Raw genomic sequence first — 264,899 nt, 5'->3', positions numbered from 1 at the left:
TGGATCACAAAACAACCGAAGTATTGTCTGCCTTAAACCCATATATAGATTAAATGGATGGGGTCTTCCCTGGTGGTTTAGTGGCTAGGCCTCTGAGCTCCCAATGTGGTAGGCCCAGGTTCAGTCCCTGGTGAGGGAATTGGATCCCACAAGCTGCAACTAAAACGAGTTCACATACCACAATGAAGATCTAACATTCCATGATCCCGTGTGCCACATCTAAGATCCAGCACAATCAAATACAAAAAGTAACAAAGATATACGTGCTAATACTAATGGAAAGAAAGCAGGAGTACTCTATTAATTTCAGACAGAGCAGACTTCAGAGCAAGGAAAATTACCAGGCTTAAAAAGAGGCAATGCATAATGATAAAGGGGTCAGTTCTTCAAGAAGACAAGAATTTGCACCTAACAACAGAACACTGAAATATGTGTAGCCAGAAGAAACAGATAAATCCACTAGTTTGGATAGAGACTTCAACTCCCCTTTCAGAAATGAACAAAATCCAGCAGGCAGAAAATGACAATTGAACTCAACAGCACCAACAATCAACTGGATATAATGGACATCTATAGATTGATTCATACCAACATCAGAATATACATTTTTCTCAAGTTCACCTAGAAAGATACATTCTGGGCCATAAATTAAAACTAATTTTAAAGAGTCTGATTCTTTGCTACCCCATGGACTGTAGTCAACCAGACTCCTCCATCCATGGGGGTTCTCCAGGCAAGAATACTGGAGTGGGTTGCCATGACCTTCTCCAGGGGATATTCCCAACCCAGGGATCAAACCCAAGTCTCCTGCACTATAGGCAGATTCTTTACCTTCTGAGCCACCAGGGAAGCAAATTTTTAAAAAACTAAATTTTTAAAAAACAGAAACCATCCAAGGCCTGCTCTCAGACCAAAATGGAATTAAACTAGATATAAATAACAGCCTGCAGAAATTTGCTCTGTGATGCATGGAGCTCAAATCAGGTGCTCTGTGAAAACCTAGAGCAGTGGGAGGTGGAAAAGTTCAAGAGGGAGGGGACATATGTATACCTTTGGCTGATTCATGTTGATACATAGCAGGGACCAACACAATATTGTAAAGCAATTATCCTCTATGAATGAATATTCATTGGAAGGACTGATGCTGAAGCTCCAATACTTTGGCAACCTGACTTGAAGAACTGACTCATTGGAAAAGACCCTGATGCTGGGAAAGATTGAAGGCAGGAGGAGAAGGGGATGACAGAGGATGAGATGGTTGCATGGCATCACTGACTTGATGGACATGAGTTTGAGCAAGCTCCGGGAGTTGGTAATGGACAGGAAAGCTTGGCACACTGCAGTCCATGGGGCTGCAAAGAGTCAGACATGACTGAGCGACTGAACTGAACTGAATTATCCTCCAATTAAAAATAAATAATTTTTAAAAAATAAAAATAGAAACTGTTCAATGCCTCCTGTCAGGTCAAAATAGAATTAAACTAGAAGTCAATATTGAATATCCCCAAATAATTGAAGATTAAACAGTACATGTCTAAATAACACACGGGTCATTGAGAAAACCTCTATGATGAGATTCTAAATGATTCTAAAAGATTCTCTATGATGAGTTTCTAAAATATTTTCAATCAAAAATTGTGAGATGCCGTGGAAACAGTGCTTAGAGGCAAATATATAGCATAGAGTGCAAATATTGGAAAAGAAGAAAGGTCACAGGACTTCCCTAGTGGTCCAGTGGTTAGGACTCTGCACTTCAAGTGCAGGGGGCACAGGTTCAATCCCTGGTCAGAGAATTAAGATTCCATGTGCTGTATGTTGCAGCCAAAATTTTTTGAAAAGAAGAAAGGTCTAAAATCAATCCATTAAGCTTCCACCTTAGGAAATTAGAAAAAGGAGAGCAAATTAAATCCAAAGTAAGCAGGAAAAAAGAAATAAAAATTAAAGAAGAAACCGATTGAAAACAGGAAATCAATAAAGAACAAAAATCTCATTCTTTGAAAAGTTCAGTAAAATTGATAAACCTCTAGCAAGGCAAACTAAAAAAGAGGGGACACAAATCACTAATACCATAAATGAAAAAAAGGAACATCATCTCGACCCATGGGCATTAAAAAGGATAATTAAGGAATACTATGAAATGGCAACCCACTCCAGTGTCTTGCTTAGAGAATCCCAGGGATGGGGGAGCCTGGTGGGCTGCCGTCTATGGGGTCGCACAGAGTCGGACACAACTGAAGCGACTTAGTAGCAGCAGCAGCATGAACAATTCTATCCCCACACATTTGATAACCTAGATGCAATAGACCAATTTCTAAAAGACACTATCTGCCAAAACCCACAGAAGAAAAAATAGACAATTTGAATAGGCCTATGGCATGCTGCAATTCATGGGATCGCAAAGAGCTGACACGACTGAGCAACTGAACTGAACTGAACTGATACTTATTTAAAGGGCTTCCCTGGTGGCTCAGAGGATAAAGCGTTTGCCTGCAAGGCGGGAGACCTCGGTTCGATCCCTGGGTTGGGAAGATCCCCTGGAGAAGGAAATGGCAACCCACTCCAGTACTCTTGCCTGGAGAATCCCATGGACGGAGGAGTCTGGTAGGCTACAGCCCACGGGGTCCCAAAGAGTTGGACACGACTGAGCGATTTCACTTTCACTTTCATACTTACTAAAGAATTTGAATTGCTAATGAATAACCTTCCAAAACAGCACCAGACTCAGATGAATTCACTGGTGAATTCTACCAAACGTTGAAGGAAGAGATTATGTCAATTATCTTTAGTCTTTTTCAGAAGACAGAAGCAAAAGCAATACTGCCTAACTTATCCTACAACAGCACTACCCTAATGTTGTTGTTCATTCCCTAAGTCATTTCTGATTCTTTGAGCCCCCATGGACTGCAGCATGCCAGGCTTTCCTATCCTTCACTATCTCCAGGAGTTTGCTAGAACTCATGTCCATTGAGTCGGCGATGTTATTCAACCATCTCATCCTCTGTCATCCCCTTCTCCTCCTGCTTTCAATATTTCCAAACATCAGAGTCTTTTCCAATGAGTTGGCTCTTCACATCAGATGGCCAAAGTATTGGAGCTTCAGCTTCAGCGTCAGTCCTTCCAATGAATATTCAGAGTTGATTTCCTTTAGGATTGACTGGTTTAATCTTGCTATCCAAGGGACTCTCAAGAGTCTTCTCCAACAGCACAGTTCAAAAGCATCAGTTCTCCTGTACTCAATCTTCTTTATGGTCCAACTCTCATATCCTTACACGACTACTGGACAAACCATAGCTTTGACTAGATGGACCTTTGTCGGCAAAGTGATGTCTCTGCTTTTTAATATACTGTCTAGGTTGGTCATAGCTTTTCTTCCAAGGAGTAGGCATCTTTTAATTTTGTGCCTGCAATCACCGTCCGCAGTGATTTTGAAGCCCAAGGAAAAAGAGTCTGCCACAGTTTCCATTTTTCCCCCCATCTATTTACCATGAAGTGATGCGTGTGGATGCCATGATCTTAGTTCTTTAAATGTTGAGTTTTAAGCCAGCTTTTCCACTCTCCTCTTTCACCTTTATCAAGAGACTCTTTAGTTCCTCTTCACTTTCTGACATTAGGGTGGTATCATCTTCATATCTGAGGCTGATATTTTTCCCAGCAATCTTGATTCCAGCTTGTGCTTCATCCTGCCCGGCATGTTGCAAGATGTACTCTGCATATAAGTAAAATAAGCAGGGTGACAATATACAGCCTGGAGGTACTCCTTTCCCAATTTGGAACCAGTCTATTGTTCCATATCCAGTTCTAAACCAGACAAATACAAGAAAACTACAGACCAATATCTCTCATGAACACACATGCAAAACTCTTCAACAAAATATTAGTAAATCAAATTCAACAATGTAAAAAAGGACTATACACCATGACAATGTGAGATTTATCCCAGTTATGCAACAATGGTTCAGAATTCAAAAATCAATTAATATAACCCATTACATTCACAGGGTAAAGGAGGAAAAAAATCACGTGATCATATCAATACATTCAGAAAAGGCATTTGATAAAATCAAACATTTATCCATGATAAACTCCCAACTAAAAATAGAAGGGAACTTCCTCAGCTTGATTTTAAAAAAAAATCTATAAAATAAGTTCTAGCTAATATTTTACTAGAGAAACTAGAAACTTCCCCACCAAGCTTAAGACAAGGATGTCTCCTACCACCACTCCTTTTCAATATAAAACTCAGAGTCCTAGCTAGGGCAATCACAGAAGAAAAGGAAATTAAAAGTATACAGATTGAGAAGGATGGAATCAAACTTTTTATTCACAGATGGTATGATTTTCTATGTAGAAAATCTGAAAGAATTGACCAAAAAAAAAATCTCCTGGATCTAATAAGCAATTATAGCAAGGTTGCAGGATACAAAGGCCAACACTTTCCTGTATACCAGCAATTAACAAGTGGAATTTTAAATTAAAAAACAATGCTATTTACATACCACCCCAAAAATTGAAATAATTAAGTAAAATCTTTAAAAAATATGTGTAAGAACTATATGGGGAAAACTACAAAACTCTGATGAACCAAACCCAAGAAAAAATAAGTGAAGAGGTGTTCCATGGTCATGGAAAGGGAGATTCAATATTGTCAAGATGTCATTTCTTTCCAAACTGATCTATAGATTCAATGCAATTCCAATCAAAATCCCAGTAAGCTATCTTGTGGACATTGACAGAGTGATTCTAAACTTTATAAGGAGAGGCAAAAGACCCAGAATGATCAACACAACACAAAAAGAAAAAAATAAATTTGAGGGACTGATACCATGCGACTGATACCTAGTGGCTTCAAGACTTACTAAAAGCTATAGTAATAAAGACACTGCTGTTAGAGAAAGAATAGACAGAGATCAATAAAATAGAATAGAGAATAGAATAGAGAGAATAGAGAATCCAGAAAACAGACCAATATAAATATAGCCAACTGATTTTCAGCAAAGGAGCAAAGGTGATACAGTGGAGAAAAGACAGTCTTTTCAACAAATAGTGCTGAAACAACTGGACATTCACATGCAAAAAAAAAAAGTAGACATGGATGTTACACCTTTAACAAAAATTAATGGATCATGCATCTAAATGTAAAATACAAAGTTATAAAACTTCTAGAAGGTAGCATAGTGGAAAATTTAGATGACCTTGGATATGGCAGTCACTCTTTAGATATATAAATAATTCCATGAAAGATTTCAATAATCTGGACTCATTTAAAATTTAAAATTACTTTGTGAAAGATAATGTCAAGAGAATGAGAAGACAAGCCACACCTTGAGAGAAAATATTTCCAAAAGGCATAAAAGACTTATCTAAAACATACAAAGAACTCTTAAAACTCAGCAATAAGAAAATGAACAACTCAATGATAAAATGGGCCAAAGACTTTGACAGCTTTGCCAAAAGGAAAATAGACACAAGGTAAATAAACAAATGAAAAGATGCTCATATCATATGTCACCAGGGAATGCAAATTAAAACAAGATGCCACTACACATCTGTTAGAATGACTAAAATCCAGAACACCAATAACATCAGATGCTGGTGAGAATGTAAAACAACAGGAACTGCTGGTAGGAATGCAAAATGTACAGCCTCTTTGGAAGACCGTTTGGCAGCTTCTTAGAAAACTAAACATCAGTTCAGTCAGTTCAGTTGCTCAGTCGTGTCCAACTCTTTGCAACCCCATGGACTATAGCACACCAGGCCTCATACTAAACTAAACATACTCTTATATAATCCAGCAATCACACTCCTTGATATTTATCCAATGAAGCTGAAAAGTTAGGTCCACACAAATCCTTGTTTATGGCAGTTTTGTTCATGATTTCCCACTCTGGGAAGCAACCAAGATATCCTTCAGTGGATGAATAGATAAACAAACTGTGGTCCATCCACACGATGTAATATTGTTTAATTGCTAAGTCACGCCCAACTCTTTTGCGACCCCACCATAGCCCTCCAGGCCCCTCTGTCCATGGGATTTTACAGGCAAGAATACGGGAGTGGGTTGCTAGGAGATCTTCCCAACCCATGATTGAACCCGCATCTCTTGCATTGCTGAGCCACTGAGGAAGCCCAATAGTGTTTACCACTAAAGAGTTACCAAGTCATGAAAAGGCATGGAGGAAGCTTAAATGCATATTACTAAGTGAAAGAAGCCAATTTGAAAAGGCTATATACTGTATGATTCTTACTATATGATACTTTGGAAAAGGCAAAACTATGAAGACAGTAAAAATATAGTAGTTCCCAGGGGTTGTGGGCAAAGGACAGGGATACATAGGCTAAGCACAGAGGAGTTTTAGGACAATGAAAGTACTCTATATGATACTACAATAAATAAATGCACATCATTATACATTTTTCAAAATCCTTAGAAAGTATCAATACAGTACCAAGAGTAAACTGTAATATAAACTATGGACCTTGAGTGATATTATATGGCAATGTAAATTTATTAATTGTAACAAATGCATCACTTTGTTGGGGGATGTGAACAATGGGAGAGCCTATGCCTGTGTGGGGACAGGAGGTACATGCGAAATCTATGTACGTTTGTCTCAGTTTTACTGTGAACATAAAACTGCTCTGAAAGAATACAGACTTTTTAAAGTTAAACATAGAGTTACACATCCCAGCAATTCCACTCCTAGGTATTTACCCAAGATAACTGAAAACATGTTCATACAAAAATTTATATATGGATATTCATAGTAGCATTATTTATAATATCCAAATAGTAGAAGCATCTGAAATTGACCCTCCAACTGTTGAATGAATAAATAAAATATGATATATCCTTATAATGGAGTAAAAGGAATCTAGTACTATCACATGCTATAACATTGATAATCCTTCAGTACATTTTGCTAAATGAGAGAAGTGAATCCAAAAAAAAGAATAGGATTTAATTGATATGAAATTTGTAGAACAGGAAATTTTATATCCAGAGAAGGTAGATTCATGGCTTTCTAGGGCTGGGAGTTTGCAGAAGGAATGAGTAGTGACTAGTGATAGGTGTGGGATTTCTTTTAAGGGTGACGAAAATATTCTAACACTGTGGTGATGATTGCATAACTTTGTGAATGTGCTAAAGGAATTGTACACTTTAGATGGATTAATTTTAATAAAGCTGTTAAGGACTTCTAGTCATCAAAAAGCAGTATTAAGAGAGTGAAAATTCAAGTCACTCTGACAGAGTTTTCATATCTCACAGGATTTCTGGTCAGAATATGTATAAAAGGATAGACACCTGTAGAAGCCAGATCCCCCAAATGGCCCCAGTGGCCACTGCTTCCTGGTATTTACACCCTCAATTAATTAGTGTCCTCCCATATTGAACTAGACTGATTTATGCAATGAACAGCATTATGGAAAGACAAACTGTTACTTCAAAAGCTGGATCAAAAAGACATAGAAACTTCTGCCTTGCTCTCTCTTGAGTTACTTGCTTTGGGCAAGGCCAGCAAATGGCTGTGAAGAAAGTCAAAACATCCCATGAAGGATCCATGTGGCATGGAACTACAGCTTCCTGCCAACAGCTGCTACTAACTTGTCAGCCTTGTACACCATCTTGGAAATGGATCCTCCAACTACACTCAAGCCTGAAGATGATTACAGCCTCAGTTAACCTCTTGATGAAACCTCTTCATGAAAAATTCCAAGCCAGAACCACCAGTGTAAGCAGAATTTCTGACTCATAGAACCTGAGATAAATGTTTATTGGTGTTTTCAACCAGTATGTCTTGAGGTAATTTGTTACTCAAAATAGAGAAAATAGAGAAAAAAATACATAACCAAATTTTCTAAAAGTGAGCAAAGTCTTAAACAGGGTTTCATGCACAAAAAGGATATGCAAATAGCTAATAAGCTTAGCTTCCAGATAGCACTAGTGGTAAGAACTTGTCTGCCAATGCAGGAGACATAAGAGATGTGGGTTCAAAAAAAAAAAAAAAAAAAAAGAGACGTGGGTTCAATCACTGGGTCAGGAAGATCCCCTGCGGAAGGAAATGGTAACCCACTCGAGTATTCTTGCCTGGAGGATCCCATGAACAGAGCAGCCTGGAGGGCTTCTAGTCCATGGGGTTGCAAAGAGTTGGATACAGCTGAAGCAAATGAGCATGCACAATAAGCTTAGCAGGGGAATTCAAATTAAAACTGCAATGAGTATGTATACCTGTGGCTGATTCATGTTGAGGTTTGACAGAAAACAGCAAAATTCTGTAAAGTAATTATCCTTCAATAAAAAATAAATTAATTTAAAAAAACTGCAATGAAATATTGCTACATACATACAAGAATGACTAAAAATTTTAAATTGATAATAACAAGTGTTGTTGAGGCTGCAGATCAACTGAAACTTTCATACATTGCTGGCAGGAGTATAAACTGATATAGCCACTTTGAAAAAATGATTTGAAAATATATTTTAAAGCTAAACCTTCATAAACTCTATAATCTGCATTTTACTCCTAAATATGCACTCCACAGAACTGAGTGCTTACATCTATTATAATTTTTATAATAGCTTTATTCATAATAGATATAAACTGGAAACAATTCAAAAGGTCAATAAGGAATAAATAAGTCATGATATATGTATATAATATGGTACTATATAGCCATAAAAATAATTCACAACTGCTATATTTGGTTTAATGAATGAATTTCACACACATTGTATTATTGAATGGAATAAGTCAGACATGGAAGAGACATATGAATCCAGTGATAGAAAGTTTGTGAACAAGTAAAACAAACTTGTTGATAGAAATCATTTAGAGTGATTATTTCTTAGGGGTTGTATTGTCTGGGAAGGGAAGTGAGTAAGCTTTTTGTTATTGGAATAGTCTGTATCTTGATCTGGGTGTGGTTACATGAAGCTAATGATATGTAAAATTTGTCATCTGTAAACTGAATCTTATATACATTTCAGTAAGTGAGTTAAACCTCAATTATAAAGCTAAACTCGGGTGGGGTTGGGGCATGAAGGGTTAAGACAGTGGGCAGTACAATCTATTAGACATGATATAGGCTCAATATTACACTGCATATGTAGGGAAATAGTAACTATAAATGGAAAATAACTTTCAAAATTCATGTAAAAATTTTTAAAAATTTTAATAAATAAAGGTTAAAATCATGATGGGGAATATGGGAAATGAAGCAGCCTGTTTGAGGGACCCTTGGTGGATCCTTGTAAAACAAAAGTTCTTCTGTCGTGTCAAAATGTGTTCCCTACAGTTTCCATTCTATGATTATAGATTGTTATATAATGATTTGTCTTTAATTAAGACACAATTGTGACCAAAAAAAATTTACCTGGTTTTCATCTGCCATTAGGAATGTCTGGGGGAAAAAAGCTAAAGTGGGGGGATTTGTATAAAAGAGATCATACAGGGAACAGAAGAAAAATATTTTAAGATGATCACTAACAGCATCAGAGTAATAATATAATTATTGCATCTATGAACTAAGGATATTACATCTAAAACCATGAACAATCAGACAAGATAGAGCTCTTCAACATTAAAAACATGATGGGTGGAATAGAAGGTTCAAGGGTAATGTTAAGGAAACCTCTAGAAAGTATAACAATATAAAAACCAAAGAGGGAGAAATTATTGATGATAAGAGAAAAATTAGAAGAGTGTTCTAGGAGATTGGGAATAACAGAAGTTTCAGAAGGCAAGATCAAAGAATATAGAGGGAAGAAAATTATCTAAAATACAAAGAAATTTCCCAGAGTTAAAGGTAAGGTCTCCATATTGAAAAAGTCTACTCAGTACCCAAGCGCAGAAACATCTCATCAGGAAACTTAAAAATACTTATATATATCCTAAAAGGATAGAGTGGAGCAGAGGAAGAGGGAAAGAGAAAAACCAAGGAGGAGATGAGAGAGAGAACACACGTATCATTCAAAGAAATAGATAACAGAATCAGAACAACATGGAACCTTTCAACACAACACTGGATGCTAGAAAACAGTGGATAAATACTTTTAAATTCTGAGGAAAATTATGTTCAACATAAAATCTTACACATTCAAATTTAAGTATGAGGATTGAATAAAGGAATTTTCAGTCATACAAAGACTCTCTTTAAAGAAAATTTTCCTTACATGACTTCTTTTTAAAAAATTTTTTTTTCAATTATTTTTATTAGTTGGAGGCTAATTACTTCGCAACATTGCAGTGGGTTTTGTCATACATTGACATGAATCAGCCATGGATTTACATGTATTCCCCATCCCGATCCCCCCCACCTCCCCCCCACCTGATTCCCCTGGGTCCTCCCAGTGCACCTGGCCCGAGCACCTGTCTCATGCATGCCACCTGGGCTGGTGATCTGTTTCACCATAGATAATATACATGCTGTTCTCTCGAAACATCCCACCCTCGCCTTCTCCCACAGAGTCCAAAAGTCTGTTCTGTACATCTGTGTCTCTTTTTCTGTTTTGCATATAGGGTTATCATTACCATCTTTCTAAATTCCATATATATGTCTTAGTATGCTGTAATGATCTTTATCTTTCTGGCTTACTTCACTCTGTATAATGGGCTCCAGTTTCATCCATCTCATTAGAACTGATTCAAATGAATTCTTTTTAACAGCTGAGTAATATTTCATGGTGTATATGTACCACAGCTTCCTTATCCATTCATCTGCTGATGGGCATCTAGGTTGCTTCCATGTCCTGGCCTTACATGACTTCTAAGGAGTCTCCTAGAAGATGGGCTTTGGAAAAATTAGGGCATAACCCAATAAAGAGATAGGAATGGGATCTAAGGGGCTGAGGATTCCAACCAGAAAAACAGCAAAGGGAAGCCCAAAGATGACAGCCGTGTCTCCAGGCTAGAGATGCCATGTCCACTTTGGAGGGAGGTTTCTAAAAAAGAAACAGAATTGCAGTTCTTGCATTCAGAAAAATAACTGAGAGATAATTTGTTACTTTTCAAAGTTATTGGGGGAAGTTAGGTATGTGCATATGAAAAACTTAAAAAAATGAAAAGATTTTCAAGTCCAGGATAAACGCAAAATTTGTGGTAGATAAGAAAGCCATAAAGCAGATGTAGATGTTTTTCTGGAACCCTCTTGCTTTTTCAATGAGTGCTATATTGACTATGCCAAAGTGTGATTGTGTGGATCACAACAAACTGGAAAATTCTGAAAGAGATGGGAATACCAGACCACCTGACCTGCCTCCTGAGAAATCTGTATGCAGGTCAGGAAACAACAGTTAGAACTGGACATGGAACAACAGACTGGTTCCAAATCAGGAAAGGAGTATGTCAAGGCTGTATATTGTCACCCTGCTTATTTACCCTATATGCAGAGTACATCATGAGAAATGCTGGGCTGGATGAAGCACAAGCTGGAATTAAGATTGCCAGGAGAAATATCAATGACCTCAGGTACGCAGATGACACCATCCTAATGGCAGAAAGTGAAGAGGAACAAAAGGGCCTCTTGATGAAACTGAAAGAGGAGAGCGAAAAAGCCGGCTTAAAACTCAACATTTAGAAAACTAAGATCATGGCATCCAGTCCCATTACTTCATGGCAAACAGATGGGGAAACAATGGAAACAGTGACAGACTTTATTTCCTTGGGCTCCAAAATCACTGCAGATGGTGACTGCAGCCATGAAATTAAAACACTCTTGCTCCTTGGAAGAAAAGCTATCACCAACCTAGACAGCATATTAAAAGGCAGAGACATTACTTTCCCAACAAAGGTCCATCTAGTCAGTGGTATGGTTTTTCCAGTAGTCATGTATGGATGTGAGAGTTGGGCTATAAAGAAAGCTGAACCTTGAAGAATTGATGCTATTGAACTGTGGTGTTGAAGAAGACTCTTGAGAGTTCCTTGGACTGCAAGGAGATCAAACCAGTCCTTCCTAAAGGAAATCAGTTCTGAATATTCATTGGAAGGACTGATGTTGAAGCTGAAACTCCAATACTTTGGCCACCAGTGAAGAACTGACTCATTTGAAAAGACCCTGATGCTGGGAATGATTGAAGACGGGAGGAAAAGGGGATGACAGAGGATGAGATGGTCGGATGGCATCACTGAGTCAATGGACATGAGTTTGAGTAAACTCTGGGAGTTGGTGATGGACAGGGAAGCCTGGCATACTATAGTCCGTGGGGTTGCAAAGAGTCAGACACAACTGAGCAACTGAACTGAACTGAACTGACTGAAAAAAGCCATTCATTGAATTCATCAAGTGGGTATAACAATGTAAATAAGTGCACACAACAATACACAACAAACTGTGGAAAATTCTTGGCGATGGGAATACCAGACCACTTGTCCTGCCTCCTGAGAAACCTGTAGGCAATAAAGAAGCAACAGTTAAAACCAGACATGGAACAATGAACTGGCTTAAAATTGGGAAAGGAGTACATCAAGGCTGTATATTGTTACCCTGCTTATTTAACTTGTATGCAAAGTACATCATATGAAATACCAGGCTGGATGAATCACAAACTGGAATCAAGATTGCTAGGAGAAATATCAATAACCTCAGATATGCAGATGACACCATCCTAATGGCAGAAAGTGAAGAGGAACAAAAGAGCCTCTTGATTAAGGTGAAGGAGGAAAGTGGAAAAAGCTGGCTTAAAACTCAACATTCAAAAAACTAACATCATGGCTCTAGTCCCATTGCTGTGCTGCGTTGTGTTTAGTCGCTCAGTAGTGTCCTACTCTCTGTGACCCCATGGACTGTAGCCCACCAGGCTCCTCTGTTCACGGGGATTCCAGTCAAGAATATCAGAGTGGGTTGCCATGCTCTCCTCCAGGGGATCATCCCAACCCAGGGATCAAACCCAGTTCTCCCACATTGCAGGTGGATTCTTTACCATCTGAGCCACCTCATAGCAAATAGGTGGGGAAAAAATGGAAACAGTGATAGACTTTATTTTCTTGGGCTCCAAAATCACTGTGGATGATGACTGCAGCCATGAAATTAAAAGACATTTGCTCCTTGGAAGAAAAGCTATCACAAAACAAGACAGTATATTTAAAAGAAGAGACATCACTTTGCCGACAAGGGTCCATGTAGTCAATGCTGTGGTTTTTCCAGTAGTCATGTATGGATGTGAGAGTTGGACCATAAAGAAAGCTGAGCACTGAAGAATTGATGCTTTTGAACTGCAGTGCTGGAGAAGACTCGTGAGAGTCCCTTGGACTGCTAGGAGATCAAACCTGTCAATCCTAAAGAAAATCAGTCCTGGATATTCATTGGAAGGACTGATGAAACTCCAATACTTTGGCCACCTGATTCAGAGAGCTGACTCATTTGGAAAGACCCTGATGCTGGGAAAGATTGAGGGCAGGAGGAGAAGGAGATGACAGAGGATGAGATGTTTGGATGGCATCATCAACTCAATGGATATGAGTTTGAACAAACTCCAGGAGATAGTGAAGGACAGGGAAACTCAGTGGGCTACAGTCCATGGGGTCACAAAGAGTCAGACATGACTGAGTGAGTGAACAACAACATTAATGCATCTAAATATACAAAGCAAGTATTAACAGATCTGAAGGAAGAAATAGCAACACAATAAAAGGGAGGTCAATAACCCACTTTGAACAATAGATATATTATCCAGACAGAAAATCAATATGGAAAAATTGGACTTGAACTATTCTTTAGACCAAATGAACATAATAGACATACATGCAACATCACTGGAATACATATTCTAAATTGCACACAGAACATTCTCCAGTATATCATATATACACATACATACATATATGTATATAGTATATTAAGACACATACAAATCTGAACAAATTTAAGAAGACTGGAAATTATATCAAGTATTTTTTCCAACCACAATGTGCAATATTATATGTGAAACTAGAAATCAATAACAGGAACAAAACAAAATTTTGAAAATATGTAAAAATTAATACACTCCTGAACAATCAATGGATTCCATAGGAAATCAAAACGGGATCTTTAAAAATATTGAAACAAATGAAAAGGGAAACAATATACCAAAACTTATGGAATGTAACATGCTGCTGCTGCTGCTGCGAAGTTGCTTCAGTCATGTCCGACTCTGTGCGACCCCATAGACGGCAGCCCACCAGGCTTCCCCGTCCCTGGGATTCTCCAGGCAAGAACACTGGAGTGGGTTGCCATTGCCTTCTCCGATGGAATGCAGCATAAGTAGTTCTAAAAGGAAACTTTACAGTAATTAATTCCTATATTTTTTTTTAAAAAAAGAGAGATCTCAAATTAAAGAAGCAATTTTACATCTCATGGAACTAGAAAAGAACAAAACTCAAAGTGAACAGAAAGAATGATCAGAGCAAAAATAAATATGGACTACAAAAACAATAGAAAAGATCAACAAACTAAGAGAGAATGGCACTTTGAAAAGATAAACAAAATTTGCAGGTCTTTAGCTAGACTACCTAAGGAAAAAAGAGAGAAGACCCAAATAATATAAAAAATGAAAGAGGAGATATTAAGAACTCATACCATGGAAATACAAATAATCATAAAATTTTATGAGCATAATTTCATAAAATATCATGAGCATATAATTGCTCATAATAGCCTGGAAGAAATGGATAAATTTCTAGATAACCTATAAGAAATCCATAAATTTCTAGAAACATTCAATCTACCAAGACTGAATCATGAAGAAAGAAAACCTGAACAAACCGTAAGTAGAAAGGATAAGGAGACTGAATCAGTAATTAAAGAAAAGTCCAAGATCGATGGCTTCACTGTTGAATTCTACCAAATATTTAAAGAAGAATTAATGACAATCCTTCTGAAACTTTTCGAAAAAGCTGAAGAGGAGGGAACATTCCCAAAGTCAGTTTGAGATAAGCATCATCCTAACACCAAAGCCAGAAAAGGACATTAGATAAAAAGAAAACTATAGGCCACTCTACCTGATGATCACAGATTCAAAAATTCATGTCAGTGTATGGTAAAAACCCACAATACTGTAAAGTAATTAGCCTCCGGTTAAATAAATTTTTTAAAAAACTGCAAAAAAAAATTCTCAACAAAATATTAGCAAATCAAATTCAATATTACATTTAAAGGATTACACACCATGACCAATGGGATTTATCTTGATACCAGATGGCACAAGTGGTAAACAATCTGCCTGCCAGTGCAGGAGATAGAAGAAACACAGGTTCGATCCCTGTGCCGGGAAGATCCTGTGGAGAGGGAAATGGCAACCCACATCAGTATTCTCTCTTGAAAAATTCCATGGACAGAGGTGCCTGGCGGGCTACCATCCATGGGGCTACAAAGAGTCAGACGTGGACTGAGACTCAACACAACAACAAGTATGGTACAACATACTCAAGTCAATAAATGTGATTCATCATATTAAATAGAATGAAAGATAAAAATCACAGTATCATCTCAACAGATACAGAAAAAGCCTTTCATAATAAAAAGTCCCAACAAACTGGGTTTGAAAGGAATATATCTCAACATGATAAAGGCCATATATGACAAATCCACAGCTAACATTACACTTAATGGTGAAAAATTGAAAGCTTCTGCTCTAAGATCCCTCATCCTCAGCACTCTTATTCAACACTATACTGAAAGCCACAGCCAAAGTAAACAGGCACTAAGAGGAAATAAACAGCATACAAATTGGAGACAATAAAGTAAAATTGCCATTATTTGCAGTGACGTAACTTTATGTTAAAAAAATCCTAAAAAAAAAAAAAAATCCTAAAGACTCAACCAAAAACCTATTGGAACCAATCAACAAATGCAATAGACTTGAAGGTGTAAAATCAACATACAAAAATCTCTTGTGTTTCTATACACTAAAAACAAACTATCTGAAAAAGAAATAAAGAAATCTCATTAACAATAGCTTCACAAAGAATAATAATATACTTAGGTATAAATTTAACCAAGGAAGTGAAAGATCTGTACAATGAAAACTACAAGACTTTCATTAAAAAAAATTGAAGAAGACACAAACAAATGGCAAGATATCATGTCCATGGATGAGAAGAATATTGTAAAAATGTCCAAACTCCCCAAAGTGGACTGCAGATTCAACACAATCTTTATGAAAATTCCAATGGCATCTTTAACAGAAATAGAAGAAAATTATCCTAAGATTTTTATGGGATCATAAAAGACCCTGAATATAGTCAAAGCAATCATGAAGAAGAAGAATGAAACCAGATGCATCAGTTTCTGGTTTTAAACTACAGATCTTCCTCAACTTATGATGGGTCACATTCCAATAAACCCACTGTAAGTAGAAAATATCATAAGTCAAAAATGCATTTAATACCTCTAACTTATGAAACATCAGAGTTTTGCCTAGCCTACTTTAAACATGCTCAGAACACTTAACTAGCCTGTGTGTGTGTTAGTCACTCAGTTGTGCCCAACTCTTTGAAACCCTATAGAGTGAAGCCCGCCAGGCTCCTCTGTCCATGGGATTCTCCAGGCCAGAATACTGGAGTGCGTAGCCATTCTCTTTTCCAGGGGATCTTCCCAACCCAGGGATTGAACCCAGGTCTCCCTCATTTAGGGCAGATTCTTTACTGTCTGAGTAACCAGCGAAGCCCACATTAGCCTATAGTTGGGCAAAATCATCAAACACAAAGTCTATTTTATAATAAAGTATTGAACATCTCACGTAATTTAGTATATACTATACTGAAAGTGAAAAACAAAATGGTTGTATGAATATAAAATGGTTGCAAATGTATCATTTGTTTACTCTCAAGATTGTATGACTGAATAGGAGCTGTGGCTTGCTGATACCGGGCACCAGGAGAAAGTATTGAACTGCGTATTGCTAGCCTTGGAAAATATAAAAATTCAAAATGTGAAGTGTGGTTTTTACTGAATGAGTATTGCTTTTGCACTGTTATAAACTTGAAAAATTATAAGTCAGAGACCCTCTGTGTGCTCAGCTGCCTCAGTCGTGTCTGACTGTGAGACCCTGTAGATGGCAGTCCACCAGGCTCCTCTGTCCATGGGAGTCTCCAGGCAAGAATACTGGAGTGAGTTGCCATTTCATTCTTCAGGGATTCTTCCTGACCCAGGGATCGAACCCGTATCACCTGCACTACAGGCAGATTCTTTACCACTGAGCCACCAGGGAAGCCCCTGCATAGTACAAAGCTGAAGTAATTAAAACAATATGATACTAACATAAATATAAAAACATAGACCAATGACAGAATAGACAGAAATAAGTCCCTGCATATGTGAACAATTAATATTTGACAAGGGAGCCAAGAACACTCAATGGGGAAAGAATAGCCTCTTCAACTAATGGTGCTAGGTAAGTTGAATGACCACATGCAGAAAATTTGGACCCCAGTCTTACACTACTCACAAAAATTAACTCAAAATGTAGTAAAGACATAAACATAATACCTGATATTATAAAACTCCTAGAAGAAAACATAGGGAAGAAGCTCCTTAATATTGGTCTTGGCAGTGATCTTTTTGGATTTGACAAAAAACGCTTGGGTAACAAAAACAAAAGCAACAAGCAGGACTATATCTAAGCAAAAAGTTGGTGCACAGCAAAAGATAACAATCAAAAAGCGAAAAGGCAGATGACAGAATAGGGGAGAATATTTGCAAGTCATATATGCCATAAGGTATTAATGTCCAAAACATATAAGGAATACATACAAATTAATAGAAAAACAACCTGATTTAAAAATGGGCAAAGGACTTGAACAGACATTTCTCCAAAGAAGAATACAAATAGCAAAAATGTTCATGAAAAGGTGTTCAACATCTCTAAACATCAGGAAATGAAAATCAAAATCATAATGAGATATCATATCTGTTAAGATGGCTATTATCAAAAAGTCAAGAAGTAACATGTATCAGTGAGGATGTGGAGAACAGGGAACCCTATCCACCATTGATGAGAATGCAAATTGGTGCAGTCACTATGGAAAACAGTGTAGAGGTTCCTCAAAAAAATCGTGATCCAGCAATTCTACTCCTGGATATTTATTCAAAGGACATAAAATCACCATCTAAAAGAGATATCTTCACACCCATGTTCACTGAAGCATTATTCACAGTAGCCAAGATTGGAAACAATCCAAGTGTCCATTAATAAATGAATGAATAAGTATAATGTAATATGCATGTATGTGTGTGTGTGTGTATAATGGAATATCATCCACCCATAAAAAAGAAATCCTGCCATTTGTAGCAATGTGGATAAGCCCAGGGCACACTGTGATAAGTGAAATAAACTAGACACAGGAAGATAAACACTGTATGGCATCACTTATACCTGAAATCTTAAAAAGCTCAACTTACAATAACATGGTAACAGAATAAAATGGTGATTATAAGTGGGTGAGGGATGGGGAGAAAGGGGTGATGCTGCTCAAAGGGTATTAACTTTCAAACATTAGATGAACAAGTTCTGGAGACCTAATGTACAGCATGGTAACTATTGCTAAAAATGTACTAAATACTTGAAATTTTCTAAGAGAGTATGAGTTTGGTGCAAACGTAATAGCAGTTTTTGCATTGTTGAAATTTGCCATTTGATACTGGAATACATTCTTAAATAAATGTGGTTACGTTATATATCATTTTAATTCCCATTTCTCACTTTATGTTTTTTGCTGTTTATTTTAAATTTATTTTAGACTAGGGAAATGATGTTAGCCAAAAAGTAAGTTGGAGTGATTTTTGTATCAAGTTTAAAATGGATCATAAAGCAGCAGGGACAACTTGCAACATCAACAACACATTAGGCCCAGGAACTGCTGATAAACACGTACATGCAGTGGTGCTTCAAGAAGTTTTGCAAAGCAGATGAGAGCCTTGTATATGAGGAACATAGTGGCTGGCCATCAGAAGTTGACAAATGACCAGTGGAGAACAATCATCGAAGCTGATCCTCTGACAACTACACGAGAAATTGCCAAAGAATTCAGCACTGACCATTCTATAGTCATTCAGCATTGGAGGAAAATTGGAAAGGTGAAAAAGCTTGATAAGTGGGTGCCTCACGAGCTTACCACACATCAAAAAAATCGTTTTGAAGCCTCATCTTATTCTGTGCAACAATAACAAATCATTTCTTGATTGGATTGTGATATGAGGTGAAAAGTGGATTTTACACAACAACCAGCAATGACCAGCACAGTGGTTGGACCAAGAAGAAGCTCCAAAGCACTTCCCAAAGCCCAACTTGCACCAGAAAAAGATCATGGTCACTATTTGGTGGTCTGCTACCCGTCTGATCCACTACAGCTTTCTGAATCCTGGCAAAACTATTTCATCTGAGAAGTATGCCCAGCAAGTCAATGAGATGCACTGAAAACTGCAACACCTACAGCTGGTGCTGGTCAATAGAAAGGACTCAGTTCTTCTCACACCTTGCACAACCAATGCTTCAAAAGTTGAAGGAATTGGGGTATGAAGTTTTGCCTTATCTGGCCTACTCATCCAACCTCTCACTAACTGACTACCACTTCTTTAAGCATCTCAACAACTTTTTGCAGGGAAAATGCTTTCACGACCAGCAGGATGCAGAAAATACTTTCTAAGAGTATATTGAATCCCAAAGCAAGGATTTTTATGCTATAGGAATAAATAAACATTTCTCATTGGCAAAAATCTGTTGATTGTAATGGTTCCTATTTTGCTTAATAAAGATGTGTTTGAGCCTAGTCATAAGGATTTAAAATTTAGGGTCCAAAACCACAATTACTTTTGCACCAATCTAATTAAAAGATGCTTGTTCCTTGGAAGAAAAGCTATGACAAAGCTAGAAAGCATATTAAAAAGCAGAAACATCACTTTGCCAACAAACGTTCATATAGTCAAAGCTATGGTTTTTCCAGTAGTCATGTACAGATGTGAGAGTTGAACCATAAAGAAGGTTGAGCATCAAAGAACTGATGTTTTCAAATTGTGGTGCTGGAGAAGACGCTTGGGAGTCCCTTGGATTGCAAGGAGATCAAACTAGTCAATCATAAAGGAAATCAGTCCTGGATATTCATTGGAAGGACTGATGCTGAAGCTCCAATACTGTGGCCACCTGATGTGAAGGTTCGACTCATTTGAAAAGACCCTGATGCTGGGAAAGATTAAGGGCAGAAAGAAAAAGGGGCGACAGAGGATGAGATGGTTGGAAGGCATCACTGACTCAGTGGACAAGAGTTTGAGCAAACTCTGGGAGATGGTGAAGGACTAGGAAGCCTGGCGTGCTGCAGTCCATGGGGTTGCAAAGAGTCAGACACAACTTAGCGACTGAACAGCAACAAATAGTTCTCAGGTGTTCTCACCAAAAATAAATAAATAAAGGTAACTATATGAAATGATTGGTATGTTAACTAGCTTGATTGTGGTAATCATTTCAAAATGAATACATATATCAAAGTATCTTGTTGTACATCTTAAGTATATATAACACTTATTTGTCAATTTTACATCAGATAAGCTGGAAAAAGTTAGGACAGTAAATAAACTCATTCATAATACACTACTTGACTCAGAAGTGAACAATACTGACATAATCATGGTAAGACAAACACTGCAAATTAATACACTGAAATCTGTGATATACCTATACGGAGAGGATATGGAGGAAGAAAAGGGGCATGTGCATAAGTAAACGTGCTGTTTTCAACTTCCATACAAAAAAAAACAGGATAATGTCTGAAACTGAGAAAGTAGAAAATAAAAATATAAGTTTAATATTTTGAATACAGGTAGCAACTAGAAGAAATATTTGAATAAAAATTAGAAGGGGTGTTGGTGGTTGTCTCTGAGGAAAAGAACTGAGAGAGGAAGAGAGGGAGACACTCCTGAGTTTTTATTTATAAGTATTTTAGTTTTATGTGATTTTAAAATAATTTTGACAAGATATATTTTATAAAGTAAAAATTATATATAAATTAATTATGTTACTTCCTTATTTACTTATTAATGGGAATTCCACACATTCCAGCTTAAGGAAATGATTTCATGAATGATTCAGAAATGTATTATCCTTGGCTTCAAGTAAAAAGAAAAATAAATGTGTAAAAAAGTGTGAGTGTGTGTGTGTATGGTTGTGTGCTAATGCAGACATGCTTTTCATCACTTTTTCTGATTGAATTTTTCCTTAACCTTCAAAGAAGTTAGTGCTTCTGAATTTCATGTGGTCTGGGAACTTTGAAAACAGGCTCTTCTGTTTGATGTCCCTCTTGTTTCTGTTTAGAACTTCTGGCTCAGCTGTGTGGCATTTCAGGAAATTTAACCACTCTACTAGTGACTGGAGAAGGCAATGGCAGCCCACTCCAGTACTCTTGCCTGGAAAATCCCATGGACGGAGGAGTCTGGTAGGCTATAGTCCATGGGGTCGCAAAGAGTCGGACACAACTGAGCAACTTCACTTTCTTTCACTAGTGACCAAAACTGACCTGTTAGGAAATCAAGAAATGGACAGAGGAGGGAGTTGGTATAGCTCAAAAGAATAATGTGAAAGAAACTGAAACTCTACTTAGAATAAGCAAAGGTTATGTGAACATAAAACTCATTCTGGAAAATCTGGCTGTGTTTATGAGCTGTGGTCTTGCTAGTGATTGCAGGAATTGACTTATTTTGGGGGGAGTTACTTGAGCCAAAAGTGTGGAATGATAGATTAAACTAGAGAATACAAATGTGTGGTTGTATACAGAGTGCTTCTGTGTATTTCTGTAGTTTTAAAGGTGTGAAAATGAAACAAAAAAATTAGTATCTGTTGAAGTCATTCATTCAATAAACAGTTGTGTTAAAATTTTCATTCAGCACCAAGAGTGAGAGTAAGTCAGAGGCAAATGGATGGACATAAACAGAAACTGGCATACGCAGGTTGGTGACTTTCATAGAGGAAACAAAACCGATACTGAAATAAATATAGCACATGTAGAAACTAATAAAAGAGGCACAGATAAATGCCAAAAGCAGCAGCCATCATTTTGAATTGGGGAATGGGGTCTGGTATAAGGAAAGAGATGCCATTTGTGCCTGTGCCTCAAAGGATAGGTAGGATGTGGGCTGAACCTCATAAAAAGGAGTCATATGGGAAGGAATCACAGGTATTTCTGACCATCATTAATGAATTAATAATATTCACAGAGGTAATGGTCCAGCCTGGATTTGAGCACTAGAATCAGTTTTCTTGAGACACTCATTTCCATCCAGCAGAAAGCAGGAGGGTGTCCAGCAGCCACTCTCTAACCAGAAAATGCTGACACCAGGCACCAGTAGGCCTGCTGACTCAGGGCAATGGGAGCGGCCAAACTCTCGTCACCCCTCGACACATGAGTCTTTACTACAGCTGTTGGAAAAAGGCCAACCTTGCAAATTGCCTTTCATGCTACTTGCCAAGAGCGAGTGTTCACTAATTTCTCCCCCCTAGACAGAGGAATAAATGACAGTGATTTTCTTGGCTTTCTTTCCTGAGAGAAGGGTAGATAGTTCAAATGTAGAGTCTGGTAAACTTTGTGCATTTCTGTACAGGCCCAAGGCTAGATGTTATATAAATATAATTATGTCTGTGAGTTTGCCTATATAGTATCACATCATTTAAAAACAGCTAGATGGGGAGAGCTTCAGCTTTGTGCCCAGCGGCAGCTTCTACAGAAAGAGACCAAGATGAACACAGAGCCCGAGAGGAAGTTTGGGGTGGTGGTGGTCGGCGTCGGCAGAGCTGGCTCCGTTCGGATCCGGGACCTTCGGAATCCACATGCTTCCTCGGCGTTCCTGAACCTGATTGGCTTCGTGTCCAGACGAGAGAGCTGGGGAGCATTGATGAGGTGCCGCAAATTTCTCTGGAAGATGCTCTTTCCAGTCAAGAGGTCGAGGTTGCTTTTATCTGCAGTGAGAGCTCCAGCCACGAGGACTACATCAGGCAATTCCTGAATGCTGGAAAGCATGTCCTTGTGGAATACCCCATGACACTGTCTTGGGTGGCAGCTAAGGACCTATGGGAGTTGGCCGAGCAGAAAGGGAAAGTCTTGCATGAGGAGCATGTTGAACTCTTGATGGAGGAGTTTGCATTCTTGAAGAAAGAAGTGGTGGGGAAGGACCTGCTGAAAGGGTCTCTCCTCTTCACAGCTGCCCCATTGGAAGAAGAGCAGTTTGGCTTCCCTGCATTCAGCGGCATCTCTCGCCTGACCTGGCTGGTCTCCCTCTTCGGGGAGCTTTCTCTCGTGTCTGCCACTTTGGAAGAGCGAGAGGAAGACCAATATATGAAGATGACCGTGTGCTTGGAGACAGAGAACAAAAGCCCGCTGACCTGGATTGAAGAGAAAGCACCCGGCCTAAAGCGAAACAGACGTTTAAGCTTCCATTTCAGGTCTGGGTCCCTGGAGAATATGCCCAACGTAGGCATCAATAAGAATATTTTCCTGAAAGATCAGAATATATTTGTCCAGAAACTCCTGGGCCAGTTCTCGGAAGAGGAGCTGGCTGCCGAGAAGAAACGCATCCTGCACTGCCTGTGGCTTGCAGGAGAGATCCAGAAACACTGTTGCTCGAAGCAGTGAGGCGAAGGCGCAGTGCTGCCCTGCTCAGCAAAGTCGGAGCCTGATCTTTATCAAGAGCTGACCTTTATCTCTATTCTTACCATTAAATGTGTCTTGGGTAAACAGGAAAAATAAATAAATAAATAAATAAAAAAATAAAAACAGCTAGATGGATGAAACTTAGTCAAGTTTAAAAGTAGGGCAAACAATAACATATTTGTTAAGATACAAAGTAAAATGATATATATATATATATCATTATATATATATATTGTTTGGTCACTAAGTCATGTCTGACACTTATGCGACCCCATGGACTGTAGTCCGCCAACCTCCTCTGTCCATGGGATTTCCCAGGCAAGAACACTGGAGTCATTTCCTTCTCCAGGGGATCTTCCCAACCCAGGGATCAAACTCACATCTCCTGTATTAGCAGGCAGATTCTTTACCACTGAGCCAGCAGGGAAACCCACATATGAAGCAAATTTGCCTGGTTTTTTTTGTTTGTTTGTTTTGTTTAAACAGAAAAGGCAGAGGAACCAGAGATCAAATTGCCAACATCCAATGAATCATCGAAAAAGCAAGAGAGTTCCAGAAAAACGTCTATTTCTGCTTTATTGACTACACCAAAGCCTTTGACTGTGTGGATCACAATAAACTGGAAAATTCTGAAAGAGATTGGAATACCAGACCACCTGACCTGCCTCTTGAGAAACCTATATGCAGATCAGGAAGCAACTGGACATGGAACAACAGATTGGTTCCAAACAGGAAAAGGAGTACGTCAAGGCTGTATATTGTCACCCTGCTTATTTAACTTATATGCAGAGTACATCATGAGAAATGCTGGGCTGGAAGAAGCACAAGCTGGAATCAAGATTGCAGGGAGAAATATCAATAACCTCAGATATGCAGATGACACCACCCTTATGGCAGAAAGTGAAGAGGAACTAAAAAGCCTCTTGATGAAAGTGAAAGAGGAGGGCGAAAAAGTTGGCTTAAAACTCAACATTTAGAAAACTAAGATCATGGCATCCAGTCCCATTACTTCATGGCAAATAGATGGGGAAACAGTGGAAACAGTGACAGACTTTATTTCCTTGGGCTCCGAAATCACTGCAGATGGTGACTGTAGCCATGAAATTAAAAGATGCTTACTCCTTGGAAGGAAAGTTATGACCAACCTAGATAGCATATTAAAAAGCAGAAACATTACTTTGCCAACAAAAGTCTGTCTAGTCAAGGCTATGGTTTTTCCAGTGGTCATGTATGGATGTGAGAGTTGGACTGTGAAGAAAGCTGAGCGCTGAAAAATTGATGCTTTTGAACTGTGGTGTTAGAGAAGACTCTTGAAAGTCCCTTGGACTGCAAGGAGATCCAACCAGTCCATCCTAAAGGAGATCAGTCTTGGGTGCTTATTGGAAGGACTGATGTTGAAGCTGAAACTCCAATACTTTGGCCACCTGATGCGAAGAGTTGATTCATTGGAAAAGACCCTGATGCTGGGAGGGATTGGGGACAGGAGGAGAAGGGGATGACAGAGGGTGAGATGGCTGGATGGCATCACCGACTCAATGGACATGAGCTTGAGTAAACTCCGGGAGTTGGTGATGGACAGGGAGGCCTGGCGTGCTGCGATTCATGGGGTCGCAAAGAGTCGGACATGACTGAGTGACTGAACTGAACTGATATGAAGCAAAATGATAAAAACAAGCATTAGGATAATAAACACAATGTTCAAGATAGTGATTAACCTTGCAGGGGAGAAAAGGATACAGAAGGAATTTCTGGTATTTGTATTGTCTTATTTTATAATCAGAATGATAGCCATAGGGGCATTTCCTATATAATTCTCTATTTATTTTTGTGTGCCTGAAATATTTACTAATATAACTTTAACTCAAAAGTCTCTGTTTAAAAAAAAACAGAGACTGTTTTTTCTGTTTTGTCTTTTTTATGAATTTTATTGAGGTATAATTTACACACAATAAAATTTACCATTTTTTGCTATACAAATCATTGCAAAACATTTCTATTACCTCTCAAAATTAAAATATAAAATCAACTGAGAGTCAAAGATGAATTTCTACATATTATGTTTATTATATTTCAAGGATTTATGATAGGAACTGATATTCAACCAGTCCCCTGCTGTAAACAACTAAAAAACTGAAAAAATACATGAAATAACTGTTTTCAGATATTGCATAACAGGCAATATAAGACTGTGATATTGCTAGAGAGAAGGAAAAATATTAAGGTGAGCCCCATATGGTCTTTCTTTCTATCTGGAGTTAATTTCTGGACTGCGGTGTAAAGAAGGGTAGTCTAAAAAGAGCACAGCGGTCTCCCTGACTTAACAAGACAGAAATCAGAGCTCAGGAATACTTAGGTATCTGGAATGTATGGGGGAAAGTACCAAAAATAAAGGAGTAAAGCCAAAGGCTTCTCTAGAAATCTGCACAGGATTCTCTTGAGTCTTTGGTCCAATACTAAACTATGCATGCACAGGACAAGACTTCAAGAGGCCAGGCAGAGAACAGTCATCAGGGAATGAACAGATATCAGTTAACTGTAAGCTAAGTAATTACTGAACTCATCCAGGACTAGGAGATATTCAAGTTTGAAGTGAAATGTCAGTCGCTCAGTCATGTCTGATTCTTTGTGACAGACTCCTCTGTCCATGGGATTCTCCAGGCAGCAATACTGGAGCGGGTTACCATGCCCTTCTCGAGGGGATCTTCTCAACCCAGGGATTGAACCTGGGTCTCCAGTATTACAGGCAGATTCTTTACCATCTGAGCCATGGGAGAAGTCCAAGTGCAAACTAATATTGAACTCTCCAGGCAAGAATAAGCCATTCCCTTCTCTAGGGTATCTTCCTGACTCAGGGATAGAATTTGGGACTCCTGCATTGCAGGCAGATTATTTACCATCTGAGCCACCAGGCAAGATCAGTTAAAACACTTTACAAAAAATGATGCCTCAATAGAGGTTTCAGAAAGATTTCATCTTCGGAGAAGGAGTAATCTAGCCCTAGAGTAAAGGTTTCTCTAGACTCAAGCTAACAAAGTTTAAAAGTCTCAAAGCAATAAGCTAATTCCCAATCAAATTAACTCCATGACAGAATGGAGAAAAATCTGAAACTCTTTCATAGAAGTTAAAAAAAAATCTAGGTGCCCAAAAATGCACCATAATGTCCATATCATATAATAAAAAGTTGCTAGATATGTGAAAGAAGGAGGAAAGTATGATCTATAACCCAAAGAAAAATTAGCCAATAGAAATACACCCCCAAATGATGGAAACAATGTTATCATCAACAAGGAATTTAAAACAGTATTATGAACTGTTGTATTATATTTATTCAACTATTATAACATGTCAACTAGATTAAGAAACAGATCAATACAACAAAGCGAAATTAGGAAATCTCAATTTAAAAAATGGAAACTGCAAAACAGGACCAAATAAAAATCCTGGGATTCAAAAACAAATTTTATGAATTAAAAATTTCACTGGGTAGGTTTAACAGTGGGCTTCCCCAGGTAGCACTAGTGGTGAAGAACCCACCTGCCAATGCAGAAGACCTAAAAGATGCAGGTTCCATCCCTGGGTGGGGAAGATCCCCTGGAGGAGGGCATGGCAATCCACTCCAGTATTCTTGCCTGGAGAATTCCATGGACAGAGGAGCCTGGTGGGCTACAGTCCATAAGGTCGCAAAGAGCTGGACACGACCAAAGCAACCTAGCACTTAGCACGGGTTTAACAGCAGACAGGGATACAGAGAAGAAAGAGCAGTGAACCTGAAGACTTGGCAATAGAAAGTGTCTAAGCTGAAGCACACAGACAAAACAAGCCTAGAACAATTGTTAACAAATCTTACTGATCTACTGGAGAATATCAGGCAATCTACTACATGTGAAATTCAAGCACTAGAGGAGACAGAGGAGACTGAGGCAGAAAATTATTTGAATGATGGTTGCAATATGGCACTTGAATAATAATTAAAAATTTTTCAAATTTTCTGAAATATAAACTCACAGACCTGAGAAGTTCAAAGAAGTACAAGAAGGATAAAAAAGGAAAACGCATCAAAGAACATAGAGTTAAATTTCTGAAAACCAATGAAAAAAAATCTTAAAAGTAGCCAGAGGGAAAACATATGTGTTACACAGGGAATCATGATAAGTACAACTTCTGGCTTCTCATCAGAAATAATGTAAGCCAGAATAAAATGTAACAATCATTTAAACTACCATAAGGAAAATATACTTTGTCAAACAGAATCTATATAAAGCAAAAATATCCTTAAAAAATAAAGGCAAAGTTCAGAAAATTCATTGCCAGTAGACAAGCTTTTTAAGAAATTTTAGAGTCTAGGCTGAAAGAAATGATGTCAGGTGGTAGTATAAATGAAGGACTAAAAAGTGAAGAGTACTAGAAATGGTAAATATGGAAGTAAATGTGAAAGACTGTTTTCCTTATTTTTTAATTAAAAAAATAGTTGTTTGAAGAAACAAAATAACAATGTACTGAAGGGTTTATGATGCATGTAGATGTAACATGGATGTAAACAGCAGCAGAAAGGATAGAAGGGAGTGAAAATAAACTATTATAATTTCTTAAATTATATGTGAATTTGTATTATTTTAAGGTAGAGTATGATGAGTCAAAGATGAATACTGTAAATTCTAGAGGAACCATTAACAATAGAAGATAAAGAATATATATAGCTAATAATCAAATAATAGAGACTAGGTTGAATACTTGAAAACACTAATAAATAATAATCCAAAGAAGGCAAGGATGGAGGAGGACAAAAACAAAGAACATAAAAAAGAAATAGAAAAACATAGCAAGATGGTGGGTTTAAAACAAGCCATAGCTAAACTTACATTAAATGTAAATGATAAAATATTCTAATTAAATAACAGAGGTTGTCAAACTAGAGTTTAAAAAGCAAGAACGAACTTATGTCAACTAAGAGATTCCCATTAAATAAATGACCCAGAGAGATTAAAAGTATGACAGAAAAATATATACCATGCAAACACTAATCATATGAAAATATAGTTATGTAGTTATCTAGAGCTAGCAGCTCAGTCATGTCTGACTCTTTGTGACCCCATGGGCTGTAGCCCTCCAAGCTCCCCCTTTTGTGAATTTTTCCAGGCAAGAATACTGGAACCAGTTGCCACGTCCTACTCCAGGGGACCTTCCCAACCTAGGGATTGAACCTGTGTCTCTTGCATCTCCTGAATTGGCAGGTGGATTCTTTATTCTTATGAAAACTGAAATATCTATGTTAATTTCAAACAATAGACTTCAGGGGGAGAGTACCAGAGATAAAAGTTATATTTTATAACGATAATAGGATCAATAGACTTCCCTGGTGGCACAGTTGATAAGAATCCGCCTGCCAATGCAGGGGACACAGGTTCAACCCCTGGTCCAGGAAGATTCCACTTGCCACAGAGCAACTAAGCCCACATGCCATATCTCCTGAGCCCACACTCTGGAGCCTGTGAGTTACAACTACTGAGCCCGCATGCTGCAACAGCTGAAACCCATGCACCGAGAGACTGTGCTCCACAACAAGAGAAGCCACCATGAGGAGAAGCCTGTACACTGCAATGAGAAGCCTGCACACCACAGAGAAGAGCAGCCCCTGCTCACCACAACTAAAGAAAGCTAGCGCACAGCAGTGAAGACCCAGTGCAACCAAAAATAAATTAATTAAAAAAAAAGATCACTTCATCAAGAAGACATATAATCATAATGTGTGTGCAATTAATAACAGCTTCAACATACACATACAAAAACACCAGTAGAATCAACAGAAAAAATTAAGATTCTTAATTACATTTGGAGATTAACATTCTTCTCTCAAGAATGAACAAAACATAGAGAAAATCAGCAAAAATAAGATATTTGAACAATACTGTCAACCAACTCAGTCTTTTCACATTTATAGAACACCGCATTGAACAAGTGCAGAATACATTCTTTCCATGTGCACATGGACCATTCATCACAAATGAACCATAGAATAAGGCACAATAAGTAAAGAAAGGTACAAATAAATAAAAAGTAGTAATGATGTAGACTATGTTCCTTGACTATAATTTAACTAAAATAGAATCAAACAAAAGGTATCTGGAAGATCTCCAAGTATTTGGAAATTAAACAACATGTTTAATTAACATGGATCAAAATAAAAATTATAGTGAAAATTAGAAAACTTCAAACTTGATAATGATGATACATCATGTAAAATTTGTAGTATTCAGCTAAAGCACTGATTAGGAGGAAATTTTACAATTAAATGACTTTTACTAAAACAGATTTTTTTTGATGGCCTGTGCCATAAATCAACAAGAATCGGCCATGGACATACTGGCCCTCCCTCCTGAAAGAGAAATCCCACACACAGCAACAAAGACCCAGTGCAGTCAAAAAATAATAAATAATTCTTTTTTTTTTTTTTTTTTTTAATAAATAATTCTTAAAAAAAAAACACAATGAATTACATATAGGAAAATAATGATTTGAATAACTTCAGATTTCTTATCAAAAGCTATGGAGGCCAGAAGTTGCTGAAACAAAGCTTTTACTGTGCTGAAATGAAAGAACGATCAACCTAAAATTCTATATCCAGTAGAAATTCTCTTTAGGAATAAAGGTGAAATTCACTAGTGAAAGAAAATTAAAATTTGCTGCCATCAGACTTTCTTGAAAAGAAATGCTAAAGGAGGAGGAGAAAATGGCAACCCGCTCCAGGATTCTTGCCTGGAAAAGTCCATGGACAGAAGAGCCTGGTGGGATGCAGTCCATGGGGGTTACACAACTGAGCATATACAAGCATAAGTGGGAGTGGAGGGAGATGGATCGGTAGCAATAAACAGGTAGAACTAAAAAGAAAGAAAAGAAATGCTAAAGGACATGCTTTAGGTGTAAGAAAGATGATACTAGATGAAAATTTGAAATTTCAGGAATGGAGAAAGAATGATAGACATGGTAAATCTAGATAAACTTGGTAGACTATCTTCTCCCCTTAACTTTGTTAAAGTACACATGATAGTTGGAAGCAAAAATTACAGTATTGTTGAGTGGGGTTTTCAGTGCATGTAAATGCATTATATACAACTACATCATAAAGTGGGGAGGGGAGAGATTTATATGATGGTAAATTTTCTCCATTCTACTTGAAGTAGTAAATATTAATTCTAAGAATATTGTGAAAAATTAGGTATATGTTATGTTAATCCCTAGAATAACTACTAAAAAGACTACAAAGAAATGTAACCAAACATCCAATGAATTTAACTAAAGTGGAATCCTAAAAAAAAATCCAAAAAGAAAAGGTAGGAGAGATAAAACAGAACAAAAGTGGGCACAAAAAGAAAATTAGTAGTAAAACTGTAGAACTAAAATCAAATATATCAATAATTATACTATATGTAAATAGTCTAAGCACAGTCATTAAAAGACAGAATTGTCAGATTGAATAAAATAACAAAATTTAACTATATACTGTCTGTAAGAAACTTATTTTAAGTAAAATGATATGGGTAGATAAAAAGCAAAAGATGGAAAAAAGGTTTATGATGCCAACATAGTCAAAAGAAAGCTGGAGAAGCCAACAAAACAGATTTCAAAGCAAGGAAACTTAACTAGGAATAAGGGGGTTTTTAATATAAAAATAAAACTTCCCTGGTGGCTCAGAGGTTAAAGCGTCTGCCTGCAATGTGGGAGACCTGGGTTCGATCCCTGGGTCGGGAAGATCCCCTGGAGAAGGAAATGGCAATCCACTCCAGTATTCTTGCCTGGAGAATCCCATGGACAGAGGAGCCTGGTGGGCTACAGTCCACAGGGTCACAAAGAGTCAGACACAACTTAGTGACTTCACTTTCACTTTATATAATAATAAAACAGTCAATACACTAAGAAGACAAAGCAATCCTAAAGGTGGTAGGTACTTAACAATAGAGTTTCAAAATAAAACAAGCTATAATTGATGGAATTGAAAGAAGATTTGGGCAGATCCACAGCTAGAGTTGAAGCCTTCAGCATTCTTCTCTCAGTAACCAGCAGAACAAATAGAAAATCGGCAAGAATACATAACTTAACAAAGACCATCAAGTACCATGATTTCCAAAGAACTGAAATCATACAGAAGATGTTTTCCGACTATGAGTGAGTGCATGAGTGACAGTCACTCAGTTGTGTCTGACTCTTTGCAACCCCATGGACTATACAGTCTAAAGGAGACTGCAGTCCAAAGGAGTCCAAAGGAGACTATATAGTCCATGGACTATAGAGAGCAAAGGAGAAAAGGAGAGTTATACCCATTTGAATGCAGAGTTACAAAGAATAGCAAGGAGAGATAAGAAAGCCTTCCTCAGTGATCAGTGCAAAGAAACAGAGGAAAACAATACAATGGGAAAGACTAGAGCTCTCTTCAAGAAAATTAGAGATACCAAGGGAACATTTCATGCAAAGATGGGCTCAATAAAGGACAGAAATAGTATGGACCTAACAGAAGCAGAAGATATTAAGAAGAGGTGCCAGGAATACACAGAACTATACAAAAAAGATCTTCATGACCCAGATAATCACCATGGTGTGATCACTCACCTAGAGCCAGACATACTTGAATGTGAAGTCACGTGGGCCTTAGGAAGCATCACTATGAGCAAAGCTAGTGGAGGTGATGGAATTCCAGTTGAGCTATTTCAAATCCTAAAAGATGATGCTGTCAATATACCAACAAATTTGGAAAACTCAGCAGTGGCCACAGGACTGGAAAAGGTCAGTTTTCATTCCAATCCCAAAGAAAGGCAATGCCAAAGAATGCTCAAACTACCCACAATTTCACTTAACTCACACGCTAGTAAAGTAATGCTCAAAATTATCTTCTTAAGTTAGGCTTCAACAATACGTGAACCATGAATTTCCAGGTGTTCAAGCTGGTTTTAGAAAAGGCAGAAGAACCAGAGATCAAATTGCCAACATCTGTTGGATAATCAAAAAAGCAAGAAAGTTCCAGAAAAACATCTATTTCTACTTTATTGACTATGCCAAAGCCTTTGACTGTATGGACAACAAACTGTGGAAAATTCTGAAAGAGATGGGAATACCGGACCACCTGACCTGCCTCTTGAGAAATCTATATGGAGGTCAGGAAGTAACAGTTAGAACTGGACATGGACCAAGAGACTGTTCCAAATAGGAAAAGGAGTATGTCAAGACTGTATATTGTCACCCTGCTTATTTAACGTAAATGCAGAGTACATCATAAGAAATTCTGGGCTGGATGAAAGACAAGCTAGAATCAAAGATTGCCAGGAGAAATGTCAATAACCTCAGATAAACAGATGACACCACCCTTACGGCAGAAAGTGAAGAGCTAAAGAGCCTCTTGATGAAAGTGAAAGAGGAGAGTGAAAAAGCTGGCTTAAAGCTCAACATTCAAAGAACTAAGATCATGGCATCCAGTCTCATCACTTCATGGCAAACTGATGGGGAAACAGTGTTAACAGTAGCAGACTTTATTTTTTGGGGCTCCAAAATCACTGCAGATGGTGACTGCAGCCATGAAATTAAAAGATGCTTGGTCCTTGGAAGAAAAGCTATGATCAACCTAGACAGCATGTTAAAAAGCAGAGACATTACTTTGCCAACAAAGGTCCGTCTAGTCAAGGCTATGGTTTTTCCAGTAGTCATGTGTGGATGTGAGAGTTAGACTATAAAGAAAGCTGAGCACTGAAGAACTGATGCTTTTGAACTGTGGTGTTTGAGAAGACTCTTGAGAGTCCCTTGGACTGCAAGGAGATCCAACCAGTCCATCTTAAAGGAAATCAGTCCTGAATATTCATTGGAAGGACTGATGCCAAAGCTGAAGCACCAATACTTTGGCCACCTGATGTGCAGAACTGACTCATTTGAAAAGACCCTGATGCTGGGAAAGATTGAAGGTGGGAAGAAAAGGGGACGACAGAGGATGAGGTGGTTGGATGGCATCACCGAGTCAATGGACATGAGTTTGAGTAAACCCTGGGAGTTGGTGATGGACAGGGAGGCCTGGCGTGCTGCAGTCCATGGGGTCACAAAGAGTCAGACACGACTGAGCGACTGAACTGAACTGAACTATATAGTCCATGGAATTCTCCAGGCCAGAATACTGGAGTCGGTTGCCAAATCCTTTGCCAGGGGATCTTCCCAACCCAGGGATTGAACCCACGTCTCCTGCATTACAGGCTGATTCTTTACCAGCTGAGCCACCAGGAAAGCCCTTTCTGAATACAATGAGATAAAATAAAAATTAATAACAATTATTACAAAATGTTAATAAAAAAGAAAACCTAAATAAATAGAAAACGCACTATGTTGATGGTTGAAAATATCACTAAGAAAATGAAAAACAAGCTATGGAATGGGAGAAAATATCTGCAAATCACATACTTGATAAATGATTTGTACCTAGAATATATAAAGAGTTCTTACATCTCAATATAAAAATACACTCAATTTGAAAAATGAGCAAAAGACTTGAATAAAAATCTCAAAAAAAGGCATGTAAAATGCTAATAGGCACATGAAAATACATTCAACACCATGAGTCATCAGGGAAATGCAAATTAAAACCACAATGAGATACTACTTCACACCCACTAGAATGGTTATAATTATGAGGACAGAGAATATCAAATGCTAGTAAGGAAGTGGAAAAACTAGAACCTTTGTACATTGCTGTAAGGAATGTAAAATGGTAACAGCCACTTTGGAAAACAGTTGAACAGTTTCTTAAAAAGATAAATTTGCCGTACAATTCAGGCATTACACTCCTAAGAATCTACCCAAAAGAAATGAAAACAGGGAACTTTCTGGTGGTCCAGTGGTTAGGACTTGGCACTTTCACTGCCATTGACCTAGGTTCAAACCCTAGTTGGGGAACTAAGATCTCACAAGCTGCATGGCATGGCCAAAAAAAAAAAAAAAAGAAACAAAGAAAATAAAACAGAGTCAGTGTTTGAAAAAAAAAGAAATGAAAACTTACACTCACAGAAAAAAAACTACGTATGCAAACTGTCACAGCAGCATTTTTCATACTAGCCAAAAGCTGGTAACCACCTAAATGTTCATCACATGATAAATAGATAAGCAAAATAACATATCCATACAATCAAATAATATTTGGCAAAAAAGAAACGTAATTCTAAAACATGCTTCAACATAGATGAACCTCAAAAACAGTATGCTAAGCTAGATACAAACACTATGTATGATATGATTCCATTTAAATGAAATGTACAGAAGTGGCAAATTTATAGAAACAGATGGAAAATCAGTGGTAGCCTGAGGCTAGGGGTGGGAGGAGAGATTAACTGTAGATCAGCATGAGGATATTTTTTGGTGTAATAGAAATATTCTAAAACTGGAGTATGATGATAGTTGTACAACTCAATTTATTAAAAATCATTGAATTATACCTTTATAATAGTTGAATTCTAAGGCTATAAATTAAACTTCAATAAAACTATTTTTATTGTTAAAAATAATTAAAAATTAAATTTAAAATTTAATAAAAAATTAAAATTAAAAAAAATTGTTAAAAATTCAAACATATGGAGGCTAAATAACATGCTTCTGAATAACCAGCAAATCATAGAAGAAATCAAAAAAGAAATCAAAATATGTATAGAAATGAATGAAAATGAAAACACAACAACCCAAAACCTATGGGACACTGTAAAAGCAGTGCTAAGGGGAAAGTTCATAGCATTACAGGCTTACATCAAGAAACAAGAAAAAAGCCAAATAAATAACCTAACTCTACACCTAAAGCAATTAGAGAAGGAAGAAATGAAGAACCCCAGGGTTAGCAGAAGGAAAGAAATCTTAAAAATCAGGGCAGAAATAAATGCAAAAGAAACTAAAGAGACCATAGCAAAAATCAACAAAGCTAAAAGCTGGTTTTTTGAAAAAATAAACAAAATTGACAAACCATTAGCAAGACTCATTAAGAAGCAAAGAGAGAAGAACCAAATTAACAAAATTAGAAATGAAAATGGAGAGATCACAACAGACAACACTGAAATACAAAGGATCATAAGAGACTACTACCAGCAGCTCTATGCCAATAAAATGGACAACTTGGATGAAATGGACAAATTCTTAGAAAAGTATAACTTTCCAAAACTGAACCAGGAAGAAATAGAAGATCTTAACAGACCCATCACAGGCAAGGAAATCGAAAGTGTAATCAAAAATCTTCCAGCAAACAAAAGCCCAGGACCAGATGGCTTCACAGCTGAATTCTACCAAAAATTTAGAGAAGAGCTAACACCTACCTTACTCAAACTCTTCCAGAAAATTGCAGAAGAAGGTAAACTTCCAAACTCATTCTATGAGGCCACCATCACCCTAATTCCAAAACCTGACAAAGATGCCACAAAAAAAGAAAACTACAGGCCAATATCACTGATGAACATAGATGCAAAAATCCTTAACAAAATTCTAGCAAACAGAATCCAACAACATATTAAAAAAATCATACACCACGACCAAGTGGGCTTTATCCCAGGAATGCAAGGATTCTTCAATATCCGCAAATCAATCAACGTAATACACCACATTAACAAATTGAAAGATAAAAACCATATGATTATCTCAATAGATGCAGAGAAAGCCTTTGACAAAATTCAACACTCATTTATGATTAAAACTCTCCAAAAAGCAGGAATAGAAGGAACATACCTCAACATTATAAAAGCCATATATGACAAACCCACAGCAAGCATCACCCTCAATGGTGAAAAATTGAAAGCATTCCCCCTGAAATCAGGAACAAGACAAGGGTGCCCACTGTCACCACTACTGTTCAACATAGTGTTGGAAGTTTTGGCCACAGCAATCAGAGCAGAAAAAGAAGTAAAAGGAATCCAGATAGGAAAAGAAGAAGTGAAACTCTCACTGTTTGCAGATGACATGATCCTCTACATAGAAAACCCTAAAGACTCTACCAGAAAATTACTAGAACTAATCAATGAATATAGTAAAGTTGCAGGATATAAAATTAACACACAGAAATCCCTTGCATTCCTATATACTAACAATGAAAAAACAGAAAGAGAAATTAAGGAAACAATACCATTCACCATTGCAACAAAAAGAATAAAATACTTAGGAGTATATCTACCTAAAGAAACAAAAGACCTATACATAGAAAACTATAAAACACTGATGAAAGAAATCAAAGAGGACACAAACAGATGGAGAAACATACCGTGTTCATGGATTGGAAGAATCAATATTGTCAAAATGGCTATTCTACCCAAAGCAATCTATAGATTCAATGCAATCCCTATCAAGCTACCAACGGTATTTTTCACAGAACTAGACCAAAGAATTTCACAATTTGTATGGAAATACAAAAAACCTCGAATAGCCAAAGTAATCTTGAGAAAGAAGAATGGAACTGGAGGAATCAACCTGCCTGACTTCAGACTCTACTACAAAGCCACAGTCATCAAGACAGTATGGTACTGGCACAAAGACAGAAATATAGATCAATGGAACAGAATAGAAAGCCCAGAGATAAATCCACGAACCTATGGACACCTTATCTTTGACAAAGGAGGCAAGGATATACAATGGAAAAAAGACAACCTCTTTAACAAGTGGTGCTGGGAAAACTGGTCAACCACTTGTAAAAGAATGAAACTAGAACACTTTCTAACACCATACACAAAAATAAACTCAAAATGGATTAAAGATCTAAATGTAAGACCAGAAACTATAAAACTCCTAGAGGAGAACATAGGCAAAACACTCTCTGACATAAATCACAGCAAGATCCTCTATGACCCACCTCCCAGAATATTGGAAATAAAAGCAAAACTAAACAAATGGGATCTAATGAAACTTAAAAGCTTTTGCACTACAAAGGAAACTATAAGTAAGGTGAAAAGACAGCCGTCAGATTGGGAGAAAATAATAGCAAATGAAGAAACAGACAAAGGATTAATCTCAAAAATATACAAGCAACTCCTGAAGCTCAATTCCAGAAAAATAAATGACCCAATCAAAAAATGGGCCAAAGAACTAAACAGACATTTCTCCAAAGAAGACATACAGATGGCTAACAAACACATGAAAAGGTGCTCAACATCACTCATTATTAGAGAAATGCAAATCAAAACCACAATGAGGTACCATTACACGCCAGTCAGGATGGCTGCTATCCAAAAGACTACAAGCAATAAATGCTGGAGAGGGTGTGGAGAAAAGGGAACCCTCTTACACTGTTGGTGGGAATGCAAACTAGTACAGCCACTATGGAAAACAGTGTGGAGATTCCTTAAAAAACTGGAAATAGAACTGCCATATGACCCAGCAATCCCACTTTTGGGCATACACACTGAGGAAACCAGATCTGAAAGAGACACGTGCACCCCAATGTTCATTGCAGCACTGTTTATAATAGCCAGGACATGGAAGCAACCTAGATGCCCATCAGCAGATGAATGGATAAGGAAGCTGTGGTACATATACACCATGGAATTTTACTCAGCTGTCAAAAAGAATTCATTTGAATCAGTCCTAATGAGATGGATGAAACTGGAGCCCATTATACAGAGTGAAGTAAGCCAGAAAGATAAAGAACATTACAGCATACTAACACATATATATGGAATTTAGAAAGATGGTAATGATAACCCTATATGCAAAACAGAAAAAGAGACACAGAAATACAGAACAGACTTTTGAACTCTGTGGGAGAATGTGAGGGTGGGATGTTTCAAAAGAACAGCATGTATACTATCTATGGTGAAACAGACCACCAGCCCAGGTGGGATGCATGAGACAAGTGCTCGGGCCTGGTGCACTGGGAAGACCCAGAGGAGTCGGGTGAAGAGGGAGCTGGGAGGGGGGATCGGGATGGGGAATAAGTGTAAATCTATGGCTGATTCATATCAATGTATGACAAAACCCACTGAAATGTTGTGAAGTAATTAGCCTCCAACTAATAAAAAAATTAAAAAAAATAAAAAAAAATAAAAAAAAAAAAAAAAAAAAAAAAAAAAAAAAAAAACCACACCTAGATATCTAATTAAGTTAGGGTTTTAATCAAGAAAGGATGCTGAATTGTAATCAGTGCTAGCTACCATGGCAGAAATCCCCATTTAGTCAGAGGATATGGCTTTTTAGAGAGGGAAGCAATTGTCCCCAGAGTAATCTATTCAGGAAATTCTGAGCCACCTTGTTAAAAAGGAATGTTCAACTATATATCTTATTGATGCCAACTGTTACTTTGGAAGCAGTTCTGGCTGTCAACTCCATTCATCCATTCAGCAAAAGTCATAGAATGCTTACTTATTTGCCAAGTATTATTTGTCAAGCTGGAGGGGGATAATAAAAAATGAAAAGGCATGGCTTGGCCTTTAACCTGCCAGCATTTCAAAACTTGTGGCTCCATTAGGAGTTTGGCCCTTCTTCCTTTTCTAGCTACTAGCCTCTTTGACTTCAGAGCCAAGATCCTTACTGTGTCCACTTTCCCATCTCCCAAATTTATTATTTTTTCTTTTTAGCAAAATTTCAAGCAGGGAGAAAGTATACAGAAAACTATAATAAACATTTGTGTGCCTGGTTACCTCTTAATCTTTTAGATTTTTAGGTTTTAATCTTAGTTTTTTAAACAAAATAAAATATGACATATGCATTTGAAGCCCCTTTTGTTCACTTCTTTTCTTACAGAGGTAACTGGTATCCTGAAGCTGGCATTCACCATTTCCATGCATATCTATATACTATTATTTTACATGTATATGTATTCACAAACAATGCATACATTTCACAAACTTTATATAAATTATACTTTACATTTTCTCTTGTATTTTGTGTTTTAATGCAACATATTTTCTGAATTGATTCATATTGTAACTTCAATTTTGTGTTTCATTATATGTGCTGTGTTTAGTCGCTCAGTCATGTCCAACTCTTTGCGACCCCATGGACTGTAGCCTGCCAGGCTCCTCTGTCCATGGGGATCCTCCAGGCAAGAATACTGGAGTCGGTTGCCAAATCCTTTGCCAGAGGATCTTTCCAATCCAGGAATCGAACCCAGGTTTCCTGCATTGCTGGAGGATTCTTTACCATCTGAGCCACCAGGGAAGTCATTATATAAAGAAAGAACAATTTATTTATCTATCCTCCTATTTTGGACTTTGAGGTTGTTCCTATTTTTTTTCTATTGTAAATAGTGTTGAAAACCACTCTTATACATCTTTCTTTATGCAAATATACAAGGTTTTTATGAATTTTCCTGGTGGCTCAGATGGTAAAGAATCTGCCTGCAATGTGGGAGACCAGGGTTTGATCCATGGGTTGGGAAAATCCCCTGGAGAAGGAAATAGCAACCCACTCCAGTATTCTTGCCTGGCAAATCCCATGGACAGAGGAGGCTCCCGGGTTACAGTCCAGGGGGTCACAAAGAGCTGGACATGACTGAGAGACAAACACACATACACTTAGAGGGGGAATTACTAGGCCATGGGATATGTACTAATTTTCAGCTTTGGTTGTTGTTGTTCAGTCACTAAGTCATGTCTGGCTCTTTGCAGTCTATCTATAGTCTGCAGCACACCAAACCTCCCTGTCCTTCACCATCTCCTGGAGCTTGCTCAAACTCATGTCCATTGAGTTGGTGATGCCACCCAACCATCTCATCCTCTGTCGCCCACTTCTCTTCCTGCCCTCAATCTTTCCCAGCACCAGGGTCTTTTCCAGTGAGTCAGTTCTTCGCATAAAGTAGCCAAAGTATTGGAGCTGCAGCTTCAGCATCAGTCCTTCCAATGAATATTCAGCCTTGATTTCCTTTAGGATTGACTGGTTTGACCCCCTTGCTGTTCAAGGGACTCTTTAAGAGTCTTTTCCAGCACCACAGTTCAAAAAAGCATCAATTCTTCAGCACTCAGCCTTCTTTATGGTCCAACTCTCAAGTCCACACGTAACTACTGGAAAAACCATAGCTTTGACTAAAAGGACTTTTGTCGGCACAGTGATGTCTCTGCTTTTTAATATGCTATCTCTGTTCAGTTGAGTTCAGTCACTCAGTTGTGTCCAACTCTTTGCAACCTCGTGGACTGCAGCATGCCAGGCTTCCTTGCCCACCACCAACTCCTGGACTCTGTCTAGGTTTGTCATAGCTTCTCTTCCAAGGAGCAAGAGTCTTTTAATTTCGTGGCTGCAGTCACCACCTGCAGCGATTTTGGAGCCCAAGAAAATGAAGTTTCAACTTTTTCCCAAACTATTTGCCATGCATTGATGGGACCAGATGCCATGATCTTAGTTTTCTGAATGTTGAGTTTTAAGCCAGCTTTTTCACTCCCCTCTTTCATCTTCATCAAGAGGCTCTTTAGTTTCTCTTTGCTTTCTGCCATTAAAGTAGTATCATCTGCATATCTGAGGTTGGTCAGCTTTGGTAGATATATCCAAATTTCTCTTTAACAACTGATTTACACTCCCACTAGCAGTATTTGAGAATTCTTATTTGTCTATATTTTTCTCAACATATGGTTTTATCACATTGAATTTTGTCTATATAAAAGATATAAAATGGTATCTCATTTAGTTTTAATTTGCTTGTTCCTGATTAGCAGGGAGGTGAACATTTTTTTCGTATGTCTGATGGTACTTAAATTTCCTCCTCTGTAAGTTGTCTGTTATTCCTTGACCATTTTCCTATTGGATTGTTTCCCTTTTTCTTATTGATTTGTTGTGGTTCTTTAATCTTTGTCTATTATGTGTTTATCTTTTTTTCAGTCTATTTTTTCCCTTTTTTGTGATGATCGTTGTTAAGCAGAATTTTTAAAATCTTAAATGTTAAGAAAATAAAAAAAACTCTTTGTGATTTGTACTTTTTATATCTTGATTCCTTGAATTATTTTTAATTTTGTTAGGTATGCTAATGGTTTTATGTTAATTAGAAAAAGGTCCTTATCAAGTACAAAATGAACCCTGGATTATGTGCAAGTGAAATAATTTTTGCAAGAGATGCAGGTTTGATTCCCTGGAGGAGGACATGTAATCCACTCCAGTATTCTTGCCTGGAGAATCCCATGGACAAAGGAGTCTGGTAGGCTAGGGTCCATAGGGTCACAAACAGTCAGACGTGACTGAAGCGGCAGCATGCAGGCACAGCCATGCTTATATCATCTGTTCTTTCAGGTACTTGCTCTTTTCACATATTATTTTAAAGAAAATCCAAAGCATTTGTAACGATTTAGTATACATTACTAAACTTTGAGGATTTGTTTTAAAATATTTTAAAACTATACTATGTTTTTTTTCTAACTTTTTATTTTGTATTGGGCATGGTTGGATGGCATCACTGACTCGATGGACATGAGTTAGAGCAAGCTCCAGGAGTTGGTGATGGACAGGGAAGCCTGGCGTACTGCAGTCCCTGGTGTCACAAAGAGTCGGACATGACTGAGTGACTGAACTGAACTGAACTGATAGTCAATTAGGGCTTCCCTCATGGCTCAGTGGTAAAGAATCCGCCTACAATGCAGGAGGCACAGGTTCAATCCCTGGGTGATGAAGATCCCCTGGAGAAGGAAATGGTAATCTACTCCAGTATCTTAGCCCGGAAAATTCCAGATACGAAGGAACCTAGAGGGCTATAATCCATGAGGTCACAAAAGAGTTGGACACAATTAAGTTACTAAGCAACAGCAACAACATAGTTGATTAATAATATTGTGACAGTTTCAGGTGAATAGGAAAGGGACTCAGCTATACATATACATGTATCCATTCTCCCTCAAACCCCGCTCCCATTCAGGCTACGAACAATATTATGTTTTTTTAAAGTAAAAAGCAAAATGGCTAGGAATATAAACAATAATTCCTTAATTCTGTCAAATATTCAATCAGTGTTCAGTTTGCAGTCATCTCAAATGTTATGTCGTGTGTATGTGGATAATTTACAATTTGCTTCAACCATGATCAAAAATGTCTGATGCTGTAAAGAACAATTATTGCATAGGAACCTGGAATGTTAGGTCCATGAATCAAGGTAAATTGAAAGTGGTTAAACAGGAGATGGCAAGAGAGAACATTGACAATTTAGGAGTCAGTAAACTAAAATGGACTGGAATGGGCGAATTTAATTCAGATGACCATTATATCTACTACTGTGGACAACAATCCCTTAGAAGAAATGGAGTAGCCCTCATAATCAACAAGAGTCTGAAATGCAGTACTTGGGTGCAGTCTCAAAAACGACAGAATGATCTCTGTTCATTTCCAAGGCAAACCATTCAATATCACAGTAATCCAAGACTATGCCCCAACCAGTAAGGCTGAAGAAACTGAAGTTGAATGGTGCTATGAAGACTTACAAGACCTTCTAGAATAACACCAAAAAAGATGTCCTTTTCATCATAGGGGACTGAAATGCAAAAGTACGAAGTCAAGAGATACCTGGAGTAACAGGCAAGTTTGGCCTTGGAGTACAAAATGAAGCAGGGCAAAGTCTACCAGAGTTTTGCCAAGAGAATGCACTGGTCATAGCAAACACCCTCTTCCAACAACACAACTCTAAACATGGATATCACCAGATGGTCAATATTGAAATCAAACTGATTATATTCTTTGCAGCCAAAGATGGAGAAGCTCTATACAGTCAGCAAAAACAGCACAAGGAGCTGACCGTGGCTCAGATCATGAACTCCTTATTGCAAAATTCAGACTTAAATTGAAGAAAGTAGAGAAAACCACTAGACCATTCATGTATGATCTAAATTAAATCCCTTGCGATTATACAATAGAAATGACAAATAGATTCAAGGGATTAGATCTGATAGAGTGAGTGCCTGAAGAATTGCAGAGGGAGGTTCATAACATTGTACAGGAGGTGGTAATTGAAACCATTCCCAAGAAGAACTGCAAAAAGGCAAAATGGTTGAGGAGGTCTTACAAATAGTTGACAAAAGAAGAGAAGCAAAAGGCAAAAGAGAAAAGGAAAGAATGCAGAGTTCCAAAGAATAGCAAGAACAGAGAAGAAAGACTTCCTCAGTGTTCAATGCAAAGAAACGAAGGAAAACAATAAAATGGGAAAGACTAGAGATCTCTTCAAGAAAATTAGAAATATCAAGGGAACATTTCATGCAAATAATAGGGCACAGTAAAGGACAGAAATGGTATGGACCTAACAGAAGCAGAAGATATTAAGAAGAGGTGCCAGGAATACACAGAAGAACTATACAAAAAAAGATCTTCATGACCCAGATAAACACAATGGTGTGATCACTCACCTAGAGCCAGATATCCTGGTGTGTGAAGTCAAGTGGGCCTTAGGAAGCATCACTATGAACAAAGCTAGTGGAGGTGATGGAATTCCAGTTGAGCTATTTCAAATCCTGAAAGACGATGCTGTGAAAGCACTGCACTCAATATGCCAGCAAATTTGGAAAACTCAGCAGTGGCCACAGGACTGGAAAAGGTCAGTTTTCATTCCAATCCCAAAGAAAGGCAGTGCCAAAAAATGTTCAAACTACTGTACAGTTACACTCATCTCACATGCTAGCAAAGTAATGCTCAAAATACTCCAAGCCAGGCTTCAACAGTAAATGAATCGAGAACTTCCAGATGTTCAAGCTGGATTTAGAAAAGGCAGAGGAGCCAGAGATCAAATTGCCAACATCCACTGGATCATAGAAAAAGCAAGAGAATTCTAGAAAAACATCTACTTCTGCTTCATTGACTACACTAAAGCCTTTGACTGTGTGGATCACAACAAACCATGGAAAATTCTGAAAGGGATGGGAATACCAGACCACCTGACCTGCCTCCTGAGAAATCTGTATGCAGGTCAAGAAACAAGTTACAACCAAACATGGAACAGTGAACTGGTTCCAAATCGGGGAAGGAGTATGTCAAGGCTGTGTAATGTCACCTTGCTTATTTAACTTAAATGCAGAGTACATCATGTGAAATGCCAGGCTGGATGAAGCACAAACTGGAATCAAGTTTTTGTAGGGAGAAATAGCAATAACCTCAGATATGCCGCTGACACCACCCTTGTGGCAGAAAGTAAGGAGGAACTAAAGAGCCTCTTGATGAAATTGAAAGAGGAGAGTGAAAAAGCTGGCTTAAAACTCAACATTCAAAGAACTAACATCATAACATCTGGTCTCACCACTTCATGGCAAATTGATGGGGAAACAATGGAAATAGTGACAGACTTTATTTTCTTGGGCTCCAAAATCACTGCAGATGGTGACTGCAGCCATGAAATTAAAAGACACTTGCTCCTTGGAAGAAAAGCTATGATCAACCTAGACAGCATATTAAAAAGCAGAGACATTACTTTGGCAACAAAGGTCCGTCTAGTCAAAGGTATGGTTTTTCCAGTAGTCATGTATGGATGTGAGAGTTGGACCACAAAGAAAGCTGAGCGCCGAAGAATTGATGCTTTTGAACTGTGGTGTTGGAGAAGACTCTGGTCTTCAGAGTGTGGTGTTGAGAGTCCCTTGGACTGCAAGGAGATTCAACCAGTCAATCCTAAAGGAAATCAACCCTGGATATTCATTGGAAGGACTAATGCTGAAGCTGAAGCTCCAATACTTTGGCTATCTGATGCGAAGAGCTGACTCATTTAAAAAGACCCTGATGCTGGGAAAGAGTGAAAGCAGGAGGATAAGGGGACGACAGAGGAGGAGACGGTTGGATGACATCACCGACTCAATGGACACGAGTTTGAGCAAGCTCCGGAAGATGGTGAAGGACAGGGAAGCCTGGCGTGCTATAGTCCATGGGGTCACAAAGAGTCGGACATGACTGAGCGACTGAAACTGAACTAACCCAGGTAAGAGGGGATAATGGTTTGCACAGGGGATTGGCAGTGGAACTGATAAAACAGACCCATTCAGTGGATATTTAGAAGATGAAGTCATAGAGCTAAATGATTGATGGGACAAGGGGGGTGAGGGAGAAGATGAATCAAGGATGTCCTCCAGGTTTCTGAGTAAAACATGAGGGAGGATGATGGTGACACAAACTGAAATAGAATGTGGGAGGAAAAGCCAGTCTGGGGAAGAAATTAGTATTTCAGTTTGGGCACGTTGAGTTTTAGATGCCAGGGAGACATCCAGGAGTATATGTCCTGTGATCACATGGACCTGGAATAGGGGATACAGAGAAGGGATTTATCTGCTTATTATGACAATGGGAGCTCTGGTCACACACATGCTTGAGTCAGGAAAGAGTGTACAGTGAGAAGGGAAGATGGCCCCAGATAGAACCCCAAGGGGCCTCGAACATATGAGTGAACAGAAGCAGAATCCTGATGGAGCATCCCCCATTGCTCCCTCTTGTCACTGTCTGTTAATGTCCATCCCAGCTACCTGGTTCTGGCTGTTTATAATGAACTAGAATGACTGTGCTAAGTGTTGAAGATAGTAAGACAAACTAATTATCATTAAAATGTTTTTCCCCTGCAGACCAGCAGAGGAAAATGAAATGTCAGTAAACAAATGCATGCTTAGGTAGAGTTCTGAAACTTGGCCTGTAGGGTGTATTGATCATGCCTTTTTCTTTCTTGTATTTCTGGCTCTTTGACATCTAGGGTCTTGTTGACTCTGGTGAGACTGCTCTTTCCAGGGCTAGTCAGGTTCCTGTGATAAGAAAGGGCTTGAGGCATTAGACCAGGTCCCATGGCTGTCTGCCAGCCTGTGCCCCCCACAAGGAACCAGGTGTTAGAATTTGCATCACAAGGAATGTAGGATCTAACTCATGTAATACTTTGAGCCACCATTTAGGGTCAGTGGAGTTGGTTTCTGAGTGTGGAGAGGAGGTGGTATCTTCAAGGGCTAGGCAGAGAAGGAACTGGAACCAGTTAGGAGCAGACATGCCCAGAGGAGCAGTAGGCATCTGAAAGTTTATGTGATTTTGTATCATGGGGTGAAGGGCTGGAATCCAGGAAGTAATCCTGTAGGCAATCTAGGATTTCTGACTTATTTATAGTGCAGTCCTTAAGGTCCTCCAGGAATTGAGACCACATGGTTAGGTTTCTTTCCATTCCGACTCCCAGCGAGAAGCAAAAATACAGTGGGCAGTGGGCTGTTGCTGACCCCATTCCCCACCTCACCCACACACACAGGCTGCAGGGGTCACCCAAGACTGCCACGTGGCAGGTGGAACCACTAAACAGGTAGGAACCAAAGTAGTTCCTACACCCAGTGTCCCTTATCCCCCTCACCATTCACCAAGAAACCAAAAAAGTAATTTCTGACATTTCTCCAGAAATCTTCTTATATTTCTACAAACAGCCAAATCCTCAGAGGGAAAAAAACACAAAACCCAGCCATCTAGAAGAACCTCCAGTTAGTTGTCTGGCAGGAGTAGATGGACCATTTGCAAAAAGAATATCTCTAGCTACACTTCCATTGCCACCAGCCATACACAAGGGGCTGACAGCTGACTCCCTACCTATCCTTGCTGACAGGAAGTCCTGACTGGTCCCAAGCATTTCGCCAGATTCTTCTCCCAATTAGGTCCTCATTCTTTGTAAGGGAATCTATGGTGGATTGTGGATGTGGTTTTCCTGAATACAAAAAAAAAAAAAAAAGAAGAAAGAAAGGGAGAGAGCAAATAAAATGGATCTCACAGTGAAAACTACTTATGAAAAAGAACTGTTTATAGTTTTTAACATATGGAAGGATAAGCCATAACATGTTTTGAAAGGTTATCTGTAGAAGGAGAGAGGAATAGAGTGGAGAGGAGGGGAATAGAAGGTAGTGTTTGTAGATTTGATTTAGCAACTATGTAAATATTTTACATAATTATAAAACAGAATTAAGATTTAAAAACGATCTCTTAAAAATTGAAAGAAAAGCAAAACAAATGAACCTAACTGTAAATCAGGTAGTGGGGAAGACACACAGAGGGGACCTATTTCTACTGAGTTTAAAACACAGTGAGTTGATTGCTTATACCAGTGAGATATACCCTTAGGGTAAAAAGAACTGCTTAAAGAGATTTAAAGTGTTTATGGCAATCATATTGCTGGTAGTAGTGTTGGTACTGTCGTTCTGAGACTCTTGGATGTCAATTGTGGGGTGAAGAAAATGAGTAATTAAGTGATATTCTAGTATCATTCCCAGTGTTGCTGAGAACTGGGATTTTTAGCATGGGAAAAAGAAAATACAGATTAAGATCAAAGTTAAGTATAAATCCTGAATTTGAATTGGAAATATCACTAAACACTCACAATGAATTTATTTTAGGAAAAAAAAATATGTTCTGGGGAGTTCTGGAGCAGTCAAATAGTTGGGATTTCATACTTTTACTGCCGAGGATGCCGGTTTAATCCCTATAGGGGAACTAGGATCCCACAAGTTGCAGGGAGTGGCCAAAACAAAAAAAAAAAAGGGGGAATTTTCTAGTTATTTCTATTTCAAAGGCCTAAAAACAATGACCAAGAAGTGAAAATGAGCAGGCTGATACCCAAATTGTGATTTTAAAAAATTATTTCCAAATAGAAAATAATAGTTATCAAAAACAGCTAAGGTCTTGTCAAAAGGGCTTAGAAATCAACTTAAGGGGCCTCCCACTGACCAAAGATGTAGTAATTTGGACATCCCATCAGCATGTTTGTCAACCCCAGTTCAGGATAATACTAAAAATTAATTAGTCATCATGGGAAGATTTAAGTGCACACTTTATTATTTTGAGAACTGCTAAATAAAGTGAAACACTTCTTATTTTCATTGTTTTTTCTTTATGAACTATAACCATTGGGTAGCCAAATAATACAGAAAATGTCCAGCTAATGAATGAAAAAGGCATGCTAGAGTTTGAATATCACCAATTGGAAGTCCTAATGAATTAATGGAGGACTTGCCTGGTGGTGCAGCGGTTAAGAATCTGCCTTCCAATGCAGGGGACACCAGTTCAATCCATGTCTGGGGAACTAAAATCCCACATGCTGCTAGCATCAACAATGGAGGCACCCAGACATTTTATGCTTCCTCACGGAAAATCACAATACCACCCATGAAGTTGTCGTGTCGAAAAAATTTAACTTGAACGTGATCAGGGCTCTACATCCAATTACTAACTTACAGGGGAAGGAGAAAAAAATCAGAGGCTAGAGAAACATGTTCAATGGCACCATGGGAATACAGACAGCAAAATACAGATAGTGGACAAATCAGTAATTTCCTTTCTTTCTTTTTTTTTTTTTTTAATTTTGGCCCTGCCGCAGAGCTTGGGGGATCTTAGTCCCCTGACCAGGGATCCAACTCACGCCCCCTGCCGTGAAACTGTGGAATCATAAACACTGGACCGTCAGGGAAGTTCCTAGCCATTCTCCTTTTTAAAATATTTATTTATTTTTATTTTTGCCTGCACTTGGTCTTTGTTGCTGAGGTCTGGCTTTCTCTAGTCCTGGAGAGCAGGGTCTACTCTCCATTGCAGTGCATGGGTTTCTCATTGCAGTGGCTACTCTTGTTATGGTGCACGGTCTTCAGTAGTTGCAGCAAAGGGATTGGAAGCTGTGGCAAATGGGCTTAGTTGCTTCGTCCACGGAAGTAGAATCTTCCTGGACCAGGGTATTAACCTGCACTGGCGGGTGGATTCTTATCCATTGTGCCACAAGGGAAGTCTCTCAGCCATTTTCTTAAATAAAATTCAAAGAGAAAAAAGAAACAGAGGAAGAACTCCTAGGGTAAAAGAAAATTAAGAGATAAATAAACAAAACACAAGTAGATCTCTGTGTTTTTTTTTTTAAATTATTTGTTTGACTCCTCCGGCTCTTAGGTGCAGCATTCAGGATCTTTGTTGAGGCATGTGGGACCTAGTTTTCTGGCCAGGGATTGAACCCAAGTCCCTTGAATTGGGACCACAGAGTCCGAGCCACTGGATCATCAGGAAAGTTCCATATAGGTCTTTTTTTGATCATCATTTCAGTTTAGTTAAATCGCTCAGTCATGTCCGACTCTTTGTGACCCCATGGACTGCAGCACGCCAGGCTTCCCTGTCCTTCACCATCTTCTGGAGCTTGCTCAAACTCATGTCCATTGAGTCGGTGATGTCATCCAACCACCTCATCCTCTGTCGTCCCCTTATCCTCCTGCTTTCAATCTTTCCCAGCATCAGGGTCTTTTCAAATGAGTCAGCTCTTCGCATCAGGTGGCCAAAGTATTGGAGCTTCAGTTTCAGCATCACTTCTTCCAATGAATATTCAGGGTTGATTTCCTTTAGGATTGACTGGTTTGATCTCCTTGCAGTCCAAGGGACCCTCAAGAGTCTTCTCCAACACCACAGTTCAAAAGCATCAATTCTTTAGTGCTCAGCTTTCTTTATAGTCCAACTCTCACATCTATACATGACTACTGGAAAAACCATAGCCTTGACTAGACAGACCTTTGTCGGCAAAGTAATGTCTCTGCTTTTTAATACGCTGTCTAGGTTGGTCATAACTTTCCTTTCAAGGAGTAAGCGTCTTCTAATTTCATGGCTGCTATCACCATCTGCAGTGATTTTGGAGCCCAGAAAAATAAAGTCAGCCACTGTCTCCCCATCTACTCCCCATGAAGTGATGGGACCACATGCCATGATCTTAGTTTTCTGAATGTTGAGCTTTAAGCCAACTTTTTCACTGTCCTCTTTCACTTTCATCAAGAGGCTCTTTAGTTCTTCTTCACTTTCTGCCATAAGGGTGGTGCCATCTGCATCTGAGGTTATTGATATTTCTCCCAGCAATCTTGATTCCAGCTTGTGCTTCATCCAGTCAAGTGTTTCTCATGATGTATTCTGCATATAAGTTAAATAAGCAGGGTGACAATATACAGCCTTGATGTACTCCTTTTCCTATTTGGAACCAGTCTGTTGTTGCATGTCCAGTTCTAACTGTTGCTTCCTGACCTGCATACAGGTTTCTCAAGGCATTCTGTCCAGAGTATTTGTTTATTGCCATTTACAGATCAACCTTTAAATTTAAAAACCTTACAAGTTTTAGTAGTTTTAGAATCCTAAATTAGCTCTAAATACATAAAATGTTATAGTTGGCTTTTTCTTTGTAGACTTCTATATTAATTGACTTGTTTCAATGAGCATATGGGCTTCCCAGGTGGATCTAGTGGTAAAGAACCCACCTGCAATGCAGGAGACCTGAGAGAAGCAGATTCAATTCCTGGGCTGGGAAGATCCCTTGGAGAAGGAAATGGTAACCCACTCCAGTATTCTTGCCTGGAGAATCCCATGGACAGAGAAGCCTGGTGAGCTACAGTCCCTAGGGTCGCAAAGAGTCGGATACAACTGAAGTGACTTAGCACACATGCATAATGAGCATAAATTCCTATGGTAATTTGAATGGAAGATCCAATAAAGTATATTAAACAGGAATCAGAGACTAAGGAAGAATTGCCAGAGAAAAGGAGAATGTTATGGAAGCCAACGCAAGAGAGATGTTCAAAGATGAGGGGTGGTTAGCAATGCCAAGAGGTGGCCAAGATGGTGGAGTGGGAAGAGCCTCCTCCCACGTGCACAGCAAAATTACAACTATTTACAGAGTAACTCCTGCTGTGAGTCAGACATGACTGAGTGACTAAAAACATTTCAGTGGTTTTGACACGTCCCTGGTGGCTCAGCCGGTAAAGAATCTGCCTGCAATGCAGGCAACCCAGGTTCATTCCCTGGGTTGGGAACTTCCCCTGGAGAAGGGAATGGCAACCCACTCCAGTATTCTTGCCTGGAAAATTCCATGGACAGATGAGCCTGGTGGGCTACAGTTCATGAGGTCGCAGAGTCAGACACGACTGAGTGACTAAAAACAACAACACACCGAAACAATTGATGAGAAAAATCAGACTAGAAGAAAAGATCTGCAACTAAAGATGTAAAGAAGGAAGCACAACAAGATGGGTAGGAGGGATGGAGTTCTGTTATAATCAAGACCTATACCCCTGGGTAGGCAACTCACAAATGGGAGGATAATTACAATTGCAGAAGTTTTCCCCAAGAAGCAAGGGGTCTGAGTCACACATTAGGCTCGTCAACACAGGGGTCTAGGACTGAGAGGATGAATCCCCAAAATGCTTGGCTTACTTTAGGTAGAAAGAAAAAAACAATAAAAAGAAGTGAGAACAGTTTAAGAGCTCTTTGGGAACAACATCAAGTTAACATTTGCATTATAGGGGACTCAGAAGGAGGAGAGAAAGAAACAGGCAGAGAACACATCTGAAAACATAACAGCTAAAACTTTCCTATCCTGGGAAAGGAAACAGACATCCTAGTCCATGAAGCACAGAGCATCCCAAACAAGATCAATTCAAAGGGGACCACACCAAGACACATTGTCATTAAAATGGCAAAACAGAGAATATTTAAAAACAGCAAATGAAAAGCAAAAACTTACATCCAAGGGAATACCCAGAAGGCTATAAGCTGACTTCTCAGCAGAAACTCGAGGCCAGGCCAGAGACAAAAAGGAGAAACCTACAACTGAGAATACACAATCCAGCAAGACTTTCATTCGGATTTGATGGAGAGATTCAAAGTTTCACAGACAAGCAAAATGGTTTGGCACCAAAATTCCACAACTAGAAACAAGAAAATTCCAAAAAGAACCTTACGTAGAACGAGTGAAAAATCTTATTAGTTAAGGCAAATATACTGTAAAGTCAGTAAATGAGCTAGATGTAAGGGAAATCAACTCTGAATATTCATTGGAAGGACTAATGTTGAAGCTGAAGCTTCAATACTTTGGCCACCTGATGCGAAGAGCTGACTCACTGGAAAAGACCCTGATGCTGGGAAAGATTGAAAGCAGGAGGAGAAGGGGATCACAGAGGATGAGACGGCTGAATGGCATCACCGAGACAATGGACAGGAGTTTGAGCAAACTCTGGGAGATGGTGAAGGACAGGGAAACCTGGCATGCTGCAGTCCATGGGGCTGCAAAGTGTCAGACACGACTTAGCAACTAAACAAGAACATAAAACTAGTAGGAAGATTAAGAGACAAAAGTAGTAACATCAGGGAGAAAGGGGTAAACTAGGAATTTGGGAGTAATATATATACATAAAATAGATAAACAACAAGGACCTAATGTATAGAACAGGGAAATATACACAATATTTTATAATAACCTATATTGAAAAAGAATCTGAGAAAGAATATGTATATATATAAATCACTTTGCTGTACACCTGAAACACCAAAACATTATAAATCAACGATACTTCAATTTTTAAAAAAGGTGAATAATAATCCAACAAGTAGACTGGAGGAAACGTATGAATAAAAGCATCCGTCTTTTTTAAAAGGTAGTACAATCATTTATATCTGCAATAAGTAGTTAAGGCATAAACAAAACAAGAAGATGTAAACTATGATGTCAACAACAGTAAATATGGGCAAGGAGTAAAACTGCAAGGTTGTTAAAATTTGTGTGAACTTAAGGGATCAGTATCTTAAAAAAGAAGAAATCAGTATCTTAAAATAAGCATATATAGATAGATAGATAGATAGCACTAAGTATAGTGTGAGGAATATAATTAATAACTATGCAAATCTTTGTATGGTGACATATCATAACTAGACTTATCAAGATGATCATTTTTAAATGTACAGAAATGCCAAATCAGTGTTGTGTAACAGAAACTAACATACTGTTGTAGGTCCATTATACTTCAAGAACTAACAAACTCAAGAAAAGAGATCAGATTTGTGGTTACCGGAGGTGAGTTGTAAGGGGAGCGGGAAGTGGATGAAGATGGTCAAAAGGTACAAACTTCCAGTTATAAGATAAGTACTTAGGACATATTGTACAGCATGATGAATATAAGGAACACTGCTGTATGTTATATATGAATTTAAGAGAGTAAATCTTAAGCATTCTCATTACAAGGGAAAAAATTATTTTTTCTTTTTTTCTGTGGCTGGGAGTTGACTGATCTAGTCTGGACTCAGTTGGGTTTGGTTCCTACTTTAGGTTGAGTCCAGGTCTGCTGCATATCTCTCATTCTCCTTATACTAGCAGGTAGGACCTGGAGTATGTTAAGTCTGAAGCAAAAGTCCTCTAGTGACACCTCACCATGTATTTTTACATTTTCGTTTCTATATGAGATGATGGATGTTCTCTAAACTTATTGTGATAATCATTTCATGATGTGAGTCAAATCATTATGCTGTATCACTTAAACTTATACAGTGCTGTATGTCAATTATAGCTCAATAAAACTAGAAGAAAAAACTTTTTTAAGAACTTAGGTAAAATAAACATAAATAAAAATTAACAATGCCAAATGCTGCAGAGAGCATTCAAGTTGGATGACAATGGCAAAGCAACATAGAATTTGCCAGCTATGAAGTCTTTGGTGACCATGGCAAGTGTTCATTCAGGCAGAATGGTAGAAACACAAACAATTGCAGTAGGCTGTCAAATGCATGGAGCATGAAGATGTGGAGATAATAACATTTGGCTGTGAAGGGCAAAAAAAAAAAAAGATTCGCTGATAGCTAGTGGAGAACATTTCTCAGAGAACATTCTAAAGGGTACAAGAAGTGAATGGTTTAATTAAGAGTTGTTACCATCAGAAGCAAAGGTATGAGGCTGTGGGGTCTTATCATCCCTTCAAAAGGTTTTAAACCTTGTAGGATAGGCCTTTCTCTATTTCATCAGTTACACAGATGACAAGATGACATGGGTGACAAGAACAATCATGTTAAGGGGGTGCAAGAGCTAGGCTATCAGAGCCCAAGGTAGGGAGAAGGGCATGAACCTGGAAGGGCTGACATCAGCATAGCCAGCCTGGAGCCAGAACAGAGGACAAGATCTCTTACAGTAGTAAGGTTGGCATCTCTAGCTTCAGAAAAGCTAGGGCTGAGAATTTCTTTTTAAAAAAATCCTCAATTATCAATACTTCATACTTATGGATATTCCATCCTCTTTTGATTATGTGCCTTTTCACTGATTCAGAGATCAAATTGTCAACATTCATTGGATCAAGGAGAAAGCAAAGATGTTTTTTAGATGTCTAAAAAACATCTACTTCTGCTTCATTGACTATGCTAAAGTCTTGGACTGTGTGGATCACAACAAACTGTGGAAAATTCTGAAAGAGATGGGAATACCAGACCACCTTACCTGTCTCCTGAGAAACCTGTATGCAGGTCAACAGGCAATAGTTAGAACCAGACATAGAACAGTGGACTGGTTCAAAATTGGGGAAGGAGTATGACAAGGCTGTATACTGTTACCCTACTTATTTAATTTATACGCAGAGTACATCATGTCAAATGCCCAGCTGGATGAATAACAAGCTGGAATCAAGATTGCTGGGAGAAATACCAACAACCTCAGATATGAACCTCAGATACCACCTTAATGGCAGAAAATGAAGAGGAACTAAAGAGTCTCTTGATGATGGTGAAAGAGGAGAGTAAAAAAGCTAGCTTAAAACTCAACATTCAAAAAACTAAGAGCATGTCATCCAGTCCCATCACTGCATGTCAAAAAGAAGAAGAAAAAGTAGAAGCAGTGACAGATTTTATTTTCTTGGGTTCCAAAATCATCACAGATGGTGACTGCAGCTATGAAATTAAAAGACGTTTGCTCATTGGAAGGAAAGCAATGAGTAACCCAGACAGTGTATTAAAAATCAGAGACATCACTTTGCAGACAAAGGTCCATATAGTCCAGTAGTCATGTATGGGTGTGAGTGTTGGACCATAAAGAAGGCTGAGTGCTGAAGAATTGATGTTTTCAAATTGTGGTGCTGGAGAAGACTCTTGAGAGTCCCTTGGACTGCAAGGAGATCAAACCAGTCAATCCTAGAGGAAATCAACCCTGAATATTCATTGGAAGGACTGTTGCTGAAGAAGAAGTTCCGATACTTTGGTCCCTGACATGAAGAGCTGACTCACTGGAAAAGATCCTGATGCTGGGAAAGATTGAAGGCAAAAGGAGAAGGGAGTGACAGAGGATGAGATGGTTAGATAGCATCACTGACTCAATGGACATGATCTGAGCAAACTGAGAGATAGTAAAGGACAGACGAGCCTGCTGCAGTCCATGGGGTTGCAAAGAATCGGACATGACTTAGCAACTGAGCAACCCCATCACCACAGTAAGAAATACACTTTCACAGTGTGACCTAAGACACATATACACAAGAAAGAAAATTTTCACATATTCTTGCTATGGATGATAAAGAAAAGTATAACAAAGTTTATATAAATTGTTATTAATATACAACACATTGATGTATTAATTATTAATAACCCTAACATTAACTACTAATATAATTTGCTAATAATTAATTACTAATTATTAGTACCAGTAACAATAAATTAATAATAATGTTATTAATATAATACATAAAATATAGAGAAGTGCCAACTAAATAATATGAAAACAAAAATTGGGAAAGAGTGGGACTTGAAAACTGTAAACCTCATTTATAGATTTGTATAATCTGTTCAGTACTTTCCCTGATGACAACCAATAAGCTTGGGAGTATTTTAAAAGTCAGTTATTTAATTACTTATAAAAACAACAACAACAAAAAGCCTAGAAACAACCCAGATATCCAGTAAGAGGGAACTGGTGGGATTACCTAGAGCATATATATATATAATGGAACACCATGCAAATGTACAAAAGAAAATGAGGACTGTATTTACATACTGCTACAGAGTAAAAACCGAGACATATTATTAAGCAAAAAAACAATCAAAAAAAGTGTGCATGTCTGTTTACAATAGCCAACACACAATACAAAAGCAACCTAAATATATACAATAGAGGAGTGGATAAATAAGATGTGCTACACATATACAATGGAATATTACCCAGCCATTAAAAAGGATGAAATAATGCCATTTGCAGCAACATAGACGGATCTAGAGATTTTCATACTGAGTGAAGTCAGACAGAGAAAGAGAATTGGGACTCTAAAAAGAAATGATACAAGTGAACTTATTTATGAAACAGAAAGACTTACAGACTTAAGAAAACTAACTTATGGTTTCCAGGGAGAAGAGATAGTTTTGGAGCTTGAGACTGACCTGTACACATTGCTATATTTAAAATGCATAACTGAGGTCATCTTTCCTTTCTGTAGTCATAGTTTTATCCCTGAATTATAGACAGATCAGCTGACAAGTTTTCCATAGTTGAACCTGGGGAAGGATCATTAACGTGGCCGGATGGGAAGGAAGTAGCCAACAGCCTTGCCAAACTGAGTGTCCGAGCTCTAAGTCGCCTTGGAGGTTATCTGCCTGAAGAACAAGCAACACCAGAAAATCCAACCATAAGGAAAAGTTTAGCTGGCATGCTGACCCCCTATGTTGCTAGAAAACTTGCTGTGATTAGTGCTACGGAGATTTTGAAGATGCTTAACAGTAACACAGAGAGCCCCTATTTGATATGGAACAATTCTACAAGAGCAGAACTACTTGAATTTCTTGAATCTCAACAGGAAAACATGATTAAAAAAGGTGACTGTGATAAAACTTATGGAGCAGAATTTGTCTACAGTGATCATGCCAAAGAACTTATTGTAGGGGAGATTTTTGTCAGGGTCTATAATGAAGTCCCTACTTTCCCACTTGAGGTTCCAAAAGCATTTGTTGCAAGTCTCTTGGATTATATAGGTTCCCAGGCCCAGTACCTTCACACCTTCCTGGCTATCACTCATGCTGCAAAAGTGGAGTCAGAGCAACATGGAGACCGCTTGCCAAGAGTTGAAATGGCTTTGGAGGCTCTGAGAAATGTTATAAAATATAATCCAGGCTCTGAAAGTGAATGCATTGGTCATTTTAAGTTAATATTTTCTCTTCTTCGAGTCCATGGAGCTGGTCAAGTACAGCAGCTGGCTTTAGAGGTTGTGAATATAGTGACATCTAATCAAGATTGTGTCAACAATATTGCTGAATCAATGGTTTTGTCCAATTTATTGGCTCTTCTGCATTCTTTGCCATCAAGTCGTCAGCTTGTTCTGGAGACTCTTTATGCTTTGACATCAAGTACAAAAATTATCAAAGAAGCAATGGCAAGAGGAGCTTTGATTTATTTACTAGACATGTTCTGCAATTCAACACATCCACAGGTTTGAGCCCAGACAGCAGAACTTTTTGCTAAAATGACAGCAGATAAACTAATAGGTCCAAAGGTTCGAATTACATTGATGAAATTTCTCCCAAGCGTTTTTATGGATGCCATGAGAGACAACCCTGAAGCTGCTGTCCATATTTTTGAAGGAACTCATGAAAATCCTGAGTTAATTTGGAATGATAGTTCCAGAGATAAAGTGTCCACGACAGTTAGAGAAATGATGCTCGAGCACTTTAAAAATCAGCAAGACAACCCTGACGTAAACTGGAAGTTGCCTGAAGATTTTGCTGTGGTCTTTGGAGAAGCAGAAGGTGAACTTGCTGTTGGAGGAGTTTTCTTGAGAATCTTCATTGCACAGCCAGCTTGGGTTCTAAGAAAGCCTAGAGAATTTCTTACTGCACTGCTGGAAAAGCTAACTGAGCTTCTAGAGAAGAACAGTCCTCATGGAGAGACTCTGGAAACTTTGACAATGGCAACAGTATGTCTTTTCAGTGCACAGCCTCAGCTGGCTGATCAGGTTCCACCATTGGGCCATCTTCCCAAAATTATCCAGGCGATGAATCATAGGAACAACGCCATTCCTAAGAGTGCCATTTGAGTTATTCACGCCCTGTCTGAAAATGAGCTCTGTGTTCGAACCATGGCATCTTTGGAGACCATTGGCCCACTGATAAATGGAATGAAAAAACGACCGGATACCATTGGTCTAGCCTGTGAAGCAATTAATAGAATGTTTCAGAAGGAGTAGAGTGAATTAGTAGCACAAGCCCTGAAGGTAGATTTGGTCCCATACCTTTTAAAATTACTTGAAGGCATTGGCCTTGAAAATCTGGACAGCCCAGCAGCCACAAAGGCTCAGATTGTTAAAGCTCTCAAGGCAATGACTCGAAGCCTGCAGCATGGAGAACAGGTGAATGAAATCCTGTCTCGTTCTTCAGTCTGGAGTGCCTTCAAAGATCAGAAACATGATTTGTTTATTTCTGAGTCACAAACAGCAGGATACCTCACAGGACCTGGAGTTGCTGGCTGCCTTACTGCAGGGACATCCTCATCAGACATGTCCAACTTGCCGCCTCCTGTAGACCATGAGGCAGGTGACCTTGGCTATCAGACGAGAAACTTTCATGAGAGACAATAAACGCTGAAAGGCCAGTGCCCTGTCCACATTCCTCCAGCTGATCCATTGAAGAAAACTCTTAACTGCCTTTCTCCTGGTTTCATGACAGTGTTATTCCTTTTTCTATAAATATATTTTTATTTAGGAAAAAAGTCAGTGATTCTAATTGTATCACGTTACAAGAAAGCACTCTGTGGATCAACCTAAGTGGGTACACAAGAATTTTTTTTCTTGATGTATGTAAGCACATTTTGTTCCTTTATATCTGTTTACAAGACTGTGAATCAAAAAGACAAAGCTTTCTTCCTAGTTTTTATAATGTTTTTTCGAATTAGTGTGACTGTGGGGTTGAACTACAGTCTACAGAGATTGGGAAATCAAAGTCACTCAGCCCCCAGAAGGGCATTTCCCTCTCCTGCCTCAAGTCTGCCTGGCTGTTCTCCCATTGTTGAACACTTTTGGGTTTTGTCCTTGCACCTGTTCACTGGTATCCTCTCCTCAATCATTTAACCTCCTGAGAGCTCACAGTACACGTTGATGTATATAACTGGCTTTACCAAATTGAATGAAAAAGAAGCTTGTGCAAAAAAATTTAAAAACAGATGTCAAGATGTTATGTAAGAGATTAGTGTAATTGTGAAATGTTCTATACATTATCAAATATATAAAGCTTTCTATATTGAATGTACATTATACAGATCATTCATATGTGTACATAAAATTTTAAAAATAAAGGGAACTGACTGCTTTGTTAATGAAAAAATAAAATAAAATGCATAACTAACAAGGACATACTCTATAGCATAGGGAACTCTGCTCAATAATCTGTAACAACCTAAATGGGAAGAGAATTTAAAAAAGAATACATACGTATATATGTATAATTAGATCACTTTGCTATACACCTAAGACTATCATAACATTGTTAATCAACTCTACTCCAATATAAAATTAAAAGTTTTTTTTTTAACGTGTGCATGGTATTCTAGAGGGAAGGGAAGGATAGAGGAAACAGGGATAGAAGCTAAGCTCTTATGAACATCTTGTTTGATACATGTGACTGTGAGATCATGTAAACATTTTACATAATTAGAAAATATGTAATTTCAAAAAGCAAACCCTAAAAGTCAAAAGCAAAATGAAATACATAAACCTAACTGTATATTGAGTTGGTGGTATAACCACAGAAATATGAATTATTTCAAATGAGTTTAAGATGATAAAATTTGAGTGAATATTCTTAGTGGGCTATACCCTTAGGACAAAAAGAAAAAGAGAAGAAAGAAAAAAATCTTAAACTGTTTTCAGTAATCATAATGTTTGTGTTAGTGTCAGTACTGTTATTCTAAGACAGTAGTGTGTATGTTGTAGGGTAAAGCAAAGAAGTGATTATGTTGGTTTTTCAATGTGAGAAAAAAAGAAGTAGATTAAGGTAGTTAAGATTATATGAAACTCCTGTAGTCCTAAATTTGAATTGGAAATATCCCTATGAACTCATGATATGTTTTATCATTAAAAAAAAACCAAAACACAGTGCTTAGGAATTCCCTGCTAGTGCAGACAAAAAAAAGTACCTCAGAGCTATATCCATTGGAAAGGTCTACCTAAAACAGGACCCAATGAAGACTTCCCTGGTGGTCCAGTGTATAAGGGGCTTTCCTGGTGGCTCAGATGGTAAAGAATCTGCCTGCAATGCAGGATGCCTAGGTTCGATCCCTGGTTGGGAAGATCCCCTGGAGGAGGAAATGGCTACCCACTCCAGTATTTTTGCCCGGGAAATCCCTTGGATAGAGGAACCTGGAGGGCTACAGTCCATGGTGTCGCAAAGAGTTGGACACGACTGAGTGACTAACACTAACTCACTAACCAATGGTCACGACTCTGCCCCCAGTGCAGGGGGCACAGGTTTGACCCCTGGTCGAGGAACTAAGAACTCAAATGCCGTAAGAGCAAGGCCTAAAAACAACTAATTAAAACAAAAAGCCCCAATCAAGCATCAGTGAGCACCCTACCCAGACTGTGATATCCAAAACCCATTTTGCACTTAAGAAACCAGAACTTTTTGGAGAAATGATTGATTCCATATCTGGAACAGGAAATATTCAAATTGAGCTCGAAACATGTCTGGAAATTAGAAAGCCATCAAAGGCACCAATGTCTCAAGTTTTCCAACTGTTCAAAAATGTCCAGGAGAATAATATGTGCAATTATTTGAAATTCCTCAAATATGTTCATGAGTTCATAATAATCCTTAAAAAACAAAACAAAACTTGTCAGTCACCTTTGGACGATGCTAGGCAACCATGCCATTATTTTTAAATCTGGTAAATAAAAGGGGAAAAAAAGATAACCATTTATCCCTCCATTTCCTATACAAATTGTGCCTCAGTGTAAATAGTCAATAAATTTCCTTATGGATGTACTCCAGCTAATAAGTAAGATTGATAAAATATTGCTATTTTGCAAACAATGTAATAGGTCTTGATGTTGATCATCAATGACTGCCAACATTGCATGAAGAGAGAGAACCAGATATTATATACCTTCTGATAGAAATACACAACTGCTATTTACATCTTGACTCTCCCCTTAAAAAAATGAACCTTAATCTGATCAGACCTTCCGATCTAACCACCAGTTTATGGGAAATAAAGGGTTTGATCCCTGGGTCAGGAAGATCCCCTGGAGAAGGGAAGGGTTACCCACTCTAGTATTATTGCCTGGAGAATTCCATGGACAGAGGAGCCTAGGTGGCTACAGTCCCTAGGGTCACAAAGAGTCAGATACGACTGAGTGACCAACACTTTTTTGCTTCCAAAGGGGACAGAGAAACATGGCAAACACCAGCAAGCGGCCCAAGGAACAAAATCCAAAATCCAGACTGTGGAAAACTCTGCAGGATAACTGAACAGCTAGGGAAGAAAAGAATAGAAAAGAAATAAGGGAGGGGTATCTGTTAGGGTACAGTCAGGAAATCAAAACCACATTGTGTGATATAAGGGATTTGTGATAGGACTTAGACCCGACAGAACTAGAAGGGCTGGTTAAGCACTCTGTGTAAGTCAATTGCCCCTGCATCTGGTGCTGGGCCTGAAGTCAGGGAGGCTGACAATTAGGAAGAGCAAAAACAAGCTGGAATCCATGTCTACGTCTCAAGGGAACCCATGTTGGTCTCTCACCAACTCCAAGCCTCCAACTTTGATGATGTGGATGAGCTATGGAAAAATTAGTGCAAAATAATTCTGACCCATTAACCATTATGTCTAGCCTTATGTCTGAACTTGTCTCTGTATTTTCCACTTCATAATTTTTTTACTATTAAATAATCAATTTTAAAGCATTTTATACGAGTTCAGTTAAAATTCTACAATTATCACAAATAAAATATGTTGCATTGAAATGTTTCTGAAAAACAGACAAAATTTTTATCTAAAATTCACTAGAAAGTATCAACAATTTTGCCAACAGTATAAATAAAACTACTCTAAACTCTGCTTCAACTTTACCTGCAACTATACGTTAATCTTCCCTTTATGATGACAGTCAAATTGACCATCATATACCATGGAACAAAAAAGCACATTATCACACCCCTCTCTCTATGCCCACTCATTGCAATTGAGCAGAAGACTGGTACAATAAGCACAGTTTTTGCTCAGCCCCCTTATGAGGAACTCTGGCATTTTCTATCTCATTATATTCCAGTATACTCTATTTCATTTAAAAAAAAAAAAAACAAAACTGGTTGAGAGTCACTAACTTGATTTCATGACCTAGTAATGGATTGTGGCCTGCAATTTGAAAAATACTGCCCTAGGCTAGGTTATATTTACAATATTATAGTCCCCTCACTCCACTTCTTAATGTTTAAATTCAGTTAACTCTTGCGTCTCTACATCTTTGCCTTTATTCTCCAGTATGTGGTCTTTGATGGCCACTGCTCTTACAGTGATCTTTACAGTTTAGGGATAAGATGGAAATTCTGAGTGTGGGTGATTTTGTAGATCATGACATGGTTTTCTTCTTTCAAAGAGAAAAGTCAACATGAATAGGAAACAATTCAGCTCTGTTAGATTTCTTCTTATTCAGCAACTCAGGGACAGGTCTTAAAGTCATTCTTCTCATTGGATCTCTAAAAGTTATTTCTCCTTTTCTGTTTGTAGCTCATAAAATCCTACCTTTTTTAAAAAATTTAAACACCTGCCAAAGAGATAATTTTGAAAAGGTGTGGATGGGTATTGCTATGATTATTCAATTGCTGTATGAAACTGCAGTCATTTTATTTTATTTTTTTGTCTTTCTCCATCTGATGTATTTATTTATTCATTTATTGTTATTAGTTGGAGGCTAATTACTTTACAATATTGTAGTGGTTTTTGTCATACATTGACATGAATCAGCCACGGATTTACAAGTATTCCCCATCCCGATCCCCCCTCCCACCTCCCTCTCCACCCGATTCCTCTGGGTCTTCCCAGTGCACCAGGCCCGAGCACTTGTCTCATGCATCTAGCCTGGGCTGGTGATCTGTTTCACCCTAGATAATATACATGTTTCGATGATGTTCTAAAGGCTATGAAAAGAGACAAAGAAGGACACTACATAACGATCAAAGGATCAATCCAAGAAGAAGATATAACAATTATAAATATATATGCACCCAACATAGGAGCCCTGCAATATGTAAGGCAAACACTAACGAGTATGAAAGAGGAAATTAATAGTAACACAATAATAGTGGGAGACTTTAATACCCCACTCACACCTATGGATAGATCAACTAAACAAAAAATTAACAAGGAAACGCAAACTTTAAATGACACAATGGACCAGCTAGACCTAATTGATATCTATAGGACATTTCGCCCCAAAACAATCAACTTCACCTTTTTCTCAAGTGCACACGGAACCTTCTCCAGAATAGATCACATCCTTGGCCATAAATCTAGCCTTGGTAAATTCAAAAAATTGAAATCATTCCAGTCATCTTTTCTGACCACAGTGCAGTAAGATTAGATCTCAATTACAGTCATTTTATTACTGCTTATGGATTCTGTGGGTCAGGAATCCAGAGACAGCCCAGCAGAGATGGCTTGTCTCTGCTCCACAAGGTCTGGGGCCTCAGTGAGAGGAGACTCATATGGCTGGGAGATGGATCTTCTGTGGGTTTCTGCACTGGTATGTCTGGTGCAAGCCCATGACTTGAGTCTGGGCTCTGTGGGATCTGTCAGCTAGAGTGATCATTTGTGGCCTCTGCATGTAGCATGGATTCCTCACAGTGTGTGACTGGGCTCTGAGAGAGGGTACCTTGAGACTGAGCATTCTAGGATGACCTCTGTCAGTTTCATGACCTAGCCTTCGAAGTTACACAGTCTCACTTCTGCCAGACCCTGTGAGTAAAGAACTCACAAGCCCTCCCCAGATTCAAGAGCATAAATGCCTGCATGATTTTAAGCCACAACCTCTCTGACCTTGTTTCTTCACCTGAAACATGGAACTAAGAATCCCCATGTAAAATTGTTGTGAGGATTAGAGAAAATGTTCCCTAAGTGCCCGAATTATACTAAGTATTCAATAATAACCAACTTTGCAGTTGCCGCACCTGAGTGCCCTTAGTACTCATTGTTCCCATTCAATCAATGGCTTCTCACGGCAAGCACCTGTGACTCTCTACACCTGTGCTTTTTCTTGCCAACTCCTGCTTGGGGCAGGCTGGAAATGTCAAGAAGTTCATGCCCCTAGATGCAGGCCTTTCAACCAATGATCAATGTGAGCTGATATATTAAAACTTCTTTCTTGATCTCTAAGACAAACTGAAGCCTATTTTACATATTCTCCTAGAGGTCCCTAGTGGCTTGTGGCTTGGCTGTTGTCAGTGGTACCTTCTCATCAAAGCATCTGGTACTGGTTTCTTTCCCTTCTCAGCCTCACTTCTCTGTACCCTTTCAGTGATTACTTTCCAAGTAAACTACTTGGCACTCAAATCCTTGTCTCATGATCTACTTCTGGGGAACCAAATGAAGGCCCTGGTCACTATTATTCATTCATTCATTCCTTACTAAGTACAGACAATGTGTCAGACACTGTTTCTTATTACTACTCCATTCTCCCGTAAACTGCTACACCTAGGATTTCTGGTGTCTTGAATTTTAACAATTACTAAAAAGTTAAAGGAAAAATTTAAGGGAAACAGTTTCCCATAATCTCACCAAAGTACAAAAGCGACTTTTGTTTCTTCCTATTTGCTCCCATTTTTAATACATATGTGCACATTTATTATGGTTGCAATTTTAAGTACAATCTAGTATTCTTTGCCTTATTCTTCCACTTAGCTTCCTACCATACTCTCACTCGCTAGCCTTCAAAACTGACACTTTAATTCCTGCATTATACTCCATTACCTATTGTAGGACATTGTGATGGTTAATTTTATGTGTCAGCTTCATGGGGCTATGGAGTGCCCAGATATTTGTTCAAACATTACTTTGAGTCTTAATGCACTTAAATGCAATTAATATATCAACTGATCAACAGAAAAAAAATAGACTGCCCTCTCTAATGTGGGTGGACCTCATCCAATCTGCTGAAGACCTGAATAGGATAAAAAGACTGACCCTATCTAAGTAAGAGAGAATTCCATCTGCCTGACTGCCTTTGAACTAAGACATTGCCTTTTTCCTGCCTTCAGACTCAAACTGAAACTTCAGCTTTTCCTGGGCCTCCAGCTTGCCAACTCACTCTGCAGATTTGGGGACTTGTCAGCTTCCATAATTGCATGAGCCAATTCCTTATTATAAATCTCTTTACATACATACACACACACTCCTCCTCTCCCTTTCTCCCCACTCAGTTCCATTTCTCTGGAGAATTCCAACAGAAGCATGTAGATTCTTTTTATTTTTTTCCAAATGTGGCTAGTACTACATACAAAGTCTTTACGCCATAATCTATTTTTGTTTTTTTATGAGCAACACATGAACACTGTATAAACTGAAAAGATTTTCCTTCCTCCACAATGAAAGTCACTGTTGCAAACTTCTTGTACTTCCTTCAAGAAGTACCCTATGCTAACATGACACTAATGGCAGCATACTCCCCACACTGTCCTATGCTTTTTCCATTTAATAATATACCTTGGTCTTCTTTCATGCCAGCTTGCACTGCTTAAGTGCTTCTGACAGGTTTGTTCCCTCAGGTCCCCTTGCTCCTATTTTTTTTGTGACCACACCTCTCCAATATAGGGACTCGATCCCTGGCAGAAAAATCAGTATCTTCCTTCTCTACTCATTCATATAGTCACTCTTTCTGTCACTTGCTAAATGTTTACTGAGCATTTACTCTATGATGGGCACTAAGCCAGGCCATGGATAGAACAGTAAGTAAAATAGGTCATGCCCCTGACCCCATGGAGTTCAGCCTAGGGAAATAGAAGTACTGGACCAGAAATTTCAGAGAAGCTAGGTAAGTGAATTAATAAAGGATGTTTGTGGTGCAAGGGACCAACACACAGGAGAACTTGGCCCAGAAAGGCTTTCTGCAGGAAGTGTCACCTTGATGAGAGCTGAAAAATTAGGACTTAGCCTGGTGAAGGACTCTGGGAAAGGTATCCCTGGCAGATGAGAAGAGAGGGAGCCAGGAGGAAGGAAAGTGAAGTTGCTCAGTCATGTCCAACTCTTTGCAACCCCATGGACTGTAGCCTACCAGGATCCTCTGTCCATGGGATTTTCCAGGCAAGAGTACTGGAGTGGGTTGCCATTTCCTTCTCCAGGGAGGAAGGAGGAGAAAACTAAATACGGAGAATGCTAGTGGGCTGGAGAGGGCTTCTCAGGTGGTGCTAGTGGTAAAGATCTCGCCTGCCAATGCAACAGACGTAAGAGATGTAGATTCAATCTCTGGTTCGGGAAGACTCGTGGAGAAGGGCATGGCAACCCAGTCTAGTATTCTTGCCTGGAGAATCCCTTGGACAGAGAAGAGCCTGGCAGGCTACAGCCCATGAAGTTGCAAAGAGTTGGACACAACTAAAGTGACTTAGCACACAGTACACACAGTGGGCTGGAAAAATTAATCTAGCAAATTTGGCACATCCAGGCCATGGAGGTATCGTGGCAAAGGGAAACCAAGGAAGAGTCTACTTTTTGTTGATTCTTTCAATTTGATGTTTCTCTGTTTTTCCTTTTCTTCTAGATATTTGAATACTTTTTATCTGAATATTCATTTGAAGGACTGATGCTGAAGCTGAAGTTCCAATACTTTGGCCACCTGTTGAGAAGAGCTGACTCACTGGAAAAGACCCTGATGCTGGGAAAGATTGAAAGCAGGAAGAGAAGGGGATGACAGAGGATGAGATGGTTGGATGGCATCACTGACTCAATGGACAAGAGTTTGAGCAAGCCCTAGGAGATGGTGAAGGACGGGGAAGCCCGGCATGCTGCAGTCCATGGGGTTGCAAAGAGTTGGACACGACGGAGTGACTGAACAACAGTGCTAATTTCAGGGCTTCCTTGGTAGCTCAGCTGGTAAAGAATCCGGCTGCAATGAGGAGACCTCAGTTCAATTCCTAGGTCGGGAAATTCCCCTGGAGAAAGGCTAGGCTACCCTCTCCAGTATTTTTGTGCTTCCCTGGTGGCTCAGAGGGTAAAGAATCTGCCCACGATGTGGGAGACCTGGGTTCAATCTCTGGGTTGGGAAGGTCCCCTGGAGGAGGGCATGGCAACCCATTCCAATATTCTTGCCTGGAGACACCCCATGAACAGAGGAGCCTGGAAGGCTACAGTCCGTGGGGGCACAAAGAGTCAGACACAGCTGGGCGACTAAGCACACACACAACATGCTAATTTCAGCATCTGAGTCTTCTCACCGTTGGTCTTTGTTGATTGCCTTTTCTCTTGAGAATGAATCTTCAGACTGCATCCTGAACTTTGCAAAATGTTATGTTGTAAAGTTTCTGGATTTTGTTGTATTTTGAGAGAGAGAGAGAGAATGTATGCATGTGTATTTTAGCCAGCAGCTAATTTGATTGAACTTGAACTGTAAACTCTATCTCTTGAACAGTTGCTCAAATGTCAATTCAATTTTTTCTTTTGTTCTGAGCTCAAGTCTGTCCAATGCATATGCATGTGGTTCAGGAGTCAACCAGAGATTTGGCCATAGTTTATACACAGAATTAAGAGTACTCCCTCTGTGACTATCCCTTTCCTGAGATTCCACTCCCCCCTCTGTAGCACCTGGGGTTTCCTTAAGCTTCATCCTGTGGTGCTTTAGACTAGAAAGACAGCAAATGTTCTGTTTTAGTTACCCCGTGCGGTGCTGACTGTGGCTTCTCTTATGGCAAAAAGCTTTGAAAATGGATAACTTATCCTGATGTTCCTCTTCCCTGAATGTTGACTCCTCTCCAAAATAACTGTGCTTTTGTATTTTGTCCAGTTGATAGTGACCTGTGGAAGACTGAGTTTGTTAGGAGTTATTCAGCCACACACTTATGGACGATTCTTTTTTATTGGAGAATAACTGCTTTACAATGTTGTGTTGGTTTCTGCAATACATCAACCTGAATCAGCCATAGGTCTGCATATGTCTGCTCCCTCTTGGGCCTCCCTCCCACTCCCCACCCCGCCCCACCCCTCTAGGTTGTCGCAGAGCACCGTGTTGAGTTCTCTGCATCTTAGAGCAAATTCCCACTGGCTATTTATTTTACATACAGCAATGTATGTTTCAATGCTACTCTCCCAATTTGTCCCATCCTCTCCTTCCCCCACTGTGTCCACAAGTCTGTTCTCTATGTCTGCATCTCTGTTGTTGCGCTACAAACAGGCTCATCAGTACCATTTTTCTAGATTCCATGAAGTGAAGCGAAAATCACTCAGTTGTGTCCATCTCTTTGCGACCTCATGGACTATACAGTCCACGGAATTCTCCAGGCCAGAATACTGGAGTAGGTAGCCTTTCCCTTCTCCAGGTGATCTTCCCAACCCAGGGATCAAACCCAGGTCTCCCACATTGCAGGCGGATTCTACCAGCTGAGCCACAAGGGAAGCCCCCTAGAGTCCATATATATGTGTTAATATACAATATTTGTCTTTCTCTTTTTGACTTACTTCACTCTGTATAACAAGTTCTAGGTTCATCTACTTAACTAGAACTTACTCAAATTCATTCTTTTTTATGGCTCAGTAACATTCCATTATATATATATATTGACTATTCTTATTTTGAATCATAAGTTTAGGATAATTTTCAGGATTGACATAGCAATGTGTAAAATTTTCATGCTTCATATTTTTCTGTTCATAAATATTTTGCAGCACTGTTTATAATAGCCAGGACATGGAAGCAACCTAGATGCCCATCAGCAGATGAATGGATAAGGAAGCTGTGGTACATATACACCATGAAATATTACTCAGCCATTAAAAAGAATTCATTTGAATCAGTTCTAATGAGATGGATGAAACTGGAGCCCATTATACAGAGTGAAGTAAGCCAGAAAGGTAAAGACCAATACAGACCAATACAGTATACTAACGCATATATATGGAATTTAGAAAGATGGTAATGATAACCCTATATGCAAAACAGAAAAAGAGACACAGATGTACAGAACAGAATTTTGGACTCTGTGGGAGAAGGCGAGGGTGGGATGTTTGGAGAGAACAGCATCGAAACATGTATATTATCTAGGGTGAAACAGTTCACCAGCCCAGGTTGGATGCATGAGACAAGTGCTCGGGCCTGGTGCACTGGGAAGACCCAGAGGAACTGGCTGGAGAGGGAGGTGGGAGGGGGGATCAGGATGGGGAATACATGTAAATCCATGGCTGATTCATGTCAATGTATGACAAAAACCACTACAATATTGTAAAGTAATTAGCCTCCAACTAATAAAAATAAATGGAAAAAAAAAATAAATAAAAAAAGTTCAAAAAAATAAATAAAATAAATATTAATAGAGAATCTCCTTTAACTTTTTTATTTATTTCATTGTTTTGATTGAAATAAGTTTATTTTCTTTGATTTTTCTCTCCTACAATAAACTTACTTTCCGGAAATTTCATTTAGCATCTGTTTGCTTTAAATAAAAATTCATATTTTAAAAAAGACATAGTGTTAATATTTTTTTTTAATTATAGAGGACAGAATATGGGAGATGGTATTTCTATCTGCTTTAATTCTTATCCTAAGTACACCCTAGGATGCTGTGTCATAAAAGAATATTTTATACCTGCTGCTGCTGCTGTTGCTGCTAAGTCACTTCAGTCGTTTCCGACTCTGTGTGACCCCATAGATAGCAGCCCACCAGGCTCCGCCGTCCCTGGGATTCTCCAGGCAAGAACACTGGAGTGAGTTGCCATTTCCTTCTCCAATGCAGGAAAGTGAAAAGTGAAAGTGAAGTCGCTCAGGGGAGTCCAACTCCTAGCGACCCCATGGACTGCAGCCTACCAGGCTCCTCCGTCCATGGGATTTTCCAGGCAAGAATACTGGAGTGGGTTGCCATTGCCTTCTCCACTTTATACCTATTAAGAACTAAATCATAGAAGAATATTTAGTGATTTGGGGCTTCCCAGTGGCTCAGTGGTAAAGAATCCAGCTGCCAATTCAGGAGACGTGGGTTCGATCCTTGATCTGGGAAGATGCCCTGGAGAAGGACAAAGCAACCCACTCTGGTATTGTTGCTTGGGAAATCCCATGGACAGAGAAGCCTGGCAGGCTGCAGTCCATGGGATCGTAAAGAGTTGGACATGACATAGCGACTGAACAACAACAAATTTAGTGATTTGGAAAATAGTTTATTACATACTACAAAATACAGTTGATCAAAAGAAGTATGATCTTATTTTTGTTAAAAAAAAAAAAAAGTGGGGAGGGCATAAATGTGGGATCAGTGGTTGGACTCCATAGCTACAGTTCACAGACTAAGCCATAGTTCTCTAAAGTGCATACAAGGTGCCCACAGTGACTCGGTCTCAGAGCCTTCCAGCTCTGACCTCAAAGGTTGTTGAGCCTAGAACCTTCTACCTTTTATATGCATACCTTTGCTGTGGCTTTGTGACATGCAGAATGTGTTTATATGTCTCAAAAGAAAAGAATTTCCTTCTGAATTCTATTTCTTCTCTTTTCTACCTTGTTCATCCCTACTCTGTCCTGATTCATACTGATTGCTTTTCCCAATCATAGACTTGAGAAGTTTGGGGTTTGTTTTTTTCCTCAGAATGTCATGCATTTCTATATGAACTTCTCCCTCCTTATTAGAGACTAGTTCTCATATCAAATGATGAGGCTGCTGCTGCTAAGTTGCTTCAGTCATGTCCGACTCTGTGTGACCCCATAGATGGCAGCCCACCAGGCTCCACCGTCCCTAGGATTCGCCAGGCAAGAACACTGGAGTGGGTTGCCATTTCCTTCTCCAGTGCATGAAAGTGAAGGCCTTCTTAGATGGTGGAAATAAGCAGAAAAGAGATGTCAAATATTATAGGAATTATGTGTTTTAAAAGGCTAAAAAACCCACAATTCTGTTAAGGCCACTTGGTCCAAAGGTAAAGAGACAAAAATTGACTTCTTAAACTTCTAGTGGGCAACCAGACTTAAGGAACAATTTGCAAGTCTAATTACCAGTTCTACACAAAGGATCTGGATCTGCTACCCAAATGGCCCATGTATTGCTTACTTTGTAACTACATTACAATCAAATTATCCAATAACTTTAAAAACAGGTTTAACAAATTTATGGTCCTACTATCTTGGCAAAACTACCCCTCAAAGTCAGTTATCTCCAAATATGCTCTAAGAATCATCTGTATCAGAATCAGCTTGTTAAAAACAAATTGGTGGAGTGAAGCTCAGGAATCTTAAAGCACATTTGTTTTGAGAAAAACTGCCCAAAAGATTTTAGCCAAAACATTCTCTATTAAATCCATCCAGAGTATAATTTTAACCTCCACTTTCCTGCATGATCTGCCACTAAAGCAAGCTCTGTTCTACTGGTGTGCCTGAACTAATGAGGGAATTAAGATAGAATGGGACCAATAAATATCAAGAAACAAGGATGTACTTCAGAGGCACAAGTTAACTACTAAAAATATCTTTCATTTTTAATCAATGTGAAATTAACTCAGCCATAAGAGAGAAGATGAACACAAATTCTTTAATGGTCCCCCACAGAAAAGCTGATCTTAGGAAGATTAAACCTAGTTCCATCAAGAGGTTTGCTTTAAGACAGGACACAGTGAAGTATGGTCTTATTCACACATAAGAGGCTGAAATTAACCTCATTTTATTGGAGACCCAACTCCAATAAAACATGCCTGGCATAATTTTTGTGTAACACATCTAGTTATCTAGTCCATAAAATTTCAATACTATGATATTATAAGATTCTTCACATTCAAACTAGACTTTTAATGTTCAATAACTAATCACTTCCAAAAAAAATCACTGCAGTCCAACCAGCAATGAAGAGCTCACTCTCAATACAATATATACACAAGCATAGCAGTGGCTGCCCTGAAGCTGCCTGGGTCAAAGGGGGCTATTGCACCATACGTTTCATGATGTCTATAAAGAAAAAAAAAATCATTGTCTTGGTTTATATTTCCTTAAAAAAACAAGTAAATCTATAAACTGTCTTAAGAATTTAGTGAAATCTGAAGTTGTCTGAAGAAATCACCTCAGTTCTTGTTAATGTAACCTGCACACACACACAAAAGTCAGTATTTGCAAAAGATCATTTCCAAAACACAACTAGCTACAATCTTTAATAAGTATGTACCACAAAATTAAAATGCACAAGGATTTTTAAGCGTAAGCCTTTAACTTATATCAGTGCCCAAAATATTGGGATCAGAAAGATTTTTCAGGACTTCAACGTGGTTTTATAACTTTAAAGATGTGAAGAATAGTAACAAACAGTTTAAAGATCCCTCTTATAGAAAGAAAACACAGGTCTCATATGTTCCTTCAAAAGGCTCAGTGGTAAAGAATCCGCCTGCCAAGCAGGAGACTTGAGTTTGATCCCTGGATCAGGAAAGGTCTTGTTATACCCTTTTCCCAGATGGGGAGAACCGGTAGACTGTATATTTACATAACCAAATTTGGACTTAAACTGACATGTCAAGTGATTCAGCTTTGTGACTTAATACAAACATCTGCATATTTCATATCCATCAGCCATAATAATTCTACATAAAATAATAAAAGTCCCCAATCCAACAACCTAAAACCATAATCATTTATTTTTCACTGTGTGTCTTCAGGTTAGCTGAAGACACACAGTGAAAAAGCAAAGCTTTAAGGAAAGGTTGGGTCTACTATTTGTCTACTATGTTTGTCTACTATTTCTCGTTCTCCTTGGACCACAGCTCACCTGAAACATACTATTCACGAAGCAACAGACAGGAGCACAAGAGAAAGGCCCAATTGTACTGGCACATTTTAAGCCTTCCCTTTCAAGATCTTTACCATCAATCCATTGGCCAAGTCACATGTTTAAGCCCAAAATCAAGGTGTGCAGAATACATTCTATCCATCATAAGGCCATACAGTGAGGGTGTAAATGTAAAATACTCCTACAGGACAGTGAATAATTGGGAGAAATAATTGAATCCACCACACTTAGGGTACCATATTTGTGTGTTTTTTACACATGGTTTTCCAATCTAAGTAGCAGTGAGCAGCTATTAGACTTCACAGGCAAGTAGACTTGGGTTTGAATCTTTACCCCAGAACTTGGCTGGCTATAAGAACCTGAGAAAACGACCTCATCTCTCTGAATCATGATTCCCCACAAATTATTCACAATTCCATTACCCAGATTTAAACTCTACAAATACTTTGGTGTGTTTTTTTCTAAGCATATATTAATTTTCCCCACAAATTTGAAATAACACCATGTTTAAAAAAAATTCTACTTCAAAAATGTTTTGCCAGATCACAAAGTTTTTTTGAAAGAACAATTCTTTCTCCTCTCCTCCTCAGTCTTTTTCAGAGTTCAGGCCCTTACGGTGGCAGAAGAGGAGGTGTCTCAGACTGCTCATGTCAGAATCACATTGAGGACTCCCTGGTGGCACAGTCAATGGGAATCTGCCTACTAATGCAGGGGACACAGGTTCCACCTCTGGTCTGGGAAGATCCCACACACCGGGGAGCAATAAAGCCAGTATGCCACAACTACCAAGCCCATACTCTAGAACCCGAGAGCCACAACTGCTGAGCCTGTGCACCGACAGCCCATGCTCCATAAGGGAAGCCACCGCAATGAGAAGCCTGCACACCACAAGAGAGCAGCCCCCTTTCACCACAACTAGAGAAAGCCCATGCAAAGCAACGAAGACCCAGGAGAGAAAAAAAAAAAGAACCACATAGAAACCTTAGTAAAAACACGGATTTTGAAGGCCTCCAGGCTTTCAAAGACCAAACCCTTGGAGCTGGGCCTCTGGGGGAGAAATCTTCCCCATTCAGAATGGGCTGATTTTCACAGGCAATGGAGAGGGTTAAATTCCTAAAGGGACTCAAGCCATTCTGGCTTTCCATCTTGGAAATCATGGACACTCAGAGTGGTTATCCAAATGTTTGAAACTGACTGCCAGTTCAAGGAAAAGCATAATTTTTAAATTGCTGCATAATTTTTATCATATGGGTGTTTCTATTTTCCTTTTGCTGGGCATTCAGGTTGTTTTCCATCTGTCACTATCTCAAATAAAGAATGTTGCAATAAACATGCATAAATCTTTGACCACATTTATGATTATTTCCAGTGGAAAGATTCCTAGAAATGTGATCCCTGAAGCAAAGGGTATAAACATTTTGAAGGCTCTTGACAAGTAGTACATTGCCAAACTGCTTGACAGAAAGGTTATACTAATTTATTCTCGCACTAGCATAGTCTTTAGGAGTTAATGCTTTTAGATGAAACTCCAGAGTGATTGTTTTCACTTAGAGTGAGAATGTGGAAGTGTCACAGAACAAATGTGGAACACTTAAAAATAAATTTCTTTTAAAAAGTGAAGTTGGAGGAAGCAATAAAATTTCTGGATATGAAAGATGATCTAATTTTAATGAAAATTAGATCAACATGCTAAAGTTGATGTCCTATAGACTAGCACTTATAGAAAGCCATCTGCAAAGCTAAGGAAGGCTTGCAAATGATCTTCAAAGATATCCAGGTAAAGAAAAATCGAACGACAAATGGAAGAGAGGAATAGGAAATAAACCAGAATTTCTGCCAATTCATTTCTAAGAAAGAGAGGAAAAGAAACAAAATGATGAAATGAGTTCAAGCTAGAAAGTAACATAGAATAATATTAAAGAGGCTTAAGAAACATACTGATGGGGAAAATATTAGGACAAAATGCCTGTGTTCTAATTAAAATACTGGAGACACACAGAGGCACTCCTATGAGACTTTGAAATCACCCCTTAAAATTTCACCCTCTTGATATAGAGGGTGAAAACACTGAAGATGAAACTAGCAGTGGAACTCAGAGGGTAGTGTACAAACACCCTCCCTATCATTAGGGAAACCCAGAAGTCAGCTGGGCTCTGCTAGCCCATTGTTTCTAGATCAGATGGGCTTGGGCCCCACTGTGCCTAGCAGAGGTCTATAGTTCTACCAAGCCTTCTGCTGAATCATGAGGGTATCTGTTTCAGAGTGCCTTTCTGCCTCTCAGCTCCGGCTTTTCTGAGACCATTTCTGTTCCCCAATGTGTCTATATGGTTCCTTACTCTGCTTTCAACAAACCCCCACTCACACAAACCATTAGTGTGTTCAAGTTTGCTAAGATGTGGGGGTCTCGAGGAAGGGTCACATTGCCCATTATGCCACAAAGCACTTAAAATGACATTTTAGGCTTCCTGGTTCATAATTGTCCTTTTGATCATTCCCTACTGGAAGTTTCTCACTGGCTTTTACCCCATGCAGGGCCCTTACTCCATCAATCTCCTAGCCCCCTCCTCTTCTCACTACTCCAACCTATAAAGGAGCACCTTCTTCCCAACTCAGCCACCAAGAAAAATTAATTTCCTGCTTCTGTAAGTGTAGACTTTTGGTTCTTTTTGGTTGCCTGAGCGCTAGCCAGCCCTTATGCCCTAGGGGCTTATGATGGTATTTCCTGAAACAAAGACAGCTACTTTCTCATGAAGAATTCTGCTAATAGATCTTAATGCTGAAAGACACCCTTACAAGGTGATTAGATCCAGCATTCTGCCTTCAGCAGGTAATTGAGAATCAGAGATTAAGTGAATTGCCCCAAATTCATTAAAGTGAAGAAGAGGTGAGGACTAGACTCCAGGTTTTCTATTTCTAAAGCTATGCCTTTTCCACATCAAATTAATATTTACCCTGTAATTGTGGTTATTCTTTTGTTTCTGGTATGAGTTAATAACTTACTTCTGAAAGCTTGCTTTGGTCACTCACCAAAAGCAGCATCTTGGTCACCATTCATTGCACCTTTTGTTTTTGGCAATAGTTTTTAGGAATAACTGAGTTGGACAATTCAGAATTCTTTACTGCTGGATTCAGAAAGTCAGAGAACTGTTAAAGTGAATAGTATCATTAACTTCGTAGATACAGTAACTACGCCCTCAACCTCACCCTCTTCCCTTCTTTCAGAAGAGACTGTCAGACCAGATGAAAAGCTTAAATAGAATTGGGCATAAGGCTAATTTTAAAGCTGAATCATATTTCCCACTGACTTCCATGATTAACTTGAGGATGTCTTATAACAGAAAAAAGTTTTGCTTCTAAGATAAATAATATTTATGATAGCAATAAGATTTTATAAACTAGTCTTTTAAGAAACAATTCAAATTAAGCCACAAAGTACAGTTACTTTACTGAACCGAAACCAAATTGGTATTTTACAGAAATGCACAAAAATCCCCCTCCTTGGACTGGAGCACAGTGAAAAGATTCTCCTTGGTGCCCTGCCTGTCACATTCAGTCACTTGAATCCAGCATGAGTCCTGGACAAATTACCTTAGAGAGTGTGGCAGGAATTAGCTATTTGTTTATTTCACTGACCTGGTGAAGGCTGCTAATAGCTATTAATCATTCTTTTAAAAATAGCAACAAACATAAAAAAAGATTTCTTATAAGCAGCTCCACGTGTATTATTTAAAACCGTCCACCTGAATAATGGCAAACTTCTGACAAAAACAATTTTTGTTTTCGTGTGGTACTTATTTACTGTTCTTTTGACAGTAATTAGCTAATCAAATCAGCTGCTTCCGAAGACCACTTCTGGTATTGCTAAAGACGTCTTTCACATAAAGGAGGTGATTTTTTTTTTTTTTTTACTCTTTTGGTAGCACTGCCCGGCATATGTAGAGAAGGCAATGGCAACCCACTCCAGCATTCTTGCATGGAAAATTCCATGGACGGAGGAGCCTGGTAGGCTGCAGTTCATGGGGTCGCTAAGAGTTGGACAAGACTGAGTGACTTCACTTTCACGCATTGGAGAACTGGCAACCCACTCCAGTGTTCTTGCCTGGAGAGTCCCAGGGAACGGGGAGCCTGGTGGGCTTCTGTCTATGGGGTCACACAGAGTCGGACACGACTGAAGCGACTTAGCAGCAGCAGCAGCCTGGCATGTGGGAATCTTAGTTTTCCAATCAGGGATCAAACCCATGCCCCCTGCACTGGCAGCACAGTCTTTACTATTGGTACACCAGGGAAGTCCCGGGAGGGTAATTTTTTTTTTTTTTAATTATCCGGGATATGTATCCAATTTGTCTAAAACAGAGAAAAGATTATATAGGTGAATTAAAAAAAAAAAAAGAAGTGCCTGAGGTATAGCTATCTCCCATTAAAACTATAATTTATCCTACCCATTCTAATATCAATGGTCACTGGATTTTTAAGATTTAGAAAAGAAAATCTCGAAAACCAATGGCCAGATGTGATAGTGATCTTAAACTGCTGAGGCAAATGGCATCATATTTAACATGGAGGTGACTACAGCAATTTCATAAAAACATAGAACTTCTCTGAGGATTATTCAGTCGGACAATACAGTAATGTTTTCAGCCATGCCCCCTCCTTCCTCTTTTTAGAAATGCTTAAGAACCAGAGGTAATTTCTCTGGCTTTGAAGAAAATGACTCACCAGTTTTAGTTACTATGTACTAGGCAGTTCTTTATTGTGCCTTCTCTATCAACATTACCAGAAAATATGAACAATGCTGGACTTCGAGAAATTCTGCTTAGGCTTATTTTAAAGTTATGTGATAAATCTAATACTTTATTTGGGCATGTTGTTAATTAACAACTTTAGTTTAGGGATAACCTGTGTTATCCCCTATCTCCACTCTCCCCTTTTTTGTGTGTTTGGTAGAAAAAAAAAATTAAATCTATATTGATACAACCACTATGGAGAATAGCATGGAGGTGCCCAAATAAACTCAAAACAGAATTACCATATAACCCAGCAGTCCCAGTCTTGGGCACATATCTGGAGAAAACCACAACTCAGAAAGATTCATGCACCCCTATGTTCATAGCAGTACTAGTTACAGTAGCCAGGACACAAAAGGAACTTAAATGTCCATCGACAGAAGAATGGATAAAGAAGATGTGGTATATATATATATACACACACACATACATACACCTATGGAATATTACTTAGCCACATGAAGAATGAAATAATGACATTTGCAGTAACATAGATGGACCTGGAGATTATCACAAAAAACAAATATCATATGATATCACTCATGTGGAATGTAATTTAAAATGATATAAATTAACTTATTTACAAAACAGACTCACAGATTTCAAAAACAAACTTATGGTTACAAAAGGGGAAATGTGGGGGAAAGAGATAAATTAGGAACTTGGGACTAACATATACACACTATTATATATAAAAATAAATAACCAATAAGGATCTACTGTATAGCAAGGGAAATCTATCAATATTCTGTATAATCTGTAATAACCTATGTGGGAAAACCTTAAAAAATGTATATGTGTATATATATGTGTATATATATATATATAACTGAATTACTTTGCTGTATGTATACCTGAAACTAATACAACATTGTAAATCAACTATACTCCAATAAAATTTAAAAAAAAAATGAACTTAAGTTCTTTGATAAAGATGTCTACAAAATATTAAGAAAAAAGATGTTACAAAAAAAAGGATGTTACAAAATAACAGGCATGTATGTTCTATAAAATTGGTTTGTATAAAATTATGCCTGTTTCCAGTACATTTATGACTTATGTGTATGTGTATACAGAGATGGTCACAAGAATGTTAAAGTATTTTTCCTTTATAATAATGATCAATAATAAAGTCATTCTCCTTTTGATAAAATAAAAAACTAAATTGATATTAGTATTCCTGAGCACCTTCTTTGGAGCTGACACAGATGTTTCAGAAGCATGCAGGCAAATTCTAAGTGTGCAATGAAGAGGACCTAATAGGACTGAGCAACCACAACCAACTCCATTTTTGTAAGTGTCCTGCTGGTTTTGTCTAACTCAAGTCCTTGGACTTTCTAGGTCTAATGGTCATTCCTTGCCCAGGATTTCAGGTAGTCTCACTTTACTTGGCTAGACCAGATCACAATAAAAATCAAATTTAGTTCTGGGCATCACAAACTTGCATATGCAAAGGTGGGTGATCAGAGTGATGAAGCAGGGGCATGCTGAGTGAGTTGGCAGCAGGGTTGGGGGGCAGGACCTAAAAGAAATGGGAAGCATGCTGGCTGATAACGCTGAATGGCAGGGGAGGAGACTGTTTTATGTAGCACCACAAAGAGCAGCGCCCTGCCCTGCCTCCCTGAATCTCAGATTCTTCATTCATAAAATAAGCTGGTGTGCTTGAAGATTTCTTTTAGTTCTAGATGCTCTTGAGTCTCTAAGTAGTGGGAAAAGTGATCTCAGCTTAATTCGAGGAAAATCTTTCTTCTAATCAACCAATCTTCTGATAACAGGCAGCTTCCGCGCTCAACCATGTTGACTTCTCTGCTGGTGCAGGCACAGTCAGGGTGGTCATCCATGAGGAAGCCTGTGGCCAAATCCCCTGCATTTGCTGACTCGATGGCCCAGACTACTGCTAAGATCCTTGCTGTTCAGAAACTTTTGTTTCAAGTAGTTGCCAGGAGAGCAACTCTCACTGGAGTGAATCTAAAGGGCAAAGTCAAGACCCTAGCATGAGGAAGCACAGCCTGCAGTGGGGCAGTAACATCCTTACCTGTTATTTACTGAGTGACAGGCCGCGTGCCAGGGCCTTGGCATACAGCATCTTTAACTCTCACAGCAACTCCTGACAGGTATTATTCTCCTTTTGCAAAGAGGAATTGAGGCTAGGTGAGGCTAAGTAACTTTATTAAGGTCACACAGCTAGTAATGAAATTCAATTCTAGGTCTACTGACTTCAATACAACACTTCTCACAAAGCTTTCCTGTTTCAGAGAAGCAGGATAAAGTGGGGGGAGACAAAATGTATAGACAACGTATAACATCAAGGAAGCCAAATGCAGTATAAATTAGAAACCATGAACTGAAGACTTCTGTGGCCTGTGAGCAGGAAGGAAGTGTTTACTTACAGAACGAGTTTGAGAGGCTACTGTACCATTAGTGGACATTCAATTGTAAAACAAGAGGCTCATGGTGTTTCTGCCGACATGAATGTTTTGAACTAAATGTTTATGTCCTCCTCTAGAGAATCATCTAGGATTCCCTCCCTGGGAACACTCTTGACCCCTCTTCAGGCATTTATTCCTTTTCAAACTTTATTATGAATATTTGATTCATGTTCCCTTAGACCACTGAGTCACTGACGAATGTGGTTTTCATTGCTATTTTATTGTATGCCACCTGGGAAAATACATGATAGTTTTCCTTGGATACCTTCCATGTGCCCCTCCAAATCCACACTTCATCCTTCCCTTTCCTATTGTGTCCTGGAGGCTGCCCATTACCAATGGCGTCAATGGGCTCCTTTGCCCCCTGCCTTCTGCTTCGGAGGACACTGTGAAGAGTGGGAGATGAGTGAGATGACAATTATTCCTTCCCTGTTACGCTGTCACCCTGTCATGCTGCAGTGAGCAGTGACTATGTTCCCCTCAAGTCCAAGGTTTCTATTGGGCAGTCCCCTCCAATAGCTCTCTGGGTTCCATTAAGTTGTCCCTCCCTCCCATCACTCTTTAGGCCAAGTGGAGGATGGTTCCCTGTTGCTGCTAGAGGCAGAGTGCTGCACTAGGCTCTGTTTGTGTCCTTTAATCCCACCCACACTGCTAAATAGTACTTCTACTAAGATTCTCAATCACCCTGATTGGGCATGCCATCTGTTTCCTACCAGGATCTTGACTAACTTATTATTAAAAGCCTCATTAAAAAAAAAAAAAAAAAATCCTCTCACTCCTGTAGCTCTTTCCCTTGTCATTTATCTGTGTATTTCTAACTAATTTGCCTGTACCATTCATTAACTTACCAATTTTAGCCATTATCTATTGACTTCCTATTGAGGCCAATGATTTTTGGCTCTTCCACAACTCCTCTTTCCAACATAGTTAGAACCCAGTGCTTTTTATTAAATGAGACTGGTGAGTGGAAAGACAGCCTTTGTTCTTAAATAGGATGATTCAGCATTATAAAGATGCCTGTTATCCCTAAGTTAATTTATAATGTAATTTGGTCTGAATAAAATACCAACAACTTTTTACAAAGCTTGACAAGTTGGTACTAAACTTCATATGGAAAAACAAACAAGGACAGGAAAACAGTGAAACAAAACAAGCCAAAAAAAAAAAAAAACCTAAAGAAAGGAAGGAAGGAAGGAAGGAAGAAAAAGCTATAAGGGGGACTAGCCATACCAGATGTGAAACATACCATAAAGCTTTTATAATTAAACAGTGGGGTATGGACACATGAATAGATAGACCAGTAGGAAAAAAAGTCCAAAAATAGAATGAAATATATAGGATACTTTAGTCTGTGCTAAAGGTAGCATCTCAAAATGCTTGGGCTGAAGGATTTTTAAATAAATACTACTGGAGCAACTAGTTAGCTATTTGGGGGGAAAAAAGGTAAAATTAGACTCACACCTCATACCATACACAAGAATAAACCCCAAATGCATCAGGGATCTAAACAAAAAAGTGAAACCACACAAGTCCAATTTTAAAAATGAGTGAATTCCTCTTTAACATAGGTGTAGAGAAGGCTTGCTAACTCTAACTCGACATTAAATGGAATAAAAGAAAATATTAATAAATTTGACTGCATAAAACATTGCATGGGGGAAAGAAACACCATAAACAAAGTTAAAAGACAATTAAAATGTGGGAGAGAATATTTATAACATTTATCACAAACAAAGGGCTTACATCCTTAATATTTAAGTAACTCATAAAAATTAAGGCAAAAAGTAGATAAAAACCCAACAGAAGAATGGACAAAAGACATAAGCAGAAAACGTACCAAAAAAGGAAATAAAGATGATCCTTAAACACATGAAAAGAAGTTCCTTCTCATTTATAACAAGATAAATACAAATTAAAATTACACTGATATACCATTTCTCACCAATCAGACTGGCCATAAGTTAAGAATATAATCACACACCTTCTTGGCAGGCTGTACACATTGCACTCTTACATGATGCTATTGTGAATACAAACTGCTATGATCTTTACAGAGGAGAATTTCACAAAATGTATTTAAAATACACATGTATGTGCACATATACTCTTTTGACTTAGCAATCCCATTTCTACAAATTACTCTGAAGATAAACTTCCAACAATACAAAAATACACACATGAAGGTTATTCACATCACTGTTTGTAAAATTAAAAAATACTAAAGGTCACTGAGATGCATATATATGAGACAAATGAGTACTATGGAGTTGCTAAAGAAAAAAAAAAGAATGAGAAAGATCCCCATGAACTGATATGATTTCCAGGATACATGAAGTGAAGATATCAAAGTGCAAGAGAGTATCAGCAATATTCTATTTTTTTTAAAGTGGGAATAAGAAAACATATGTGTATATGTTCATTTGTGCAAAATGAAACACAGGAAAGATAAACTAAAGACTAAAAAGACTGGGTACCTTCAGGGACTGTGTACGGATGGGCTGGATAGAATATAAGGAAGGGGAAGGGATGGAAATCATTTGACTATAATTTCTGTGTTCTGGAACCATGTTGATTTTTACATATTCAACAACAACAAAATGAGAAAAAAAAATCAACAAAGATGGAGGGAAAAACTAAATTGTACCAACTAACAAAATTTCAAATGAATAAGATAACCAATACTGAAAGGGGAAATAAAACTCAAGTGACTTTTGAACACTATTTGGACTGCATATTCTCAGGCTAAACAGAACTCTAAACTAATACTAGATAAAAGTTAGAAGCCTAGTGTATAGCCTTCCCCCCCCCACCCTAGAAGTGTGGGTTAGCAATTCTGTTTACTCTAGGATTGATCAAGTGAGTAAATATATTGTGGATAATGGGAGCCAGGTTTCTCACAGTTAAAGAAGAGCTACAAACAAGAAAAGTGGGAAAGAGGGAAAAATGAACTGGAATCAGAGGTATCAGTATGAACTTGTTATTTTTTAATACACACAGTGATAGATAGGTAAATATAAACAGGTAAATATAGGCAGGTATAGATCAACCTGTGTGTATATTTACATACTTAATCTATTTCCTAGCTCTTTTGGCTGTCAGGGTCTAAAATCACCAATATTCCAGTAGCAATGAGTGTATCTGGCATGCAGATCTTGGTTTCTCAACACTGTTCTTTGCTAGAGGAGTACAAAGCTCCTTGCTTTGTGGCTGATTATAAGACTGAACAGAGAAAGTACAAACATGGAACAATGTCAGAAGTTGCATTGAGCCAGCTTGAAGAGGCTCTCACTGGTCAAATCTGGTCAAGTCTAAGCATCAAAACACTTACAAATAATACAAAATACATCTATTATTACAGTAAGTTTATGACACCTTGAATAAAATAAGAATCTATTAGTCTGGCGTGGAGGAGGGAAAAGAAAAGCTCTTCCTTACAGTAGAAAGCCAACTAATAAAAAGGAATGATATTAGAATCACTGTTTGGCAACCATAATAAAAATCCTTAACCTAGTCAAGAATCAGCAATACAAAACTTTAAGTAACAGAGTATCAATAGGTTCAAGGTATTGTCCCAAGAGATACTTAATAACTATGTAACAGGGAACATACACATACTACCTTCAGCAAAGGAGCAAAGTTAATATCACCAAAGTTAATAATAGGACAAATCAGCATTATGCACCTCCTGATACAATACACAATATCACTTCTGTATTCCTTCAAGAAAACCTATACCTTGAATCTAATCACGAGGAAACATCAGAAAAACTCAAATTGAGGAACATGCTCCAACTTCCCTGGAGGCTCAGTGGTAAAGAACCCACAAGTAATGTGGGAGACCCAGGTTTGATTCCTGGGGTGGAAAGATCCCCTGGAGAAGGGAATGGCAACCCATTCCAGTATTCCTGGATGGGACATCCCATGGACAGAGGAGCCTGATGGACTACAGTCCATGGGGTGCAAAGAGTTGGACACGACTGAGCGACTAACATTGACTGACTACAAAATAAGTAGCCTGTTTCTATCAACAAAGTCAATGTTATGAAAAACAAGAACGACTGAGGAACTGTGCACATTAAGGGAGAGACAAAACAGCCAAATGCAACAAAAAATTTGGGATTTTCTTTTGCTGTAACACATTATTGATACAACTGGTGAAATTTGAATAAGGTTTGTAGATAAGAGTATTATTTCCTGGTTTTGATCATTACACTGGGGTTATAGAAAGACTGTTCTTTAAGTAGATGTAAACTGAAGTTACTTAGACAAAAAGGGACATCCTGTCTGCGGTTTACTCCCAAATGGTTCAGAGAAACACAGAAAAGGATTAAAGAAATATAGTAAAACATTAATGTTTGAGAAATCTGCATAAATGCTTTATAGGACTACTTTGTACTATTCTTGCAAATTTTCTATAAGTTCAACATTATATATATGTTTATATATAAGGTTGGTACAATAGTAATTGTGGTTTCTGACCGTGAATTTTAAATCATTATAACTAGGCTCGAAAGTGCTGTGCTATGCTTAGTCACTTGGTCACACCCAAATCTTTGCAAACTCATGGACTGTAGCCCACCAAGCTCCTCTGTCCAGGGGGATTCTACAGGCAATAATACTGGGGTGGGTTGCCATGCCCTCCTCCAGGGAATCTTCCCAACCCAGGGATCAAATCCAGGTCTCCCACCTTGCAGGTGCATTCTTCACCATCTGAGCTACCAGGAAAGCCCTAGGCTCAAATGTATCTTTATTAATCAAAATAGGAACCATTACAATAAGTTTGTTCATTTCTGTAGGGCATAAAAATCTGTGCTTCAGCATTTGATGAACTCGTGGAAAGCATTTTCTGCCTCCTGCTGGTTGTGGAAGTGTTTTCCTTGCAAAATGTTGTTGATATGCTTGAAGAAGTGGTAGTCGGTTGGTGAGAGGTCAGGTGAACATGGGGGATGAGGCAAAGCTTCATAGCCCAATTCCTTCAACTTCTGAAGCGTTGGTTGTGTGACATGTGAGAATTGGGCCCTTTCTTTTAACCACTGCTGGCTGCAGGTGCAGTTTTCAGTGCATCTCATCAATTTGCTGAGCAGGCTTCTCACATGTAATGGTTTTGCTGGGACTCAAAATTATAGTGGATCAGATAGGCACCAAATAGTGACCATGACCTTTTTCTAGTACAAGTTTGGCTTTGGGAAGTGCTTTGGAGCTCCTTTTTGGTCCAACCACTGAGCAGGTCATTGCCGGTTGTCATATAAAATCCACTTTTCACCACACATCACAACCTGATCAAGAAATGGTTTGTTGTTGTTGTGTAGAATAAGACACTTCAAAACAATGATTTTTTTTTGATTTGTGGTTAGCTCATGAGCCACCCATTTATTGACCTTTTTCACTTTCCAATTTGCTTCAAATGCCAAATGATCATAGAATGGTTGACAGTGAGTTCTTTGGCAACTTCTGATGAAATTCTAAGAGGATTAGCTTCAATAATGGCTCTCCACTGGTCTTTCTCAACTTCCAATGACCGGCCACTACACTCTTCATATTGAAGGCTCTCGTCTCCTTTGCAAAACTTCTTGAACTACCCCTGCACTGTTCATAGCAGTTCCTGGGACAAATGTGTTGTTGATATTACAAGTTGTCTCTGCTGCTTTATGACCCTTTTAAACTCAAATTAAAAAATCGCTCAAATTTGCTTTTTTTCTAACACCACTTCTATAGTCTAAAATACATAAAAAATAAACAGGAAGTAATAGGTCACTAGCAAAAATACAAAGAGAGAAATGTACATTAAAATGATGTATAATATAACCACATTTAAAGATGTATTCCAGTATCAAAGGGCAAAGTTCAACAATGAAAAACCACAATTACTTTTGCACCTACCTAATATAAATCTATATATGTGTGTACACAAATACATAAGTATATGTATGTATAAACCAAAAAAACTTTTAGTCTTAAAAAATGTAGATCCCTGGGTTCCAGCTTTGAAATTTTCACTTTGGAGTCCAAGTGGTGTCTCTTGGGAATCTCTATCTTAAAAGTTCTTCTGATGATTACAATGCTTAATTTGGTTTGAGAATCATTCTGGGCCAGATAGAGTAACAAAAATTTTGTTACTGAAGAGGCAAAAAAAATGATAAACATCCATTTACCTACCACCCAGCTTTAAAAAACAAAAACCAGTTATAATGAAAATTCCATGTGTGCCCCTCCATCTCCTACTCCCCTTTCTATCCTCCAAGAAGTGATTATTATTCCAAGTTTGGAGCTTCTGCAAAGATCATTATGTCATATTTAAACTTTGTCATTCTTGTGCATATTTATACATTTATACTATACAAATATATCCATATCAGGTATGAATTGGTTTATCACATTTTCAAACTTCAGAAATGGTATCCTAAAGACTTCCTTCTGCAAAAACTTTTTACTCAGCATAATATGTTTTGGTTTTTAACTGAGGTGTGTGTATGCTAGTCACTCAGTCGGGTCCAACTCTTTGTAATCCCATGAGACTGTAGCCTACCAGGCTCTTTTCTCCATGCAAGAAGACTGGAGTGGGTTTTAACTGATACAGGTAGCCTATTTCATGTATTTCATCCAGGAGAGAGGCAAAAACCAGTAATTCCAGGGGAAACAAATAACATGCACACCCTTTGGCTTGATGTGTAATATTCAATTTATGACTATACTCCCATTTAAAAAAATATCCATTTCCTTCTGCTGGACATTTGAGTTTTCACTATCCCAGTGCTACAATAAACCTTGTATATTTCCTGGTTCACATGTAGTTCTTCAGAGGAGAAATTGCTTGGTCAAAGGACATGCACATTTGTTCATTTTCTTGGAAGTCATCAGTCTTTCCCTCTTTGCACAGTCATCCATAGTAACAGGAGAGAAGGCAGAATCTATGGGCATGGGTGCAGGTAGGTAGACAGACATAGTGAGGATTTGTTAAAGTGCTCTTCTGATTGCTTCTATTTTCTCAGTGAAGTAAAAAAACAAGGTTACCTGCTGAGATCTAGAGTGGATGAAGAGCATCAGAGAGTGTGAAGAGAGATGATATAACAGAAAGCCATCTAGAAGAATGATTGCCAGGGAGTGCTAAGGGCCTATATCTTCAGTTTTACTAGATATTGACAAACTGTTCTTCTGAGTAATTGTATCAATGTATACTCTTTCCAGCAGTGGATGATTGTTTTTGATGCTCCTAACCTTCACCAATACCTTATCTCATCATCATTTTACATTTTTTGTCAATTTGTTGTTTGTGAATAGTTTTAATTTCTCCCAGTTACTCATGAGTTGAACTTACTGTTCATTTGAGCTTCTTCTTTGAATTAGCTCATTCAGGTTCCTTCCTGTTTTCTTAATTGTTGTCTTTTTATGATTGATTCTTAAGTTCTCTTTGCAGTCTGGATAATACAGTGTGTTTAAATTATGACTGTACAAATATTTCATTGTTGAGCCTATAACCACTGATCCTTTCTAGTATGACCATGTGTTTTCCTAGAGTTAATGATTTCCTTGTTTTTCCATTTACCTAGTTTTCCATATATCTGTGATTTTTTCCAAATGCTCCAATGTGCCTGCCATTCTATCAGAAATTATTACTATGCACTCACAGGAGACAGAAATGGCAACCCACTCTAGTATTCTTACCTGGAGAATTCCAGGGACAGAGGCTACAGTCCATGGGTCACAAAAGTTACTAACACACTTTCTTTCATACATGAGTTCCATTCTTTGTTCCCTGAAGTCCTCATTTTCCAATCCACCAGTTCTCTTGCTCCAGCCTATGTTGATTGCTCTCTTATTGCAGCATTGTTGGCATTCTGGATTTTCTATTCAGTCTCTTGTGTTGGATTCCTCATTTCCCAAATCCCATGTCTTCTTTCATGGTGTTGCTGGCACTGAACCTCCAGTAGCTTCCCCCCAAATGGAGGCATGTCTGAATCCTTGCATATTTTTTCAACTGATGGTCTAACTAGGTTTAGAATTCTAGACTGGAAATCATTTCAGTTAGGTTTTGAAGGCATTGCTATACTGCCTCCTAGAGTCCTTTGTTTTAGAAATACATTTCCATTCTCCTTCCAAATCCTTTTTATGTGACCTCTTTACTCACAGATGCTTTCATAATTTGAGTGGGTTCTAAGTTTTACAATGTGATTTTGTTCTGGAGCTTTTGTGCTGGGACTTCAGTAAACCCTTTCAATCTGGAGTTCCATGTATTTAATTCTGGAATTTTCTCATTTCTGTTGTTTTTCTGGCATTATTTTCTCTGTTCTTTTCTCAAGCTTCTTCTAAATCAGTATTTGATTTTAGGTGTGGAGCAGATGTTTTGTCTCTGTGCCTTTGCATACGTTATTCCTTTTATCTAGAACACACTTTCTCTCCCATTCCTCGAAAATCCCTACTTATACTTCAAAATACATTTCCAACTTCCATTCTTCCATGGTGATTCCCTCTCTGATAGGCTGAATGAGATGGTCTCTCCTCTATGCTCACAAAGTCTTTTGGGGCATCTCTAATGCCAGACTATAATCTGTTTATACATCTGCTTCTTCCATGATGATAAACTCCTTGAACAGGATGATATTTATCCATTTCTGGAAACTTAGTGCCTAAGACTGTATAATGCCATGAATAAATGAATTCAACAAGAGGTGAAAAGCGAACATTTCTCCCAGCTATATGTCAAGTGCTGTGCAAGATAGGTACCATCTTAATGTATTTTCACTTAATCTTTACAGCAAATCTCAGATAACTGTTTATGCAATAAATATTACCTTTTAGGATCCTATTATGTGCCAGGTTTGATCCCAGTGACAGGATGAAAAACTAAGATCTCATAAAGACTTTTTTTCTCATACAATTTTTTACAGTTGATATGTAATTCATGAACCATAAAATCCACTGGTTTGAAACGTACACCTCAGGGGTATCACCACTAGACTTTTTTATCTGTATAAAGGCAGTGCTATGTGTATCCTGGGGTCAAGTCAGAAAAGAAAATCAGGGGAAGAAACATAGTCCAGGGAAAGGGAGCAATATGCACAAAGAAGCAGAGCTCTGAAATGGCCCAGCATTTGGAAAGTATGAAAAGGACAGGGGAGCTAGAGTTTATGGTGAGGAAGTAGTCTGGGCTGTTTTACAAATGAGGAACCTAAAGTGCAGTGAATTAACTAAGGTCAAACAATTTCTCTTCTGCCAACTCAGCAGAAAGTATCTAATCAATGTTTCCCCACCACCAAACCATTCCCAACAAGCAGACAGGTGCTGGTGGCAGGTGTTGACCCCACTAAAACTGTATTATCAAACACTGAATTTCCTCCTGCAATCCACCAGCCTTCCAGCAAAGAGGCTTCCTTTCCTTCTCTTCCAAATCCTTGGATTACCTAGAACCATTGGTGATAGTGATCACCAACATTAGTTGAACAAACACATTTCCACTGTGGCTTTTTTTTTTTTAAGACTCCAAAGGTCAAGACCATCACAGTGATGCTATAAGAAGGTGTTCTGTCCATGAACAAAGTATTTGTCATCAAAGTCAAGATGAAACCTTAATACTTCATGAGCTCTTTGTTAGGCTAATATATGTTTGCTAATCATGTTTTAAGCTCTCAGTATGATGATGAAAAAAATGTGTTTTTGTAGGCCTCAGTTTTCCTGCCTGCAAAGTGACATTAAGAAATCTTGTCCCAACCACCTTACCACCATCCTGCCCAAAAGAACTACTGGAAAACCATGGGGATCTGTTACTGTTTTGGAATTCTTGAGGAAAAGTTCAATACATGCTTTTAGAAATAATATGCCTAATGTAAGAATTTCTCCAAACTTTTGACCTCAGTGAAACATTCATAAAATCTTTGCTTATTAAGCTTAAATTCAGCCCAGATCAATCTCTAGTTTATCTCTCTGGGAAGGGGGGAGGTATGGGAACTTAGAGAAAACAGTTAGAAAATGAGTTTTGCCAGGCAGTTGCAATGACTTTTGGATTTCTATTTTGCATTCAGAGGCTGTTCCCTTCTCTATGATGTGAAAAAGCAACTCTACCTTGTAAGATAAACTACAGGTGCTACAAATCAGAAGTGTGGTAGCAACACATCCCCCACCACACTTACCATTCAAGCCAAGCTCTTCTCTAGCACCATGTCTACAAATCACCAGCAGGACAGAACACACAAATTACAGCAAAGACAAGTTATTTTTCAGGAAAACAAACAAAAAAAAATGAACGTGATCTCATGAAACAGGGTAGAAGATTTCATCAGAAGCCACCTCTATAGATACTTGCTATTATCCTTTGTGTAACCTTCGTAACAATCAAGAGTTGGTTGCTTTATTCTGTCTTTGTGGATAAAGAAACTTAGGCTCAGAAATGCTGGAACACTACAGGACATGCAGCTGAGGTCCTAATCCTAATAGGAAAAGTCCTTCTATCTGCCAGTGGGTCCTCGACAAGAATCATCTGAGAGCACTTACGGATAACAAAATACAGAAGAATCTTTAGATACTTGCTACCTACTAGAGAATCCATGCTACATTGTTTGGAGGTTTGCAGTAGGTCCAAGGAATTCACAATGTCTGAAAATATTATACAACAAAAGTTTTACTAACCTTTAAGAGACCAATTATCCCTGCCACTCTTGTTTCTCTTTTAGAAAGGGCAATTTTGAAATACTGTAAGTAAAATAAAGCAAATAGCATGAAGGTGATGATACCAATTAGGGATATTTATGTAAATAATCAGATGATCATTAATTTCTAGTCTGCTGAGGTTTCTACACACACAGGAGTTTTCATTTGTGATTCTCCACTTCATTTTAGTAGGTAAGCATCCATACCTAACTTATCTAATAGTTTGAGAAACAATAGCAAAGTCCATTCCTAACTCCAGGAGCGGTAAATTCCAATTCCTTTTCTAAAAAGAGGAAATATGTCAATATTTGAGAAAAGCCAGAATTCAAATAACTGAAAATACCTAGGTGAGAAAGATTACATTTTCTACTCCAGACAACTATTTAAGGAGATGCTTCCCCACAAGGAAGTATTTTAAAGCTTGGGAGTTCCAGGGGAAAGAAAAGAAACAGCATGAAGTATGTGTCCACTGCGTCTTCACACTACTCAGTTATTCTTTGTGTAGCCTTCACAACAGCCAAGAGTTGGTCCCTGTATCCTCTCTCCGTGGTTGAAGAAATCTAGGCTCAGACTTGCTGGAACACTACATACAGGTCACATAGCTGAGGTCTGCATCCTAACCCAAAAAGGCCTTCACCAGCCGGTGTTTCCCAGACAAGAATCACCTGGGATTACTTAAAGAAAACACAAAATCCACGCTCACAGTCAGTCTTCAAAGGAAGGGGCCAGGGAACGTGTTTTTTGTTTTTTTTTTAAGAAGCCGTGCTGCCTCCCCATCCACTTGGTCAACAGGAGAGCTTGAGAAAGACAGTACTTCACGACCCAGCCAGGAGACTATCCCTACATTTGTGGTTTCTCCATCAGGAAACCCTTAACGTTCTCAACATAAATTTTAAAAAATGCACATTTCTATGGTCAAACCATCACCTCTCCCAAGGCCCCCAGTGGTGCCGATCTTGGAATCTTCTTTCGCCCCTTCGCCTCTGAATCCTGACAATTTTTTTTCTTTTCTGTAGAATTTCATTTCCTGGCTGGGATCAGGCTCTAACCACCAGACTTCCAGGCGGGCCCCGGAACCAGCAACCGGTCTCTAGTCTGTCTGGCTCCTTCCGTAGCCCCTCGACTCGGGCTGCTCTCATCCCAACCCAGCCTCTTCCGTCGGTCACGTTGTTTCCTCCGCTTGGAAGGACCTCTTTCCCGGCCCTTCCCAAAGCTCGGGGAACTCCTCCACCGCCTGAGCGCCTCCGCGTCCAGTCACCCTCGCCTCCCACCACCCCAGCGGGAGTTTGGGGGTACTGAATCCGGCCTCGAAGCATAGCAGCGAGCGTCGGTCCTGCCGGCCGCAGCCCCTGCCCACTCCCCACCCGCCACCTGGCTTCGCAGCGGCCGCTCGGGAAGCCCTAGGCACTTCCCAGAATAGAGAGCAGCTGCCAACGTCAGGCTGCCGCCGGCCGCGGGGTTCCGGGCGCACCGGGTGCCGGCGGAGGGGACGTGGCTCCGCTCTGGCCTTCCTTCTCCCCTCTCCGTCCGGGAAACTGAGGCCCGGGGCTGGAGCAACTTCCCCGGAGTGCAAGGTTCGTGTGGGCCCGGCCAGTCCCGGGCCCCCAAGCGTCCAGACTCCCGTCCGCGCTCCCTCGACCACACGCGCCGCCCGGTCGCCCGAGAGAGCCGGGTGGGGAGCGGGTCTCCGAGCGAGCGCTCTGCCAGGGAACGCGCGGGGAACCGGACTCGGCCAACTCGCCGCGAAAGTTGTGGTCTCCCAGCCTGCCCTCGCTTCTCACCTCCGAGACACACCTTCCCGCCGGCCCGGCAGCCGCGCCCTCACATCCGGTCCACCTTGCGCACACCCCCTTCCACTCTCTCCCGCAGCCCCTCGCCCTCCCACGCCTTGCGGCTCCCAACCGCTCCCCGTCGCGCACTCCCACCCGCGCCCGGGGCGCGCCTTCCCCGCCCCGCCGCTCGCCCGGCCTCTGCGCCGCGCCCGCCGCGGGGTTCTGGCGTCCGGGAGCCCCAGACCCGGGCCGCGACCCGCTTCCGCCCGCCCGGCGCGGGGCAGAAGCCGGGGTAGCCAGCGCGGAGCGCTCGGAGCGCCGGGGGCGCGAGGCGAGGGGCGCAGCGGCGCGGGGCGGGGAGGGGGCGCTCGCTCGCTCACTCTAGGCTGCGCACACGCCCGTACAAACTCTCACACAGACACGCGGGGTGCGCTGCCGCCGCCCGCCGCTGCTCCTCCTCCCGCCACCGCCTTGAGAGGGAGAGAGAGAGGGAGAGAGAGGGAGGCAGAGAGAGCGCTTTGTCCGCGCGCCGCCGCCCGGCCCGGGACTCTGCCCCGAGGAGGCAGCCGCACAGAGTCCCCGCCTCCGCCTCTGCCCCCGGGCGGGCCCGGCCGGCCGCGGTGGGGGGAGCCAGGCTGAGGGTGGGGGTGGGTGGCGGGCGGGCGGAGGGCGGGGAGGGGGGGCGGAGGAGGAGCAGGGGAGACGAGGGCAGCGGAGGAGGCGAGGAGCGCCGGGTACCGGGCCGGGGGAGCCGCGGGCTCTCGGGGAAGAGACGGATGATGAACAAGCTTTACATCGGGAACCTGAGCCCCGCCGTCACCGCCGACGACCTCCGGCAGCTCTTCGGGGACAGGAAGCTGCCCCTGGCGGGACAGGTCCTGCTCAAGTCCGGCTACGCCTTCGTGGACTACCCCGACCAGAACTGGGCCATCCGCGCCATCGAGACCCTTTCGGGTGAGCAGTCGGCGCTGTCCCCCTCCCCCCGCCTCGCCCAGCTCAGGCCGGGACGGCGCCCGGAGGGAGGCCGAGCCCTGCGGGCGGCGCCCGGCGGGGGCTCCGGCGTTCACGTTCACTTCCACGCACCAGACCTTCAACTCTCACCGCCGGCCCGCTCCTGGGACGGCCCGCTCCCCTCCCCCCCCAGCTCCGGACTCACCCCTTGCCCTCCCAGCCGCAGTCCTGGGGCGACCCCCGTGCCGCCCCGAGGGTTCCCGAGGCTCTCTCGCTCTCCCGGGGACCCCCAGTTTCCCCGGCTCCCCGAGCTGCTCCCCAGAGTTCCCCACCCCCATCTTTAGAGAGCCCCCCCGTCTCCCCTTCTTCCCTGACCTTCCCGTCACCCCCTTTGTCAGGGACCCCCCCCCAAAAAAAACCCTCCATCTCCTTCTCCCTTGACCGGACCTTACCCCTTCCCGTGCCTCGTGCCCAGGACTTCTCGCCCTCTGGCGTCCCCTGAGCCGCACTCTCCTTTCGAGCCCCCCCTCCCCAGGTCGCCCCGCGGTCCCCCACTTTCTGCACCCCCTCGGCGCCACCCTGTCGATCCCCTTCGAGATTTCGGGGAGTCCCCCGACCCCAGCCCTTGCACGACGGCACATCTCTCTCGGTCCTCTCCCGAACCTCACTCCCTTCTCGCTCGTCTCTCAAGCGCTCCTATTTTTCTCTGAATTTTTTGTCCGATTTTATTGAGAAGAACTCGGGGCTGGGGGCATTCCGCCGCCTGTCCCCCCGCCTCCCGCTCGGCCAGAAGCACCTTTTTACGAGGTGCCCTGTCTCAACTCGGTGGGGGCCCGGGCTGAGGACCGAGAAAGAGGCGACCGGGGGGCCCGCGAGAGCGCTGGAGCCCAGACGGGAGACGGAGCGCGACACACACACACACTCGCGCGCGCGCGCACTCACCAACTCTCCTCTCGCACACGCACCGCTCGGAGCCGCGCTCGCCCCCAGGCCACGAGCCTGCGCCCCCCGAGCCTCTGCCCGCCGCCGTCGCCCCTTCCCCACCGGCGCGCGGGGTGGGGGCGGGGCGGCGGCGAGGCCAAGGTGATCCGGAGCCGGCGGGGACCCGGCTCTCGCCGAAGCGGACCCCGGGGGGCTTCGGCGCTTCTCTCCGGGGCCACCGGGGGAAGAGGGCAGGCGGGGGGGAGCGCAGCGGAGCCTTCGGGGCCCGGGCTAGCGGAATGGAGAGGTGGGGGCCCGGAGAGGAGCGGGGCCGCGCCAGCCCTGCAGCTTGAGTTTCAAATGAGCTCATCCTTTCAAATTGGCGCCGCTCTTTATTAAATTTGTTTTTCCGGTAATGCCACCCACAGCTCTACCTGGGGTCGGGATCCGGGCTCGCACCCTTCCCACCTCGTCCTCGGGGAACGAGGCGAAACGCGGCGCCCACCTTTTTTTCCCACTGGGAAGCAAGTTTCCCCAGTTCGAGCCGGGTAGGAGACCCCTGGAGGGCGCCCGAAGGCGGAACCGGAGCGTGGAGTTTTGTGCGTGCCCCTCCTAGACCCCCGCCGGTTTGATCACAGCAAGGTTCTGAGTGCTTTAATTTCTGTTTTAAAGGTAAAGTGGAATTGCATGGGAAAATCATGGAAGTTGATTACTCAGTCTCCAAAAAGCTCAGGTAAATATATTTTGCTTAGTTTTTTAGTGATTGGTCTCACATATAAGTAAAAATACATTCAGGTGTGTGTGTGTTTTTTTTAATGTGTTTATATAGTTTTTTAAGAGGCTTTTGTTTGTTTTGTCAGTGGAGATAAAATAGTTTAGAAAGTTACATTTTTTACTTTCATTATATAAGGTGTTTACTGTACTTGGAAAATATCTGGTGCCTATTGGGGGTGGGGGTGACGAACACTAGCTGTGTTAAATTTGTTGGGACCATTTAACTTGTTTATGAAAACTTGCCTCCCCCCCCCCCCACTCCCACCCTAACCCCCAGCACAATGGCAGCAAATGCTTGTCAAGACTTCCTGTGAGATGTTAAGAGTAAATATTTACTGTGTCAGCTAAATTGCTTAACTAAACTTCGCGATTAATTACTTTTCTTTTTTAGATAGCTTAAATGTTGAATAATAAAATAATTCAGTTAAGGGTCGATATTTTACATAGCGCTTTAAACAAGAAGGTTGTTTGGATTGGATGGCAGTTAAAAGCCAGACTTTTTTAGTCACTGGACTACTGAATATTGCTTCTGAGCGTGTTGTTGTTGTTGCTTTTAAGATACGTTTGAGGCTAAACAAATATCACTGTGAAATTTATAATTATATTTAAGTGCACTGTTGTTAATGAAGGAGTAAAAAGTTTTGTGGAGGTTGGATTTCTCCACAGTGATTTGCTTACATGAGAATGTCTATGAGGAGAGATTGAGGGAGAACATCTTTGTTTAAAGTTTATTGTGGACTTTAAATTTGGGCCCTTTATTACTCATTCTAGAATTTTTTTTCTCCTATGTGTCGTAACTTAGTTTATATCCTATTCACATACATTTCTTCACCATTAGTCATTAAGTAGCTGAATTGGAGACTCTAAGTGAAGTCTTTGACTTACCACCTTTACAATTTGTGATTCTCAACAGTGTAACCATTTACTTGATTTTTGCCAGAATTGAATAGATTTTGAAACAAACTATCCTAATTTTTAAACACATAGATGTTTTGTTAAAGGGGTTTCTAAAAATGTGTGCAGATTTCCAGGTATGTTTTAACTAAGCAACAAAATATCTTTTGTTTACCAGTGATTCCAGTGGCATATCAGAAAGCTACTTAATACCTTTAAAAAAAGAGGCAAAAGTTATGATTTGCAGTTTCATGTGTAACATTAAGCTAGTTCTCGCTAGCAAGAGATGTAATTCGCAACTGATAGGTTTTTCAATTAAGAATTTTAAATTTGTATACTTAAAAATATTTGGGGGGGCTTGAGAAATCTAAGTTCAAGCTTTCTGATATATTAACTATTTATTGTAAGTTAGAATTACTCATAACATTTGAATATTGGATGAATATATTGAACAAGGTTTAAAAGAACCATCCAAAATATTTGATGGGTTGTGTTTCTGTAAATATATAATTCTATTGACTGTATAGTTGTTTTGAGTTCTTTTTTGGAGTTATAGTTAGTGAAAAATCAGTAGAATTTTAACTTTGGTTAGTTGGTGTCTCATTTCATGCTGCAAAGAACATTATTTAGTGTGGCAATGTAAGTGAAATACTAGTTTATCTAAAGTTATTAACATCTTCTTGAAACTTCTCACAAATATACTACTTTTTAACTTTTTCCTTTCAAAATGCAGAGGTTATTTGCTGTTAGCTGGAGGGTCATTTAAATGATTTTGTTGTGTTTATATAAGAGTTTAGAATTAAAAGCTTGTCCCAAATTTTTAGTATTAATTAAAGAGCTATCTAGGACTTTTACAGCCCTATTGGGACATGATTTCTTTGAACATTGTGGGTGATATGAAATACCTAGGAGGTAGATTAAAATGCGCTATGTGTGATTCACTACACTGAAGACGTTTGACATACCAAATGTATGCATAAGCTGCTGCTGTAGAGGGTTGCTTCATTTCTGATTGGATGGCTTGAATCTTTTTTTCCTTTCCTTTATTAGTTTAAAATGCAGAAATTAGTTACTGGTACTGCAGGCTAAGGGAGAGATAAGTGATGACTGGTGTTGTGTACTGAGCTCAGACTCCTGGGAGGAGGCAGCTGTGTGTTCTCATGTACAGGGCTCCACCACGGTGGGGACTCTCAAAAACAGGGTACTGTGACATTTGAAACCAAAGCTTTTATGTTATATGGTGACTATTTTGGTGTTCTTTTGTTGCACTTCCATGAAAATTAACAAGTTAAAAGTACATTTGTCGGCGTTAAGTCAGTTCTATATGTGGTTTTTGTGTTAGTAGAAGTGAAAATGTGAAGAAAACAGTTCATCCTCATTGCTTGCTTACTTAAAGAACCATTCTGCAATTGAGTGCTCCTTTTCTTTATATTGTTCTGATTTCTTTCTGTTCTCAGGAATCACTTTTAACATCTACATTCCAGATAGATTTTTTTAAGCTAATGATACTTGGGAGGGGATGTTTTTTATCTTAAGTTATGAAAATATTGGCATGCCATTTGCTTACCAATTGGATCTTTTGTTAAATATCATTCTAGCATCATTTTATATGTGCTGTTATTGTGGACAGACTAGATACTATTATTTTCTCAGGGTCACGCAGAAGTAGAAAACTCTTTTCTTTTGCCACATGTGCTTCATTCTTATTAAATGCAAATTATTGTAAAGTAAACCATGTACAAACCATCTATTTTTCTTAACTTTCTAAGTTGGCTTCGGGCTCTGTTGAATAAAAATCTTCGATTCTTTTTTCTCTATTCATATTTCTTCGTAGTATATAGGAATCAAAGATTTCTGAAAGAAGAAAAAACTGACAAAGGGTTTTAAAAGTTGTGGAAATTTCTTTGATAGAAATTTCATTTTTGATGTTGATGAGAGTTTAGTTTAAAAAAATTTATATGCTGTTTGTGTCTACACACATGCACACAAACACACACACATATTGCATAAATTGTTTTGAGCTAAGACTTATGCTAACCTGAATGTGCTTTGTAACTAAAGTTGAATGATTCTGTGAGAAACAAAACTTTTAAAAATGCAATTTCTGCCCACTTCTAGGAAGTAACTAAGTAGTGCTAGACATGCTTTCACTGAGATGGTGAGAATACTATGAGGTAGTGTAGGAAAAAGCTATGAATTTGTCTTTCATGAGTTAAAAATCAGTAATTGTATTCTCTCCAATGCAAATGAATTTGGTCTCCTATAGGAATGTTAAAGAAAACAGTATCTCAATTGTATTTTGCTTGTATGTACTACATTGTGTTTAGTTGAATTAAATACCAAAAAGAAAAAAAAAACCAACCACCCAACCTCAAGCCCTCCCTGCAACAAAGGCTTTTGATGGATCAATTTTTAATTTTGTAGCAACAGAGAAGACTTCATTAGGTTAAAATCACATGTTACCCTATTTCATTTCAAGAATTTGTTGAATTAGAAGTTAATGCCTGGATTTAATTGTAGAGATTACATGTGTGGATATTTTATATATACATATAAGACTCAAAGGTTACTTAATGATTTGTTTTTGAGTTCGACATTTAGCTTCTCATTTTAAAAAAAAGGCTAGTAATTTTTTCATACAGTTCTAGGTCATGCCATATAAAATTACGCATTTCTGTGACCTTTGTGAGATAAGTATTGAAATTAAAATAGAAGCAATAAAGAAAAAATTACTTGATAATTCAGGTTTAAAATTCTAGTTTGTGTTTTTAAAAGACTGGTCATTTAATATTTTTACATTATTTGCTTAAATATTAAAAACCATTGAAATCTACAAATCAAAATAGATGTTATATACTATTTGATTTTCCAATTTGCCAAATTTATATCAATTTTAAATTATATTGTAGTGATTTATAAAAGTGCTAAATGGCTAAACACATAAACATTAGTTCTAAAAGGCGATTTTGTGATATGTAATACATTTGCCAAATTGTGTTTTCTTAAATAATAGTGTTTCTTTGTACTTATGGCTGGATATAAGAGACTGGTAAGGGATGGTCTCAGAGTTTTGTTTTCTTATTATGTTAACCTGAGATTATCATTTATATAGAGAAGGTGAGAGAAGATTAGTAATATTTGTATAACACTTTTTATACGTAATGATCTAAAGTACAATATATTTTCTTTAAAAAGAAAAATTTTAAAGGACATTGAATATTTAGAACCAATAGATATCAAAAATCAACATTTCACTATTATTTTGAGTAAATTTTTATTTTGTAGCGGTTCCAATTTTTAATGGGTGAATGTAAATGACATTGAAATGTATATACAGGATAGTAATTTGAGCACATTTATTAAAAGTCAATAAAGCTATGAAAATCAGATTTCTGTAAGAATTATTTATACATATTTGTTACCTTCAACTTTCTACATATTTGCTGTCTATTGCTGAATCACTCTTCCAAGTCTGCTAATGAAATCCTTAAAAGTAGATGAGCAATTGGTTAGCATTGTCACAGGACATTATTTAAGCTTAAGTGTATCATCTCTGTGATTCAGTGGGGTGTGTGCACATGGGGTGTGTGTGTGTGTGTGTGTGTGTGTTATGGAAGACAGTAGTTTCAGACAGAGATGGTATCAAGAGGGAAGAAGAAGAAATCTTTAATTGAGCAACAAATGTTCTGCTTTTCTTTCCTGACAAGGCACATGAAAATTGCTAGGTGTTTGAACCTTGTGGTAAATGGAGTCAAGTGGAGTGAAATGTGCTTGCGTGATCCATAACTCTTGCAGGTGGTTAACCTTGTGGAAGCCAGGGCACAGTCACCTGTAGTGACTTCTTCAGTGAGCATGCTGCTGGAAGGACTGTTCTACGCAAAATATTCTCTCCTTCACTTTTGCTCAGATGTCCCCTCTCAGTAAGAGAGTTAGCAAGTGATTCTGTGTAGGCTTTGATTTTCTATAGAAAATTCAAGATTTGAATATGTATTTTCATTTAGAAATTCTATACTGTGGAAGGCAATGTTTTTGTGTAACAAAAGTACTCTGAGAGAATCAGTTTCATTAGAAGAAGCATGACATTGAACTGGTTTCTTTAAAGGCTGTTAAAAACTTGAATTGTAGATTTCAAAATTATGTTTTTAAAAATTCTGTGTAAATATCACCAAAATGTCTTCAGTGTCCTTTGGTATTGGAGAAGAGAGGGGTGGGGTTGGCTAAACCAGCTTTTAAACTAATTTCCTGAAAATTTTAGTCAGAAGCATAATTTCTTAAAAGTTGTGATTAGCTTCTTAATTTGAAGAATGGGACAGTTCTGTTTAACAAAACATGTCCAAATAATTTATTAGTCAAGACTCGTCCTTTTTACACTCAAATTCAAGCTCAAGTTAGTTTGGATAGTCATTCAAAACACTATCATTGAAGAAAACATAATAGCAAATAAACAGCAAACGCCTACCAGTAAATACAACAGTATTTCATTTATCATTATTAAAATATTTTAAAAAACCTTTTACTTTATAATTTGACTTCATGCTTACAAACTTGTAATTTTCATTTGGTGGCATAGACTGTATGGGTTCTATTTTGGGCAGCAAAATTGCAGAGTGCTCAGAGCATTATTTTTAAGGTTTTTCTTTTCCTGTTTTGATAATGTACTTTAGTCTGGTAGTTCCATAAAATAGTGAAGAAAAATTATTTTCTTTTACAGGAAAATTCAGATTTTGTTACTTTGGCTTCCAAAGAGGAGGGAAAATATAATTACTGTTTCCTTACTTTGGTTTAGCATTTGATGGCATGTTGAGGTGTTGAATAATCTAGAGAAAATGGGTACTTTTGCATTAATAGCAGGCGGTCAAGTCCAAAGTGCTAACCACTATTTAATAGATATGCTTCTTCTCCAAGTCTCTGGTTCTCACTAAATAATAAGCTTACATTTTGGAGATACATTTTATTTGTTTATTCTTGGATTTCTTGGTTGTTTATGCTTTATTTCTTAAAATGTGAATATTTAGTTAGAATTTTCCCATTCTGCTTATCAGGAATATTTCATAAAATAGATATTTCAGTATGTCCAATAAATGAAAATTCAGAGTTCTGATGCATATTTTAGATATCTTCTATCTATCTATGTTATAAGAAAATGTTATACCTAATGACCAGGGAAATCTGTATGGGACTATTGCAATGTGAATGATATTTTTGGTTTTTCTTACGATATAATTAATCTGTACCAGCATGTGAGGATTTGCCTTAGAGGGGATGCTTAGACTTTAATTTTTGTTTTAAATGTGATCAGAAAGGTAATTTCATGATTCCATGTATGGACATGTAAATAATACTAGATAGATGTTTGTTTATGTGCCTATATCTTCCATCCATGTAATACTGATGATATCCCAGCCTCTTCAAAACATTATTTCATTTATTCTAAATAATAATTATCTGAAGAAGAGCAGTTAATATTATTCCATTTTTTTAGATGAAAAAGCTTAGTCACAGAGAAACTTAATAATTTGCCTAAAGTCACATGGCTATTAAATAGTAGAGCTAGGGTTAGAACTTATGATTCTCAGTCCAGTGTGCTTCACCTCCATTCACTTTGATTAGTTAAAGTTGTCTGAAAGTGTTATTATTGATAGGTTCAGAGGTTGCCATTCAAGAGTGCAGGAAAGATATAAATATAGATTTTGTTTGTGAATCACCCTTTGCAACGATCTTATTCTTATATCAATTCAAAATGATCTGTACTTTGTTACAGTTTTTAGGGAAAATTAGAAACAGAAGTCACTGTAACATTATTAGCAGCATCACCATGCTTGCCCATAGACAGAAGTGGGGTATGCCTGACCAAGCAGGTTGGATTTTGATGTTGTTGTTACATTGCTTTTTTCAGTGGTTGCATTCCTTGTGTTATGAAACAGGACATTGCCGAGAAAGAGGTTTCAGCAGCTGAGCCACACAGTCTGGTCAAGACTCTGTGCCACATGGTGAAGGAAAGTCAGGCTCAAGGAATCACTTGGGTGGGTTCTTCCCGGGTTTCAGCCAACCCATTGCTAGAGGGCAGGACTGCTTTCGGTTGAAGTGTTTTCCTGGTAGCTGCCAAGTCTTTCCTGATATTTGGTGTCTCTCTCTGCTTTTCTTTCTGTACAGAGTGTGGCCTTTGGCCTTTCCTGTGGGGGTGAAATGAACGTTAATAGAATAGCATCTGTAAATTCCCTGAGTTCCACATTAATGATATATCACTCAAAAACATACTAAATAACTAAGCATATGAAGAACAGTCCATTTCCCCTTAGCAGTAAACTTTACCTGCATTTATCCTCTTGCTGCCTTTAACGTTTGTGCGCTGTCGTATTTGTGGTGGTGCTGGAGGGAGGAAGGAATGATCAAGAAAAAAGTAAATGAAAGAGGATGATTTCCAACTCCTCAGGCTTTTCATTTCTTTAACTTAGTAGAGCCCAGGGTGGGGCGTTGCATGTTCTGTGGAATCCTGACTCAGAAGATGGGGAAAAGGAAGAAGGTAACTAATACGGAGTAGTTGGTGCGCTAGGCATTGACCTAGGCCTTCTTTGTATCTTACTGTATACAGCCAAGAGAGATCTGACTTTCATACCTTTTACAGATAGGGCTGTAAAACTTTAACTCCCCGGCAACTCCTCTTTCCACCCACCCAAACCTGCTTCAAAGAAGCAGTGGCTGTCTTACCCTTGCTCACCTTTATCTAATTTGTATACAGTAACCATAGCCTAGCAATAAAGTAGGAAGTTGTCATAATGTGTGCATAGGTTACAGAGTAATTTTGTATGTATTTCCTAAATCAGAATTAGAGATAAAATTTACATGTATACAACAGATATGCTGAGGAAGATAAAGGACTGACCTTTAGTATAGTTTTAATTTAATGTAACTGAAAAACAACTAAAAGTATTAGGTCATAATTTGAAGGAACTTTCCTGAGGTAGTCCTATAGTAGAGGCATTAGTAATTACATAAAGATAAAAAAATTTTTAAAAAATCATTGTGGCTGAAAGTTAAGTGTAAAAAGCATACTATGTATGCAGTGGGGAGGAAGGGGAAGGAGGGTCTGTATTTATATCCTTTGACTCAGATACCTTTTTTAAATCCTGAAAAAAAAACACTCAGACTCTTTTGTGTAGGACCTAGAGTGTTACACAAAGTGTGGCCTGCTTTCATTTTTTATCTGTATATTTAAAAAGTATCTATGATTTGGAGAAGGAAATACAGTATTCTTGCAAATTGTCTTCCATAAAGTTTTTCATCTTACTAACTTGAAAAAATTTTAAACTTTTTTGACAATGAAAAAGTCAGTGAAAGCACAGGGAGTAGAAAGAGTTGTATGTTCTTTTTGATACACTATTTAAATATATTATGCATTCGTGACTTCTAAGTATATAGGACTTAAGATACAATTATACTACCAATGCAATGAGATACACAAGAATTATGCTTTCTAGATATAGAGGTGGTGATTTTTTGATAAGAATGTAATTTTATGAAAAAAATTTACTATGAAGTAAAAAAATAATGGCTTTTATCAATCGAGTATTATCAGGAAAAAAGTCAATACCATGTTTATATCTTCATTTTTGTACTTTCGCTTAGAAAATAAAGCAAAATATATTTCACTGAGGGGTGGTTCCATGGACAGTTTAACCTTAAACCAACTCGTGAAATAGAGGATATTTCAAAAAAGTTCACATGAGGATAGGCTATATAGTTTTTTTTAATGTGGAGACTGTTTATTTTAGTCTCTCCTGATCTTGGTGATTTTAACAATGAATATTTGAAAAATGGATGCTTTGTCTCATCATTGTGTGGATAAGGTTTTGGAGTAAAAGTGTTTGTGCATCTTTATATGAGAGTTGGAGGTAGATGATGAAACAGTTTAACACTGAAAAAATAGAGTTTTAACTTCTTCAATTATTAAGAGAGAAAGAAGGGAGGAATGGAGGAAGGAAGGAGTGAAAGCAGGATGAGGAAGGGGGAGAGAGAAGGAAGGGAGAAAGTATACAGGCAGCCATGGAAACATAGACGACAGAAGTTTGTCGTGCAGCTTGTACACTCCTTCTGGAATTTCAGAGCACGTGGCAGAGACTGGTACTGATGGTGGGTGGGAGACTAAGTGATTCCACTGGGCGGTAGCAGGACTGACTCTCACACAAGTTGATCTTTGATGTTTTAAAACCTCTCAGAGTATGTGTTTGGTCTGCATTTCTTTCTCTGAGGCCCTGTACTGGCCACTTCCTCCCTCTCTTGCGTTCTCCTTCCCTTTTACATTTCCTTGGGGATGGCCGGGCCCTTGGGAATGGCCGGGCCAGGCTAGAAGGTGCCTGGTGTACGGCCTGCCTCCAGCCTGGTGCCCCTCACTGGCAGAGTCTGGGGAAGTGGGGAGGCGTGTGTGTGCTTGCTCAAAATGCTGGAATGTGTGGACTCTGTGGCTCATGCTTCCTGGGAATGTGCCACAGACAGGCTCCTCCAGGGTCTCAGTGGTCGTGGGGGTCAGTCCTTGTAGGCTTTTGTGAGGGGTTGAAAACTTGGGAAGGGATTTCTCAGTGCTGAAAGTTTAGGCCACTCCCCCCCTCCCCCGTGTGTTTGTATTTATTCTTTGTAAAGAAAAAGATATACTAACAACAACAGGAATAACCACTGAAGAACAGAAAGAAAAAAAATATGGATGCATAAATAACCATAAAGACCATAAATGATCTTTCTCCTGGATCCAACTGCACTCTTTTCCCTCTTCTCTTCAAACTGATAGTGATGTCTTCAAATCATGGACACTGAATTTATAAACTAACTGCTTTAAAAATCCCTGAATTTTGTCGCTGCTAAAGATGATGAAAATCAAGGATCTTTAGAAACTAGAGTTTAAGTTCAGATTTTTTTCTTAATGTAGGATTTAATCTCCTTTTTAAGGAATAAAGAACAAACTGCTATTGGTTAATATTTTTTTGTTGTTGTTGCTTAATGTATTTTTTTAAATTTAGATTTCTTTTTCCTTCACAAAAGATTTGAAATGACAAAGGTGCTGGTGGCTCCATTATTTGAAAAGAAGACTGGGATTTAGGTGTATGAGGTAGATAAGTTAAAAAGGGATTCTGTTATGAGTTATAAGGGACTGAGCACAGGTGGCTGGTTCTTATGTAATTCTTTATACATCTTAAGAGATTTGCCAGAGAAGAATTATCTCTTTGGTTCATTGATTTTTGTGTTAATGATTTGCTGTATGTATCTATTTCAATAGTGATTTCAAAACAGTCGTTTTGATATTGAAAATGATTTGTGGCTTTAGTTAACTTGTAATAATCGTGGTCAGGGTGTTAATATGTGCATGTGTGCTCCGTTGCCTCCCACTCTTTGCGACCCCGTGGACTGTGTAGCCTGCCAGGCTCCTCTGTCCATGGGATTTTTTTCAGGTAAGAATATTGGTGTGGGTTGCCATTTCTTCCTCCAGGGGGATCTTCCTGGCCCAGGGCTCAAACCCACATCTCCTGCATTGGCAGGCAGATCCTTTACCACTGAGCCATCAGGGAAGCCCCAAGGTGTTAATACCCGCCTTAAAAATTTCCAGGCCCAAGTCACATCTTTTATTCCCCACAGTAGGGCTTTTGACTGTGTGTTCCACAGAGCCTTAGGATTCTGAGGAGATGCCAAATTTATGGGAAGAGGGGGCAGACATATGTCCCTGGTTCTGGCTTCTTACCTTTCAATCAGGAGACAGCTGCATTCATGGCTGTTTTGCATTTTTGAGTGGCCTGGAATTTGGCTTTAGGAAAAGGGGGTTGCTGCCCTGAAGAAACGCTTGAGAAGTATCTGCCCTATAGTATGTAATTCTGAGCCTTGAGTCCATTCATTCCTTGATCAGGTAGTCTAACAGATGCAAAGCTCTCTCCTGAGGAAGTTTAGACTGCCTCCCTTACTTCTGAAGCCTGTGGCATGGCCTTCCATCTCCTGTCACTTTCGCTTTAGTAACAAATGTTTGCTTTGCCAACTGCATGCCAGACTACTAAATCTATGGATTTTTCTACAATCAACAGCACAGATTGTTTGCCCTTCAGGAACTTTGCAGGGAACTCCTTGGGCAATGGTTGTACTCTAGCTCTTGGCAGAGCCATTAGTGTCAACTGACTTTTGAAGAGTGAAGGATCTGGTGACACGGGACCCACTCATTCATCAAGAACAAGTTTCTACTTTGGGAGGTCCAAACAGGATGGCCTTTCCCTTTTTCAAGCAGATCAGCTCTACTTTTATTTGTTATATGTTGGGTTCCATGAACACAGAGGTGATCGTCAGAATACTTTCACCTGGTTAGAATTGGACTTCCCTGGTGGCTCAGACAATAAAGAATCTGCCTATAATGTGGGAGACCCAGGTTTGATCCCTGAGTTGGGGAGATCCCCCAGAGAAGGAATTGGCTACCCACTCCCGTATTCTTGCCTAAAGAAGTCCGTGGACAGAGGAGCCCGATGGGCTACAGTCCATAGAACAGTAAAGAGTCAGACAGGACTGAGCGAATAGCACTTTCACTTTTCAGAATGAATGCCCAGCAAATCAGAAGGGACATGAGCCATTATACTCTCACACACACCCACACTTCAGTGTCAGTCCAGCATGTAGGATTCTTGTTCAAAAACAAGATACTACTAAAAAAAAAATATGTGTATATATATATATATTTCAGTGATTTCTTCACCTGTGGCCAAAGAGTCTTGGGCCGACTCCTTATAGTCTTGAAGGAAAGACTGGGACTCTGCCCTCTGAGCTCTCCTACATGCCCCTGTGCTTCATCACTCTGGCTTCTTGTAGACTGGTCTTCAAAGACTGATGATTTCATATTATGCACTCAAGTTTTATAGTAAGACTGTTCTAAGACTGTGCTTATGAGGGTCCACATTCAGATGTCTGTGAATGACATAAGTGGTAGCATGGAGGAGTTCTGTGGAGTATAAGAGGCCTAATGGGGTATAGGAGGCATAGCTTTAGTCAGCTACAGTCAAAAGTCAGAGTTCTTATTTTAAATATTTAAAATATTCAACCATTGAAAAAATTTTGGAGACACTGCGAGAGTCAAAGAAGAGAGCAGGTTAATGTGGCTCGTGGGTTGCCAGTTTGCAGTTTCTGCCACATGAAAATCTGCATCTTCTGCAAAAGTATTGTTGAGGACACTTCATTATGTTTAATATCTCTTACCCTTAAGGCTCTCTGTGAGTGAGAGGGAAAAGTACCTCTCTTGATAAACTGGATAAACTCGTATGTCTCTTATCTAATGATGATAGCTATTTGAAAGCTCAAAACTAAAATTAGGTCTCAGAGCAACCATCCTTAGTTTATTTCTCTGGAATAAATATTTTCTCCATTGTATGGAGCACCGTATAGCGTTTATCTTTATGTAGTGATCTTATTTTGTTTCTGTTATATTTGGCCATCTAAAATCCTTTGGTAAATACAGAATGTACATATGCTGAATATGTGACACTCATAAATTTGTATAGTATTTCGGAGTACACATTCATTAGAAAAAAAATAGACCTCTATTTTCTCATGTAATTGGAGGAACATGTTTCCACATCGGTCAGAATTCTTCTCCAATTAAACACTAGGCAAACTATAGATAATGGTTTAAACCATTTCCTAAGAAAATACAGTTCTTGTATGTCCAGCAAAGTGTTTTTAAAAATAAGAACTTGAGTTCTGCCTATAAGCCAACATCTGATATAAGACATATATGTAGTTTTAAAAGCATAGAGTGTACTTGGTAGGAAAGTTTGGTGGTGAAAAAAAATGTGTTTTTAAATATGTTTGAGAAATGTTTTGGTGACTCTTGCACTTTCTGGTATTTAAGTTAAGGAAGTTGAAGGCCGTATGGATTCTGTTTCTGGGCCCTAGGTATGGTAAATACTCATTAAGGCCAGACTAAATGAAAACTGCCAATTGCCTAAGGGACCTTTTAAAAAAATGAAAAACAAAAAACTACTCTGACAGTTGGAATTAGCATTTTTCAAATGTATCTTTTTGTTCTGTAATTCATGTGCATAATGAAATAGCTCTTTAGTGATCACCAAGTTAGGTAAAGCACTTGTTTTGGAGAACGTTGTAAGCAAGTCATTGATGGTCAGGCATAATGGAATGAGGGCTTCCCAAGTGGCGCTAGTGGTAAAGAACCTGTCCGCCAATGCAAGTAGACCTAAGAGATGCCGGTTCAATCCCTGGGTCAGGAAGATCCCCTGGAGAAGGGCATGGTGACCCACTGCAGTGTTGTCGCCTGGAGAAGTCCCATGGACAGAAGAGCCTGGCTGGCTACGGTCCACAGGGTCACAGAGTGGGCCACGACTGAAGCTACTGAGTACGCACATCTCATAGTGGAGTGGGCAGCTTGGTAACAGGTCAGTTGATTGAACTGTGAGGTGATAGGAAAAGTGATGCCATGGTAAAAAGAATCTTGGGGGGAGAGTAGCTTTTAAGAGGGAAATCAAGTTTTGGGTGTATTGAATTTGATGTCATATGAGATATGCAAGTAGAGATACTCTGAAAGCAGCGACTTGATGCAAGACTGAAATTTAAGTTAGAAATAATTATTAAAGTATAGTTTTAATAGATTTTTTTTCCTCATAGGCAATTTTGTAGATACTCTTGATCTTAGGATTTATTGGAGCTTAAAACACAACTCATCAAGGGATGGGTGGAACATGGACTTTGGAATCATAATCGACTGAATTTAGACCCCAACCATGTTGCTTACTAGTATCTTATCTTAGAACCTCAATTTCAGCTGTCAAATGGGATTCTAATACTAAATAATTAATGTTACTATGTAGTTTATATAACCATGTATTAACATGCTTGACACAGAAAAAAATTACAAATATTGCATCTCTCCATTTATTCACCTTAAATTTGTACTGGAAATAAATGCCTCACTCCAAAAACAAAAGTTAGCAACTCATCTGTGTAACCCATACAGGATCTGGGAATTCAGGGTTTTAAGTGACTCTCCTTGTTTGTGATGGATCTAAACAGTCATCAGTTCCAAAAAAATAGCTAACTATATTTTGGGGGCTGGTCTTTTGAATTTTAAAAATTTGAAGTACCATGAGATCTGGTCTTATTTTTTATTTCCACTGTTGCATCTTGAATGCCTTGAATACTGGAAACAGCTGCTCATTAATTATTTTTGAATGAATTAATTAAAATTAAAGTCATAATAAGATCATTAATAATTTACTTTTTTTTCTCCCTCCTTTTCTCCCCTTCTTTATTTTCAAACAGGGCGGGGGAAATAGTAGTTCAGAGATTTTGCTTTTTTGTGAGTGGGATTTTCAAACTTTTGACTTACTCTTTGGCTTAATTAGAATGAAACCTTCATGGGCATTTTAGGTATGAAATCTTTTTAAACTGAGTTGAGGTGTAAAAGAGCAGTTGCACAAAGATACAAAATGAGTGTTGGAAAGCAAAGATTTAGATTTGGTGGAACCAGAATAAGTTTTGCATATCAGTCTTTTAAAAAAAAAAGTAAAAATGGGTTAATCTTAAATTCAGTTATGATTACATGAAAATACAATTTTCCCTGTAGATTTTTCTCTGTATAACCCAAATTGCATTAAAAATCTGCTGAGAATCACAGAAAAACCTATTTGATAAAAACAGAAGCAGCTGTCCTTCTATTGCAAGATAAGTGGATACAAGAATCAAACTTAAGGTGTGTTTTTTTATGTAGTAAATCAAATATCAGTTTAAGCTGTCAACCGCGAAAGTTACTGTGGAATAAACTGACAAGTACAAAAATAACAGGATTTACCAATGGATAAGATAATCCATAGCCCAGGTAGTGACTGATCTTAAATGTTAATTGCAAAGCAAGATGCTGTCAAATGCTCTGTATTAGTAACCTATTGCTGCATACAAATTACCCCAAAATTTAGCAATTTGAAACAACCAGTGTTTATCATCTCACATATTTTCTGAGGGTCAGAAACATGCAGCATTTTAGCTGGGTTGTTCTAGCTCAGCGTCTTTCGTGGAATAGCAGTCAAGTTGCCACCCGGGTCTGTAGTTATCCGAAGACTCAGCTGGCCTGGAAGATCTGCTGCGAGGCTCACTCCTGGGGCTGTTGGCAGGCCTCGGTGTCTTTGTGCCTGTGGGCTGGAGGGCTCCGTTCCCCACAGCATGGGCTTCTCCGTGGGTCTGTGCGCAGCACGACAGCAGGCTTCCCTGAGTGAGTAATCTGAGAAAGAGTGACACCACGCAGCCTTTTATGGCCGAGTCACTGCCTTGCACGTTGTCACTTCTGCCTTATTTTGTTTGTTAGATACAAGACTGTAGTTCTGTCCACACTCAAAGGGAAGGGATTACTCAAAAGGTGAATACCAAGAATTAGAGATCATCAGAGACCATTTAGGGTTGAATTAAGTCAATCAGGAAAAGTCAGCAAGTCAAAGAGAGACTTGGTTGCTTTGGCACTTATACTGAAAAGAATAATCCCCTTGTATTAATATTTATGATTAACTCCTTTTGGAGTAAAACTGAAATTCCTTATAAAACGGCAGTAATAACAGTTACAGTTTATTGATGCCTTTTATACTCCCTATTTAATTTTCATAACACCTTGTAGGATGAGAAAGGCAGATACTACTACTATATTCATTTCTTAGATTAGAAAACTGAGGCCCAGATTGTTCAGAGTACTTAAGACAGGGTCACTTATTCAGTATTTAACTTGAGTTGTTTCCTTTTCTTTTTGTTTTATGCCTCTTTCTGTTCTTTCTCCTGAAGAATGATTTCAGTTACTTACATTTAATAGAACACAATTTAATTTCCCCTTTCAATTTAATCTAAAAGAGTTGATTTTAAAAAAAAAAAGCCAAATTGAGAAGTTTAAAACACTCTTCTTGTACTATCAATAAAGATGTCACTTTTCTGCCAGAAGCAAGAGTCCTTTTTGCTATTTTTGTAACTGGGTGAGGTCTTATTTCTCCAAAATTGTGCCATGCTGTGGTTAGCCATGGTCTACAAGAGGAAAATATATTTACCCTTCTTTAAAATCGTTGGTTTTCTAAGAAATATGCTATTTACTATACCAAATCTGAGAAAATCTTTCTCAGGCAAAATGCAGCGGTCACTTTGATACCAGACAAACTAGTTCTATTCCCCACTAAAAATGCAAAACAGCAGGCCCTCTGATCTTTGGTACCTGCCTCTGTTATACATTTATTTCTTGAAGAAATTTGTTGAATAGTCATATCTTTAAATTTTTATTGAATCTCAGTGCTTACTTTACTTCTGTATGCTTACTCTACTTGCATATACTTCCCATAAAACATTCAATCTTTTCTCTTAAAGGTCTTGATAATATGATAGTTAATGTGAAGTGAAAATTTATTTTGAGGATTTATTGTATAAAACAAAGGAAAATATTCAGTAACCTATAATGGAAAATAATCTGAAAAAATATATATATACAACTGAATCACTTTGCTGTTTGCCTGATACCAACTCAATATTGTAAATCAACTGTATGTGAAGAAAAAAAATTTTAATTCTATTTAAAAAAAAAACAAAAAATCATATTTAACAATGTTAAATCTCAAAACATTAAAAACTTGATAAAATTAATTTGGAATAAAAAAGATAAGTTATGTTGGTTGTTTCCTTATAAACTTGGACAAACTGAGGCTTATGGAATATCTGAGTCCTTTGGGAATATCTGCTCTTTAGGAAAGATGGGTGCTTCCTATATTGTTTTAAAGAACCACTAGTGGTAAATATAATACAAAATTTTCTACACAGGTTATATATACTAGTCCATCAAAATTTATTATTATCCTTTGCCTACTTTGCTCCCTTTTTTATGCTCTGAATTGTTTTCCTCTTCATAGTTAAAAATTTCGATACATTTTTTTTCCATTAAATAGTCACATGATTTCAGTGTTAAATTTTTTTTTTCTTTAAAGAGCTAAGAGAGAACACCCCAACTATCTTCAGTGGAGAGACTGAGTTTAAGATTTATTTCAGATTTTTATCATTTTCAAGTGTTAGGAGGTTAAAGGTAAGCATGAACATGAATTCTGTGAGCTCAGAGGAGCAACTATAACATGTAAATCTACACTCTTTGTTATTATTGTTGATTTCCTTAATATTTTGACTTCCTGTGGATATGTACCCAAAGAAATGTAATTTTTCCTCATTCTTCCTCAGTGACTTTTTGTTATAATCCCATCCTGGGGGACAGGGAGCAGAAGCCATCAAGCAGGCTGAACCCCTTCCCCCTCAGGTGACTCACTCAGGTCTCAGATAATCTTGGCTTTTCCTTCTTAATTTGCCTTCTGGTTGATTTGTTTTTCAAGTCAAGAAAAGCAGCATTTGGGAAAGAAGGTCCTGTTTGGTGATGCCATTTCACAGAAATACACAGGGGTCTCTGCCTACAGAACATCTCACCACAGGAGCTGTCCAGAGTTCAGTTAGGACCCCACTCCTCTGAGTGGTCCTGGGTGCATGGAGAGGCTCTTGAGGATGGAAACATACATGTTTCCTAGATTTTCAGAAATGCTTATGGACCAGTGCAGTTGGCATTTGACCTTAGACATTCATGGATGTATCTTACAGCCTGGTGCCATGGAGCCGTGCATTGTAGCGTGAATGTGGTTGGGCATTTTCCATAACTAAACACATCAGATCCTCTTCTCTGAAAATATCAGTGGTATCAGTTGTTCTGAATTTGGTTGATGCTGTTCAATTCTTGACCTGAGGTTATGGTTAGAATTAAATGTATTGAGGCCTCATCAGTTCAGACTCATTCAGGTAAGGGAAAGATGAATGATAATTCATAGAATGTCAGAATAGGCAGATTTTAAAAAATTATATTACTTTCAATTAAGAATGGTAACCTGAATAAATTAACAAAATGTTGCTGAAGAGCAGTCCTACTAGACCTTCTTATTGAATGCTGCTGCCTAGGGAAAATTATATTCATGATATCAGTTATATATAAATACTTTCAAAATGTGTTTAAACAGCTTATTCTCTTGAGTAGTTTAAATTTACCTGTTCTGATTTTGTTTACATTGATTCTGTTTTTTTTTTTACATTGATTCTTTTATTAAGTAAGCACTCCTTTCTTCTTTTTCAGTTTTTTTTTTTAGTCTTATTATTTTTTAAAGAAAAGATAAATTCTAGTTCTGTCCTATTACAGTTAGAGGTGATGATATTTCACTATTTGATAAGTGGTAATAATATTTCACTATTCGATGAGCTGAAATCTTGATTTTTTTTTTTTTAGGTTTTCAATGCCCTTGGGATGCAGATAGTTAATATGTGGGTACTACCTTTTTTGGAAGAATTTAGGATGATGCCTTCATAACTTTCACATAATAGAAAGTGGCTGAAAATCTATCCATTCAAAAGAAAGCATTCAGTTTGAATCATGGCAATCCAGTACTACTTAGAAAAATTGAAGGAAGTACCTCTTTTTGGATTTTTTTTCATTTGGGAAATATTCTCCAATAAGAATTCAATAACCAGTGGTACTTAACTGGGGGCTATTTTACATTTGATCATTTGCCATTTGATTCTGTACTATCCTTTAAAGGTAAAATGTAAATACATTTTAGGTTTTTTTGTTTGTTTGTTTAAGGTATTGTGGAAGAGTTCTGAGATTGAGCCTATCAAGCTGCATTTGTCTGAAATAGAGTGATAACCTCCAGTATTCAGCTGTTAGTAGAAGAGGCTGCCTGGGAGCTGTGTTCTTGTGGGAGATGGACAGCCTGGGTCTGCTAACTCCTACTACATTGGCATTTCAAAGGGTACTTTAAACACATTGTTGTTGTTTAGTCAGTCAGTTGTGACCCCATGAACTGCAGCATGCCAGGCTTCCCTGTCCTTCACCATCTCCTGGAGTTTGCTCAAACTCATTTCCATTGAGTTGGTGATGCCATGCAACCATCTCATCCTCTGTCGTCCCCTACTCCTCCTGCCTTTAGTCTTTCCCAGCATCAGTCTTTTTCCGGCAAGTTGGCTCTTCATATCAAGTGGCCAAATTATTGGAGCTTCAGCATCAGTCCTTCCTAGTGAATATTCAGCGTTGATTTCCTTTTGGAATGACTGGTTTGATCTCCTTGCTGTCTAAGGAACTCTCAAGAGTTTTCTCCAGCACCACAGTTCAAAGACATCAGTTCTTCAGCGCTCAGCCTTTTTTATTGTCCAGGTCTCATATCCGTACATGACTACTGGGAAAACCATAGCTTTGACTATACGAACCTTTGTAGGCAAACTAGTGTCTCTGCGCTTTAATACTGCATCTAGGTTTGTCATTACTTTCAGCATGTAATTTCATTTATTTCAGTTCTTACAACAACAACAACAACAAAAAAGTGTTCTTATCTTGAGGAAAGCTCCTATTTCTGGGGATTTTCTCTGTCAGGGGTCTTTAGAGACCTAAACTTCATTGATAGTGCTTGTCTGGTTGATGGGTATATTGGTGAGATTCTGTGCCTAGTTGGTGAGGTTGCATATGGGTTTTGAAATTGACTGCCTTTCAGATCTCAGTTACCTCAGCTGAATCAACTGCTGATCATCAAATAATGTCTGGCTAATTTAAAAAAACGTTTTTGAGTCTCACTAGGAATTCAAATTTTTTCATCTCGGAAGAGCTTCACTTGAACTAAAACAGCTATGTATTTAGTCAGTGTGCAGCGCATAGAGCGTAGGGTGCAAAAGAAGCCAGCCCTCAGTCCCTTCATTAGTGAGTTATACTCTGAGAAGTCTTCTCCTTTTATTCTTTCCAAATCTATAGAAACAAACCATTCTAATGCTAGCTTAATGTATGTTAATACATTAGCATAATACAATATTTTTGGTTAAGACTTTTTAAATGCCTATGATGTGTTAAGCCTGAAATGAGGATGCTAATTAGACTGGGGGTCTGAACCTGACCTCCCCTGTCTACCTGTATGCACCCCTGGGGATCTTTAGGTTTGCTTTCCAGATTACATTTTTTAAGTCACTTACTCCCAGGTATTCAGTAACACCTATGTATGAGGTGCTAGGCTAATTGTTAAAAAGTACAAAGGTAGATAAACCACAGATCCTGCCTTCAGCTTGAAAGTAAAACTAGCCTGTAGTTCCTAATCTCTACTATAATGCCTGGGGACAAAGTCCAAATTCTCTCTTCTAGGGCAGGGAGTTCAGTGCCCCAGTAATGTAAAATGTGTTATGGGCAGTGAAAACTGGCAGGTGGGTGATCCCCTTGAAGATTCAGCTTTTTAAAAGGCCCCCTTCTGGGTGTAGCTCCCCCAAGTCCTTGTGAAACGATCCGTCTCAGTATCACTTCCGCTGTTAGTGTGTGACTGTATGGCTGTGTGCACAGCAGTCCTGTTTGATGGTCTGTTCACTGCTCTAGGAAGGAAGGAATGACTTACTCATGGTGGGTACCCAGTCACCACATGGAAGGTGCTTACACATGGTTGAATGGAACTGGGTCTGATTTTATCCTGGTTTAACTTCAGTAACTGAAATTCTCAGATAACAGTGAATTCTGATAATCTGTTACCTGTTTTATTTGATGGTTAAATAGCAAATCATTTTCTTTGGCTTGTACTATTGAAAATCTTTCTAAAATTTTCTATCTTTATAATAAAATTTATTTAGAATAACTGTTCATATTGTCCAACTGGAGAAAGTATAGGGCAGTGATTCTCAGTACAGCCCTTGGCCCATCTCATGGGGACTTGTTAGAAATGCACAGTTTCCATCCCACTTCAGACCTGCTGAATCAGAAATTCCCAGGTCAACCTGTGATTTAATAAGGCTATTAGGTGATTGTGATGCCCTTTCAAGTTTGAGAGCCACTGGTATAGGGCAACTGTTCTGAACTCTGGACACTCATGTTTTAACAATATAGTACCTTAGCCCACCTCCAGAAATTTTGATTCAATTGGTCTATTATGGGGACTAACATAATTTTTTTTAAGTGCACCCATGTGATACTGATGTGTAGCCAGAGTTGGGAACCACTGATGTAGGGCATAGAGCAAAAATTTGGAATTTACTCCATATTAGCCTCTGAGAGTGTGCATGCTCAGTTGTGTACAACTCTCTGTGACCTCATGGACGGTAGCCTGCCAGGCTTCTCTGTCCATGGGATTTTCCAGGCAAGAATACTGGAATGGATTACCATTTCCTTCTCCAGGGGATCTTCCTGACCCAGGGATTGAACCCGTGTTTCTTGCATCTCCTGTACTGGCAGGCTGATTCTTCACTGATGTGCCACCTGGCAAGCCCATATTAGCCTCTGCAGCTTGCTTAAAACATAAATCCAAAGTAATGCTTCTTTCTCCTAAAAGTTAGATAAAGAAAAACTTATATTTTGCTTTGTCGGGGTTTTATTGAGCAGGTAGTCCCCACTTTTCATGGCATGGCATTAGTAAAAACTCCGTCATACAAGCAGTTGTTTTTAAGTCAGTGGTGTTTTCCCACAGGAACAATGTCATATTTGGGTGTTAACTTCCTGATTAAAGCCCTGGCATAAATAAATCATAGATGGGACCAATAACGTGTCATAAAATCAACAATACAATAATTATAAGCCTCTATGGTCATGTAAGATAATAAAATTATGCTCCAAGTCCAATAAAATCAGCATCAGTACACAACCTAGCATCACTCCTGGGATCTTGGTGCTACAGAAAAATGCATGGGGTCGTAAGACATGCATTTTCCTGACTGTCTTATGTAGTAAATATGAACACTATTTGTGTGTGCATTTAGAATTTAGGGAGGAAAGATTTGGATAACCTGCCTCTAAAGATGTCCCAGGAAGTCTTGAATGGATGCCTTTTCTTCTAGTAGCCTTCCCTGGAGCCAGTAGTGTGTGCTGCTGCTGCAGGTGGTGAGAACTTGAATGTTTCAGTCCCCAAAAAGCGTTTTTTCATGAAAGGACTGATTCAGGATTCCTCCTCTTGACCTTAGTTCCCTCACAGTTCTGCTGTTAGCAGAAATGTGGGGAAAAGAGTAAGTGATGTGATCAGTACATTTCACATTTGACCAAAAAGCCACAAATTCATTGTTCAGTCATTAGGGCCTGCTCTTTAAGAGAGGCACTTCAGATGTCCTCTTTGGGTTGGCCGGTTGGCACAGGCTTGTGAGAGTCTGGGCAGACGTTTGGTGGAAAACAGTACTGAACTTGGTGCCAGAAGACCCAGTCCAACCTGGCTGGCTCCTTATTGCCCCTGTGGCTCTCAACAGGATACTTCTCTGAGCTTCCATCTCCTTTTCCTGCAATGCGACATGAACACACCTAACTCACGGGATTGGAAGGATTGAATAGGTTAACATAGATAATTGTACCCCGTAAGCTTTCCATGAAAGTTATTTTAAGTAGTTGAAACATTGATGAAACAGCCATGAGGAATCCTATCTGCATCTTGCCTTCTTGCCACTGGAATAGAAAGCCTGCTTCATGATGAATGCTCAAGCAGTTCCTTCTGGGAGTCTGGGGAAAGTGGTGGTAGAATACATTTCTCACCCTGCAAGTCTTTCCCAGGGAAAGAAAAAGTTTGCAGTCTGGGTCATTAGACAAGAACCAAGAATGGATGGGATTTGAAGCATGTTGTTGGTGTCCCACCTGCAGCCAGGTCTACGTTTTCACTCGGAATACATTTAATGCGTTGTGAATTAGGGATATCTTGGTAATGATAGGTTGCTCAGTAACTGAACTGTTGTTTTGACCAAACTATTGTAGCAAACTTTTCTTGGCAGGTGTGCCCTATTGATACTGAACTTGGTATGCGTTGATAGTTTTATGTCAACTACTATGAAATAACTGCAGGTTCACAGTGACTCAAATTAAGCCACAGTGACGCAGGTTATACAGGTACTGTACTCTAGAAATTCTAAGGCAATTATCAAATAAATGTACTACTAGAGAAAATTATTGCCTATTATATTAAATTAGTCTCTCTTTTTTTTTTTTTTTTTTTTTTGTAGCTCAGAATTATTCTACTCACTGCTCTTGGAACTCTTGTCCCAAGAATACACTAAGTTCTGAACTCGAAACAGTTCTTTAAGCTCTAATACACTTAGGAATTCAAAGCAAACTGAAGGAAAACTTTAAAATGATTAAGAAATATAGTAATCCTCTAAGTAAGTTTTTCCATGGATTCATAGAATTCACAGAATCCATAGGCCTTAGGGATTATCTAGACCACTCTTTCCTTTGTGGAAATTCATGCTCAGAAAGGTCTAAAATGTTACATTGGAAATTCATTCTCCTCACTATCATTGCTGTGCTTTTTCCTCTAGCTCACATAACCTCCAAAAGTTTTCTCATAAATTTTTTTTTTAAGTAAAGCTAAGTTCAGGAACAAAATATTCAATAATTTTTCATTTTCTTAAAGAAATTCACCAACCAAGATGGTTTAGTCTCTACTTGGTTTCTTTTGAGAGAGACCACATTTCAAAATAGCACTGATGTACCATATGATCCAACATTTCACTACTGGGTGTATGCTCCAAATAATTGAAATCAGGGATTTGAACAGATATCTGTACACTCATGCTCATAACAGCATTATTCACAAATGTCAAGAGCTGGAAACAACTCAGGTCTCCACTGACAGACGAAAAGATAGAATGTGCATCTTTTATACACAATGTATTGCTATGTAATGGAATATTATTCAGCCTTAAAAAGGAAAGAAGTCCTGACATATGCTACAACATGTGTGAATGAAGATATACTGAGTGAAGTAAGCCAATCCAAAAGGACAAATACTGTATGATTCCACTTATGTGAGGCACCTAGAGTAGTCAGATTCATAGAGACAGAAAATAGAATGGTAGTTTCCCCAGGCTGGTGAATTATTGTTTAATGGATATAGAGTTTCAGTTTGGGAAAATGGGAAGTTCTGGAGATGGATGGTGATGGTGGGTGCACAACAATGCGATTGTATTACAATTGTAATATTGCTGAATTGTACCATTTAAAATGGTTGAAATGGTAAGTTTTATGTTATGAATATTTTATCGCAATAAAAAATGGGTTGGGAAAAAAAACGAGGTGACTTCTAAACAAAGTCAAGCCTTTGAAAAGCTTTAAAAACAAGCAAACGTTGATAGGAAGGGAACTCTGGCTGTTCTCTGATACCTGAATGAGATGAGTCTGGTGGGAAGAATGCTGAACTGGGTTCTGTCTAGTCCTCTGTTGTTACTCAGCTCTGTGACCTTCTCATCTGGCCATTAGTTTTCTCATTAGTAAGGTGAGGCTGTAGGCTGGTCCATCTCCAGCCTTCTTGCCTGCTCTGAAATTCTGTGAGTGTTCAGGTCCTTAGCAAAGAAATGCTTGTTTAGGAACAACTGCTTATGAAGATAAGGAGCCTGGTACACCTGCGATATGAGGGCAGACCAGTTCTCCAGAGCTCGTTCTGGCCAACCCTTGTCTCAGGCATATTTGAAAATACAGCAAGCATTTTAATTGGTCCATTTTGCCTCACTGTTCTGTAATCAGGGCCAGAACTCCACAGACTGTCAGATTCCAGAGCTGTATCTTGGGGTCCTGTACTTGCTTTGACACCGGCCCAGAGTTTGGGGCTGTTTCTCTTAGTACTTTTGACTGAGCCCTTGTGGCATCAGAAATCAGTTTCTTTACCACTGCCTTCAAGATGGGGGCCATTCCTTCCAATCTGTCTTTATTTTCAGTAATCTGTGGAAAAGGTTCTCTCATACCTGAGTGTCCATTGATGTGTGACTGGGGTAAACAAAATGTGGTGTATCCATACAGTGGAATATAATTTAGCCTTAAAAAGGAAGGAAATTCTGAAACATGCTACAACATGGATGAGCTTTAAAGACATTATGTGACTGAAATAAGCCAGTCACAAAAGGACAAATGCTATATGATTCCACTTATATGAGGCACTTAGAGCAGTCAGATTTGTAGAGACAAGGTAGAATGGTATTCGTCAGAGGTTGAGTTGTTTCTTTTTGGCTTTGGAGTATATAGTTTGGTACCAAGTTAATCTTCCCCCTTAGGTTTCACATAGACTGGAACTTTGCTTTTATTAAGCACACACAGACTAATTGACGGGCTGAAACTTACCTTTAACACTCTCTGAGTACCATGTGTGCGCAGCTTGTGGAAGTGTTAAGTGAGCGGAGGTGTAGATGACCTGGCATGAAAAATAGAGGCAATAGACTGGGCTAGTTGCTTATGTGGATTATTGTCCATCTCTCCACAGTGTTGTGGAACAAGTGATGGCAACTTTATTCCTCAGAAGAGGAGACTGAGCTTCAGGGAAATTGTCACTCTCCCAAGGCCACCAGCAAGAAACCTTAGATCTGAACTTAGATCTGACTGCAAAGCCTATAGACTTTCTGCTATACCATACTTCTTAATACAGGAGGGCATATAACTGTGCTATTTAGTAACTTAGACTGAAAGATTATTTCCAACTCAAGAAGGCAGTGGTAGAATCACTCACTGGCCCTGTTTGTAATTTTCCTCTCTGTAAAGCTGAGATCTGAACAGTTTTGTGACGATTGAGCCATGTTTGTGACAACCATTACAAACAGTAGAACAATTCCTCAGTGGCTGTATGTGTCGGAACAGTAGAGTATTCTAGCTGGGATAGAGGAGGAAGAGCGATAGGCTGCTTGTAAGATGGTCTTAGGTGGTTCAGGAACTATCACAAGAGTCTACTACTACTATTAGGTTGGTACAAAAGTAATTGTGGTTTCAGATCATGAATTTTAAATCATATAACTAGGCTCAAAACACATCTTTTTCATCAAAATAGGAACCATTACAATCAACACATTTTTGCCAACAAGAAATGTTTATTTATTCCTGTAGCATAAAAATCTGTTCTTCAGGATTCAGTGAACTTTTGGAAAGCATTTTCTGCCTCCTGGTGGTTGTGGAAGTATTTTCTCTGCAAAAAGTTGTCAAGATGCTTGAAGAAGTGATAGTCAGTTGGTGAGAGGTCAGGTTGATTATGGCAGATGAGGCAAAACTTCATAGCTCAATTCGTTCAACTTTTGAAGCATTGGTTGTGTGATGTGTGATTGGGTGTTGGTGTGGAGAAGAATTAGGCCCTTTCTGTTGACCAGTACCAGCTTCAGGCATTGCACGTTTCAGTGCATCTCATTTATTTGCTGACTGTACTTCTAAGGTGTAGTGATTTTGCTAGATTAAGAAAGATGTAGTGGACCAGACAGGCAGCAGACCACCAAACAGTGACCATGACCCTTTTTCGGATGCATGTTTGACTTTAGGAAGTGCTTTGGCGCTTCTTCTAGGTCTAACCACTGAGCTGGTCCTCACCAGTTGTATAAAATACACTTTTTGTCACATGTCACAATCCAGTTGAGAAGTGGTTCATTGTTATGTAGAATAAGAGAAGACACTTCAAAAGGATTATTATTATTTTTTTTTTGATTAAAGGTAAGCTTATGAGGCATCTACTTATCGAGCTTTTTCACCTTTCCAATTTTCCTCAAATGCCGAATGATGCTAAAATGATCAATGTTAAGTTCTTCAGCAGCTTCTTGTGTAGTTGAAAGAGGATCAGCTTTGATAATTGCTCTCAGTTGGTCTTTGTCAACATCCAATAGTCGGCTACTATGCTGAAGCTCCAATACTTTGGCCACTTGATGTGAAGAACTCACTCATTGGAAAAGAACCTGATGCTGGGAAAGATTGAAGGGAGGAGGAGAAGGGGACAACAGAGGATGAGATGGTGGATGGCATCACTGACTTGATGGACATGAATTTGAGCAAGCTCTGGGAGCTGGTGATGGAGAAGGAAGCCTGGCATGCTGCAATCCCTGAGGTCGCAAAGAGTCGGACACAATTGAGTGACTGAACTGACTGATGCTCCTTATCCTCAAGGCTCTCGTCTCCTTTGCAAAACTTCCTGAACCACTACTGCACTGTACGTTCATTAGCAATTCCTGGGCCAAATGCATTGTTGATGTTGCGAGTTGTATCCTCTGCTTTATGACTCATTTTGAACTCGAATAAGAATATCACTCAAATTTGCTTTTTGTCTAACATCATTTCTTTGTTCTTACTGTTCAGTTGCTAGGTCGTGTCTGACTCTTTGTGACTCCATGGACTGCAGCACACCAGGCTTCCCTGTCCTTCACTATCTCCTAGACTTTGCTCAAACTCATGTCCATTGAGTCAATGATGCCATCCAACTATCTCAGCCTCTGTTGACCCCTTCTCCTCCTGCTCTCAATCTTTCCCAGCGTCAGGGTCTTTTCCAGTGAGTTGGCTCTTTGCATCAGGTGGCCAAAAGTATTGGAGCTTCGGCTTCAGCATTAGTCCTTCAAATGAATGCTGCTGCTGCTAAGTCGCTTCAGTCATGTCTGACTCTGCGACCCCATAGACGGCAGCCCACCAGGCGCCTCCATCCCCAGGATTCTCCAGGCAAGAACACTGGAGTGGGTTGCCATTTCCTTCTCCAATGCATGAAAGTGAAAAGTGAAAGTGAAGTCACTCAGTCGTGTCTGACTCTCTGCGACCCCATGGACCGCATATTCAGGGTTAATTTCCTTTAGGAATGCTTGGTTTGATCTCCTTGCTATCCAAGGGACTCTCAGTAGTCTTCTCCAGCTTTGAAAGCATCAGTTCCTCAGTGCTCAGCCTTCTTTATGGTCCAACTCTCACATCCATACTTGACTACTGGAAAAACCATAGCTTTGACTAGACGGACCTTTGTCAGCAAAGTGATGTCTCTGTTTCTTAATACACTGTCTAGGTTTGCGGTAGCTTTTCTTCCAAGGAACAAGTGTCTTTTAATTTCATGGCTACAACCACCATTCACAGTAATTTTGGAGCCCAAGAAACTAAAGTCTGTCACTGTTTTCCTTTTTTTGTGGGGGGGGGATCATTTCTATAGTCTAAAGTAAATATAAAATAGCAAGTAATAAGTCAGCAAAAAAGCATAAATTGAGAAATGCACATCAAAGTGATATATAACATAATCACATTTATTTAAGAATGTTTTCCAGTGAAAAAGTGAAAGTGTTAGTCACTCAATTGTGTCCTCCTCCATGGACTGTTGTATTCCAATATCAGATGGCAAAGTTCAACAATGTGAAACCGCAATTAGTTTTGCACTAACCTAATAGTTCTAATGGGAAATTAGAGATACCAAGGGAACATTTCATGCAAAGATGGGCACAATAAAGGACAGAAATGGTATGGACCTAACAGAAGCAGAAGATATTAAGAAGAGGTGGCAGGAATACACAGAAGAACTATACAAAAAAGATCATGACCCAGATAACCATGATGGTGTGATCACTTATCTAGAGCCAGACATACTGGAGCGTGAAGTCAAGTGGGCCTTAGGAAGCATCACTATGAACAAAGCTAGTGGAGGTGATGAAATTCCAGTTGAGCTATTTCAAATCCTAAAAGATGATGCAGTGAAAGTGCTGCACTCAATATGCCAGCAAATTTGGAAAACTGAGCAGTGGTGACAGAACTGGAAAAGGTCAGATTTCATTCCAATCCCAAAGAAAGGCAATGCCAAAGAATGTTCAAACTACTGCACAATTGTACTCTCACATGCTAGTAAAGTAATGCTCAAAATTCTCCAAGCCAGGCTTCAACAGTACATGAACCGTGAACTTCCAGATATTCAAGCTTGGTTTAGAAAAGGCAGAGGAGCCAGAGATCAAATTGCCAACATCAGTTGGATCATAGAAAAGGCAAGAGAGTTTCAGAAATACATCTACTTCTGCTTTATTGACTATGCCAAAGCCTTTGACTGTGTGGATCACAACAAACTGTGGAAAATTTTGAAAGAGATGGGCATACCAGACTACCTGACCTGCCTCGTGAGAAATCTGTATGCAGGTCAAGAAGTAACAGTTATGGAGAAGGAAATGGCAATCCACTCCAGTATCCTTGCCTGGAGAATCCCAGGGACGGAGGAGCCTGGTGGGCAGTCGTCTATGGGGTCGCACAGAGTCGGACACGACTGAAGTGACTTAGCAGCAGCAGCAGCAGCAGTAGCTATATAACATCCAGCTAAAGACTAACAGGTGGGTACTCTTTCTGCCTCCTTCTGATGTTTATGTCAGAAGCTTTCTCTATCTCTTTTATGCTTTAATAAAACTTTATTACACACACACACACACAAAGAAGTAACAGTTAGAACTGGACATGGAACAACAGACTGGTTCCAAATTGGGAACGAATTATGTCAAGGCTGTATATTGTCATCCTGCTTATTTAACTTAAATGCAGAGTACATCATGTGAAATGCTAGGCTGGATGAAGCACAAGCTAGAATCAAGATTGCCAGGTGAAATATCAATAACCTCAGATACACGGATGACACCACCCTTATGGCAGAAACTGAAGAGGAACTGAAGAACCTCTTGATGAAAGTGAAAGAGGAGAGTGAAAAGTTGACTTAAAACTCAACATTTAGAAAACTAAGATCATGGCATCCAGTCCCATCACTTCATGGCAAAAAGAAGGGAAACAATGGAAACAGTGAGAGACTTTATTTTCTTGGGCTCCAAAATCACTGCAGATGGTGACTACAGCCATGACATTAAAAGACGCTTGCTCCTTGGAAGAAAAGCTATGACCAAACTAGACAGATACTAAAAAGCAGAGACATTACTTTGCTGATAAAGGTCTGTCTAGTCAGAGCGATGGTTTTTCCAGTAGTCATGTATGGATGTGAGAGTTGGACTATAAAGAAAGCTGTGCACCGAAGAATTGATGCTTTTGAACTGTGGTGTTGGAGAAGACTCTTGATAGTCCCTTGGACTACAAGGAGATCCAACCAGTCCACCCTAAAGGAAATCAGTCCTGAATATTCATTGGAAAGACCGATGCTGAAGCTGAAACTCCAATACTTTGGCCATCTGATGCAAAGAACTGACTACTTGGAAAAGACCCTGATGCTGGGAAAGATTGAAAGCAGGAGGAGAAGTGGACGACAGAGGATGAGATGGTTGGATGGCATCACCGACTCTGTGGACATGAGTTTGAGCAAGCTGCGGGAGTTGGTGATAGACAGGGAGGCATGGCGTCCTGCAGTCAACGGGGTCGCAAAGAGTCAGACACGACTAAGCAGCTGAACTGAATAATTCTTTGTAGGTCAATTTATGGTTTTTCAGGAATGCCTATGGTGTGACATTTTGTTTGTACCTGTGTATTCATAAGTAATAGTGGCTCTTAATTTACTTTTAACTTCTATTGTAATTTATTATGGGATGGAACTTGGCGTTTATCTTCCTCTTCCCATTCCTGAGTACTCATTAGTCATTCAGTTAGACGTTAACAAGATAGGAAATAGAAAGAATACTACTTGATATTATTAGTTGAGGGTGTATCCCTTTGTGTGTCCCTCCCTTCTGCCCCAGCCCCATATTTTTTCCTAAGGCTTATATGGTAAATGACCCATAACTGGTGTTCCATCGGTAAATGGATGGATAGAAGAAAGAGCCTGCAGTTTTTAGAGAATCATTGTTTATAACTTTGATAACATCTATGTTAAATGAATATGATGTCTCTTTTTTTACCTTTGGTATTGGAAGGACAGGCTGATACTCAATTCCAAAATTAGCTAGATATTCTGTATATCAGGTGTGTTTGGAGGGGTCATAGTTTGATGGTATCTGAAACCAAAAATGATGATCTGCTTTTTAACAGGATTTGTAATAATTTATGAGTGAATTTGTCCATGTGATCATTCATTCTGACAGATGGCAATAATACTAATAAATTTAGTAGGTGAAATTCAGTGTGAGAAAGTTTACCTGGGTATAGTGAGATTCAGGATTAAAGCTATACCACTCCCATCTTCAGACACACAGATGAGTCATATTATTTATATGTATATAGGAATATTACAGCCTCCCCCATCTTTCCTTCTTTTATTTTCCTATTCTAGAAAAACTCTCATTGATAAAGCTGCCCTTTATTCCTTCTCTTTCCCTGCACCTCTGCCTGAGCAAAGCTCTGGTGGGAGGAAAGGAGAAGAATTAGGAACGTGGAACTTGTTCCTGGAACTACAGTATCCCTGTTGAAATGTATCATTCTTTAGAAATGATGTATGGGAATAGGTTGTGTGATACTGTATGCTTCTAGGACTTACATTGTAATGGCTAGTTAGGATACTTAAGTTTATTTAAAGATCACATCAGTTTCTCATGGTATTTTCTCCCTTCTTCTCATTTTGGTAGTCCTTCTAAAGGTGAACCTCCTCGTGAGCTGGTAGGTCCTGTGAAAGTTGGGCCTCTCAGTGATGTCGGCTCACTCTGACATGCATTTGCTCATTTTCTTTATCTGTGTGTCAGCAGTTGCTAGTTCGGTGCCTGGCACAGTGGACCTGCCCCTCAGTACTTGATGAATTAGGTTGAATTTAAGAGAGAAACTTTTACATTCTGTTTTCTTCTTTGTCAGTTGCATAACAACTTTCTTATGTTGGGCTCTTTATTAGTGCTGGAATTTGAATTTACTTACTGATCCCTTTATTTGCTTATTCACTAAACATATGTTGACCACCTGCTATGTGCCAGGTGCTACCAGAGCAGTGGACCAATGCAATTTCACAGCCTGCTCTCTTAGAGCTTATAATCTGACCATTGTCAGAGGGCACTTCGCTGGGTCTGGTGGGACTGTTTTCTGTGAACTGCTGCTATTCTAGAAATGCATAGACTGACTTTGGAATAGCCTATGTTTCTGGTGGCAAAGTGTCTTTTCTTACACTGAATATCAGTGATGAAAAAGTCAGTTTTACAATTATTCAGAATTGTTCTTAAAAATAAACTAGTGAAAAACATGATGTGGGCAGTTTACTTTTACACAGTCTTTGATTAGAGAGTAATTCTTATTTACCTTCTATTAAACTCTTAAAGTAGTAATCTGAGATACTTAAAAAAAACCTTTCCCGAATATTCTATTAATAAATTGTTTCTCAGTTTTCTATTAGGGCGACAGATCGCTTTTCCTTGTGCCTGGTGATTAATTTAGTTGCATATTGTTTTTATTCATAGCTCCCCAGTCTTAGGTAAAATTGAGAATATTTATTGGTGAATAGTTTCATCTAGTTTCACATGGGGACAAAAACAAAGTCGTGAGAAGGAAAGGTATGTAAAATGATAATACTACAAAATTAGCAAAATAAAGGGTGATTGGGCTGGTGCCTGGGTTGGAAGAAAATGAAACTTTTCTTGTCATTCTCTTTGTGGTACAAGATTTCTTTCCACAGATTATATAATTTACATGAGCTATTTGGAGGGATTATGTTCTTAACAGTTCCCTGAAAGCTCTTTATTATGTATAGCCTGAAGCCTTTTTTCACACTTGTTTCTGGATGCTCTATAAAATGTAAAGGGGCTTTCAAGATAAAAATAATTCTGTTTGAGGATTTTTGGGTTACTCATTTCTGTCTAAAAACAAAAATACTTACAGTACATTATGTCAGATCTGCCTGTTTAAGAGATTTGAGCACACCTGGTAGCAAAGAGGTTTAACCTAGTTTCTCAGCTGAAAACTCCAGGTGGAGGAAGGATGAGGAGCAGCCCAGGGTGAGCCAAGGAGCTGGTTACCTTTAGCCGACTTTCTCTGGGATGACGCACTTGGTCCTTCCAGGTCAGGCAGCCTCCTCAGCCCATGCGTTAAGATTTCTGGTTGCAGGTAACAGAAACTTGCTTAAGCTAGAGGAAGTGAGGTGTTGTGCCTGCTTAACCACACTGCAGGATGAGCTGGATAAAGTGGGTTTTAAGGACATGGAGAACCAGGGACTTGAACACAGCTGTGTATCTCTGGCTGCTCCATGCTTTCTCTCCACCTTTTGTTTCTGTCTTTTAGTGTTGGCTTCATTTTTTTCTTACTGCAGATGGGCTTCCTCTGCATGGAAGGTGGTACCCTTGTCGAGGCCAATCTATAGATGTCTTTACAGCCTAGGATTGGGAAGAAACAGAATCCCTTTCCCCCAGGGAAGATTTCTGATTGAACTGACATAGATTGTATGTCTGGGACAGTTCAGACAGCCAAGAGGACAAACGAGGTAGGCTTGTGTCACTTGCCCAGGGAGGTCACACAGACATTGACGTGAGAGAATTGTTATAAACAGGCAGCCATAGCAATGTTTTGCTTTTTCACTTTATGTGGGACTCAGTTTCAACAACTGGGTAAAATTCTTTCCGTAATTTATTGAAAATCTTTTCAAGTCTTTCTTCTGTTGTTTTTGTCCAGTTCTGGACGTTATAACCCAAATGAACTTTTAAGTTTCTCTTCCATTTTATTCTGTGTTTTCACAGACTAGCACCGTGTGCTGTAGTGTGTTCTCAAGAATTGTGGTTGACTGACTAAATGAATATCACTGAAATATGTATATTGAGGCATGGAATCATAAAACTTGAGCACTGAAAGGGATTCTCGATTCCATCTGCCTTCTGTTGTTTCAAATACATTGTGAGGTCTCGTAAATGCAAAGGACCCAGACATAAGGAAGTGTGAGCATTTCTTTGAATTTCTAAGTATTGCACCCAGTCTCAGGAACTGAGGATGGTGGCGTGGAACTGAAGATGGTGGCATGAAACAGAGAGAAGGAAAATCCCCTTATGGACTTTATATATAATTTAAGGGAAAATCTAGGCAGGATACCTAGAGCAACAAATTTCTTTGAGTTTTGGATAAAATCATATCACTTTAGAGCTTTTCTTTTAAGAATGGACTGATCCATGAATGGATCTAAAGCTCTGATTGTCAATAGATATGTATTTTAGGAGAACTGTTTAAGAAACAAAACAAATTATTAGTAAATGATGTTTGTTTAGCAGATAAAATCTTTTGAAATATGGTATCTATTGGAGAAAATAAAAGGAGTACTTGATGGTGAGAATGACTAAGAGTTCAGCCTTTAAACTGACAGGCAAGGATTCAAACCTCAGCACTCCAGTTGCCAGCTTTGTAACTTGGGCAAGTTGTCAGAGCTCTTTTAGTCTCATATTTTTTAGCTATAAAATGAAGATATCTACTTTATATGGTTTTAGGGTGAATATTACATGAAAGTTAAACTTTTTTAAAAAAAATTACCATTTTTTTATTGTGGTAAAATAAACACAATGTAAAATTTATTCTCTTAACCATTTTTAAGTGTACAATTCAGTGGTATTAAATACATCCATAGTATTGTGCAACCAATCATCACCATCCATCTCCAGAACTCTTTTCATCTTGCAAAACTGAAACTCTATACCCATTAAACAATAACTCCCCATTTCTCTCTCCTTCTAGCTCCTGCAACCACCATACTACAGACAGTTACTTTTTAATAAATGGTAGGATCTCAAAAAATGTTAGCTGTTATCCCTGTACATTAGAAGTCAGCAACTCTAGCCCACAGGCCAGATTTGGCTGGTAGCCTGTTTTGGTAGGGTCCTTGAGTTAAGGAAGGTTTTTATATTTCTAAAGGGTTATAAAATCAAATCAAACAAAAACAAAATGAAGAAGAATATGCCACAAAGACAGTATTTAGCCCCAAAAAACTAAAATACACATTTACAATCTGGTCCTTAATAGAACAAGTTTTTTGACCCCCGTTTTAGATCCCATATCCTTTTTTAAAAATCATGGAGTCCTTCAATAGTTTCATTTTAAAATGTGTGTGTGTGTGTACATACCCTTCCACATATCTTATGGGGGGGTATATAAACATCTATCCTAGATCAGGAATTCTTAATGGGGCTATATTGCTCCTAATTGGGGTGATACTGGTCTTTGGAGGGTGAGAAATCTTAGATACTATATAATTTGCAGCTTTTCAAAGAACCACAATATATAAACAGATGTATAGTGTATCTCTGACATTAACATTTCCTGGGGGAGGAGAGGCAGGGAGGAGCAGTGAGAGCAAATGTCAACACAGTTAGGCTCATTAAAGGAGCAGTAATGAAAAAAGGTTTGCGAAACACTGCCTGAGACTAAATTCTGGAAGACAGGACATATGTCTTACTAGCCTCTGAGTATTCTAGCATTTAGCAGAGGATCTAGAACATTTTCTTCAATCCGTTAAACTTGTTACAGCATAGTTGAATGAATGAAACTTCTGATCCAGTTCAGTGACCCATTCAGTCCAGAAATCGCATTCACAGCAAACCCTACAGCACTGGAAATCTTAAAAAAAAAAAAAACAAAAAAACTCTTTTTAACCTTTAAGAAGTTTGTCAAATGATTAATCTCTCTTGTATCAGACAGATGCTTCTTATTAGACTAAAATTCTTATTATTCTTATTTTTTCTTAATGTTCGTAATTGACAATAAAATGAATGTAGGTGTTGGAGTGTAAAGACCTCTAATCCCCGTCTCCACGGGGATGGGCTCCTTACCATCAAGCCAGCTCTAAATTGGAAAAAAAGCACAGATACATCATTGTATTGCCTGAAAAATAAAGTTGAGTGATGGATTTATAAGATACAGATTTTGATAGCAGCCACTGAAATGTCAGAGACTTAAGTCATCCTGATCTTACCTCACAAACGAGGGCTTCGACTTATGTATCCTGTGTCTCCAGTGCCTAGCCTGTGACGGGGTGTCTAGCCTGTGTTTCTGGTACTGGCTGTACTGCTGCTATTTCTGCACATGCCTCATTTTTTCTGTTAGTTTTTTCTATTAGTTTTCCTCGTCCCAACTGTTGTCACTCACACACTCATTCCTTTAGATACAGTTCCTCATGTCTCACCTTGAGACCACTCAAGGTGAGTGGTTTTTCTACCACTGTTGCAAGGTTTGATGATGATAGATAACAAGGGGCTGTTCATACAGCATTCAGTCCCCTGGACAGTCTTCACAGCCTAGCCAGTACTGATGTAGTCATGCCCAGCCCTGAGGCTGACCTAGAGCATAGTGGTGGAGGATAATGAAAGAGGCAGTGCCAAGGATTCATGCTTCCTGCTGGGCTGGGAGCTGAAAGTGTCTGGGGAGAGGGAGCTTCCATTCCAGCCTAGACCCTGAAGAAGCAGTGTAGAGATCCAGCCGGCCAGTATTCCTCACCAATGTTGGTTGTCTCTACCAACATTCTCCAGGGGAAGGGGGAGGTAGCCCCCAAAGTCATCTCTCTGAACACAGAACTTGTCCCTTCTTGTATTTTTTTTTTTAACATTTCTGTTTCTGGTGATGTGACCCCACTATGTATGAGTTTGCTTTAGTATAAACATATCAAAAATGTTTTAAAACTTTACTTGGAATTGGCATTCCGTAAGAATGAACTACATTCATCCTGTACCCTGAGCCCACTGCTCTGATTTGCTGGGATGACTTACATCATAGATGGAGAAGCAGGGCTGAGCTGTTGCACAGACAGGTGTTAGCCACTTTGGCCAATCAGATCTTGAAAACTGAGATATTTCCACATAAAGTGATGTAAACCAAGAACCAGGTGCAGAGGCAGTGGCCAGTGGTTATAGTGACAAAGTGACAGTCCTGGTTCATGTCCCTGAGTCTGTAATCAGTGGCTAGCTTGGGCTCTCTGAGAACCCTCTGTCCTGCCCTCAAGGATGAGAATTCCACTTGCTGACGGTTGCAATCTCAGCGGCCCTGAGGCTTCCCACCACTGTAAGCCCTTCACCTCCACAGGGCTCCCTGTAGTCCTGGAAAAACCTATCACGTTCTCCCTGCTGAGGCTGGGATGGAATTAGGCCTTTCGTGGCCTTCCCAGAGCAAAGGCATCAGTCTGTTTTCAGTAAGAATCCAAATGTTCCGAACCTATATATGTGAAGGGCACGCTTAATTTTTATTGCTGTTCATGGAACAAGAAGGTCCACTCTTAGTTTATTGTAAGTATCTTGTGAATCTCAAATCTGAATCAAGTGTATGATAACCTTTAACCTGATCATTGTCCTTTTATGCATAAACCTTCATAAATGGCCTAGTTTCACCATGGCATTTTAGTGGAATTAAATGTGAACTAAAAGTTATGTAATCAATTACAACTACTAGTTGAGTCAAGCCTGCCAGTTGATAACACAAGGCCCACAGCTGACAGGTGCTTAATTCCTATTGCATAACTTCTTCATATGTGTTCCTTAAGATAAAATTTAAAACAATAATCACAACAAGACTGGTGGTAGAAATCTCAGGTGGGTGCTATTTGGTGACCAAATTAGAAAGCCAGTGACCTTTCCCTCCCAGCCCTCAGCCTGGGGTCCTGGTCAACCTTTATGGAGGCTCCCCTCTACAGAGTTTCTGCAACCTATGAGACTTGTATTTTAACTTACTCTAGTCACTATGTGGACACAGTTAGTCATGTAGCTATTTTCAGACAAGACCAGTGTAGCTGTGCCCATTAATTTACATTCTGAGCTCCCAGTGATGGAATAAAATTACTAGGAATAACCATTTTTTGATGACCACCTTGTAAGTGCCATGGTGGGGTGGAAAGCCCTTTTCAAGTGTTCTTTTTCGAAATTAGTGGGTGGTAATGTAACTTTCTGTATAAATGAGTGTGACCTTTAAAAACATGGCACATTAGAGAAAGACATGATCAAAAGATTAATTCCAAGCCGAGATGAGATGGTCTGTAAAACCTCTTTTAGGACTGTCCAATGCAAACAAATGGTGCCACTGTCCTGGTGGAGTATCAGTGTGATAGAGAGAAGGGATAGTCAAACAGACCAGTGTGCGAAATTAGTTGTGATCCCAAGCAGGTCTTAAATGTCTTCAACTGGTTTTTACGTGTTCAAAAGAAAGTGGGGAGGGCTAGTAATTCTCTACGTAATTAAAAAGTTCCTGGCATGTGAAGTTCTTGGCACATAGAGGGTGTTTTTAAAAGTCCTCTCTACTGGGGCAATCTCTCCCATTCTTCCCTCCCGAAAAGAAAAAGGAAGGACTTGTCTTTCTCTACTGAGTCAGGGTTTAAATTTAGCAAGTTCCCAGAGTCAGTATGTATATGTTTTAAATGGTTATGGGAAATATGCCTAATATTTGAAATGAGCTGTACTTGATTCATGTTTTTTAACAATATTTAAATTCTGCCTGATTCTTTTTTTTTTTTTAAAGTACTTTTTAGGCAGTAAATTCATTTCTTAGTCATACCATGAACCCCCAGGACCTTATCCCACAAACACAGCCCTGGTTAGAGCCTTTCCATAGAGCCTTTAATGCTTCAAACCCACTAACCTCATTTTGCACATTTCTCAAAAGTAAACATACACATGCGTGCAGAAGCACACACATACAATTTATGATCCAACTTTTGGGAACAATATTAAGACAAACAAACAAAAATTCTTAGAAAGTTGTGAGATACTTAAAATAGTTTGATTTTTAAATGGTTTAGGAACTTTTCCCATCAGACTTGGTGCTCGCTGCTATAAATAGAGGCATGCATGTGTGTCCAGAGTAGCTCCTCTCTAGACACAGTGCTTAAAAGGATCAAGAAGTCAGTTGTATTATCTTGTTATCTAAAGTCCAGTGTGAGCTTTTAACCTTGTTAACTTCACACTTTAAAAAAAAAATTAACTTCACAAAGCCAATTAGTCAGATTGAGACTGTTTCCCATGAAAAGCTTTCAGGTTTTGGGTCACTTTCCTTTATTAAGGAGGGGTTTCCCTAATAGCTCAGTTGGTAAAGAATTGCAGGAGACCCCGGTTCGATTCCTGAGTCAGGAAGATCCCCTGGAAAAGGGATAGGCTACCCACTCCAGTATTCTCGGGCTTCCTCTATGGCTCAGCTGGTAAAGAATCCACCTGCAGTGCCGGAGATCTGGGTTTGATTCCTGGATTGGGAAGATCCCTTGGAGAAGAGAAAGGCTACCCACTCCAGTATTCTGGGCTGGAGAATTCCATGGACTGTATAGTCCATGGGGTCCCAAAGAGTTGGACACGACTGAGTGACTTTCAGTTTCACTTTATTAAGGTTAGAGAACTGGATTCTCCCTTTCCTTTCTGCTCTGTAACACTGTTTACACTCTCTTTTAGGATTTTCCTCATGGACTATGGTAATCTTTAAAGATGATGATGGGTATATAGTATCTGTCTACTTTTATACTATTTTTTCCCCTTATAAATTAGAACAGATGGGTTTTTAAACTCAGAGTAGTTAGAATTCATCCTTTTTCTACTTCATGATGGGACTAGGACAGTAGTACGTTATTCAGTCTTATCTTCTTGGGCTTGTCAAGGCAAGATATTGGAAAAGAAACTCAAATAATCAGATATGAGATCCCCAAAGTGTACATATTGAATTCTAATATTTCTCAGGAGAATTTTCAATATGAAGCTATCTAAAAAACTGCCTAGAAGTGTACATAAGTATCATATTTAAGAATGGTGACGTGGCAAATATGGTACAGTTGAAAGGACGGAGGACTTGGAATCAGCAAGTCGGAGCGAAGGTTCAGCTTTGCCAGCTAGTAGCAGTAGCTAGAGGGTCCTTGGGTACATCACCCAACCTTTCTGAGCCTGTTTCTTCAGCTATAAATTCAGGACAATATGTGCTTTGCCTATTATTTAGGATTTTTTAAACCTGCTATTATTCATAGGCTTGTGAGTTACTCATTTAGCTGGTGTGCATCATTGTCTGTTGAACCAGGAACTTGGAATATGCATCAATAGAAACAATCACATATATAACTTTTTCTCAGATCATAGACAAATGAAAGAAATACAAAAATACAGAGAAAAATGAATATACCACTTTTGGAGACATTTTTAAATAGTGCAAACTAAGCTCAATAGCAGCTGTTTGCATGTATTATAGAAAACAGAGAAAATGGCCCATGCACACAAAACTTATTTCTAAAAACCTGCAGTTTGTCAAATGTCTTTATACTTTCTATCCATCTTTCTGTACCCTATCTCACCGCATTTTCTCTACATAAACTCATTTGGTGTAAGAAATCACATAGCCACTTATAAAATATTTGTCCCACATGTAGATAGATACATGAATGTGTTCTCTTTAAGAAAATAAGAAAATAGGTAAAATGTTATAATCCTCCTTTAACTTTCCACCCCTCATCCCACTTCTCTTCATCTCTGCAGATGTAGTCTCTGTTTCCTTTTGATATCTGTCATTCCAGATTTTTTTCTCTTCTTTTACATATGCCTGTATGTATCCAGAGAAAACACATAATGAAACATTTGTTTTTCTGTTGTCTTAAACAAATGTTGTTATACTAAGTGGAATATTCTGCAGCTTGCTTTTTTCCCTCGACATGACTAGGAGAATTTTCTCTGGTCTGGTTCATTCACTTTAGTGTCTGCCGACTGTTCTGTACTGATTTGTTTCACCATTCACCTACTGGTGGGCAGTTATGTTGTTTTCAATCCCGCCCCCCCCACAAAGGCTGTGATAGACATCTTATTTTAAGCATATGGGTGACTATTTCTGTAGTAAAGGTATTGAGAATTGAAATTATGAGGTCATAAATTATATACCTTTAAATTTGAGTAGTTAATGGCAAATTGCCTTCCCAAGTGAAATGAACACGATTTTTCATGCTTCAGTTTCTTGCCCAGCTCCTCTGAAGTCAGTTAATTAAGAAAAGCTTTGCAGAGGACAGTTATGGTGGTCTAGAGTAGACCAGTGCTTCTTAAGCCATATTGTACAGATTACCTGGGAGTTTTATTAAAATGCAAACTATGACTCAGCAAATTTGAAATGTGGTCTGAAATTTTGCATTTCTAACTAACTCTGAGATGATATTGATGTTGCTGATCAGGGACCACACTTTGAGTAGCAGGAATCTAGAGGAGCGATATCACTCTAGCATGTTTCCCCATATTGTCTGAAGGTTGTTTTTAGTAATGAATGTGTGTGTGCATGCCTTAATGCATATACCTGGGTATGTTTCTGGAGGAAACAGTCTTTTGCCATAAGAATGTGAATTGTAATCCCAGAAGGCTTGACTTTTAAAAAAAATTATTTATGTATATTTGGCCATGCTGGGTCTTCGTTGCTGCACAGGCTTTTCTCTAGTTGCAGCAAGCAGGGGCCACTCTTCGTTGCAGTGTGTGGGCTTTTCATTGTGGTGGCTCCTCTTGAGCAGCATGGTCTCTAGGGCACACCTGCTTCTGTAGTTTCGGCACATGGGGTCTGTAGTTGTGGGGCATGGGCTTAGCTGCTCCATGGCATGTGGGATTTTCCTGGTTCAGGGATTGAAACTGTCTCCCGCATTGGCAGGTGGATTCTTCACCACTGAGCCACCAGGGAAACCCAAGGCTTGACTTTTAAAGTTAAATCCTGTGGCAAAATGTTGATGGTTGCATAAACTGAGTGGTAGGGCACACAGATTTATTGTACTATTTGCTCTCCTTTTGTGTAGAGCATTTTGCAGAAATGCTCATTGTACAAATTCTGAAATAGAATAAAATAAAGATTCTTTGAAACTTGAGTTGCTTCTGAAGATTTTCATTTTGGTACATGCTGTTACACCTTTCCTAGATTTCCTTTGGTGGATCATTTGGGAAGTATTTCATTTTAATCAGTGGTGTATTTTGACTTATGTGAGTTTTAATTTTAATATATCAGTATTTTTAGAAGTTTAAAAATAGATTCAAAAAGAGTTTTGTTCCATATCTGCCTACCTTAGCAGCTGTAGTCAACCCCCTGCCCTTAGCCTTTCCCATTCAGAGAGGATACCACAAAATATGATAGAGATCATGCTTATTACATGATAGTGTGTCTGATGGCATAACAGCACTGGAGGCACTTCAAAGCAGCTCTAGGGTCAGAATGCCCATGTTGCTTCATTGGTGGGTACTTGGAACACTGTTGAGCAGGATTTTTGAGGTCTATTGAGGATTCAGCAGAAAAAAGTTCTGTGATCAGTTAGTGATGTCTGTCAAGATATGCTGGATTGGAGAAGGACAGCACAAAAGCTATAATGTTGGTTGACCCTAGCTCAGTGAAAGCACCTGCTTTATAGCTGAGAAAATGAGGCACAAAGAATTTAAATGATCTGCCTTGGATTGGCGATTAACAGGAGAACTAGTATTATAAATAACCGGGTAGCCTGATTTCTAGTCCAGTCCCCTTTCTATTGGGTTGGCCAAAGGGTTTATTCAGGTTTTTCCATAAGATATTAAATCTTATGGAAATATGATTTATATTAATGGAAGTATGATTTCCACTAATATCTTATGGAAAAACCCAGATGAACTTTTTGGCCAACCCAATATCTTTCCACCCTGATAATCAGAATCTAACTATGTGGAAGAGTATTTGCGTGTTGGAACAACTTGGTGGAGTAGGAGCCATTTGCCTTTTAACTGGGCAATCGAGCAAATCGGGTATTCTTGAGGAAGGGTATACTTTCTTCTTATGAAGGTAACTATTTCATTTCTTACTTTGGCCACTAGAAAGCTCAGAGCCAACCTTGCACCTTTACTGTAACAACTCTGTAGTCACCATTGGCTTGCATAATTGTATTCTAATCCCATTTTCTCCCCCAACCTGCCTCTGTAGGATCTTCTAATCTAATACCATATTTCCTTGCTTTGATTTGTTTCATTTTAATTTTGCTATTTTATTGTATGTCTTTACCTTAAATTGCCTCAAATATTTGTGAAACAGATGGTATATAAATAAAGAACATTGGAATGTTTGAAAAGTTGTTATTGACAAGATTGATGAGGATGAAAATAGTGTGACGGTTCTGAGAAAATGTTGGTGATACATCATCACATTTGATTGGATGCTGTTTGAAGGTCTGGATTGCAGCTTTTGAGTCTGTTTCTGCTCTTTCTTTCTCTCCTGTCCTCTCATCTTCCTGACCCATCCACCTTGGTCACCTCCACCCCTCTCTCTTTCTCTGTGGCTTTGGCTGCACCCTGAGCAGTAATGGCTCAACTCTATCTCCACCCTTACCTGGTTTCACAGATGCACACCTGTGTTTCTGACTTCCCTCATACCACATGGCACCACTTGAATGTCCCACAAGTACCTCAACTCAGCATCTTCAAAAACAAGCTTGGCATTGTTGTTCAGTCATCTAGTCATGTCTGACTCTGCATCCCCATGGACTGTAGCATGCCAGGCTTCCTTGTCCCTCATCATCTCCCAGAGTTTGCCCAAGTTCATGTCCATTGACTTGGTAATGCCATCCAACCAATCTCATCCTCTGTCACCCCCTTCTCCTCTGCCTTCAGTCTTTTGCTGAGATTAAACTTGGCATAATCTCCCCAAAACCCTCTCTGCCTGGATTCCAGTTGCACCACCATTCCCCCATTACCCCAATCAATAATTTTGTTCTGGTTGATTTTTAACTCTTCCCATTCTCAAATCCTCTACATCTAATCAGTAAGATCAGCCGTTTTAACTGCTAAATATTGGGGGAGTTTGCTGTCTCTGCTCCATCCTTTCTGTAAGGTACGTTGAGTTTTTTAAATATATCCTTGCCCACTTAGGGGCTTTTATTTTTGGAGTAATCGCCACTCAGTCTCCTTCCCCACTTATTCATCCCATTCCAGCCGATCCTTTGTCCTAAAGTCAAGGATCCACATTTATCTTCAGGCTAAGGTTCAGGTTACTTAAGCCTTTCATACACTTGCCTTTGCTAAGCTTATTAGTCCTATGTTTTGCCATTGCCCAGAATGACCTTCCCTCTCCTCTTCCTTTGGGGCCCTCCAGTCTGCCTTTTAAGGTTTGGTGCCTTCTCCCTTTCTCGAGCCTCTCCAGGCTTCTTTCTTCTTAAGATCCTATACTGCTGTCTGTCATAGCCACTCTGTAATATGTTGTCACATTTGATTGAATGCTGTTTGAAGATCTGAATTGGCACCTTTTGAGTTTCAGTCTCCAGTACTGAGCACCATATACGTGGCACACATGATAGGTTCTCATTAAAATGTTTGCTGAATGAAGGCATTGCAATTCTTGGAATTCTTTTAGAAAACAACACTAGTGATAGTAATCACGTCAACAGCTATTACTGCCCTCATTTACGTGAGCTTTTACGTGCCAGATACTGTTCTCAGTGCTTTATGTGTTTTATCTCATGAAACATCTGCATAATCCTGTACAGTCAGTTCTGTTATTATCCTTGTTTTACAAATGAAGAAACTGAGGCACAGAGCTTAGGTAACCTCTAGAGTTTCCCAGTAAGTGGTGAAGGCAAGCTTTAAATCCAGGCTCTCTCTGCATCATCACATACGCTGTCTGTGAGACTTAATTGTTTATCTGTGGGAAGGCAGAGCTTTGCCCAGGAGTTATTTCTTGAAGTCACTTTTACTGTTTTAGTCGGTGATGTTGCAGAAGTGGAGGAAAACAAGAGGACATTTGAAACCTGGTGAATGTCAGTGGTATCGTGTAAGCTCTGTATCACAGGCTCCCTCACTTCTGCTCTGAACCCTCCACACTCTTCCAACTGTGAGAACTGGCATAAAGATGCCACTACAGTTCTTTACTCTTCCAGAAAGCGCACATTCTGGAGCTCCTCCAGAAAACTGTTTAGCACTGTATTAAGGAGAGGTAGAGAGTGGCAGGCAGCTCTCACCTCAGCCCATCCAAAGAGATTTGTTTCTCCCCTTAATCAGCAAAGTCAGGACTTCCTGGAAGGGAGGACCAGAAGTGAGAAGAATTCCGAGCTGGTGAATGAGAGCCGAAAAAGCATTTGCCTTTGTCAGATCACCTACATGAGTGTGCTCAACTTTGACACAAAAGGACTTGTGGAGCACTTTTTTTATACTATTCAGACTGCACGAAAGTGAGATTAAGCTAAGAGTTCCACAATACAAAAAAAAAGTTTAAGTATTTAAGCCTAAGGAATTACACTGAGAAATTAAACCAAGAAAGAGAAGTTGGCATGAAAAGAAGAGGTGATAAAAGGAATTGTAAGAAACCATAGAGACGAGGCCAGTTGCTCATTTATCTACTTGTGATGGTAGTTCTTTCCACCTTATAAATAAGCTGCTTCTTTCTTGGCTTCCCAAGCTTAGTTTTTATGTTGGGAATTTAAATTTATTTAAAGTCTATTTTGTTTTATTCTTTTTTTTTTTTTGAACTAAGTGGTTTTAGACATAAACACTGAATCGTAGTGCCATATATTTGGGAAAATGTTCTACTTCAAAAAAAGTATCCTTTTTTAAAAATCACGTTTCCATTTAAATCTGTGATTTGGACTTGGGTTTTATATAGGAATAGTTGGTATTTAGCATTTTTAAGTCACTTAAAAGTCAATAGATCATTGTATCTTAACCAGAAACTCAACCTCTATAATCTAGGTGTTATAGTAGTGATTGTTTTCCCTTAACAATGTAGAGAAGTAGGACCAATGGTTTTTTTTTTTTTTTTTTTTTGGACCAATGGTTTTTTACTGATCTCCGCACAGAGCAGTTAAATGGCTCAGTTACAAAAGCTGAAATGGTATCTATGATGCATAAAGATTTGGTCAGCTGTCTTTTTGCAGTTTGTATGCTTCTCTGGTCTTTGCCTTTTAATTTCTGTAAAGGAATTTGGAGGTGTATGACATTGTTTGGCTTCCTGGGTAGCACTCACATGCTTTGCTGCTTTTGGGAATGTGATTGGTCCATAATGGAGTCATCAGGCTTCCCGGAGCACCTCTTTATTCCCTCGCTGACATCATTTAAATCCTGGAGCTAATGAAGCAGGAGCAAGGTCTTCTGCCCATTCACTAATAGATGCCCTGGGCAGTGACATTGTTGAGAGCAGACGTTTGGAAGGATAAAAGAGAAGGGAAGAAAGAGAAATGAAGAGATTGTCCCATTATGATGGTGGTAACGCAGTGCACTCTGTGCAGCAGAGGTAGTAGTGAAGTGCTGAGGTACAAAGGAAGATGAGATTCAGCAACAGAAGCAGAGACAATAGATGCTTGGGAAAGGATGAAATCGAAAATCTTTCAGATACTGTGTGGAAGTGTGGTAAAGACCAGACTCTGCAGAACTGAGACCTCCCTTAAGCAAATAGAGTGTATACACTGAATAAAACTTAGAATGGGAGAAACCAAGAAGGTTTCACAGTAGGCATTACTTTGCAAACTTTTTGAGTATTTAGTATGGGCTAAGATCCGTGGGGTCGCAAAGAGTCGGACACAGCTGAGCAGCTAAGTACAGCACAGAAAGTGTTATTTTAGACACTTGAGCAAACAGTTCAACGTAGGGAAGCAGAAAGTAAATCCATGAAATGTGTGATTTAGAACCATTTGGTTCCAAGTCACAGAGACAGAGTCAGGCTAGCTTAAGCAAAAGGAATTGCTCTGGAGACGTTTCTGATTGGCTGTGTGGGACAGAAGTCTACTCCTAGTCAGTCGGGTATGGTCACAGGATATAAGCTTGGCCTCCAAGAGCCCACCCCTGAGATGAAGAAGCTGTTCCTGAAGGTGTGGGGTGCAGTGTGAGCTGCCGAGTATCTCAGAAACTATCATAGGCTGTTATGTGACTATTATAGGCTGCTTTTCAGTTCCATTGTTTTCTTTCATTGTGAAGAGTGGGGTTTGCAATGCAAATTAGCTCATAAGATTTGAAATATGCCATCTTAAAAACTCCAAATACAGGACTACTTCAAACTGTAAGTAAATGGAAGGAAAAATGGGAGCACAGGAAGAACAGAAAGAGATTGACCCATTGGTTGAGATTATTGAGAAGACTTTAGCCCGAACCTTGGTCATCCAGAAGGTTTTTGAAAGGGGGAAAGTTTGCCTCCTTAAGGAAATGTTTTAGCAGTTTCGGATAGCAGTCTTTCTAAAAATGGATTTCTCATTTTTCTGCTTATTACAGAGAGTATAAGGAATGTATTTTAATTGTAATATAGTGGTTACCTTAGTCTCTTTTCAACTTACAGAGGTTTGTTTTTCCCTATTTCAAATGGTCTCTGGCTTCCTTGCTTTTTAATTTCTGTGACTATTTCTTGGACTTTGAAAACCTTTCCACAATATCATGTGTCACCAGTGTCTTTTTCCTGCTCTGTGACTGCCTGTTGGAGCTCCCCTCCTCTCATAGTTTATATTCACTGCTAATTAAGCCACCTTCACTTGGATGTGACCGGTGCTGTGGGAAACAGTAGACCTCAGGGCGAGTCTTGAGTTTGCTAACTTGCCAGCTTATACAAACAAGCCACTCAGCTTCTCAGAGTCATCTCTTCTTAATCTGTAGCCTTGGAATAAATCGGACTTTCTCTACAGGGTCATAACTAAAGGAACAAATGAGATACTTGTGAAAATACTTTGCAACATAAAATATTCTGCAAATATAGACCACTACTACTTCTCAGGCCATCATGATGGTCTCTTTTCTCTGGTTTTGCCTCTCTTACCACATCCCACTTTCCCTGAGAGAACTAGAGAGTTTCCCATAAATTACCAGATATGTTCCTGAGGTTGGCTGGCCCTCACTGACCAGTCCTGACTTCTAACCTGTGGTCATATTCCTGCAGAGCGAAGAAGATACAGGCTTCCTTTTCTGATATCAATTATACACCTACCACTGCCTCCCCTCTTGTGAGACACAGATTCCCATGGCATCTGAGCCTAAGCAGGAGACAGTCTCGCTGTTGAACTTACTGAAGGACATGGAGAAAGGGGATCACTTTCCTTCTGGGGGTATCTGGGCCTTAGGCAGTTTGTGTAGGCCCACAGGGGCTGAATTTGGAAAGAAAAATGTAGCAGCTGCTACTGACACTTTGTTAGAGATAAAATAAGAAAAGATGGTTCATTCATCCTTATTTTGTGGGTTTTGCCTAATAGGCAGTAAGCATGACAGAGACGTACGTAGCCATCTTGGTTCGTGTGGTTTTGTGACTGAAACAAAGTCATTCATAATCTTTCGAGGCCATGGTTTCTCTATCTGTAAAATGGACTTGAGAGCAAATCAAGGAATGGCTTTAAAACTGAATATACCCTTGTTTGGTCATGGCACTCACCAATTAGGAGTTACCAGTTCTTAGAAATGTTTGCTGAGTCCTCATACCTTTATTTTTGTGGATTTGACCTTTTAAAGATGCTTATTCATCTGTCAAAAACCTCAAAGTGAAAGTGTGGTGCTCCACCACTAGGGGGCATTGCTGCCTTAGTCACATGATCTGAACCTACAAATTGCTGAATTTGAGGTTTTTTAATCCTCCACTTAAAATTTATAGTTCTGGTACTTCCCTGGTGGTCCAGTGGTTAAGAATCCACCTTACGATGCGGGAGACGTTGGTTCGAGCCCTGGTTTGGGAGCTACAATACCACATGCCATGGAGCAATTAAGCCCACACACTGCAGCCGGCTTGCTGCAACCAGGGAGCCCACGTGCCACAACTCCCAAGCTTGCGCCATAGCTTTGCATCCATGCTTTGGAACGCAAGATTCCACATCACACAACGTAGATCCCTCGTGCCTCAATTAAGACCTGATGCAGCCAAATAAATATTAAAAAAAAAATAATAAAATTGGTAGTAATGTATATATGCTAAATATAAACAATAATACACAATATAATTAATAAATGAATTAAGTTACGTTGTTATTTAGTTGGGAAGTTGTGTTTGACTCTTTGGGACCCCATGGACTGCAGCCCTCCAGGCTCCTCTGTCCATGGAACTTTCCAGGCAAGAATACTGGAGCAAGTTGCCATTTCCTTCTCCAGGGGATCTTCCCAGCCCAGGAATCGAACTGAGTCTCCTGCTTGACAGGTGAATTCTTAACCCCTGAGCCACCTGGGAAGCCCATTAAATAACATTAAATAATCTTTTAAAGAGTATTTAGTTTAACATAACAAAACATTTAACATACAGTTCTTCATCGTCATTTTCTTTATCTTTACCAAGTTAATCTGAATCCTAGAGTAAAAAAATCTGTCCCAAAGATTTGTGGTTTGTCATCAACCTTAAGGTTAGCTTAGCATCTTAGCATATCTTAACTACATATCTGTGTCACCCAGGTTTCTTCTTCCTGCCCCATTTATGGGGATACTGTGCATCTATTTGGTCTAGGATGTTTTAATTAACAATAGAGATATTCTTGGGAAAGTTTTAAACTTTGAATTTCTTCCTTTTTCTGCAGAAGGTAGAGGCTAAATAAATGTTTATATAGTGTCATAATGCAACTAAGAATATAAAAGCACTTTTGTCTGTTCCCTCAATTATAAGGAGGAAATCCTTTTTTCTATCACCTGAATAGAAAAATGAAGCAGCCCTCTTTTGTGTTTTTTCCAATCAGAGCATGCTGTTTTTCTTTTTCATAAAGTATCAGAGGCATACATAAGAACTGAGGACCTGAGATTTGTCCGCCTTTCAGATTATTTTTTTAGGATAAGTTATAGAAATGAAATTACTGAGTTGAAAGTATAAATATTGGGACTGTTGCTAGTTATTGTAAAATTGCTTTCTAAAAACTTTATGCTAATACATACCAGCCCCCAGCAGTGTATGAAAGTGTTTTTTCACTCTTAACACGCTCTGGAGCCGGATTTCTCATTTCAGAGGTCTTATTTTTTGTATTTTAGAACTATAATTTTTTTTTCTAGGTAGAGGATAACAATTGACTAGTATTTCCCAAAATGTATTACTATCCAGGTGAGGTATTATATTTAAAAATAGTTCAGTGGTCCAATAAATTTTTCAAATGTTGTATACTTGTCTCTTTCTTGGAGATTTGTGAAATGTACTTGTATATCAAGGCTCTGAGAAGTCCTGCAATAAAGAAATCAGTTTACGGAGAAGGAAATGGTAACCCACTCCAGTATTTTTTGCCTGGAAAATCCCACAGACAGAGGAGTCTGGCAGGCTACAGCCCGTGGGGTCACAAAGAGTTAGACATGACTTAGCGACTGAGCATGTACACATAGGAATAAAAAGTGTGTAAAATTTTTTAAAAAATAAAAATTAGAAAAAGAAATCTATAAGTGGTATTTTCCAATTTTATTTATTTAACTAAAGAATCCTTTTATTTATTTATTTGGCTGTGTCGGGTCTTAGTTGTGGCATGTGGCATCTTCGTTGTAGTGCATGAATTCTCTAGTTGTGGCACACAGGCTCCAGAGTGTGTGGGCTCAGTAGTTTCTCCACAGCATGTGGGATCTTAGATCGCTGACCAGGAATCGAACCCACATTCCCTGCATTGCAAAGTGGATTCTTAACCACTGGGTCGCTGGAGAAGACCACCACAGAATCCGGTTTTAAGAGTTACATTTGGTAATATCTTATAGAAATAAGACTGTATTTTGGAAGATGGTGAAGATGAAAGTTGTCCCAGAAGTTTTTAGGACTCACTGTAGTATTATAAGTGCTTGCCTGGTGGCTCAGCATTAAAGAATCTACCTGCCAATGCAGGAGACATGGGTTCAACCCCTGGGTTGGGAAGAAGGAAATGGCAACTTACTCCAGGATTCTTGCCTGGAGAATCCCATGGACAGAAGAGCCTGGCAGGCTACTGTCCATAGGGTCACAAAAGAGTTGGACATGACTTAGCAACTGGACAACAACATCACCAATAGTATTAGAAAGATTTCTTCTAAATTGTGTTGGCTCATTAGCTTAGTTCTGGAAAATAGAAACTGTAGGAGCTTGATTAGGCATAAAAGAATATACTGAGGTGTGTAAATAGAGCACGGAATTGTTGGGCAAGATGAAGAAACAAACTCCAGGTTGAACTTCCAGGAATTCCACTGAATTGGTCTGCCACGGGATCTGCTGCCACCATCACTATACTTCCTCCAGAGCTGCCTCCGCCAAGACAGGAAACCGCTGAGTCCACGTTCATATGTCTCTACCCTAGCAGGAAGTGGTGCTAAGAAGTGTAGTGTTTGGGATCCTATTTTAGGAAGGAAGGATTTTACACTATGGTGAACTCTCAAATATGGAGAGAATGTTTTAAAAGAGTTTGGTTAGCCACGGTTGGCAGACATCCAAGAGGGCAGAGTTGTGTAATGTGAACACCTCTGGATGAGGGTCAGAAAATTGGAGTCTAGCCCTGGCCTAGCCACTTACCAGCAACATGACCTTGGGTAAATTCAGACTTTTGTGTTCTCATCTCTAGAGAGGAGATAGTAATTCCTGCTTATTCAACTCAAAGGCTTGGAGTAAAGATAAAAGTAATGAGTGTGAATGTACCTGGAAAAACTATCAAGTATGAAATAAGTGAAAGGTATTTCCACACCCCAGATATATCTTTAGACCAGTGGCTGGCAACATTTTTATAGAAAGGGCAAGATAGTAAAAGGCCTGACTCATTGGAAAAGACCCTGATGCTGGAAAAGATTGAGGGCAGGAGAAGGGGTCGACAGAGGATGAAATGGTTAGATGGCATCACTGACTCAATGAACGTAAGTTTGAGCAAATGCTGGGAGATAGTGAAGGACAGGGAAGACTGGCGTGCTACAGTCCATGGGATTGCAAAGAGTCAGATGTGACTTAGCAACTGAACAACAACAAAGATAGTAAATGTTTTTGGCTTATAGGCTATATAGTCTTATACCTGTCTAACTCTGCAAAGGCAGCCACAGACAATATGTAAGTGAATGAATGTGGCTGTGTTCCAATAAAACATTATTTATGGACTGAAATTTGAATTTCATATAATTTTCACATGTCATAGAATGATATTATTTTGATTTTTTCCAACCATTTAAAAAATGAAAAACATTCTTAGCTTACAGGCTGTATAAAAACAGGTAGCAGGCTGAATTTGGCCTATGGGCCATAATTTGTTAATTCCTGTTCTATGATTTTTATACTTAAAATATAAATACATATTTTAAGAACAATATGAAGCTGAGACACCTATACTTTGGCCACATGATGGGAAGAACTGACTTATTGGAAAGACCCTGATGCTGGGAAAGATTGAAGGCAATAGGAGAAGGGGGTGACAGAGGGTGGGAGATGGTTAGATAGCATCACTGACTCAATGGACATGAATTTGAGCAAACTCCAGGAGATAGCGGAGAGCAGAGGAGCCTGGCATGCTGCAGTCCATGGGGTCACAAAGAGTCAGACAGCAAGGAGATCAAACCAGTGAGTCCTAAAGGAAATCAACCCTGCATATTCACTGGAAGGACTGAAGCTGAAGCACCAATGCTTTGGCCACCTGATGTGAAGAACCGACTTCCTGGAAAGGACTCTGATCCTGGAAAAGATTGAGGACTGGAGGAGAAGAGGGTGACAGAGGATGAGATGATTGAATGGTATCACCGACTCAATGGACACAAGCTTGAGCAAACTCCAGGAGACTGTGAAGGACAGGGAAGTCTGGCTTGCTGCAGTTCATGGGGTCACAAAGAGTTAGACACGACTTAGCGACTGAACAACCGGTATATGTATTTTTCCACCATGTGGCATGCAAGATATTCGTTCCCTGCAGGGATCAAACCCATGCCCCCTGCAGTGATAAGCACAGAGTCTGAACCACTGACCACCACAGAAGTCCCTTAAAATATTTTAAAATGTACGGTTGTGGGTTTTTCCCCCTTAATATAGTAGCAAATAAATACAGGCTTTCTTTGATGATATTGCCTAGATAGTGTACTATCTTTATTGCTTTTCAGATTGGACTTGGAAAGTGAGAACATTGTGAAGGGCGGATTTGCTACCCAGCCGTTAGGTTTTTCTTAGAACCTCTGCACTTCTCTCTTGCCCTGTCCTTTGGTTTAGGGAAAGGCAGAGGGCAGTCAGGTACTTCTATGGAAAAAACTAAAGTTGCATTTGGTGCCATTACCCTTCCATTCCACAGACTGTGCTCCTCAAACCCATCCTCTTCCCTTCTGTGGAATATTCTATATTTAGATTTTTAGGTTTGCTGCCTTGTGGATTGGAAGTTACCCCCCAAAATCTTATTGTTGTTATAGGCTCATTCTTTGTATTGGGAAACAGAATGTGGCCCTTGTTCACAAGTCCCAAAGAATTTCCTGAAATCAACGAAAGCCTGAGATCGTTTTTAAGTAAATCAAATGAGGTAAAAATGCATAGTGTTACAGCAGTGAGTGTCTGAACCAGCTTCGTTTAGAAGTTCTCTGTCCCCCAAGTACTTCTCTGTGCTTTCATTCATTTAAATGTACCCGTCTCCTTTCCTTCTAGGTGTGGGCAGAAAATAGAGGGTGGTGTAGATATGTTGATATCTAAAAACGGAGAGCAGTAAGATGGGGGTGGCAGTGAAGGTGGGGGTAGGGAGATGGTGGGGAGGAAGGGAAGGGAGTGGTTGGAGATCGAGGCAGGGAGGAGGTGTGTTTACCTTCCTGGGTGCACCTGCCACTTGTCGAAACGGGTGAGACTGTGGTCACCTCTGAAGGACAGTGCACATCATGAGTATACGTGTGTTGATATGCGCCTTGCTTTCTTAGCTGCAGCCGTATAGACTAACTCTGGGGTTTACTGATTGAAAGAAACTATATTTAATTTTGCTTTGCCTGTATCCCTTTTATTTGGGCTTTACTAAATATAGCTGGGTGGGAGAGAGGGAGAAAACAGTGTGTAGAGCAGAAGTTAAAACACCCAGAGCTTTGGCAGCTTTGGGACAGAAAAATAAAACTTTAAACCTGCTTTCTATTTTGAGGCCATCACAAGATGTTTTGTGCTTACGTTCATTCCTAAGTCATAAACAGGGGTAGGAGGGACTGGGAATTTAGTGAAGTTATCGCTTGAAAAATATTAATTTGAAATTGAGTTAAAATTAGCAAAGGGAAGAAGGGGGAGGAATAAAACATTGGACGCGGCCTCTTTGGAAGCAAAATAATAAACACCTCGTGGGGGTAGAAGTGGCATGCAAATTTCCTTCCCGTTTTTGGCCTCTGCTCCTGCCCAGAGCCCCGTTGTCTCTGAGGAGGGGGCAAGGCTGAGGGCTGTGAGAACTGACTTGGCCAGTTACGCCTGTCAGTGAATTTTGACACAGGTCAACTTCTTCTGGAAGCTGTGATCTCAGAGTCGACATGAATTCTGACTAATAGGCAGTAGCTGTCATACCATGAGCTGTTTTATCGTAATATGATTATCACATACTAGATGCGGTAATCACCTATTTTTAGGCATTTCCCTACTGGGAAGCGTGCATGGTGAGGATGGTCTCTAGGAAAGTTCTCTTCGTTCTTCCTGTGATAAAGACCTCCTTTCCTGGAAACCTGAGGATACTTTGAAGAACATTCTCTCCACCCCCATTGAGTTCTTTTCTGCTTTGCTGAATGCTGTTATGGGTGCTCACCCCTAGGCTTTCACCCTGGGCTTCCCTCTCTGGAAGCTGCTCCACAGGACGTGTTTGTGGGTCTGCCCTAAATAGCCAGACTCTCTTCTGACTTGTGTGGGTACAGAAATATAAGCAAGGGAAAACAGTGAATGTGTGCTTGGAAGCCTCAGCTGGTCACTTCCATTCCCAGAAAGTGCACTTTGTATGTAAGCTACCTGGTAACCTAGCCTCCCTAAAGCACAGCCCTGCTGATGTCACATTCCTGCTTACAAATATTCTGGAGCTATATACATAGTGAAAAGGTTGAAAGGAAATGTTCCAAAATATTAACAGTGGTTTTCTCCTGGTGATGAGCTGCTACCTGGTGATTTTTATTTACTTTGGGGGTCTTTGCCAGTTATTTTTACAATAAAGGTATAATACTGGTTCCATACATCTCACCCTCTCCTCCCCTCTCCCCATGTTCATAAGTCTGTTCTCTATGTCTGTTTCTCCATTGCTGCCCTGTAAATAAATTCTTCAGTACCATTTTTCTAGATTCTGTATATATTTGTTAGAATATGATCTTTATCTTTCTCTTTCTGACTTACTTCACCCTTGTAATAGGCTCTAGGTTCATCCACCTCGTTAGAACTGACTCAAATGTGTTCCTTTTTATGGCTGAGTGATATTCCATTGTGTATATTTACCACAACTTCTTTATCCATTCATCTGTCAATGATGAGTTTGAGTAACATGGAAACTTATATTATTATATGTAAAATAGCTAGCCAGCAGGAATTTGCTGTATGTCTCAGGAAACTCAAACAGGGGCTCTGTATCAGCCTAGAGGGGTGGGATGGGGAGGGAGATGGGAGGGAGGTTCAAAAGGGCAGGCATATATGTATGCCTATGGCTGATTCATGTTGAGGTTTGACAGAAAACAACAAAATTCTGTAAAGCAATTATCTTTCAATTAAAAAATAAATTAATTTTAAAAAGAGAAAAAAGGTGTAATACTGTTTTTTTTTTAAGGAAAATGTTATTTTTATAATGATAAAAAGTACCATTTAAAAACCTTCCATGGCTCCCAGCTGCTAATAAATTCCCTCACCCTGACATTCAAGGCTTTTGCAATGTTACTCCAATCTCTCCTATCTTACCTCCTATTCTTTCTGCACTACACTCCAACAAGTTATAGCAAACAGAGCCACTCATGTTACCAAATGCATCTGGTGCTTTGTCTTTCTTATGCCCCTTTCTACCTATGGATTTTCCATTCTTCAAACTGATTTCACCTTTAGAGGGTGTCTGTGCGTGCATGCATGCTCAGTCTTGTCTCTTTGTGACCCTATGGATCGTATTTTTCATCAAGTGATCTTGTAAAAGTCTTGGAAAAACAGAAAACCACAAACAACAAAATCCTTATTGTCATTTCCTAGAGATAACTTCAGTTATCACTTTCATATACATCTTTCAGAAATATTTTTGAGTTCTGCAGCTGAGCAAGCATGGTCTAGCACATCTTGGATGTCTGTTATAGACTTTATATTCTAACTCATATTGTTACGCACACCTGTCTTATCTCCATTCTGAATTTTAAGTTCCTTGACCGCAGGTATAGCTACAAGAGTGACTTTTTATCTTTGCAGCTTCCACAGGCTTTGAGCACAGTGACTAAAGCTGTCCAATATCACCTAATAAATGAGGGAGATAAATACAAGCTTGGAGCTTAAGCCTGTAACATAGTAACAAACACAAATATGATGGTTACATTGTGAACACAGTGCTGCATATATCCATAAATACTAGGTTGCAGGAAAAATGCAAAAGCCCTAATATTGAAGGTGTATCTGGAATGATTAAATGACTAGGGTCCTACTGAAGTAGAACCTTTTTGGTATATTGCATGGAGAAAATTCAGCCTTGAAGGAAGCAAAAGCTTATTTGAAGCATCTCTGTAGACCATTGACTCTCAATGCTGGCTCACGTTGGAATCACTGGGGAACTTTTTAAAAATACAAATGCCTGGGCTCAATCCCAAACCATTTAAATTAGAATCTTGGTTCCACATTGTATTTAATTTCACTTGAATTGAAGCTTCAGCTGCATGCAACAAATTTTGGTGAACTCTCTTTTCATTTTTATTCTGTTACAAATATTTTCTAATTTTCCTTCTTATGGCTTCTTAGGTACACCCATCATTTAAAGGTGGACATTTAATTTCCAAGTATGTGGGGTTTAAGTATCTTTGATATTAATTTCTCATTTAAATGTTTTCTTCTCTTCAATCACCTCTGTGTTTTTTCAGCCTTCAAACTTTATTGAGGCTTTCAGTGGCTTAGTCAAAGATCTCTATTGGTAAATGTCACATTGCACTTGAAAATATGTGGTTTATTTTCAAATGCCTTTTGACACTGATTTCTAACAATTCTGCAGTGACATTAGATTCTGTGTCATTTCAGTACCTTTAGATCATGAAATTTTTGCACCTTGTTTTATGTCCCTGTTTATGTTCCAGTGTCTTCTAGTTTATAGTCTCTGGGAACTTGAATAGAATTTGTATCCTACTGTTGTGTGAAAATTGTATAAACATTAATTACGTTGAATTGGTTCATGGTGTGTCTCAGGTCTATTATATCCTTCTATTTTTCTGTATATTCATTCTATTTTTGAGCATTTGATATTGAAACTCCAACTAAAAAATCTTAATTTAGCTATTTAAAAAATAATTGTAATATACAGTATAACTATATGTAACTTTGTTCTGTATTTTTCAAGTCTCCCATAAATGTGTTATGCTTTCATAATTTAAAAAATAAGAAAGAGAAAAAATCAATTAGAATTTGGGTGGTGGGGGTGGGTAGGTTAGCAGTTTGAAAAAGCCATCTAGGTGATTCTAATGTGCATCTGGGATTGAGAATCCACAATCTAGGCTAAGAAATTTTCTTAGCCTTCCTTTAGACATTGTAAATTTCTTGTTATAACATTGTTGAAGAAACCAGGAGGTTGTCGTCATTAAGAATGGGAGAGTTCTGCTGATGAGAAGAGCTGGTGCAGATCTGTCTTTGCTATATGTACTTTAAAACATTTGGATAAACTTTACCTGTTAGCTTTTATTTTAAAAATAGCCTTTTGCATCTCAACTTGCCCAGTCATTTTTCCCCTCTTAAAGGCTGCTTTCCCCTAGAGCAGTAACTGAAATAGAATACAGCCCATACTAGTTCTGTTATCATGTTCACCTCCGTTATTTTTTTTTTTTCCTTATAAAGCACCTATTTTATTCATGCAGTCCACATCACATTTTTTGGCGACTGAATCACACGCCACCCCACCACCCCCAGTTACAAATTTTAACTTTGTCACTCCACTGTGGTATAAGCCAGAAGAGGCAATGTCCAGTATATACAAGAATCTTCTCTGAAATCCTGCAAAATCAAGTTGGTTTCCCATTTACCTGACACAAACTTTAAAATTTCACCCACTGCTCTTTCCTTTCTCTGTGATTCTTTTGGGAAGGTGGGGTAGAGGGTCTGGGAGGCAGGGTACCATCAAAAATAAACTTAAAAAAAATTTTTTTACAAGTATTACCTACAGCATGTCTGCAGAATGAACATTTAAAGAGGCTGAAAGAAATAGGGGCTTTGTTAGCTGCTGCTGCTGAGTCGCTTAAGTCGTGTCCGACTCTGTGCGACCCTATGGACTGGAGCCCACCAGGCTCCTCTGTCCATGGGATTCTCCAGGCAAGAATACTGGAGTGGGCTGTCATTTCCTCCTCCATCACCTCCGTTATTATAGCAAAGCTTCTTCAAGGGATTTGACCCCTATTTAAATACTATCAAAAACATGTTTAACTCTTAAACATGGTATTTCTCACATGCGTGTCTCTGTTTCACATGTTAAACCTAAATTCCCACACAGCAGAGAAACACCAGCAAGCAAATTTGTCTTCATGCAAACTGTTCTGAAACTGCAAAGTAAGGTGGGGAGTATCTACTGTAGTTTCTCACACGGAGAAGGAAGTCCTCGTCCCTTGCTCTCGCTGTCAAGGAGCTGCACAGCCTCGAATAACACGTTTCCATCGTGTGTGCCCTGGGCTTTAACACAGGTAGCGTTGCCTTGTCAGGTTGTGCTTCCATGTCCTGAAACATGCTTGCATTTTGTCATACAGCAGTGTTTAAACCAGCGTGATGCTGCTGCAATGGAAATATTTCAATTAATGTTTATGATTGGAACACAGAAACAAACCTGGGGACAAACCTGGGGTCGAAATTAGTTGATTAATCATTGCATTCCTGGGTGCAGAAAGGATTTTGTTGAACTCTATGAAGGGAAGGATTAATGTCTTTTGCCTGTGAGATCCTTCCAGGCAACTTTTCCTTGGGAAAACCTGAATTTTTATTTATTTTTTTTATTAGTATTTCTTTTTTGGATCTTAGTTGCGGCACATGGGATCTTCATTGTGAACACTCAGGCTTAGTTGCTCCACAGCATGTGGGATCCTAGCTCCTTGACCTGGGATCGAACCCACATCCCCAGCATTGCAAGGTTGATTCTTAACCACTGGACCACCAGGGAAGTCCCAGAAAGCCTGGATTTTAATGCTAACTTGGTCCAGAATATTTTTCTTTTGGCAAGACAAAACAATCAATACCACCAAGTAAAATGTACTGAATATCCAGCACTTGAAACTGGGATGATGCATCATATGTCTAGCAGTTAAGCTTCAGTTCTTGGTCTCTTAAGTACAGAGACACACCCCTTTCTCTTAGTAAATGCTGTAATCCCAGGAGTGGGTGATACCTGCCATCTCTCTTTTTTTCTGTTTCCCCTGACCATCAAACTGTTACGTTTAGTTCTCTAAACCATTTAATCACCAACTTTTTCTTTATAGAACTGCCCCCACACCCTATACCTCTTTTTGTATGTACGGAATTAAACTTTCCTCACTCACGTCACCTTTCCTGCCTTTTTTCTCCTTTATTAGGAGTCCTAGGACAGTATTTTTTTTAAATGCCAGCCGAAGCATCCGTCATCAAAATAAAATAATCAGCCAAATGGGAGAGATTTTCCTAGACTTTTAAGATACGATAGAATATTACCAGAATATCTGAAAAGAAGTGTAATGCTACAAAAAAAAAAGTGTAATGCATTTAAGTCTTTCCTTGTTTCGAAGGTGTATTTGAGATAAAGTACAAAAATTCTTCAAATATAAGCAAAAACATATGAACAAAACAAAAGGAAAATTCAGGTTGGAGGGAAAGATTATTCAGAGAAATGTTTATGATAATATGCTGCATGGTTTAAAAGTTGGGCCACAAATTCACCTCTGGGCTTTCTGACAGCCAAAATGAAGAGAAACAGCTGATCCTTAGATCCCAAATTAGGGGGAAAAGGAAGAGCCCCCGGCTAAGGAATCTTGTTTCCATGAGTGTCAGGTACCCCGAGTACCTTCCAGAACAGTTCTTGCCTTGGTTGAGGGGCAGACAGACCCCCAAGCAATTTTAAAATCGCATAGTACAGAGTAAAAATGTGCAGAAAAGGCAGAATCCACCGAAACAGAAAGCAGACTGGTGGTTTCCAGGGACTGGGGAAGGGGAGATGGGGAATGACCACTAAAGGGTGTGGGGTTTCTTTTTAGCGTGGTGGAAATGTTCTAAAGATAGTGGTAATACTTTCATAACCCTGTGAATAGGTTCAAAACCATTGAACTGTACACTTCAAATGGGTAAATTGTGTGGTATGTGAATTATATGCCAACAAAGCTGTTCTTCTAAATTTTTTAATTTGAAGTGATAAAAGATGGTAAAGTAACATGCTGGGGGAAAAAAAATCAGCTCATGAGTTTAAGATTCATGTCTTCCACAAAATGCACACATCTCTTCTCCAGGGCAGTGTCACAGCTGAAATACTGCTTTAAGGGTGGGTGGGGAGTGGGATCATGTTGGGTAGAATTGGACAGTGCAATCTCTTAAGTTTCTTTCCATTGTGAACATTCAGTTTTTGATCAACTGTAAAAAAGATAATGAGGTTAAGGGATAATTGGGGTGTATTTCAACATATTTGATGCTGTAAAGGAATTATGTATGATAATGACATTGTAGTGATTTTTTAAAGTCTATCTTTTAGAGATACATACTGAAGTATTTCTAAAAAATGCTATGAATTCTGGCTTAAAAATCCATTGGATAGGCTGTCGATAAAACAAGAATGGCTGTATATTGATAACTGTTAAAGCTGGATTCATTATACTATCTCTTTACTCTTGTGTAAGTTTCAGATTTTCTCATTATGAAATTTAAAACAGTTTTACCATTCTCTGTTAACTACAAAAAAAAAAAATCTAGCAACATAGCCACGGTTCTTGCTCATGAGAAATTATGCTATTTGCAGCACTTGTCTCATTTGCTGATTTATGGGTGACTTCTGAGAGATTGGAAGCTTGGGTACTGGCTTGAAGTCACATGTATAAGTAAGCATGAAATTCTAGTAAGGTCATCCACAGCTTTTTCAGCCTTCCCTGTGCTTCTCAGATACTGCAACGTGGAGTGGTGGAAGGAATAGCTGCCACTCTTCAGAAAGGCAGAGGAGAACTCTTTATTCCTTTTCTCTAAAGGGTAGTTTCCCCTTTCAGATTTCTTTGTCTCCTAATTTGGGATTTGAGTGCAAAAATACTTTATGTAAGATCTTCTTAGGTGGAGAGCTAAGTTTTTAGCAAGATACTAAAGAATAACATTTATCCTTGACTTCCGGTATGAACTAGAAACCCACAAATGAAACCATGTGCAGACTCATCTCTGAGGCTGAAAAAGGGGTATGTCCAGGGGGTCACATTAACAGTGGCACATGTTTGTAATGAACACCAACTTCTCTTTCAGCACTTTTTCCCCCAGGTACGCTGTTCTCAGGGGAAATTGAAGCTGGGCATTTGTATTTCCTTCTCTGATTCTCAAGATTGGAATTCTCTTTTATAGAAACATTTACTGCGTTGGTATCTCAGGTATTACATTACACTGGAGGTACAGGTTCACTGTAACTGTAACTCATATTCAGCACACATTTGTGCGGCTACTGTATGGTAGGTAGGAGTGTCCTCGTTTGTGGGGGCCTGCCCTGGAGTTGAGTTCTTAGACTAGTTTTGGATCCCTAGTGTTATCTTCCGTAAAGAGCCAACTTTGGTTTTTGGAACCATGGTGACTTTCTAGGAGCGTATAAGCCATTTAGCCCAAGGTAAAATAGGTGAGAGAACTTTGAAGTGCAATCAAATCTTCAACAGGGCTTCCTAGGTGGTGCAGTGGTAAAGAATCCGCCTGCCAATGCAGGAGACGCAAGAGATGTGGGTTTGATATTTGGGTCAGGAAGATCCACTGGAGGAGGAAGTGGGCAACCCACTCTGGTATTCTTGCTGGGAAAATTCCACGGACAGAGGAGCCTGGCTGGCCACAGTCCTTGGGGTCACAAAGAGTCAGAAATGACTGAATGATTGGGCACACACACGAATGTTCTACCACTGACTTACATCCACCAAAACAGTTTGAATCGAAAGTGCTAAGTGATTATGCCATGATAGTAGTTGGAGAGTGTTTCACTTCATTAAGTACTTTGGCATAATGTTGCTTTTGATATCCATGAAACACCTGAATTGCACAATACTTGAGACTTTAAAGACAGGGGCTTCCCTGATGGCTCAGTGGTGAAGAATCTGCTGGCCAATGCAGGAGACATGGGTTCAATCCCTGGTCCAGGAAGATCCCACATATTGTGGAGCAGCTGAGCCCGTGCACCAAGACTATTGAGCCTGTGCTCTGGAGCCCAGGAACGGTAGCTGCTGAGCCCACATCCTGCAACTACTGAAGCCCGCACTCTCTAGAGCCCATGCTCTGTGACAAGAGATGCTACTGTGATGAGAAGTTTGCATACCACAACTATAGAATAGCCCCCAGATGCTGCTACTAGAGACAAGCCCGCACAGCAATGAAGACCCAGCACAGCCAAAAATAAATGAAAAGTAAACTTATTTAAAAAAAAAAAAAAAAGACTTTAAAGACAGACCCATAGTCCCAAGGTGTAAGATACATTTATTTGTATTTATCTTCTTTATGTCACTAAGTCAGGTTGTCTTTGAGCTTGTCTTGTTGAATATACAGCAGTGCAAATTAAGCATGAAGCTCAGTGCTTTAAATACCACCATTGCTCTATTTTTCTCCTTTGACCATACCAACAACTTTCTACCTGTGAACCTATCGGTGCCAAGTACTTTGCATGCATTATCTCATTTAATCCTCATAGCAACCCTGTGAGGTGGGTGACCTTAACCTTGTTTTACAGAGAAGGAAACTGAAGCTGAGCAAGGTCAGTTGTCTTTCTACACAACTAGTTAGTGGTAAATCTAGGATTCAAAACCAGGTTTTCTTACTTCCAAAGCCCATGCTTTTCCCTGTAAAGTGTGTTGCCTCTTCTTGGTGTTTGGTAAATATTGGCTGAATTGATGCATATTTTGGATGCTTGACGGATCTTTTGCATATCTCCTAAATTTATGTGAGATGAAATGGTTATGAGTCTGTCAGGACTATCAAAGGCATCTATGAATGAGAATCTTTGACCAAACCTGTGTTTTGTTGCCTAGACATGCAAAGGCAGAGAGCCCCTGTACCATCTCCTGTTCCATTCAGAAGGGTGCCTTTTGCTGTTGCATCAGGATTTGCCAAAGTGCACTCAGTGATGAGGCAAACTGCTTGCATTCTCTATGGGAAGGAAAATTATTGTTCTTGGTCAAGTGACCAGTTAGCCCTGTTGGTTTTGGAGCAGAGTGTTAACAAAGATTAGCCTCTCTGGTTATGAGCCGTTTAGTTTAGATGTATAAATGACTGCTGTAACAGGCAGGTCAGGGGGAATGTGGGTAGGTAGATTGCATCTATAAGTACTAGTCAAAAATCAATCAGCAAAGATTTACTGAGCATTTGGTGACATGCCTGACACTATGATAGGAGTGTTAAAGGAGTAAAAAAATAAAGACATGTGAGATACAGCCTCTCAAAGGTTTACGTCTAATTGGTGCAGATATGACTCATGGAGGGAGAGAAATATAAAAATAGGAACCATGTCTGTGTATGGGTTTTTATTTTTCATCTCCTTATACTCAATAACTAGCTTAGTGCCTGCCATGCTGTTAGAACTTAATAAATGTTTTTTGAATGAATGAGAATGCAGAGGAGAGAGATTAATAGCTTTGATGTTTTGATGGCTTCTTAGAAGTTAAATTTGAGCTGGACACTCAAGTATGAATAAAATTTAAGGAAAAGAAGAGTGAAAAAGTGGGAAGGACATTCCAAATGCAGGAAAAAGGTGTCAAGTATAGTTTGGAAATAAAAGAGTGCATATATAAATGTGTCCCTGGAATAGAATAGACCAGTTTTGCTAGGCCAGAGAGATGGCTGGAATCAGAGTATCTTGAGTGCTGGACAAAGACATTTAAATTCTATTCTATAACTCCGTGAGTGTCTGATTGGCAGAGAGGGCTGATCAAAACAAGTGTGGGGTGGAGTGATGGGTGAGGAGGCCAGTTAACAGGCTATGGATTTGTTTAGGTGTGTGGATAATAAATCCTGAACTAGGGTCTTGGCTGAGGAAGCTGAAGGAATGAGGCAGATGAGGACATTGTAAAAAGGGAAGAAACAGAGTTAGTGTCTGGATGTGAAGGTAAGAAGAGTCCTCCTCAAAGATGGCCCCGTGATCCTGAACTGGGGATCTTAGGAGAAGGGCCGCTTTGGTTTATTAGATGTAATTAGATCTAACATGTAATATTAGATGTAATATTAGGAAGTCAGAAGAGGGAGGTGGGTTTGAGGAGATACTGGTGAGGCACTGGTGCATCAGAAGGAAATGTCTGCTTAGCAGTGGGATGGAACGGCTGTGCCCTGCTCTCTTCTCACGGGGCAGTTGCCTCTTCTGCATGTGACACCATGATAGACCCTCAGGGGCTCCCAGGCATGACTTACTATGGGAAGTGAAAAATAATTTAACTTTTATAAGGGATATTTGAGTTGATTCTTTCTAGATAATATGTGTTTGTGTGATCTTCTCTCCAGCTTTCCTAGTAATGTTGGTCCTCTCCAGATGGGAGGAGGACATATTCTTTGAAGCAATCAGTGAGAAATAAGAAGCAAGAGGCACAGCCATGAGGGCTGGGGGCAGGGGCGCAGAGTTCACTTCTGCAGGTGCTTGGCAGTCCTCGGGAGTGACATCGTGGAGGCCACGGCTGTAGGTGTTTCCTGAAGTGACTGCCGCGTGAGCCCTCCACTCACAGTCATCAGTTTTACGGAACCCTTTGAGAGGCACAGTGTAAACAGCAGGAGTTGGACTTCCCTGAATCAAAGAATCAGGATCTTTGATTCTTTAGCAACATTAGTTAGTTTAAATGTACAGTGTAAGACTTAAATTTATCTCCCCCACCAGTCTCGGCCCTTTGCATTCTCCCTGTAGTGAATACAGGATTGAAGCATAGTAAATAGCTTACATGTCTTGATTTCCCCTCTTTTTTATTAAAAAAAAAAGTTTAACTGCTCAGACCCTGGGGAAAATATATAAAGTATATTCTGATTTAATTTCATTGACAGAACTTCTCACTAAAAAAAAAAATGGGGGAAAATGAGCTACACTGGAGTATAAAAAGGGAAGGAATTTGTGGACCACCGGCTCTCCCACATTAGAATGTGTAGAAAACTAATAGAAGTGTTTTTACTTTAAATGATTTTCTTTGATTAAGTCAGTTTGCAAGATTCCTTTAGCTTTATGAGTCCAGCAGTTCTGTCCTTGTTCATGGCCCAGTGATGGGGAACAGTAAGTACGTACATTCCCCCTGCTGGGCCCTCAGCGCACACACGGCCTTTGTGGGAGAAAAGACGCCAAAGGGTTAAGTAAGTTATTGCCGAACCACGTCGTGACACCCTTTGCAGCCATTAGAGCTAATGTTATAGAAGAATATTAAAAAAAAAAAAACTTGTACAGAACAGAAATGGACTCACAGACTTAGAAAGCGAACTTAAGATTACCGAAGGGGAGAGAATGGGGAAGAGGGATACCTTAGGAGCTTGGAATTAACAGATACAAACTCCTACATATAAAATAGAAAAGCAACATGGTACTAATGTGTAGAACAGGGAGCTATACTCAGTATCTGGTAGTGACCTATAATGGAGTATCATCTGAAAGAAGAAAAATATATATGTAGCTGAATCACTTTGCTGTGCATCATAAACTAACACAACATTGTAAATCAACTATACTTCAATAAAAAATGAAAATCGTATAAAAGCATACAATATAGTGAGAAAGATCACATAACAATAACAAATAGTATGATCCTGTAACATGCATCAGTTGTGGTTATCTTGTGATAAAATCACTAGTCTTAATTTTCCAATTTCTTTTCTATTTTTATTGCTTTTATAGTAAAAATGTTTGAAAAAATGAAACAAAGTTTTTAAAAGAGAATGTGCACTGAATTCCATAATTTTTAAAGGAAGTGTGTGTGTTCAGATGCTATGGTGATTTTTCTTTGATTGGCTAAATTAATGATGGCCCACACCTTTCTTTTATTCAGAAAGCCTGGTTTTTGAAGAGTGGTGAATTCATTTAGGGCACCTAGAGGACTTCAGGTAAAAGTACTCCAGATAGACTTCTTACACTGGCATTTACGGAGGGTCTGGGTTGGAGCAAAGATACAAGTTTGGCAGGAGGGCCAAGGGATCCAAAAGGACTGTGCATGATGTTTTCTTGGGAGAAAGATCTCCCTCCTGTCTTGGCATCATATTGAAAAGTCTGGGTATCTGGTAGTTGTCAGTAGAACAGTTCCTGGATTATAAGTGATCTGGATAGAGAACTCTAGACATCCTCAGTAAAACTAGGTGTGATAGCATTGACACTGAGTTTTCTCTGCCTTAGTCTTTTGCCTAAGAGCTTTGGATACTGTATTATTTCATCGAAATCTTCCAGCTATGCTCTGAGTTGTAGGTATTGCTGTTCTGATTCCCATTTTATAGGTAAGGTGGCAGCGGCTCAGAATTTAATTACCTTGCTCAAGGGCTCACACTGTAATAAGTGAAAGAGCCAGGAATTGAACCCAGGTGCCTCTTAGTCAGGGGATGGGCTGCATGTCATCCCAGGTGAGATGGTTCCTAGGCTGTGGGAATTGCTCTCCTTTGCTTTGAAAGGTCTCTAAGTTCAGAGAGGCTTATGATACATAGACTAAAGACCAACAGGTAATAAATTCCCAATATAAAAAGCAAAGTGTGGGCCAATGTGGGCATTTCCTGAAGGATCCTTCCACAGTACAGCCCTCCAGTGCTGCTGAAGGGATGTTCTCCACAGAAAGGTGAACATCCTCTCTCCTTTACACCCCATGTAATATAAAAGCCAGGACATGCCTCTCAAAGTGTAGCCCCCTTACCATCAACTATGGACTTTGTTGGAACTGCAGATTCTCAGGCCCACCTCAGATCTGTTGCTTCAGAAACTCTGTAAGTGGGTCCTGTGTTAACAAGTTCTCCTGGGGATTCTGACACAGGAACAGAGCTAAGATGTAGTCCCCTCTTTTGAAGAGTTTAGAGTCACCTATTAAATCAGCAAGAGGGATAAAAGCCAAGATGCCATTGTGGTTTTGGTGTCCTTTGAATTTTTGTTAAAGATGTGTGCTTGCCGATTTATCTCAGGAACAGGCTCCTTTCTCTCTGAGCCAAGCTAATTCATGTTCTTGGCTTGATGTCAGGGACCTTTTTAACACACTGCAACTTTGCTAATTGTTGTAGTGTCTTTGCCTTTCAATGAGAGATCATATCCTGGCTAATTACAAGCCCAATTGTAAGTTCAATTTTTTTTTCCACATTGGTTAGTAAAACATCTTGAAGTTTTTTCTCAGAGTTACCCTGAGAAAGAAGTGATGGTCCTGAAAGATAAATCTGCATTCAGAGTTTTACTAGTTTTCAGAGATTTTCAATATGCACCTGGGAGGAAGTGGCCCAGGAGTTACCCATAGAGATTCTAGATAGATTGTCACAGAGTCTGTGTGAGAAACAGAGGCAAGTCTCCAATCAGAAAAGTAATTAGCCCATTCATTAACTGTTTACACTTCTTACATCAATGATAATTGCTTGTTTGAAGTATGAACTATAGCATGCATTATTATCATCAGTATCTAATCAGTAATTGAGTATATGTCTTTATTTCTCTGGGTTGAGTCTTCACGTATTGACCCCAATTTCTTGTTTTTTTCACTCCTAACATTTTTAATGCCAAGAGTCTAATAAATAAACTAATAGGTAATTAGCCTTTACAACACAGCCTTGGTACGTATGTGTTTAGGTTAAATACCTTTCTCAGTATAGTCAGGCAGGAAAAGGGAGAAGTTCTTGAATTACTATACATATTTTAAAATAATTTTCATGGTGAAGAGAGATAAGATAAGTGTTTGAATTTCCAAGGTTATCAATGACATTGGAATTCTGTGTGTCAAGTACTTAGGGGACAGGGATACACATGGGGCTGAATTTTGAAGTGTGTGGAGACAGCAGCGCTTTCAGAACAGGGTTGTCACAGGGCAAGCTGTGTGGGGACGTTGGGGTGGGGTGACGGTCGTATCCCTAAATCAAAGAGTTGGGGAGTTCTGCCTCTCATGATTGTTACATATTATGCCTTTCCAGTTCCTACTGCCTGTCTAGAATTTTCTGGTTGGGAATTTTTAGAAATAAATTCTATAACTTGGAAGAGAGCTTCTATATAACCTATTATTGAGGGGAGTGGGGTAGAAAACTGATCCTTGACAAGGTTGCTGTTTGCCCATAATAGTAAGAGCAGCAGGCTTTGTGGTGTATTTTTCTATTTGCCAGTTGCTGCCTCTTGTGTTCAAGCACAACAGTTGTAGTTTACTGACACCCTGAGACAGGCAGGAAGGACATCATGCTTTTAACAGTGTCTCCATTATGCTAGCCCATTGTTCCTTCCTCTGCCTTTTTTGCTGCTGCTGAGAGCAGGCTGAGTAGGACTCCCTGAAACAGTGACAGGAAGGAAACTTTCATGATTACATTTGGAACACTCCCAACCTGTTAAACTAAAGTTAGCCATAGATTTTTTTTCAGTTTGAAAGAATAGAGCACCTAGGCTGTAAATACCAAAGATCTCTAAGATGATGACTGTACCAAAACATAAATGTTAGCATCTTTAAATTTAAATTTCTTCAAAGCAGAAAAAGGGTACCTATTTATAAATAGTAATTTAGAAGCTACAAGTAAGCAGATAATTTTGGAAGCATGAGAATCATAGAATGTTAAAACATAGTGATCCCATTGATACATAGCTGGATAATTATCCCTAACTCCTAGTGATTTGGAAATTATTAATGTTGGAGTTTTCTAGGTCTCTGACTTATTTCTGTGTTTTACCTGGTTTTTGCTTTTGTTTATTTTTGATTTTGCTTTTTGCCCAATCACACGTCCAAAAGAAGGCAGGCCAGGAATGAGAAACAGCCCACACTCAAATTTAGCCTGACCACATTTGGATACCTAGATCTTTATGGACCTAACTTTTCAACTTAAAGCATCAAAGAGATTCTTTTTCTGGTCCTGCTTCCAAACATCAGAGTATTTTCTCTTCTCTCAAAATGTTTCAGGTAATTTCTACAGTAGTCCCTAGCTTGAGAATCTATCATTTAAGTGAAAATCTAAATAAAAGTTATCAATAAATAGGTATCTTGCTTGCATAATGTTTTAAAAAATATTTGTGTAATTATTTGACTGCCCTGGGTCTTTAATTGCGGCCTTTGAGATCTTTAGTTATGACATTTTGGATCTTAGTTGGGGCATGTGGGATCTAGTTCCCTGAGCAGGGATTGAACCTAGGGCCCCTGCTTTGGCAGCACAGAGTCTTAGCCACTGGACCACCAGGGAAGTCCCACTTGCATGATATGTTACGTGTTTTTTGCTGGCTATATCCCCACCTCTACTCCACTTCTGTATACAGTCTTCCTCATAGATGCCCATGTGTGCATGTATGCATGCATGTGTGCTCAGTCATGTCTGACTCTTTGCAATCCCATGGATGGCATCCCACCAGTCTCTGTCCATGGAATTTCCCAGGCAAGAATACTGGAGTAGGTTGCCATTTCCTACTCCAGGGGATCTTCCCAACTTGGGGGTTGAATCCACATCTCCTGCATCTCCTACACTGGCAGGTGAATTCTTTATCACTAAGCCACCTAGGAAACCTGTATAGAAGCCCACAGAGCTTATAAATCAAATCATGCCTCATACCCATGTTCATGAGAGCTGGCTCTTTTTTTTTTTTTTTGGTCCAGAAGAGAGAGACATTCAGTTTAACCTTGGGTTTCAGTGCTAAAAAGGCTAATCCTTCTGAATTATACTCTAGCTGAACTTCCCAAAGTTCAGGACAGTAAGAGTCATCATTACTCTGATCACTCTCTGCTGATGCTGCTGGATGTGATGCTCCTGTGAGAAGCAGCCCCACAGCAGAGCACTGCTCTGCCACTAGGAGCACTTACCTTTGAGTTCAGTGATGTCTGGAGCCAGCAGGCTGTATGTCCACAATTGCTGTGAGTAATCAGGTGCACATTAGCTTCAACAGATCTGGAAGATAGCTTCCTATCCCTTTGAAGGCCCCCACTGCCTCAGGATGTCCCCAGGCAAAATTTATTGTGCCACATAGACTACATTTTATGTTATGTGAAAAATGGGCTATTTTCTTTTAGAATCAAGGAGTAGATTAGAGTTGACTGGGGATGATAGGTGGATTTCCTAGTAAACTGTAGCTAAACAGCTTTGTGTTTTTTAGTAGATTCTGGAATCACTGTCTCAGGAATCCTTAGGTGATAGGAAAGATTGTCTTAAGTCTAGACAATCTGGTTGTGGTTCTACCTGAAGGAAGGTCATCTTCCTAAACCTCAGTTCTTGGCTGCTTCAGCTAGCTAGGATTCTAAAGGAATGGACATGGCCTTGCCAAAAAGAAAACTTTCAGACCACCCACCAAACCGGAGGTAGGCTAAAACTTTTTTTCTATGTGCAGCCTCCCACAGCTCATGATTTTTATTGCCACCCAGTGGCATTTGCAGTATTAAATGGTGCCAGTGATATTTCAACCTGTTGGGAAACAGCTAAACTGTGTACTGCAACCAGAGCTATTTGTTTGGTCAGCTCCTCCAGGCTCTCATTTTTGTGGCCAGTGTTTTGTTTATGAGTGTCTTCTCCTCTATGGTTTCCGGCTTCAGTGACTAGGAGTGGGAGTTGTGGGGGCTCAGAGGAGAAGGCAGGCAGAAGATGGTTGGACTCACTTCATTTCCTGAATCATATTCAGCATTCTTGTGTCTCTTGGTTCCATCTTGGCTGGGCAGTGCTTCCCACTAGTTTGTCAGACCAACTTTCCCAGCCGCCTCCGGGGGTGGGAAGGAAAACCACACCTTGCTCTGTGTCACCAGTTAACAGGCAGAGTTTTGTTCAGTAAATATTTATAGAACCTCCCTACTAACCTCGAACCCTGCAACCTTGTACCTTTGAAAAGTTTGTTCTCCCTGCCTGGCCTCCCAAGGAACTGTTTGGACCTGGGCAGTACACCTCAGAGGGACAGTGATGGGGCCCTTCATCTCAGACCAGACACCACAGAAATGCACCCCTCGTGATCTTAACCCGCAACTTGATGGACTGAGCCCCATTTTAGTGGAAGAGAGTTCATGGGTAAGGGTCAGACTGATCACCTTTCACTGTTATCCCCTTTGGTTTGTTAAGATAAACCCCCTGATCAGAGGATGTGTATAGCAGCTTGTGGAGAGGAGCAAGCCTCTGACCTGGGGAGCTCCTTCTGCCTTTATACACAGCAGTGGTAAGGTTGTCAGCCTCCACAAGCTGTTCCTTTTCCCTGAGAGAGAGAGGAGTGCCCTCTAGTAATTCTGGAAAAAAGTTAGATACAACCTGAAAATCCAACAGTGGGAAATTGGTTAAAGATATAGGGTTTATCTTAGCTCAGAAATACTATGTTGAATCATTAATGCTGTGTGAAGATACGGTATGTTGAAAAAGAGATGTCAGGGAGAAACAGGATTTCAATTTTATAAAAACAAAGGAAAGCATCAAGTTGTTAATAGTTTCCTTTGATGGGATTGTGGGAGATTTTTAGCCGTCTTTTCTAATTTCCTACACTGAACATTTATTACTTTTCAGTTGTTGTTGAAGACTCTTATCGTACCCAAAAGTACATAAAACACACAAAATAAGTTTAAAGAATGAGTCTAAAGTGAATATACCCATGTCATCCGTACACAGGTCAGGAACATTAAAAGCAACATTACTTTTGTCATTGAAACACTGACAATAAAAATGTTATTAAAAATCTACTTTTCCTGAGTTCTTCACTTGGCTATGATAAGAATAAAATAAGACTATATATGAAGGTGCCTGTGCTTGTTAAATCTTAAAACCTCCATCGAGCATAAGGGGCTCTCTCTCCCCTCTGAGGTGCCAAGTGTGACAGGTGCACATGAGCAGTAAGTCATTGCTGAGGTCTGAGGCTGCTTGTGTAATACAGAGATTTGCACTGAAAATGTGTCATTTATTCCGCTTGTCCTATCTACGTGCTCTTCCCTTGCAGGAAAGCCCCGAGGCACTGTCTTGGGCCCTGGGAGAAGTACTGGTGACTTAATGTAAAAACCTCTTTCCTCCGTTTCAGACTGAATACTCTGAGTGGCTGCATATGGTGAAAGGAGGTTGTGTGTGTATGTGTTGATGAGTTGATTTCACCAAACTCAGAATTCCAAGCAGTAATACTTACTCTTTTTTTTTTTTTTTTAGCTTTATTATTGAATTATCTAGTCTTTCACCTCTTGAAGTTCAGTTGGAAGCAGGTGATGAATTAATCATAATTTAATCCTTTCACCTGTTACTGTTGTCACAGCTGCTATATAATTTGTAGAGCCAAGTGCAGAATGAAAGTATAGGATCTCCTGATCAAAAAAAAAAAAAAAACCAGGAGAAAAGTGTCATTAAAAGTACGAAAATATAAAACTTTATCCTTTTGTTCATGTTCTCTATCTTGGTTTGTCATGGTATATTTGCCTCCTAATGTCATTCTAAGTAAAGGAAAATTAAAGATTTTTATAATTATTATGAATTTTACTATTCACTCTAATATCATGCAATGCAGGTTTAAAATGCAAATTTAAGAGCATTCAACTCATATGTGAAATCACCAGAATTGCACAGTTTGTATTTTGTAGCTCATACATTGCTCTCACTAGAGCAGTGGAAGTGCTGCAGCAAACTAATGCAGCTACAGCTGTGTTTATTTTGCATTCCACCAGTACTCTTCCTTTGACTTACTGATAGTAGGATTAATAGAAAAGGGACTATGGATTGCCCTGTCTTTTCCTTTCTTTTTACATCAGACACATACTTTCAGTGTAAGTGCTTGATTTGCATAAGAAAGTAATACCGTAGGATCCACTGGTCATTTGTGTTTCTTAAAATGCCATTGCCTTCTTTCTGTGTTCCAAGCAAGTTCTGGTTGCAGTGGAAAATGTGACTTCTTGAGGCTTCGCGTCTACTACTGTTGTAGACATAGACATCGTGTGCTTGCCTCGTACTTGCTCTGAGGCTTGCCGAACTCCCACATGTGGTGGGTCCACCAGAATTCTCCACTTGAAGGGCATCACAAATGGTCAGTGTAAAGAGGGGCACAAGGAGTGGCAACACACAGAATTACATGTATCCCTTCTGCTCACACATGCTCCACTGTTCATTGACTTTACTTACGAAACGCAGATTCAAAGACAAGATATTAAGAATTTCTGCATGGCAACAGGAGAGCATTAAACAAAGTATTGGGGGGGCCCTTTTGAGTATAGTGTGACTGTAGAGATAACGTCCCATAAAGCCAGAGCTAACGATTGTTATCTTTGTGATCCTAATGATTGGGTTCTTGAAAATCTTCCCATGGCTTTCTATTCCAGGTTATGAGTCCTCCTTATCTGCAATTTCATGGGGCCCAGGATTCTGTCCAGGGTGAATTTTAGGCTCAAACAAATAGCAGTTATTCATGGTATAGAGTGCCACTTGCTATTGATATCAATTGATCCTTTCATTATGTGTTGATCAGACGTGTTAGCCTATGGATCCTGAATAGGAAAGAATTGAAGCTGAGTCTGTGAATCCAGGATCTTGGAACTGAGTCACTTGGCTGTAGAGCAGAGATTGCCACAACACTGTAAATCAACTGTATCCTTCAATTAAAAAATCAGTCCAGGATCTTGTGATTTAAGTTTAATAAATGAAATTTATAATTAGTACGTTCACAATTGTATTTCTATTGGCATATTGTTACTGTTAGGTTTATAAACTCGGTAGGCTGGTAAGATGTTTGCAAGCCAACAGTTTTCTGAACTTATGTCCAAGAGGCTATTGGAGTATTTTGCCCCTTTTGCCTTTGATAGAACATTTCTTCAGAAAATATTCAAAAATTCTATTTGTAACTGATCTTGACAGATAGTAAGTGGAGACCACAAAACCTGCCAGTTAAGAGCCTGAGCTCTGGTGAGGCAGACCTGAGTTTATATCTGCTCTGCCTCTTACTGACCTTCCCAGGTGGCGCTAGTGGTAAAGAACCCGCCTGTCAATGCAGGAGACATAAAAGATGCGGGTTCGATCCCTGGTCAGGAAGATCCCCTGGAGGAGGGCGTGGTAACCCACTGCAGTTTTCTTGCCTGGAAAATCTCATGGACAGAGGAGCCTGGTGAGCTTCAGGCCATGGGGTCGCAGAGTTGGACACAACTGAGTGACTAACACACACTGCCTCTTAGTAGGCGTAGGACTTGGCGGGGGCGGAAGCGAGGTTCACCTAAAGCTCTGAGCTTGCTTTCCTCACCTGTGAAGAGACTATGCTAAGAACAGCTAGCTCAAAGGATTGTTCTTGATAATATACAGGAAATGGTTTAGTTTGATGTTTGACACAGACTAGGCATTCAATCTTAACTGATTATGCTTATTAGCATATAACTAAAAAAAAAAGACTTAAAATGACTATGCTTGTAATTAAAAGTTTAATAACTCTGATATGAAATAAATTATCAGATTAATAAATAGCCTAGTCTAGTTCTATTGGAAACCCAACAGATAGAAATTCAATACAAAGGAAAAAAATGGTGCTAGTCTGTACTGGACTATGTTTTGAAACAGTAACTATGAGTCATTCATTTCTGTAGCCTTAGATCAGCACATAGTAGGTGCTTGTTGATTAAACTGTGAACTTATTAATAGGTGCATATTTTGTTTTTTTACCTCATGTGACTTTTATCCTTCTAAATTTACAAAAGAACCAAGAGGTCTATTTTTCAAGTCAGTAGAAATAGTGCAGGCATATGTGGTTATTTGTGTGTGAGTATCCCATTTGATTCCTACAACTGGGGCGAGAAAAAGGTAGAGAAAAGCCAAACAGACAAATTTGGTGGATTCTTTATTTTTAAAAAGATGGGACAACTGGTCATTTTCCATGTCTGAACATAGGTTTGACCTGTGAATCCTGGGCTCAGTGGCAGATGGCCTGGCACCTCAGCTGGGATTTGGGCTATGACGTGGGGCTGGACAGAAATTGAAGCTCCATGTGGTTGTTTACCTGGGCTCGGGTCAGAGCCTTCCCCTACAGCTCCCTGCTGGAGAAGCTGTGTCCATCACGGGCCCAGCATCAGAGATTAAGCCAAGCTCAGGTGCATTCCAGCATGTGGTGGAGAAAGCCAGGCTGTTGTTTAGGTTCAGGGAAAGATCTGTTTGTCTTTGATAACAAAGAATTTAGGAAGATATTTGAGCCATAAGCACAATTTGAAAGGCTTGTATGTAAAAGAAAATAATCAATAAAGTAATTGGTAAGGCATTTTCTGTAAGTTATAAGGGACTGTGGGCCCCTTTGTATGTGATTTTCTGCTCTGTAATTTAAACACCAGACGATTAGTGACCTGGAGATGTGTTTTGGGCTTTGAAAATTTTAGTATAAGTTAGAAGCTTTTAACTAGTACAGTTTAAATTGTCCGCTGCCCACCCCCCCACTTTAAAGTGCACTGCTGAAATTCATATGCCACGTAAGTATGTTTTTCAGAACTGTTAAATCCCAGACAGGAGTATTTATATCTGCCATTAATGACTATGTGAAAGCACATTAAAGGGCAGCTTTCAGGTGTTTTTTGATTATTATTTGAAAATGATTTGATGCCATTAATAAATTCTTATACTGTTTTTAAGCTGGATTTTGTGTAGATCCAGTTGATTTGCTTTTGTGGAAATAGAAAGGAAAGTTATTTATCTCATTGGTATACCTTCCCACTTTACTTGAGAAACTATTTAAGGATCTTTAAGGAATAAAGAGAAACTCGTATGAGGGTCAAGAAGCAACAGTTAGAAATAGACATGGAGTCTACGGCCATACCACCCTGAACGCGCCCAGTCTCATCTGATCTCGGAAGCTAAGCAGGGTTGGGCCTGGTTAGTACTTGGATGGGAGAAATAGACATGGAACAACAGACTGGTTCCAAATTGGGAAGGAGTACAACAAGGCTGTATATTGTCACCCTGCTTATTTAACTCACATGCAGAGTACATCGTGCAAAATGCCAGGCTGGATGAATCACAAGCTAGAATCAGGATTGCTGGGAGAAATATCAGCAACTTCAGATATGCAGATGATACCATTCTAATGGCAGAAAGTGAAGAGAAATTAAAGAGCCTCTTGATGAGGGTGAAAGAGAAGAGTGAAAAGGCTGGTTTGAAACTCAACATTAGAAAATTAAGATCCTGGCATCCAATCCCATCATTTCATGGAAAATATAAAGAGAAAAAGTGGAAGCTGTGACAGATTTTATTTTCTTGGGCTCCAAAATCACTGTGGACAGTGACTGCAGCCATGAAATTAAAGACACTTGCTCCTTGAAAGGAAAGCTATGACAAACCTAAACAGTGTATTAAAAAGCAGAGACGTCACTTTGCAGACAAAGGTCTGTACAGTCAAAGCTATGGTTTTGCCAGTAGTCATGTATGGATGTGAGAATTGGTCCAAGGGCTGAAGAACTGTTGCTTTTGACATGTGCTGGAGAAGACTCTTGAGAGTCCCTTGGGCTGCAAAGAGATCAAATCAGTCAAGCCTAAAGGAAATCTACCCTGAATATTCATTGAAAGGGCTGCTGCTGAAGCTGAAGCTCCAATACTTTGGCCACCTGATATGAAGAGCCGACTCATTGGAAAAGACCCTGATGCTGGGAAAAATTGAGAGCAGGAGGAGAAGGGGGTGATAGAGGATAAGATGATTGGATAGGGTCACTGACTCAATGGACATGAATCTGAGCAACTCTGGGAGTTAGTGGAGGACAGAGGACCCTGGCATGCCACAGTCCACGAGGTGGAAAGAGTTGGATACAGCTTAATGACTGAACAACAACAGCAAAGGATTAAAGATCCTCTTAAATCTTACATTTAATTTTTAAATTGTGGTATAACTGACATGGTATTATATTAATTTCAAGTACACAATGATATTTGTACAATGATGATTTGATATTTATATATACAGTAAGTCCCCTACATACTAATGAGTTCCATTCTGAGAGTGTGTTCGTCAGTCCAATTTGTTCATAAGTCCGACAGAGTTAACCTAGGTACTCAACTAACACAATTGACTATATAGTACTGTATCATCATAGGTTTATAACATACTTTTCACACAAATGATACAGAAAAAGCAAACACAAAGAATAAAACATTTTAAATCTTACAGTACCTTGAAAAGTACAGTAGTACAGTACAACAGCTGACGTACAGGGTCTGGCATCAAGTGAACAGGCAAGGAGGAGGAGAGAGACTGGAGGAGAGAGAGGAGGTGGGAGATGATAGAGCTGAGGGGTCGTCAGCAATAGTAAATGGAGAGCAAACTGCAGTTTTACTCACGCCCCTCGTGATTGGACATGCAAAAGCACGTTTCCCTCTTTGAAAATTCACAACTTGAAGGTTCATATGTAGGGGTTCAGTTCAGTTCAGTCGCTTAGTTGTGTCTGACTCTTTGCGACCCCATGAACCACAGCATGCCAGGCCTCCCTGTCCATCACCAACTCCCAGAGTTTACCCAAACCCATGTCCATTGAGTCAGTGATACCATCCAACCATCTCATCCTCTGTCGTCCTCTTCTCCTCCTGCCCTCAATCTTTCCCAGTATCAGGGTCTTTTCAAATGAGTCAGCTCTTCACATCAGGTGGCCAGAGTATTGGAGTTTCAGCTTCAACATCAGTCCTTCCAATGAACACCCAGGACTGATCTCCTTTAGGATGGACTGGTTGGATCTCCTTGCAGGCCAAGGGACTCTCAAGAGTCTTCTCCAACACCACAGTTCAAAAACATCAATTCTTCACCACTCAGCTTTCTTTATAGTCCAACTCTCACACCCATACATGACCACTGGAAGAACAGTAGCCTTGACTAGATGGACCTTTGTTAACAAAGTGATGTCTCTGCTTTTTAACCTGCTGTCTAGGTTGGTCATAACTTCCCTTCCAAGGAGTAAGCGTCTTTTAATTTCATGGCTGCAATCACCATCTGCAGTGGTAGTGTACTGTGAAATGATCACCACAATAAATCTAGTTAATATCCAGCATCATATGTAATTACAAAATTTTTTAAAACCTTGTGATGAAAACTTTTAAGATTTACTTTCTTGGCAAATTTCAAATACATAATACAATATTATGAATTGTGGTCACCATGCTATATACATTACATCCCTATGACTTACTTATTTTATGAGTGGAAATTCATAGCTTTTGATCCCTTTCACCCATTTTGCTCACCTCCCCGCTTTGGTAACCACCAGTCTGTTCCCTGTATCTATGATCTTGGTTTTCTGTTTTGTTTTTTTTTAATGCCACGTGTAAATGAAATCGTATGGTATTTGTCTTTGTCTAAGTTTACTTAGCATGATGCCCTCAAGTTCCATCCATATTGTTGCAAATGGTAAGATTTCTTTCTTTTCTGTGGCTGAGTAATACTCCATGATGTGTGTTTGTGTGTTTATACCATATTGTCTTGATCTGTTCATCTGTTGGTGGACACCTGGGTTGTTGCCATATCTTGACTATCGTACATAGTCAAGATATGAACATAGGGGTGAACATAGGGGTACAAATGACTTTTCAAATAAATGTTTTTATTTTCTTTAGGCAAACACACAGAAATGAAATGACTAGATCATATGTACTTCATGTTTTCCATAGTGATTGCACCAGTTTACATTCTAACCAACAGGGCTTGAGGGTTCCCTTTTCCAACATTTGCTGCTTGTCTCTAGATAATAGACTTTCAAACAAGTAAGAGGTGATATCTCATTATGGTTTTGATCTGGATTTCTGTATTGATAGATGTTGGATTTGTCATTAGCATCATTAACAGAAAAGATGTTCTTTTTGTGTACCTGTTGATGATCTGTATATTTTTGGAAAAATGTCTTTTCAGATCCTCTGTCCCATTTTTTAATAGAATTGTTTGGATTTTTTGTTACTGAGTTGTATGAGTTCTTTATGTATTTTGCATATTAATCTCTCTTCACATGTACAATTTGCAGATATTTTCTCCCATTCATTTGGTTGCCTTTTCATCATGTTGATGGATTCATTTGTTGCGCAGAAGCTCTTTGGTTTGATGTAGTCCCCCTTGTTTATTTTTGCTTTTGGTGTGAGATCTAAAGTTATCAACAGGACCGGTGTCAAAGATCATACTGCCCATGTTTTTTAGGAGTTTTATGGTTTTAGGTTTTACGTTCAAGTCTTTAGTCTATTTTGAGTTAATTTTTGTGTGTGGTGTAAGATATGGTTGTTTCATTCTTCTGCATTTGATCATCCAGTTTCCCCAACATGATTTATCGAAGAGACTTGCAGAGACTGTTTGTTCCCTATGATATATTCTTGGCTTCTTTGTTGTAAAGTAATTGACCGTATCTTTGTAGACTTATTTCTAGACTCTCTATTCTGTTCCATTGATCTATGCTTCTATCTTTATGCCAATACTGTACTGTTTTGATTTCTATGGCTTTGTAATATAATTTGAAATCAGGAACGTGATGCTTCCAGCTTTGTTCCTCTTTCTTAAGATTACTTTGTCTATTCAGGTTCTTTCTTGACTCCATATGGATTTCAGGGTTGGTTGTTCTATTTCTGTGAAAAATGCCATTGGAATTTTAAAAAATATTTGTTTATTTGGCTGCACTGGGTCTTAATTACAGCATGTGGGATATTTGATCTTCATTGCAACATGTGGAATCTTTAGTTGCAATGCAATGCCACTGGAATTTTTTTTTTTTTTTTTTGCCACTAGAATTTTGATTGAGATTGCGTTGAATCTGTATATTGCTTCAGGTAGTATGGACATTTTAACAATATTAAGTCTTTCAATCCATGAGTGTGGAATATCTTTCCATTTATTTGTATCTTCTTCAGTTTCTTTCATTAATATCTTATACTTGACAGTCTAATTTTTAAAGTTTGTATTCAGCAAAATGGTTTCCTACCCATTTTTAGTAAAATAAAGTCATCTGTGAAGGAAATATGGTAATCTTACACCCTCTGTTGTTAGATGAAGTAGCAGGAAGATTGCTGATTGCTTTTTCCATGGACAAAAATATAGCTGCAGATGACATAGATGGAAAAAAAACTATCCATGAGTCTTAAATGTGAATTGCTAAAACTTTATATAATAAAACATTTTCTGGGAGATGATACTGGGTGCAAAGGCCAACAGTAGGTTCCTCTGTGTGGATTACTTTCCTTTGTTTTTCCTTCTGTGGTCCAGACCTACTCATCCTTCAAAACCCCAGCTGAGACGTCACCACTTCCTTGACATCTCCCTGACTTCTCTGCTGCTTCTGGTTTCCTTTTCTGGGTTGCTTTTGTAGTTTACACATACTTGGCAAGAAAGGAACACTTCTCACAGTGTCTGTAATTGTTGGTGTTCGTCTTTTTCAGTGGACAATGAGACCTCTTAGGGCAGGATCCAGGTCTGTTTTACCTTTGTCTAACCCCCAATATTGCCTGGAAAGTATTAAGCACTCGAAGATTCTACCGAACCCTTAAGTACTGTAAGGCAATACCAGAGTATAAGCCAAGTAGAGATATTTTGTGTTGGCAGAAATGAAGTGTAGATTTTCTTATGTTTTTGTTTCGAATTTGTAAAAGCAGCCCATTAGATTGGGCAAAAAAGGTAACACCCAGTGTTGGCAATGGTGTGGTAAGAGACACTCATACATTGCTGATGAGGTATAATTGGCACACTGTTTCTGGCACACCATTTGGAAATTTGAGGCTTAAATATGGGCACACACTTTGACCTAGTAATTCTGTTCCTTATAATATATTCTAAAGAAATAATGAAGAAATCATAGCAACATTGTAACATTAAGTGTAATTAAAGTTACAGAGGTTATATGTCAATTATGTTTCCAAAAAAAAAAAAAAAAGAAGAAGAAGATACAGCAGAAACCACTTTCAGATTTTATGTGATCCAAACCAAGAACTGAGTTCCTAAGAACTTGGGATGATAATGATAATTTCTTAAAGTCCTCGTTTTATTTTCTCCCAAATCATGCAAGCTGTTGTCTTGCATATAGTAGATGTTCAGTAAATACTTTAGCAAATAAATGAATTTCTTAAATTGAAGCAAAAAGCACCAAATACATTGAATGATGTAGCCTTACTCTGATACCACTAGATTTAACAACTATTAATTGACACCCTTGTCTCCAAGCCTATTTATGTTTCTTTGTGCTTTTTAAATTATGCAAATAATACATGCACATATTCTTCATGCACAGTAATTTAAAATCTGAAAAGTGATTTTATATTTTGAGTTCTTTTGATCAAACCGGAAGAGGTCTTACTTTCATTTATTTTACTGAAAGGACTACTGAAGATTGGAGGGGAACTAGGATTAGAACTACCACTACTTACTTCTGCTCCAATATTCTGTATGTCATAGGAGTTTTTGGAGAACTCTTAGGAAACCAGAAGTACCTAGAATGTTTATTAAGGGAGAGTGTGCATCAGTTCCAGAAAGATGTTGACAGATTAGAAGGAATTTAAAGAGGAGCCAACACTGTTGGAAAGAAGGACATAGGAGAGATGAAAGGAGCTAAATATGTATAGCTTGGCCAAAGGATGATTAAAGGGGATATGATAACAGTCCCTAAGAATGTGAAGGATGTAAACATCATGGAAAGAGAAAATGTATTTAGAACCAATCAAAGCAGTATATAAAAAGAAACAAAAATTAATGCTAAACATCACAAAAAGCTGTTTTCATGGAAAGACTTGTTAGCTTGTAAATTTGAATCCCAAGAGAAGTATCTAAAGCCCCTGTATAGGAGGCATTTATGACTGAGCTATCCTGCCTACATTTGGGGAGGGCTTTTCCAGTTCTAATTTTGATGGCTGAGATCATGGCCCTTCCTAGCATGGATTTGTCACCCAGTTCTGATTGCATGGTTTTGCATATCGGGGTCAAAAGAAAGAGTCTTGTTACAATCTTGTAGAAGCCAAACTCAGGCACATCCCTAACATCATGCAGTCCAACCCTGTAGAGACTGTGCCTGCAGCCTAAATTAAAACCCAGAGTTTAGCTGATTAACTCTGCTGTCAGGTGACTGATTCCTCCCTCCATGGTGCCCCCTGCAGGTCGTGAGCAAGATAGACAGAGGTGCCTCTCTACTATAAAATTAATAGCCTTGTTGAGTAAGCAAGCAGGAACATTCCTGAGGGAGCCTAGGAGGTAGGGCAGTCCTTTGTTTGCACATACAGTAAGACATTGCCATTACACAGATGGAGAATGATTTTACATGTATTGTGTATGTGTGTATGATGCTGTATCCCCCACAAGGGTGCAGGAGCCAATGGGACATCAAATAGAATCCCAGGTCAAAGCATAAAAGGTAGTCACCTTTCATTGGGATGTAGCCATGGAATTGGTATTATGGTAGTGAAAAAGCTGGCTTAAAACTCGGCATTCAAAAAACTAAGATCATGGCATCTGTTCCCATTAACTCTTGGCAAATAGATGGGGAAACAATGGAAACAGTGACAGACTTTATTTTCTTGGGCTCCAAAATCACTGCAGATGGTGACTGCAGCCATGAAATTAAGAGACGCTTGCCCCTCGGAAGAAAAGCTATGACCAACATAGACAGCATATTAAAAAGCACAGACATTACTTTGCCAACAAAGGCCCATCTAGTCAAAGCTATGGTTTTTCTAATAGTCATGTATGGATGTGAGAGTTGGACCATAAAGAAAGCCGAGCGCTGAAGAATTGATGCTTTTTGAACTGTGGTGTTGGAGAAGACTCTTGAGAGTCCCTTGGACTGCAAGGAGATCAAACCAGTCCATCCAAAAGGCAGTCAGTCCTGAATATTCATTGGAAGGACTGATGCTGAAGCTGAAGCTCCAGTGCTTTGGCCACCTGATGCAAAGAACTGACTCCTTGGAAAAGATCCTGATGCTGGGAAAGATTGAAGGCAGGAGGAGGAGGGGACTCCGGAGGATGAGATAGTTGGATGGCATCACCAGCTCGATGGACATGAGTTTGAGCAACCTCCAGGAGTTGGTGATGGACAGGGAAGCCTGGTGTTCTGCAGTTCATGGGATTACAAAGAGTTGAACACGACTGAGTAAGTGACTGAACTGACTGAACTGAGCCATGGAATTATCTCTGCCCACAGGCGTCAGGCAAGAGAGGTATCCAAACTAAGCAGGAATTCAGAGGTAGAGCCTAGAGAAGGAGGGTGATGTTTGGAATGGGAGTGGATCAGAGGTCTGTGGGGCCCTTGAAAGGAGCCACCCTCTCTGCAAGCCCACATGACTTCTACTGAGGCTGGGCCCAGTGCCTTCTTAGGCCTGGAGGGGCCAGAGTGACTTTAGCCAGGTGTAGGAGCCACCAGCCTAGTGTTCTGCTAAATTTTATCTGGCAAATTGAACAGGACTGGAAAAGGTGATCTGGGGTCCCTGAGGGTCCTGTGACACTACCGCCAAGAAAACCTTCTGAGAAGTAGCCCAGCGTCTTACCTTGTCAGCTGAACTAAGACTTGCATTAACAAAGTGGAGATATGGGGACTTCCCTGGTGGTCCTGTGGTTAAGATTCCAGTGCAGGGGGCATGAGTTCAATCCCTGGTTGGGGAGCTAAGATCCCACATGCCTTATGGCAAAAAAAAAAAAAAAAAATCCAAAACCTAAAACAGAAGCAATATTGTAACAAATTCAATAAAAACTTTAAAAGTAAATAAATAAAAAACAAAGTGGAGGTTATGTAGTCTGTGAACTAATTCCCCCTCTCCGCTTTTGCAGTCTTTTTCTTTAGTGTCACTCTTTGCAGCCCCATTTATTCACTTATTTAACTAACTTCTTGAGACCCCTCCCATGTTCAGTTAGGAGCCCATGATGATAAGGGGTGAGTTATTGTTTTTTGTAATAGGAATGAAGAGAAAATGGTGGATTTTGGAGATATTTAGGAGCTGTGGGTGTAGAATTAGGAGGATGCTGCTTAGTGGCAGAGGTGTGACTACAGCCTGGGCCTTCAGGTTTCCTCTCCCTCTGCTGTGTGAAGAGATGAAAATCTTCGCACAGACTTGGCATTGAGTTAACCATGGATATGATACACAGTGTTATAAAAGCAGAGATAGGAGACTGTATACTCCTTAATAACTTATATTTATGCTCTAAATTCTTCAAGATATAATTTGCACATAGATTATTAAGGGATTTACATGTATTTTTTTCCTAATGTACATTTTTTATTGAAGTATAGTTGACTTAACATGTTTAAGATGCACAGCAAGGTGATTCAGTTATATACATACACATATATTATTTTTTAAATTATTTTCCATTATAGGTTATTACAAGATATTGACTATACAGTGTGCTATACAATAAACCTTTGTTGCTTGTTGCATATCTATTTTTTAAATTAGAAATAGCATTCTATTCATACTAAGTCAAAAAAGTGGAATCAAAATGTCAAAATTTTTTAGTTAGGGAAAAATTCATACATTTGACAAAATATGTATAATACATATTTATGATTTACATGTAATTTTGAGTATACATATTATCATAAAATATAGTTCTACTGTGACAAAGCACATAAAATTAATGTTTTCTCTTCATAATTACTGTACTTATTTTATCTGTCCTTTTGAAACAAGGACTGCCTTTTATAGTTTACTGTGTTGGGTGCCATTCCTTGTGGTGGCTGCACCTTTACTATTAAACTGTGATGTGGGTACTGCTCTCTGCAGAATGGAGAGGAGACTAACATGCTTCTGATTGGAATACTTGGCCAAGGTCACAGAGTAAGTGGCAGGACTTGGACTTGAACTCAGTCTGGCTGCCAAGCCCAAATCCTTCACTATATAGTGTTTCTTATGAGAGAGGGCATTTTGGAATTATTTAGTCTGAATCTCTTAAGATCTGGCCAAAGACATTTGAGATTATAGTTAATTTTCCTGTTGTAACCAACACTTAAAATTATTCTGGTCCGTGTTAATGCTGCCTGGAATACTGTAGACAAGTGTCAGCGCACTTCTCACCTCATTGGAAACCCATAAAAGTAATTGCCAGGTGTTAACATACACTTTTAAAAAAAGAGCTTTAAGACTGCAAAGGTGAGCAAGGCTTCCTAATCTGCCTAGTGTATGATTCTTTGCTCAGAAAAAGTAGAGTGGGTTGATAGAGGCATGAAATGATTGAGGCATGGGTTTTGATTATGCTCTTATAGGGAATTAAGGGGCATGTATATAGGATTTGGGAATCAGGGGACATTAATTTGATTTTAGGCTCTGAGATTATTATTACTCTGCCCTTGGCCAAGTCACTTTGCCTCCGAGTGACTTAAAAGTGACTTTAAAGTGGTGTTGGTACTTTTCACTTTGCCCACCCAGATAGAGATGGTGTTAGAATTACATGAGATGATGTGGGCGAAAGCGGTTTAACCTACGCAAGTCCATACAGATATCCGTTACTCCTGAGGCTCAGGGGAAGGGAAGAGAGGTCCCTGAGCAGAGGTGGGCAGCTCTGTGGAGGAACTTGAGGGTTTCGCTTTGTTACTGTATTAATAAGGAATTGTGCACCCTCTTGTGGTGAAGTGAGGGGGTTAAGGGAGTTTTATGAAAAGTACTTGTATTTTATTATCTTGGGATTTTAAAAATTGTCACCAGAAATTCTTTCTCAGTAGTGAATGCATGTAATCTTTCTCAGCAAATCCTTAAATTGCAATGTGAATGAATTGCTTAGTCTTTTATTCAGTTTTCCTTACATTGAAAGATGACAGATTTTTTTCTCCAATCTGAATATATGTATTATGCTTTCCTCCATTTCTTTCCTATTGCATCCATGGAGAGCCTACTGCATCCTAGGTTTTCTATTTTCCTAGGTTACTGTATTTATTTTGTTTTCCTTTGTGCTATTTGTATTTACTTTTCCCCCCTCTGATTTAACATCTGTATGGCAGCCCACCAGGCTCCCCCGTCCCTGGGATTCTCTAGGCAAGAACACTGGAGTGGGTTGCCATTTCCTTCTCCAATGCATGAAAGTGAAACATGAAAGTAAAGTCGCTCAGTCGTGTCCAACTCTTAGCGATCCCATGGACTGCAGCCCACCAGGCTCCTCCGTCCATGGGATTTTCCAGGCAGGAGTACTAGAGTGGGATGCCATTGCCCTCTCTGAAATTTTTAATACACAGTTAGGGCTTTCTCTGTTGCCTGTGCTGACACAGAGCCTCTGGCACCCAACAAAGAGTAAATGCTCGAAAAATAGTGTTAAATGGATACTAACAGCCTTAACCATGCCTCAGTCCCTTTCCTCCTTTTACCCTTGGGCACCCCCCTTTTCCTTGGCATCAGTTTTCCTGAAACATACAGAAATATATTGAGGAAGTATGGCATGTCAGTCCTTTAACATCATTTTTCTTGGTTTCCCCTTATGTAAAATAAGGGGATGAGAATAGGTGATGTCCAGCATTCTGGCAGTGTAGGAATAATGAAGTAAGGAGGTCACCTAATTTGGCATAGCCGACGAAGTCTGCAATGTGTCTTGTGTCTGAGCTGTGTCATAGCCTCAGTTCCTAGGTGAGTAGAGTGAGGAAGCAGCTGAACTCGGGAGAGCAAAAGAGAGGGAAGAGGCAGGATGAACAACAGGATAAGAGAACTCTGGGCGTTGAGGAGGCGGCGAGGGGGGTTAACAGGACAGTAGCAGCATTCCAGAGAGAAGCTGTAACATCCTGAGCTATGTGGACATTTTTCATAACTTATACACATTGTATTGTGTGTAATTCTCACAGGGGATTATCTGACTCAACATCCTTTATTCCCACACATTGCTTACATTAAAATTTGGGGGGAAAATCTTTTTCTCTAATTGAGTTATGAAGTCTCTGATCATGTAGCAGTTCAGGCTACAGCAATGATTTTCTAATTGACTTTATATGTTCTTCATTTTACTCAAAATTGCTTCTTCAAACCTGGTAGGTTAAAAGCATTTTGTCAGTTTTAGAGAGCTGTGTCACAGGTATCACAAAGGGAGGCCAGGGTCTGCAGAGAAAGGGCCCTTCGATGTGGGCAGGATGCATGGGGAGCTTGCCTTGGATTTCATCTTGGTTGTACAGTTTACAGTGATGTAACTAACAGCAGACTTGCTAGGGAGTCAGTGTAAGTTGAATAACATACTGAGAAGCACTCAGAAAACCTGCCTTATTCCTTATTCCTCTTGGCTGGCCAGCAGCCGCCTTCCCCTGAGAAAGTCGGTTGCCTTTGGAAGATTGCTTGGTGCTTGGTGGGGAGTTCATTGGTTTCATTCATTGAACACATCTTTTTTTAAGTTTCACTCTGTATGCCAAGTACTGAGTAGAGTGCTGGAATTAAGTCAAAAGTTTAGCTTTCAAGGCCTCAGAGAGCCACATAAGCAAACATCTGAACCACAAGCCTAGTGCTTAGAAGAAGGTATAGAGGGTGCTTGGAGGCAGAGAGCAGAGGTGAGTACCTACTGCAATATGACTCCTTCAAGGAGAGTAGGAATTCCCCATGACAGGAGAGTGAACAAGTATACTCTAGGAACTGCAAGGAATTGAGAGCTATCTTTAATGCTCATTAAGCCATAAAGCCTAATGAGAAATTGGATCCTTGAAACTTACTCGCTGAGAAGTCCATGACATTCATGATGGCAGCTACGGGGCCCTTTCACCTGGAGGGTGATGCAGCTGCATGGTCTATTCTTTCGGCTTCTTTGCTTCTAGATCTCATGCTGTCCAACAGTGATTTTTCAAACGTTTGGTCTCTGAGTCCCTTTGTGCTCTTACAAATTACTGAGGACTCTCAGTTCTGCTGAGGTGGATGAGCCTAGAGCCTGTCATACAGAGTGAAGTCAGTCAGAAAGAGAGAAATGTCATATATTCACACATATATATGGAATCTAGAAAAATGGTACTGGTGAACCTATTTGCAGGGTAGGAATAGAGATGCCAATGTAGAGCACATATGTGGATGCAGCCGGGGCAGGAAAGGGTGGGACGAATTGAGAGAGTAGCATTGGTATATATACCATATGTAAAAGGGGTGGGTGATGAGAAGTTGCTCTGTAACACAGGGAGCTCAACGTGGTGCTCTGTGACAGCCCACCTTGGAGGCAGAGAGCAGAGGTGAATACCTACTGCAATATGACTCCTTCAGGGAGAGTAGGAGTTTCCCAGGACAGGAGAGAGATGGGTGGGATGGGTGGGAGGGAGGTTCAAGAGGGAAGAAACATATGCATGCCTATGGCTGATTCATTTTGATGTGTGGTAGAAAGCAACACAACACCGTAACGCAACGATCCTCCAATTAAAAGAATTTTTTTTAATTACTGAGGATGCTGAAGAGCTTTTGATATTTCTCATATCTGAAGTTAAAGCTTAAGAAAGTTTGAATGTATTTATTAGTTCCCTTTAAAATAACAGTAATAAAGTAATCCTATGTTAATATAAATAGCTGTACATAACAGTGAAAATACAATGATTATTAGTACAGTTTGGTGCCACCACCTTGATTTGTGTTAAAGGTCCAGCTTTACCCACCATTGCTTTTGCCCCATCTGTGCAAATATTAACACAATGCAAAGGCAAATGACATCTTGGTATTGTTAGGAAGAGTTTTAGCCTTGTGGAGCCCCTGAGAGAGTCTTGGCAAATCACACCTTGAGAACTATACGGGTTAGTGGTGAAGAGCATGGCACAGGGTCTAGACTGCCTGCGTTTGAATTCTGCTTCTGGTGCTGTTCAGCTGTGTGACTTTGGGGGGATGCTGAGCCCGTGACTGTTCGGTCCCTGTAAAATGGGTGTAATAACAGTACCAGCCTGATTAGATTGAGTAACCTGCCTAATAGTTAACCTGTTGGTGGATGTTGGTAAAATGCAATATCTAGTTAGTTAATAGGTTGATTATCTGGGGAAATAGAGGCAAGGTTTGTGCAGAAATTGTCTCCTTTGTCAGTCTTCCAGGATGCCTGAGATGGCCACCATTGTAATTCCTCCCTTATAGCCTTATGGTGGTAAAGTACATATTACCTGAGTGAAAACCTGTGTGCTAGAAGGGGTAATGTGTTAACTAACAACTTTGCAGAGATTGGCTTCCCTTGCCAACTGAGTCAAGACTCTGAAAGAGTGGAGAAGGATAGTTAGTGCTGGATGAAGTGACAGTGGTGGGGGAGGTCCAGGAGCAGTGAGGGGTCCTTGAGACAGCTGGAGTGTAGGTGGAACATAGGCGGAGAGTTCTGAGTGAGGGTTCTTTGGGGCAGGAAGGGTTCTTTGTGACACAAAGTCTCACACCCTGGAATCCGTCCTGGTCTCTTCTTGCTTTTGTGAATCACAAGCTTAGTCCAGGCACACATTATGTAAGTGCCCCTCCCTACACATTCTCCTGTTCTGAGGTGCAACCATCTCTGGGCGGTACAATAAATCTCATTAGTTCAGACCTGAGTAATGTTGAACTTGTAGCTGTTGGGAGGCAGACAGAGCAGTGCACAGAGGAGAGCATGAGCTCTGCAATGAGGCATGTCGGGGCTCAAATCCTGGCTCTGTCGTGAACCCGCACTATGGCCTTGGGCAAAGGATTGAACCTTTCCCAGCCTGTTTCGTCTCTGTAAAATGGGGCTGCCAGTACCTCTCGTGGGGTGTGAATATTAAGTGAGATAGCTGATGGTGGGCACTCAGTAAATATCTCTTACCTTCCCCTTCACTTATCTTAAACTCCGTCATTGTTCATTTAGAATAAGGACTTAACTACTAGTCAAACCATGTCATCATTGATTTTTTACTTTTATTAGGAAACTCAAGTTTTTAGGAAAAGTTAGATGTGGTACTGGAAGAGCTATCATGCTGCTTTTTCTCCAGAGATTTCAAGTAACAATTCCCAAACCCGTAACCCCTCCTCTTTGCTGCTTCTGTGGACCCCTGGGGTGCTCTGATCGAGAACCCCTCTGCCCCATGTTTTTGTTGTTGTTGTTTAGTTGCTATGTTATGTCCAGCTTTTTTGTGACCTCATGGACTGTAGCCCACCAGCCTCCTCTGTCCATAGGATGTCCTAGGTGAGAATGCTGGAGTGGATAGTCATTTCCTTCTGCAGGAGATCTTCCCAACCCAGGGATTGAACCCACGTCTCCTGCATTGGCAGGCAGGTTCTTGATCACGGAGCCACCTGGGAAACCCTACCCATTTGTTCAACAGCTCAGCCTGGGAGTCTCCGAGCTACTCTGTCTTTGAGGCCAAGAGTCTCAGTCCAGTCCAGTCCAGTCACTCTCATACTATGTCTGCCCGAAGTGAAAAGGCAGAAGAAAGATGTGTGAGGAACAGCTGGTGCAGGGCCTCCGCTCCAAGGTTCCTCCCCATGCAGCCGTTCCCTCCTGGTTACTGCCCACACTGACTTCCTCAGTGCCCAGATCTCCCTCAGTGTTCTTAGAATCCCCATTGTCCCTGGAATTTCTTTTATTGTTTCTAGAATCTGGGTGGCTGCACTTTTTTTTTTTTCCATATCCCCCTCTGTGAGTTTCAGAGTACCTTATGGTTGTTAATGAGTCTATTTTTACAACCTCCCCAGAAACAAGCGTCTTCCGTGTTACAGATCAAAGAACCTATTACTGACACAAAAGGAAGCCAGCCAACTGGCCTTCCCCACACGGAAGGCAGGTCCTGTTCTCATCTTGCCTCTGCTTTTGACTTGCTGTGTGGCCTTTGTTTCCTCACCCAGTGATAGTATCTGCCTTGCAGGAATGTTGTGGAGTTCAACAAATGATAAGAACAGTTCCTCTGAAAGGCTGAAAGATAGGTGTTAGATGTGCGATCCCAGGGAACTCAAAACGTGTTAGGGTAATCTAATCTCTGCTTTATCTTTGCGAGGTTGTGGAGATGCTCCAGGACCCACTTTATACCCTTAAAACTGTGCACCTCACCATCTCGCTTTGACAGTTCCCATCCATTTCCCTTGCAGACTCAAAGGAAATTGTCTCTCTGATGCGCTGAGCAAGCTCATGTCGTTTCAGTCTTCAGTGTGTGCATCTGATTCAAGCTCGTGTCGTTTCGGTCTTCACTGTGTGCGCCTGATTCCACTTCTGGTTGGATCAGAGATGCTCTCCCCTGACTCTGGGACCCTTCGTAATTTCCTTTTCAGTTCCTGCTCTTTTCCTCACTATTTTGTCCCTTTGACTCCTCCTCTGCAACTGGCATCAGCAGTCATCACACTTTTCCACAGTGTGGTTGTGATGTTCTACCTCCAGGATCCTGCCTCTGTGACTAACCAAACCTGATCCCTATCATCTCTCACTCCTCTAAACACAGGCTAAGGATAAGACCAATTCTCAGCGTAATCTTGGAGATAATTCTCATCCCTCTTCAAGATTTTCACCAAAGCTAGTATTCAACTTCTAGCGCTTAATTTCTACCTTCATGCTTGGTACTTCCTCTTGGATTATCCTAACATCATGCAGATTCAGTATATTTTAAGTGGAATTTATTTTCTAAACCTCTTTCCCTACTGCCCACCAGGAAAAAAAAATTAGTCCCCTTTTGGATTAGCCTAATTCTGTTAGAGGTTCCACCATTAGTTCAAACCTTGGAGTCTCTGTTCTTGAACCCTCACATTTAATCTGTTTCCTATAAACACACACCGCCCCCCACCCCACCTTGCAATATTCGGGTTTGCATCATATTGTTTAGTCACTAAGTTGTGTTCTATTTTTTTGCAACCCCATGGACTGTAGTCCACCAGGCTCCTTGTCCATGGGATTTCCCAGGCAAAAATACTAGAGTGGGTTGCCATTTCCTTCTCCCGACCCAGGGACTGAACCCACATCTACTGCATTGCAGGCAGATTCTATACCGCTGAGCCACCAGAGATGATGGCTTAGTGGTTAACCCATTGGGCTATTCTCTAAGGGAAGCCCTTAAAGCCTGCTATATTGTATCATTGGTTTCCTACTAAGGCTCCCTGCCACCAATCTCAACTTACTATAGTCAGGTTAATTTTCTGGAAACCTTTGTCTTGCCTTTTCAGCACTCATAAATTTTCCATGGCCGCCTATTGCCTTAAAACAATCCTTGTGATTATCTGTTGCTGTGTAGCAAACCCAAACTAAGTGGCGTAAAACAACCACCATTGTTTTAGGTTCATAGATTCTCTGGGTCAGACATTTGGAAAGGGCTCAACGCGTTGGCTTTGTCTCAGCTGTATGATGTCTGAGGCCTCTGCTGGGAAGATTCAAAGGCTGGAGTGACTTGATGTCTGAGGGCTCACTTGGTCACATCTTCAGCGATTCGTTGCTGCTGTCAGTGGGGATGTCAGCTGGAATAGTGGTCTGTCCATGTGGTTGCTTGTGCGTCCTTCCTGTATGGTGGCTGGGTTCCAAGAGCATGCATTCCTAAGAGAGGCAGAGTCTGATCCAGCTTCAGAAGCCATAACACTGTCCCTTTCATTGTGGCCATGAGCCTGTCTGGATTCACGGGAAGGGAACGTAGAACCCCGTATCTTGTGGGAGGAGGGAATCACATCATAAGAAGAGCATGTGAGTGATTTTGTTGCTGTCATCTTTGAAAAACAAAATCTATCACCAAGTCTAGCCTGATAGGGGAGTTCCTTTAAAATATGGCCCAGCTAACCTGGTTTTTTTAAATTGAAGTATAGTCCATGTGCAGTACTGTGTTTCAGGTGTACAGCCAAGTGATTCAGGTATTTTTCAGATTATATTCTGTTATAGGTTATTATAAGATATTGAATATAATTCCCTGTACTATACATAAATCCTTGTTGCTTGTCACACCTGTTTTATGTATAGTAGCCAGCTTACCTTTTAAATACGAGAGCACCTGCCATTTACAGGACACTTCCTAGGTGTCGAACGACTTCCTATGTGTTCTCGTCTAATCTAACAATTATGAGTGTAGATGAGGGAACTGAATCAAGAAGCTTAACGCAGCTTTGTCAAGGGTCACCCAGTTAGTAAATAACCAGGTGGGGTTTGAATGCAGAACCTTCGTTGCCAGTCTTAACCTCCAGGCTGTCCTGTCTCCACTTCTATCAGGGTGCCCAGATGGAGGGGGAGAGGGAAAAGAGGACAGGAATTAAGAAACCTTGCCAGGAATGAGATTCAGTTTAGACTCTGACCTCCCCACTTGTCCAGTTCTGTCCCGGAGGGCTCACAACTCAAGGAAGTCAGACCCTCATCAGCCAATGACTCCAGCCAGGTTGGTGCTCAGATCTCACGTGGCCCCAGTGGATAGGACAAGCCAAGGGGGTGATCTCATGACTCTCTGTGTCTGCCTCTGTGGGCTGGGGCTGGGCTCACGGGGAGACCCTCTTCATCTTCTGTCCTCTTCTGTACTGTTGGTTCCTATCTGGTTCCAGCACCCACTCAGGACTCCCCAGCTCCAGCACAGGTCTGCTTGGACCTGATACTGACTGCAGCCTTGCTTAGAGTTACAGATGTTTGTCTCTGTGTAGCTTGGCTTCTTTCTGGATTTGGCTCCTCTGGCTTCCCTGGGGTTGCCTGGCCTGAACCTGCTCACCTGGGCTGCCTCCCACCCTTGCTCATGCAGTGTTCTCGTCAGGGTGGATGTCAGTTGCCCCCCTTCTCTACCTGATGGTGCTGACTCTCTTTTCAACCTTTTCAGCTCAGGTTCCTACCCACCATCCTCAAGGCAGGTTTTGGCCCCTCCTCTGAGCTCCCACAGTTTCTCGTACATTCTTCTGGAATGGTTTTTGTTCCACTCTGTATTTGTCTGCTGTTTAGTTCCATGTTGCCCTTGCAAGTCCGGGAGCCCCATCTGGGAAGAAACTGTGCATCATTCATCTTGGAGCCCTTGGTGCCTGTTAAGAGTTGGGCATATCAAAGACCCTCAGATCCTCCTCAGGAGGCTGGCGTGCTGCCTGAACACCAGTGCTTTTTATGTCTGTTAATGCACTGACTGGGTTGGATGCTGCCAACAGAGACATGAGGGTGGGAAGAAGACTCATGGATCTTGAGACTCAGAAGATGTGGCTTCTCATCCAGAAAACGTTGGACAAATCACTTCTCTGGAATGCAATGTCCTCTTTTTATGAGATGAAGGGGTTTCCTTAAGGACCTGCCCAGTACTAATACCACGTGAAGATAATTTTCACTGATAAGCTTTGGAATGTAGACTGCTGTGGAGCTAAGCAGTGAATTCTGTCTATTGAAAATATGACCCAATGTTATCATTTGAGATAGAAATTTGGTTGTTTGCACAATTTTGACTATGCCTTGGTGGTGGGCTGTGGCTGACTAGATTTGATGGAATCATAAACATGGGCACAGTCCACGAAGCCTTTCTCCTTCCCTCATAAACCTCAATGGATCCTAATTCTCAAAGTCTCCACTGGATTTTATTGCATTCTCTCCAGTTTAGCCAACAAGAAGCATTTCAACAATTTTCAACTCTTAATTAGCAAAAGAAAGACAGAGTGCCATATCCCTTTGGGGGCAAGACAAAACAATTTTTATGGCTAACAGTTTTCCCTTATAATGAGGTCTGATCTTGAAAACATCCTAACATAGTAGGTTCTTGTAACTCAATTATAATTACATAATTAAATATAATGTATATATATTTTTATGTATGTAAACATGTGTATATGTGTTTATGTATTTGTGTATGTATTTATATAATTATACAGTCCGAGTTTTCTACCTGCCAGACCCGAGGTCACTGCTGTGGTCTTGCAGTGAGCTATGAGCACAGCTGAGGGTCATTTCTGGAGTCTCCATGCAGCTTCCACCAGGTTGATTATTCTTAGTTTAATTATCTCAGCCTGGATCATACAGGCCTCTCACTTTACTTCCCTGTCTCCACTCTCCCACTCTATCACCTATTTCCGAGCTCACTCTCCCTCCTCCAGAAAGCACAGAATGACAAAATTGAAAGCTTAAATTTGCCCGTGTTGCCCCTCAGCATAGGTTCACTTCACAGTTGGCTGGTAAAGGAGGTGTGAAGAAAGTGGTGAAGAAAGGCAGTGCTGTCTAAGAGGTGCGATTCCGTTCTTATTGCAGTCGCTTTAGTGTTTAAAAATAACCCATGAAGCTTTCATCTGGTATTGTGCTCCTGTAGTATGTCCTAACAGTGTCTTCTTGTGCCTCAGTGTCACCCCCAACAAAATGGGGTTGAAACACTGCCGCCTGGAAGTTTCCAGAGGCTGCCAAGGAGGCAGAGTGAACGGTTGGTAAATAGAGACATTATCTGCCACCCAGAAGAAAAGCGCCTCACAGACAGACCACAAGGCTGCCCTGACTTGCCAAAGGAGCATTCTTTGTAAGCAGGAGCAGTCAGGGAAAAGCTAACATGGGCGAACTTCCCCCTGGGTCTGTTGGTCCTGATGTCAGAGGGAACTTGCTTGGTGGGTGTTCATGTCTTTTCAGATGAAGGTGAGGTGGTGGGGGGCGCAGAAAGGTGGAGGACAGGTGTGCAAGAGGCTTGCTTGAGGTTTCAGTTGATCAGCAGAGTTTTATTAGTCTGAAGGAAACTAGTTTTTAGAGAAGGAGTTGATTGCCAATAAAGTTTGCTAGGGTGAGCATGTAGCAAAATTAAAGGTTTTAACCCTAAAAATAAAATTCAGGGGAGTTCCTTGGTGGTCCAGTGGTTAAGACTGTATGCTTTCACTGCCAAGGGCATGAGTTCAATCCTTGGTTGGGGAACTAAGGCCCCACAGGCTGCATGCTGTGGCCAAGAAATATAAATAAATAAGAGGAAAAAAACTTACTTGAAAGGAGAAAAGCATATGAATTTTCCTCTTATATGTGACATTAACGGGCTAAAATTCACACACTAATTTTTTGTTATTTCAAATAAGATGCCTGGGGCATCTTGTTCTACTGGCAGTGCACGGGAGATGACAATTGGTAGTGCTTTGTGATGTATGCCAATTCACATGTGCATGTGGGCATGGTCGTGTACACACACACACACCCACACAGCTTCGATGCTTTCCTGGTGACCTGTCTTCTCTCTTCTTTGCCCAGACTATCCTCAGAGTAATTTACCAGCCCTGTATCAGCTGCACTTTGATGTGGCTTGACCGTTTGTGGACTACCTTCTTCACACTACAGTTACACCCTGTTCGGTTTCAGAAATTGTTTTTGGTCGTACAAAGCCCAACTCCAGCCAGCCCTGCCATGTAGCCCCAGGTGAGCCTCAGTTTTCTTATCTGCAGAATGAACTTGTTCTGAAATCTGAAACTGAGGGCCTTCCAGAACCGTTTGAGAATGTCAGCTGTAAGGTCTCAACCCCTTGGTAACTGGACGGGAGCAGTGGTTGCAGCAGGACATCAGAGTGACCTGGCAGCACTGCCGCATCATCCAGGTCAGAGCTGCTGGGAGCAACACGCTTGGCTCCCAGTGGTTTGCTGGAGGACCAACTGTGTGCATCTCTTGGCAGCTTTTGTTGGGTGACTTCACTTAATAGATTTAAATTAGCTATGGTGAGGGTATTTATTGATTCACTGTGGAAATTAACAAAAACTATACATTGCCCCCCACCTGCACCACTACCTTTAAGTATGTATTGGTGGCCCTGGGCTCCAGTACAGCTTACTCCTCTCATTTGAATTGGTCTCTATCGAAGCTCACGTTTGGGACTTAACCTGGTGGTCCAGTGGTTGTGAATCTTCCTTCCAGTGCAGGGGACTCAGGTTCAGTCCCTGATCAGAAAACTAAGATCGCACATGCCATGAGCCAGCTAAACCCACACGCCACAGTTACTGAGCACGCACACTTTGGAGTCTGTGTGCCACAACTAAGACTTCACATAGCAAAAGTAAAAAAATTTAAAACTCATTTCTTTATACTCCAGCCTTCACCAAGGTAGCACTCTTGGTCACGTCAAGATTATTACTGCCTTCTCTCTGCTTAACCTGTAGAAATGTCTATGCCGTTGAGGTGAAGCACATGAAAGGAGCTGGCATAGGTGGTGTTGAGCCTGGAGCTGCAGCGAATCCTTGGACCACTAGTGACAGCCACTCTTAAAATACTTTGTTCTAGTAAAGCCCATCTATTGTTTTTTATACTATTGTTAGTCAAAGATAGGTAGTATCTTATAGTTTTGTAGAACTTTGTCAATCCCCACTATCTCTGCCTCATGAATAAGTGGAATTATGAATGACTGCCCTGTTCAAATGCCTGCAGTTATCTCCCATAGCCTACTCTATTAGCACAAACTCCTTGCCCTATTAAAAAATAAGACCTCTGCAGTTGTCCCAACTTGGTATTCATCAGTCCCCCTCAGGAGATGTGCCCTGTTTTTCCCTTAACCAATCACAGTCTGCTGTTTCCTCTCTCCACCCAAGCTCATCTCTAACCATCACAGTCCTATCATGGTCCACATTGATACCACCTGCAAGGCATGACTGGACACCCTGGTTTCCCAAGAACATGGCTCCCTTAAGCTTCAAAGTCCAATAAGTTTCAAAGGACTGGGAGACCCAGAATAACTCCCCATAAGGGTGGTTCTTGACTTCAAAAGATGCAAGACCATTATCTCTGGTGTTACCCTGGCACTTGTAGTCTAGTGGGCGGCCTTTTTGTGGGGGATGGGGGTAAAGCTCAGGATAGTAAATATATTAAATTTTGTGGTCTGTATGGTTGGTCTCTGTCACAACTTCTCAACTCTGCCATTCTAGTGGAAAAGCAACCGTAGACAGTATATAACCATACTGGAGTCTCAATAAAACTTTACTTAACAAAAACAAGCTTTGGGCTGGATGTAGCCCACAGGGCATATTTGCTGACCCCTGCCCTAGTCAAACACCTGCTTGTTAATACCCACTCCTGACACCTGTTCATAAAATTGTCTGCCAGCCTGAATATGTGATACTCATTAGTGTAGCTCGTGTGGGAGATCATGTCTGGGACATGACCAGCTGGGAGTCCTGAAGCCTGAGTTAAGAGCTCCAGAGAACATTCTTCTCATGTTTACTTTACCCACAAAGGAGCGCTGATTCAAAATGGGGTGGAAGCACTTGTGTTCTGAGGGCCGGTATGACAGAGCAACATTTCCCAAATCTCAGCCATTTGTGTACTGCCTTCATGTTTCCTGCCTCTGTCTCTACCCTCTGCACCATTAACTACTTAACATTATCTTTTAAAGTAGTCTCCCTTAAAAAAAACTTAACCTAAAAGCTTACTTTGGGCTTCCCAGGTAACTCAGTGGTAAAGAATCTGCCTGCCAAAAAAAAAAAATAATAATAATCTGCCTGCCAATGCAGATGCAGGTTCAATTCCTGGGTTAGAAAGATCCCCTGGAGAAGGAAATGGCAGCCCACTCCAGTATTCTTGCCTGGGAAGTCCATTGGATAGAGAAGCCTGGAGGGCCACAGTCCATGACATTGCAAAGCATGGGGCATGGCTGAATGACTGAAACAACAGCAACAGCAAAGTTTACTCTTAAACTTTGTATTATTTATATAATTGAAAAAACAGTACCACTTGCAGTAAATAGAAAGTAACCATAAAAATGAAATATACTGACAGGACTTCCGCAGTGGTCCGGTGATTAAGATCCCACATTCCCAATGCAGGGGGCATGGGTTTGAAGATCCCACATGCTGTGCAGCATGGTCAGAAAACAAAAACACAAAATAAAATTGTGGTATACTGAAAACAATGGGGTGTTTTTAAATTCTAGCTACTGTTGCTTGTTGAAAGGTTCAGAGCCTAACACATTTTTTTTTAAGAAGCAGGAGGATTAGTATTGGAGAGGCATTAAAAACTTCCAGCTTCAGACTGAGAGTTTTTCCTTGATATAAAAAATATTAGAAAATAAATGAAATGTGATGCATTGCTTTTATTGCTGTATTTGCTCACTCCCTGCAGACATTGAACTCTGTGGCTCGTATGCCACCTAAAAACTGCCAAGATGAAAGGACTAATCACTTGGGCATCAGACAGACCTGTGTTCATATTCCTGACTTCACCTTAGATTCCCCAACTGCAAAGTAGAAATCCCAGCTTCATTCATAGAGCAAATAGGAGTCAAGTATTGCCTTTCTGGGCCTGGCTGGGCACAAGTGTGGGGCTCTTTTAGGCACTGAAGTGGTATTGGTAAAGCACCTAACATCAGACCAGTCCCTTGAATGGGCACTGTTGTCCTTGGGACCCCTGTAAATTCAGAATCTCTTTTACAGTTCTGACAAAAGTACCAGTGGAATTTCTGTAATGGGTCCTATTGCATCACAGCTGAGTGACCTTAGGCAAGTTACTTAAGTTCTCTTCTGGCTCACTGACCAGTGTCAGAATTAAATGAGATGACGTGTGTAAAAATGCTTTGTGATGGTAAAGTCTGCACCAGTTTTGTCATTGGCAGTATATTTGGCGGTTGGTTTTATTAACCTGTCTTCCTCACTTTGGGGCTCCCCTGGTGTCTCAGATGGTGAAGAATCTGCCTGCAATGTGGGAGACTTGGGTTCTCTCCCTGGGTTGGAAAGATCCCCTGGAGGGGGAAATGGCCACCCACTCCAGTATTCTTGCCTGGCGAATCCCATGGACAGAGGAGTCTGGTGGGCTGCAGTCTGGGGTCGCAAAGAGTAAGACACGATCTGAGCAACTAACACTTTGACTTTCCCCGGGGGGCAGAGACTGTGGTGGTGGGCTCCTGTCTACACCCCCACTTTGCCTTTGCAGCTTGTGCAAACCTGTCTGTGAAGGGAATGGAAAAGGTGGAAAATGTCATTCCTGTTCATTCTCATTCCCTTCTCTCCTCTCCCTCCCAAGAGTGGAGTTTTTGACTTTATAAACTAAGGAATCTCATTAGAGCCTACTTCCCATCCAGAAAATACCAGCGTAGTAGGCTAGACTGTCCCCCTTGGTCAGACCTGGGATGAAGGTGTGTCTGCTTGTCCTCTGTTGACTCCAGGTGCCGCCAGGATTCCTGTGCCACCTCCTGCAGTGGCATTCTGCACCATTTGCCCTTTAGCTGGTTAGCTCTCTGCCATTTCAGCTCCCTCTCCACCTCCTGTGATCCTGCTGATTCATAGTCTTTCCCTTAGAACTCTTGTTTGTTGTAGATGTTTTTACAAGTTCTTAGCCATGGGGTTCTTTTCTTCTAGGCTTTACAAACCATTTTTCTTGGCTCACAGATTAAAGTCTATCTATCTGTGTCACTGAGTGAAGATTTCTAAGACTTTTCTGAGTCCTTTTCTCACAGTAAACCACTCGCAACATAGAAATTCTTCAACAGTTTTTTTTTTTTTTTGCTTGGACATCTTAGTTCTTGTATACTTTTCTATGGGAATAAGAGGCATCTGTGCTGTCCTTGAGGGAAGAGAGCAAGCAGGTCTGGAGAACTCTCAACACTGAGAAGGACTGTAGAAAGAGGCCATCTGGCTCCAGAGAAATGACATAACTTGCCACAGTTACATATCTGGTTGGTGGCCCCACATCCAGCGGTCCTGATGCCGAGTCTAACTTTCTGCCCATGACTGGGTCTCAAGCACCCAGGAATGAGCTCCCTCTGAGAGCCCCATGGCCATCAAAAGTGAAAGTCACTCAGTCATGTCCAACTCTTTGTGACCCCATGGACTATACAGTCCATGGAATTTTCTAGGCCAGAATACTGAAGTGGGTAGCCTTTCCCTTCTCCAGGAGATCTTCCCAACCCAGGGATCGGACCCAGGTCTCCCGCTGTACAGGCAGATTCTTTTACCAGCTGAGCCACAAGGGATGGCCATCAAAGGGTTGCAGGAATCCTGGTTAGAGACAGAGCAGCCCTTTTGCATTCAGATGACATGACCTGACCATAGTGAGTTGAAATGAGAGGCCTGATTACACGGGCTTAAAGGGCAACCATGCCTGCTGTCTGTTCACTTGTGTATAATCATCCCTTGAAGAGAAAAGTGCTGGATGGTAGGATGAACACAGCACAGCGGTGGGGCAGAGTCTGACTGGCAGCAGAAATGTAAATAGCAGGTTGTGATAAATGCAATGAAGAAGACACTAGCCCAGGGTCACAGGAGCACTAACCTTGCCCACTTGGGCAGCTGCCCCTCAGCTAAGGTGAAATTTTGAGCCTAGCACCTAATGTTAACCAGACATGACTCAGAAATGAAGAATATCCCTTTGTCTCCGTTCTGATCAGTCAACACAGATGGGATTAGCTTCCCCAGGTGCCTCCATGACCCTGAGTAAATACCCTCTCCTTAACCAGACCAGGGAGCTTGAGCAGCCGAGGGTGATGTTCCCCCTGCACTGTTCCTCTCTACCACCACCCTCAAACAGAAAGTGAGAGGTAAGCCCCTTATAATGATGGGTTGGTAACAGGGTATATTGGTGGCCAACCCAGCAGGCCTGGCATTCAAACTAAGGCAGCCTACTCTCCAGAGAGCTGTGCTCTTTGCTATTAGAAGAGGCAGAGGAGAGGCCTCTGAGTTTTGTTTTCTGTTAAATATAAGAAGAGGATACTGAAGAAAAAGAGGGAGATTCTTACTCAACATAGCATATTTGTAAGATTGCATTACAGACCAAGGCAAATCAGTTGTCAGTGTTTATTGGATAGATGTTGTAGATAATATTAATAAAAGAAGTAAAAAAAATGTTTGGCAGAGGAATCATTAGAATAAGTGGTCTAACTGATGGAGACATTATTCATATGAATTTAAAAAATAGAAGTTCTAATGTGTTCATTTAAAAAATCAATTGTGATATTTAATCATACCTTCCACTGACTAACCTAAAACACTCCTAATATATTTAAAAGATCTGTTTGTTATACTCTCAAGAGGTGTGGTAAATACCTGCTGGAAGCAGAAGAATATTATCATGGTAGTTGGCAAGATGCTTTTATTTTCAGCTGGCGGCACTTCATTTGTTGGTTAAGTGTATCTGGCAGCCCCATGTCAAAGGGAAGTGAGGAATTATCAGTAGGCTGCTCTGGTGGTGGGCTGCACACAGCTGGAGGAAGGGATGCAATCATACTTGCACCCAAATTCTCAGGGCCACAGTGCTGTCTTCTCCGAGGAAGGGAGTCAGTTAAGAAGAAAATAGCTTCTGAAAAGAAAGTTAATGCTGATGGCTGTGTTTACATTGTCTTCCAGCTTCTGGGTCTTCGCAAAAGGTTTATGCCCTTCGTGGTCCCTGGAAAGCATTCTCTGCTCCTCTCAAACTAAGTGTCCCTGTCGCCCTGCCCTTGTGCCCCTCATTCCCTTGATTTGAAAGGCCCTCCAGATCCCTCTGCGCTCTCTCCCTCCCCTTTGCTCAGGTTGCAGCTGAGGCAGCACCTTCCCTGGGGGCCCTGCCAGGTTCTCCTCCTGTCTGTCCAGCCACTCGGCACCTCCAGCGAGGCGCAGACATGTCTCCTAGCGGCACAGAGTGCAGGGCATACTAGCTGTCTGCCCACCAGACTGTGAGTTCCTCGTGGTGGGGAACAGGCCTTTCACCTGTCTCTCTGGTGTCCAACATAGTTAAATGCTCAGTGAGGGTCTGTTGAATAAATGAAGTTAATGCATTTAATCAAATCAGGAGTCCCCTGTCAGAGTACCAATGAAGAACAGGGATGAGTTCTGTGGAGTTTCCAACAATCAACTTCATTCATAAAATGCAGAAAAAGATAGTATTTTTCACCTGTGAAAGGGCAGAAATAAAAAATGAGATAGCTGTGTTTTCACGTGTGAAGAAACAACGTTGCATTTGTATGTGGACATTACAAATGAATAGCCCTCCACTTTTAGGAGCTTATGTTCCAAGATACATCACACCTGTGTAAAATTAGATAGGCTATTTGGTACAACATTTTTGGTTTTTTGGAAAGAGCAAAAGGTTAGAAACATTGTGTGTCCATCAATAGGAGACCTGTTGAATAAATTATGATATAGTCATAAAGATCAATGTTACACAGCTATCAAAAAGAACAGCTCCATGTATGGATATGACACAATCTCCAAGTGAAAAAAGCATATTCAGAGCACTGATAATTTGTTTCAGGGTAAAAAGAATACACAGTTGACCCTTGAATTGCATGGGTTCACTTCTATGTGAATTTTTTTCAATAAATATATTGGAAAGTTTTTAGGAGGTTTGGGACAATTTGAAAAAAATAAACCTCACGGATGAACTGTAGGTCCTAGAAATACAAAAAAGTTTAAGAAAAAAGTATGTCATAAATGCATAAAATATACATATACAAATATGTGGTTTTGTTATTAGTAAGGTTTCTGGTCAGCAGTAGGCTATAGAAGTTAAGTTTGGTGGGGATCAAAAGTTATAGACAGATTTTCAGCTGTGTTAGAGTGGATGGGGTGACATGGATAAGTGCCCTTTACTCCACAGTGTTCAAGGTTCTACTGTATACATACATGCTTTTGTATAAAATACTATGGAGTGATTTTTTAAAACTGTATCAGAACTAGAGGCCTGAAGGATAAGTGTTTCTACTGTGTTTTTTTCTGCTTTGGTACCTTTTGAACTATGTCATACTTATTTCTAAAAACTTAATTTGTTTTAAACTAGTTGAGTGATAGATATGTGTCCAGATTTGCTGAGATCTACAGAATCACTATATAAAACTCGTCAGGAAAAGCTCCATGTAATATAAACACTTTTCATCCTGACATCTCACCATAGATGACCCCAACCTGTCCCCCTTGCCTTTGAAGTCTCACTCACTTGTTGCCTAGACCATTGGAGTTGAAAAGAGCCTTGGACAATTATCTAGTGGTATTTTCTTTAAATCAAGCTAACATTGCTGCTTTTCTAATACATGTAGCTTGTCTTAACTTTCTCTCACCTGCTGCTAAACTGTGTTACTTTAAAAATGTGAATATAGGCTTTCAGCGCTGTCTAGATCAAAGCTGCAATAACGAGTAGAATATCAGTATGATACTAATTAACCAGAATCTGAATTATGAGCCAGAGCTCTGTTTCTATGTAGTAGAAACATGAGCTTTGATCTTGGCTTATGACATCAGTGGAATTCCTTGGAGGCAATTATCATCTCCTCATTCACAGTCCCTACCACAGACCTATATACACCAATAGGAAATGGACAAGCTCCTGCTTAGCTGTGCCCTACACTTCATTCATTCCCTGGTAGCTCAGATGGTGAAGAATCATCTGCAATGCAGGACACCTGGGTTCAATCCCTGGGTCACGAAGATCCCTGGAGAAGGAAATAGCAACCCACTCCAGTATTCTTGCCTGGAGAATCCCATGTACAGAGGAGCCTGGGGGGCTACATTTCTTGGGTCACAAAGAGTCAGACACGACTGAGTAACTAACACTTTCACACTCCATTCATAGTCAGTTCAGTCGCTCAGTAGTGTCCAACTCTTTGCGACCCCAAGACTGCAGCATGCCAGGCTTCCCTGTCCATCACCAACTCCCGGAGCTTGCTCAAACTCATGTCCATAGAGTCGGTGATGCCCCCCAACCATCTCATCCTCTGTCGTCCTCTTCTCTTCCTGCCTTCAGTTTTCCCAGCATCAGGGTCTTTTCCAAGGAGTCAGTTCTTCACATCAGGTGGCCAAAGTATTGGAGTTTCAGCTTCAGCCACAGTCCTTCCAATGAATATTCAGGACTGATTTCCTTTAGAATTGAATGGTTTGATCTCCTTGCAGTCCAAGGGACTCTCAAAAGTCTTCTCCAACACCACAGTTCAAAAGCACGAGTTCTTCAGCACTCAGCTTTCTTTATGATCCAACTGTCATATCCATATATGACTACTGGAGAAACCATAGCTTTGACTAGACGGCCTACTGGAAAAACCATAGCTTTGACCAAATGTACCTTTGTCAGAAAAGTAATGTGTCTGCTTCTTAATATGCTATCTAGGTTGATCCTAGCTTTTCTTCCAAGGAGCAAGCGTCTTTTAACTTCATGGCTGCAGTCACCATCTACAATGATTTTGGAGCCCAAGAAAATAAAGTCTGTTTCCATTGTTTCCCCATCTATTTGCCATGAAGTGATGGGACTGGATGCCATGATCTTAGTTTTTGAATGTTGAGCTTTAAGCCAGCTTTTCACTCTCCTCTTTCACTTTCCTCAAGAGGCTCTTCAGTTCCTCTTCGCTTTCTGTCATAAGGGTGGTGTCATCTGCATATCTAAGGTTATTGATATTTCTCCCGGCAACCTTGATTCAAGCTTATGCTTCATCCAGCCTGGCATTTCACATGATGTACTCTGCATGTAAGTTAAATAAGCAGGGTAACAATATACAACCTTGACGTACTCCTTTCCCAATTTGAAACCAATCTGTTGCTCCATGTCTTGTTCTGACTGTTACTTCTTGACCTGCATACAGATTTCTCAGGAGGCAAGTAAGGTGGTCTGGTATTCCCATCTCTTTTAATAGTTTTCCAGTTTGTTGTGATCCACACAGTCAAAGGCTTTGGTGTAGTCAATAAAGCAAAAGTAGATGTTTTTCTGGAACTCTCTTGCTTTTTCTGTGATCCAATGGCAAATTCATAATAAATTTTAGGAAATAACACTATACCTTCATAGTAAATTTAAGGAAATAACACTCTACCTTCAAAATCCAGACACCAGAGATTGTACAAGAGTAATCCTGGTACTAGTGAAAATATAAGCCTTTGGGTAGAAACGGGATAAACTGTGGCTTGTAGGGGTGGGTTGTGATACAGGTAGAGTCACAGATCCACTTTTTTGGATTGTAAGCCATTCTGTTATAAAATACTGTGGACTCAGTCAGCTAACTTATCTATTGGGTTGTTAAAAATTTTTGTGATGCAAACAAAATGCAAGATTTATTGGGATGATTTTTTAAAAATTCAGTCTCTGTTTGTAGCCTGAGGTCCTTGGAGACACCTCTTCTTTCTGCTCATTCCCTTCTCTTTGTGACAGTTTTGCTTGCCAAAATGAAATGAATCTTGGGTTTGAAAAGAAGCTTGTCTACCTGTAATCTTGTCTCAGCTGTCTCCTGTCTGAGGCGTTAACCAGAGAGGTTCAATGACTGGCCCAGTATCTGTCCATTAGCTTGCCGAGGCAGAGCTAGGATTCAAACTGTGGTCTCCTGTTGCCATGTCAGCACATCTCCATCTGCTGCTTGTGGTGTCAAAATAATGGTGGCCTTTGGTAACAATGAAATATTTTATTAGAGGTGGGGGCAATTGTTAAGTTAGATAACCCAGGGAATATATTTAAATTTATATTTTTTCTTTAATCATTGTTCTCCTCTAAGAAATCAAGGCCTCATGGGGACGTTCCTGGTGGTCCGGTGGTTAAGACTCTGAGCTTCCCATGAAGGGATGTAGAGGGTGCCAGTTTGATCCCTGGTCAGGGAACTAAGATCCCACATGCTGTATGGCACAGCCAAAAAAAAAAAGAAAGAAATCAAGACCTCATGGACATTAGTAAACAAAAGTGTTTGCGTTTCTACCAGTATCTGTGCTTACCTATTACAAACTTTGTATTTCCCACCAAGGAACACAAGTACTTGTACTTCAGCACAACAAACAAGGTGCTCTTAAATGGAGAAGAATAATCCATCCGTTTGCCAGTTGTACGTCTTAGCTTCCAAAATTTTCCTGAAATGGGTCCTTTTGAGCCTGAATCCACAAGTGACATCATTTCAGGAGTTTCTCTCTTAGTTCAGTGCTGGCTCTGTGTGATGCCTTCTAACTGGTTATCTAGTTGTGACTCATCAGGTGAAGTCAGAGCCACTCACATTTCTCAGGAGAACCAGGCACCAGCTCCCTTGGGCACATCAGGACCAAAACTGGGAAAAAGAACTTGAGGGTGCTGTGCCTCTATTAACATCAGCCTAATGCCTTCATGTGTAGGGTGCAGTACAGTTTATGGAGCACTTTCTCATAATTCTCTGGGATTCGGTGAGGGACAGAGGGGGAGGAGAGGGCGGGAGCTAATCACAGTGCTAAGAAGACTGGGACTCTGTGAACAGCTAGAGGGAGGGCACGGACTGAACTCTCTTCCCTCCTCGCTCATACGCTGTAGAAGACTGAGCTCCCAGCAAAGAAAGCAACAGGGTCGAAGTAGGGGGCAGCTGTGCACTGCCTCCAGGGAAGGGAGAAGAGAGGGGGAAAGAAATTTGAAGCTGTGGGAGCAGGACCTCCCATGGTCACCTGCAGAGCCAGGTAGGTTGTTCACTTTTATTCAAGTCAGGTGTTGACTCCTAGAGGCAATTTCCCTTGGATGAGTCCTGCTGGGACCCACCCATTAATGGTCCCACCTCTTAGCTGGGACCCACCCGCTAATGATGCTGGTTTGAGGAAGTGATGAAAAGTCTGCAACCAAGTGAGATAGAAGCTTTGTGAGACAGGGAACTCAAAAGAGAATGTGAATCAGCAGCTGGAAAGAATTCTCTGTTTAAGTGCCAGAGATGTTAACCCTGTTGTGTACATTCATTCATTCCTCAGATTTCCTGAGTGACTGCTATGTCCATGTCACCTGTCAGAGCTGTGGATCTATAGGGGGTAGGGGTAGGGTGTGCATAATTTGGGAAGGATACAGCTAAGGAATCTTGCATTTCTGTCAGCAACACTAGAAAATTTTCTCTAGGCAGAAGTCTGGTCTTTCAAAACTGGTTATAAATTTATATATTTTTGCAGTTATCTCCCTACTAGTTTGTCTTATTTCATAATTGATGAAAAGAGATCTTAAGGGGAATCCTCATTAGGAAAATGAATCCTTTTAAAAATGAGAGTAATTTATATGCCATCTTTCCCCAATTCATTCATCTGTTTTTAAAGTTGACTATTTGACAATCAAATAAAAGTGAATTTTAAAAGGAGAATTCTCTTGCAGTCCAGTAGTTAGGATCCTGTGCTTTCACTGCTGAGGGCCCAGGTTCAATCCCTGGTCTAGGAGCTAAGATTCCATAAGCTGCTTGGCACGGCCTAAAAAAAAAAAAGAAAAAAGTTGGCTGTTCAAAGTTTTTTTTTAAAGTTTCACTGTATTAAATCATGTAATACTAGCTCTAAGAGCTAGTGATTTTCCTTTCTTTTTATATCAGCACTTTTTGAGATATTGAAGACCTTCACAGATTTGTTACTCTTTGTATGCTATGAACTGATTTTATTTTTTTAATAGTGTTGTGTGAGAAGTTTTTTCTGACTCCTCTCCCAATTTTGAGACAGAACTTTCCCTCTGATCTTCTTTTCTCCGGAGCTCCCTTTTGAGAAGGAGAAGAAATCTCACGGGGTTAGGTACTAAGGGGCAGTGCTGGGTGGGAAGGAAAGGCAGCAGTGCATGTGTCCCACTGCTGTTCTGCAAAGAAACTCCTGCGTCAGATCTGACTTCCCCACGGAGCTTAGAAACGAGGACTCGTGTGATGCTCTTTACTAGCCACAAGTACTGTATAAGGATACTGTGCAGAAACAGGCGTTAAAGGACATTGGGTTCATGTCTAGCTAAAACCCAAGATATGATGAGGAAAAGGCAGGAATGGCCTTTTTCCTTCAGGATTTAATTGGATCAAGGGACCAATTAGACATGGTAAACTACATGTTTCTGTTAGGTCCCTACCATTTCTGTCCTTTATTGAACCCATCTTTGCATGAAATGTTCCCTTGGTATCTCTAATTTTCTTGAAGAGATCTCTAGTCTTTCCCATTCTGTTGTTTCCCTCTATTTCTTTGCACTGATCACTGAGGAAGGTGTTCTTATCTCTCCTTGCTATTCTTTGGAACTCTGCATTCAAATGTGAATATCTTTCCTTTTCTCCTTTGCTTTTCACTTCTCTTCTTTTCACAGCTATTTGTAAGGCCTCCTCAGACAGCCATTTTGCTTTTTTGCATTTCTTTTCCATGGGGATGGTCTTGATCCCTGTCTCTGTACAATGTCATGAACCTCCGTCCATAGTTCATCAGGCACTCTATCAGATCTAGTCCCTTAAATCTATTTCTCATTTCCACTGCATAATCATAAGGGATTTGATTTAGGTCATACCTGAATGGTCTAGTGGTTTTCCTTACCTTCTTCAATTTAAATCTGAATTGGGCAGTAAGAAGTTCATGATCTGAGCTACAGTCAGCTCCCGGTCTTGTTTTTGCTGACTGTGTAGAGCTTCTCCATCTTTGGCTGCAAAGAATATAATCAGTCTGATTTCGGTGTTGACCATCTGGTGATGTCCATGTGTAGAGTCTTCTCTTGTGCTGTTGGAAGAGGGTGTTTGCTATGACCAGTGCATTCTGTGGCAAAACTATTAGCCTTTGTCCTGCTTCATTCTGTACTCCAAGGCCAAATTTGCCTGTTACTCCAGGTATTTCTTGACTTCCTACTTTTGCATTCCAGTCCCCTATTATGGAAAGGACATCTTTTTTGGGTGTTAGTTCTAAAAGGTCTTGTAGGTCTTCATAGAACCGTTCAACTTCAGCTTCTTCAGCATTACTGGTTGGGGCATAGGCTTGGATTACCGTGATACTGAATGGTTTGCCTTGGAAACGAACAGAGATCATTCTGTCGTTTTTGAGATTGCATTCAAGTACTGCATTTCGGACTTTTTTGTTGACCATGATGGCTACACCATTTCTTCTAAGGGATTCCTGCCTTAGAAGGGATTCCTGCCTAGTAGATATAATGGTCATCTGAGTTAAATTCACCCATTCCAGTCCATTTTGGTTCACTGATTCCTAGAATGTCGACGTTCACTCTTGCCATCTCCTGTTTAACCACTTCCAATTTGCCTTGATTCATGGACCTAGCACTCCAGGTTCCTATGCAGTATTGCTCTTTACAGCATCGGATCTTGCTTCTATCACCAGTCACATCCACAGCTGGGTATTGTTTTTGCTTTGGCTCCATCCCTTCATTCTTTCTGGAGTTATTTCTCCACTGATCTCCAGTAGCATATTGGGCTACCACCCTTATGACAGAAAGTGAAGAAGAACTAAAGAGCCTCTTGATGAAAGTGAAAGAGGAGAGTGAAAAAGTTGGCTTAAAGCTCAACATTCAGAAAACTAAGATCATGGCATCTGGTCCCATCACTTCATGGCAAATAGATGGGGACACAGTGGAAACAGTGGCAGACTGTATTTTTTGGGGCTCCAAAATCACTGCAGATGGTGACTGCAGCCATGAAATTAAAAGACACTTCCTCTTTGGAAGGAAAGTTATGACCAACCTAGATAGCATGTTAAAAAGCAGAGACATTACTTTGCCAACAAAGGTCTATCTAGTCAAGGCTATGGTTTTTCCAGTAGTCATGTATGGATGTGAGAGTTGGACTGTGAAGAAAGCTGAGTGCCGAAAAATTGAGGCTTTTGAACTATGGAGTTGGAGAAGACTCTTGAGAGTCCCTTGGACTGGCGACTGCAAGGAGATCCAATCAGTCCATCCTAAAGGAGATCAGTCCTGGGTATTCATTGGAAGGACTGATGTTGAAGCTGAAACTCCAATACTTTGGCCACCTTATGTGAAGAGCTGACTCATTGGAAAAGACCCTGATGCTGGGAGGGATTGGGGGCAGGAGGAGAAGGGGATGACAGAGGATGAGATGGCTGGATGGCATCACTGACTCGATGGACATGAGTTTGAGTAAACTCCGCGAGTTGGTGATGAACAGGGAGGCCTGGCATGCTATGATTCGTGGAGTTGCAAAGAGTCGGACATGACTTAGCAACTAAACTGAACTGAAACTACATGTTTTATTGAAATTAATTAGAGTTCTAGGGTAGGAGGTCAGTGCTGTCTTTGTTTACTCCCTTAGAATATAAGCAGCATAAGGGCATTTTTTTTCACCACTGTACCCCAGAACCTAAAACAAGTGCTTGGCTATAGTAAGAGGTGCTTAGTGAACATCTGTTAAATGAATATAGAACAGTTTTTGGTTTAATCTTAGAAATCATCCTATTCCCCCAAGTCAGATAAAATGTCCAGTATTTAACTTCCAGTCAGAACATGTGGGTATGGGTGGTTTGGATTGTTCATGGTACCTAATCCTCAGCATGGGTGACCTGTCCCTTTTGTTTGAGATGGTGGATGCTATTGATGTAGAGAAGAAGTTCCTTCACAAGGGAGGACACTCCCCCCCTTTCTCTGCTTACTCGGGATTTAGAGCTATATTAGAGATTCACTGAATTTTTCTTAGTCATCCTGACCATAATGAATAAGATCAAAGTCTTTTATAACTGCTGTGAGTAGTTCCTTCTTTTCAGAAGTAAAATGACTGTTGCTTTATCACTCCCAGGCATTGAGGACTCACAGCTTCTGGCTTGAGTTTTTTTTAATTGTGAAACTTTCATCAATGTGTCATGGCACGCCATTGTACTTGTCTTCAGTGAAGAGACACCACCTCCATATGAGTCACTCCAGTCCAATCACAGGAAGGGTTTGCAGTGGCCACTGTGCCGGGAACTACCTTCCCTGGTGTTTTCCAGTCAACAGCCTGTTGCCTTGAGCTGATAAGCAGACTAGAGTGAGAGAAATTCACTTGGTGACCAGTCAGTGTCTCCATGAATCACATGTTCTTCTTCTAGTTGGAACACAGACTGTGGGGTGGAGAGGGCCAGGAAAAAGAAGCCAGCTGTCAGCAACACGTGCTCCTGGTGAATTCACTGATGCTGACTACCTGCTCTGTTCCAGGAAATGGACACAGGAAAAAAGATGCAGGTAAAGGAAGAGGACAGATTTGAGTGCTATTTGGAGAACTCAGGAAATCAATTGACAGTGAATTGAAGAGATGCTGAAAGGATGGCACAGGTGTTGGTGATGAGGCATGTGGCTTCCTTTGCCTTTATAAAGATGGTTTTGTATTTACCCTGCACCACACAAGGATAACATTTATATATGCAGATTGTAATTTGTGTTGCATCAGGTGTGTGTGTGTGTATATATAAATATATTTTAATCTGGGCTCAAAATATGATGTGTAAATATTTGGTTTTATCCAGGTTATTCTTAATTACAGATAATGAATTGAGGGCCTTATAAGGGTAACTAATCACTTCATTGGAAACACAGCTTGGTTTTGTTAACTGGAGTATTCATCACAGCACAGTTCTTTCAGTTCTTATGTGAAAAGCTGTAAGCTGGCTTTGAGATCTTTCACTCACAGAGACTCAGTCTTACCCCTCAAGATCTCATCCTCCTGAATCCAGATGCATGTTTATACTTGGTCACAGGTGAAGAATGTCCTTTACTTCTGAGATTCCATTCAGCAATCCATATTTCGGGGAGGCTTCTCAAACTCTCATCTTGCCCTGTTAGGTTTGGCACAGCACTGACTGGGGCCAGTGATAATGAGCAAAGGCCTACTAGGCTTGCAGGCATGCACAGCTCCCAGTCCTGGGCCAGGAGAGCTATCAACCAGGGGTCAGCTGATCCTGTGAAGGAGTCAGTAGTTAATACTTTTAGTGCCCTCTCTAGGGGGCATTTATATTCAGCGAACTCTTCTGAGAAGCAAAACTGCTGCTTCTGTTTAGTCAGTTGCTAAGTCATGTCCTACTCTTTGGGACCCCATGGACTATATAGCCTTCCAGGCTCAAGAAGCAAAGAATGAGCCACTATAGAGAAGTTTGAGGTGGACAGTGAGAGGGAGAACCTAGAAATCTATTCCTAAGACTCATTTTCCTAGGATTTACTTGAGTTGGCACATCTTGTCCAAGATTTGTTGAACTGAAATATATATGTGAAATGTATGTTTTGTTATTGGTGGTTTAACAATTCTAGAGTTACATTTTAAGAGCAAAGATTTAAACTTACAGACCATAGTCAAAAATATTGCTCCCTAGCTGTGAGACTGGGCTGGGGATTCCTTAGTACCTCAGTTTACTTATCTGAAAATGAGGATACCAATCTGTACGTCACAGGGGAGTGGTGAGGCTTAAATGGGATGCTTAGCACCCGTGGCTCAAGCAGTAAAGAATCCGCCTGCAATGCAGGAGGCACAGGAGACACGGGTTTGATCCCTGGGCCAGGAAGATCCCCTGGAGGAGGGCATGGCAACCCACTCCAGTATTCTTGCTGGGAAAATTCCATGGACAGAGGAGCCTGGTAGACCATGATCCATGGGGACACAACTGAATCAACTGAGCACACACGATGTGCGCACGTGCACACACACATAGCATAAGTAGTGGTGGTTTGGGGAAAAGCTTCTGCTAAAAACAGTGTGATGATCATGTTGGGTGTATCTCTGAAACATTAATAAACTCGTCAAATAATATAATTTGAAGGGTGGGCAAGTGTTCCATGAAGCCCATGGAGAAATTCTGGTAAAGCTAGATCTAAAATTGTATTTGTTTCTCTGTGTTGTCACAAAATGAGTTAGCAAGGTGGTTTGGTAGGTGGGAAAGGTGGTATTATCTGTAGGGAATTGTACACAAACTTTGATAAAACTTGTCACAGTTTTTCTGCGTCAAGTTTTTTGGCTTGGGGTTTTGTTTGTTGTTTGTTTTTGCTTTAATTTACTAAAGATGTCTTTGACAAAGAAAAATAAGTATTTTCCCTGAATAAGTATTAAGATTTTTGGTCTTCCTTCAGTTCAAATATTTCTATTTACCGCTACTTCAGTAAGAGGAGCCCTCTTTACAAAAACTGAATATGAATCAAAAAAGAGAGATTTTGGATATTGACTTCCTTTTTAAAGAACTAAAATAGTAAGCCTCTGAGGAATGTGATTATCTCCTTCACTAGAACAGTATATGGTGGTTTCAATCTACAGTCAAGCATATCGATTCCTTTGAACAGAAGATGATTTTAATCTTCCTGAAAGGTTTGTAGACCCCTACAGTTGGAATGAAACTCAGTGGTCATTTAATGCAGATGGTACTGGTTGTACCTGACCCACTAGGGGGACTCCTTCAACATCTTGCCCAGGAGTAGCAGCCTGACCTCTCTTCTCACCGACATCTCATCATCATCTAATTATTGCACTGACTCTTCTCTTTTCTCCTTCTACCTCTTTCAAGAACAATGAAGAATCCTTGATGTTTTTCTCAATGAGGAAGTCTAGAATTGTGTTGGCAACCTCTTAAAAAGTCAAGGCCTCTTTGAGAGGTAAATGAATAAGTTACAAGGTCTATTGCTTGTAACTATTGCTAATCATAGTCCCTGATTTCTTTTCTGTGCTGTTCAAGTAGTGGACTTTCAAGAGGTCCTTTCTCTGAATTCTCATGAAGCATGAGTACATTCGGGCCACTTGGGGGTTTATGGTTTTGTGGACATAAGTTTATAGACCAAGGGAATTTACTGGTTTGTAACTGCAGTTCTTCTGGCTCAAAACCCTTTGCAGCAGGGCACCACAATAATATCTGACTTAATCCTTTATGATTTGGCCCATAATACTGCTAATACTCACAGGGATTTTACTCTGATCACATGTTTTTTCTCCATTGAAAAAAAAAAAAGCCTTTTTCACTTTTTAACAGTTTTTATTTTGAAAGCATTTGGTTTTCTAATAACTTATGTTTAAGATTCCATAGAGGCAGATGCAATTATTCTTAATAATTTAGTAACAAAGTGACTTTAACAGTTTTACTGACTTTTTTTTCATTTATTTTTATTAGTTGGAGGCTAATTACTTTACAATATTGTAGTGGTTTTTGTCATACTTTACTGACTTTTTAAAAATCATGCCCTGTGCCCTGTGTGTGTGTGTCTGGGGTGGGGGTTACTTTAAAAGACAGCTGAGTGCTGTGTAGGAGATTGGACATGACTATCACCGGTGATTCATTTGCTTCCCTGATTCATTGCTAGCCTGGGTCCTAGTTCAAGTTAGCACAGGATGTCCCTTGTACAGAATGTCCAGAGGTTTTAAGGGAAACTTTCAGAACTAATGAGGAATGGGAAGGAGATAAAGTGCCTCAAACACTAATGAGGGCAGGGGACGCAGAGGAATCCGACCCCAGGGCGCTAGAGAAGGAGGCGTGGCCGAGAGCGCTGGTGGTTCAGTCTTGGCTCCGCCACTGTCCTTGAGGTCAGTTAGCATACCTGCCTCCAGATAATACACATTCCATGGTGCTTTGGTTTCCTTCCAAAATAAGGACCATGTGTCATCTGATGGAACTCAAATTTGCTAGGAAACAGATGGGACCTTGTTGGGTAGTATCTGTTATTGAACACCCTAAGCACTCTTATAGGATCTTTTTTGCTTCCTGTTTCTTCTCTTGCCTACAGTTTTCCCAAGATCTTCTGATCCTTAGCTCACCTAATTTTCAAATGGAATCTGAGATCCTACGAGCTGAATTTCCACAATATATGTTAACTTTCTTCTCTACTTAGGCCCCTCTGCGTGGTTAAGGCATGGGCTAGAGTTCCCAGGGTGGTTGATCAGACTTGTGGTTAATTGACCAAATGCCTAAAAACTATAGCATTATCCACTTTACTTGCAGGCAGGCATACCCACACACACAGGTGTGGGGTGGTTCTTCAAAATCACAGAGATGCCTTGACAATTAAATATGATTTTACTTCCCCAGTTGATTGCCCAGCTCTTTTAAGCAATGGATTCTACCATACAAATAATTCCTGCCCCAGGTCCTTGAAATTTGTAATAATGGACATCTAGTTTTATTTTAAATTCACTCAGAGCTTTCTATTTCCTCTAGGCATCTACAGCACAAAGATAATAACATATTCATAAAAAGTATCCTGCTTCACTTACATGTTGAAGAGCCTTAGAAGAGCTGCAGTTAAGTTTCTTTGTTTAGTCAAGATTTGATTATCTACTTGTGTATACTGTTGTCACCAATCACCTAGAATATAGAATCCATCAAAGTGGACAGTTCCCCAGCCAAATAGGAGAGTTGTAGAGCTATATTATTCTTTTCCTGGATGTTGTAGAGGCTGAGCTTCTTACTTGAGTAGAGAAGAAAAAATAGAAGCACGTAACACTTAACTTATTTGAATATAAAAGTGGTAAATTCTGAGTTCCTGAATCCTAAAGCCTTGGGGAAAGAGCCTGTTTGTCTGTATTAATGGCTTAACTGCAGGTCTTATTCTGCTTTCAGTTAAAATTTTTAAATATTCAAACTCATGTTCCTTACCGCCTTTGTTTACTCTTGTTTTTAAGGAAGACTGGGCGTGTTGAAGACTCAGACCTGGCACACATATAAACTACAGGTGTGACAAATTATTTTGGGTGGAAGGGTAAGAGCCCAAAGTTAGAGCATTTCCTGGGGCAAGAGAATTTAAAGATAAGGAGATGGAGAACAGGGCAGAAACAGGGTCATGAGTGGGAATTTGGGCGTGGTGACAGTCATTCAAAGAAGACAGAAGCAGAAAGTCACTGGTGGCCAAGTGTGGGGTGGACGGGAGAGGAGAGAAATGTGAGATGGCCAGCAGGCCAGCTAGTAGCTAGCTGTAACTGTTCTGGGGGGTGGCAAGGATGAGAAGATATGTCAATTACGTATATGTAGAGAAGCTTGATTTATAATATAAAGGAACTATGATATTATTCCTTTTTTAAAAAAAGGAATTGAAAAACTTTGTTCTTAAAACCAGTCACTTTCCTAAGTTATTGTGTAAATTTGGCTTGTTTGTGAGCAGGGCATATTTTTATGGATTTCAAGGGAGAAAGATCCACATATGTTGTTCAAGGTTGAGCCAAATGCTGGTTTCTTCTCTAAAGGAAAGAGGGGAAAGAAGTCTTCCCTCTCCTCTTTACTCCCTGACAGAGAAGGAAAGGACAGCCTGTGCCCTCCCAGGTGGGGCTAGAAGGCCCACAGCATCATAAGTAGACTACTGCCGGCAACAGCAGTGCCTCTGCAGCCCCCAGAGTTCCATGTTCTCCTTCTCTGCTGTGTGCTTGGCCCCATGCTGGACAGGAGACCACTAAACAAGAAGCCTGTCCTTGAGGAAATTTCCAATCCAGAGAGGGGACAGTGCCAGCAGATAAGTAATTATAGCATAGAGGGAACTGTTATAAAAACTTAAGAGTATGTAGAAACCACTCTTTCTGGAGATGCCCTGGAGTTGTCTGCAGATGTGAGCTGGGTTTTGAAGGGCTCACAGAAGTCCCTTCCAAGAGAAAAGGAGTCGAGCACCCCAGGTACCCTGATGAGATGACACAGTGTCTAGATGATGCCATCTGGAGAGTTAGCAGCTCCCAAAGATCCTGGTCACTCCTGTTCCAGAAAGACAGTCTCTCAGGGTGTTTTCCCAGGTGACCTGACTGAGCTCCAGATGAACAGGTTCTACTGCAGTGAGCTCCGTTTTCCCTCTTCAGTTCTCAGTTCTTTTTCTTTCCATCCTGGTCTAAGGTTAGAGGTGAGACACACTAACTTTTTAGAGATGCTTTCTCCCAGACCCCTGCTCAGTGAACATTCCAGTTCCTCAGCTGATTGCCTGATGTGCAGTCCTGACATGAGATATTATGACGTGTCATTGTTTTAGACCCATTCAGTTAGGATTTGGGATCATCTGAACTGGGTGGAATTTGATTATTTATACACTGTGAACAAAGAAGTTTGTCAAATAAATTAATGCTCTGTTAAATAAGATTCCAAGAAGGATACCTAATGTAATTATGTAGAAAGTAAGGTGTTTGGGTTTTCTTTATTTTTTAATCAGGTTCCAGCATACTTTAAAAAAATGAATCTTGTCAATTCAGGAAAGCAGCCCTAGTAGGAGTTTTAATTGTCAATTTTTTAAAGCAAATAAGACATGAACACATTCTCATTTTTATAAAAAGTGAACAAACCAGAACTAAAATAAAAAGTACATGTCTCATTTTGCCAACTAAATGTTTGTAGTTACCTTTTTCTTTGCATATACACACATTTAATGACAAATAATTTTGTTTTGCACTTTTGTAAAATAGGATCAGCCTAATCTGTAACTAGCTCTCATCTTACAGTATTCTAAAATGAGTGTCCTATGACCACGAACATATGTCTACTTCATTCTTTTGGACAGCTGTATAATGTTCCATATTATAGCTGTACTACAATTTACTTATTCATCTCCCTGATGGTGGATATTTAGATGATTTGCATTCTTTGTCAGAACAAAGCATTAGTATCTGTCTTTATTCAAATCTTTGTGTCTGTGCACAAGTTTCTTCCAATAGGATTTCTATTGAATTCTTGGTTAGCAGTTGGAGTCAATGTTTATTTATACTTGGAGATAACAAAAGTATTTTTCTTAGAAATACTCAATTTTTCCTGCAAATTATGCTGCCTTTTCTATAAATAGTTAGGCTTGTGACATCCTTTGTGGAGCATTCCATGGAGCCACTGTATGGGATGGTGTCAGCAATTTTATTATAAACTCTTGCCAAAGGCAGTGTCAGAAATGAGCCTTCATAGCACAGAAGTAGAAATTAGTTCCTGATTCTTTTTTCTCCTTCCTATCCTGACACAAGATTATAGAGATTCTACAGAGTGCCTTATATAGTATAGTCATTTAAGCAGCTCTGGTAAAGCATGAATGCATTCTTATTTTTTTTTAAATAAGATGGAATTAGGATATGGGATCTGGAAGAGAGGGATGGCCCTCCCTTAATTTAATAAAAACAATCTGAGAAAACAGGAGCCCCTCAGATCTTTCATTGTTTGTTTCTTGTTTCCTCTGCCTATGTATTTCTCTGTCTCTCTCCTTTCTCTTTCTGCGTGAATTGTAACATTGCTCTCTGTGGCTGTTGCCCAGATTAAAGTGGTGGAGAAATTTGTGACTGCGTATAGCAACTATTTGGTACCTCTGACACAAAGGAGAGGAAAGTAATGGGGGCACACTTTGGCTGCCATATCTCTACTCTTGCAACCCCCAAAGGGGATTTTTATGGGATCTCAATGCCAAACCCTTCCAGTGAAATGACCTCGCCAATATTGAAATGTGATTTGTGTTTTCCTTCCAAGATCTAACATGTAGTTCAAAGACAGACAGAAAAATTCTTATCTTCTTGTTTCTGTTCTTTTTTCTATCTAATTTTAAAACTTAGGTAAAAACAAGAAATGATCTAAATCAGAGTTATCAGACCAGTAAGATGTCTTGGAAAAAGAGAAAGATCTTCTGAATGAAAAGGCAGGAGAAGGATTTCCCTGGTGGTCCAGTGCTTCCAATGCAGGGGGTGTGGGTTCAGTCTCTAGTCAGGGAACTAAGATCCCACATGCAACAAGGCCTGAAAAAGGCAGAAGGTCCAAATATCCATCAATAGGGTTGGGCTAGGTGGTGCTAGTGGTAAAGAACCCACCTGCCAATACAGGAGACATAAGAGACGAGGGTTTGATCCCTGGGTTGGGAAGATCCCTTGGAGGAGGGCATGGCAACCCACTCCACTATTCTTGCCTGGAGAATCCCATGGACAGAGGAGCCTGGCAGGCTACAGTCCATAGGGTCGCAAAGAGTCAGACATGACTAAAGCAACTTATCACACACACAAGTGCACTTTGGTACATCCACTTGTGTAAAATAGAATGAGAATGCTCTCTTTCTGCCAATGTATCCATAGAAAGATCTCCAGGATATTACTGTTAGGTGAAAAAAACAAGATGCAGTGAGTGTGTAGAATATGCAAATATTTCTCTAAGAAAAGGGGAAAACAGGAATGTATATTTGTATTTACTAGTATTTGCATAAGGAAACTGAAGGTTACACAAGCAATGAGTAAGACTGTTCATGGACTGCCTCTTTCAAGTGTCCTAATTTTTGAATCAGGACTGTATTACCTATTCAAGAAATAAAAATAATTTTTTAAAAGGAAATTCTGCGTTGTTAGCAAAGATCTTGTTTAAACCCACTGTATATGTGATTTTACTTCTCATAGGTACCTTTTAGGGTAGGGTCAGTTGCAGGACCATGTATTTTGAGGAGAAAGGGAATAATCTATAATTATAACATATATGGCAATTTAAATTCTAACTGTTTTGGTAGGAAATTGAAATGATAGATTTGCATCTAAACTGTTTCTTTAGCTTGTTCAAACTTCTTAGATTTGTTCTTAATTTTTTTCTTCAAAGTAATTGAAAACTTTAAAACAAGATGCTCTTTTTTTTTTTAATTTTTATTTTACAATATTACATTAGCTTCAGGTGTACAGCATAGTGATTCAGATTTTTTTTGTGAGTTTTTTTTTCAGATTATATTCCATTGTAGCTTATTACAAGATGTCAGGTATGATTCCCTGTGCTATACAGTAGAACATTATATAATGATAAAGGGATTAAAACAAGAGGAGGATATCAAATTTATTAACATATATGCTCCCAATATAGGATCACCTAAACATATAAAGCAAATACTAACAGACATAAAGGGCAAAATTGATGATTAGCTTAAAACAAGATGTTCTTGATTCACAATCAAAATCCCTTGCTGAGGCCTTGGTGAACACAGTGAGAAAGTGTGGTATTAAGCCTGTTTGTTGTGTCTGTGCTTTTATTTTTTACAGGAGCAGGAAAATTCAGATTCGAAACATCCCTCCTCACCTGCAGTGGGAGGTAGGCCAATGACATTTCTGTATTTATTATCTTCCTGCTCTCTGTCTTCTTTTCCTAATGGAGTAACAGGGCATTTTGTCCCTTTTCTATAGTTCCCTTTCACGTTTAGGAATTAGAGGTCCCCAGACTTTGCCTTCTTCAGCACCCCAGTGGGAATGACCAGCCCTGCGTTTGTGGTCAGAGTCGTCCCTTCCGTTGTGCTGGATATACACTTTGATCCCTTATGTTCTGTCTCCTCAGGAACCAAGCACCAACAGAAAACTAAACAAAATAAATGCCTTGCTTGTGATTTGTATCCCATGATTTTATAAAAGATTCTTACCTTTCTAAATTATGATTTGGGAGGAAATAAAATAAATGGAAAATCAATAAGAATAGACGGTTCTCTGTTAGTTTGGGCAAGTGTTTTATTTTTAATTAGTTGTGAATAACAGCTAAGACATTTTCAGAGTTGTAAAACTTCTTACAAGATTGTTATCTTGAAATAAGATAGAATATGAGGAGTAGCCTTTCTGCCTCATTTAAAGGCATACTGCCCCATGTCCCCCAACTCAAACAGAATCAAAATAGACTTAAAGGAAATAGAATGTTTTGGCTAACATTTTTGTTACTTTAAGAGGGGGAAAAAACCACTTTTTATTGCAGAAAATTTTGAGCATATACATCTCTCATTGCTTCATAAAATAAGGAGATCCCTGAAGGAAAACTGATGGAAGAATGGTTAAATCTTTCAGAAAGGAGAAGTGCTTTTTGTACATTAGTCTGCTTCTCATTTCAAAAGCAAATGGGCTCCAACCATCATGAATGTGATTGTTAACAATTGCTAAGAAAACTCTGCTGTGCTTCCTCAGCAAACAGACTACTCGGGAGCCAATAAGCAAATGAAAGCCCTGTATATCTATTCACTTCTAGCCGTTTTTATGAAGACCTGAAATTCTGACAGTGAAGCTTCTTTTTCAGGTGTTGGATGGACTTTTGGCTCAGTGTGGGACAGTGGAGAACGTGGAGCAAGGTAATAAGTGCTGAAATTAGCCTGTTGAATTTTGAGAGGAATATTGCCTGTTATTTCTTATAGATTGGGTCAAATCCAAGGACAAAGAACAAGTTTAAATTCCACTGAAGCAGGCTTCCTAGAGTGTATGTTTGTATATCTGTATGTATGTAAGAAATGTCTGTATCTGTCTATCCACATCTATTTTTTCAAAGAATGGTTTTCAGACTATTTTTCTTATACTCTGTAATGTACTCAAGCACTGGACAAATTGCTGTCAGAATGGGGGAAGCTTAATTCATTTGGAAGTAACTGTATATTGTGACAACTTTCCTCTTCCTGGTTAAGAACAACATATCCCTGATGTCTTGGACTGTTTCTCAAGGTGTAGGACTCCTACACCATTATCGCCTGGAGCACTTGGGAAAATGCAGTTTCCTGGGGCTCACCATAGACAGCTTTACAAAGTAAGACTCTGTGGGGGAAGAAGTCATGAAACAAACTGTATTTTAAATAGTCACTTTCAAGTGATTTTTGTGTGTATTCATTTGAGAGCCTCTGTCTTGGGAACAGTGTTGTAAATCCCCAGAAAGTGTATATTCTTTTTCCTGCCACTTTATTTTTACCTTCTAAAACATTTACCTTTACAGACAGTGAGTGAAGTCATACATAACTGTTAATATTCACTTAGGAAAAAAAATCACAGAAAATGCATTTTCTCATATGCAGTCTGTCTGCTAGTATAGTTAATATAATAGCTTTTAAAGCAGTAATTATTAGATGCTCTATACTCCATGGATATTAAAAATATTATTATTCAGTTTCATGCTGCTGACTGTCCATCCCCAAGGTTGGAGGTAGGCCTACCTAGGTAAAGGGAAAGAGCCCAGAAAGAAGACATGATTTATAAGGATTCTATTTTCTCAGTTCTTGATATTTCCCTCAAATGGAAGACATTCTAGTAAGAATTGGATGTCGTAGGCAAGATGGCTTTCCAGACATGAACCTATACAAGTTACTAGCTAAGACCCTGTTATAAACTCAGGACAATGCCATGCAAGGAAGAAATACTCCAGGTCCCTGGGGCCGTCCACAGCTCCAGGAGCACCTGTGCCCTTGAGAGCACCCAGTTTCTAGCTGCCTCATGACTGTAGGGTAGAAGTGTTGGGCTGTTGTTTTGTTCTGTTTCATAGGTAATTCCTGATTCAGCAGGAAAACATTCTGCAGGAGAATTTTAAGAATCTTTATAGAGCTTTCATGTCCAGTGAAATAAAGTATTTGAATAGAGTTCAGTTCCTCCCTGAATCACAGGTCTGATTTCCTGAAGACAGATGTCTTTGAAGAGCAAAGAATATAAATACGAATGAATCTGAGACTTTTAATGGGTAGCTTTATTCAGGAGGTTCAAACCCAGCCCCTTCTTCCTTTTTGGGTCTACAGCCTCATCTGTTGCACTCCAGAATGTAACTCTGAGACTTAGTAGCATTCACTGTGTCAGCACTGAGAGAGGCTGGTTGAGGGTGCACATGCCCTATTTTGCACTGAGAGGTGCAGTCCTGTGAGCACCTCTCTGTGTTAGAGAGCAACACGAACACTCCGAGGCTGAGGCCGGGACTGGGTTCAGTGTTGGTGACCCATATGTCTCAATGGCAGTTCCTTCCTGAGGAGTATGCATCCCTCCCCATAAGGGCTGCAGCTACTTTGAAGTTATTGGATAACAGTGACTTTAACCTTTTTGGAAACCATATGGAAATTATAAGACAGAAATATCCATGTCCCCACAGATTTGAATATTTGCAGGGAAATGGGAGGGTGAGTATAGAATTCCTGAAGCTCTAACATAGGTTCAAAATTAAGAATCCTTGCACTAGAGGGTTTTATTATTACTTTGAAAAGCAGCTCTAGTGTGGTTTTCTTGAATTATGCTCTGCTTAATGCTGTTAATTCCAAGTCTCCTAATAGCTTAAATGTCTTAATAGGAAAAATTTTGATTTAGTCATGCTGTTGGTTTTGGGGAAATCAGTATATTTTTGGTCTAAGTTTACTGACTTGGATGGAGAAAGTTTTGTCCTGCCTTTTGAATTCATTCTTAACATCTGACTTTGGAAGAAGATGCGTCAGTTATTAATCAAGATAAGCCAACTCACAAGAGTGATACCTTGTTAGCCACTCTTAGAGTTTATATGTTCTCCTCTTCAGCCAAGTGGGTTGGAATTGCCAGTTTTCTTTATTCATTGTACATGGTTACTAGATTTAACTCACACAGTCGAGTTCAGTCAAGGCAGAACAAATATTGTAATAGTTCAACCTTATCCATGAATGAACAATTAAAATTAAAATACTTTCTTATTATTTTATACATATATCCAATTATTTAAAAATTATAGCAGATAAAACTGATAGTGGTACAGTGAATTAATACAAACTTCTAGGAGAGTAATTTGAAAATAATCATTAAAAAGCATTATGTTCTTTTTACCCAATTATTTTTCTTTTAAATGACACTAAAAATAAGAAATTCAGAAGAACACAAATCAAGTGGTATTTGCAACAGTGGTGATTCTTATCAATAGTCTTCAGAGTAGCAAATACTGAGAACAACCATTTGTCAACAATTAAGGAATAGTTAGGCAAAAATCATGGCCCATTTGCTTGCTGCAATTTTATGTAGACATTAAAAATGAAAAATCCAAAGAAACTGTGCATATACACATGCAGAAGTGTTGATAAAATAAGTGAAAAATATAGCTTTGAGTTATATATACAGTTGATTACAAATGTGTATATATAATTGATTGTAAATTACTATGAGTGCACATGAATATAGAGATTCAAATAACTCTTAAGAGTTTGAACAATGAAATTTTTGTGCATTTTTCTCTAAGTCTATTTACACTGAGCCAGAGGGCTACAACTTTTTTTTTTTTCTATGACAATGTAGTTTTTGCTTCTTTCCTAGTCAACACAGACACAGAAACTGCCGTTGTCAACGTCACATATGCAACAAGAGAAGAAGCTAAAACGTAAGTGGATTTAGCTTATTTCCCTTTAAATCTGGGCTGGGGAATGCCGGGGGAACTTGTCTTTGGATTCCATTGAATCCTGTGTTTATAAACCTTTTCTGAAAAGATGCAGATCTTTGACACATCAGTAGTAGTAGTATAGTTGCTGAGTCATGTCCAACTCCATGCGACCTGATGGACTGTAGCCCGCCAGGCTCCTCTGTCCATGGGATTCTCCAGGCAAGAATACTGGAGTGGATTGCCATTCCCTTCTCCAGGGGATCTTCCCAACCCAGGGACTGAGCCCAGGTCTCTCACATTGCAGGTGGATTCTTTACCATCTGAGCCACCAGGGAATGCAGACCTTTGACACATCCATAGAGCACCAGGGAATTTACACCAGGGTATCTGTTTGTTGACTGTACAGAGAGTTTTATCTTGAAAAATGTTGAGCCTTGGCATCAGAACCAAGGTGGGAGCTGTATATTGAAACAGGAGTAGAGGACACCACGTCTCTGACGCTGTGTCCCCTAGAGTCTGCTTTGACAACCACTGGAAGCCACTTTCACCTAGAGCTTTCTCCATGCACCATGAGGAAGAAGCCCAAGCCTGTTTCTGTCCACACTCATTGGATGAATGCTGAAACTTACTTCCTTTTCCCTCTATGAATATTAAAAGGGGGGGTTCACCTCTGTGACATCAGCCCAAGGGAGCATTGTCATCTTGGAGTGGCTCATCAAAGAGTACTTGGCTCGGACTCTTCTTCCTACTCACATTCACCTCCTGACCCCACCCATGATGACATTGCTTCAGGGATGGTTAATTGTGAGCTTGGCTATTAACACACATGGGATTGAATATTTTAAAAACAACAACAAAAACAAGTTCCTTTTTGTAGAAGGCCCATGAAGTGCCTGTCAGGTCATCACAACTAGAATTATGGTCACACGTGGTCATGCTTTATGGAGGTGGCATAATATTCATATTGGTTATACATACCAGAATTAGTGTTTTTTTTCAAGGTTTCCACATCCATGAATGCATATTTAACCCGTCCTCATACCACTAGTTTTCAAAATGTTAATTTTGCATCGAACAAGGCAATGGTCATTTGCTGTTGACTTTTTAAACATTTTTAAAATTTATTTTATATATTCTTTTGGCTGTGCGAGGTCTTCATTGCTGCACAGTTTTTTTTCCTCTGGTTGTGGCAAGTGGGGGCTGCTTTATAGTTGTGGTGTGCCAGCTTCTTTTTGCAGTGGCTTCTCTTGTTGCAGAGCACAGACTCTAGGACACTCAAGCTTTAGTAGGTGCAGCTCCCAGGCTGTAAATCACAGGTTCAGTAGCTGTAGTGCATGGGCTTAGTTGCACTGCAGCGTGTGGATCTTCCCCAATCAGGGCTCAAACCCCTGTCTCCTGCATTGGGAGTATGTGTGTATATATATATATATTCTTATATATATATATACAAAACAATAGATAATATGTTGCAAAAATGATGGCAAATCAATAGAATGTTAACCAGTAAAAATTAAATTTCAGGATATTTAATCACTTAGAAAACTAGAGTATTAACTATTTTTAAGGATTATAAAGTAGTATGTTTGATATTAATCCATTTGTATAAATAATAATATATTTAAGAAAGACATAGGATGGACTAGGATGTTTTTCTCATTTGTGCTTATCTACTGCTGGATTTTCAGTAATAACTATATTACAATGAAAATTCTTGAGTCAATTTTATGCCGATATTTACAGTGTTTTTGATACAGCCTTAAGTGGTTAAAAAAGAAAACAGAACAACACATTGTATAGCAGACCAGACCTGTACTTGGTGATTACTTGTTAATCGCCCTCTGTGAAAGAGCAGAGATGGCGTGTGTTTTGCTCACAGCTGCATCCTCAGTGCTGTGGACGGCATTCTCGTAGGCAATTAGTAAAGGAGAGTGAATGAACCGGTCCACTGACCCTGGCATTGTGGGTCTCTAACAAAGCTCACTTCCCCTGCTGTATTTCAGAGCCATCGAGAAGCTAAGCGGGCATCAGTTTGAGAACTACTCCTTCAAGATATCCTACATCCCGGATGAAGAGGTGAGCTCCCCTTCGCCCCCTCAGCGAGCCCAGCGTGGGGACCACTCTTCCCGGGAGCAAGGCCATGCCCCTGGGGGCTCTTCTCAGGCCAGACAGATTGATTTCCCGCTGCGGATCCTGGTCCCCACCCAGTTTGTTGGTGCCATCATCGGAAAGGAGGGCTTGACCATAAAGAACATCACTAAGCAGACCCAGTCCCGGTACGTGCCTCCGGGGCTTCCTTTCCTTCCTTCTGAGGGGTCCCCTGAGTGCTGGTGGGTCCCGGCCATTCCCAGGTTGCTATTGCTTGCATCAGCAGTGGGGGGCTGTGCTGGATTGGGACAGTGGCTTCTTTAAACAGAACTACTAACAGACTAACACAGAACCCAGGGGCGTTCATGAGCTTTCATGCCAATGTCCTAGAGGTCATACCTGAAACACTAATAATTCATAAAAAAGGTACTAATGACCTTACAGTCACGAATTGTTCTCCTAAGCTCTCTGATGCCTGTGAACACATCTACATATTTTTAAAACAACAGAGGTATGGGGCTGAACTTTATGGGATCCTAGAACCTACTTACCTTAGCTCTCGCCGCCTCTTCTGAGTCAGAGCCCAGGGTGATAGTCGTTCTTTGAGACCACCTAGGGAGTCTCACAAACAGCTTCATAAAGGCAACGGGTGAGTCACTATTACATTGAGCAAGAAATAAAGTACGTTATTAGCCTTATGTTTAGTTCTCTGTCTGCTTAAGGAGACTGACTCGGTAGTAGGAGTTGTAGTGGATAAAGTAACTTGTGAGGTTGTTGATTCTTGTATGTTCCTAAGACCACAGCATGATAAAATTAACAAAGCACAGCACTTGAAAACAAAGACCCTTGTCCAAGTTTCCCCACTTAATGGCTGTATAAGCTTAGAAAAAATTTTAAGCTTTCTGAGCATCAACAGCTTCTATAGGAGTAGTGTGAGAATTAGGACAGTCAGATTGAATGAAATAATTATTGTGAAAGCACTTAAATTACAAAGCACCAAATTGCAAGTATTAGTTATTTACATTCCTAACGCATTTTACTCAGGTCATCGAGGGTTTTATAACCTGAAAGACAAAAAACTGTTTTCTTCAAAGTATCTGAGTTATTTCCAAAAAATGGGCAATTACATGAATCCCAGGGTTTATAATCATAGGAGTGAAGTGGTAAGATAGTAGTCAGAGGAAATACTATGTGATGTTCTTTTGTTTTAAAATCAGTCCCCTTTTATCCCTGTAAGTCTACTTCCCTGAGAAAGTGATTTTTATTTGTATGTCTTTTTGTTCCAAATATTATTTGAAGTGGCTTTATAAATGTAGCAAGTTTAAATAGAAGCGAAGTTAATTCTCAAAGTGTGTGCCTACTTTTTTAGAAATAGGCCCCAAACTTGGATTTGGGCTTTCTAACAACCAAAGTAAAAAGGGATACAATCAATTATGTGATTCTGAAAGTTAACAAAAACAAATAGAGCCACAACTACCCAAAGAAGTCTGATAAAGTCATCAAGCTTTGGAGCCATTAGTTCTAAGAGACTGGAAGAAGGCAGGCTGCCAGTGGCAAGGAAACCAAAAACTTAGGCAGAGAAAGGGCATGCCTCTGTTTTCTATCCACACTCAGATATATAAAGCTTGCTTGAATTTGGTGTTTAGAGTTGGATTAACATATGGCTTTTAAAAGCTGCAATCAGTTCAGAGACTGGCACTATGCCAACGTGCAGTATTATCCTGCTCACTTTTAAGATCATTTGAAAGACTACACAAAATACTTCATTTACCAAACTGGCTTCATTTACCACATTGGCTTGGTGCCTTTGTCCAATAGCACTCCTGTAAGAAATATTCCTTTCTAAGTGGAGCTGCAGAGAATTCAGGTTTGGCCCAAGACCTTCTGCACTGCTTGCTGCCTTCTTGGAGAATGGCATTGGTTGCAAACGTGCTAATGACACTTATTGTCTGTCTGTGTCCTTGCTGTACATTGGCCAGTGCAACACTTTCTTGGACTAGGATCCAGTGCCAGATGACGTTGTGCTATGGCTCCTGATTCTTTTCCTGCAGGGTAGACATCCATAGAAAGGAGAACTCTGGGGCCGCAGAGAAGCCCGTCACCATCCATGCCACCCCAGAGGGAACCTCTGAAGCATGCCGCATGATTCTTGAAATCATGCAGAAAGAGGCTGATGAGACCAAACTGTAAGTTTGCATGCAATGCACAGACCACTCAACAGAAAAGATTAGGTTCTCATTCATTTAACCCAGGAAAGTTTTCAAAGAGCTGTAAATCTATTTCTCAGTTAAAGGGAGCGGGGGAAGGATTAATTTTCAGGTATTTGTTCCATAGAGAATACAATGGGAAATAGATCTTTTATGTTTACAACATGGCTATTTCTCTACTTGCATGTTTCGTTTGGTGATCCTAATGCTTCCATCACTCACTGGCAATAATTATTGATGGGAACATAACCATGTTGTCCAATGCGTGTGCTAATGGAAATGTTCTATATTTGCACTGTTCACTATAATAACCACTAGCCAAGTGTTGCTGGTGAGTGCTTGAAATGTGACAAGTGCAGTGGAGGTACTGAATATTTTAACTTGATCCATTCAGATTTAAGTAGTCACATGTATGGCTAGTGGCCATCATATTGGACAGGGCAGATTCAGAAAGTACATTTGCATCAAAAGGGTTTTGCTCCTAAGCCCCTTGGACTCTTAAGCTTGGATTATGTTTCCTTAAATAGTAGAAACTGGTATCTGAGTGGCTATTTTATTCTTTTTTCTTGAATCTCCTCCTGTCCATTTCTTTCACAAAATATTGCTTAGGATTCCTGTTGTACAATTTGAATAACAAATACAGTTCATAGTAACTTGTATAATTTAGTAATACAAATATATTAATTTGTATTATAAACAAATTAATGGTAATAGAATAGATAATAAAAAAGGCTCTATGTAAGTCTGGCAAAATCCACTTATAGGCATGTATTGTGGCAGTTTTATAAGGAAACAGTGAGGGATGAATTGAATATAAAACTAATTTATATTCAAACAGTGTCAAATAATGTGTTCCAAAACCAAGGAGATGAGAGTAGTTCTTCAAAGAAAAACATTGCAAAGTCTTAGGCTTCATGAGGAACTCTTAACATTTTACTTATGAATTACTTACTATTTGGGACTTTTGGAATCCCCCAAATGCTGTGACTTAATTTAAAGAAGACCCTCTCTCATCCAAGTTATTGAGAACTTTATAAATGTTACCCTCCTTGGTCCTTTGAATTAGGTGTCATCATCTTACAATATTTAAAAGAATCAAAAAGACTGCTATATAAATTGGATTTTTGAAGTATTTATGGAGAGCCAAGATAGAGTTTGAATATCTTTGAAATGTGATTTTTTTTTAATGAGGCATTATGCTGAGCACTGTGCTAGGGGCTGAGGCTACAACTTTGAACAAGATCCAGTTCCTTTTTTTTAATTTATCCAGTGTGAGACATCTGCTAAACAAACAATTACACCAGTAAGTAATTAAGTACAGCTATGATAAGTGCTACAGTGGAAAACAACTGCAGCTAACTGGAGGCCCTAATCAAGGCTTTAGAGAGACAAAGAGAGTTAGGGATTTCAGAGAAGGCCTTCCTGTCTAAGTGACATTTCAGCTGAGCCCTGAGGAAGATGAGTAGGAGGTGGAGGATGGAGGCGAAGAGGGATCCTAAACTTTCCTTTTATTCATTTATGTGCATGTTCTATCTTGTCTGACTCTTTGCAACCCCATGGCCTATAGCCTGCCAGCCTCCTCCCTGTTCATGGGATTTTTTTCAGTAGGCATACTGGAGTAGGTTGCCATTTCCTCCTCCAGAGGATCTTCCTGACCCAGAGATTGAACCCACTTCTCCTGCATTGCAGCCAGATTCTTTACCACTTAGCCATTCATTTACCAAATATTTATTGAGTACCTACTAGCCAGGCACTGTTCTGTGTCCCAGTGAACAAAGCTAACAAAAAATCCTGCCCTCTGTAAGTCACATTCTAATGGAGCTTCTTCAAGCATCCCTTTATTTTGAGGCTGTTGTAGTGCATCTATTAGATGTTTTTGGTCTCAAGTAACAGAAAACGTAACAAATGGCTTAAGTAATAAGAAACAGTTTTGATGTCACATAATTAGAAGTCCTTACTATGTGAGAATGACTGCAGGGTCAGTTGAATCATAGACTCAAAGGCCCATGACTTTTCTTTCTGTTTTACTTTTTTCAGTGTATCTGATATGCCTTTTCTTTTATCAGTTGAGATGATCATGTGGGTTTTGTCCTTCATTCTGTTAATATAGTGTATTAATTTTTATATGTTGAAACATCTTTTCATTTCAACTTTTTTTTTTTTTTTTTTTTAATTTTTTTATTAGTTGGAGGTCATTTCAACTTTTAAAAGACTCCCTTTAGCATTTCTGGTAGAACTGGTCTAGGAGTAATGAACTCCTCGCATCTTTTGTTTATCTGGAAAAGTCTTAATTTTCCTATCATTTTCAAAGACAGTTTTGCTAGATACAGTATTCTTGGTTGATAGTTTTTTCTTTCTGTGCTATGAGTATGTCATCCCATTCCTTTCTGTCCTGCAGATTTCTGCTTAGAAATCCATCTATAATCTTACGGAAACTTTCTTGTATGTTACTAATCACTTTTCTCATGCTGCTTTCAAGATTTTCTCTTTGAGTTTAGACACCTGGGTTATAATGTGTCTCAGTGTGATTCTCTTTTGGTTTATCCCAGGTGGATGTTCTTGGAGCTTCTTAAATCTGTATGTCCATTTTTTTCCTCAGATTTGGAAAGTTTTCTGCCTATTTTCTTCGAATAAGCTCTCTCCCTTGTCTCTTTCTCTGTCCTTCTGTGATTCCAATGACATGTTTCTTGATCGATTTGATAGTGTTCCATAAGCCCATTATCCTGTCTCTACTTTTTTTAAAATTCTTTTTTCTCCCTTCACTTGATGATTTCACATGACTGATATTCAAGTTTTCTGAGTCTGTCTTCTGCCTGATCATATCTGCTTTTAAATTCCTTTAATATTTCAGTTATATTTTTCAGCTCTATTATTTCTGTTAGGTTGTTTTTTAATAGCTTCTTTTTCTTTGTTGATATTCTCACTTTGTTCATGCATCACCTTCCTGATTTCATTTAGTTGTTTGTATTCTCATCTAGGTCATTGAGCATCTCTGTGATCATTATTTTAAAGTCTGTCAAGTAGCTCATAGATCTGCATTTCTTTAGGGTCAGTTTCTGGAGTTTTATTTTGATCCTTTGATTAAACCATGTTTCTATTTCTTTCTATGGCTGATAATTTTTTTGCTGGAATTTGGGCATCAGAAAAAGCAATCACCTCTCAGAATCTTTGCATACTGGCTTTGTTCAGGGGAAGACCTTCACTATTCAGCCTGGCTGGAGGTTTTAGGACTTCTGAAACCATTTCTGATTTCTTTCTCCTCCTGGCTTCTGACTGTGGAGCTGCAGCTCTAACATACTATACACCTCTGTTTTCAGCAGCTTCCAGACTTGGGCACCAGGCTTGGCAGCTCCCTAAGTTAGGAGAGACAGAAACCGATCTCTCAGGCAGCCCCCGGGCAAGCCAGAATGTTGGACTCATTGTCCAGTCCTTTGTTTCTGTCCCAGGGGAGGGGCCTTGGTGTGGAGGATTTCCTCCCAGTTTCCCCTTGCTATGGTGTGTAGGGGAAGGAGCATGAAAGGCATGCCAAATGCCACAAAACTTCTTAGTCCTTTTGCTAGAATCCCTTTTCAGTTTTATAAAATCCTGGGTGGTATAGCTTCTCCCCTGATCTCTAGAGTTCTCAGAGAAAGATTTTAGCCTATCTTTTGTTGTCAACTTGGTGTCTCTGTAGGGATAGGAGGGCCTGTTGTTCCTAGTCTACCATTGGACTGATGTCATTATCCCTTGCTTTTTTTACAAGCAAGGAAAACCTTCCTAAAGCCACCCTACAGACCTCTTCTACCTCATTGGCCAGTCTCTCTCATGGACCCATTTCCAACCAGTCACAACAAGGGAGTAAAATTAACATGATTTTGGCTTGTGTTAATCAGAATTCATGCACTAGAGTTAGTGAGAAACCTAGCTTCTCCTAAAGCCCATGGCCACTTGGTAGCTGAACAAAAACAGCTTCTATTTGTAAGAAATAAGGAGAGTGATAGCTCTTAATCCCATGGACAGAGAAACCTGGCAGGCTACAGTCTAAGGGGTTGCAAAAGAGTTGGACATGACTTAGCTACTAAACAACAATAGCTCTTAAGTCAACCATTGTGTTCAACTTAAATGTCAAATTGTTGCTTGTCTCTTGTAGAGCTGAAGAGATTCCTCTGAAGATCTTGGCCCACAATGGCTTGGTTGGAAGACTGATTGGAAAAGAAGGCAGAAATTTGAAGAAAATTGAACATGAGACAGGGACCAAGATAACAATCTCATCGTAAGCCACTTGTTCCAATTAACTGTGCCCAGTAATGGAGAATGTGAGCATTTTGATATGTCCAGGTTGTTCATCTGCTTTTCCTTAAAATGGGAATGTAATCATAAGATAATAATATAATTATCTTCAGCACTGTCAAAACAAATGCATAAGTAGTTCCCAGTCAAACCTTCTCTACTGATATCATCTAAGTCACTGCAAAGATTTGAGATAAGATGGCAGATGTTCTGTGCCACAGTGTGAGGTGAGGGTATCCATCTTCTCCCTGCCTCTTCCACCAAGACTTGAGTGTGACCCTTCTGAGATTTTATTTTTCCTTTTGAAAAAAGGAAATTTTTCTCTTTTTCCTGGTGGCCAGCTTGCAGGATTTGAGCATATACAACCCTGAAAGAACCATCACTGTGAAGGGCACAGTTGAGGCCTGTGCCAATGCCGAAATAGAGATTATGAAGAAGCTGCGTGAGGCCTTTGAAAATGATATGCTGGCTGTTAATGTAAGTGCTGACTGCTTTCTTCTCCACTGGTTTTCACGTGTGTTGTCAGGCAGGACCCAAGCCTCTCTAAGAATAATTGTCATTCAGAAGGTGAAGAAGCACTTTAGAATAGGAGCACAGAGTTACGCCTTTCTTCTTGGGGGCAAGGGCATTAGAATAAGCAGGAGACGAACTAGTAAAATACGCTAAGTACACGTGACAAAATAGTGTGAAGTCATTAAAATCACAGCTTGGAAGATTTTTAAATCAGAAATTGCTTATGATATATTGTTAATTAAGAAAAGAATATATTAATATAAAAGTATATATAACTAGGGTTTTAATTATATAAAATAATATGATTCAAAATGACTAGAAGGCTACATATAAAAATCAAGACAGCTGTTATGTTAGAAAAGTGAGATTTTTTTTCCCCCCCTACTTTCCAGTTTTAAAAAAACTTCTGATTTTCATCTCTCACTGATCTGTCCTTTCAGATTGTCCAATAAATGTTGTCATCCACCTCGACTCTAATAATTCTAGCAGACTGATTTGGGTTTGTCCTTCCTGTTATTACTACCTGATTGCAACTTTATAATGGGGAGACACCATCCTGAAATTCATTCAGGAATCTTAAAAATATTTGTCCTTTTAATAAAAAGCACAAACTCAGCTCAGAGGAGTAAATTGTTTCATTTTTTTATGATAATGACTTTTTTTTAACATATATAAGACAGGAAAGGATACCATGATAAGCTCTCATATGCCCATAATCTAGCTTCAGCAGTTATCCGTTCATGGCCTGTTTTGCTTCATTTGAACCTTCATCCACGTCCCCACTCCCACTGGGATGACTTGGAAGAAAATCCCAGACTTTGTAACATTTCACAGAGGACTCAGTGTGGAGAAAGGACTGGGTGGGTGAAACACAGCCCCAGTTCCTCATGCAGCACTTGCCATAGGACCTTCTTCCTCAGGTCAGTACTCCCTTCCCACCTCACCCCAAGTCCCACGTTAGCGGACCACATGATAATTACAGGGCATGGTGAGCATGGTGAGGAGAAGATGCAGTGTGACCTTCCCTCCCCCTCCATTTGTGTGTATTTGTCTGTCAAAGTATTGTCCACTGATCTCATTTTCTTCTTTGGGGATCTTGATACCTTATGATAAACTCTTTCTGTGAACACCCGGAAAAACTGCAGAGGCTCTGGGTGTTCCAAACATCTTCCCCTGAGTATGTGCATCACTTAGGTTCATCCATGTCTGTGCTGAAGTCATGCATTGATAGGTGAATAACAAAATTACTAGATCTCACACATGAATGGGATAAAGGCTAAGATCCTAACTCTCCCGTCCCAGACATTCTAAAAGAAGGCAAGTTACTGGGTGACCCTAGAGCCACAGATGAGCAAAGAGAAAATGTTAGCGATTTGCTCGGTGGTTGGGGAGGCAGTGGTAGGACAGGTGGGTTACAGACCACGGTGGGAGATACATAATCCCTCTGCCTCTGAAGGGCAGCCTGTGTGAGCAGCCCCGTGTTTAAATGTGAAGTTAGCAAGTGAGATGATCACGAAACTGGCAGCTAAATGGTAAACAAGCCAAAGTTGTGGACCATTCCAAACATGGATAAGAGTTTCCACATGTGGTATCTTAATGAGGGGTCTGATCTTTCCCTGGATAGAGTTAGGAAGAACTATTCAGCCAACATGTTTTAATCATATTCATTCAGCAAATATTTATTGAGTACTTACTATGTACCAGGCACTGAGCTCACAGCACTAAACAAGACAGTTTCTGTCCATGAGGAAATTGTTGTCTGAAAGGCAGAGAGGCAACTACACAGGCCATTCAAATACTACGTGATGCCTGCTGTTTTAGGGGAACATGAGTGTGTTAGGAGAGCCCAGAAAGGGCACCTGAGCTGAGGCCTTTGGGATGAAAGAAGGTTCCTTGAGGAGGGGCCATCTAAGCTCCGGTGAAACCCACATGATGAGTAGGATGTAGCCAGGCGAGGATGGAGACAAGCAACAGTTCTCGCAAAGCAGACAGTGTGTGCGGGGGATCCAGAGGAGAGAGAGGCGCAGGACTGGGCAGGGTGGGAGTGAAGGTTAGCAGGAGAGGCTGGCAAGGTGGCCTGGGTCCCCAGGAAGAGCCTCATGGCTGTGTTAAGAAGTGCAGACACTTAAAGCAGCAGAGAAGCTTTGAAAGGAGTGCCACGGTCAGGTTGAGGTTTGGAGAGCCCGCCCCGGCCGCAGGGTGAGGAAGAGGTCCACAGGGCCTGGGTGGGCTGAGCAGGAGACACTGATGCCGTCCAGACAAGAGATGGAGGTCGACCCAGGCAAGCCGGGCCTCTCTGGTCTCCGCCCCTCAACTCTTTTTCCATTTTTATTCCCAGCAACAAGCCAGTCTGATCCCGGGGTTGAACCTCAGCGCACTTGGCATCTTTTCAACAGGATTTTCCGTGCTGCCTCCACCAGCAGGGCCCCGAGGAGCTCCCCCCGCTCCCCCCTACCACCCTTTCGCTGTAAGTAGCTCAGCTTTCAGGGCTTTGCTCATGCTCCTCCAGGCAGCGGCATTTCTCTGCTGTGTTGAATCAGAGCCAAAGCTTTCATTTGGAGGCCGTGCTCATAAGGGCTGAATTCAACAGTTCTTAGGACCTCTTCCTAATGGACAGATTAAAACCATCCTCTAAATATGTGCTCTTAAACATAGTATATATCATATCTGGGGAAGAAAGAGACTGCTAGCAAATTCATTAGCTAGAAGCCTGTTCAATGTAAAAAAAGATTTGTTAGCGCAAATAAGAATCTTCATGAGTGTTGTTCACTTACTAAAATATATTTTCGTACCTAGATGACTCATGTATAAAATTCTAACCTGGGTCTACGATTCAAGTGCATTATATTTTATTAATAGTTTTTTAAAAGAAAATAGCACACACAGTGTTTATTCCTAGACACTTAGCACAATGCCTGGCATTTAGTAGATTCTCAGTAAGTATTTATTGTTTGAATCATAATTAATAGCAGAAGAAGAAACGTGAACTTTATGTGTTTTCTACTTGTCCCCATCCACAAGCATCATTCAAGATCAACATGTTACCAAATTAGGGCTCAGGATACTTGACAGCTTTTTTTTTTTTTTTTTTAATTCATTCCTCATTCTCCACACATACTACTTGTTTTTTAAGAAAATTAATTTTCTCCCAATGCTCATACTGTTTAAATGGGAAGAATCGGGTTGAAGAACATTACCGTAACCACTTCTTTGTTTTGAGAGGTGGTCTCTGGTATAGCAGGCTTCACAGTGCCAGAATTCTGAGTAACTCTTTGGGTTAGCTGTAGCGAGACAGGGTGAAGTCAGTGTGCTGTTTTGCCAACAAAATACGGAAATGAACTGGCACCCACATGTTTAGTCACAGAATATGCACATTCTGTCATCATGTTTAGATACAGCTTTTCTAAGTCATTTTTAAATCTCTCCATACCATTTCTTCAGAGTTATATACATTTTCTCTTAAACTAAAGGATAGCGCCCAATATTGAGCCATATGTGAGTGTCTGTCTGTCTGTCTGTCTGTCTTAGTGTCAGAGGGAGCTGGGAATTATGGCAGGAGGGAATTGGCAGCTGTTACAGTCATGTAGGTACTCTAAGGAGGGAGAACAGCTTCGAGAAGTGTGTGTCCCCATCTTTGCTGAGATGTGAGAATGACTGAGCCCAGGACAGTGAACTGGCCTTTAGACACATGTCATTTCTTGAAAGAAAGATTATAGGTACTGCTCCACCAATGATAACTTTAAAAGTCACACTACTCTGTCAACCTAAGTAACATAAATAGTGGGAGAAAAAAAAAAGATGTAATACAGTAGAAAATTCTTCTAAAATGATCATCTAAAAGAGAACTCAGCAAATGACAGTCTGAGACCAGATCCAGCCCATCACTTATTTTCGTGTATATGTACAACTGTGAATGTTTATTAAATGCATTGTCTGTCTGCTTTTCTGCTGTGATGGCAGAGTTGAGTAGATGCAGTAGAGACCCTGAGATATGCAAAGCCTAAAATATTTATTTGGCTCTGTACAGAAAAGTTTGCAGATCCCTGAACTGACAAACAAGAAGAGAACTTTTCATGTGATAGCAGAATATTTTCTAAACTTGAACATAGGTTTTGCTAGTTGGGAAGCTTCCTTTACATCTGAGATTGTTTTACTAAAACAGTAGAATAATGATTTTTACGAAAATAGTTTCTGTTCTCTATAAAACAGATTTTGAAGAAAATATTTTCAAGTTAAAAGCCATTGTAGTTCTGATCTTGAGCCCTTAGATCAAGATTAGCTTCTAATCTGAAGCACGCAGTTGCCCCAACTCTGCAACAGTACAGCTCCAGCAGACCTTTCTCTCTGGCAGCTACAGAAGACGGGACGGCACAGAGGTGGCCATCGCAACCCACCTGGGCAGGGTCTAGACCCTGAATTGGAGGCCTGAGGGCTTCCCAGGTGGACCCAGGCCTCCGGAGAAGGACAGGGTAGGGTGGAGTGGTGGGGAGCCTTCAAATACTTGTAAAATATTACTTCTTTCCTGTCACTTAGACATTCAAATTTCAAGGAATTAGGGTATTTCTTGGTTGCTTTTATACATCACAAACCTCTAGTGCTTTTGCTCTCAACATCTGAAGGTCAGGAGATCTGTGCACCTCTTTATAGGTGGCTCACACGTGCATGAATTGGGGGTACCAATGCTGGAAGCTTTTGATGTTATGCATGTATATATGAAAATTACCATTTTTATTATTTTCTGGTTATAAAAGTAATACATGCATAGTATTTAAGAAGCAAATGATAGAAGTGCAAGTTTCTTCTTAATCTAGAAATAGCTAGTGTTTCTATGTGTATGGGTATATATACAATGTGTATATGTACATATATATATAATAAAGTATATAGATGATATATATTCCAAATTGTCACTCTACAATGGAAATTCTTGTATATATATCATGATTCTTTTATCCAGTTATTTTCTCAGAATAAATTCCTGGAAATAGAATTGCTGAGCCAAAGAATGTATAAGTTTTGTATATAACTATAAAAATATAAATGTTGATATTTTGATATGTATTAGCATATAAATTTTGATACATAAAGCATGTACTACTCTTCCTCCTTATCTGATATGTGACACAGAGGCTTTTTTTTCCTTCTATACTCTCACTACCAGTGTAATTAATTCCTTGCAATCTGGTGATTTCTTAATTTTTTTTTATTTGTTTATTTTTGGCTGTGCTGGGTCTTCGTTGCTGTCTGGGCTTCTCATTGTGGTGGCTTCTTTTGTTGCAGAGCAGTCCCTGGGGCACACAGGCTTCAGTACTTGCAGCACATGGGCTCAGTAGTTGAAGCTTCCAGGCTCCAGAGCTCAGGTTCAATAGCTGTGGTGCATGGGCCTAGTTGCTCCACGACGTGTGGGATCTTCTGGATCAGGGGTTAAACCCGTGTCTCCTGCTTTGGGAGGCAGATTCTTTACCACTGAGCCACCAAGGAAGCCCTGCAATCTGATCCTTTAAAAGATACTATTAGAGTATCTTTTACTCCTAATAAGCACTTTGGGGCTTATTGGACATTTTTCTCCACCTCTAATTAATTGTCTTTTTGTATCCATTGCCTATCAATCTATAGAGAGGCAGTATAGATTCTGGAGTCAGACAACCTGTGTTTGAATCTCTGCACTATATCACTTGTTATTTTTAACAATCGTGGGCAAGTGACTTAGCCTCTTTGCATTTCTCTGTCCTTCTCTGTTTCATGGAATTGTTGTGAGGGTAATTAAATAAGTAAAAATCTGTACATAGTAATTGCTATATAAATCTTAGCTGCTATTGTCATTTCTCCCCATCTTTTTCTTAATGATTTGTAACAGCTAATTACATATTAAGGCTGTTAACCATTTGTCATGTTGTAAATATCTTCCACCAGCTTTTCATTTCTCTTTGCTTTATTTGTGATGTCTTGTGCCATAGTAATTTAAAATAGGGTTTTTTTGAACAAGTGAACTACTATGTGAAGTAAATAGTAAATGTTTCCCTTTAGCCTTCCTTCTCTTACCCAAATTTTACCCAACTACCACTCCCCAGAAGTATAATATTTTTATGTTTAAAAATGTTTTATGAGCATATATATAATCATTTTATTCAAAAACAAATGGAATCGTGCCACATATAGTGAATTACTGTTGTTTTATTTTTCACTTATTATGAGCATTTTTCCATATCTAGAGTTAATTCTCTTTAATGGCTTTTTAATTCCATTGTGTGAAATTACTATAATTTTTCTACTGAGCATGCTGTTTTTCGACATTTGGGTTTTCTCTAGGCTTTCTCTGCCACTAGTAGTATCGAAGTGAATGTCCTTAAACATATGAGTGTGAGCAGATCAAGAAGTAAATTGTAAGACTGCAATTATTACATCAAAAGGGAATGTGTTTTTCTTTTTAATTTTCACGTTTCCTTCAACAGAATTAATGAAGAAATTTTAAGAATTAAGATAGATCAGTGTTGTTTTCTGTTATGGACTTCTGGCCTTTGATGTTGTGCTAAGAAAAAGCTGCCTGCTATCTAAGAGTATAAAATATCCTCCCAGGTTTTCTTACAGTCATTTTTAGTTGTTAGTTTGGGGGGATTGTTGCTTATAATTCATAGGCAGTTTATCTTAACTTGTACATTGAGCTAGGGATTCAATGTTATTTTTTTTCCAATGCATCACTCAGTTTGAAATGTCAGTTTTGTTGTTTGCCAGATTCCCACTGAATCTTATTCCTGGGCTCTATTCTGTTCCATTCATGTTTTTGTCTACACCACAGTTACTGTAGTTTTATACTATCTTTGACAGTGTCAACACCAGGGTTATTTTTTCCTCAAAAGATTGAATTGAAAGGATAGTCAACTTATACTATACTTGGGAAATTTGAGAATATATAGTAATTTTCTGTCCCTTGAAGATTTAATGCAGTCCATCCATAAAACTTCTGGGCCTAGCACTTTTGTTTGGAGAAAGATCATTTATAATCTTTTCAGTTTCTTATAAGTTTCTGACTTGGTTTTGTTGATTTATATCCTCCTATAAAAGTATTCATCTCTCTTTTCATACTTAGTAATACAAAGTTGTACAAAGCAATCTATTGCCTTGTAAAGCTTCAAACTTATGAATATCTTTTTTCACTCCTAACATCATATACTGTGTTTTCTCTCTTAATCAAATTTACTAGGGAGTTTTCTTTTAATTTTTTAGTAAGGGTTTCTTTTTTATTATCTTACAGTAGTTTCCTATACTTTCCTCTCAAAGAATGTTGTTGGAACAATTCTGGTTTTTGTGGTCTTGCTCATGCATGATCAAATTTTGGAAACCATGGATCTTGGAAAGATATACCTTATCTCTAATGGACTAAAAGTTGTGTTTATGGCTGTAAAGTCAAGCTTTTAATTGATGACTTGTATCCTCTATATAATTATTTTTTATCTCTATGACTTATTACATTTTGAGAGCAGTTTACTGTTCCCACTATGATTATGACTTTTTAAAATTCTTTATTTCTAATAGATATTTGTTTAATGTATTTTTATAATTATATTACTCTAAAAATAATCTGGAACTTTAGTCCAAATTATTAAATTTTCTTTCTTAGTACACAATCTCGTAATTCAGAGTTATTAGAATTAGCTAAATTTTACTGGTCTCTGCTCACTGTAGATGGTTTGCTTGTGTTCCATATCTTCTCATTTCTTGAGTTATTTGTTTTTGTTTCTTTTTCTGGAGTACTTCCTTAAATAGCTTTTTTTCAGGAATAGCACATAAATAGTATAATTTCTAAGCCTTTGTATATCTGAAAATGCCTTTTTTTCCCTTCACACATGAATGAAAGTTCAACTGCACAGTCAGAGATTCTAAGGTCATAGTTCCTTTAGAACTCTTAAAGCAATACTTGTAGCATTTTGCTTTTCAGATAAGTTGCTACCAGCCGGATCCTCTTTCTTTAGTAAGAAACTTTTTTTTTCATTTGCCTGTAGTTTTTGCTTTTTGTAGCATTTTACCTTCACCCTGGGAAATCAGAAATGTGAGTCAGCCCTTCAGTCTGTGTTCAGGTTTTTCATTGGTTTAGGAAACCTTCTGGATCTGCTTTTTCCTTCTGGGGTTTACACTTTCTGGAGAGAGAGTAATCCTCTCACTCTACTTGTCCTGTCTTTCTGAGTCCCTCCTTCTGTTTTGTACCAGTTAACCTTCTTGTGCACTGCCTGCCTTTCCAGGAGTGTCCATGCTGCTACTTACATGGCTTCTGTTGAGTTTTTACTCTACTAGTTTTTCATTTCTAAAATCGATTTAGTTCTCTGATTGGCTTTCCTCATAGCAGTGTACTCACATATTAAAGCACTGCCCTCTTGAATCTCACTGAGAAATCAGACTTTTTTAAAAAGTTCTCCCTCTTTGCTGAATTAATTTACCAAGGTCATGTGCCTTGCTTAGCTTTGCTTCCCTCTTTCATGCTGCTGCTTCTCTGTATGTGTCCAGTGAGTTTTAATTGTCCATTCATGTACTTAAACTCAGCAAAAGGCATGTTAGAATTCTTTGGGCAGCATTATCATAACATATACCGTGGGTCCCACCTATAAACCAGTGAATTTGGAATGTTCCATGTGAGGGCAGCATTGGGTTAAGATCTAGAAACACAGAGTCAGATAGAGATCTGTGCTCGAATCTTGGCTCCCCTTCTTTCTAGCTGACCCAGTTCTGGTCCCCATCAGCTCCTGAGGTGGTCCTCTGAGAGCACACAGGGCCGGTGGGCAGGGCCTGGAAGGAGGCACTGGACGCCGGGGTAGCATGTGTACCTTCTGAACCTGGAGCGGCTCTACCCATGACTCTGGCCCCTCTGCCCAAGTCCATTCCCTTGCCCCACGTCCGTGTCCCTGGTTCCAGGGAGGAGCGCCTGCCATCTTTGTAACAGCACTCTGTCATCACACTAAAGCTATTTATATATCTGAAAATACTTTGTATGCCTGACCCTTGCCTCTTTACGACCCTTCTATGCCCCTCTCTCTTCCTGCTCCATGATTTCTTTGTGATTCAGAATATCACCTAAATGATGCATGAACTGGTCGTACCCAACAGCTTGGAACTCAGGACCCTGTAGTTCTTCTAGGAAAAGCAGGCCCAGCTTTAATTCCATTCTAAATGTTCATGAGTGTGTCTGATATATTTTTGTTGTTGGTCAGTCACTAAGTCATGTCCAGCTCTTTGCAACCCCATGAACTGCAGCACCCCAAGCTTCCCTGTCCTTCACTCTCCCTTGGAATTTGCTCAAACTCGTGTCCGGTGATGCCATCCAACCATCTCATCCTCTGCCACCCCCTTCTCCTTTTGTCTTCAGTCTTTCCCAGCATCAGGGTCCTTTCTTTTCTAATGAGTCACGTCTTCACATTGGGTGGCCAGAGTTTGATATCTACCCCTCTACTACCCCAGCATGGTCAAGCATAGAAGATGACATAGAAGATGACACTAATTTCCCTCAAACCAAGAATTTGAAATGAACCAGTGGATAATAGTGACACCCCCAGCCTTGTGGCCTCTCTTTTTGGGGGTCACATCTTTCAGGAGCACCTTCAGCATGATCTCTTCCCCTCCATATCTGAAATTCTAATTCTTTTGAGACATCAAAAGTAAAATAGCTTCTCCCTCATGAAATAGCTGCTGCTGCTGCTGCTAAGTCACTTCAGTCGTGTCCGACTCTGTGCGACCCCATAGACGGCAAGCAGCCCACCAGGCTCCTCTGTCCCTGGGATTTTCTAGGCAAGAACACTGGAGTGGGTTGCCATTTCCTTCTCCAACGCATGAAAGTGAAAAGTGAAAGTGAAGTCACTCAGCTGTGTCCAACTCTTAGCGACCCCATGGACTGCAGCCTACCAGGGTCCTCCCATGGGATTTTCCAGGCAAGAGTACTGGAGTGGGTTGCCATTGCCTTCTTAAATGAAATAGCTGAGGACCTTCAAACTGAGACAGTAAGCTCAGCTGCCATTTTAGAGTTAGGGTTCCATACCACCTGTCCCACTCTGGGGCCCCAGTTTGTCAGATGGCTACACTCTGCTTTCCCATTAAAGAGAACATTTATTCAACAGGTTACTTTTTGATCATTAAGCCTAAGCACCTCTTCCTTTGAGGTTGTGGCCTCCCCTGTAAGCGTGGGGGTGGAGGGAATGGGAAGTGTGATAAATGAGTACTCATTTACCAATAGTTAAGGCCATACGGTGCCCAGTGATGGATTCTCCATGCCTGTGAACTCATCTAGTGCCATGTAGTGTATTTCAGGGGCATCCATTGTAAGTAGGGTCAAACCCACGTCCAAACCAAGGCCCACCTCTGCATGACCTCACACTGCCTGCCTCTCCATCATATCTCATTCTGTCTCGGTTATTTTTGCCATACTGGCCTCTCCTGTTTTCCAAACAGGCCAAGCCCCTTCCTAGCTCTGTATCTCAAAGACCTCTGTTTAGAATGTTTCTTACCTAGTGCCTTACATGGGGCTCCATGTCCTCCGTGGGTCCCCACTCGTAAGTCACCTCCTCCAAGAGTCTTCCCAGACCCCCTCCAGGTGAAATCACCAGCCCACTGCTCATCTCAGCAGCTGCCCCTCCTCATGTCCTCCTGTTCATTTCTTTCATACACTGTCTGCCTCTCCAGTAGAACCTAAGTTCCATGGTGGCAGTGACTCTTTTCTGTCTTAGTATCTGGGTCCCCAGCACCTAGAGCATCTGCTCTGATATCTTATGCATGAATGAATCAACAGTTGAATGAACTCCCACAATAGTATTATAAGCTCTAGATACTTTTTAAATCCATTTGTAGATGAGCTTCAGAAAAGTTGAGTAAATTATCCCCAGTTGTATACAGCTGTATTCAGACTCAAGTCTTCTAGGTTTCTGACTCCAAGAACCATCCTACAGACACAAAAGCTAACGACAGAGCCTCAGCTAGAAACAGGCTCCTGATTGCTGTGTTCAGGGTTCTTTCTCCACAGTGGTTTTCCAACTGTAACTCATGAATAAAACGGGGACTGAGGAATCTGTTCTTTTTATTCTTTTACAGTTCATTCCCTCCCCAACCCAAGTGGTAGATCTAAATTTGATACTGTATTTGTCTTGGGAGTATTTAAACCCAAAACAGAGCTACCCTTGTGGTTTGTCTATTTTGGGGTCAAATCACAATTCAAAAGAATTATTTCTGCTGAGGGCTGAAGGAAAAACTTTCCAGGTGAGAGGAGGGCAGACGCATCCTTTCCCCAAGGATTTGTCTGAGCAAAAAGCTGCTGGAATTCTCTCTTGACCCTCGATGGCCCAGAACTGGGACCTGCACTGAGTAGAGTCTGGAGTTACTGTTTTTCAAGAAAGAGGCAGGACCAAGTGAGCCAAACATCTCTGCTCAGCTTCCTTTCAAAAGTGGAGGTTGCCAGAACACTGATCTCATAACCCCCTCTTGTGGCCATGAGGTGTCACTGCAGCCTCTTTCCACGTTATGTGAGTAGAGGCTGGCTTTACAGCCTGGTTGCCAACAAAGATCCGTCTATTCAAGGCTATGGTTTTTCCAGTAGTCATGTATGGATGTGAGAGTTGGACTATAAGGAAAGCTGAGCGCTAAAGAATTGGTGCTTTTGAACTGTGGTGTTAGAGAAGACTCTTGAGAGTCACTTGGACTGCAAGGAGATCAAACCAGTCCATCCTAAAGGAAATCAGTGCTGAATATTCATTGGAAGGACTGATGCTGAAGCTGAAACTCCAATACTTTGGCCACCTGTTACAAAGAACTGACTCATTGGAAAAGACCCTGATTCTGGGAGGGATCGGGGGCAGGAGGAGAAGGGCACGACAGAGGATGAGATGGTTGGATGGCATCACTGACTCAATGGACAGGAGTCGAGTAGACTCTGGGAGTTGGTGATGGACAGGGAGGCCTGGCGTGCTGCAGTCCACGGGGTCACAAAGAGTTGGACACGACTGAGTAACTGAACTGAACTCCCTTCCTTTGGCAGAGCTTCTGTCTCCTGCAGGTGCTGTGGACAACCCAAGCACCCTTGGGGGAAGCTCCCCACCATGTTCACATCTGTTTTCCCCCTGAGGTCAGAAGTCCACTGCCCAAACTTGAAAAGAGAATAGCCACATTTTGATTCCTAAGGCAATGTTGTACTCTGGGACAGAGAAGCCAGTTGGATATTCAGGGGACAGAGAACACCAGGAGATCTGTTCAAGGGTCCTCAAATGGAAGTTAGGTCCCCTAACTCCAAGCCTCATCATGTCTGACAACTGCCAGACAGACAGGCCCTTGGGGATTGGTCCCAGAGCTGTCCACCTCCCTTCCTGTCAGGGCCATGTGTCCACCTTCCTTCCTGTAACAGGCAGGTCAGCATTTATTATACTTGGCCTTATGTGCAAAGCACAGTGAAATAGACTTTGCTGACTCTGCTTAACATTCTGCCCATAAAATATATAAAAGCAGATGCATTCCTGTCTAGCAGGACTATGACGAGGATTGAAAGAGTTTATGAATAAAGGATCTACCACATTGCCTGGGACACAGGCCTTGAATAAAAAGCAGCTGCTTTTAAAATGAATGCCATTTTCTTAACAGCTCTGTGTTTTTCTACCACATCTGCTTTCCTGTTCCCTACTTCCCCCTCCCCCAATGTGTATATATTCATTCATTTTCTCCCTTGTCTCAGCTTCATTTTAATTCCTCTGTTCTCCATCACTCCATTCCTTCTGAGATTCTCTGGGAGCTCAGTGATCTGACTTCTCCAGGAACACATTTGCGTTCCTTTGCTTGTTTGGACTAACTCTTGGACTTGTCCTGCACCCTCTAGTCATTTAACCCACGGTTCATAATTCCTCAGAAAAGAGAAGCCACTGGCCCTCCCTCTCTGCCTGAGGTTAGGTTAGAAAGTGCGAGTGCATGTTCCCTACCCTGGGTTCCTGGGAAGCCCGGAGCTTGGCTCTGCCAGGGAAGGAAGCAGAGATCTAAGCTGCAGAGGGATAGGTGTGCCTTCAGGGCTGCGCAGCGGTGGTGCTGGGAGCCAGTGCTACGTGTGGGCGTCTTGCCTCCCTGAGTTTGGTGAGCAGCCTTGCAGGCCCCACTGACGGACTGTTTCTCTCCTGCTGCAGACCCACTCCGGATATTTCTCCAGCTTGTACCCCCCTCACCAGTTTGGCCCGTTCCCGCATCATCACTCCGTAAGTGCCCACAGTTGAGTTCCGTCGGCCACTCGTCCCCCTCCGGTAGTCCTTGGCAGACTGACCAGGGCATGCCCACGGTGCGCACGCTGTGCCCGTGGCTCCAGGCCGTCCCGGGAGTGATCGCAGGGCAGCACAGGAGGCGACCCGGCACTCGCACGCACGGGAGGATGCCCGTCAGCATCCTGCTCATGCCCACAGATCCCACGGGTGGCTGGAAGCTGCTATGCGGAAGGGCGGGGAAGTGATGCTGGGCTAAAGAACAGTCTCCACAGTTCTTTAACAAAAGTCCAGCAGGTGGGCTGTGTCATTCCCACAGGCCTCTATGGACAGGGACTGCAAGGGCCCCCAGCACCCTTGCCCATGTCTCTCTAGGCTGGCCCTGTGCGGCCCAGTCAGAGCAGGTTTAATTAGTCTCATTGTGAACCATCACGCCTGCAACATCCGCTCCTGCCAAGGAGATGAAGGGCAACTCTGCATTCCCACTAACAAAGTGCCTCAGGCCTGGTATGCTTACGAGCTACTGATTCCTTGGAGGAAGACAGATAAGAGATACTCACGTTTGAACTTCACAGAAAGCCTGTGAACAGACAGTTTGCTGGGACCAGCGAATTCAGAGCTGCTCGAAAGAAATTTGCACTCTGGTTGTAGTGTAGTTATTAATAGTGCGGCCGCTGTCCAGGTTCATCCCTCCAGCTTCCTACCTGCAGTGCCCAGGCTACAAAGAATCCCTTGTCACTCCCGGCCACTGGTCTGTAATGGCGAGCGCCTGGGGAGGCAGCCCGCAGGGGAGTGATGGCGTCTGTCCCGTCTTGTCCTTCCAGTATCCAGAGCAGGAGATCGTGAATCTCTTCATCCCGACCCAGGCCGTGGGGGCCATCATCGGGAAGAAAGGGGCGCACATTAAACAGCTGGCCAGATTCGCCGGAGCCTCCATTAAGGTAAAGCTGCTCTTGACAGCCGTCCGTGTCCCACCCTCTTCCACCCCCACCACTTACCCCATGTCCCTTATTCCTTCTGTCCATCCTGGGGAATTCTTAACACCACCCACAGAATCTTGGAGGACCTGGAAAACCTGCCTTCAGCACTGTTTCCATATGTACTCGTGTTTACCTCTCTTCACTCTTTTTTTCCTAATTCATTTGTCAGTTGAACAAAAAAAAATACTAGTAACACATAAGCCAACCTAGTCTTTCTTGGGCTATCATTGTCCTCCTCTCCTGAAGATAAAACAGGATTCTCCCAAGTGAAGGGACTGTGGGCCTGAGGGAAATGATAATTTATACTCAGCAGTTGTCAGTGCTTTGATGCCTTAGTTAGTCTCTACTTCAGAAACCCTTGAACTTTGAAACAAAACAGTTTGAATGAAAAGCTCTTTGAAAAGCAGTGATGAAACCACAGACAAAAGCTGGTGACAAAGCCCGAGACGCAGCCTGGACACTGAGCAGGGGGTCAGGGAGGAAGGCCCCTTGATTCACGCAGCGCCCGAGCTCCGAGGTCGCTGCAGTTCCATACCCACATCCTGCCTCCCAGAGCATAACGGGAAGAGTCGTCAGAGAAACTGAAAGGGGAGGATTATTCGGCCCTGGTCCTGCTCCAAGCCCAGCTATCAGCGCTGACTCACGGGCAGAATGCTGAGCACGTCCCAAGCCTCATGAAACACTTTCGGAAACAGAGTTTCCGTTGTTACGTAAAATAATTCGCTGCCATGGGACAACCCGGAATTCCGAGCAAGAAGTCTCATGATTTGGAGAGAAAGAATGCTTACTTTCTCCCCAAGAAGAGCTGGAATTTCTCCCACAGCAAGTGTGCTGGAGGGAAAAAAAAAAAACATTGGTACAGAACAAGGACTGCAGTGAGACCATGACAGAATGTTATGTAGGTAAATCATTTTCCCTCTCGGCCTTGTTGGTCTCACCCACAAAGTGCACAGACTGAAGGAGAGCCCGAGAGTGGGGGGTGGCCAGTGGCGGAGCAGCTAGAGCCTCTGCACCCAGCAGGCTTGCTGCAGGTGAGACCCCAGCCTAGGTGCGACAGGCTGTGCTGGGCCCACCCTCCAAGTGGGACAGGTAGGGTGTGGACAGCCACTGGGCTGGCTGCATACTGAGGTGTCGGGTCTGTGGTCTGAGATGCAATGCAAGCGCAGAAACAATTTCAACTGGAAGGGACTTGAAGAACGGTCTCATTAAATCCTATTTCCACTGAGAAGAGTGAGATGGAAAGAGGGAATGGGACACAGCAAGGCTTAGATAGCAGCTCTGTTGACTTGTAGGCTATGGGGCACCTCCCGGGGCTGACTGCAGCGATGACTCTCCACTTGCCCTTGCCCCTAAGGAACCAGGGCCCAGTGTTTCATTGACATGTTGACGGCCACAAAGCTAAAGCATATGAGAGCTGAGATTGGACCAGGCTCTCCTGTCTCTGGTCCAGTGTTTTCTCACTATAGCACTCTGAATGCTTGACCAGTCATTCCAGCAAGCCTTCAGGTAAGTAGAGAAGGATCGACCCTGTCGGCTTCCCCTGAGCCTTCCCACAGTCGCTCGGTATCCCAGCAGAACTGAGTGGTAGTGTGAACTTCTGTGCTGGGCAGAGACCACAAGGCTGGGCCAGGGAACAGAATGGGCTCTGGCTTTCTCTAGAGCAGCAGGAGAGAGAGGAAACCAGGGAAGCCAAGCATTTGCTAGAGACATTTCCTACTTATTAAAATTGATCTGGTTTTTGCTAGTTTTCTTTATTTTGACGAGTCTCTGACAGTATCTGTCTCTAAAGGTGATGATCTCACCTGCTCTGGAGAACCACCCCCAGCCTGCCCTGCTGGTCTTCAGGGGCCACGCCTAGAGGCACATTTGATGCTGCCGGGGCAGGGGCAAGCTTTACACTAACATGGGAGCACAGTGCTGGAAGGCGGTGGGCTGAGATGCTTCTGTCACAGGCAAGAGCTGAGACCTCATCACCTGCTTAGCCTCCAGAGCCTCTGGACGGCAGGTTTAAGAATGTCACACACAATTCCCAGTCCTCACTCCAGCCCTGCTCACCCATGATCTTGGTGGTCACCCCATCTTTCTGTGTCCCGTTTGCTTCAGTCATAGAATGGGGTCCTCATTGCAGGTCCTCTCGGGATGTTTGCCTGCGGAGTGCCAGGCTGGGCTGGGAATGCCGGGTAGGGGACAGATGACTTTCTTTCAGAACTGGAGCAAGGTGGCTGTGAGAACTGATTGGGTCAACACGACTTGGGAATTAGCCTTTCTCAGTTTGGGTGGATAAGAGCTGGGAACCACTGTGCCCATGCTCTATCACTGTCATTGACCCTTGCACACAAGAGCAGGTTTAATGCCACCTATGGATCTAGAAGTAGAGACAGCGGTTCCCACTAGTCATCTTTTTTTCTTTTAAGATTTTTTTTCTTTTTTTGATGTGGACCATTTTTAAAGCCTTTATTGAATTTGTTACAATATTGCTTCTGCTTTATGCTTTGGTCTTTTGGCCATAAGGCATGTGGGATCAGCTCCCTGACCAGGGATCGAACCTGCACCCCTGCATTAGAAGGTGAAATCTTAACCACTGGACTGCCCCCTCACCAGTGATCTGTGTTGCAGCCTGCTGGAGGGTCTCAGTCCCCTGAACATATCTGCGTTTTTTACCTGAGGCTGCAGCCCTGAGGTTGGAGGCTGGCAGGCAGTCTGCCCGCAGCAGAGGGAAGATCCTCCAAGAAGCTCAGTGATCGGTGACCTGTGTCTCAGCGTTCATCCTCATACCACTGAGTAGTCAGGGCTGGATCTTCCTTGAGGTCTTGGAGAAGGGTCTCTCTTTCCAGAGTGGGCACAGGTCAGAGCAGGCCTTGGCTCTGTCTTCACAGCAAAGCTGGGAAAGTGACACAGGACCCTGAAGCCTGCAGATGCAGCCTGGCTTAGGATGTGTACTAAGAGAAAAGTAAATTAAACCCTGTGGAGGCAGAGGTCTTTTGAGGGGAGACCAAGACTCAGACACAGTGGCTCAGAGATGGTAACTTCAGACACCACGTTAGTGGTGCGTCATGTTCATGTTGAACAGTTCAGATCAGTCTTGGGGATGGTGTCTCTGGATGGTGCATACGGCCTCATGAGGTGCATTGGTGTGCTAACCTGACTCATCCCTAAATGCCCCGTGTACTTTTAACTCAGTTTAAAGTAACTTTACAGGAGTTCCCTGGTGGTCCAGTGGTTAGGATCCTAAGCTTCCACTGCAAGGGACATGTGTTCGATCCCTGATGGGGAACTGAGATCTGAAAGCTGTGCAGTATGACCTAATAAGAGTAATTAATAAATAAGTAAAAGTAATTTTGTTACAATGGGGAATATATAAAGAGGCTATAACAAAAAAATGTATACTTGGTCCATCTTGAGTTGTGTTAATGTCGGATTGAGAGTGAGAGCTAGGTTTCCAGCTTGCCAGGTTCAACCATGTTCCTACCTGTGGGGAGGGGAAGGGTGTGCAGAGCACCCTGGAACCAGGGTGTCCTCATGCTTGCTTAGGCGCCATCACAGTCCTAGTCACGCCTGCTCTAGTCCAGTTGTCACCGGCAGCCAAGAATGAGAACCCGGATGCCCTTTCCTGCAGACTGGCTCCGACTGAACTCCTCTGTTGACCAGCCCTTCCTCGCCTCTTGGCCCTGGGTGGGCTAGAGGGCTCCTTGGTGAAGAGGTTGGTCACTGCTGGTGTTGGGGCAGGGACAGGCAGTAACTAGTAACCTGCTTCCCACCTGAATTTGATTCTGGGCACTAATGTCATTTCTCCTAAGACCCAGGGTGGAAGCAGCAGGGTCAGAGTCCCGGGTGCAAAGGCGTGAGCCCTGTGATCTCTTGCTAGTAGGGGTGCCACCCACTTCCACGAGAAGGGGCTCAGGGAACAGCACTGAGCAGCAGCGTTTCCCTCTTGCTTTGTGAACTGCAGATTGCCCCAGCAGAAGGCCCAGACGTCAGTGAAAGGATGGTCATCATCACCGGCCCACCTGAAGCTCAGTTCAAGGTCAGTGCCAAGAACCCCCCTCAGTCCTGAGCGCAGGGCTGCCTGTTGGGGGTGCTGAGGACCTTTAGCAAGTGCAGCTACCCCAGAGGCAGCTTCAGGCTCTTCTTTGGAGGCTCCATCCTATCTCCATTTCTCTTCCTGCAATAGTCTCCGACCCACCCTATCTTCCCCACCTCCAGGCTGTGCCCTCTACACGGAGCCCTGCTTACCTTCTCTCCTGTGAAAAGTGGACTGTCAGTGCCCAGTTCAGATGGCATCCCCTTGGGAACATCTCTGATCCCTTGGCCATGGTTTTGAAGATGGAGCATAAACACAGGGTGTGAAGAGAAATAGCAGTTTGTTGGAAGGGTTTGGAGGGGTGCATTCCTTTACTTTATATTGGAGTACAGTTTTTTTTCAATGCTATGTTAGTTTCAGGTATTTAGTTATACACATATCCATTCTTTTTCAGGTTGTTTTCCCATGTAGCTTATTACATAATGTTGAGTAGAGTCCCCTGTACTATATAGTAAGTCTTTGTTGACATATGATAATCCCAAACTCCTAATTTATCCCCCCACCCCTAATTTCCCCCTTGGTAACCACGTTTGTTTTTTGTCTGTGAGCCTGCTTCCTTGTTTGGTAAATAAGTTTACTTGTATCACTTTTTTAGATTCCACATATAAGTGATATCATATATTTGTCTCTGATTTACTTAATATGATAATCTCTAGGTCCATCCATGTTACTACAAATGGTATTTATTCTTTTTTAAATATTTTTTTAAATGGGCTGAGTAACATCCCACTCTGTGTGTGTGTGTGTATCACTTTTGGTTGGAGCATTTAATCTGTTTACATTTAAGGTAATTATCAATATGTATGTTCTTATTGCCATTTTGTTAATTGTTTCAGGTTTGATTCTGTTAAGTCTTTTTTCTTCCCTTCCGCTTTTGTTCTCTCACAATTTGATGACTACCTTTAGTGTTGCATTTGGACTGTTTTTTGTGTATCTATTATAGATTTTTTGGTTTGCAGTTACCAGGAGGTTTTGACATAGCCGTCTTGTTAATATATACAACATTGTTTAATAAAGTTGCTGGTCTAATTTCAAATGCCTTTCCAATATCCTGCATTTGTACTCTCCTCATGATTACTGGTTTTGACGTCATATTTATGTATGAATGATTTCCCACCTTTACTGTATTTTTGTCTTTACTGGTGAACTTGCCCATTCATAATTTTCTTGTTTCTAGTTGTGGGCTTTTCCACCTAGAAAAGTTCCTTTAGCATTTGTTATAAAGTAGTGAATTCTCTTAGCTTTTGCTTATCTGTAAAGCTTTTGACTTATTCATTGATTCTGAATGAGAGTCTTGCTGGCTATCCTTTGTTGTAGGTTTTTCCCTTTCATCACTTTCTTTTCTCAGGCCATTTCTCTCTCATCTTCCTCTAGAACCCCTATAATGTGAATGCTAGTGCACTTAATGTTGCCCCAGAGGTCTCTTAGACTTGCTCATTTCTTTATTCTGTTCCACAGTGTGATTTTCACCAATCTGTCTCCCAACTCACTTATTCATTCTTCTGCCTCCTTTATTCTGTTATTGATTCCTTCTAGTATATTTTTCATTTCAGTTATTGTATTGTTCATCTCTGTGCTATTGATCATCTTCTAGCTCTTTGTTAAACAAACACTTCCAAAATCTTAGGTCATTCTTTACTATCATTATTTTGAATTCTTTTTCAGGTAGATTCAGTTCAGTCGCTCAGTCGTGTCCGACTCTTTGTGACCCCATGGACTACAGTACACCAGGCTTCCCTGTCGATCACCAACTCCTGGAGCTTACTCAAACTCTTGTCCATTGAGTCGGTGATGCCATCTAACCATCTCATCCTCTGTCATCCCCTTCTCCTCCCACCTTCAATCATTCCCAGCATCAGGGTCTTTTCAAATGAGTCAGTTCTTTGCATCAGGTAGCCAAAGTATTGGAGTACTTAGAGCTTCAGCATCAGTCCTTCCAGTGAATATTCAGGACTAATTTCCTTTAGGGTGGACTGGTTTGATCTCCTTGCAGTCCAAGGGACTCTCAAGAGTCTTCTCCAACACCACAGTTCAAAAGCATCAATTCTTCAGTGCTCAGCTTTTTTTTATAGTCCAACTCTCACATCCATACATGACTACTGGTTCATCGCAGCACTGTTTATAATAGCCAGGACATACATGACTACTGGAAAAACCAAAGCTTTGACTAGATGGACCTTTGTTGGCAAAGTAATGTGTCTGCTTTTTAATATGCGGTCTAGGTTAGTCGTAACTTTTCTTCCAAGGAGCAAGTGTCTTTTAATTTCATGGCTGCAGTCACCATCTGCAGTGATTTTGGAGCCCCCCAAAATAAAGTCTGCCACTGTTTCCATTGTTTCCCCATCTATTTGCCATGAAGTGATGGGACCAGATGCCATGATCTTAGTTTACTGAATGTTGAGTTTTAAGCCAACCTTTTCACTGTCCTCTTTCACTTTCATCAAGAAGCTCTTTAGTTCTTCTTCACTTTCTGCCATAAGGGTGGTGTCATCTGCATATCTGAGGTTATTGATATTCCTCCCAGCAATCTTGATTCCAGCTTGTGCTTCCTCCAGCCCAGCGTGTCTCATGATGTACTCTGCATAGAAGTTAAATAAGGAGAGTGACAATATACAGCCTTGACGTACTCCTTTTCCTATTTGGAACCAGTCTGTTGTTCCATGTCCAGTTCTAACTGTTGCTTCCTGACCTGCATACAGGTTTCTCAAGAGGCAGGTCAGGTGGTCTGGTATTCCCATCCCTTTCAGAATTTTCCAGTTTGTTGTGATCCATACAGTCAAAGGCTTTGGCACAGTCAAGAAAGCAGAAATAGATGTCTTTCTGGAACTCTCTTGCTTTTTTAATGATCCAAATTTGCTGGCATATTGAGTGCAGCACTTTCACAGCATCATCTTTTAGGGTTTGAAATAGCTCATTTGGAATTCCATCACCTCCACTAACTTTGTTCATAGTGATGCTTCCTAAGGCCCACGTGACTTCACATTCCAGGATGTCTGGCTCTAGGTGAGTGATCACACCATCGTGATTATCTGGGTCATGAAGATCTTTTTTGTACAGTTCTTCTGTGTATTCCTGCCACCTCTTCTTAATATCTTCTGCTTCTGTTAGGTCCATACCATTTCTGTCCTTTATTGAGCCCATCTTTACATGAAATGTTCCCTTGGTATCTCTAATTTTCTTGAAGAGATCTCTAGTCTTTCCCATTCTATTGTTTTCCTCTATTTCTTTGCATTGATCGCTGAGGAAGGCTTTCTGTCTCTCCTTGCTATTCTTTGGAACTCTGCATTCAAATGGGTGTATCTTTCCTTTTCTCTCTTGCCTTTCACTTCTCTTCTTTTCACAGCTATTTGTAAGTCCTCCTTAGACAACCATTTTGCCTTTTTGCACTTCTTTTTCTTGGGGATGATCTTGATCCCTGCCTCCTGTACAGTGTTACAAACCTCCGTCCATAATTATTCAGGCACTCTATCAGATCTAATCCCTTGAATCTATTTGTCACTTACACTGTATAATCTTAAGGGATTTGATTTAGGTCATACCTGAATGGTCTAGTGGTTTTCCCTGCTTTCTTCAATTTCAGTCTGAATTTGGCAATCAGGAGTTCATGGTCTGAGCCACAGTCAGTTTGTTTTTGCTGACTGTATAGAGCTTCTCCATCTTTGCCTGCAAAGAATATAATCAATCTGATTTCGGTATTGACCAACTGGTGATGTCCATGTGTAGTCTCTTCTCTACCTTCAGGTAGATTGCCTATCTCGATATCATTTAGTTGTTCTTCTGGGGTTTTATCTTGTTCCTTCATCTGGAACATACTTCTCTGCTGTCTCATTTTGTGTTTGTGGTCTCCCTTCTGTAGGCTCTGGATTGTAGTTCTTGCTTCTCATGTCTGCCCCTTGGTGGGTGAGGTTGGTTCAGGGGTTTGTACAGGCTTCCCGGTGGTAGTGACTGGTGCCTGCCAGCTGGTGGATGGGGCTGGCTCTTGTCCCTCTTGTGGACAGGGCCATGTCAAAGGGCATGTCTTGAGGTGCCTGTGGACTCAGGACAGCTTTACGCATTGTGTTGGTTGATTGCTGGGGCTGTGTTCCCACCCTGTTGGTTGGCCTGAAGCATCCCCAGCACTGGAGCTTGCAGGCTGTTGGGTGGGGCCAGGTCTCAGTACCAAATGGTGACCTCCAGGAGAGCTCACGTTGAGGAATATTCCCTGGGGCCTCCGCTGCCAGTGTCCTTGCCCCACAGTGGGCCACAGCCAATCCCCGCCTCCCCAGGAGACTCTCCAAAACCTACAGGTAGGTCTGACTCCTGTGGAGTCACTGCTTTGCCTTGGGTCCCAGGGCACATGAACCCTTGTGTGCACCCTCCAAGAGTGGAGCTCCTGCACTCAAGTGCCTCTGGCCCTTCGAACCAAATGCTATGAAGACTCCTCCTTGGGATACCAGACGCCCAGGCTGGGGAGCCTGGCATGGGGCTCAGAACTCTCCTCTGGGAGAACCTCTGCAGTATAATTCGTTTCCAGTTTGTGGGTGGCCTGGTGGGTATGGGATATTATATTGTGACAGCACCCTTCCTGCCATCTTGTTGTGGCTTCTTTGTTTTCGGATGCAGATTATCTTTTTGGAAAGGTTCCAGTCTTTTTGTTGATGGTTGTTCAGCAGTTGGTTGTGATTTTGGTGTTTTCGTGAGAGGAGGTGAGCTCAAGTCCTTCTGTTAATACTCTGCCAGCTGTCTCCCTTCTCCTGCAGTATTTTGTTTTTACTTTTTCACCCTTTCCTATAATTATAGGAAAATTATAAATTCAGTTTTCTAAAAGAAACATTTATAAAAATATAATTAGTATTAAAAATATTTAAAATGTGTCTGAGGAAAAAAACACATGTATAAATGTTCAAGGACAATAATCCTTCAACTCATGATGGATAAGCAAAATGTGGTATAACGACATAATAGGATATCAGTCAGCCATGAAAAGAGTGAAATTCTGACGCACACTACATCATAGGTGAACCTAGAAAACATTCCACCCAGTGAGACAAAGAAGACACAGCAGGCCACATATGGTATATTCCATTTATGTGAAACATCAGAAAAGGCAAATCCATACAGACAGAAGTAGTTTAATGGTTGCCAGGGACTAGAGAGGAGGAACTGGGACTGTCTGCTATTAGGTGCAGGTTTTATCTGGGGGAATGGGATAGAAACGTTCTGAAGAGTGGTGGTGGTTACACAACGTAATGAATGTCCTAAAAACCACTGGAGTGTACACTTGAAAGTGCAGAATTTTAGGTTATGTAAGTTATATCTCAATCTTTTTTAATCCTTTTAGGGATTTCCCTGGCAGTCCAATGGTTAAGACTCTATGTTTCCACTGCAAGGGGTACAGGTTTGACCCCTGGTCAGGAAACTAAAATCCCATATGTTCAGCAGTGCAGCCATTCAATAAATAAATACTTTTTAAGTTCTTCAAATTTTAAAAAGAACAATAAGCTCTTGACTACACTACCTCTATCAAAAAGCAAATTCTGTCACCACCACCCTTGCCCCCATCCTTTAATAACAGACTTATGAACATACTGTGGGTGGGTGGAAGTTAAGAATTCCCTGAACAAATTCATTCAAGCAAATATTTATAGGTGCTCAGGATACAAAGACTACAGGTAGTTCCACCCTGTCCCTATACACAGAAAGCTCCCTGTGCGATCGTGTGCAAACCTGAAGACACAGGAGTGTCTATGCATGTCTGCAAGGTGCACTTGGGTGTGGAAGGCATGTGCCCACTGGGTCTGAGCCAGCTGAGCGGGCCTTGGTGAGCATGGGGCCGGGGTTGTGCCATGCCTTGGACTCACCAGTTCCCACAGCAGTGCTGTTAAAGCAGTTTGACATGTCTTGCTCTCTCAGGCCCAGGGGCGGATCTTTGGGAAACTGAAAGAAGAAAACTTCTTTAACCCCAAAGAGGAGGTGAAGCTGGAAGCCCACATCCGAGTGCCCTCCTCTACAGCCGGCCGTGTGATCGGCAAGGGCGGCAAAACCGTGAGTGTGCTCTGAGCTGGCTTCGTCTCCTGGCCCGACTTCCCTCAGACCCCCACCCCTGACTCTGCTAGGACAAAAACGTAATCAGCATCATCCGGAGCTGAGGGCCTCAGATTCACAGTGCTAAGCCAGACCCCGAAAAACCAGGGTCCTGAGTCCAGACGAGCTGCATCTAGGCTACGAGCTGGGAAGTGAAGACAGGGAGCCACCTCCTGCCCCTGGAAACCCACACACACAGCAGCGGGAAAGAATAGGGACCAGAGTTCCACCCAGGTCCTCTGACATGCCTTGGAGATACTGCAATGAAGCGAGTCACACGTTTTTTGGTTTCTTCCTCCACAGGTGAATGAACTGCAGAACTTAACCAGTGCAGAAGTCATCGTGCCTCGTGACCAAACACCAGATGAAAATGAGGAAGTGATTGTCAGAATTATCGGGCATTTCTTTGCCAGTCAGGTACCTGTGCTGTGAGCGTCCAGTCTCTCCTGCTAATCTCTTGTCAAGTCTCTAAGCTCTTGGTGACCTGTCGGGTGGCCCCAGGCCCTGCGCACACCCCTGCCCTGACCCCCATGCAGATGGAACAGGGCAGGGGCGACCGTTCCTCAGCTTACTGTTGCTCTCCCGGCTCTGCTAGAGGAGGCTGAGGAAGGGCGTAGAGCTTTGGAATCAAGCAAGTACAGTTCAGCCTCTCAAATGCTGGACTGCAAGCTCTTGCGTTCCCTCATCCTCCTGACCAGGCCTCAGTCACAGCCTTTCCCTGCTGGGAGTCACTTACCAGGAAGGGTCACCCTTGGACCCTGAGGACCAGCCTGGGTGCCACAATGACACTATTACAGGTTAAACGCTAATCCTAGGAAACCCGTGTTTCTCTTTCCTCGCCTCTGCTGCACGACACCCCTCATTAAGACTCAGAGCTCCGCACAGCTGCTGCTTGTCCAGTCAGAAGGGCCAGCCCCTCAGCATCATGTGACCTGGTTCTTTCTAATGCTTTGTTATGGATGGGGTAGGGGTGGGACAAAGCAGAGTCCAGTCCCCATCCTGAAGGAGCAGAGGCAGTCTCCACTGACACGGCAGGTGTGTCTGGGTGTTAGCCCACGTTCCCGATGCCATGCTTTGCCAGGCCCTGTGACCCACGGGCACCCTGAGACTTCTACAGTCACCGGCCACACCGCCCCTGTGGCTCTCCCCTCCCAGCCCTGGGCACAGGTCTCAATGGCAGGGCTCTCCCTGCAAAAGGAGCGCCAGGGTGGGTGAGAGGGCAGGTGTGGGTTCATGTGTTTTCTCCACTTGTTCAGGGTGGAGTTAGTGTCTGGGCCAGTTTCTCACTTTCTCCCCATGCCATTGACTGTCATATCCCCACTATACACCACACTCTAGGAAGGCAGCGGGGTGGGGGGCAGCATTGGACACTGGAGTGAGTGTAGCTAGGAGGGACGATGCTGTCTGACCTCTGCAGAGTCCTGAGTCACTGATGCCCTGGTTGTGATTCCTGGGATCCCACTTTCTTACCTTCCACCTAACAGCCTTGGGGTGGGGGTGGGGAACTCTGCCACTTTACTGCAGTAGAGTCCAGATGACACTTTCCCTGCTGGGAGTCTGAGGTTACCACCTCCTCCCCACAAGTCCCAAGCCCACTCTCCCACTCCCCTCTGCCTGTCCTCAGAACTGGGTTCCTTTTCTCCCCCCACCCCCCTCCTCTCCCTTGCTGCAGACTGCACAGCGCAAGATCAGGGAAATTGTACAGCAGGTGAAGCAGCAGGAGCAGAAATATCCTCAGGGAGTCGCCTCACAGCGCAGCAAGTGAGGCTCCCACAGGCACCAGCAAACAACGGATGAATGTAGCCCTTCCAACACCTGACAGAATGAGACCAAACACAGCCAGCCAGATCGGGAGCAAACCAAAGACCATCCTGAGGAATGAGAAGTCTGCGGAGGCGCCAGGGGCTCTGCAGAGGCCCTGAGAATCCGGGGGGCAGGAAGGGAGGCGGGAGGGCAGCTGTGTCGAGGCCCAGCCTCCCGCCTCCCCCCGGGGCCTCTGCAGGCTTCCCAGCCATCCACTTCACCATCCACTCGGATCTCTCAACTCCCACCACGCTATCCCTTTTAGTTGAACTAACATAGGTGAACGTGTTCAAATCAAAGCAAAATTCACACCCTTTTCTTTTTGTGGAAAATTGTCTCTGTACATGTATGTACATATTAGAAGGGAAAGATGTTAAGATATGTGGCCTGTGGGTTACACAGGGTGCCTGCGGCGTTAATATATTTTAGAAATAATATATCAAATAACTCAACTAACTCCAATTTTTTTTAATCAATTATTAATTCTTTTTTCTTTTTCAAGAGAAAGCAGGCTTTTCTAGACTTTAAAGAATAAAGTCATCCTCTGGGAGGTCTAATGGTTTAGTAAGGAACTTCAAGGCCACCCACACAAAATTCACCTGGAGGGAAATCTCATCGAAAGGACACTCACAGCAGTTCTGGATCACCTGTGTATGTCAACAGAAGGGATACCGTCTCTCTGAAGAGGAAACTCTGTCTCTCTTCATCCCTGTCTAACTCTCACACCCATTTCTCTTTGCTTCACAGGTTTTAAACTGGTTTTTGCATACTGCTATATAATTCTCTGTCTCTCTCTGTTTATCTCTTCCCCCGTCCCCTCTCCCTCCCCATCTTCTCCATCCCCATTCTTTTTAATTCCCTCATCCCTCTGTCTCAATTCCCATATCTACGCACCCCCCAGGCAAAGCAGTGCTCTGAGTATCACATCACACAAAAGGAACAAAAGCGAAACACACAAACCAGCCTCAACTTACACTTGGTTACTCAAAAGAACAAGAGTCAATGGTACTTGTCCTAGCATTTTGGAAGAGGAAAACAGGAACCCATCAAACCAACCAAACAAACAAAAGAAAAATTCCACAAAGAAAGAATGTATTTTGTCTTTTTACATTTTGGTGTATAAGCCATCAATATTCAGAGAAATGATTTCTTTCTTTTTAAAAAAAATATGGAGGAAAATAGCAATTTACACGAGGTCGTTGGCCCAGGGCGTTAAATTTACAGATTTTTTTAACGAGAAAAACACACAAAAAAAGCTACCTCAGGTGTTTTTTACCTCAGCACCTTGCTCTTGTGTTTCCCTTAGAGATTTTGTAAAACTGATAGTTGGAGCATTTTTTTATTTTTTTAATAAAAATGAGTTGGAAAAAAAAATATCAACTGCCAGCCTGGAGAAGGTGACAGTCCAAGTGTGCAACAACTGTTCTGAATTGTCTTCCGCTAGCCAAGAACCTATATGGCCTTCTTTTGGACAAACCTTGAAAATGTTTATTAAAAAAAAATGACAAAGAAAAACAGAGAGAGAAAATATTGGAGATGTCCTGAATTTCAATAGGGTACGCGCCATTAGGGCTTTTTGCGCTAAAGGATGAACATGTACTGGTTTATGTGAACAAGCCATTTTACCACCAGACTGCAATGCCAGTTTCCTCTACTGCAAACAGTGTTCTGTGACAAAAACAAAAACAAACAAAAAAAAGAAATATATCCAGCTAACCAGATCCTGGTGTCCGTCTCTTATTTTACTAAGTATCGCCCATCCCCAGGCATCAGCTGAGTTCTGCCTGAGGGGACTGTGGGGAAACGGGTGGCATGTGCCGTCAGGACTGGGAAACTACACTGAGGAGGCCGGCTTCTGCAGGCCCGTCTCAGGGAGAAGCTACACTAGGTCAGTGGTGTTCAGACTGTGCTCCTCAGACCAGCAGCATCAGTATCACCTGGGAAGTTAAAAATGCAGACTCTTGGGGTCCACCTTGAGTCGGAAATTCTGAGGGTGGACAGTGGGTGTTTCAGGGAGCTCTCTGGGTGACGCCAATGTGCACTGAAGTTTGAGAACCACAGAACTAGAGGGCTGGATACTGACTGTGTAGTAACTATGTAAGGCCAACCCCTATCCTAAAGAAACTTTTAAGCCTGGCCAGGGAAAGGGCTTATTTTTGTGTGAGGGAAAGGAAGAGAGACAACATGCCTGGCAACGGAAAGGACACGGTACTTCCTTCACCCCACCCCCCACAGAAGCCCTGTGTTAAGTATTTCAGGAGCTGTGGTGTGTAGGCCTGAGCATCCCTTCTGTCTTGCTTACTTTCTCTCCTACTCTGCCTATTCTCTCTGGAGAATCTGGCTTCTTCCAACACGGAGCCATGGAAAGGAAGGATGGAAGAGGCTGTTTGCAAATTAGAAGAGGACTGCAGCACAGAGGGAGAACTTAAGAACGTAAGAAAAAGGATCAGTAGAATACTTAGACGTTTGGAGAGGTTTCAACAAAGGAAATGATAAGCCCTAGACAGAAGGCATCTTGACAGGACAGGAAGTAAGGGTGGAAACACTGGACTTCTAAGGGAAGCAGGGGAAAATGGATAACCTGGCATCAACTAGGATGTAAATGACTTGATGACTGAGTAGACAGAGATGGGATAAGGACTTAAGGAGTATGGAAAGCATCTGGCATAGTCTTATTCATGCACCCTGGGGAGGGACATTCATGTGAACGGATGATGAGAGAAGCCCAGAACCTATACTCTACATGCGTTGAAATCTTTCACTGTCTAATTTCAAGCCTAACGGAGATTTCTTTGACCTGCTAATATTTAACAAGACTGCTAGTGAATCCCCTGATGTTCACTGTCAGTTGCTGCCTTTTATTTCCTCTCTACATTCCCCTTAAAGTGTTGGTGAATTAAAAACTCGAGACTTAACCATATGCGAGTTAATTTTCTATTCTAGTTCACATCAGCCACATAAAGTCACTGTCTTTCTAGAAGCAATGAGTGCTCTTAACAGCTCTTGTTCTAACTGATTTGGCCGGCAAAGGTTGAAACCTCACAAAACAATATTCTAACTTGACCTTGATCTTTCTGTATTCTCTTGTAAAAGCAGGGATTCAGGGTCCTTGGTTTGCTCCCATTTTAGGATCTAATCTTCTCTCTGGGATGTGGCTGACAATAAACAGTGAAGAATATCCCCATTTGCCTCCAATAACTTCTGATGATCAGGGCAAACTCTGTAAAATCAAACTCAATCTGATCCCTATCCCAGTTTATCTATAATCTCAACCATTTCCACTATGAAAGACTGCCTGACTTCTGTGACTCCTGAATGTCCCTGGATCCTCCAAGAGCTATAAAACTACTTCCAGTCACCCTCACTGAACCTGGCAAAACCTATTCTCAACTCTACATTCACAGCACAGCAGTATTGGAAAGGACTATTGGGGTAATTTGATCCACGTTCCTAATAAGGAGTAGTGTCCTTTAAACTCTGCAGTGCCCAGTCACCCAACACTGGGGGAACTGCGACAGTTATGTCGACGCACAACCTAGCCGCATAGATCTGTCTTCTGGTGGGAAATCAGCTCACCCTACAACCATCACATGCCAAACCTGCTCCACATTACTTAGGACAACCCCCTAATGCCTGAAGACAGCTGCCTTGTCCTCCCTTCTCTCAGTTCCTCCAGTCATCCTTCATCTCTAGGACTTGCTTTCTCTCAGCTCTGAAAAATCATACTGTGAAGGAATACAGCCCCCAGCTCCTGCATCCTACACCCTCGAAAGCCACAGCAACTGCTGATCAGCATGGTAGGCCTTGCTCAGCAAACAGCAAGAAGCTGTGAAGAAAGCTTACTAGGGTGCAGCTTGGCTCTGCTATGGGGCAGGCTGAAGGCAGAAATGGGTGCCCCTTACTTTGTACCAGATCTTTACAGGTCTCATGTTCTCATCAGGAGAAAAAGAGAGCCCAGGCCCAGATATTTGCTCCCTGCTTGCCCAATACACTAGCTAAATAACTTTGTACACCTCATAGCCTCTTGGAGGCCTGTCTCCTCAACTAAAACAAAAATTTGAACACAACAAAGTCTGATTCTAACTGATGTATAAGAATAGACTTCCAAGTAAAAAATGGCCTCTATTTCTCATTAAACATCAAGAAAGAATAAAACAGACTCACAACAAAAACAACTAAACACCAAAAAGCAAGGGAAATCAACAATAATTACAGGCTTTACAGAATTAGAATGGGAACCTTCAATGCACGGCATGGTCTAGTTTGATGGAACCACTTCTTAAAAAAAAAAGGAAAATGCATACTTGCCATCTCCAAGATGCACCCACCACTTCCCCCTTCCCACTGGATGGAATGCAGATGTGGAGGTGAGAGCCATGCTGGAGCTGGGACAGCCATCTCAAGACAAAAACAAAAGCCCAGTGTCAAGGAAAGCTCCCACAATCATGCCCCTGCTCCAGCAGTGCTCGGCTGCTTAGGTTTAAACTGGTATGTGAGACAGAAAACCTGATCTTTCTTAAGCCACTGTTAATATGCCCTTTGTTATAGCAACAAACTAACCTCTTAATACAACCATGCAAAACCCAAAGATCTAGATAGATTTGGCATATCTTTTGGATAGAACTAAAATTCTAATTAGATACAGACCCCCTTCCCTCCCCAAAAGTTACTTACAAAACAACAAACAGAAATAAAGCTAGTTTCATATATCCCTGTTCCACTACTAAAAGCCAGAAAGCAAGTTTTGAGGAGAAAAAGGGCCATGACTCAAGAATTTTTATACCCAGTCAAGTTCTCCATGTGTGAAAACTTCAGAAGAATTCCTATATGCAAGGATTCAGATAAGAGTACTCTATATAAATAAGTATGTGAAAATGTTTCTAACTAAAAATGAAGCCAAATAAAACTCATGTTTAAACTAGATGTGAGCAATGAAACCAATTAAATATTTAAGTTGTTGTAAATATAAATTTAGAGCTGAATTATAACTCCATTTAAAACTGAATTTAAATACCAAAATTTATCCTTGGAGAGGAAGCAAAATAGTTATAATAATAATAAAGTTCCAAAATACATATTTTGTTAACAAAGACCAAAAATGTGTAAAATGTATATGGGGACACTGTGTTAGGGGGGTGGGGGGAAAATGAAAGGGTCATAAATAAAACAAAACTTGCTAATAGTAGTACTGTGCTAGCAGCAAACAAAAATCCAGTCTCTTTTACTGAGGCCCCCACCCAGACTGTATCCTGGTTTACCCAAGCAGTACCGTATGAACATGAGGCTGAGTTTTAGCCAAAGGAATGGGAGCTTAAGTGGTCTCTGCCACTCCTGGGCCCAGCCCATTACCCTTTTGATGCTCTCCAGACAGTGGCTGGATGCTAAGGAGTGCAATGCTGTAAGGCAGGGGTTGACAACCCTTTTCTGTAAACGGTAAGAGTAAATATTTTAGGCTTTGCGTGATATAAAATGATGCTACTCCTGGGGAGGAAAATTTGGCAAATTACATATGCTAGATATTTGACCCAGCAATTCCACTTCTAGGAAGCTATCCCAGAGATGATGTGTTAGCAGAAATAGAAAGTGACATGAACAAGGCACATGCAATGTAGCATTATTTGTAACAGAAAAAGATTGAGCCTAAACATCCATTGTGAGGGGACTGGTAATGAACCACAGCACCCTGAAACAATGGATTATTATGAAGCTGTAAAAGGAACAGAAGAATGAGGAGTAACATCAAGAATAAATTAGGTTTAAAAAAAAAAATCAAGAAGCCTAAGTAGTTTTAATATGCTATTTTTAGTGTAAAGAAAGAAATACAAATATATGTGTGTGTGTGTGTGTATGTATGTATGTATTTTTTCCCCCTAAAAGGGGACAGTTAGAAGCTAAAACAAAATTATCTACATAGGGAAAGAGAAAGGCAAAACTGTGAATGTTCTTTATTCCACACTTTTGCTCGTGGACTAATGTTTATGTCTTACATAATTTAAAAACATAAGCAAGAAGCAAATCCATAAACAGCAAAAGCAAATAAACCCAACTATGTATCAACTCAATGGCATAATCGCTCAGGAAAAAACTCCGTCAAGTGATCTTAAAAATTAGAGTGATTTTCACTGTGAGTCTATAGTGGAATATTGTTTAAAAATAAAAAGAATTACAAAGGAAACAAATCGTATTTAGTGGCCTTGTTATTTGTTATGCTGGTATTAATGTTTTGAATTATTGTATTTCACAGGGTAAGATGAATAATTATGTTGATGTTGTTAACAATCAAAATTTTTAATGTTACAGTGTAAAATAAAAAACCTTAAAATCTTAATTTGAACTTAAAGTCAGTAAAACAAGTATTCCCTAATCTGTTGTAAAGGCCTAGAAAGACCAATAATCCAATGATAATCAGCATTAATAGTGCCCAAATTCTGATCTCTAAAATTTCTCACTAAAATAAACCCTTTATTAAATGGCCAGCTCCAGGTCTAGGACAGGAAATGTGTAAGATGGGCCTTTATCATACCAATTAAGCAGGAAGTGTTCAAAATCAGACTTGTGGGGTTCTGTCAGAGGGACACTGGAACTTAAAATGGGGTAATTTGAACATCAAAAAGAATAAAATGAATCAAAACAAAATATGGCTTGGCCAAGAAGGAGTAGAAAGACTGGGCTCAACTCCTCTCATGGGCACTGCAAAATTACAGTTTACAGAGCAATTATGAATGAGAGAAACCAGAAGTCTAGCAGAAAAGATTTACAAATAAGGATACAAGGAAGGAACCACAACGAGACAGGAAGGAGGAGCAGAGTTGCAATATAGTCAAGACCCATACCCCTGGGTGGGTGACGCACAAATGGGAGGTTAATCACAATTGCAGAGGTTCTCCCCAAGGAGCAAGGGGTCTGAGCCCCACATCAAGCTCAACAACACAGGGGTACACTGAGAAGATGAGCCCCCAGAATGTCTGGGACTGAACATTAGTGGGGCTTACTTTGGAGAGCTCTACACTCTTGAAGGGCACACACAAAATCACACACTCCAAGACCCAGGGCAGAAGCAGTCATCTAAAAAGGAGCCTGGCTCACACCCATCTGCTGAACCTGGAGTCTCCTGGAGAGGTAGGGAGCAACTGCAGCTCACCCTGGGGATAGACACTGGCAGCAGCCATCTCTGAGTGCTCCTTCTACCATGGGATCACTGGTGCTGGCAAGTGCCATTCTGGAATCATTCTAGCTTATCAGCCTCGGAAGCCGGCCCCACCCCTGCCCACCAGTCTGTAGACACAAGTACTGGGACACTTCAGGTCAAGTGACTAGCCAGGTGGGGACACAGCCCCACCCATGGGCAGCCAGGCTGCCTTAAGACCCCCTTAGCCCACAGTTGCCCCTGGACACAGCCCTGTCCACTAGAGGACCCAGGACCGGGCCCCGCATACCCAGTATACAGGTATGAGACTCAAGACCCTGCAGGGACCCAGCTCTGCCCACCAGTGGGCCAACACTAACCCCAGGATCCAGGTTCATGCCCTGGTGGGTGGGCACCAGCATAGTATCTCTGGGATCCTGAACCCCTCCACCAGTGGGTGGACGGCAGGAACAGAACCACAGGGCCCCGCAGCCTGCCTTGTCGGGAACGAGACAACACACCAGCAGGGAGCAGAGGCTCAGGAGACCCAAGCACTAGCCCCTTCCATCAGAAGGCCAACACCACCTCTGAGATACCATGGACTACTCAGCCAGCTACTCTAGGATCCAACCCTGCACCCCAATGGGTCAGCACTAGCCCTGAGACACCCCAGAACCCAAAGCAAGCCATTTCAGGGACTGGCCCCACCCACCAGCCAGCCAACATGATATTTAGGAACACTGACTCTGCAACCACCCCTGCTAAACCCAGCTCTGCCCAAGAGCCACCACTAGCCCAGGGCCCCTCGGGGTTCAGTAGCCAGCCACATGACATGGCCCTACCAAAGATGATCAAAGAACACAGGAGAAGAATGGATGAACAAAGAGAGAAGTTAAATGTTTGGGGGAATTCCCTGGTGGTCCAGTGGTTAAGATTTGACACCATTACTGCTGGGGCTTTGGGTTCAATCCCTGGTCAGGGAACTAAGATCCAACAGGCTGTGCAGTCCAGCCCCACCCCCTCCAAAAACATCAGAAGTTTTAAACAAAATGTACATACAAATACAAAACTAAACATTTTTAATCTTATAGTGCAATACCTTGAAAAGTACAGTAGTGCAGAACAACAGCTGGCACACAGGAGCTGGCACTGAGTAAAGAGTCAAGACTGGAGGAGGTGGGAGACAGCAGAGCTGAAGGATTGTCAGCAATAGAAGATGGAGGGCAAGCTGCAACCTCACTCATGCCTGATGGCCGAGAACCCATGTTCACAACTTTGAAAGTTCGCATTTGAAGGTTTGTGTGCAGTGGACTTACTGTATTGTCAAAATGACCATAGTATCCAAGACAATCTATAGATTCAGTGAATCTGAGGTATCTTGCTCCTTGACTTCAGACTATACACAAAGCTACAGTAATCAAGTTGTTAGTCACTCAGTCATGTCCGACTCTTTGTGACCTCATGGATTATAACCCACCAGGCTCCTCTGTCCATGGGATTTTCCAAGCAAGAATACTGGAGTGGGTTGCCATTCCCTTCTCGAGAGGATCTTCCCAACCCACGAATCGAACCCAGGTCTCCTGCACTGCAGGCAGATTCTTTACCATCTGAGCTACCAGGGAATGGTATTGGTACAACAGACACATAGATCAGTGGAATGAAAAGAGCCCAGAAATAAATCTACGCACCTACAGTTAGTTAATCCACAACAAAGGAGGCAAGAATACACAATGGAGAAAAGACGATCTCTTCAGTAAGTGGTGCGGAGAAAACTGGACAGTTGTATGTAAAAGCATAAAATGAGAACATTTTCTCAAATGATATATAAAAATAAACTCAAAATTAACTCAAGCCTTACATGTAAAACTAGAAACCATAACCTCCTAAAAAAAAATATAGGCAGAACACTCTTGGACATAAATCAGAGCCAATGTTATTTTGGATATGCCTCCTAAAGCAAACAAAAGCAAAAATAAACAAATAGGACCTAATAAACTTAAAACATTTTAAACAGCAAAGGAAACCATCAACAACAACAAAACCTTTAAAAAAAAAAAAAAGACAACCTAATGAATATATACATTGTATAGCACAGGGAATATAGCTAATATTTTATATTAATAAAGAACTGTTTTAAAATCATGTTTTTCCTAGATGAAGTACATTTCAGGGTAACCAAGTTAGCTGATTAGAACTTTTACTTTATAGAAGAATTAAAAGTAATTAACATAGAGGGATGACAGAATTAGAAAATCACCAGTTTGTACCTCTTAATAAAAGATCATCAATTAAGTTTAAAAAAAAAAATAAGACCAAGAGGATAAAGATGAATAGGAACTCTTATAGCCTGAATTAGAGATCTTAGCACCAGTAAGTAGAACAAGCAGACATTATGTATCATGTGATGCAATACAGTAAGACAAATAATGAAGGACCCTTGCCTAATAAATTCAACCTGAAGCTGATCAAGCCTCTAGATCAAGCCTACCAGTTTATATGAAATACAAGAGACAGAGGAAACCGTTAAACACCACCAAGGAGCTATAAGCCAAATTTAGAAGTGGGATTTTCCACAGAAACACTCAGTTTCTCTAATAACTAATAGCACAAGGAGAGGGATTACTACTGAATGAAACAGACTCAAGAGATATAATAACCAACGGCAAGGTGTACTTTTTACTGGATCCCATATTAGTGTTTTGAGACTGCTCTAACTACCAAAGATTTGATGGATGATTAAACAGTGGAAATTGATTCCCTCAGTTTTGGAGCCAGAAGTCTGAAATGAAGATGTCATTAGGGCCAGGTTCCCTCTGAGGGCTCTTCCAGCTCTGGTGGCTCCAGACTTCCTAGGTTTGCGGGAGCATCACTCCAGTCTCTGTTCTGTAGTGTTACTGTTTCTTCTTTAAAAAAAAACAACAGAACTCCAAGCACAAGTTTATAAATTAGAAGGCAACACAGCCTGTCCAGCCAACCATTAACTCTTGGGTATCTTTTTCTAGATTTTGTTTACACCTAAAAATGGGTATAAAAATAAACACTGCCAAGACCCATTTCAATGCCTCCCTTACTCATCTCAAAACTGCCTACTCCTTGGCATGTGATTGCATTTAGGGTCTATTCAGACAATCCAGGATAAATTCCTTTTCTCAAGATCTTTAATCACATCTTTTGCTACAGAAGGTAATATTCACAGGT

At 40.4% G+C, this 264,899-nt stretch overlaps 4 protein-coding genes and 1 non-coding gene across 8 annotated transcripts; all 5 read left to right on the top strand.

Moving 5' to 3' along the window:
* The first annotated feature begins 22,644 nt into the window (after positions 1 to 22,644).
* Positions 22,645 to 23,731, top strand: LOC122675570 (biliverdin reductase A-like). The gene is given in 2 exon segments (XM_043874488.1): positions 22,645 to 22,830; positions 22,833 to 23,731. Coding segments are annotated over 2 exon segments (891 nt in total). The 5' UTR covers positions 22,645 to 22,695; the 3' UTR covers positions 23,589 to 23,731.
* A 10,722-nt stretch (positions 23,732 to 34,453) lies between these two features.
* On the top strand, positions 34,454 to 34,526 carry TRNAE-UUC. Its single transcript has one exon. It is a non-coding gene; the product is annotated as a tRNA-Glu (tRNA).
* Positions 34,527 to 56,807: 22,281 nt separating this feature from the next.
* LOC122675991 (dnaJ homolog subfamily C member 13-like) lies at positions 56,808 to 59,577 on the top strand. The gene has a single exon (XM_043875243.1). The coding sequence runs from the start codon at positions 56,921 to 56,923 to the stop codon at positions 57,701 to 57,703; it is 783 nt and encodes a 260-aa protein (XP_043731178.1). The 5' UTR covers positions 56,808 to 56,920; the 3' UTR covers positions 57,704 to 59,577.
* LOC122675992 (dnaJ homolog subfamily C member 13-like) lies at positions 57,731 to 59,577 on the top strand. Its single transcript, XM_043875244.1, has one exon. It carries the CDS (start codon positions 57,731 to 57,733, stop codon positions 58,298 to 58,300), a length of 570 nt encoding a protein of 189 aa, XP_043731179.1. The 3' UTR covers positions 58,301 to 59,577.
* A 33,780-nt stretch (positions 59,578 to 93,357) lies between these two features.
* On the top strand, positions 93,358 to 256,296 carry IGF2BP2 (insulin like growth factor 2 mRNA binding protein 2). Of its 4 annotated transcripts, XM_043874890.1 has the most exons (17): positions 93,365 to 93,776; positions 95,367 to 95,427; positions 215,310 to 215,358; positions 216,319 to 216,370; positions 219,309 to 219,372; positions 221,373 to 221,445; positions 221,533 to 221,645; positions 223,509 to 223,643; positions 227,794 to 227,916; positions 228,275 to 228,410; positions 230,785 to 230,913; positions 241,580 to 241,648; positions 242,473 to 242,589; positions 246,578 to 246,652; positions 252,602 to 252,733; positions 253,076 to 253,189; positions 254,445 to 256,296. In XM_043874890.1, exons 1-17 carry the CDS (start codon positions 93,599 to 93,601, stop codon positions 254,535 to 254,537), a joined length of 1,713 nt encoding a protein of 570 aa, XP_043730825.1. In that variant the 5' UTR covers positions 93,365 to 93,598; the 3' UTR covers positions 254,538 to 256,296. The 4 variants fall into 4 exon arrangements, with proteins under 4 accessions (XP_043730827.1, XP_043730825.1, XP_043730824.1 ...); XM_043874889.1 differs by having other exon boundaries at positions 93,366 to 93,776; positions 221,373 to 221,645; XM_043874891.1 differs by lacking the exon at positions 230,785 to 230,913 and having other exon boundaries at positions 93,366 to 93,776; positions 221,373 to 221,645.
* Positions 256,297 to 264,899: the final 8,603 nt, after the last annotated feature.

Source organism: Cervus elaphus, chromosome 19 (genome assembly GCF_910594005.1).
Source record: "Cervus elaphus chromosome 19, mCerEla1.1, whole genome shotgun sequence".
NCBI classification, from domain to species: Eukaryota; Metazoa; Chordata; class Mammalia; order Artiodactyla; family Cervidae; genus Cervus; species Cervus elaphus.
The sequence above is the reverse complement of the archived record's forward strand: the minus strand, read 5'-3'. Positions and strand labels throughout refer to the sequence as shown.

Excerpts from the sequence above, each read along its gene's own strand:
- LOC122675991 (XM_043875243.1), top strand. The coding sequence starts at position 56,921 with ATGCTGACCCCCTATGTTGCTAGAAAACTTGCTGTGATTAGTGCTACG.
- LOC122675992 (XM_043875244.1), top strand. The coding sequence starts at position 57,731 with ATGACAGCAGATAAACTAATAGGTCCAAAGGTTCGAATTACATTGATG.
- IGF2BP2 (XM_043874889.1), top strand. The coding sequence starts at position 93,599 with ATGATGAACAAGCTTTACATCGGGAACCTGAGCCCCGCCGTCACCGCC. Across the intron at positions 216,371-219,308 it reads AGTGGAGAACGTGGAGCAAG|TCAACACAGACACAGAAACT; the intron begins GTAATAAGTGCT and ends CTTCTTTCCTAG. Across the intron at positions 253,190-254,444 it reads GGCATTTCTTTGCCAGTCAG|ACTGCACAGCGCAAGATCAG; the intron begins GTACCTGTGCTG and ends CCCTTGCTGCAG.